Source organism: Pteronotus mesoamericanus, unplaced genomic scaffold (genome assembly GCF_021234165.1).
Source record: "Pteronotus mesoamericanus isolate MK-2021 breed Mesoamerican mustached bat unplaced genomic scaffold, CSHL_Meso_final contig_90, whole genome shotgun sequence".
NCBI lineage: Eukaryota > Metazoa > Chordata > Mammalia > Chiroptera > Mormoopidae > Pteronotus > Pteronotus mesoamericanus.
The window spans coordinates 6,375,253-6,663,610 of NW_026555277.1; the positions used below are offsets into that span (position 1 = coordinate 6,375,253).

Genomic DNA, 288,358 nt, shown 5'->3' on the forward strand with positions numbered 1-288,358 from the left:
TCTGACCTTCAGGCATCTCAGCTCCAGCAGATTTGCTGACCTTCGACTGTGGAGCCAGAATGACATAAAGTCAGGGTGACCTGAATCCAGGATGGCTTAACCAGGATGGCGCACACCGGACCATCACTTGCCTTATCGGAATGGACTGTGCTCATCTGCCCGTAGAGAACTTTGCAACCCCCTCCCTTGATCTCTTTGTTCTGTTCCCTGCTCCCTCCTTATAAAACCTCTGCCTGCACTGAGAGGTGGAGATGGGCTTTGACACCGGAGTCCCCCCCCTTCCAGATGGCGGGCATCTGCAAATAAAGCACTTCTCTTTACATCAGCACCTCCTTCTCAGTTACTGGCTTTTGAAGAGGCAGGCAGCCAGAGCCACGTTCGGTCACAGTTTTTGGCGACTCAGCCAGGACCCTGTGGACCCCAGCAAGGCCCAGAGTCCCCGGGCTGGAGTCCCAGCTGACTTGCATTCAGTTGCATGTCTTTCTCTCAGCACAAAAACATCCAAATGTTTAGGACAATAATACTGACTTAAGATACCAGGCCATTTCCAAAAGGGTCGTCCAAAAAAGAACCTCAGTGAGAACCTAAAATCTAGATAAAAATGGAGATTTTGGAGCATTTCTGAAGAAATAAAGATGGTGACATAGTTCATTTACTCAGATATTTAGAAAGCACTATAACAGGAGATCCTGTCTCCACATTTTTTAATTCAGTTTACTACTAATTGGAAATGTGGTAATGCTTTAGCTTCCATCCTGTTGACTAAATTCACTCTTTTCCCTGACAACACTTTCCATAGTTTTTTTCACTACCTGGTTTACACCCTTTACACCTGTTTAAATCTGTCACCTCCACACAGTCACATAGTCCATGTGCAATTATTTTGCCCTTCGAGACTAATTTATACAGGGGGAGGCAAAAGTAGGTTTACAGCTGTGATTACGTGAAACACAGAATGTATTCTTGTATTATTTATAAGTTATTGTATTGTTTTCCATACGAACAACTGTGAACCTACTTTTGCCTCTCCTCATACTTGATGTCACCGACCCCCAACATTACATGTCTCTGCCTCCCACTCTTTTCCGCCCCTATTCCCACCTCCAGCATTTAATCATTTAAGACTCTCTTCTTTCTGAATAGTTCAAAAACTTATTTTTAAAAAGGCGTATTTAAACTCATGTCACTTGGGTGTAATACTTAATAAGATTAAGATCATACTCCTTCCTTCCAAAAACATTGATTTTATTACAGGAGATACATTAAATAAACCTGTTGATACTGCAGGCTTCGGGGAGTCAGAAACCCACCCTGGGGGGCGGGTGCTGCTTGCCAGAGGGTGGTCTGGAGAGGTTGGGGCGGGGCCCCTGACGATGGGGCTTCCCGCCTGCTCCTCCGGTGATTTCGCCAAGCCACTGCCCACGTCCACGACTTTTTGACAACTGTATCCTTTCTTTGCTACTCCTCCTCCCATGTCCTTTATTAAGTGGCACCAGAGACTGAATCCTCCAAAAAACTGTGAATTCCTTGAGGGCAACCCCTGTCCTTCCTGTCACCACTGCCTCTCCAGTTCCCAGAACAGCTCTGAGTCTGAAACCCAGTCCTTTGCAGATGTGAATGTGTCCGCAGGTTCTGCCGCTCGGAAGGCCCCAGTGGCTGCTCTGTTGACTCAAAGTGAAAGCCAAAGTCCTCACGAGGGCCCCACGGTCCCGCCGTAGCCTGGCACCCACTTCCTGCCTGACTGCCACGCCTCTGCTCACTGTGCTCTGGGCCCCCTGGCCGTCTCGCTGTATCCTTGCCGCCACTTCTGTTCCTTCTGCGCGGTTTCCCCCGTGGCTCACCACCCTCACTTCCTTCAAGTCCCTGCTCCCACGTCATTCTTTCCCATAACCCTCCATCCCCTTAAGCCTGCTTTATTTTTCCCATCGCATTTGTCACCTCCTAGGAGAATATATAGTATACCTGCTTATTTCTTTTGCTTGTGTCTCTCTCCATTAAATATTAACTTTACAAAAGCAGGGGCTTTGTGTGCTTTCTTCGTGGTTGTCTTCCCAGGGCGCAGGACAGCGCCAGGTTTACACCAGGCGCGTTATTCGTCTTTCCTGAGTGAATTACGCCCCAAGCATGAGAACAAGACGCAGGCATCCCAGCACTTCTCTGTCCTCCTCACCCCTTGACTCTGTTTTGTAAATATGTGCAAACAGTGGCTAGTTTATAAAAATACGCTTCTCTCCCTGTCCCCCTCCTGCGTGCTAGGTCTCTTATTCCATGGGCTTCTTCTCACCTTCTCTCTGAAGTCATCTCAGCTCAAAGAGAAATTTTTCTCCCATCTCCACCCCACGTGCATTGTAAGCCGCGTGTCCATGGGCTCCGTCAAAACCATGTAGCATTGCTGTCCAGCTGCTGGAAAAAAATCACAGAAACTCTACGATGAGTTGTCCTCTTGGCTCATCCCACTAAGTCCCAGATGGCACGGATCTTTCAAACAGCAAACCTAATATACACAGAGTCTGCAAAGGCCACCGCGTTCTATGCCTACAGAGGAGAGAACCTCTAGAGTGATCCTCATTATGTAGCCATATGACAGTCCCCTCCTCTGACATATGGGCTGGGAATTGGGATGGCTGTCCCCCCACTTAGTTTCTAAATTGCTGAAGGGCAAAAGAGCATTTCTTAGGGCCTTGTAAAACTTCATTGCAGCTAGCATGTGCTTTTCTCCCATGAAGCGCTCAGAGGAGAGATACTGATAGACAATAGAAATGAGGACACAAAAGAGAAATTAGGCGATGGCCTATTTATTTGCCTAGAATTATGTCATCACCATATGTAGGTAATGGCTCTAGTGGGGATGTGACCCTATACACAGGAAGATCTGTTTTGCAACTCATGTAATAAGTGTACCGAGAGGTGCAAATGCAAAGAATGCACATGTGTGGAGAGAACTTGAACACTTTTATATCTCAGTGACTTCATGTTCTTTTCTTTTCTTGCAACATGCAGTATACAAAAAATATTCACAGGAAAGCTTATTTATTCATGTCTGTGATTTTTAATTTCTTATACCAAATTAAAGTATGTGCTTTTCCAGAATTAAACATAACATGCAGAATTTCCAGAAGGAACTTTATGTCTCATAATTTCTAAATACATTTAAATTTAATTAAACTAGTTCAGCTCTTATTTGTAACATCATTTATGTCTTTTTCAATTAGAAAAAAAAAATGACCATGTTACCATGGCTCCTGGTGGGGGAAAAAAAAACACAAAAGTAAAAATGATTAAAAGAGTCTGTAAGTTTCCTATGGTGAGCATAGCAACGCACATTTAGATACGCCCAGGGCACCAACTCCAGCGGCCTTGCTAGTTCCCCACTTCTACATCAGCTCTTCTTTCCGCCAGCTACTGAAGGTCTTACAATTCCCTTCCCTTCCCAGCCCTTAGATCCCCTCCATGGCTCTAAATACCTTTCTTAGTATCTCGTCAGTGATAGGAGGAGAGCTGGGACAGAATGGCCAAGGCAAAGGAGGGTCACAGTTCTGCTTGTTTGCACCGTCATGGCCACGAACCACCCTTTCCACCCAGGCCTTCCCTGTCCACCACGGCAGCTCCTCCTCATCCCAGCCCCTGGTCCTCTGTTATCTCCCCTACATCTGTCACATGCCTCGGGATGCCCACCCGCGCCTCATTCCAGAGTTCCTACCCTGGTTTGAATACTCAGAGTCTAAGAAGCTTTTATCCCATGCCTCACCAGTAGCTTCAAGCCTACAACCAACACAAGAAGGTTAAGTGGTATGAGAAGAAAGCTCAGCACTCACTTGTAGGCCTGCAGTGAAGAGGAGGTGTGCTCCTGCTCTTCACAGTGGCTCTGGCCATGCGCTTCCCCACCAGAATGTTGTTATGGGTGGTATTGGATTCTTCAGTACCATGCGACCAAAGCACCTCCGTGAGTGAGAATGGGGGAAAGTGGGGTCAATCCCCGCAAACATGCATATGCCAAGTTCATAAGGAAAGGGAGTAACTTTATTGCAAAACTTTTCCCAAATTTTATTGAGATATAATTGACATATAACATTGTCTAAGTTTAAGGTGTACATGTGATTATTTGATATACATATATCTATTATGAAATTATTACCAGAGTGGGGTTAGTTAAAATCTCCGTCACCTTACAAAAGTAACTTTTGTGTCCCTGTGTGTGTGCACTAAGACCATTTAAAGTTTACTCTCTCGGTAGCTTTCTGGTATAATAGAGTATTATTAACTATAATCACTATGTTGTGCATAAGATCCCCAGAACTTATTTATCTTATAACTGGGAGTTTGAACACTTTGACCAGCATCTCCTTATTCTCCCTACTACCCAGGGTTGGCAACCAGCATTCTACTATCTTTTTCTGAGTTTGACTTTTGTAGATTCCACATGTAAGTGAGATCATACAATATTTGTCTTTCTGTTTTGTCACAAATGCCAGGATTTACTTCTTTTTTACAGTCCACAGTTTTCGGCTGGCTTTCTCTACATGCCCACCAGCATCTGCAGAAGCTTGCATTTGCCATCCTTTTAAGCACAAACAGAGGGTCTCCTTTGGGATGGGGGTGTGGATGAGACACAGGCGGTGCTATGGGTGTCCATGGGCCAGAGGAGGGAATCTGTACGGGAGGTTTTCCCGGTGTCCCGTAGACTAGCCTCCCAATTAAGTCCCTGATGTATCTATGTCCCTTTCGTATGTTCCATTTCAAGCCTGGGCTGCTATTCTCACAGCTGGTTGCCCCCCAGCTGTGCAGCCCATAATTCAGCCGTCTGGATGCAGCAGGGAGAGAGAGGGGCCTCTTTGGCCGTATTCTGCAAAGCCGAGGAAGCCAGGTGGGCACTCACACCCTCCTACTCGCCCCGACAGGAGAAATCACAGGCCAGAAAAGGCTCTTCTGTCAATGAACTGTGCTGCCTTGAGGAGGGTTGAGGTAGATTAAGTCAAATTGTCCCTCTCGCCGTCTCCACATAAAACTTCTCTGCTGGACTCCTGGACGTCCACAAATGTTCTCTCTCATTCATGCGTGATTGTCTAAGACAACATTCTCTAGGGACTCCCAAATCATGGTGAAAGGGGCCGGAGCCAGTTCACGAGGCAGTTCAGGATCCACAGCCAGACTCATGGTCTGTATGCCTATCTCCTGACGCATGGGTGCATGAGGCTCCTCCCTGGTCCTCTATTGTATGGTTCTGGTGACAGAACCAAAGCCAAATGGAGCTATGCCCAAGTCCTCATGGGTATTGAGCTCTTTCCACATCTCTAGCTGGGGCTGCAGTCAGTATGTCAGCCACCTGGGTGTGTACCTGTCTTCTTGAAACAACACTCCTGTTCTTGGATGTTCTAGGTTTCAGTCTCCTACCATGATCTCCCAACCCACATGTAGTCACTTTTGTTCATGGATGGATTACAAATTCTTGCTGGGGAGAGAGAGATATGAGCAAGTGATGTCTCATTTGCTGATGTCAAACTCTGGTAATTTTCAAAGTCATCAAAAATAAATAAGCCAGTTGAAAAATACTAGCCCGAGCCTGGGTGGCTAACTCAGCTGGTTAGACCATCGTCCCTATAAGCCGAGGTTGCAAGTTCCATTCCTGGTCAGGACACATATAAAAAGCAATGAATGAATGCACAAATAAGTGAAACAACAAGTTGATCTCTCTCCCTCTCTCTCTTCTTAAAATCAATAAATTTAAAAAAGTTAAAAAATAGAAGAAAACTGATAGCCTGAATTTCTCACAAAACTTTCTTTTCTTTGGATAAGGTTAATTTTTGCAGATACTTGCATCACCACAGTCAACTAATCTGTCTTCCACACTGGTTATGAGTTGAATTCTGTCCTTTTCCAAATTCATTTTTTGAAACCCTAGCCCCTACGACCTCAGAATGTGACTGTATTTAGAGACGAGGTCTTTGAGGGCTAAAAAAGTTAAAAAAGGGTCACTGAATTGGGCTCTCCTTCCACATGACTGGTATCTTTACAAGAAAAGGCAATCAGAACATAGACACTAACAGAAGAGAGACCAGGGGAAGACACAGGGAGACAACAGCCATTTGCAAACCAAGAAGAGAGCCCCCCCAAAAAACAATTCTATTGACATTTTGATCTCAGACTTCTAGCCTCCAGAATTGTAAGAGAATAAACGTTTTGTCACTTAAGCCATTTAATTTATGGTATATGTTATAATAGCTCCAGAAAACTAATATAACACCACTAAGCCTTATAACTGGCTTATAAACAGTGTGACCCTAATTGACAATCTTAATATATCTAACTTTGTTTCCATGTGAAAATTATATTCAAGTCGTTAACCTATTAGGGAGAAACTTTTGAAGTGCTATATCTGTTGGGGATTGCTACCTAGGAAGGGTCTCAGTACTTCTCAAATCCCAGTCTTATAACCTGAAAGAAAACACGGGAGGTACGTGTCTGAGAAATCCGTCTACTATCTAAATTCAAGAATTAGAAATCTGGCAATTGTAGGGATGACAGACTGCAGTCCATCAATAATACTTTTTCTCCTCCTCTTCTACTATAATAGAGTCTTTAGGTAGGTAAAACAGGCATCAAAGTAAGAGTATACTTCCAAGTCCCCATCCTAGTAAGGAAAGTTTGGCCATAAAGCTAGAATCTGGGTGATGTGATGTAAGTTGCAATGAATAACCTTCTAGTCATATCCATAAAGGAGAAAAAACATGGCCTCTTCCTTTCGCTCCTGAATCTGAGTGTGAAAATGGTAATAAGTCTAGCTCCAGGACAATATCAATATTACCAAGATTTCAGATATTGACATAACATAGGAGAAGCATCAGTCCTCAATGCTGCTGAGCTTCTCAATGTCCTGGGCTCTTTAGACTGTTACCTAAAATATAATCTTATTTAATCCACTGTATTTGGAATTCTTATTATTGTAGACTAGATTATATTTTAAGTAATATTCAAATTCTGTAAAAGAAGAAAATAGATAAAGATCTGGAAAGGAAGGAAAAAGAAAAAAAAGAATGAAAAGTTCCTCATGTACATAATTTATCAGTGCATTGACTTATCACTTAAAATCAATACTTTTCTATACTCAATAGAGAAAAATAAATGACTAAATAGAAAATGTGTTTCAAAAAAGATTCATGTGAACCATAAATATATGAAAAGGGGCTCAATCTCATTACTTCTCAAAAGCAATACGACCTTACACTTCTGAATGGCCAAAATTCAAACCATTGACAACACTAAGTGTTGTTGAAGATGTGAAACAACTGGAATTTCCCTATGTTGTTTGCTGGTTAAAAGGTAAATGGTACAATCATGCTTGAAAACTCTTTGGCAGCATTTACAGCCAAGAGTTAATCATATATGCATCCTCTATGTCCCACCAATTGTGTCACCTAAAGAAATATGTGTATATATTGTATATATTTTTTCAAGAGAATACACATACTAGAATGTTCTTAACAGCTTTATTTCTACTAGTCCCAAACTAGAAACTTCCAAACATCCACCAATCATAGCATAGATTGTGGAATGTCTGTCCATACAATTGAATGTCATACACAAAACAACATGGATGAATATTGGAAATATAATGTTGAGTGACAGAAGCTGGGTAGGAGAGTAGAGAAACTCCCTATTGCTCCTAGTCTAAGTGAACTGCGGGTTCTAGTAAATCACAGCCAGTTCTTCTCTCTTGCTTCCTGATCCCCTCATGATATCAACATACAAACACTACTTGAATGAGGACATTCAAGACTTAAACAAAGACAAATTCTTCTTACTAGTCTAGTTTAGCCAAATAAAATAGGAGGAAAGGCCATGAGACATTATTGTAAGGGAAAAAACTTTATCATTATAATATTTATAAGAGGCAAGCTGGTGAGTTTTAGATTACAAAGCAAAGAAGATACATTTCCAGTGTCCAGGTGCATGACTGGCAGCTGAGACTCACCAAGAGAAGGCTGTTAACTGATTGATAAGAGAGTATCTGGACAGAAAAAGTTGTTAGTCATAGGACTAAAGAATAAAGGTCTTATTAAGAAATTATCTGAATACATGACAGAAAGAAACTATGCTTAGAAAACTATGTTTTGGAGCCAGGTGGCCCTAGGTTCTACTCAGGACAATTTATTACCTGTGTAACTTTGGGCAAATTACCTCTCTAAGTCTCTATCTGCAACATGCAAGAATGTTTGTTTCTACCTTGCAGAGATTTGGGAATATATATAATGCTCAGTAAATTTAAGGTCTAATTATTTCTATATTACTAATAATTTTATTATTGTTTTTATCACATGCACAGCTTAGCAGGGGTATTGCCATTAAGCTATACGATTCTTCATAATTCTGTTTTACATGGTATATAAAGTACTTGTATGTTCAACATTACTGAATCTTAGGAAGAGACTTTACGCTTAGGAAATTTATTGACTAAAGTATTATTGTTCTTAAGAAGCGTTTAATAGACTATATTCTAAGTGTTCTTGTCTACACACATGTTAAGAGTGCCGCTTAGGGGTCACCTCTCCTACTATGCAACTATAAAACTGAAAAATGTCATTAGCCTTTAGTTACCAGATTATACAGATGTGGGCAAAAGTAGGTTTACAGTTGTTAACATTGAAAATAATACAATAATTAATAAATAATAATACAAGAATAAACTATGTATTTTGCTTACTCACAACTGCAAACCTACTTTTGCCCACCCTGTATAGTTGTTAGAGGTCCCTTATATCTTTGCGACTCCATGCTACACAAATCAATTGAAAAGAAAAACAAAGGCAAGTATCCATATAATTCAAGCAGTAAACATCTCTTTAGAAATAAATTTAAAAAGAAAATTTTATTGAATTATATTTTCTATGAGGAAGCTCACCATGGAGTTGTTCAACTTAGCAGTTTATAATATTTGTGTCACTTTTCTATGCCTTTGAATTCTAGTTTTACTTGCTTCTATGACATGATATTTAGTGTTTTCATAAATAGATCTCTAAAATATGGAAATGTTATTTGCAGACATGTATTTACAGAGAAATACCTGTGTTAATGCTCACTGTCTATGATCATTAGGAACAAAGAACCCTCTGGATTGCTACAAATTGGAATTTCTAATCTTACCCCCCACAAAAAAAAATGTGTACTTTTTTTGCAGTCTGAATTTATAGACTGTTTTGGATTCTCACATTTCCATAGTCATTTGCATAGTACAGAAAACATATTGCATAACAAGTCAGTCAAGCTAAATTATAGGCAGTTCTTTTCAATCAGGCCACTGCAGTTCTGTGTTGCTCAGTTCAGCTCCTGTCTCCCACTGCTCAAATGTTGCCATGGTGACCAATTTTTGTCATGTACATTCCCAGGTCCCATGCGGCCCCCTTATTCATAGCACTTTGCAATCACAACAGTGACTGCTAGCTGTTATCTTATTATCTAATCTCCCCTTAGTAATACATATCACCTTTAAGTTACCTAGATGGATTATTGAAGGCCAAGTATAAGTGACATGTTACATAAACAAGAAAATAAATTCATATTAAATAAAATGATAATGATGGCAACAAATAAATAAGACTCTTTATTCATCTGTAAGCAGGAGCTCTATATAACTCCCTTATTGCTCTCTAGCTATATCGCTGTCCATATCATTGGAAGACCAGTTTGATTCTTTTATGGCAAATGGAATGACTAGATTGCAGAACTGTCGAGCTGAATTTGATTGAGCATGATGCAATATATCTGATTGCTGAGCTTTCCACTGTTATGACAGTTGAAAAACGCAAACTATCGGGATATTGGAAGAACAAACTGAGAGGTACTGAGACAGTCTAATTTACTCATATGCCTAAAAAGACAATGTCATATGGATAAACTAAATTTCACCTCTTTTTCCTTCTTAAACATTGTAGGCTGAAAGTCTTTTGAGTAAAAACACAACCTTAAAAACAATCACAAGAAACCAGATCAAAGACATAAATAGAGCAAAATATGCACAAGAGATCTCATCCAGGACCAAAGATGTGAATGTAATTGCTATGAATAAGAAATGCAGAGCTCACCAGAACAGAATGTCTTCAGCACAGAGATTGCTACCAAAAAAACAGAAGGAAGAAAAGGCGGGGGGGAAGTCTTTGAGAAATCAAACCCTCCACAAAGCAAATAAAATGTCTTTATTTTTCCCTTTGCAGTAAGCAAAATTTCTATGCCATTCCATTGAAATAGTCAAATGTGGGGCAATGTTTACTGAGCCTGAAGGTGGAAGGCATGTTAGAACCCTTCTGTTTTCTGGGCTAAGCACTTTTCGTGTTATTTTTCTGCCAAACTCTACCCCCAAAACTTCAATCTTTAAAAATGGTTCACTGTAAATCAGCCTGGTATAGAGAGAGTTTTCAAGACTGTGAAATATTGAGGTAGTAGCATTTGAGAGAGCAGCTTGGCTTGTTAAAATGAAGTAATTAATTTAATGCATATGAGAAAAGAAAAAACGGTAGGAGGAGTTCCTTTTATTAAATATTTATCACTGGAGCCCTGGGTGGATGCCACTCAGAGAGGCAGTCATTAAAGATGGGACATTGATTGAAATGAATATTAAGTAGTGCTCTACACTAAATAACAATTGCTAATTTCTTAGAAAAAAAAGTTCTTGAGATTCTTCGACGCTGCTCTTTTAGAGAGTCTTACTGCATGCACTTAATTTTAAGTAATTCAGTCTTTTTTAAATGTCTGTCTCTGACCTTATAGAACTTCCCTCTCATTCAAGTCGATGAATCTGTTAACTACCACTCTACAGAAACAGGGTGTGGGAGAGAGAGGGAGAGAGATGAGGAGCATGAAACAAAGTGAGAGCGAGGACACTTGAGAGCAGATGGCTATCAGAAACGAAGCTTATACCACAAAAAAGAGGAGAAATTGCAAATTAATAATCCATGGTTCCATTTAGCCTAGTGGGGGAAGACAAATTTATGATGCAAGGTAAAGCTTGATCAGATATGTTAGTGCTGAGTGTAAATTGTCTGAACCTGATTCTTGGAAGCAAAAACACTTAGAAAACAATGCATTTCCTAATGCATTAAATCTGTATGTTTACATATACATACATACTTACCCTTAGAATATAGAAGTAATGATTGTAAATACTTTTTAAAAAAATTAATTCTAATGTGGGACAATTGATTTCTGTGGGGAGAATGTCACCACAGTCCCTGAATTCATTTTGAGGCTATTTTTCACATTGTAGTGTTATTACGGAGAGCACAATTTTCATATCATTCTAGATCCCTCAGTATTATCTGACTTATTCTGACCAAAGGTCTTTACTTGTTTAATAAGCTAATTCCCTGGGCTCACTTCACTTAAAAGCAAAATGCAACAAAGCACCACTCAAGGACATGGGTTCCTTACCACAGCAGTTTCATTGTAATGCGAAGTCCCAGAATGACAGCCACGTTTAGGGGGATCTGCAAGGGACTGTCTATGGGAGGGGGGTACAAGACATTATGAACAAATCTAGAGAGACACTGGGGTGTATGTCTCCTTTGCCCTAAGTATGATGACACAAACAACATTAACAACAAAAACTTGTCCAGAGAAGGCAAGTCACCTCCCCAGAGCAGTTACTCCTGCACATTTCTTTTTTGGAAGAAAAAGAATGGATTTCTGAAAATGGGAGTCTCTTAGAAATGGTGCTTCTAAGAGAAATGTTCTTTTCCCCAATCTATCCATTCATGTCAATATTGCTATGGACAAACTGCCTTAGAGGCTTCTATTGACTCCATTTTCAGGGACTCTAGAAATGTGAGGATAAGAAAAAAACCGACACTGTTCCATAGCCAAAAGAACAGTGCTGTGGGACCACCGATCACCAGCACCTTTGGGACTATTTCCTTGACAAGCCAGTAAAATGGTCTGGTTAAATGGGATACCATTTCTCTGAGTGAAACATCAGAGTAGTAATGTGAGTGTCAAGGAGAGGTAATCCTCCCTCTCCACCAGGGGACATGCAGCAATGTTGGGACACGATTTTGGATATCACAGCTGGCATCTCGTAGGAAGAGCCCGGGGTGCTGCTCAACATCCTACAATGCACAGTACAGAATTGCCTCCCAAGAAAGAATTATTCCACCTGAAATGTCAGTGCTGCTGAAACTGAGAGATCCTGCATTAGACAGTCCATTCACTTTTCCCTCCACTCTTCTCTGATTTCTATAAGCATTTTTGCCAAGAGAGAAAGTTTACATTTGCTTTCAGGATAATCAAATCAGTTTTTCTTAGGTAACAATCGCCTATGTGTAACCCATTTACAACAATGATGTATATGGTGCCTCGAATTCATGTATTGAAAATGTAAAGTTTTATAAATATTCACCTTGACTTTTGGAATCATAATTTAGTGCCTGGGCTTCAGCCCAAGCCTTTTGTTAGGAGAAATGATTCTCTGCACCATTGTTTCATTCTTGCATCCGTCTTATGATTAGGGGTCTGGTGCCCAGAAGAGGCTTGGCAGCTCTGCAGACTGCACTCCTACGTTGCTCTTTGTGTAGAGACTTCTCAAAAGCCAGGCATGCTACAGATAACATTTTTACCTTGGAAGTTAGTTGATTTTTACAAATTATGGCCTTTACAAAAAAAGAAGCAATTTTCAGCCATCTTTGAATCCCATTTTCTCTTGAAACACAAAGGTAGACTTCTGGCGATTTTCTCAGAAAACTCAAATACATTTTTAAATAAGAGACTTGCTATGGTGGGATTTTTTTTTTTAGAGTGTTCTCTGTCTTAACCTTTTTGACTCATAGAATCCTGCTAGTTCTAGTCAGGACTCTAGAAAGTGTTGGGTTGGTAGGGAAGGACACTGAGCTTTCCTCTGCAGTTGAACGTGGCATCAGATGCAAATGGAACACGCTGATTTAGCTGTTACCTAGCTTAGTGAAAAATGTGCACTAGACGCCATTATGACTCAGAAACCAGCTTTGGATCCACATACTGTGACAGTATCCACTGGACAGCAGGTCATGAGATCATTTCATAACATGCAATGTACTCATTACAGGTCATTTATTTCTAAGAATTCTAATGAAAACAGATAAAGCAAGACTTTTACTTGAAAATTCCTCTTATTCATCGTCAAGCTACCCTTGATCTTTTGGCAACATTTCTTTAGTAATATTTTATAATCCAAGGTTTCCACACAATCATTCAAAGATGTCTATTGAATGCCCACTGCCTAATAAATATATACAGTATAAACTTTTGCTAGGCTGACTTATGAATGTGAAAATATTTTCTTAACAAGGAAAAAGAAAGGATATCTAGGAAACTAGTATTTTTCCTGAAGTCAGTGTTTCCCAAAATGTCCTGAACATAAGAATTAACCTAGATTGCTTATTAAAATAAAAGACTCAGTCCAACTAAGTCCTCTGTGGGAGAGTCCTGGAAAGCTATATTTTTAAAATAGCACCCAGGGAGTCATATGGTTTGGTAATTTGGGAAACAATGCCTTAGAATGCACATATATATGGGAAACCACAGAAGACACCATATTGAATTATTAATAGATTGGCTAGCCTGATCAAAATCAAAAGGCTGTTTGATCCTTACAGAGTTCTTACAAAAATGTCTGACACATAGTTAACTTTTAATCAGTATTAGAGATTATTGTTTTTCCTTCTTATACTCGGTGTAAAGAATGATCTTTTCACTAGGTCACCCTTCAAAAACCATTAGCCTTCTCAGCCAATGGGCCTGCATGTTGTGTTTACTACATGTGTGACTCTTTCCCTCCTTTTCTCAGGCATTTGACCAAACTCCTATTTCTTTTTCAGTAACTCTCTTTTTTGATTGCTTTCTTATCTCCCCTTTTAACTGAGTGCTCCTTATGATACCGACTTTTCCAAGAATCATTTAATTCTTTATCTGTGCACACAAGGAGTCCTTCCTGGGAATTCAAACATTTTATTGATGGCTATGATGGAATGCCCCTTCATTCTGACCTCAAAGTTCAATTTACCTGTAACCTGGAGTCCAGGACTGATTGTTTAAAATAAATCTGAGATTTCCAGGAATATGTGTGGCTTCCACCCTCTGTACCTAATTTTACTTCAATCCACAAAATTTAAACATTAGTTTGGAGTATTTCGTTTGAGTGGTCTAACCTACTCACATTTCCTACATATCATGGAGGATATGTTGAAACTGTGAGAACCCTGATGATGTCCTGATTTTTTTTTCTATAATTCAGTAGAAATCCCTGTACCTACTCACTGACTTATTTATCCATGATTACTTTCATATTCTCTTTTATATAATACTTGGAACAACACTAAGAAAGAAATAAGAATGGGTATGTATAATTAATCTGCTGTTTTCCATATTACTCATCATTGCAGCTTTTTCCAAGGAAAAAATACTTGTTGAATAAGTCAGAATGTAAGATTCATGTCATTGAACAAAGAGAGAAAAAAAGGAAGCTATTTCTAAGGTATACTACCAACTCCAACTCATGCACGTAATATGAATATTATGAAGCTGAATTTTGCAATTCAGAGATCACCTCACATTTTTTTAGGAATTCATGTATGTATACAGATGGCTTCATTCACAAAGGGAATGTTGTCTTTCTAAAAAGTAACTTAATTCTTTTTCTGCTGATTCTATCCCTTCTGTTTTTAATGAAATATATCAGTGGCACCTCCGGAAATTCTTAAATGGCCACAAACTACTGTTACTCCGTGTTAAAAAAAGGTTAAACTGCCCGAAGCCCTAATTTCAAGTCTTAATCGCACGCCAGCAATTCAGCCATGAGCAGGATCCCCAGAAGAATGGCGACGTTCTCCGTGGGCTCCACACAAAGGGGATGCGTGGGCAGATGCCATCTGCAGCTCAGGGGTGGGGAACAAAAAGACATTTGAGGAAAAGGGAATTTCTTACAGATATGATATAATGGGAAAGTCATCCATCATGACTGTGACATACATCACACCCAACAACAGCCCAAAGCCACGAGATGTCACATACCGCCTGCGGCGTGTCAGGCCTTCTGGCATCAGCACTTTTGTGCATCCGGCCACCTTCCCTTTGTTGCCCACTTGCCGCGGCGCATGGGGAGGCCCATGAATGCCTCTGCCCACCCCCGCCCCAACGTTTGCTAATGCGGGCTTTATTATTACACACCCCAACAGGCACTCTGGACGCATTCATCCCCTGACAGGGAGTGACAGTCAGAGCTGAACAAGGATGCCAGCGCCACCAGATGTTGCTCGACCTCATACATTCGGTTAGCACAACCACACTGCTCCAAGAGGGTCAGGACAATGTTGGCCAGGCCAGGACACATGGCCGCTCTGAAAGCTCCCATGCAGGCAGCTGCTCAGAGACACAGAGATTAGGGAGAGGCGCCCATTCCCTTATTTCGATTTTATTTTTACAGGACTGAGTTTTAAGTAATTATCTCAAAATTTAAAATTCAGATTGGGTTAAGATGAGCAAGTAAAATATATAAGCAATGTTTTCGTATCACTGTGTGACAGCAACCTGTCACTTAGATCCAAGTGTTGATCGTTTTATTTCAAAGTACCACATGGCATGTAGATACACACACGCTCACATGCACACACACTAAACATTAGAATGAGTATAATTAAATTTGTATTATATTCTCTTCCTTTAACTTCTGTATTCGTTTTTATCTCATCTTCCCAATGAAATTACAAACTCTCCAAATGCAGGGGCCACGGGTAAATGCATGGTGCCCCTTTGGTCCTCTACAATATTAAACACATACCAGCTGCTTGATGACTGACCAGTCGGTTTTAACAGGGTTTGGTTTTGCTTTTGCTGTTTCCAAAGACTTTATAAGAAAACTGAGGACAACATACAAAGTGAAAAAACCAAGATGAACATTATTGATGTGGAGCATAAAAAATATAAAGCTAAGCAGTTAAATTTCATCACTCGAATTGAGCATATTAGTGTACTAAAATTCCTATGCTTGTTCAGGATGCTTTTTCCAGGTTAATAAACTAAAAATTGTGCCAACACTTCATGTTCCAGGCTTGTTTACAGCACCGTGTAAATAGCCTAGTTGCAGGTGCATCTATGTGTGTTTGTTACTAACTCATAGCAATCCATAAAAACTAAAAAAAAAAAGGACACTTTTTCAAAGCAGTAACTTGTTTGAGTGTCAGATAACTGGGACTCTGGCTGACTGAATGAGTTGTAATGTTTTGAAACAACTCTATGAAAATACCAGCCATACCCTGAAGCATTTATCTAGGATATTCTATGTAAGCTATGCCTCATGTACTGTTTTTATCTCTACTCCAATATCTTGTGTATATGTCCACATTAATTACTTCTTATTAGATCTTAATTATTCTTGCTTCTTCGGGCATTTTGTGAATCTTAACCACACACACAAGAGAGTTAATTTATATTCTGGTAAAATTATTGTATTTATTCCTCAATATATTCTGTTGTTTGAGTTCCAGAAGTTGGTACAATTTCAATATTGTAGTTTACCCTGAAACAACTTCTATTTTAAGCACTGATGAAATGAAAATATTCCATTTTATACAGGTACACAAATGGCAGAGATGGGCTGATGGAAATGACAAGACCTTATTCAGTTTGATGGAAAATTCACATTTAGTTTCAATTTATAAATTGTGGAACAAAATTTCGGGTGGAAGAGGTAACAAAATGAAATCAAGTGCATAATCACTAGTAATTGTTAAGTATGTTATTGAAGACACAGTGAAGATACTGTATCTAACATGGTTCTTAAGCTCCAAATCAAAAAAAAAATATGAGTCTAAGGACAATAAAAAGTTATTCAACATAAATTCCCTATAAACAACGTTTTCTTGTTTCTTGTTAGAATTAAACGTAATTTAAATACACAGATTAAATGCAAGCAAGAGATGATGCTAAAATAAATTAATCGGTAAAGTATCTGTTCCTTTTAGGTCAGGCACTTGAAGACTGATATTCTAACTTTGATGAGTAAAGAGTTTATTTTTAAGTCACCATAAAGCTATATATGCAAGTGTAATTTATAGACTACATATATAAACACTAAGGGCACACAAGAGAACAGAGTCCCTATAGGCATGTGTCACCTCCTCGGGCCTCCTCGGACGTCTCGCTCCTGCAGCAGCAGTGTCCCTCCACTTTCAGCTGTGACGACATTTTACCATTTATTGCATTATCTGACTTGCTCATTTACTCTACTGTCCTTCTCCCTCACTCGAAGTTTACTTCCAGGAGGTCAGGCACTTTGCCACTTTGGTCCCTACAGCACTTCTGGCACTGCACATAGTGCCTGGCACTCAGAATTTTTCTGTGAACATTTGAATATATATGGGACACGTGCTCTTTTGGAAAGAGCTAAAAGGAGAACACTAAGAAGGCTTTGCATGAGTGTAATTATGATCTTATAATGTCAATGGTAATATAAAATTTTTCATTCAAATTCAGTGTTTTACACAGAGTATTTTAGTATGCATTGCACAAATAATCCCTTTCAGTAAATCATTTTCAGTAAGTACTATTCCATCGAGTAACTGAAAAGGATCGTGAAAGAAGGTTACAGATAATACATAATAAAGCTCCCTGATTAAAATTTCTGAAATCCCCAAGGTATTAGTCTAAGACTCAAGAAGTAAAGGCCCATAAAAATCAATTAAATGAAATCAAGTTCAGCATGTTGTATTCAATACTTAGATTTTCTGAATTTTTTACAACGTTTTTGTTTGCCACAAAAATGCATTATGTATGCCTACATTAGATTTCCTGATGGTGAGAAACTACAATGATGAATGGGGAGATTTTCATGATCATAGAGAATAGCATGTACACTGTTTTAAGTTTTGGTGAATGCATGTAATTCTAGAATGACAAAATAAATTTAAAACAATTTGATATGTTTGTAGGTAATAAGTTCCTCTAATTCTAGTTAGATCTAAATGTATAGACAGATAGATATATTGATAAATACAGAAAGTAAATTTCATAGTGAGAAATTTTAGTGATTGAAAGTCTTCTTCTAGGGAACTTGAGACTATACTTTGGACACAGAAAAAAATCCAATGATTTCAAAAACTTAAAAATGTAGTTTTCTTACAAACTGCCTGAGAAAGTTTCTTTTAGCTGTACTTTACCATGGCTGCCTGGGTTCAACATCCAAACAACTGACTGAGACAACTGACAGAAGATAGATTTTACACAGTCCTACACCTATGGGTAATGTGTTTTAGAAATTGTGCACAATGTAATGGTAGAATTCACTCTTTGAGAAAAGACCAGAAATGCATGATATTTCATTTTCCATATCCTGCATTTCTTTAAACAAAATTGTTTGTTTTTTTTGTAAAAATAAATGCATATTTACAAGAGTCAAACATCAAAAAGCATGAAAGGCATATAGTAAGCCACCCCCCCTTCCCTTACAAAGACTTTTGGAGTTGGTTTCCCAGTGTTTCCAATAATTAAGTTTGCATTTTTGTGTTCTGTTCTGCACCTTGCTCTTTCAAATTTCGAAGAAGAGGTGTTTACAGAGTGATGTTTATCCCAGAAAGACTTACATTCTTGTCTGAAGGACCAGACCTGGGCCTTTGTTCTTTCTCCAATACCCTGGCCTCTCCATGGCACTTGGCTGCCTGACCAAAAACTTGCTCCATTTTCTCATATCCTACAAAGAACATTCTTCCACTGACCTTGCATTTTCTAAGGTGCCCTAGTCCTCCTGTAGTTGTCAGTGCCAATATTCTGTAAAGAATCATCCAGACTCATTGCCACCATCTTTTCACCATCATTGCCTCACTCCTTAACTTTGTGAAATCTACTTACTTCACCACCACCATCATCAATCCCTTGCAAAGACATGCACACACACCCAGGCACACAAACACAGACTTTAATATAGTTTCTCTTTCTGAGATCACCAAGACCTACTCATCATTCTACCAACAGTTCCTTACTCACTAGCTGCTCAGTCACCCTGAGAACTGCAGGCTTTCTCCTCATGTATCCCTTCCTTTGGGACAATCACTTTGCCCAACCTGCCTTCCTTCTCTCCTCAGGTTGATGCCTCTATTTGCCTCATTGGTGCTTTTTCTTCTTTCCAATTTTGTTTATTTCAGAACTTCTTTTCTACCCTCCATCCTTCTGCTATTGCTTCTTTGCAAGATAATACAAATACTTCATTTTGGGTTCCCCTCTCTTTTTAGAATTTCAATCCTGCATTTTCTGCTCCCTGGATATTTTTGCTTGGATGGCCCTACTATTCCCTCAAAATCTACTGAATTCACACTCTATTTCCCAAAGCCAGTGGTTTTCAACTGAGGGTTATTTTGTTGTTCACCTCCATCCCACCTCCTGGGGACATTTAGTGATTTCTGAAGACATTGTCACACTGGGACAAGGTGCTACTGGGGTCTGGCAGATAGAGGCCAAGGATGTATGGAATATCCCTCCATGCAAAGGACAGCCCCCACAGCAAAGAATGATCTGGCCCAACATACAAATATGTTCAGGTTTAATCCTGGCCCTAACACAAAGGTCGCTGAAATTTCCCCATTTCTGTCACCTTGCCACTTTGGCCAAAAGTCTTAGATTTAATCAAGACTTATTATCCTTCTTTTCTGTTTCCTCATGTTTCCTACTCCATTCACATGAGAGTTTCACTTGTTTTTTTCTCCCCTTGGAAATTTCTGGTAAATGATTATTTTCTTCATTCCTACTATCACTATCATTGCATTGCACCTGGGTAAAAAAAATAGAGTTTCACTGGTCTCAGTACCTCCAGTCTTTTTGTCCTCCAATCCTCGTACACTGTTGCTGAATTAAACTTATTCAAATATTGTTTTCCTCACATGGAAAATTTTCAATGACAGCTTTCTGGAGCCTCCTTATTTTAGGATTCCTTGACATTGGGTCCTTACCATTCCCTTCATCATATGCCCTACACTAGCCTTTCATTCCAGACAAGCTGACTAACTCATTATTCCATTTTTTTTTGTTTTAAATGTAATAACCAATTAAATAATCCCATTGTATTAGTAGCTCTATTAGATTAGATCAAATAGTTGATCAGTTAACCATTGACAAAAATTGCTTTATCTTCTTGAAGACTTTATCCTAGACATCTTGTAATACAGCTGAGGACTCTGGAGCCAAGCTAGTTGACATTAGTTCTGCCTGCCACTTACTACCTTAGGCAAGTTACTGTATTTCCTCATTTGTAAAGTGGTCTAACAATAATGACTACTTCAAAAGGCTACTGTGCAATTTAGAATAGTCCCTGGCATATGGTAAGCACTATAACATACTTGTTCCAAAATAAAAGAGAAGAATACTTTATTATCTCTTTGATAAAATCTCATTTGAAAGCCATTATTGATGTATAGTGTTAATAATGTTACAGTATCTATTGGTATGGTAGCCAGCATGATGCACTCACCAATGTACTAATTGTTAATCAGTTGCTGAATATTTTCTGAAAATATCATCAACCAGATTTTCTTATGTGTACATATTTTTTTTTGAGAGGCCCTTAAAAATCCCAGAAACCTAAAATTCCTACAAAAAGCCAAAATTCAGTATACTCACTATTCCCACATCAGAGAAGTTCCCCTTGTTGCCAGGGTTATCAAGTTTCTGAAGTTGAGTATTCAACTTTTTCACTGTTAATTAATATATAGCTCTAATCTACTTGGAAAAACTGTAAAAAACAATTAAGAGCAAACCAGACCCAAGGATAAAGGACAGGCATTTTTTGCTTCTTTTTATCTTTTCTCAGACTTCCAGTGTTTTTCACTGTAAGTCCCCATGGGTGAGTTAGGAGGTGGAGCAATTTATATATAATTTATTTTGAAATTGTTGTGGGGGGTAGCTCCACATTTCTCCCTAAACCTGCACCTTCTTTGCAGAGTTGCTGGCTCTCCCTGTTCTTTGACCTTTTTCCTTTGGGTGGTCTCTCTCTCTCCTTGAGTGATGGTGAAAGCAGGGAAAGTCAAACAGATGGGACAACAAGGACATGTAACTTTATTACATGATTTTATTACCCTGTGTACAAGTACCGAATAACTACTTTACTTCATAACTCAAATTCATTCCTTTTGTGATCTCTTCTATGCCGTCTCAAACTCTTTCCAAGTCCTTCCTCAACCACCACCCTTATAGTGGAACTAGTAGACAAGTGAGGATCTGCTTGTAATTATTGCTTAACTCATTTGCATGTGGATGTTCTCATTAAAATGTCATTAGCTTGCTGCGGCCGGGTGGGGGGGGGGGGGCGGTCCTGGTTGCCAGAGCAACCAGGAGTGGAGCCGGTGCAGTTCAGCCTCAAATGGATTCTGGGCTGTTTGGTCAAACTCCACCTGTATCCCTGGCTCGTATCACTCTTATGGTTGCCAGAATGAAAACATTCTGCAGCTTTACCCTCTTTATTTTGGCTGTGTCTCTAGAATTTCTTGGTAACCTGTACGGTTCCGCCTGATTTACTAATAGCTCCTTTTATTTTAACTAGCCATACTGGGGACTTTAGCTTCTAGTCTGTGCTGTCCAACACAGTAGCCACTTGCCACATGGGGCTACAGAGACCCTGAAATGAGATTAGCTGGAATGTGTTGTAAGTGTAATAATATAGGCAAAAGTCTTCAAAGACTTAGTATGAAAAAAAGAGTGTATATTATTTTGATGATTTTCTTAATTTTGAATGTGTTGAAATGGTAATATTTCTAATATATGCAGTTTAATAAAATATATTATTGATGTTGATTTTACCTAGATCTTTACATTTAAAACATTTACATTTAAAACACTTAAAATTAACTATGTGACTCACATATATGTTCCCTATTCTGTTTTTATAGGCAGCATTGTCTTAGATGATGGATTCCTCTTTCAACTCTCCTCTCTGATCAGTACTGCCTTATTGAATTTACAATAGTTGTCATCGTCTGCTTAACTTCCCCACCTAATTCTTTCTGGATAACCTAGCAATTTGCTTGTTTTCACCATGATTTCATAAATACTCTTAGAGGTTAAGGAAGTCAATTTTCCTATCAACACAGGAATTTCCTCTTGAAGCATTGCTATAGATGCTTACCCAGGCTCTGCTTGAGTCTTTCCCTGGGGCCACCACTTCACAGAACAACAGATAGAGGCAAACTCAAATCATAAGAAAGTTTTTCCTGACATTGACAAGAAATCTGCTTCCACATAAAGACTACCTGCTGATCTCAGTTGTGCCCTTGGAACAAAATAGAGTCAGGCTGCTGCTCTTCCACATGACAGCCCTCCATTTACTCAAAGACAGCTGTCAGGGTCTAAACTAAGCATCTCTTTGTTAAACATTACCCACTCCCCTCAACAACTTCTCATAAGTCATGGCCCTGAGGCCATAGTGCCTCAACTGGATTTTTGTCATTTGTCAATGTCCCTGTAAAAATGTGGAATCCAGAAAAGAACATCCAATTCCAGATGTGCACACTGAGTAGACAAAGATGGAAAGACTAGTATACTTCTCTGGACACTAGGGTTTGGTATATTCAGGCTAAGACTGCATTTCTTTCATTACCTCCTCTACCCACACATGTGGACATTTTCATCCACTAAATCTAACAGATCTTTTTTTTTTTTTTTTTACATAAACTGGTATGAAGTCATAGCTTCTTTAACTCAGATGTAATATATAATTGATCTTTTTAAGTTGAAACCTAAGGCAATATTTATCTCAATAAAATAATACTTTTGGGCTTTATTTCACTGTTCCAGTGTACAAAAAAAATTTAAGTCTGATTCTTGCTCAGCAAATTAGCTATTCTCCATTGTGTGCCAAATAAGTTTTTGTTTTTTACCCTCATGTTGTCACTGATAATTGTGTTGAACTAGACAGAGCCATCTTGTCCATTAAGATACAAAAGACTTTGTCAACCATCTTTTTAAAATCAATATATACTAGTTTTATCTAAGCTAACTATTCTACCAGAAAAAAAGAGAACATTTGGCAACTATTTACTGTGTGCCTACTATGTGCCAGAAGTGTTTTAGGTGCTGTGGTATGACTTAAATTTGGCAACACAATTCTGATGCCCAGTGACTCCCTCTTCCTTCTCCACATGTTTCCAAGCTGTGGCCTTAACAATCTGTTAGGGTAGTTTGCCAGAGATCCTTATTAATCTTACTGATTGATGATTTCTGCAGTCCAAACTTTTACTTTTTAATAACAGGCTGCCTTTTGTTGCTTGTCATTTTTTTAAATATCCTATCCATTCTCAGGGTGTCTTAAAGATGATCAACTATGACTCTACTATCATAGAAGTAAGTTGTTTTATTTTCCTGGGAAAGAGTTAAACTATACTCAGAGGTATATAGTTATTTAAAGTTGCTCTCCAGTCTCCTCTTTCCTTTCCCCCAGCCTGGGAAAACTGTATCTGTCTTGGTTCCCACTGCAGCCCAGCATCTAGCACAGAGACTGATTGTTGACTGCTTAAAGTTTTGATCATTTTCCTTCCTTTCCCATTTTGAAAGCCTATCTCTTCATCTCAGTGAAAAAGAAGAAAGATTAAGTTAAACAGATCATCTTCCTCCTCTCTTTTATTATTAATATTGAAGCATCTTTCCTCAGTCATGATCAACAAATGTGTTTCTTATTCATTTTCCAAAAGCCAAAGGTGCACCTAGTTTTATATACGTAAGTTTCATCAAAACAATAAGAAAGATTCTAGGGGGCTCTCTTTGCTTCGATATCTGAGTGTACTTGTAGACCATTTGGAGGCATTGAATATTTGTTTTTCCCTTTTATACTGTTTCCAATTTATAATGATGCAAAGATGTAATTATTTAAGATAAAAAACATATACAAATTGTAACCAGATTTTCTACAGAAACAATCCATTAATTTCTAATTTGGGATTAATCTTTTTCTTTTGGTGGCTTTTGCAGAAGCATATAATATCTTTCCATTTACACACATTTTATTAAGTGGACTACTAAAATATAATTAAACTCATCATTCCTTTAATTCTAAGCTCAATGTTTGCATTGATACCTATATTTCATATATATAGTATATATGCCAGAACGATTGGCAATATTTGTGTGGTTCTAATGGTCTAGTGTCATCCATTGAAATTTTTTGTATAGCAAATCTGTAAGGTCCCAGAGGAAAAGTTCTAAGCAGGCGCTTTTAAAGAAGAGGATGATAAATTGTTACTACCCATGTTGCCAAAAAATAAGTAATTATATATAATTGAATGAATCTTGAAAAGTACTGTAAGCTATGAGTTTAGTCTTCTGCATTTATAAATGTTACATCCACACTTAGATTGTATCTACTCATGTAATGAGAAGGCAAACTGTGAAAGAGCAATTTGTCTAATTCAGTCAAAATTATCATATCAATCATTTGAATATTTCAAAAGAAAGTTTTAAGTGCCTGAATTATGGAAATAATTACTTCATTTCTTCATTCCCTTTACTTTGTTCATATAAAGAGATAACCTGATAGACTATTGTTTTAAAATAAAGACCATCATTTAAAATTGGGACCACCCAACATAATCTATGAAAACCTTTTACAATTTTGCATCTGGCTTCTTTTGATCAATATCATCTTCTCATTTTTGCAGTAATTTTTCCAAAGCAAATAGTACCTTTTTTCAAAGTTATTTGTCAAAACAATGCAAATTAAAAATTGAAGCATAATATTGTTGATTCTTTCTGTACAATATTGCAAAAACAGCCTTGAACTGAATTGAATCTTGCTGGCTGGCTTAACTCAGTTGATATCAGCAAACATAAATGCAAGTAGATACTGATCGCAATTTTATTCACATCTCAAATTTATAATAACCTCAAATTATTTTGTTTGATTTGTTTTTCCACGAAAAATTTAGTTTAATTTATCACTACACAAAATCTGAATAGGTTATCAAAATATTAAAATATATAAAATTCTTTTAGGAAACCTGTGATTCTCAGTCCTTATTTTTGCACCCAGTGAAAGATTTTGTTACAACCTGCACAAAAATTTTCTAACCAAAAGATAGCTAAATTGACTAATTAAAAATGCATCCATCTGTTGGTTGCTTGTTGATTTGCTATTTGAAACATGCAGATCTAAGTGGTTTGCTTTATTTATAAAGACCCTTTAACTGTGAGAGTTACAACTTCATAAGCTTGCATTCATAAACAAAACAAAGGTTTACATCATAAGAAAAGTTGAATATACTGAGCATTTCATATATTCCTTTAAGAGGTTTGAGTTTTTAACATGTGATTTTGAAAAACAGAACTTTTTAATATAAATTGGAAAATAAGTTTTAGTTATTATCATTATAGAATTTTTATAGAACTCAAGAAGATTTATATACAAAAATATCAAGCTGCATATATGCCCATTTGATGTTTGCTTTGTTTATGAATAGTAGAGAATTACTTTGAAGTGATTGAATATAAAGTTGTATTTTTCCCCAAGGAAAAAGTGTGGCAATTGCTAGAACTAGCATTATATTATATTAAAGTTGAAAAAAACCTTAAAGATGATCTAGATTGAAAACTGAGGTTTAAAGAGATGTGATTATTTGTCCAACATCAAACAATCCAGAATCCAGGATCTTGTTGTCTAATATGACATTTCTTTTAACACATTTTTGTAGCACCCTGAGCTAAATCATTTAATTTCCATACTTCGTTATGTTATCAACAGAATCCACATTGCATTGATTAAGATTTTGCCACCTGTGTTTGGGAGAGAGCAATTTTGGCTGACATCTGTATTTCAATGTAAATTTCAGGAATAGAAAAGAAGTTAACGGTTCACACAAACAAAAAAACACGCAAGCATGCACAGATTCTGTAACAGATGAAGCCAAACATATAAAATAACTAAATATAAAAACAGATTAGCCTCTGCAAGATATGGCACATGGGAAGAAGACAGTTTCCTACTAGGGACTAACAGTGAATCTACCTCTGAAGTTAAGACTAATGAAACAGTAATCTTTGGCAGAAAAGTACTTGAGTTTCTTTGAAAACATTTTTCAGACAATTATATTAAATAAAGAATTGTATGGTCCAATATTAAAAAGGAGGCTTCCTGGCAATTTCCTAGCACCTCACTATTAAACACCAAATTAAGGTACAATAATATTAATAGCAAACAATGATTTTGTGTCAGGCACTCTGTTTATAGCTCTATGTAAAGTATATCAGTTAATTCCTATAATGATTGGAGATAGGCACTATTCTTAGCCCCATTTTATGGATAAAGAAACTGAGGCATAAAGATAATTACTCTTTGTGAGATGAAGAGCAGAGAACATGAGGGCTGAGATGGCTTGAATACTGGCTGGACAGTTAGGATTCTGTAACTAAATGACTCTCTTTCTTGCTTTGGTCATAAAGTGTGAAACTTGAATTTGGGTGTTAAAAAAGTTATGAATCATATGTCATGAGCAATGGAGGTCACGTTCAAATGGTCAAAATTTTCAATGTTAAATCTGTAATTGAGTCACTATGCCATCCATGTCCAAGAGGCAATAGATTTTTACACAATGTTTAATTCTGACTGTATTTTTGGAAGGTCAGCCAATTCTAAACTATTCTTGATTTCTGAAAAAAGTGAGGCCAGGATAAAACGTTCAAAACATTAGTTTCTCTAAATCTCATTTTAATCACCCATTTGAATCTTCTAAACCACCGAACTTTTAAGTATAGTTGCTGACAATTAGCTAAACTACTTGTGTTTGTTTTGGGTTTTATTCCTGTTTTGTTGGGAGCACTCAAATAATCAACTAAAAGAAGAACAAATATCGGGGGCTTTGGGGGATATCGTCAAGTTCCTGAAATCAAAATCTACCACAGAGACAACAGGGAATGTAATTAGATGCTCTGTTTACAGAGTGGGAACGTTTGTCCAATATGGTCCAACACAAGGCCATTCATTTTGATTTGGCATCAAGCAAGTAATTATGTGAAAAATCTGCATTTATTCCCCAAATGGCTATAATGGATGAGCCCCATAAGGAGAGTCAATGCAAATGCTCTATGGTCACAGAAAAGAAGTAAACCTTCCAAAGTTTTGGGAAATTTTTCACCATCAGTTTGTTTAATTTCATTGCATAAATTAATTACAACCTGATTCATTTGGAATACATGTACGAGAATGCACCTCTCTACACACACTATGACTACCTTCTGAAGTTCATTTCTATGGTTATTATTTCCTAAATAAAGTACACTGAGCACCAATGAAAAAAAAATTCATTTTTCCATGGTGAAGAAAGAATTAAAAAGATATTCAATAACATGGACTTAAAGACAAAAATCAATAACTTATTTTGAGGTTTAAAGAGTCAATTTTATACAGATGCCAATTTTTACAGTTATTTTTTTAATTTAACAATCAACTATCCTTCCCCCTTTCCCCTGTATAAATTGCTTTTATTCTGAGTTAGAAGGCAAGAGGTATGACTCCAAGTCATATTCTTTAGGGATAACAAATCGCAGCGGCTTATCAGGGGTATTTCTGGATTTGTGTGACTTTGTGCCTATGTATGTGCATGTGTGTATGTGATATTTGTATAGATAATCTCCAGGTACACTTTTTACTGGAATAAATCAAACCAACCCAAACTGAGTTCTAAAGACCAATATTATTCTTGGCATTATCTTACTAAGGAGACAATTTACTAAAAGCCTACTTCTATCCACAACCACGAGTCATCTATGGGAAGTTTCCAGACTTTTAAACTGTTAATTCCAAGTACTACTTCACTGGTTCTCACCAATTTTATCATTTTTAAATTAATCGACTGTCAAAAAGTTGAACTCTAAGTGATATTAGATTTAAATTATGCATGTGTGTTTTATCAGAACATGAAGAGCAAAAAAAAAAATTACAGATTATAAATACCCAAATTATCTTTGAAGAAAAAAGAATCTATGTAAACTGAGAATAATCAATAATATGGCCTTACTATTATTGAGACTCTTCAGACAGGTATTTGCATGTATATATATGTAGTTTTCCAGAATTCTTTACACTTAAAGTTATTCTATTTTTATGCTAGGTACCAAAAGAAGCACTGTTTTGAAGATTATCTGTGTTCAGAAAAATACAGAATCACAAAATTATTTTCTTGGAAGTTATTAGCTTTACATTCAACAGATTTAAGGCACTGGTGAATTAAACATTTGCAAAATATTCCTGGTGGATTTGCCAAGCATCTGTGTTAACATCCCAAATAAACTCCCGAGTTAGAAAATTATTTACTCTGGGTTATTGGTTACACCCTTGCCCCTGAACAAACTGCCTGCTTGCCTTCTGCCTGAGAGAGGAAAATATCCAACTGTTACACACGAGAGCACTCCCAGGCAGACAGCAAAACCAACCATGATATAGAATGATGAACTATAATATTCACATTTCATATCATTCATACTTTTCTCTCTATGGTTTCTTATCTCTAATACAACAAAACTAAAAATAGAAACACAACACAAGTAAAATATGAGTATAGCTAATGCAAAATGTAAAGTGTAATACATGACTTTGTTATAATGTATTCAATATTTTAAGTGACATATATCTTAATTGAAACAGAAGGAAATATATTTCATTTCCAGCCACGAGGTGAAAATCAATCTGTTTATTCTTAGAGAATATCACGGCTGCTACTGATTTAATAATAAACTTGGGACATTTTGTTTAAAGATCCTGCAACATCAGCTGATCATAAATATGATGTCAAATTTAAAAGACTTCTATTAGAATGCAGATGGCACCAAATAAAAACAAAGTAATTAAGATAAAGCCTACATTTTAACTCAAGCTCTCAAAATTTTAATTTGTGCTGACGACCTATCTGACTTTTCAGGAAAGTAATCTACTGTACAAATAGAATTGTCTCAATAGTGTGTCTTCATATTATAAAGTGCAAACTCCTTCCAATATTAAGACATTAAATTATACAGGATGCAATATGTACAAAGTCTTAAGCAAAAGACTCCTCCAGCTACTCTCCAGGAGTAATGCTCCCAGAGTAATCTTATGAAGAGACATTAGTACTTACAGGTCAGCTAAGAATCAGTCAGTCCAAGAAAGGGGAAGCTAGACACATCTGATCTCTCACACTAGGAGAGAAACTAGGACTATTCTTGGGCTCCAATTCCCTGATAAATTTCAGCAAGGGAGCCTTTTTCCGTTGCATCCACAAGCCTTGGAATGCTTGCCCATCCCCCTGCCCTTCCTCCACCAGAATAATTTCACATTACATTGGTGTTGGGCTACAGATATGAGTCATCTGGTAGATGTGTTCGCATTTTTTGCGTGTGTTTGAGGAAGCAGTTTTCGAAGAGCTGTGGACCAAAATCTTCCCACTGCTAGTCTCCCACCCTCAGCTTTGGAAGAATAGCTCACGTACCACCCTTCCCCCTCCCCCCATTCTTTCCATCTAAATGTAGCTTTGGACCTCAGGAGGCCTTGGTACACAAAGCTTCCATCCAAGGCTGTCACTTGACTGACAGCAAAAAGGTTGCAGGGAGATGGACAACTGTGTGTAGGTGGACATGGGGAAACCAGGGCTGAGCAGATTAAATCAGAACACAGCAAGAGGAAGGTTCTAAATCACAGACCTTTCCAGACTTAGACAGCTTTAGGAGCTTTAAAGCTGGCTAATCTTATTTTTAATCAAAGTCAGGTTTTTAAAACAAGGACTCAAGTTTATAAATAGATGGGTATCTATAACACATAAATACACATTGCCAAGTGACACAAGAAGTGGATTGCTAAAGAAAGCTAGCAGTGAAAAGACACAAAGCATCCTGAATGTTCTCCGCACCGCGGCAGTTCCACCTCTGCAGTGATTTCTGCATTGCAAATGTAATTCTTGGAGTAACTTGACCAGGGCGGCCTGCTAAGCAGTATGGGCACAACTAAACATTTATCAAAGTATTTTAAATGATAACAATCTTAGTGAGAACTATAAAAGTTTCAGATGAGAACGTAATGAGACACAGAGGAAGTGGAGCCCAGCTTTACTGAGCTGCAGAAAACTGACCATTTAATGGGACCAGCTTGATTAATTTCCTGCTGATGTTCAGTTACCTCGGATAGGTGTCTAATGTAATATAAATAAGCAGGTTAGAGTTTCAAAGATGGGACGTCGCTCTTAAAGTTCACATGTGTTGGAATTTCTCTCATAATCACCTGTGCATATTTGGGTTCAAATTTGTTTTAATTCAGAGCCGCAGGAGGTAAAGGTGAGAGGGACTTAAAAGAAATGACAAACACATTATCCGACTTGTTGATCCTGAATGTGAAAGTGAAGTATCAAATATCAGGAAATAAACTCTACCTTCAATATCTGTATTATATACATGTTCTACATAGAGAAAGATTTCTCCCACACTGGGATAAGTCAGTGTCTAATTCACACTGAGATGATCAAGAGTAGCCTTCCTGGAGGGAAACTTCCATGCACAGTCACAAATTTAAATAATAAGTCTCATGGGAATACCATTCTCTGTGTTTTAATGCCAGTTTTCTAATTCCTACTCTCATTGCCCAGCAAAGGGAAAACCTGGGGTGTGTACATAAAGAATGGAATAAGAAGAAAAACAAATAATTGAATTGATATACTTTAAATGTCGTCTTGAGTCAAATGATCCGTTACTAACTGAATTTCTTTCTACCTCCCTACTTCAAATAACTCATTGTTTGCCTGCATTTAAGCCAGTATTTGGGCAAAGGTAGTCGAGGTCTGAAGAGAAGTGATTCCACACATAACTAAATTGAAGAGGGCTGCTCACAGAGTATATTTTAAAGTTGTGTGCTGTCTGTATGTGTGTAAACTCTGGAGCCAGCATTTATTTTATATGAATTCTTCATTTTTTAAGAAATATTACATGTCCAGAAAGTCCTTCAAATAAAGTCAGTTCTAACCAAACCATGTTTATGAATCTCACTTTTGTATTTCTTGATATAGAGAGTTACTTGGTTTTAGTCAGATTTCATTGGTTAACAGTAGTGTTCAGGTAAACTATGATTTTCAGCAAAAAGCCTGAACTGTGCTTCTTGGAGTTTTGACTGAGTTTCCTCTTTAGTTCTTCAACTAAATGGTCAAGAAGCATAATCTTTTGCAGGCAAAAAGCTTTTCCTACTCACTAATTGGAATGAATGATTAGGGTAAATAAATAAAATATAAATATGATTTCAAAAGTACCATTTCCTTTATAATTATGCAAATAAAATTCCATTATCTAAAAAAGCATTTTAAAGGATTTATATTTTACATAAAAACACATTATCTGTCACTTTAGACATCTTTAGAATATTCAGAGATCTTTTGAAAAGTACAGAATAAATGTCTGGGAATAAATCCTCTGTAACAAAGCGCTCTGCTTTAGACTATGATAGGGAAAGAAAAGTTAGATTTCCAAACTTACATTCTCATTATGTAGTAAATCATAAACTATGCCCATGGTCATGTTTTTTTTTTTTTCTTTGACAGCATTTCATTGCAATTACAGGCCGTTTTTCAGAAAGAAAGGAAAAAAAAAAAAAACAGGAGGAGAGGGTTGTTAACAGTACTTTAATAAATTGGTTCTCTGACCAAATAATTATTTCCCTTTTAAAAATGGTTTGAAAAATTGTACCCATTTATGTTATTCACATATATTATCACTAGGTTTTATCATAAAACAATTGTTATTTCAAAAGCTCTTTTAATGATAAGTCAACATAAGACTATTTAATGGCTGTAACATGAAGGTTCATGTAGGTGTTTGGAGCTAGAATGAGTAGACACCATTTCATGAACATTGTATCAAAGACTTCCAAGTAAAAAGGATTTTACACTTTTTTGGAGGCATGGCTTTCATGCATAAAAAACAAAACAGTTTTGATATTTAACTCACGTTCCCAATTCAGCCAAAACCATGAAAACAATCTCTGAATTCTCCCCAAGAAAGGTTCATCATCTCCACATAATGTTTAATTCTAGGGATCTAGAGTTTGTTCAGAACTAAACTGAGCACCCTCCTCTCTCTCCATCTCCCTCTCAGCAGCCTCCGGGGAACCAAAAGTTTGATGGTTTGTACTCAACTCCCACATCCCTCCTGGTGGGCGTCATGCCTGGTCAGGGCTAAGAAGAAACCGTTGACATGTTAAACATAGGGTGTTTGGCACATAGCAGGTGCCTGAGAAATGATCGTTAGAACTAACCTGAAATTTAGGTACAGCACCAAAGTTTGAAATCAGTCTTGCCCCCTTGAGAACCCCAACCTCTCTCTCCTTGCCTTTTCCATCCCAGCAACTCCTGTGTCTTGCTCTCTCATCCACCTGACTCATCAAGACCTGAGCTCTGTGGCCATCTTTCCCATTCAGGATTAAAGGGCTAACAAGAATCCTGCTTCTTTTTTGCATTAAGAAATAGTATCAACGCCTTGATGTGAAAAGATGAAATCTCCCATTGAGTTCCCTGGGAGTTTTAGGAAGCCAAGCAACAGTTCTTCCAGGTTCCGTGTTGCTATATTTCCGGTGGTTATCTTAGGGTTGGGCGCAATCTCCCCCACCCCTGGCAAAGGTAGACAAAGCTTTGGTTATTTATTACTACCAATATTTGACTTGGTTGTAGGGCATTTGACTCCCTGCATCTTGTTCCACTTCATTATTTTTGAAACTACTATTCAGGTGCAATCCCTAGGTTCGAATCCAGGTGAATCATCTAGTAAAGTGTGTTGAATGTGAGCTGTTACTAGTGAACAATGAAAGTTGAATTTATTTCCCTTCCCTACTCTAGGAGGTGATGAGATAAAGAGTTCTCATGGAGTCAATCCCAGCACCTGGTTTCCTCATGCAAGGGAAGATTCAAGCTGAGTAAATGACTCCCCATTTAATAATATTAAGTGTTAAATGGATGATATTAAAGGATTAATATTAAATTATTAACTAATAATAATTCTTAAAGAACTATTGTTTACCAGTAATAATAACTGCTTACCACATGTCAGATACTATACTCCATGCTCTTCAAAATTCATTCAATTTTTAGAGGAACCTTGTAACAACTACTGTTCACAGGTTGGGGAACCATATCTCAGAGAGATTAGGTAGCTTTTCCGAAGATACACAGCTAGTAGACCAGCTACAAGTTAAACAAGGGGTGTCTGTCTTGAAAATTTTGGTCCTAACAACTGGAGGCTCCTTTGTATTGATAAAAAAACACCCAGGAAACTCCAGCTAAATTATCTAAAGCTTCTGGCAGAGTGTCTAGCAGAAGGCAGAGCAGGTTCACCTATTCCCTCTCAGCCTCTGTGCAGTCCTCTCTAGTGTTGCTTATTTGCCCGCAGGTCAAAGCCCTCTCTCTCATGACTTGGGTGAAATTGGCCCTCTACTTAGAGGTGGAATCTCCCGGAGACCTGGGGCTATATTTAAAGGCCTTTAGAAATTAGAAATACCTTTAAAATCCAACCTTAATTCATCTTAGCATTTAAAATGTACTCTGCAGCGCAAGTGTTTGTCATAGGTACGAACAAAAGGGAAAATCTACAGAATCATTTAATTACTATTTTCCTTAAGTTGATAAGCATATATATTTTGATATATCTCTTAATGGATTCAAAATGACCTCAAATTTTTATAGCAGTTGGGGGGGGGGCTTGTTTTACTGAAGAGTCAAGCTAATTTATCTTCAAAGTAGGTGATTTAGGTACTTTTTGAAAGTGTGATATTCTATTGCATGCTTATGACTCGATTAGATCAATGATTTGTAGTAAATAATTTCAAATGTTGGACAAGCCCTGGGTGTTTTCCAATAAAGTGGGAGGCTCTGCTTTGATGGTGGACAGAGGCCACCATCTTTTTTCATTGTTACCCTACTTCTAGGAAAAATGATGTCTGTTAGATTAGAACACTTTTCTCCCAAGTAGTGAGAAGGGACAGAAGAATTTTCAGTTCGTTTCTGATCTTCCACCCAGAAATGCTTTCAAAAGGAAGTTATAGTTGGGTTTTTCAGAGTTAGCATTTCCTGCCTCCTGGCTCTCCAGATTACTGGGCTGTTTTAAAGCCTAAAAAGGGAAATGGGAAGAAAAAAGGGGAAGTCACTGAATCTACCCTCGGAAAAAAAACCCTTGCTTTCAGGCAGCTGCGGCTGGAAAGACTTCGCTGTGTTCAGCGTGCATAAGGGGGTGGGGAGTCTACATGTTTTAGAAATTTTACTGTTTCTAAGGAGGCAGCCAATTTCTCATTTCAACCACACATGCATGCAAAACTCAAGCTCTTGCAGAGAGGCAACCAGCAACTATTGTTTAAAACGTTTTAAACGGAATTCGGATGGCTCTTTTCTCTTTCGAGTCTGTGTGCCAAATGACAGGGACGGATACTCATTTTCTTTTCCTCTGAAACTCGGGAAAACACATAAGAACCCAGAAATGCATTCCTTAAAGGGACTTCGCGCGGTTATAGTAAATAATTTATATACACGCACATACATATATATACCCCGTGCACAATTTTTTCCTCGTTTTACACTCATGAAATCAGTCGCTGCGATAACTGAAATTCACCCCCTCAGACTGGGACATTTGAGCTGGCCTTGCAGCTAAAGAGCCAAAATGCCTGGAGCCGCGTAAGCTGTCCGTCTCTAGTCTACTGACTCACAGCTATTGCCCAGCACCTCGCCGAGCGCGCTCCCGTACAAGTTGCCCGTCTTATTAGCCCGGGTCTGAGTTTGCGCGAGTGCAGCTGTCCGGCCACAGAGGGAATACGGCGTATACGGGGAGCCAGTGACCTAGGTCCGTGGCTGCAAACTGCTCTCTCCTCCTGTACCCCTCCTGCCGTACCCCAAATTCCTTTTTCAAGGACAGCAACTGCCCAGGCACCCCCCTGGAATGTTGATTATGAGTTTCTCCTTGAAACGTTTTCCGATTCCATCTTCCTTAATCCAGTTGGCTAGGAGTGCGATAGGACTCTGGGGTTCTCTCCACCGCCGCCCGCCACCACACCATAGGGGTGGCCTGGGTGCGCCAGACGTGGGCAGGTGGATGAAGAGATAAGCCACCAACACACCTCTCCGCGGGTTGCAGGTTGCGCATTGAGGTCTTTGTCCGCTTGCCCTTCAGCGGGGGCCTTATACTCCGGTATATGGCCGGCAGGTGGCGCAGTTGGTTCACGAAGAGCCGCTGTGGGAGAACGGAGCTTCCTTCTCCTTGAGGGTCTTCCTCCCGCTGGGACCCAGGCTCTGGAGGAAAACCCGGCCCAATCCCGGAGGGAGCAAGAGGAGGCACGGCCTCGGAGGAGAGAAAGAAAGATGTCTCGTCAGGAATCGAGACCCCTGCAAACGTCCGGAGCAATGCACCTGGTCGTAGCGGGGGCCAGTCCCCGGGCCGCCGGCTGCTTTGCTGTCGCCGAACGGCGCTCAGGTGGCTGAGCCCGCAGCCATGGTACGGGGGACAGACTAGGGCCCAGTAGTGCCTGCGCCTCCGGAGAGTCAGCTGTAGCACCCGCGGCACCTCGGCAGGGGCCGCAGAGCAGATTTCTGCGGCTCCCGCTGCCCACCACCGTCTCTTGGGGCAAGGAGAAGTGTCGGGACCTGCTCAGGGCAGCGGTCGGAGCGCAGAGCTGCAGCAGCCGCTCCGGACAGCTTCCGAGTTCCCATTTGCGGTGTCTGGGCAGCGGCGGGCCACCACATTCCTACTTAAAACCTTGGCTTCTGATTCCCTGTGCCCGGGACTTGCTAAGCCGGGTTCCAGGGACTTCCCCTGGGAAACACATAGTTGGCTCCCTGCGTACTGGGCCATCTCAGAGCGTCTTGCTGCGGTTGGGAGTCGGGGCCGGGATGAGACCCTCGGCGTGAGCGCCGAGGTGGGGCCAGAGCGGAGCTTCTCCGCTGCTAGAAAGTAAGTCGTTCAGTTTCAGAGCTAAGACAGAGACTGAGCCTAGCTTCCGGCTACGCGCTGCACCAGACGATGGGGACCGCTTAGGTCTCCGCTCCCCGGGCATCTAGGGAGCCTGGGAATACAGGGTCAATCAAGCCACAAAATTTCCTTCAAAGGGCGTTTCAGATAGAGATGCGCTATAAAGACACGAAACAGGGCAAGGTAACAGAGGGTGGCTTTGGCCGTGCGCAGGAGTAAGTGTGCAGCCCCGGCCGCCGCGGCGCGCGGGACGCAAACGCTTCGACCCTCGGAAAAGAGCAACAGCAAAGAGGCAGGTCAACTTTATATTTATTTTACTACAATAAAAGGGCCTTTTCCTCTGTCTCGAATTGTCCTTAGGGGGAAGAGGTGGTTGCTAACCTTTCCTCCGCCTCCCCGCAGTCAATTCAAAGCTTTCGAAACTTCTTCTCCTGCCCAGGGGCTGGACCCCTGAGGTGAGGTCTGGGGACCCCGCCACCTCCCTCCGGCGGGGGCGGGGACGCACGCAGAGTTCGCCCCCTCAAGCCTGGGGAGACCCAGCGCCCCGCTGAGCCCCGAGGGGCGGGGGCTTAGGGCGGGCTTTGCTCAATAGGGGCGGGGCCAGGTCGCTCTGTTTATGCGACCATTGGCCGCGAGCTCCGGACTGGCGGGTGGGCGTCACGGGCCGGGTCCACCTCCTTGGCAATGTCTTCAGCTTGCTGCACTCCTAACTTAAGCATTTATTCCACTGGGATAGAAGCGGTAGGAGCAGCGTTGGCACCGGCGAACCATGGCTGGGATTTTCTATTTCGTCCTCTTTTCGTTTCTCTTTGGGATTTGCGACGCTGTCACCGGTTCCAGGGTGTACCCCGCGAATGAAGGTAAGAGCGCGGCGGCCTTTCTGCGGTCGGGGACGGAAAGCGGACGATCCACCGGTGAATGCTCCTCGGAAGCGCGAGGCCGGCCGGTGTGTGCGGGGTGCAGCGAGGGGGGGCAAATCCCGGGGTGAGCGGTGCGCCCAGACTCGGGAGAAAGCGTCTGAGGCGAAGGGATCTGCGAAGGGGTGGCGTGGGGCAGCCGAGTAGCCTGACCCGGGCACTGACCCGTGCTTTCGGCGAGGCTGCCCAAGTTTGTAGCGAAAGGACAAAGTTTATCAGCATCCGCCAGTGGGGCCAGCTCGAGGCGTCCTAGAGGATACACGGGAGGCAACGCCAAAATTTAAAAAAAATAATAATAATTCTGTGGCCCAAGTCCTCCCTACCACCACTTCCCCAGCCAGCCCCAGTCGAGGGGGAAACGGAAGCCTGGATCCTGGTGAGGGCTTGGTGCTCCCGGGTTCTTGTGGGAAGCTTTCGAGCTGTGGTTTCTGCAAAGTTTCCCGAGCCCTGCGCTTCCTGGGACCGTGCTGCGGGGCCTCCGCTGCGCAGCGGTCGTGGTGAGGCTCGTCGGTAGCTAGTGACCCGATTTCTAACATCGGCGTCAGACACCTTTCTCCCCGCTGGGCTCCACGCATCAGGGGTGCGATCGCTAGTCTAAGGGGCCCCACGCTACACAGATCACCCCGCAGACTTGGTGAACCCACCGGCAAGTTAAACGTACTCGAGTTTTTGCTTTTTTTGCCCCAGAACTGTACGCTGGGTTAGTTTGGAGGGAACGCGCGGGACCGACTGGACTCGTCTCGGTGCTCGGTGTTCTGCTCGTCTGTTTGGACGTGCTGGAAGGATTGTGTGTGTCTCTGCGTCGGGGAGGTGGGGGTTGATCATTCAGTTTCTGATGATCTCAGAGACAGGCGAGTTGAGTGTGCGTGTGTATGTGTGCATGTGTGTCTATGTGTGTATGCGCGCTCGCGCAAATGCGTGTATGTGGTGTGTGGGTGCCCGCGTGGACGCGGACGATTTCGTGTCTGTGCACGAGTGCCCTGATTGTGTGCGCGTATGTTCCGGCGAAAGCTTGTGTTGGAGCCTGCGCTCATCTCAGTCTCGAGTCTGTCTCGCCTCTCCTTTCACCCCTCCCCACCACCACATCCATCCATCATCCATCCATCCATCCACCCACCCATTCATCCACCCATCCATCCACCCACCCATCTCTTCATTCGTCCAGTCTCTCCAGGTCCGTCCATCTAGCCTGTGCAATCTATTATTTTCCGTGTTCCGAAGGAGGGAGCCAAAAACCAACTTAGCCTTGGCTGGGCAGTCGGTACCCAGAGTTCGCCAGACGGAGGCTCAGAGAGATTCACACACCTGCCGGCAGGCACTGCTTGGGAGGAAAGGGGCGCTCTCACGCGCTCCCTGTCTTCTCCTTCCTTCCGACGTGGCTCTAGGTGCCATCTCGGTCGCTGCCGGCCCTGGATCCCCACGGTTAATTTTCTTATCTGAGTCTTGGATCCCACGTTCTTCTGGTTACTGTGCACACTTGTTAGGACGTCCCCCAAGACCTCACTGCATCAGAGGCAGAGATTTCTTTTCTTTTCTCCCCCGCCCCCCATTTCTTGTTTTTTCTTTTGGAAGCAAAACTTGGGAGCCCTAGACACAAAAGGCGCTGATGGGGCCGTAGGCTGATGTAGAAAGAAGCGGGATGGGGGGGAGTCACCCCCCTCTCGCACCCCTCCTCCCCCTTAAAAATTAATTCATTTTGTTGCTTTTTATTCCCCTCACGTTTCCTTTTCTCCCTTTTACCCTCCCTTTCTACTCCCTCCCTTTTTTTGTAAATTGGGTCTTATTGTTCCCTTTGTGTCCCTAATCCACCTTACATAAATCCAAATGGATGTAGCGGGCTTTTCTCTAGGGACCCAGAAGAGAGAATGAGGCCGGCGGTGGGGGTGCAGCTCCGGGCGGGAGAGACCCAGGGAAGGCTCTACATTTTAAAATAATTAACGGACCCCAGGAATTCAGGCTTCCCGGGAAAACCAGGAGAAAGAGGCCGATTTTAACTCCTCTGACTTGGTGGTGCAATGAGAGGAGAACTGGGCAGAATTCAGAGGCCTGGGGCGACATTGAGGGCTGGGGTGCGCAGGGGCAAGGACGGAGGCTTCCTATCCCCACCCCTCCCCCAACCCGAAGTAAGAGCCAGCCTCGCTGATCACATTCATAACCCAGTGGTTCCTTTGAGATGGGCCTTTCGACCCCCAGGCCTGCAGACCTCGGTGGGAAAGAGAACGTGGAGAGGCTAGGGAGCTCCTGCGTCCTTTTCAGCGTCCCAGGTGCCCAGGACTGCTCCAACGAGGGCGGGATACGGCAGCTCGGTAGCCGCGCCCGCGGCCCCCCTGAGCTTCGATGCACATCCTGAGGTGAAAGCCCTCGCAGACCAGCTCGACTCCATATCTAAAATACGAACCAGTGATTTCCCCTCGGGTGGAGGAGGAGTCTCAGATTGTCCTCAAAAAGACCTGGGGAAAAGAATAAATAATTCAGTTCATTTGCATTCTAATTCTCCACGTCTGCCACCCCCTTCCCCCCCATTCTGAAACTTTGATATTTAAAAAAGCAGCGGATACCACATCCAAGGCCGATGTATTTGGTGGTGGAGGGGGCAAATGGTAGGGGAGAAAGCCTTTTCATGACCCTGTGAGTACTCTCAGATAGAATTCACTAGTGGCCTTGTCACTATGATGATGAGTTATGCGGTCATCTGAAACTTGTAAAAACAAATAACTCCAGTAGACACCAGACAGAGATGAATGCAGATTTTGCTCTGGAGTGCAACTGCCCTACATAGATATATTTATTTTTTTGAATTGTACTTGAGATTCTCTATTCATCCTTTTTAGAAAATGAATCAACCAAGTCCTGGGATGGAATTTTAAATGCTAAGCAAGTTAAATAAATAAGAACTTGCAGATTTAAAGAGGGGAGAAGATCAAGTGAGTAATGATTATTTACATAAGTGAGACCAAGTTTAGGTTTTGATCAGAGTTGGATATGCGCACCCTCGGCACATATGGAAACGCTCAGGCAAATGGTTTTTGTAGTATTGGCTTTTTGCAATTGGAAATTAATCTATTTTTCTTTGTTTTTTTGCAGTTACCTTATTGGATTCCAGATCCGTTCAGGGGGAACTTGGATGGATAGCAAGCCCTCTGGAAGGAGGGGTAAGTTCCAAGCCGCTCTCTGCTCCGAAGGGTAAAAAAAGGAGTGATTAGCAACTTTCTGAGAGTCCTAATGGCTTGATTCTTGTTGATTGTGGTGAGGGGGTCAGATTTCCGCCATGGCCTATGAAGTGAATTACGCTTTGTTGCAGAAATCCTATACTCCCCTTGGATGGGTCTGTCATGGAAGAACTAGAAACCAAAAGGGCAGAAAGAGTTTTCGAAATTAGGAGATTGGTAGAGGCATAGACTTAGATGCCTAGTTAAAACTGAAATACCAACAAGAAATGCAACCCAGGGACCACTTTTAGAATTTATGTCTCTTCTAGTGTGACGGCTATGAAGTACCAACAGGGTTAATGTTAGAACAACTGTCCCGTTTTCCAGACTGAATAACTAAAGATACCAGGGAGAAAAGTCTGTCATTGTATCCGTTGCAGGTTCAGTTGTGTGCACAAGTAGCAGGAGCTCCTTACCTGGCTCCCAGGGCAACCTGAAATCAGCTGTTGTGCTCTTGCACACCGAGAGAAAGCCTCATGAACTTGTGCCCGGGGCACATGCAGCAGACACCGCAAGCTTGAGCCTTGTTGGTGCTAAATGCAAAAAGTTCAAGTATTTGGAATCTTGGATCTTTGGGGATGTGGAGGCTGCATTATAAGTATGAAAGAGAACGCACTATTCATTCCTCCTCAAATTTGCCATCACTGCCTCCACTGGAAGATTCAGAGAACAGAATTAGGTTGTTGGCCACATTCTCTCACCCTGACCTTACCCCTTAACGACAGGTCGGAATGAATCAGCTTTGGAAAGAAATGAGTACAAGATGTATCTCTGGCTTTTGCCAAATTGAAATAACTTTCAAGTCCTTTAAAAATTAGGCATATTATCCTGCCTTTATGTGAATGATAGTCTGTGACTGAGCCAACTGGTTAAAAACAATAGGGACGGAAGGAAGATGAGGAGTTTTTACCAGGCAAAAATTATAAGGCCAGCACCCAATATGGTGCTTCAGCCTGTCCATTGAATGAGCAATAAAAGATGAAAAGAAAAATGAAGACTCACAGAAACTGTTCTAGAAGACGGGTTTCAAAAATAAAGACAAGAAATGGTCATGAAAATGGAGAATTTTAGGCTGTCTTTTTCCAGAGCTGTTCTTGCAATCCATTTTAAATGAAACGGAGATTGCCCTGCCTTCCTGTTTTGCTGCCTGAACTTGACTGCCGTTAGTTGGGTCTCTGCTGAAAGATTCCAGTCTGCCCTCAAAACCATTTTTTTTAAGGGGAGGGAGAATGATTGGCAGGCTTCTGGCAGTGTAGACAGGCTGTATTCACTGCTGATTGCAGGCAATTGCCCTCATCCTTTGAATGCGAAGAAAGGTACAGCTTTATCTTGTGAGAGTCAGACTCTTGTTAATCCTATACCCTGGAAAGGTCACTGATTCAGGAAGGCTTTCCCATGCTACACGAGGGGTATTGCTCTGTAGGTTGAATGTATTAGAACTCTCGGCTATATTGAGGATGGAAGGTGTTAGTACTTGCATTAAAAATTTTAATGAGCCTTATTTTTCTTACTGGCTGCTCTCAGGCTTGAAGAGAGAATGCATCAAGTTATGACTTTGCATCTGACCTGTTACGCTAAATATACATGGACCTATTTAAAAGCGAGGAGTGACACATTTTTTAGTACAGTCTATGGTCTATCTAGTTTCTGGAAAGCTTTTACTGCAATTTAATATGCCATGGACTCCACACACTCCGCCACCCCCCCCCCCTTTGCTGAACTGCTGAAAAAGCACCTGGTCACTTTTTCTAGACATAAAACTTCTCTCTGTTGTCTTTAAGTCTCTTAAAAAATACTGCGTATACTGATTATTGTATACAACCCAGAACTTTTTAGGCGCTGAATGTAGATAGCTTTCCCTTTCCTTAAATGTATATAGCACTTTAGGTATTATTGTGAGGGGTTTATTTGTGCATGAGAGAAATAGTCATTCCAAAATACATAATAGCTACTGAGAAACCATGTGCCAAATTATACAATTTAATTAATCTCTATATTTTGTATTTAAAGAGGATTTTTTCAGGCCTAGAGTGACAGATGAATTCAACATCTCCCAAGTAGGAATAGATTGACTTTCAAAAGCTCTTTCTAGCTGAGGGGGAAAAGCATTTTTGATTATTCTGAAATCTCTAGTTAGAATTACGACAGATAACATCTTTGCTGGAAACTTAGAATGAGAGTTTGTTCAATAATGGCATTTATTTGTTGTTGTTGTTTCTGTTATTGTTGTTTTTAAAAAGAAAAGGAAACCTTATTTGACAATACCACCAATGAAAAAATAAAATATAGTCAGAGACAACTCTCTACTCTTTTGTTTTTCCATCCGAACAACTAAACAGAACATGAGAATAATGGAAAGTGATGGCTCCTGATGGCAACATTGTAGCAAACCCCTAATTTCTCGGCAGTGTTCATTTAAAGGAGAATATTGAGTTTCTGACATTGATTGTAAAATCTAAAACTAAGGCGATATTTGTCATTGTTCTGGTGAATTGATCAGTGTGTTTAGACAATCAAGTTCAGGCTGGAAAATTCATGTTATACCTGAGTTATCCCATATGAACTTTTTGGAGATATCCCTATGTGCTTTCATTTACATTGACAAATGTGTTTTTCCATATTCCCTTTGTTCTGAGATGAGAAACATGATGAGTACTTTTTTTTAAGGTGGGGATCTATTTTTGGATTTACATGAATTTCCCCAAATAAGTAAATTACTGGTGATTTATTAGTTAGTGGATAAAAAGAAATTTTAATCACCGCAGGGTACTTATCCCCCCCAATTCCAACTTTCATAATGATAGCAGATGAAAGAGATACAGAATTTTATGCATTATGGCCCTGCACATAGAAACATTTCCATCCATTAACGGTTTTCCAATGCACAGATGGGAAACCCGTTAAAAGATGCAGTATGATTCTATGTACTCCTTTTATTGAATGGAGTTTTAAGTGGAACTATTATAGAATACACATTTTTTAAACTATCCTTTTTTCTTTCAATTATATTCATGTGTTAGATATTTAAGCTGATATATACCAGATCTATATAAATGCAGTACTTGTAGATATTAATTAAGAGCCTTGCAGGATCCCCAAAACAATCTTGCTTCTTTTAGGATTATTTTTTAAAGTACGGAGAGAGTGAAATTATTACTTTAGTCATAGTAAATTCTAACTGTCCTGCCGTTAGGATCTTTGTTAAAAAGTAGATTACAAAGAAAACTCTACCATCGTTTTTAAAAATTTCTTGAGCTTTCAATCACAAATAGAACCTATTATTTTACTTTCAATATCCCCAGAATATTAAAAAGCAAAGCACAGGTGTGTTCTTGTTTACTTATGTATATATCTGTTTTAAAAGTAGGAACAACATACAAACATTTCATTGAATACATGCTGTTGACGTGTCCCACCATTACAAATGACTGTATCTGAGAAATCAAACCAGAAAGTTTACTCTTTCTCTTCCCAGGATTACCAAAACCAGAATGGTGAGATTTTCTTCCCCCCTTTAAAGAATAGTAACAGTGCCAAAAAGAAAAAGAAAAGAAAACCCAGTGGCTTTTTTTTTTTTTTTTTTTTAGTATTAGCAAAGTTCTGACAGGAGCACCACTAATTAACTGATAATTGTCTTCCTTTGGCAAGCTCTCCTCTTCCTGCTCTTAATTTGCAGGTCTCTGTTCAGTTGTTGAAACAATACACATACTAGTTTTTCATTTATGAGTAAATTTGAACTGTTGCCACTTCAAATTGTAGCTGTTGTAATAGGTGAATTTGAGGTTGTTAGACCACCACAAGGAAATGCTGAGAACTCGTAAGTAATAAATCCACCATTGCCCCTAGATTTAAGGCAAAAGAATGAAGTGATTAAAAAAAAAAAAACCACTTCCGCAATAAAATATTGTCTCATCTCCTCCATAACATGCTTTACCGGTGAGGACTGGTGCTCAGTAGTTTTCTTATTGGGGGAAAAAAAAATTGAAACCCTATGAGAGTAAAATAGGATTGAAGGATCACTGTGTGATGAAGTTTCGTAACTGATACATTTCCTTTGGATCTTTGCAGTGGGAGGAAGTGAGTATTATGGATGAAAAAAATACGCCCATCCGAACCTACCAAGTGTGCAATGTGATGGAACCCAGCCAGAATAACTGGCTCCGAACTGATTGGATCACCCGAGAAGGGGCTCAGAGGGTGTACATTGAGATCAAGTTCACCCTGAGGGACTGCAATAGTCTTCCAGGCGTCATGGGGACTTGCAAGGAGACATTTAACCTATACTACTACGAATCAGACAACGACAAAGAGCGTTTTATTCGAGAGAGCCAGTTTGCCAAGATTGACACCATTGCCGCTGACGAGAGCTTCACCCAAGTAGACATTGGTGACCGAATCATGAAGTTGAACACCGAGATCCGAGATGTAGGGCCATTGAGCAAAAAGGGATTTTATCTGGCTTTCCAGGATGTGGGTGCCTGCATTGCCCTGGTGTCGGTCCGTGTGTTCTATAAGAAGTGTCCGCTCACAGTTCGCAATCTGGCCCAGTTTCCAGACACCATCACAGGGGCTGACACATCTTCTCTGGTGGAAGTCCGAGGCTCCTGCGTCAACAACTCAGAAGAGAAGGATGTGCCAAAAATGTATTGTGGGGCAGATGGTGAGTGGCTGGTACCCATTGGCAACTGCCTGTGCAATGCTGGGCATGAAGAGCGGAATGGAGAATGCCAAGGTAAGACGAGCCATATTGTACTTTTCATTAGGGCTTAGTGCACATAATTAAATCAGAGATGAGACTAAATGGAGTAGAGCCAGTAATTAGCAGCCCCTGTGGGATGTGGTGGGACAGAGGGGTCTAATGAGTAAGTGCTGTAGCTCCAGGTGGCAAGGCTGAGACCGTTCTGATAGTGACAACGTAAATGATGCTGCCGTAATCAGCAGAAGGCCAAACACATTTGCTAACAGGCACTTAGATCTGAACCGGCGAGATGCACCCTCGGAAATGGAAATGATCAAGCTGAAGAAATGGGCTTGATTGATCCTTCCTTAAAGAGGGTGGACAGATTTTCACAAATCACAGTATTCTCGCCTACGTACTTGATAAAATGGTAAATATCTCTCATTGCCTGTGTATGTACATAAACAGTTCACATGTAAAATTAGGGTTGTGTTCCAATTCTCTCAAGCTGTGTGAAGAATGCCCAGTGTTCCCTTCTTTGTGAGCCAGGGAAGACATGGTTCAACAAAGTGGATTGTCAGTGTTTTGAGGGCCCTTGTTCCACTGAGCACCCAATGATAGGGTCCCTAAGTGAAACTCATCTTGATGATTTATGGAAATCACCTGGAGGTGATAAAGAGCTAGTAAGAGTTCTCTCATTTGATCTGTGGTCAGAGGCAACATGAAATTGTGATCTGTTTTGGTTACTGAGGGTTTGAAAAAATCTAAGCATTTTTAGCATGTTGATTTCTATGTAGCATTATTACTAAAGTGATTTTTTTTTCTCACCTAAAGTTCACTGTATGTAATTCCTTCTTCCCATATGTCCCCTTTCTGTCAGAACACTGGGGAGTTGGTAAAGATTTTTCTTAAAAAATGCTTTGTTTTTGAGTAAGGGATGACAGTAGTTCATTTGTACATGTATCGCTCATGTCATGTGTGGCTTAGGCTTAAAAAACTCAGCATCCAAGGTTTTAATTTTTTTCTTGGTATTTATTTTTAGTGGTTATCAGTAGTCTGCTGCTGCCAATCTTACTGTGGTTACTATGAAACGGTGTAACTCTGGTCCCATTTATGGAACAGATCAGATTAATCTTTTCTCAGGGTGATTGTTGAGCTGCAGACTGTATTGCCCATGGTTCACCTGATTTGGTGATTAAAGAGCCTGAAATAACTGCCTGCCAAACAATTTGTCTGGCATTCCAACCATCTTAATGACACGGTGGGATTAACTATGTGGCAATCCACTTGACTGACTGGAAATCAACAATTATAACCTCAAAAATTACATTTTTGATAATTCGGTGTTGTAGAGTTACGCATTTCTCCTTTCATAGTTTATACGTTTCCACAGTGTCATTCTTGATTGGCTGTGGTTATTTCTGGGAGTAGCTAACAATGAATGTCTTTTAATTTAATTGTAAATAAAACAGAATAAAGACTGACTACCTTTTCTGTTGACCTGGAGTAAAAAGGTAAATTTGTAAACTTAAACCTTTGAAAGTTGGGATTTAAAGTTTGCTGTTGACTTCGCAACTACAAGATCAACTGTACCAAAGTGAAACCTTGGAGTATACTCTGGTAGTAATATTAAAAAGTATATGTGTGCCAATTTATATTGGCACATAAATTACAATAATCATAGAAGGAATAGTGAAATGAACCGGGTGATGATACCACATCATATTTTAGAGTAAATTCTGCCTTTTCAATTTTTGCAAGGCAGGACATGCACATCTTCACAATGTCAAGATAAATATATATATATATATAATTGTCTTTTCATTTTCTGCTCAAATGTTCACATGTCTGGCATTAGAATCTCTCTGTATCTAATGCCATTGATTTTCAATTGTCACAGAGCCCAGTAACTCATATGTTGCTCTACTGTGAAACTCCTTGACAGTTTTACAACCCAAATTAGAAGAAAAAGAGAAAAAGATGGAGGGGGAAATGAATGTAAAGGCAATTGAACACGTTAGTGGTTTGTTTTATGGAAATAATCTTGGGACCACAGTTAATCATGGGGTTCATGGAAGAGGAAGGACTCCATGTTTTAGGTCCAGTTCATTTCTGAGAAAACTGTTCCCAGCACAGGGTCAGATAGCTAATGGAAATGGAAGGTTGGTTGAGCCATTCCTAAGGATCTTTGGTATTTTCACATCTCCCCAGGGTTTTTTTTTTCTTTCCTACTCATAAAATGACTGACTCTTTTAAGAGACTCCCCTTTTTCCTTTTTTTTCTTTTTTTGCACAAAACCTTGCACTTTGTTTGCTTCTTTGTTTATGATACTCCCAGTGAATTTAGGAAGAAAGGAGCACCTTGAATGACAAAGGATTCTTAAATTCCAAACTTAGGTGAGACATTTTAAAGGCTATAAAAGTCTAAGGAGTAATAAAAATGGTTGTCTCCATCCTTGGCGACATTAGTGTGGTTTCAGAGAAACATTCAAGAGGAGAAGAAGGGACATCAACCCAAGGAAATGTGTCTCAGTTCGGTCACTTAGCTGTGTGACCTTGAACATGTTTCTTAGGCCCTGTGAGCCTTGATTTGTTCCATCTATAAAATGGGTTGATAATAGCTGCACTTATCTTAGGGAGTGGCTCTGAAGACATGGAGCTCTCAGAGTGGTAAAAGTCACCTTGTAGATCATAAAGCATGGAACTGGTGTTATTACTAGCATTCCCTTTATTACTCTGCTCTTCCCAAGGCCCTGGCTGATGACTTCAAAAGGTGCTGAGCTGAAGCAGACAAAGGGTGTTCATCTCCCAGCCACTTTTGGAAGCCAAGGCTAAAAATAGGAAGAATTGCCCTTGTCCTAACAAAGAATAATGTCCATTTTCACACTTCATATTGAAAATGATATTTGGAGAGTGTCATTTTTTTTCCCCTGAAGGAAAGCAGACCTTCCTTTGAGTAAGAGAAAAGCGATTTGGGGCGGGACAAGAAAGAGGAGGTGTGAAGAGAGCTTAAGAAGGGATACAATGGAGAACTGGCCAGGCCTCCGAAGTCTGGCAGCAGGTTCCTCCCCAACGGTCTTTTCAATGGGTCTGCTGCGGCAGGACAAATAGAAGAACAGGTGAAAGGTCGCCTCCTCCCTCATCCATCTTCCTCGGGGTCTGGGAGGTCAGAGTGAAGATTGATTAAGATCTTAAATGTTTGACAAAGGAGCCCTGGGCAAAAATGGGCAGGGTGGGTGGGGGCCTGGGGCATGCTGTTGTTTAAATCTAACCCTGGTCATCTGCCGGAGTCCTCAAGGGACCTTGGGGACAGAACTACACTTCCTCTTGAAGTTCTTACTTCCAAGCAGTACATGCTAATGGAGACATGAAGAGCTGCCTCCAAAGTGTCTGGAGCGGCAGGGTGATGGCCGGCTTGCCCTCTGAAGCCGCCGCAAGTTCATTGTGCTCTTGAATAACAGTTTCTGAAATGATTTGGCTCGGCCTCAGCAGGACAACAGAGTGTTAGTCACTCATCTGCCCTCCCCGGGAGAATGGCTGGCTGGCCTTTGCAGGGGTTTGAACTTGCCTGGTGACTGGGTGCAGTGGATAAGAAACTATTCCAGTTAGTTAGTCTAGTGACCAGTCCTCCTCAGATAGTCAGAAAAGGAAACAAAATCCACCTCAGACACTGAGCCCCCCACCCGGTACACACAGGCATTCCCCTCGGCAAGGAAATCTTCCAGATGTTTTACAGGGATGTTTTTATTACCTCAGAAATATTAAGCAGAAAGCAGAGAGGAAAAGATTCTTTATGAACTTATTTTTTGTTTAATTAAAAAGCTAAAAAATGAAAGACACATATTCACTCTGAAATATTAATAAGCAATATTTTCAGAAAATATATAGAAAAATACAACTAATAAAAACGAAAACATTTTTATAGAGCCACTCTTAAGGCCAAGTAAGTGATCACAATTGTGACAAAATTTAGCCAGGTAGTAATCAGGTCTTGCTAAAATACACAGTTTTGCTATCAATTGCTCTGGGTCATATATGTCTGGAGCCTATATTATATATCATTATATATGTGGGATATATATATATATATATATCTCATTCATATCAGCAAAGATACCTTGTTAGATGCTCTTTTGAGAAATGTTTTGATGGCTGTAAAATAGATTTCAAATTTGTGCTCTGAAAGGAGTTGGTAAAAAAAAAAGAAAGAAAGTCATGATAACTTTGTTTTCCTAAGGACCTTAGGAGAAGGAAGTACTGCAGAGGAAGCATTTAAAGTACAGTTCAGAAAGATGCTGTTTTATGTCCTTTTTACTTTTAAAATTTTCTTCTGCCTTTGAATAGTGTCTTTAAGAATCAATTGCTTGAATCCCATGGCTGCTTTTATCCCAGCTTTGAAGCGTGGCTGTGATCATTGAAAGACGCAATTCCTTATATACCAGAAGAACAGGGTTTAATTATTGTCCTTTTTCTGTTCTACTTTTTTATTTCTCCTCCTTCAGGCGACCAGGCCTCTTTTTGAGTGTGAATGAGGCAATGGTCTCAATTTTGTGTTCACCAAAGCATCACATAGGTATTATCTCAGTTAGGGATTTTTGAATATAGTATTTAAGATTTGATGATTTATTTTAGTCTAACTGAGCTTCCTTGTACCTTTCAAAAACGAATTAAGACAATTATTTTTTAAAGACATGAGGCTGTAGGAAAAAGGCCGATTAAATGGCTTTTCAGTTACCACTGTGCAAAACAGAGGTGGTCGTGATATGTTTGACTTTCACATCATTGAACTTTACTACTTAAGGTTTTTTTTGGATATAATTGATGAATTTAATATTACTATAGAACTACATACTTAACTCTTACTCAGAATTTTTAGGAGTTACCACACCTTACAGTTTGGCAAGTAACCCAAACAGATCTTTATATATTTATTTTAAAAAACTAACAAATGGAATTATTCTTATAATTGTCACCTTGTTTTTTGATACTTGACTGTCACATTAGAGAAAATAAGTTAATTCTTCATAAATGATTATTAAATATTCTATAGTAGAATATATTATACTTTAATTTTCTCTTACTGGTATATATTTAGGTTCTCTTGGCTTTTCCTGGTAATATTTTTAAACAAACACTTTAATTTGTAAATCATACATGTATATTTGTGTTAAAATTTTGAAAGGTTAACCTTGATTTGTTATTTTTCTGGCTTTTTTTGGACAAGTAAATTTAGTAAAACTTCCTTATCATGAGATATAAGTGGATGAGTACAGTTCGGTATAACTAAACAAGTAACACCAGCGACTAATATGGAACATACGGGGTCTCAGAAATGTTCATTGAATGAATGAATAAATAAATGCATAAGGGATTGTGGCCTGTTTCATATTAAACATTTATCTGGTGGAGTAATGTTTCATGGAGTTAACATGATATATCAGGATCTCTGTATGTGACTAATGTATTAACGAGGTCCTTGTTTATAATTCCTACTTCAGTTGGGTCTTAAGCATTTTCATCATGTTTATGAATCATTTCTGTGCCTGAACACTCAGAAATCTTTGCAGTGCATGACTTAACATCAAGCTATTTTAGTACAAAATGGCTAAGCCCTGCCTTTGGAGTTTGAGACTTTAGTTTCTAATCGTGCTTCTTACCCAGATGTGTGATCATAGATGCTAACTTAACCCCCCTAATCTCCAATCCACATTAGCAAATTGATAGCAATAGTATGTGATTATATATAATACACACACACACACACACACACACACACACACACACACACAAAAGCATGTATGCATAGAGTAAAGGGTTTTTTAACACAGTGCCTGGAATCATGAAACATTTCGTAAGTGGAAATCATTACTGTTAATTTTATTGTTGTTAGATAGAAGTGTGACGACAATATGAGCTGTTCAACAAGGAAAGCAGTTCATTTAGATACAGAATAGAGGTTTTGTTTGTGTTTGTTTGTTTGTTTGGAGGAGCAGTGGTAACACATAAGCAAGGGATGAAATGACCAATCTTGTCTATATTCATTCTTTTTTCCCCAAGTTACTGCACTAGTACAGTGGTTCTCAAAGGGTGTTCCAGCCGGGTTCCCCAAGACCCTTTCATGGGGTTTACAAGGTGAAAACTTTCTTTATAATACCAAGATGTTATCTGCCCTTTCCCTCCTTTCTCCTCCTGAACGGAGTTTTCCAGAGGTTACCTATGTGTGATGTCTCATCAAATTGAATACAGAAGCGAATGAGACTCTAGCTGTCCTCTATTAAGGCAGGCAGTAAAGAGATTTGCAAATGAATGAATGAATGAATAAATAAAACTACTGTTCTCACTAATTTCTTTTGTTCTAGGAAATACAATTATTTTTCATTAAAGTGTTATTTGCGTTCACATGTAATGGGTTTATTATTGACGTTTTGATATGAATTAATAAATAACTACAGATTTTTCCGTTTCAATTTCCAGTGGTACATACTGATAGCTTTAACTCACACGAACAACAGCACTTTGGCCCCTTCAATGTTTTTGAGAGTGTAAAGGAGTTTCAAGACCCCCCAAATTTGAGAACCACTGCAGTGCTCCTTCCTCAGCCTGTTAGGCTCTCTGGCAGGTAACAGAGTGCACTGCAGACTTGCTGCAGATGCTTTAAAAATTAAAATGAAATAAGAAAGCTCTGACAACTGTTTCCGAATCTGGGAGATTTAGGTAGCTTAGAAGAATGGCATTTTATTTATTAAAACTTTTAGATGTTTCTATAAAATTAGACAGCAATTTATAGCTCTTGGCGTTCTCAAAACTGGTTATCTGTGTCCAATAACATGGCTCAGTTCTCTCTTTAGTTTTATTGTGCTTGTGAGAAGGAATGATTAAAGAAGGCCCAGCTGTCCCCAAGACGCTGAGAGACTGTATCTTTTCCACTTAGGGCATCAAGGCTTTCTCCTGTCCCCCTACAGCTGGTACGTCAGAGCTGCTCTGGGGAGGAGAGCAGGTGAGGTCACTGGGTTCCATGATATGCAGGGTAATTAATAGTGCCATGACTAAATGGACATTTTATGAATATTCAGGTCCATTTTGGCTCCCTGGGAAACAATCATGTTGGTACCCCTTACAACTCCCTTTGGAGACACCAAGCGTTTTCTGGGTGAATGCTGGTCCTCAGCTGTCTGCCTAGGGTTGCTTTTCCAGGCAGCAGACTCTTCATTTGCATATTCTGTATTCACCCTCATGCAAAACAGCACACCCATCCCTCTCTTTCACAAAGGCAGTGAGAGCTTCCTTTGGAAACTCCAGCCAAAATCTCCTTCTGTTTATGCAGAGCCCAATGATTTAGATGCCATGCAAATTAATTCAGTTTTGATTTGAAGGCTTCCAGAGATTGAGGTTGGGAGACATAGAGTGGACTATTTGCACAGGGCTCTTTGTGCAACCCCCGCCTCCCCCCACTGCCACCCTGATGTGGCTGGTTGTCACTCCCCAGCCTTTTGCCCCATGCAAAACAACCCAGGCTCCTGCTGCTCATTTTATTTTGACCTTTGGAAGGAAACCTAGCAGTTGGTGAAGAATCCCTTGGCTTGTCTGTTTAGTGACAGCTTCAGCTGGACTCTTGCTGTTCTTTCTGAGGTGGGAGGGAGGAGATGACACTATTCAGATTACGCTCGGAATGTTTAGAAGTGTCCCAATAAAGGGCTTAAATACATTGTATAGTAAAAAAAATCAAAATCTTTGAAAAAGAATTGTCTACTTGAGAAACGTTCAAACTGTAGAGAATTTTTATGAGGCTTTTTTGTTTGTTTGTTTTGAACCAAATTGATGATAGTTGCTAGGAATCAAAATCTCAAGGGATTGAGAAAGTGCCCCAGAGAATAGCAGTTTTGCAATTTACTTTACAGGTTGGACTCCAAAGAGGAGACATAGGGAGGGTGACAGGAAACCCATTGGTGGTAGATTAAGAGGTGGTTGAGAGAAAGCAAAGCTGGGTAATCTCTGGGATTGGATAATAAACAAACACATACGCCTTTCACCTTGGTGGGTACAGGGTAGTTAGTAAATAACATTTACAGCACGTGGAGATGGTGCGCGGGGAACAAGAGAACGTAAGGGCGTTTTGGGTTCTGTGGTCTGACGCTGAGGGTGTGCCCTGAGGGATCTGGAAAAGGAGCTTTCTCAGACATTCCAAAGATAAGTTGTCAAAGATGCAAAAAAGCAATAGAAAGGCTCACTTAAGGTAAATTAAAGATTGACCTTTGTCAAGGAAGCTACAGGCTTAGGACCTGGCTACCCAACACGACTCACTTTTAGTTAGGAATGTTTATGTTCAGACCTATGCGGTCACTCCTTAGCTTGTCAGGTTTAGTATGTGGCCCTTTTTTTGTCCACACATACCTTCAACAAATAGATATTGAAAGTATAGACTCTACAAACTATCACTGGTATTTCTACCTCTGGTTTCTACATCTATGAATGAGCACATCAGTCTTCATGCCTAGAATCACAATGATTTTACCTTATTTTCACTTATGTCCCAGATAAATTTCTTTAAGAGGTGTATTATTATAATTCTGTTCCTTATCCCATATGTATATCCACTTGGGGTTGAATCCCTGTCTTCCCATCCCACCTAGTGTTTCCCAATTTCCTTTAACCTTTGCTTTATTCTCCTACAGTGAAAATGCAAGCACACTGCATATCTTACCCAACGAACATCATTCTCTGCTTGAAAATAGCACTATCTTCAGAAGACCATGATCATATGAATTCCATAAACTAGAAGAAGAGGACCTCGCATGAAATGTTTTTGAAGTTCAATTAGTGTTGAGTTCAAGCTAATTTCACAGGGAAGAAATGGGCATAGCCAGACTTTGAGTGTAATTAAGTGGAGGCAGGGTCAGCTAAGACAACATCTAAATGTGGAAGAGCTTTGGTTTAGCTCCACATGGTCTGACAGAGTTTGATGATGCTGTTCAGAGTCCATTTGGGATGGATTATTAGGATTAAAGAACAGCAGAAGGCTCTGTACTTGGTACATTCTCTTGTGTCATTAGTGGATGAGAAAATTCAGCTGCTTATCTGGCTCTTGTTTCTAAAGATGGATTTAAACAGACCCACACTTCTCAAAGGTGATCTTACTAACCTCTTCTTAATAAGTTACAGATCTCAAATTGCCCAAAATCCTTAAAATACCATTTGAAGTAAGTTGATTGATAATTATCATTTCCCCTATGTGTGCAGATATTTTCCGCAGCAGTACAAAGCTATGGTACAGTTTCTTAATTACCCAGATAATCCTGTTTGCTTGTATTTTAAAACTATGAAGTGCTGGGTAATTATTCAATTCTTAATAGAAGGCAAATGGCAATGTAAACAATAATTAGGATGTGAGACAGACTAATGTGCTTCAAAGCAAATTGGATTTTTTTCATAGTGTTCAGCATGAAGTCCCATAAAGCTAACAATTTTGAAGCAAGGCAGAAAAGGTGCCATTTTGTTCATATTTTATGGCGTTATCTCTTCATGTCCTCTTTCTGTGAAAAGCAGTTTGCCCCAATGAGGCTGGCTGTGCCCAAGCCAAATGTTTCCCTAACAATCGCTTCCCTGCTGTTTGACATTTGGCTGTCTTCTCCCAGGGCTCCAGATTGGTCCTTTGTCTGCTTCAGATCCCAGGGGTCAGAGGTTAACAGAATACTGATTTCCTCCCATAATACCATGGCAGGTAAATATGGGCCAACCTCATGATCAGTTAAGACACAGCTCAGTAAGGAATGCTTTTCTTGGGGGCTTTTGTCCTTAAGAACTTCCCTGATTTAAGACGCCAACTTTCCCAGCTCTTCTTTCCACAAGGGACTCTTCATTATCTGCACTGCCTTGCCTTTCATGTGCTTTTTTCATTCACAACTAACAATGTATCCCCAAAACATGTGACCTGAAAATTATGAACAAATCATTGCTTTTGATTCATTAATTTTACATATTTAAGATGGCAACACTTTACAATCTTTGCATAATTAATTATGTCTCGTAGTCTTATCGGTACTGTACGTTTCGTTGGTGAAATAATAAACCAATGACAAAATCAGTAGACAAAGATATTTTAATAGTGGTGCATTTACCTCCCCCCCGCCCTTTTCTTCCTTGTCTAGGCTTCATGGTGTGTTGCCTGTTAGAGGTATAATTAAACGAACAATCAATTTTATTTTCCATTTTCATCATTTATGGAGATGTCTAAGCATTCATCAATATCAATGTTATTAATGTTTTACATCAGTTTAATTACATCAGTCTTATTTTTTTTCTCCCAAGATTAATGTAACTCAGTAGGCTCCTTTCTAATTGGTTATGATGCACACATAGCCTTTAAAAGTTTAAAATACATTTCAAACTTTCAGACTTATTATTATCGTCAATTAATTTAAAGCCAGTTTTCTATATATTAGGTCTCCCATTCCGATTAGGCCAGCCCTCCTTCACATGGCACTGCGACCTTGATGGTTAGATTCATTTGTTTTCAGTTTTAAGTGTTTAAAAAAGACCTTCCCACTTTGAAAAACAGTTTCCTTTTCAAGTGTCCAGCTTGGCAATGACTGAAGCTGCCCCCAGGCAAATTACCATGTTAAAAGAACAGATCAATACCTTTCTGGCTCCTCTACCCTTGTTGCGCTCCTCCAAGGGGGAAGAGTTTTGAAGAACCCTAGGGGGCCCTTGACAGATGTGCCAGGAGACTTCAAGAGGATTGTCAATTGCTGAGTGGGGAACATTGACAGTTTGATCTAGTGCCCAGACTGCTTCTCCACTGGCCATCTGAAAATGGACGCAGGAGGAACTGACAGCTTCAGGAAAGACTAGCAGTTTATGTAATTATGGAGAGGATTAGAAGAAAAGTGTTGGGAGAAGTAAGAGATCAATACGAGGGCATGAGTTGACTAAGCTCATCTAGCTATTAGAGTGCTCCCTTTTGTAACATTTAGCCTGTGCATAGAGAAGATTATTTTATAGGGTTTTTTTTTTAAGGGTTGTGTAAGCCTATGCATTAAACAAACAAACAAACAAAAAACCAACACTGATTTTTGAGAGCGGACTTGTAGACAATTAACACTGTAATGCTTCCAGTACTTGAAATGTGACGGTGCTTATTCACTAATGGGAAAAATTGAGATTTCATTACTCTGTGTCTTTAGCTGAGGTGCCAGCAAAGAAGTGCAGGTAAAAGTAGTATTTGAACATTCAAGTTTCCACCTACAGCATTTTGTTTAGGAGCTGTCTATTTGTGTCCGAGAGTTCAAAATTAGCAATAGTGCAGGCCTAACTTAAGATAATATAAAAGCATGTTGTTATTTTTAAAAAAGAATTATCTTTTGCAGAAAAGAAAGCATTAAAAAAGGGGGGCCTGAAACATACTATTTAAGGGTCTCAAATGATGTCACTTTTAGGAAGTTATCCTCCACAGCGCAAAAATGGCGACTGTACTTAGCTAAAACAAGTTCAAATACATCATTTATTCTAAATTTCATGAAGGATTCTAGAACTCTAATTCACAAAATGTTGTACTATAAAAATTCTAATAATTTCTAAATGGGTACTTGATACAGCCAGAATTCTGCACTATGATTTTAGAAATTATACTGAAACTTTTTTTTAAGTTCATCATTACATTTTTTTCTTTTTTCTCCTAGAGAAAAATAGTCATTTATTGAAGAAAGGAAATGTCTGATCTTACAAAAATCAAAACTATTATTGCATCTTTAGAAATTATATATAGTAAAAAGAACCCCTTTCCCAAAAATTTATTGTTGACTTTTATAGATAATGATTGAAAAACACAAACCTAGCTAGTGAGTTTGTCCAATATTTTCCATTATATCTTCTGGCTGGTTATCACGGATCTACAGGACAGCTATTGATTTTTGTATGTTTATCTTGCATCCAATCCCTTTATTGAACTGTCTTGTGAATGCTAATAGATTTTCAGTTAATTCTCCAGGGTTCTCTGGAGAACTAATACTTTTGACTACAAGCAATTATTGTTTTCCTTCTTTCCAAAAATTAGAGCTCTTATTTCTGATTTTTCTCTTACAACTTTGGTCAGAATTTTCAGACTAGTAACAAATAATAATATAGATTATGAGCACCTTTACTTTTTGTCTAATTTTAGTGGGCATAATTTACATATGCTATGAGATATATTTTCTTAATATCATATTACCAAGTTTTAAACATTTCTTAGAACTAATTTTGAATTTTGTTAAATTTCTTCCGGTATTTTTTAAATTTATGTGAACCTTTTGACTTGTTTCTTTTATGATATTGAATATATTAGTAGTTTTTTTCCTGATAATAAACCATAAAATATCTTTGTATTTGTTGTGGATTGGGGGGTAACCCCATAAGGTGGCAGTAGTTTTGATAAATAATCTCTTGGCTTCTTGTTGTTAACTGAAAATAGTAAGAGCCAGAGTTGGGGAATAAGAACTGAATATTAATCTCAGTTTTTTTACTTACAATGTGACTGAGCTAGTTACTTAACTTTAGTACTTTGGCTTTCTACTCTGTAACATGGGATACCTACTCCATAGCTATACATAGGATTAAATAAGACAATGTATGTAAGTCTCAGCTAGGAAGTGGCACCTATTTAGTAGTCAGTAAAATGTAGATGTTTTTATTATTTTATTTTGAAACTTTTATAAGTATCTGAGTGATATTAGTCTACATATTCACTCTTTTTATCTCTTTCTAACTCTATGCCTTTCTCTTTCTCCCTTCTATTTTTATCAAGTTTTAGTATTATATTCAATTTGTAAAATTGATTATGATAGTTTTTCACTTTTTAATTAACACTGTAGAAAGTTAATGTGTGCATGCTAACTGTAAGTTTGAAAGATTTCACTATTAAAACTGGCTCTGGACTGTGCACTTAGGATTTGGGCACTTCCTGTATGCTTGCTAGGCTTCGGTAAGTGCACCAACCACAGAAAGGGAACCAGCCATGGGAACCCTGTTCAGTTGCTTTCCAAGTCACACAAATAGCTTTTCCAGCCCAGCAGAGTAGACATGTTCTTTGACTTTGATTTGGGCTATTTCCAGCCTCTTCTGACTTTAAGGTAAAAAGCAAAGATGCCACATTGCTCTCATCCATAATTACATTATTGAGATTTCTCATTACCTTGTGCAGACCTTAAGCATATAAGTTAAAGGTAATGGGATCGTTAAACCTGGAGTTAGTGCATAGGCCTGGTTGAGCTATCCATTAATCATGAGTCTGGCTGTTAATGAGAATCCAGTTGAGAAAATATTTAATATCCCATTAGGGAAACCTGCACTGCGCTGCAGAGTGAAATGCAGCCCTCAGAACTTGAGGGCTTTGCTCTCCTTTTTTATTGAGAGAGAAAGAGAGAACATGAAATGACAGATCCACATTTATAGAAATATCTGGTGCTCCTTAGAGCTGCAGCTTTGACATACTAATTTGTAAATTTTTTTTCCTGTTGGTTTTGAGGATTGGCAAGTTTTACTTTTCATTTTAAATTACTCTGTGGGCCAAAACAGACAGAACGAAGACCTGAGGATAGATGTTGCCTCAAGATAAAGAAGAACTATCTAATATTTTGAACTAGATATGATGGAGTGTGATCCTTCGGAGACGACGAGCTACTCGTCTTTGGAGCCAGTGTTCACCCCGGCCGATGACCTCGGGGCATCTAACAGCATCCCTGCAGTAAGATATCAGAGGCTCTGTGTTTCTCGAAAGGAGCACCCTCATCATTTTGGGCAGGACGATTCTTTCCTGAGTAATGTTGACCGAATATGATGGGTCTATCCTGTGCACAGTGGGCATGCACATTGCAAGGCTAGTCCTGGGGCACGAAGTGCCTGTGGCATCCTCAGCCCCCAGGGCAGGGCAACACCCCGCCCCCCTCATTTTTACAAATGCCTCAGAAAGGGATACTCATCCCAACTGTAAGCTTCTCAACTAGAAAAACTGAAAGATTACTTGCATCTTTAAGATGGGTATCTGGTACCCTATTTTAAATATTTTATATCTTCTGGAGGTAGGTAATGTAAGCCTTGGATCCTGTAGGACAGAAAAGATGGAGAAGCTCTTCAAACAACTTCAGTTGTCAGCTTCTCTATTTTTATTTTTCTTAAATATTAGTGTAACCCATATGTTTCCCCAGTACACACCAATTAAAGGAGAAGGGAAATGTCTTTTGGAAGAAATTATTAATGTTTTATAAAAGTATCTGTAATTATGAACATCACCAAAGGCTCTTGGCTCTAATGTCTTTAGTCCTAAAACAGTCTTGTAAGGCAGGTACTGTTATCCCCATTTTACAGTTGGGAAAGCTGAGGCACAGAAAGGTGCTTAAGGCCATGTAGACTATGCAAGATGACTGGAAACCAGGTAGGTTGGCTCCAGCCTCTGCAGCTGCCAACTCTATCCTGTACTCTCTCTGGGAAAGAACTGTTAGAAAGAAAAATCCTCTCCCCAAGTTAACTAACACAATGTGATCCGTGTATTCTTACAAAGTAAGAAGAATATTTAAAATGCCTGAATTATAGAATTATGTAAAACAGTGCCCTATATTTACTTCAAGATGTTTCTAATACTCATCTGCCAGCGGGTGGCCTTTATATTATTTCGAATGTCCTTGCCAAGAGCAAAAAGTGACTTTCCAGTGATTAAGACTGAAGACTTTGTCACAGAGTGTATTACTGAGCAAATTATTCTCATTTTGACTTTGTATCAGGGCAGAGAGGAAGGTTACAAACATAGAGCCAAGTTTACACAAGACAGAGCATCAGCTCATCTAACAGGAGGCCAGACTAACCAAATGAGAACTTTTTGATCTGTGCAGTAAACCCAAGGATGTTTGGGAGGAAAACTAATCTAAAAAGGGTTAACTTAATAATCTATATGTTGTACACATGTTTTTAAGCTGATTCAGTTAGAGTATTTCATTGCAAATGCAAGCAGAAAGAAATGGTGATGAAACCATTGAGAAGACAATTCATTTATGCAATAACAGAGAATGGGGTAGGGGGAAGGCAAGGGGGTAAACAATGGTAAGTGGTGGGATATGTTCATACCTTTGGGACCCGGACATCCATCCTATCCTTTCTCCATTGTGTTGCTACCTTGAGGCTTCAGTAGAAATGCCTTGCCTTTCAGCACCTAAAACCAGTTACAATCTGAATTGTCAAATTATATTAATCACAGAAATTCCTCTTTCTTTTTAAAGTCTAAACCATTTAGAATGAGATTTTCTGTTGAATGCAACATAACCCGAATTAACAAAGGAGGCCATTACTTTAACCTGACAATGACTTTAACATTCAGACTAGTTTTCTATACATAAATGTTGCATGTAGGGACCATAATGTGTTTGCCCAAGCTGGGTAGTTCCTCTTCCAAAAGATTTCTTTACCGTGCTGTAAAACAATGGAAACATCTTGGAGGCTCTTTGCTCTCCTTTCTCAACCTGATGGCAGATTGTGCTCATTTGGGTTCTGTTGCCGACAGAGGCAAAGACACAGGTCCTACACCGAGGCTGTGTGAAGTACAGCGGTGGGGGGGGGGGGGGGGGGGGGCTCTCTCTTCTTGGGGCTGGAGAATATTCAGCTTGGAAGCACCTTAGAAATCTTTTATTTATAGTCCCTGCTTTTCATTTCACATATTAAGAAAATGAGGCTCAAATTAATAAAGTTCGAAATAAATTGATAAAGATTGGTGCCTGAAGTCTGGAATTTTAGAGTCTTGCCTTCTTGGTGATGCTAAAGGGAAAGAAGCCCAGAAAAGGTGTGAATACCAAGGCAAAGTAGCTTCAGCCTATCTTTGAAGTTGGCCTTGAGAACCACATTCTGTGTATTCAGGCCTACTCCCCAACTTAAGCCTTCTGAAATGAGATCAAATTTGGTGTTTGACTGTGTGAAGAATGCAGTATACTGTTTCCCCTGCTCGTATGGTCTTGAAATCCCTGAGTATACAGTGGCCCTTTCTGTCTACATCAGTACATCCTCAAGTCTTCCTGTCTTTCTATGCCCTGCTCCCTTTCAAACAGTTTGTAGCCTAAGGGGGTGGACAGCCTTGTAGAAATGTTTGTAACATGTGATAAGTGAAATAAGCTCAGGTGAGGACCTGTGGGAGATGCTGAGTCCCACTGGAGATGATATATGAAGGGAGATTTCTGGAAAATTAAACAGCATTAAAGAACAGTTGACTTCAACAGGAAATAATTCTTAAGCATATACTGTGCCTGGTTAATGCGGAGGCAAATATGCATTTGGCATGAACCCCACCAGTGAGCACAGTAGCCACAGGATATATGGGTGTGTAAAAGGAAGAATTTTGAGTAACTTCTACGTTTTAGATTTTAGGCTTGGTCCATCCATTCTTAGAGTAAGGAAGTCCTAGAAGATGAGGTAAGTTTTCAGGGATGGAGGTTTGGCATGACAAGATGAAGGTTTAGTTTAGTTTATACTTGCTAAATAGAGAATGTATGAATGGCTGAGAGCACTACTGGTCTAGGAAAAGGGGATGATTTTATACAGCCACACGCGTGCACACACACATATACATTTTTGCTATTCAATTCTGAATTGGACTTTGTAGAAAAATAAGTTTTGAGAGGTTTTAGTACGATACTCTGGGCAATACCTCAGTCTGCTTGGGCTGCCGTAACAGAACACCACTGGCTGGCTTAAGCAGACGTTTATTTTCTCACGGTCCTGGAAGCCAGAAGTCCAACATTAAGGTGTGTGGGGTTGATTTCTAGGCATAGACAGTTGCTTTCACTCTGTGTCCTCATGGCCTTTTCTCTGCATGTGTGGTAAGGGAGAGATTTCTGGTGTCTCTTCCTCTCCTTATAAAGATACCGGTTCTGTAGGATTAGAACTAACTTTTACCTCATTTAACCTTAACCACTTCCCTAAAGGCCCTCTCTCCAAATATAGTGGCATTGGGGGTTTGGCTTTCAACATATGAATTTTGAGGGGGACACTATTCATTCCATCACAGAAGATGAAACATGCTCTTCCCTTTGTTTTACAAAAGACACGTGAGCATGTGGCAGATCATTAAGTCTTAGCCTTTGTATCAAGTTTTTTGTCTTCATGTCTTCCCAGTGCATTGGCCCATGTGGATTTCTCAAGGAGACTGTGCCTCGGTGGCCTAGAGCTTGGGCTCTGGACGAGGGCTGTTCAGGGCTCTTCTAGGAACATGGCTCTTGTACAAATTACTTAATACCTCTTATCACTAATCCCTTGTATTTCTCATCTGTAAAGTGGAGATGCTATTACTTTTAATTTTGCAGTATGATTCATATGGTTTGTATCCATGTTACATTTACTGATACATTTATTATGCCTTTGGTTAAGGAAGATAGTTTAATATATTTTTATTTCAGCAGTTTAATGCTTTACTAGGCAGTAGCATAGTCAAGAGTTCTCGTTAATTGTACTCTGGTTTTATTTTCTGAATAGTTGCTAAGTATAGCATGGAAAACCCAAGAATGGTTTTAAGCCATGTTCGAGGGAACTAATGAATAATGAAGTTATCTGGTTAAGAAAAAAAAAAAAAGAAATTCATGCTGTTCATAAAAAAGGAGGTAATGTAAACAAGTAAAAAAATAAATGAAACCATCTAATATCACCACCTAATGAGAACAATGCTTGTAAATTTGGTTTTTGTACTTCCAGACTTCCTTTGATAGGCACATGCACACACGCATGCTCACACACTAAAGTATTGATCATGCAGCATGATCATAAAATCTTTCAGATCAAGGGACAGAATTATATAACATTGTTTTTAATGGCATAGGGTTTTCTGTTGCTTGAATATACCACAATTTTTTCAGCTATCCTCTGTTGCATTATATTTAGATTGCTTTCCGTTTAGTCCTTTTAATATATTGCTCTGAATAGTCTCAAAGCAAAATCTTCAAATATAGCCTTCATCATTTTCAAATAATTGTTGGATTGAAAAATACACTATTTTAAAGGTTATTGTACTCAGTTTTGAGATACATGTTTACTTAAGCCTGAAACAATGAGGAATAGCACACTTCCAGTGATGCTGCATGTTCATTTTCTTTCAATGCTCATTAGTGGCATGAACACAAAGTGGAGGTGGTTTTACTCATTAGCCCTTACCTGTGAGAAAACTTTTTTTAAGAATTTTGCCAACAAAGACTTCATTTTCATTCTAAAAAATCAATTAATTTTGATGCTTGTTTTAAACAAATGTAGGATTTTCTGTCTGCCTGTGACAGCTGTGGACAGCTGCCCTGTAATATAAAAGTAGCCTTTAATATAAAGGATTATATAGTTCAGTCACCTGACGTAAATTATTTCTTCTAAATCTACTGGAAGTTTTCCCTCTCCCTGTCTAAGGAGCATCATTGCTCTTAAAACCTCGAGAACCCACTGCCTTTCAAAAACACGTTGTTAAAGTAAGTGAGCATGATGAGGCTGATTGTTTTTATGTAATTGCTTAGACACTGTTATCTTGCAGTTCTGCAGAATGCCTCTGGGTTTCACCAACTGGAAGGGAAAATGATTTCACAGACCATGTATGAACTGTAAAATACCTACACATGCAAAAACCAGGACATCAAATCCCTGTAGGGTTGGCTAATTCTCCTTCTTCATGAGTTAAATGCATTGATTGCTGTGTAATCAATTGTTTCTGTGAACTTGAAATTCATCTTGTTATACCCCAGAGCTCAAACACCTTTAAACTAGGTTACCCAAGTGCCTGTACTAGCTTCATCTCCCAGGACCGTTTATTCACCATGGAATTATTAATTATCCAGTTTACTTTCATACCTTCCCCTTTTTTAAAACAAATTAAATATCTTGCAAATTATTTTCCCAGTTGCATGGACAAAATATATGTAAAAATGCGTTCTCCTTTCTTTCCCACCTTCCTCTTCTCCTTTTTCCTCCCTCTTTCTCAAGGGAAGAGTCCTGCACATGCTGGCTCTAAACTGGAAGACCTTGTCATTTGGAAATAGGGTAGAGTCTCCAAGGATAGTGGATGTGTTTCCATGAACCTAAAACATTCTTTCTGCTTTCTGCCACTCATCTCTTAGCCATACGGAAAATGAAATCATACTCTTTTAAAATGTTTTTTCTATTAAACAAATGAACACATTATTTGTGAAAGTAATCCCATTCAATGTAGACCATTGGGAAAATGCAGAGAAAGAAACACGTTCACACACGAAGTGAACCTGAAGTCCCATTGGGGAACATCGCGGCTCCTCTTCTCTGGCTTCTTGATCTACATGCCTAAGTACAAAATAGTTCTACTCTGCTTGTATGGTGGGGCTGGCCTTTTCCTTCCCACTGCCTGTGCAGATGAAGGAAATGGTTCTTGGTAACCTCAGGATCAGATCAGTTACTTGCTGGGTAGGGACTGGTTCTGCTGTTGTAGACTGCATTCCTGTCCTGCTTCGGAAGAATATTGGCATCTCCATGCCTGTGGTGTTACAGCTTCCCACACACATTACTGGCCCGGACACTACAACTGCTTCTGTCTCTATTTCCAGCTCCACATTCCAGTTCTCACTGGAACTGGCACCTTTGGCTGTTAACACTGACATCCTCTGTGAATGAACTTGCCCTTCCCTTCCCGTAGGCTGCTGCACACTATTTCTCAATCCCACGGAATCTTGTTCTGAATCAGCAGGAATTCGAATGTGGGTCACTTACCTGACTTCTAGTGGGGTACCTTCTTAGGGCACTCTAGTTGCTCTGTTCTCTGCCTTCCATCTGGAAGCAGAGTCTGACGTTGTTCCAAATCAAGACCTTGTTCTCCACAACATTTTGGATACTACATCAGTCTCTTTAGCTCTAGTCCTCAAGATTCCAGTTACTTCATGTCTCTCTCTGTTGCCTAAGTCAGTGAGGTTCCTACAGGGCTGGCCATCCATCCATCCAAGATAAACAGTAAGTTCTATGTCCTGAAAAGTGTTTAAGTGGAAACTAGAGGGAGTTTTTAGTAACAGAAGCTTCAGCAATATCCCTCATTGGAAAGAAAAACGGGAATAGCTGCTCTGGCCCCTTATAATTTTCAGATTATTATAATTCAACGGTAATGGCCCCTTCCTACTCACAGATTCAATAAAAACTCACTATATCCTCAGCCCTGTAACTGAGAGCAACATTTGTTTGATACAGAAGGCTTATGGTGTGCCAATCAAATGTAAAATCCAATTTAATGGCGATCATATCAATACCAAAAGAGGAATAATAGTAAGTTGATCAAAAATGACCTGTTTGGACATTTAAATTGCACTGGTCAAGTTATTAAAATTGGTTCTGTTTACTGCTGTTTGATGTTAAGACCACTGAGGAAGATGACTTGTTCCGCCAGCTACAGTGCCTCACTCATTGTATGTGAACTTGTTTTGTTTTCATGTGGAAACTTGAGTAATCACAAGAGCAGCAGCTGGATATATTGCTTTGAATGGAAAAATTTATTGAACTAATTAAGAAAGTCGTCTTGTAAAAATGGAGTGCTAGTGAGTGAAGTAGTATTTGGGTATAATGACAAAGCTGCCCTCCTCTATCTGCACCCTCCAAACCCCCTTAGCCTTCATTATGATAGGCTGTAATGTGTAGGGTGGAGCAAAAGTGGGGTTGCCGTTGTGAGCATGTGAAACACAGAGTTTACTTATTCTTGTATTATTATTTATTAATTATTGCATTATTTTCCATGCAAACAGCCACAAACCTACTTATGCCCCATCCATATATATAGGCTAAGGTTATAAATCTTCATAAACCCGAGCATCGATCATGTGACACTCCTACTCTAAAACCACCCCTGGCTTTTCCAGATAGCCCCGCTGGGAACGGGGGTCCAAGCTCTTTCTTTCTTCAATATCCCTTCAGTGCTTTAAGCACCCAGCTGCTGGGCTTGGGTGCACTGTGTCACCTGCCCCACAAGCCTTCCTGCCTGTCACAACTGTGCACATTCTTCAAGGCCCTGCTCAAGCAGCACTTTCTTCTCCCTTTGAATTTTCACAGGTATTTTGATTATACTTCCAAATGTCACTTATATTTTCTATTAACATATTCTTACTTGTAGAGTATTAATTACGGAGCATACGCCTCACAACTTGTTAACAGTTCGACTTCAGGCAAGTCAATTAGTTTCTCTGTGCTTAGCTTATTTGTATATAAAATGTAGATAACAATAATAAGTCCATCAGGTTGTTGTGTGGATTAAACATGTACATATTTGTAAATGAACCATGCTTGGAATATAGTAATTACTCAGTAAATAATAGCTCACTCAGTAAAAAATATTAGCTCTTACTACTGCTGCTACTGCTACTACTGGGTTGTAGCCCTGTGTCAGGGTTCTAGGCTTGGTGGGAGGAGTTTAAGCGGTACAGTTTAGTACCAGCATCCAAGCTCTTCCAGGGATAAGTCTACATTCTATTTATTTCTGCATCCCTTATAGTGCCTGAAGCAATAGCGTACACAGTTTTATTCTGTCCTGGCACTCCATTTGTGATTGTAGAAATGAATGAATAAACAAATGGGAAGAGAAAAATTGTCACTATGGCTTTGTTTATTGGTAAGCGCTCCATTGATTTTTGAGGCACACTCAGACAATCTCATGTATTTTCAGTAGGAAACCAGTATTTGTCATCATCTTTTATAATACTGGGTATGTCATAAATTTAAAGAGTGTAATTGAGGCTGATTTTTTTCTGTGGGTTTATTTACTAGATCAGAAAGTGATTTCAACTTTTAGCACTTATTGTATATGCCAGCAGAAACTCTTGGGTTTAGTCAAGTGCCAAGAGAAGAAGTTAATCATCTGAATTATGTGGATTTTGGCAAATCGTTCTTTCTTTTGGGGGAAAAAAAGAACTAAGTCTTTATCTCCCTTCAACAAAACCAATGGATGATAATAGTAAGAATAAAACTCTATTAATTAATCTAATAGCTCTAGGCTGCTAATTCATCTAGAAAAGTGACATTACGCAGAATATACTAGTTATTCTTATTGCATGTCATTGATATATAATTCAATTGATTTTCACACTTTCTACATTCCATAATGAAATACAGCTTTTGTCATGTCACTAGATTGGAATTCTTTGACAATACATTAACATGCCAAAAATAATATTACACACAAGAATAATGTCAAAATAAATTACAGGTAGACCTGTATCCATCCCTAAGGACATTTTCATTTGTGTCTTAGACTAGAAGACTTATCACCCTACTCAAACATCTATGTCTATTTCAGTCCAGTATGTTTTAGGCTTTTAGTTCAATTCAATAAATTACTCATTTTGTGCTCCCTACATCCCCAGCCCTCAGTTTTGCTGAGCAGTGACTATACTTACATAAAAGTCTGTGTGAACCTGAAGTACAACGTGATTTTTTCAGAGAACAATTACAGAGACTTTCATGCAAATGATCCTTGAAAACGGGCACTTTGATGGTTTTATAGGATTACTATAATATAGGAACTTCGGGGAACTGACTTCTTCAAAATGCATAATGCCTTCTTTTTTAAATGTGCTTAGTTCTGGACAATTTTGTCTGTTAAGGTGGATTTAATTTTGGAAGTCAAATAAATCATAGACAAGGTTGTTGATAAATAAGATCAACCACGCCGTGAAATATTATTTTAGTCGAGAACAATGAAAGATTGCAAAGTAACAGACTCTTTTCATGAGTAACTTTTAACTTGCTTTGAATGCATCTTCAAAAGAAGTATTTGGAGCATTGGTAATATTTGGGAAATGAGGGCATGGTAGGTCTCCCGCATTCTTGGATTCAGCTGTCAACCTCCATATGAAGGTGGGCTTGCTTTGTTCCCTGCCAAAGCCTCAGAGCCTCTAACTGAGCCTGACGATTAGTCGTTATTGAAATGAATGAAGGAGTGAATGAATGCATGCATGAATGAATAGTCACAGCAGTTCACAAATGTACTCAAAATCCCCTGGCACATAGTGACTTTTTTTTTTCTGGCGTTCATTTAAATCTTTTGTGTTAAGGTTGCCATCTACTTATCTGGTGAGAATTTGGCTTTGTGCTAAGTACTTTATCTTCAGTATTTCATTGTAAAGCCACAATAACTTGGTGAAATAATGACTATCATTATCCCCATTTCAAAGATAAGGAAACTAAAGCCCAGAGAAGTGAAACAATTTTCCTGAAGTCACACAGCTAGTAAATGAGAAGTCCGGGTTCAACCTGAAAAGCCTGGCACCCATAACCAAGCTTCTGTGCTTCCTTCCAGTGCACCTTTGTTTTTCTTATTTGATACATGTTTTCACATTTTGTTCTCAATCATTCTAAACTGCGGATATTATAACCTCCTTTTAAGGGATTTGGGCAAGTTGCATCCCACAGAAGGATTTTCTAATTTGGGAATTAATGGAGATTTGGGGAAATATCCTTCAAGAATACAAGAGTCTACAGCAGAACATCCTAAGGCAAGTAAACTGAAGGTCATCCCTCCTTGAAAGAATAAACCTAGTACACAAATTAAAAAAAATGATTCCTCCTCCAAAACCCAAGCTCCCCAAGTTTTCACTGTAGGATGGAAACCCTGAACTTCTAACCTGTTCTGAAAGGTATCCAAAGATCTGATTAGGGACAAGCTCCTTAGCTTTCTCACATAAATTTCCTCATCTTGAAAAGAATGAGCTGGAATAGGTCATCTACAGGATGCTTTTTAGCTCTTAAGTGTTAAAATGTGTGATAGGATAATAAGCGCTACTTCCCTGTAGATCAGGAAAATGGAGCCTATATTGACTGGAGTTATCTGGGAAGGCTTCTAAGGAGAAGAGAAACTAGATGAAATGTAAATAAATGCAGATGGTAGAATAAGAAGGAACACCTCTTGAGCCAGGAACTGGGAGTTAGCTGTCTGGCCCTGGAGCTCAGAGGACTGGGTTTTCAGAGGACTTTGAAGGGCAGAGGGAAGTTAGGTCTCTGCCTCTTGACCAATTCATCAGATCGTCATTGATTGACTGCTACCTTCTGGCCCTTGAGAGCCTTTGATCTTGGGCAATTCTAGGTATGTCATTCAACCAAAGAGAATGTTTCATTGATATGAAGGTTTGTAATGTTTACTCAAATCTTTGTTCTGTCACTTTAGGCATGATGGAGAAAGATAAGGAAAGCCTCAGAGTAAAGTTGACTTGAAGGTTCTATTTAAAGGATGATTGAATTTATTTAAACAAAGGAGAAAATAACAGATCAGTTGTTTGAAGAGCAAAACACAAAAAAACAGCTCCCTTGATTTGGTGTGATGGATGCTTTATTACCTTGTAGATGGGTGATTTTGAATAGCAAATAAATGATGATGGCATTTATTTAGATTTGGAATTTGAAACTGTTCTAGAAGTTCAGCAGATAGGTTTTTGTTTGTTTGTTTGTTTGTTTAAGTGTGAGAATGGCATAATATAAGTTGGTGGAAGATGATTGCTTTTCTCTGTGATGCTGAACCCAAAGCTTCCAAATATGACTTTTCTATATTAGAATCCTTTGGGGTACTTACTACACATACAGTTTTTAACGTCATATCTCAAAAATTTTGAGTTTTGAGTTTGTGATCTGACTTTTTAACAAACCTCAAAATGGTTCTGGTTAATTTAAGCATTTGGACACCACGCCTGAATTGTCTGCTGCCTACACCACTAAGGCTGACTCTGACTGACACAGAACTGATAGTGATTAGCTGGTCCCCTTGCTAAATATACGATCAAAGGGAGAAAATAGTGCTGCTGGTTTCTCTTTAACCTGGTTGGAATAGAAGGGCCTGTGGGTCTGAGAAAGTACGATGTCTGCGCCCATGTGGGCCAATGAGGTCTATCCCAGATAGACAGTTTAACCAATATCACATTTTTGGGGGTTAGATGCTGTGAATTGTTTACTGTTCTGTAAAAAATTAGATGATGTAGATAATTAAGTGAAGAGCAGTTCTGTCTACTGAAGAGATGTGCATAATTTATCTTTTATACTGAAACTTTTTTTTTTTTTTTTTGGTGGGGCGGGAGTAGTTGGAATACAACTACACAGAAGTGCAAGGTTGTCCGGCTTGGTTACAAGGATAAAATTATTAACTATATGTGGCAGACCTAGTAGAACAAAGAAGAATCAATTAAAAAGTTACCAACCATTGAGATTTTCATATGGAGCCACAAATTGATTTGGCGTTCCAGGAATAATCACAGACAGCCTGGAAGTTGTTCTTTTGCTCCCAGGGTAGGGAAATTCACATGACCCCACCCACTGCAGCCAGACCAGGGAAGCAGGCCATTCTGAGCTATCAGGCACCTGCATTGGAATACAGTTTTTTGGAGAGGGAGATCCTTCCTAGGTGCCTCTTTGCAGATGAAGAGTCTTTTTGCATTTTCCAGAGTCAGTGTAGTATTTTGGTTAAAAAGGAAACTTGTTTAGAGCAAGGCGGGATGTGGATTAGCCAAGGAGACCAACAAAAGGAAGTGAACCAGAGCCAGCACCAGAGCTGGGACCAGAGCAGAAACATCTTCCAAAACCACTTGTGGGTAACAGGAACACCGCCGATTTGTTTATCAATTAGTGGTGTGTTTTTGCACAAATTCCTGCTTTAGAAAACATGATACCATTTATTCTCCTCCTGGGCCATTCTCAAATCATTCTTTTAGTTATCCTTATAAAAATATCAGCTAAAAGGCTCCATGCAGATATTCTTCAAGAGGAGTAGTTAGATTGACATTTGCAATCAAATCTCTGTTTATCCAGATTAGGCAGCCTAAATAATCAGCAGTGGAGAACAGTGGGTGCTCTAACTAGGGCTCTTCTTACATGTGTATTTTATTTACTTAGGTATGAAACATGCGGCGCCCCAGAGATGTGGGAACAAGGGTCTCGCAAGAGACTTTTGCCCCTTCTCCCCTGGTGTGGCTCTGCTGGTTCTCACAGTAGGGCTTCTAGTTGACCAAGGGTTTGAAGTTATGGTGAAATAGCTCTGTAGAAAAGGTTCTGATTTTCAGAGGGGACTGATTGTCCGTCCAGTCTTGACCACCCCAGTACTACCTCACACGTAAGCACAAACGCAAATGTCGGAGTGCCTGGAATCATACTGATTTGTTCAGAAGAGGCACGATCCCAGGTACCATCACTGGCACATACTTTTTGAAATTCCATAAACTGGAACTCATTCAGTGTGTTTTACTTTGTGTGTCAGAAGCTGTGTTGACTGCAGGAGTCACAGATGGGGACAGACCAGGGTTTCATCCTTTTTCCTTCGGGGACATGCCTTTGAATTCATGCTTTGAACCCATCCGCTTCCCTTCTCCCTCAGAGTCATCCACACCCTAATCCTGAGCACTTCTGGATCCTTCACTGATACGCTTGGGGGCCGAGGGGGTGGCGACTGCCACTGCCTCCATTTCCTCTTTCAAGGATTAAGAAGGGGTCACAACCAGAACTAAAGAAACCAAATCAACACAAGATAGCCCAGACTTAGGATTCATGGTAACATTTTGAGCAGAAAAGTGCCCGTGTTTGCAGAGGTAGAGCTGCCCTGACAGGATACGTAGTGGGCTGATCATGATGCCTGTACATGTGACATGCAGCTTTCTCATAGTGTACGGGCCGAGGCCGTTTGTGTAGCCCACGTGAAATGTAATAGGCAACTCTGACACGACAGCTTTGACTTTCTCTCTGATCTCCTGGAAGCTCGTAAAATGGCTCAGAAGTGTTGTCTCCCTGAGCAGGAGCTGGAAGTTAATAAACTACCTTCATAATATATGATCAGGACTTTGGTTAATTTATATATACCTACTTAGCAAATTAAAGTGGCCTACAGTCAGGAAGCTTGTTAAATCTCAACTGATCGGTTTTTCTCATCTTTCAATAGGATACATTTACATATCTCTGTGACAATTGATCCCATGTATGAAATTGCCCTTACAAACGCCCTAATGTGTTTGGTTTGTCTTAGTCGATCCTTTTGAAAGAACACTGGTCACTCCCTTGATAAAGGAAAAAAGCCAATAGTGCAGCTGGCGGCCCTTGCTCTTGACACATTTTCATTGGGAAATTCTGCACATGGTGTCTCCTCATTAATTCCTCCTTTCACTCTGCAAACACTTGCCTCCAAAGCCTCTGCTTCCCTGAGAGAAAACTCAAGCTGTGGACTTTGCACAAATACAAGATTCTGTCTGGGTTTCCATAGCTGTAATGTGAAAATAAATAAATAAATAAATAAATAAAACAGACATCTAGATAAAATGATTTTGTCTATATCTAGATACATAGGCATTATTTGGACCAGATAGAAGTATGCTATAGATAGATGTATATAACTGTTATGCAATTGATATTACTTTTCTTCTCCTACACCAATGAAGAAAAAAGATGTCATCCAGAATCGGCCCTGAGTCGGAAAGCAGGTGTGGCTCTTGCATAGGAAATAGATTTGCATGTTTTTCCTTTATATCATGGTTCAATCTTGAATTAGAATATCTTTTGTTTTTCTGCCTCCAGTTATGACTACTCTGAAATCCCTGCCTGAGGACTGCCAGGAATTTTGTAAAAATTATATAGTACAAAAGTTCTTTGAAAGAGGGTTTTGAGTCCCAGGCATACTAACTCCTTAAGCTCAGCAAGTACCCATGGCTTTTGCAAGCAGAAACAGGTCTAATGCTTTGAAGAATGTAAGAAATGATCAGCACTTCAGAGGCATTGAAGTGGTTAATCTATTCATCTATAGTGGAGTAATAAATGCCCAAGATAAACATTTTCTAACTAGATTGCGGTGCCCTAAGCTTATCTCAGAGAGAAAGTTTAACATTACTGTTTTAATTTTAAGTTTCAGTACTAAGCATGGTTAGAAGCCTTTGTTGAACTTTTCTAGTAATAATTCATGCTTGACTTTACTTTCCTGAGTGCTCTTGGAACATATGTGAAGCAACTGAAGCAGTGTACCCTAACTTTTAAAAAATATATTCATTGAGATATAGTTGACATAACATTACATTAGTTTTGGATGTACAGCATCATGATTTGCTGTTTGTATTATTGCAAAATGTTCACCACAGTAAGCCCAGTTAACATCGGATTCTTTTCTTCCCTTGATTGTTGCTGGAGACATGGGGCTGGTGGTGTGATTATCAATTAGCCTTTATACGTTGATGCCTAGGCCTTTGAGTGTCAATTCTGTCCTCAGCCACTGAGGGAGCTGGTGAGTGAAGAACTTCCGGGGAACTCGGGGTGGTGGGTGGGTGCTCAAAGAATCGCCCTCATCACAGCCCAAGGGAGAGTGGAGTTTGGGCTGAGTGTTGAGTGTGCTGCTTTCGGACAACAAAGAGAGCTTCCTTCTCGAGGACCACAGTGTCCCGCTGTCACCCTCCACTCCCTGGCTGTGGATACACCCCGCGGAGCTGGGGAACAGCATCCCCTCTGTCCTCCATTCCCACATCAGACTCACCGAGCCCTCGGTCCCCAGATTTAAGGGTTTCTTGCCTAGCGATGTTTGCTAGTGGTTGCTCTCTTCCTGAGGAGGAGGCCAGGGGTCCAGGACCCTCTTACCCCTGCCCCCGGGACTCCCCCAGGGTTCTGCTGTGTGGCAGAGCCACCCCTAGTGGCATGCTGGGCGCAGGTATTCATCCACCCCCATGTTCATCCTGATGCCCGCCCGCTGCTGTGTGCTGTTCCAGTCTAGAATTTGCTTCCAACTGTGCTCAAATGTTTCGCGTTAGAGAATGTTAACTGCCATCCCCTCCACGATGCATAATGCCGAGCAGAAAGGCAGTTGAAAGTGATCACAGCCTCCTCTTCCCGTTCTGATGCATGAGTCAGTCTCCTCGCCTTAATGTTGACACAGATCCTTAATAACAAATAACAGCTGATGGCGACTTGCTGAGACATGTACAATAAGGAAAGAACTTCCGTATTAAAAGATTTGGACTTTGTCCCATTTTTTTTTAAGAGGAAAAAAAAACCCCACGAGGGTGGGAGGGAGGGAGAACCTGGTGCTAATAACCAGTTTGTGCAACAGTGTTCCTTTTTTCAAACCTAATGAGGTCTGATTCCCACAAGTATTTTGATTTATTGCCTGCTCCCACTGGCCTGTTTGCTTTGGATGTTTATTATTTTGATATTCAGTTAACATAACATTTGAAATCATTTCACTTTCTAACTCCGTTTTTCTCCTTTTCATGAGTGGTTTTGTGGTAGGTCGGATTTCCTCATGTGAAAACAGCCCTCACATTCAAACACCTTTTCTGTTTCCAGCATTCTGTCTTCACGTTGGGGAAAATATACTGGCATACTTGCCCAAATGAAGGAACAAAAAGGTTGTTTGACTTGGGTCTGTAAGCTCCATGCATTGTGCCTAGAAACCTTTCCCATCGATGACCTGATTTTCATCTTCCACCTTTAGTGACATTACTGAAGAATTATGAAAAGCTGGACTGTGCCCTCTCCTCCGTCTTGGATTTTGCTTTTGAAGACCATGTGTGATGACCTCTCAGATGCTTTTGACTCAGAGATTTAACACCAGGGGGGATCTCAAAGCATTAGGTCAAAATAATTAGCTTGGCTTACAGGATAATCAACTCCCTCTCTGCCCAAATCCAAACCATCTTTGAAACTTGTGTTAGAAGATAGGCATTCTCTGTTGGTACAAGTCAGCGTGTTTCGGTGGGGAGAGGGTTGGCAACCCTTAGGGAGGGTGGCTGTTTCCCAGAAGTCGCAGTTTCTGGTGGAAAGAGGGAGTCACTGACTCATTTGCAGCCCAGAGCTCCGGGACGGGCAGGCCACCTTCATCCAGCGGGACTGGGCAAAGTCAGTCCCCAGCGGCTGCTATCCCTTTCCTTTCTTCCTTAAGAGACTCGACATTTCAGTGTATTCATTGCTTAACATTTTAATAATTATTCCTCCCTTTGTCCAACAGTGTAATAGACAGTAATTACAGAAAATTCAGAAACTACACAGTATGGCAGTGAGAAACACTACCCACAATCTTACCGCTCAGAGAGAACCTCTATTACTCTCTTGTGCATATTGGTTATTTTTTCATTTTCTCTGTCTCTGGTTTTTTTGTTGTTGTTGTTGTCATTTTCGATTTTGCTATATGAATAGATTTTCTTTTAATTCTCTCTGCTTTTATTGTATTTGAGACTGCAAATGCTAATTTGATTCTTTATCCGATTCCATCAGAGGGGCCTAACTGATAGGCTAAGGATGAGCATGCCTTTCCTTGTGTGAGCATTTGAAACCATTTTAAGTTCTGGGATATAGCAGATCTGGTGATGGTGCAGAAGAGCATAGGACCAGAAGGCTAGGACAGGTAAGGACGGGAGTGCACGAGCTGCTCCAAGGGCCTGAGGCCAGTGGCAGGGAGGCGGCACTGGCTTTAGCATCAGGTCTGGTTCCTGCTCTGCTAGCTGGGTAACCGCCCAGTGGCTCAGCTCCCTAATCTGGAGAGCAGGAGAACTACTTTTCTGGATTGCATTGATGATTCAGTTCATAAATGAGGCACTGTTTATGCAAATGATTTGCAAACAAGCACTGCAAGAATCAGATAATATTGTTACCATGAAAAAAGTATTCGAATTGGGCCGCGGTGATTCAAAGGAAGGAAGGATAAAGTGGACAAACAAAGTGGCTATAAATCGTATGTGGGTGAGCAGGTAAGACGTTTACTGGTTATTTGATTTTGTTGTCGTTGTTGTTAATAAATCGAATGGTAAATGTGTGCTTTCTGTTAAGGTGGTTTATTCAACCTGGAATTAGGATTATTTTATCTGTTATTTTGTGCTGGTTGCTCTATCTTCTTTTGTCTGTGTATTTTTAAGTCAATGAGTACATTCTCCTGTAAAGCTAATATGTTTGCTCTTTCACCTAAGAGACTGTTATCAGACTTTTACTAGGGATTGCAGGCCTCCCTGTCAGGAATCTTGGCTGCATTTACACAGGAGTGACCGGGACAGGTAGAGAGAGCTCTGTGTTTTAAACAATGGATAAGATTTGGGTTGGGTGTGTGTGTGGGGCGGGGGTGGGGGGGGAGGAATAGGGAATAAATGGGTGAGAGTGGGGCCTGGGAAAGATGTATAAACACCTTCCATATGTGAAAGAATTCCTTTGTCTCTGTTCATGAGCCTCTGCCATTGAGGGGACACTAAAAGAGGGGGTTTGCAGGGCAGCACAGTAAGCTCTGAGACCTATCGCCTCAGTCTAAACCCTGCCTCACTAGTTACTTAGCAATGTCCCAGGCAAATTTTTTCATCATTTTTGAGCTTCAACTTTGTCTTCTGTGACGTGGTAATAATAACAGTATCTGCAGTGTCAGGCTGTTATGGGATAAATATAAGCCATTAATATTTTCAAGACTGACCTCTGTCATCTTGATGTTGAATTTTCATGAGGGATCTGAGATGGCAGTCCTAAGAAAGCATGGGCTTCTGGGTTGTACCACTCCAAATACACCTGAAGGTTGAGCAGACCCATGTGTACCTATTCTGTTGGGGCTGGGGAGACCACCATACTTGGCTGTGAATGTCTAAGTGGGAATGAGGGTGGAGTGTCAAGTCAGACTATGACCCCTCAGTCTTGTGGCGCTGAGCCGTTGTCCTAAGTCTGGAGATTGGGAAGGCCTGCCCAGGGTTTCTTTTGAGGACTATGTTCATTGCAGCTACCTCTTCCCAGGGTCGTAGTTTTGTATTTATCCTTCTGTTCCCTTCCTCTTCATGTTTTCCTAGGAGAGACAGGGCAGGTGTGCCTGTGTCCTTGGATGTTAATCAGAAACATCATTGAAGAGTAGAGTGTGTTTATTAATAAGGATCCTCTGAACCATGAGAAGATGGGCATGTTGAATTTACTCAATTGCCTCATCTTTCTAGTTTATTCTCTTATGTTCTAACACAAATTAGTAGACGGGGATTTTCATACTTCTCTTTTTAAACATGTATGGTTTTGTGCATGTGTGAGTGTGTATGTTGTTTGTGTGTGTGAATTTTTCCTGACCCTGGACCCTATTATTTCCTCAGCACATAGCGGGAAAGACAAGAAGCTTTGGAGGACTAGATGTGTTTTGCCTGTGGTTCTTATAGTGCCTTGGTTTAAATACCGAATCTGATACCTATTAACCATGTATTCTCACTGACTGATTAATCTTACTTGCCTCAATTTCCTCAGTTTAAAATAGAGATAATGTGTTTCCTTATCCATAAGGTCGTTTTAAGTATTTAGTAAGATAATGTATGTAAAGTGCAAAGCCATTGTCATTTAGTATATATTAGCTGTACTTATTTTTAGAATGTGATAAACCTCAATTTGGCTCTCCCTTTGGCCACTTAACTAGTTGGAAGCTGTGCTGAACCTCCGTTTTATCATTTAAAAAATAAAGTGGGAAAAGCAGTGTCTCATTCAGAGTTGTAAAGAGGATCGATCATATATGATGCCTAGCACTGTGGAGACACAGTGCCTAGAAATGCTCAACAGATGCAAGATGTGGATGAACTGACGGCATTATGCCAAGTGAAATAAGTCCGGCAGAGACAGATAAATACCATATGATTTCGCTTATATGTGGAATCTAAAGAACAAAATAAATGAACACACGAAACAAAAACAAACTTGTAGATACAGAGAACAAACTGATGGTCGCCAGATGGGAGAGAGTTGAGGAGACGGATGAAAAAGGTGAAAGGGATTAAGAAGTACAAACTGCCAGCTATAAAAATAGTCATGGGGATGTGAAGTACAGCATAGGGAATATAGTCAATAATATTGTAATAACTGTATATGGTGTCAGGTGGGCACTAGACTTACCAGGGGGGATCACTTCATAAGCTATATAAATGTCTAATTAGTATGTTGTATACCTGAAACTAATATAGTATTGCACATCATCTATAATTGGAAAATAAATTTATTTTAAAAACTATGCCCCAAATTAAATGAAATATATACTTTAGGCGACAAAAAATTAAATAAAAAGATGAAAAATAGAAACACTCTTGTTCCTTGTTTGCTCTTAACAACATGCTTTCAGGGAGTCTGAATATCGAGAAAAAACACTTCTAAATAGAGGATACAGTCCCCAAGCTTATATTTTCTGGCGAGGACCTCGGCAGTGCCTTTTGAGTACTTGTGGGCACTTTCTCATTATCCCTCACACAATGCCACCCCTACTTCAGTGAAGAAGGCGCAGCTGAGAGTTAGGTGTCACTGTCCTGGTGAAGAGGCAGCCCTATTGTTCGATTTAAGTCTGTCTGACTCCTGGTCGCGTGCCTAACCACCGGGCAATTCTGCCTCCACTGATGACACATGGGAAAGACGTGACCATGAGCATCCCCGCCGTTGGGACAGGGGAAACTAACTAAAGGACATATCCTTTCCTCACCTGCCTTACCTTGTGCCACTGAAAGGTAATTTAGGGAGCATACGATAACTTGTTTTCCTCCGCAGCTCTAACAGCCAGACCCCGAGTCAGAATATTCACCTTTAACTTAATATAAATGTTGTACATTGAGTCGAGTGCTAGTTTCCATCCATCTAAATGGTTAGTTTCGCACAGCATAATGGATGTTGTCTCTGCCTGCACGTTGCAGGAGACGGTGGCTTGAAGCTGCTTTGCCCTGAGGCCATCGTGAACGCCGAGTTACTTGACAGATTGGTCTGGTTTACATCATCAATTTTTATCACATTCTTTTATGAAATAGAAATTTCTATCATGGGCATGTAATTTGATGTGAGTATGGAAAATAGTAAGCTCTTTCAGAAGGCTATAAAACTACATATTTATAGACTTGGGAAATTTGCTTTTTTTTTTTTTCCTCTATCCCTAGCACTTATCCCAGATAACTGAGGCAATAGACAGACACTTTTAGGAACTTAGAAGCTATAAAAATGTGATTATTATTTGGGAAACTTAATTTTATGTCTCTGAATTGGGGAACACCCACGTTAAACGTGAGAATGTTCATTTTAACTCATTGGTGATAGCCTTAAAATGTGTTCAGATCAAATTCAGGTTTTAGGTGCTGGTAAACATCAATTTTGTGGCAAATGATCCAGGCTGTGTTTAGTTATCTGAATTGACACTTGAGATGTTGAAAATATTGAGAATTCCAAGTCCATATTTCTAATATGATATATTTTCCCAGCTTACATAAAGCCATTAAGATAGGTTTAAAATTTACGTAGTTGGTTAAGCATTGGGGAAATTCTGAAAGGCCTTTGTGGGACTATCCTTCTTTGTCTTTTCTATTCTGCTTTTTCATTTTACTGACATGGGCTTCATTAGGGAATGACAGCTGCACTGCACAGGTAACATTCATTCTCACGTAAGACTGGTTGTAAGGCTAACGTGGTGGGTCATAATGACTTAACTGATCTACCCAGCTTTAACATGAATTAATCATTGTCCTACATTCTCAACACTACTTTCATTTTAACCAAAGGGAAAAGAAAAAAAAGCTCCATAAAGATAGGCAAACATTGGAGGAATCTTACAAGAGACATTGAAGTTAACCACTTGTTTTATTGATTGTACATAAGTGATTATGCTTTCTCAAGTTTCATTTTTCTTTCTTTCCTCCAGAAGCCTGGCATTAACATGCAACTCAGGCTGAATCTAGTGGTTTTAATACTTATCTGTGGTGGAGTACGAGTACTAGGGAGCAGGGTTGGCATCTGACAGGAGGCAGCACATAGGAGTGGCCAGAGTCTTTGCTCCTGATTCTCTCTGCACCTGACCTTCAGCCCTGTGCACTTCATATGCATTTCCTTGCCCTCCCTGCAAATCAAGCATTGCTTTGGTGCCTCAGTTTTTTTCATTTTAAATATATACTCTTCCCCGCCCCAAAGAAAACACTTTTAACTATTTGGCATTTTATACATATTTAGTTCAGTGTTTCTCTTCATTCCCTTCTCTGTGCCACATAAATTTAACAAGGGGTTTTTGATTTATCTCTAGCACCTAGGACACTGACTGACTCATACTAGGTGCTCAAAAAATATTCATTAAATAAATTAGTCAATAATAGCCCTTACTTCTTAGAATTGTTGGGAGAATCTATTGAAGTAATACAAGTGCACATAGAGAGTCCCAATAACTACTTACTATTCTTATTACCCAAGCCATCAGCCAGTGTTTCCAAAAGTGAGGGAGGCATGCTGGTGATACAAGGGTTCTTAAATTCTAGGTGGTGATAGACAGTTAAAATTTTAGTAATTAGGATTTAATTTTTATTATCTTCAATTTATGGCAAGGGGTATTGACTTATGAGTTAAGAAATTAAGAACACGATTAAATTCTCAGAAGGTAAAACTCACGGATGTGGAACGCCTGTCAGCAGAGTGTGGGAGACTGCTACAGCCGTGTTCTGGGACCGGTGTTAAATGGGTATATTTATTGCATTTAAATCCCTGTAATTACAGGTATTGTTGTAACAACAATCTGTTGTCCATATAATTTCTGGATTGGTTATTGTGTAGGTATCATTAGCTAACTTTTTGATTCATTGTGATTTATCAGTTGGACCAAACCTACAATTTAGCTTCCACCTACCTCGCTCCCCTGGTACTGTTCTCAAAGGCTGGAAATTTCTTTGACATTGACTATCCAAGTGTCTGCCTGAGTTTCATTCTCCCTGATGTCCTCCTTGACAATTTGAAATGCTAATCTCCTTTGGTTTTCTTCATGCTCTTTCCTGGGTCCTCCATGATGAGTACAGTTTTTGACCTATGCCACACTAGCCACTGAAATTCTCAGGTGCCTCGTCTGTGCAGTGGACGTAACTGGCAATGCTTGGGTTGGCAAATGGTGAGCATTAAATGAGATCACATATTTAAAGTACCTGGCCAAGTCCCTGATGCTGGTTAGTAAATGCTAGCCCCCTATTTACTCTGTGTTCTCTTGTCTCTCCTGCCTTTTTCATTTCTTTTTCTTTTCTTAAAAAAGATCTTATTTATTTATTTTTAGAGAGGGGGGCAGGGAGAGAGAGAGAGAGAGGGAGAGAAACATGGATGCTTGAGAGAAACATTGATGGGTTGCCTTTCGCATGCCTCCAACCAGGGACATGGCCGGCAACCTAGGCATGTCCTCACCTGGAATTGAACCAACGACCTTTCGATTTGCAGGATGATGCCCAGCCCACTGAGCCACTCCAGTCAGGGTTAATTTCTTTTTCTCCAACTACCTTAGAAATGTGGTGTTTCCAAGATTCTTTGCTGACCTCTTTCTGAATCTACAGCTCATCTATTATGATTCTTGAGCTCTTTACAGATATTTTCCAGACCTCTGTCTCTGCTCATATTGGGGTCCAGATCTGTATTTCCAATTGCTTTCTGAATACCTCGGTTTGTATATCTCAGATTCAATGACTGCTTACCTGACCTTTTTTCCCTAACTGACTCTTCTTTCTCTAGTTCCTATTTTTGATATGGAATCTCTACTCTCTCAGGCATTTGATCTGGAAACCTTAAGGCCAGTTTCAATTCCACTTTTTCTATATCCTACAACATCTAATCAGAACTGTTGGTTTCATCTTAGAGAGAGCTTTCTTCCTTTTCTCATAGAATGGAAAGTTTGGAAGTGAACTTGGCTGCTTGTAGTTAAACCAAACAATAGCTACTTGATTGACATTCACATTCACAATAGTAGGTCACAGAATGTGAGTAGTTGAAAATTGGAAAGGAATTATTGCAAGATGTCCCTGGATTGGCACTGTATGGACTAGGTCAAACCTTGCATTGTATAGAATAGCCAGTTTTGCAGTCTCTATTTTTTCAAATATATGCAGATACTACTATGGTTAATAAAATGCACATATGGTTTAAAGAGTTACTGATTTGAATTAGCCTTTTGTGATTGTTTAATGTTCCGAGTACTGCATACTAAAAGTGCAAGTGTAAAGGGGCTTTTCATCAAACTTGTTGATATTGTGTTATGAAACACGGATTTCAAAAACAGTTGACTTTCATTTGTTCAGAGTCACCAATGAATAGGGGGGAAAAATCAGAGATTACAATTGAGCTTTCAAAAATAAGATTTTTGGAGAGAGAAACTGGAACTAAAAGTCTCAAAACACTTGACCAGTAAGTTTAATACTCTCACTATTTAAAGACAAATCTGTTGTATTCAAGATAAGATAATGGCCTCTGAGCGTGTGTGTGTGTGTGTGTGTGTGTGTGTGTGTGTGTGTGTGTCTAGTTTAAGGCTTGTCCTCTGGGTTTACTAGTTGCTTGCTGGATAATAAGGAAAATAAATATATGTGCAAATAAGTATAAAGATAGAAGTACTGTGTACACAAAAATAAATTTGGGTTCTGATTTCCGAGTGTAGTAATGCTTACTAGAAGAGGTGGTGGCTGATTTTAGGCTTTGAAGAGAGGTTAAAATTTTATTATTCCGAAGTGATTGAGAATGTGTGAATGATCCAAGTGAAAACAATTGTTATGCAGTCTGGTTTGATTGAAGTGTAGGGCATTTGAGGAACAAACTGGGGCTAGACATGGGGCTGTTTAGTTTCTTTATTTTTTTGTTTGAAGTTCATGATGTACACAGTGGGGGTCATCAAAAGATTTATAAACATAGGCATGACAACTAGCATGAGCATCATATTTTCCTTGTGACACAAAATGGGTATTTAAAAATTAATCTTAAATCTAGATAATGGCCAGTAAAGTAATGGGAACAGAAATTTCAGAGGAAGAAGAAAATAATAATCTTGGTTCAAGAGCTAGAAGGGGTACGGTCCGGGACTCTAAGTTATGATAGAGGAGACGTGCTTTTGTTTATTTAGGCTGGGTTGAGAATGTTAGCTTCGCCTAGCATTTGAAAAGTTAATGCAGTTGTTCTACCTCTATGCACAGATCTTTTAGTGTTCTTTTATTGTTAAGCCCGGAAAGGCTCCCTTCCTAGCGGCCAGTTAGTGGTGGGATTAAGTTGGCGTGGCAATGCCAACAGCATCGTTACCATCCAGGACCAGAGCCTCCTAGGCGGGGTGTCTCTGTAGCTGGAAGAGAAATACGTTCTCCTGGGTTAGCCTAAAGAGCTGAAGAAAAGGAGATGTGTTTTCTCAGTGTCTACTGTCCCTTTCTGTCCTCCACCTCACAGTGCCTTGAGGTTACTGTCAGCTCTGTTGTTTGCGACTCAGGGTCCAAACACCCCTTTTCAGAAACTGCATCATCACAAGTACGATGAGGAAACCTGGGTTTTCTTTGTGGCCATAGGGCCCTAGTAAGCTTGTTATTCTAATATTTCTTAAACCATGGATCATGTTTTGTAATATTTTGCTCCTTTTGATGGCTTTTTAAAAAACCTTTAAACCATACTTAAAGGCATTCTAGCTGTTACACTGCACTGTGTTTTGTTTAAAACACGCCTGCTTTGTTAGCAAAAGAACCTGTGCCAAGAGAATTGTATGTGGGAGGGTGTGACTAACTTAGCAAAGGGACTTATCTCTTATCCTATCTGCCTGACTCTCAAGGCTGCCTTTGATATGACTTATTTCTTTCCCCTCCAGCCCCGCCCACTCCAACCTTCACTGCTCTCTTTCCTCCCCAAATTATTCATATCTAAATATTTTAGCTTTTCAAAACTAATCTGCTCTCTGGATTCATTTTCTTTTAGGTGATCTGAACCACTGGTTTCCTACTCTTCCAAGTGACAGGTACTCAAATGTAAGAGCATTAAAATTCAGCCTCCCCACTCCTCCCACCCCTTAAGTAATATCAGCAAGCCTCCTTGCCTGCCTGTGTTAAGATTGTATTGTTTCCCTTCTGGCAACTTTCCGCAAAGGCTGTAATGTTTCCAGGTTGTTTGAAGTTGAGATCTAAGTCCCAATGGCCAAGAAACATAGAAGCAGGAAAGTGAACCGGAAATGATCTTTGTGAGGCTTGGATAACAGCCAAGGGCAGTCTGAGTTGCCTCCAGTGTCCAGACTTCTAGAGAGGATCATCGGAGTGTAGATGCTAGAGGTAACTGTGTCATCATTTATTCATTTATTTATTTAGTCTACAAGTATACAATGAGAGGCTACCACTACAAGATGCTGTACTCAGTGCTAGAGATCTCATGGCAGACAGGATAGGCCCCTTTGCTGCTGCTCTTGAGCTAGGAATGTGTTCTGCAGGGGAGATGAACAAGAAGCCTTTAAAAAACACAGTTTATTACTGGGTTACAGTTGTGCAGAAGGAAGGAACAAAAGAGGGTCTCCAAGAGAGAATCTTTCCTGATGGCTGGTACTGGCTTTGGGGAGTGTCTTCATTTCTTACAAGCTGCATATGAGGATCGTTTTGCACTGGAGGTCAGGGACTGGGCTCTGTGACCACAGTGGCAATCAGGGGCAAAGAAAATAGCATGAATGGCACCAGATCTGAACAATCGACTCATTTTTTCACTGTTCCTGGAAACCAGCTAGCTACGTGCAGTCTCCCAATTACGTTCCAAGTGGCTCTGTGAGGAAACAGGAAAGTAAAGGCCTCACTCAAGTAACAACAGAGCGCTGCCCACACCAACAGCTACCTCATGTCAACTTGAAACCTAATAACTCTTCATTTACTTATGTTGCTGTTGACAAATTCTTGTCAGCTGTGCTCTTAGTTCCGGTTTGAATCACACTCAGGAATCTGGCCCCTGGGCCGGCTCCCTGGAGTCAGTGGGTGCTGTCATGCAGCTGCCATTGAGGTGTGGCTCTGCTGTAAGTGGTCAGGACTCAGGGCTCGGCCACCAGCCTGGAGAAGGCTGTTGTGTTCGCAAGGGCGGGAGGCGTTCTGTAATTAGCGGTAGAAGCGATGGCCCAGTCTGGTCCGGTAGATCGAGACATGAGTCATTGTGAAGAACAGAGACTCAGGGAAAATAAAAATTTGCTCCTATGTCACTTGTTTGGTATCTGAAGTCCACTTAAAGGAACATCTTGTGACCATGGGGAAAAGCAAAGTTAGTCCCTTATGTCGCTCACCTGAAACCCAACCACTGAGCTCAGCTCCACTGCCTCTCCCCTGGTCCAGGTGACCACCAACTCTCCCTGGGCTCCCTCAACTGCCACCTAATTGGTCACCCTGCTTCCATTAGTACTTCCTGCCATCATCCATGCTCAACCAGCAGCCCAGATGATCATTTGAAAAATCTCTAGCAAATCACATTGCCATGTTGACCATAAACTCTAACCTCTTCTTCCTATATTGCGGCCCTTGCTGGCCTCTTTGAGCTCAACCTTGACATTGACCTTCAAACATCCCCCGGAGGCAGCACTGTTCCTCCAGTCCCTCTAATACATGTTCACTGCAGGGCCTTGACAACCTTGTCTTCTTAAAACACTTTTCCTATGTAAACCTTTACATGTGCTGCCCCTTTCTTAGCTCAGGGCCTAACTCACGTGTCACCTATGAAAGGCCTTTCATAAACACCTGCTCTGAGCCCTTTCCCTACCCCACCCTCAATCCCTTTCACATCATTTGTTTTGTTCCCCCTATTAAATTATATCCCTGTCACTAAAGTGTGTGCTCGTCAAAAACAGAGACTTTGCCAGTCATCCTTCCCTATCCGGCATATGGAGGTGCTTAACAAGACATGTGGAAAGAGAAAACATATTTCTTTCATTCTTTTTTATGATTTCAGTAGGTGGCAAAAAGAACATAGGAGCACTCAGAAATCTCTGTTAAGACAGATAAGAGAAAGTTTAATGGAGAATTTGCAGTTATGAATTTATGGGGGGAAAGAGATTCTTTAGGTAAGCCTATAACTCCTTGCTTGCCCATGGTTGCGTGGCGGGGTTGGTGGCGGAGCTCAGATCCCGAGTTCCCTAACGTGCCCACCCCAGTCCTAGAGGAGAAGGTAAGTGTACTGGACTAATCCGCTGGATACCATTTGAACCAAACTGGAAATGCCTTCAGTGGTTATTAAAACACCTTTGGCTATATCAGAAGCATTGAATCTATCAGATCCTCGGAAGAATAGAGGCTTAGAATTTTAGAGATTTAAAAAGAGATTTTGCCCTGGCTGGTGTGGCTCAGTGGATTGAGCACTGGTCTGAGAACCAAAGGGTCGCTGGTTTGATTCCAAGGCAGGAGACATGCCTGGGTTGTGGATCAGATCCCCAGTGGGGGGCGCGTGAGACACAACTACACATGCATGTTTCTCTCCCTCTCTTTCTCCCTCTCTTCCCCTCTGACTAAAAGTAAATAAATAAAATCTTTAAAAATATATAAATAAAAAGAGATTTTATAAATTATTTACTTTGGTGTCCTCAGAAGAGACCAAGGCCCAGAAACCTTGAACTGGGACATGTTGGGACTGGAATACAGGTCTACTCCCCATAGAGCTTGGCATCTGGGCACATCTGCTCTCTGGATCCACTTCCTGTACCTACATCTAGATGCTATGGACTCCTGGCCGTGGCTTTGGCATCCCCGGTATAACCTTGCCATAGCCTTGGGGGAAAAAGCTTCATTTTGTTCATGGAGGTGATCGCCTACCTGTCAAAAATTTTAATGCTTTTCTTTCCCCCCTGGGGGAAGGATTTATGACTTCATCCTTCCCCCTCCGCCCCCTTCGAATCCAAGCCTCTTTCAGGATGAAACTGCCTCATTCATTCTGCTTTCTTTAGGTCAGCTCTTACCGCCATCCCATCCCTATTTTACAGAGGGGAGTCATTCCACTGTTCCTCCTTTGTGACCCGACACTGTGGGACCATGTGAGCATCGTGGTCTTGTTTTTGTTTTTATAAATATCAATTTTTGTCATGATTGCTCATGTTTGATTCTTGGGATGAGATGTAGACAAACGAGCAGATGATGACTTGATATTTCCCCTGGCATCCCTGTTTGTGATTTATAATTTATACCTGGAAAAGATTTACCGACCTAACTGATAATCCTTCCCCACAAAAGATAAACACACTTATAAGTCATCAGTGTGAAATCAGATGCACTTGAAAGGGACAAGGAATTCACCTGCAAGCACTTCTGGCACCGTGCCCTTTCCCATGAATTCAAACTGATGACAGAGAAAGCTGAGACTTCAGGAGAACATCCCAGAGCCCCCGAGGGTGGAACCAGCCCAACCTGCCACACTGTAAGGAGGATCTAGAGACCGGCCCTGTGTGATTTATAAGGGCTCAAATGGAAGCAAGCAAATTGACCCAGTGCTGTGGAGTTAGATCTGTGAAGGCACCGCTCTCCAAGCTTCCCATTTGTCCAGGTGTTCCTGTAGAAAGCACGTAGGTAAGCCCTGACAAGTTGCCAGGCCGTTCTTGTCAAGGTGGGTGTGCCTGAGCTTCCCATGACACATGCATATCCCTGCTAGCGAATGAAGCTGCTTTCTTGGGACAGTGATTTATCAACCAGATGTGTTAAGAATGCATTAAAAAAGTTATTAAATGCCCCCAGCATTGGGGGTGTAACTGAGTCAGTGCGAGGGGTGGGTTGTTATTAGCACTAGTGTACATAATAGTGAAGTTCTTGATGTCATCTCAAGGTTTAGTCTGCTGGGTCTTGCTCTGATCTCTCGGATTGCCTCTACCTCACCAAAAACAGATGGTGCAAGTTCCCCATGAATTTAACTTGGTCTAGACTAGGACTCTTCGGGGAGCTCCTTGGGAATTTTTTATTTTGTTCTCCCAGACATAAGCAGTGTTGGAATAGTCAAACATACATATTAAATGCTGGCAGATAGTTGTATAAAATCATTAGTCCACTACATACAATGCCAAAAACAGATGTTTAACCCGATTATATCCGTTAACATAAGTTACTTTTTATTATGAGCATTCAGAATTTTTAAGTTCTTTAAAAAAATTCTCAAGAAATAATATTCAAAATGTGAGCAGTGAGGGGACTCTGGTCACAAACCTCAGCAGAGAATCATAATGCTCTGTTAATAATAACTGTGACATTGCGGAAGTCAGTCTTTTAAAGACTTTTTTTTGAGATGTTCGGACTCCATCACCATAACAAAAAAGAAGAGGGGGCACTGAGCAGTTATTGCTGCAGTCTTTTCAGCTGCATAAATCATGATTTGTGACAACTCAGGCTATAAAGTCATTGGAATGACAATGACTAGCAAGGCAGTGGAGTTAATCAAATAATTATTTAACACATGTCTCTCTTGGTCTAGCCCTGGCTTCAGAACATATTTCATTCTGTCCCAGTCTTTCTTACAACCTTTAATATTTAATAGAGAAACTGAGGAAGTATAGGATGGACTTAGAGTTAAGGAGAGAACCTCCAATCGAACTGGGACCTCCATAAAAGGAGGGTCTTTCTCTGACATCAGCTTGGTGAATACCTGGGGTGGCCACCACTCACCAGCTGTTATTTTAACTCTGTGATAGAACCAGCTTCCTGGCTAAGCTCTTTTTCTTCAGGAGTTTTCCACTCAAGGGTCATCTGGTCTTTTCAGGTGCTGTTTTCCTTGTTAGTTCCTTCTATAAGGAGACAGTCTGTGTTCAGTGTGCAGGACAGGTCCCCAGGATTGTCTGCAGGCTCATCTGCCAGAGACAGCTCCTTAAGATGTGATGGTTAGCAGTGGTCAGCTGCCTTCAAGAAGGCATCCCCCATCCCCCAGCCTCTCAATGGTTAGTACATGCTCAATAAACACTATTATTATTGCTATTATTATGACTGTGTACAAGCTTAATAAGTTTGCTAAAATATGAATGGCTGAATGCATGAATACATATACTGCCTAATGGACAAACTTGTTACATAATGATGCTAATCGCCTATACTCGAGTGTTAAATCAGATGGGGTAGTGTGAGGAATGAAAGAGAAGAACAGCTGCTTCCTTTGTTCAGTGTTCTGACCTGTTATTTGCAATCAGGGGATGTGTAATGAACCAATAGTCTTTTTGTACCCCGAATATCAAAGGGTGAAGAAGACAATAGCAACTCATCAAAAAGCCTGTCCCTCTCTGAAATGTCCGGGACAATCAAGTTTGGTGTGATTGGTTCAGGTTTCTTGCCTTCTCTGGTTGAGGTTCTGACGGGGCTGAGGACTCCTAGGGCAGCACATGCTTAAATCTTTCAAAGCAATCTCATCTATTTTCACTAATTTTATATTCAAATTCAAGGCAAGGATTAGATGTTTTTAAAAACATGATTAACTACTTTCTGTGTTTAGCTCATCTAAAAGCATTAGTTTTTTCTAGATTTTTTTCTTTTTGTTATGGGTATATGTGATTCTTTACCTTCCATGTGTTTCCCTTCCTCCTGTAAACTTTAACATCTTTGAAAGGAAGATTAGCTTAAATTTTGTCATAAGCTTATAAACATTATTAAAAGTCATTGAATTAAGTCTTGGTCAATCTACTCAAATTTATACTTTCAATAGGTGTTGATAACCTGAAAAAATCAAGCCAATATTTCTTTAATCTCAGTTTGTCAAAGAAAGTCATGATCATTGATATGTGATATTTAGGTATGAGATAAAGGGAAAAATACCCACACAATTTGTTACACTGAGGATGAGATTGTTTCCCTGAATCAGTTGTTTTATCAAGGCAATATTGAAATGTGTGATTTACTTATTTATTTTTTATGTAGCAAATTTTTGATATCTTGAGAGAATAAGAACACGGATTAAAATAGAAATCAGGAATCTTTCACAAACTCTATATTTTTAAAAAATATAATGATGATTACAGTTTGTTTTGTTCTTTTTTAAATTTTAAAATTGTCACCCCTTATCACATTGAAATAACTAATTTTTTTCTAGCAATGCTCTATTGTGATTCATTACAATTCATATTAACTCCCGTTTTATTAAAAAACTGTAATGATCACACTAAATAAAAGTTTCTAAACACACTGTGGTTAAACCTCATAGCAACCTCTGGGCTTTAGATCAGAGCAAATTATGCCTTTTTCAAAGATACTGAAGCCCTTCTCTTGTCCTGTCAGTCAGGCCACTTATATCTAAATTTAGAAGTAAAATTGCCTTAAAAATTCCCCTATGAGAGATAATCCCAGGTTTACCAGCCAAAAACTGGAGATACAAAGATTAGAGCTAGTAAAATTCACTCCCATTGGGTCCTCTGTGCCTATAAGGAAGGGGGCCATTTTTAAGGAAAGTGTTTGACGTCGGAATTAAGCCTTATTAATATTCTGAGTCTACTACATACTTTGCTTCTCTTCCATGTTTTATTGATCTTTGTCTGCTTTGGAAGTTCTGCTCTTTAAGTTGACTCTCTCCAGATTCACCAAAGAGAAATAGCTCCTCAGATAATTAGATTGTCTATTTTCAAGGCAAGCAGGAGAAATAATAAGTTATTTCTCCATTGCATTCTTTTTGTTTGTGTTCAATAATTTTTATGAAGTTAATTTAAATTTAGCAGGCTTTCTGTGAACTCGCTTCTGGAAGATTTACTGTGTCTTATGTGAAAACTGTCTGCATCTGACATTTTAGAATTACACACCTATTTATGGGATTATACTGCATTCTGTTCTTGAAAGAGCAAGTCAATTTTCGGCATAGATTTCTGTTCGTCATTCTTTTTCTTTGCCTGTTTTTGTGAAAGCTATCTCCAAGGTAAGAGTGGAAACAGTGGCAAGAGATAGAGTGTAGAGGACAGGATCAAACAGTGGCTGGGTCAAGGAGATGGTCTGGATCCTAGTCTATTTATTGGTGGAAACAAAAAAGGTTAAAAATGCAACTCAATAATTTGTTTAATTTAAAAATACGTTCACATATTTTAAAAATAAAAATAAATTTTTACTTGATGCCTAGCTTGTCTATGGCCCTAGAGGACTCATTAAAGGACCAATTGCTGGGCCCCAATCCAAGCTTATGATCATCTCCTGGGGCCTCCATGTCATCCTGGTACACACTCCATTCTGAGAATGGCTGTTACTGAAAATAAGGGCTTAACATCCCAGTTGAATGTGGATCCAGGTCATCATCATTCCAATGGCTCTTTTTTAGTCAACTGATGCCTCAAACTAGAGCTTAAGCCACACTAAGAATGACCTAAGAAACCAGTTATGTCTTTCAAAGTACTTGAACACTTCCATGTCTATCCATATCTCAGAGTTGGGGTTGGAAGTAAACCCACATCCACTGATGAAGGTTAAGGCAACATTTGTTCACATGAGTCATAAATGCAAAACATTTCACCTGCTATTTTAGTTTCATAGCTTTAGTAGCTCAGAAACCAAAAATCAGTGTCATTCTTTTATTTCACAGAGAGAAGCAATTAAAGTTCAGGATTCCCAGGAAAGAAAAGTCATAAAAGAATGTAATGTTAAAATTAATCAGAATATATAATTGCAAAATTTGGGGTGCCTAAGAGAAATCACTCCCTACATAGAAGAGGAGTATCCCCCAAATCAGGGTATACCATTTAATCAAGAAAATTAACTTAAAGGTGGATTTGCTTTTTGTAGTACTGACTCAAATCAGTTTTCCAGTAAGATGGTTGATGGAAAGTTTACTCTTTTGCAGCAACGGTAAGAAAGTGCTCTTTGTTAAACTTTGTCATTAAAAACTCAGGGGGGCACTGTAGGGTAACAGAGATCAAGGAACCTGGGATTCCAAACTTGAAACCCATGCTCTAGAAGAAAGGGTGGGCAAGTCATTCACCTTGAAAATGAATATGTTGGACTAGATCAGATGTCGGCAAGTATGGCCCCCCAGGCTTGCCACCTGTTTTGTGTATGTCCTGAGAGCTAAGGGCACTTTTTATAGATGACATTTGCAATCAATTTGATAATAGGAAATACTTTTTCAACCCCAATTAAGTGAAATGTTATCCCTCCAAATCAGAATTCCATTCTTCTCATTAGTAAACCTGAATTATTTTTTTTAAAGTACTTAATTGCTATTAAATTTTGAATTTACCAGTAAAATTTTTGTAGAAATTAGCTAAACTATCTTGTAATGCAAATACCTGCTTAATACCCTTGGTCTTCCTCTTGGCCTGTGAAGCCCAAATCACCGGTATTTACCATCTGGTTCTTTACAGAAATGTCTGTGGCCCTTAGTGATCTTTACGTTTCCTTAAAAAACCCAGTTTTTATTTTTTCTTAAGACATCAGTAAAACCAGCTATGGACTGGGCCAATGTGTTGTTCCTGGTGCTTGGCCCTCTTTTGCTACATGTGGATGAGATAGAATCAGATGGGCCCAAAGCAGAGCCTCATTTCCTTGTAACAACTGTCCGTTTTTTACCCTGTAAATTCCAAAAGCAAGAGAGGAGGGCTATAAGCACAGTAGTTCAAGCTCACTGTCTGGGTTAGTAAACCGACCCTCCCTTGGGCCAATCCTTAACCTCTCTGCCTCAGTTTTCCTGTCCGTCCTATGAGAATCGTTAATGTTCACAGCTTCTACCAAGGTGGTTGAGGATTGGACATTTTAACAATAACCTCAAAACAGAAACCTTCTTTGACAGATTGTTTTCCTTTTCCATCATTTACTCTTACATTATTCATAAAATAGTCTAGCCAATGAACAATTAATCACAACTAATTCAATAATGGCTGATGACTTTGATATTTCTAAAATAGACTTCCAAGCATACTGAAAATACTAAATCACCAGTACACTAGAGACAGAGCTCCTACAGCGTCTGTGCTGTTCACTGGAGGTCGGAGGGACAGAGGCCTCCCAGAGACAAATGTGTCCTGAGGACAAGCTTGCACAAAGGGCTCAAATTTCCCTGGGAGAGCCACTGTTGGAATTTCAGCTTTGACCTTCTGGAGAATCCATATTAAAATGCAAATTCGTTACCTAGGAAGGTAATTTTTAACCCATTACTACCTATTTCTCAGCACTTTAGCTCAAATTAGGTTTTTGGTTTTGTTTTTTTTATCAGCTAGCTATCTGGCTGACAGCAGTCTTGAAGAGAAGTGAGGCAGAGTCTCTTAGGTGGGCTCAGGGTAAGTTTTGAATAAAGGTCCTGGGGTGAGGGTGACACACCCCCCACCACGGTCAGCACCAGCATTTGCCGCGCCTGCCGGAGCGCACCTGTCCTCACGCACCCACAAGCCTGCAGGACACCTAATAGTCAAGACTCTAGGGTAGCATTGCCCAATAGAAATAGAATGCACCCCACATTGATAATTTTAAGTGTTTTAGTAGCCACATTAAAAGCTATAAAAAGGAAAAGGTGAAATTAAATTTAATGATATTTTATTTAACTCACTATTATGTCCAAAATACAAACTGGATTGGTCTAAAAATATAAAGACAGGTTACTATCAATCTGTCTGTATTTCTTTAAAAAGTAGAAAAATGACCATAATATCCATATAGGCTATGTTTTAAGAGTGGGTTTAACTAGTTCCTTAAATTGGACCTTACACCTCATGTAAGTCACCTATACAACAAGAAATCCTGAAGAAATCCTGAATATCCTACCTTACGAATGTTTTTGTTTTTAGCCAAAAGTATTATTATATTTAAGTATTCCACAAATAAACTTCTGCAGAAGACTATGCTAAAATACAAGGTAGGGCAAAATTATGTTTACAATTTTTGTATGGAAAACAATATAATAATTAATAAATGATAATATAAAAATAAACTCTGTTTCACATACTCACAGCTGTAAACCTTTTGCCCCACCCTGTACAACTGCCTTAGGGTTAGGGTGAGCTAATGAAAGAAAAGAGGGTTTTTTTCCCTTCCTCATCTTCATTTATTTTTTTCTGTTATTTAAAGTCAGTAGAGAGAACTAACTAAGAAGGCAAAGCTAAAGAAAGTGAATTCAAAGTTTGCCTTGCCCATGTGAACAAATCTTCCCACAATGGCATATTTGAAAGGCCAAATGAGACACTCCTTTATATTGTCCCTCATATAGTGAACACTCACCAGCAAGACGGCAGAAAGAAGGTATCTCTTGGGTGTACAGTCTGGCACTCTACAAGCTTGCTTACCAAGTCATTATCATTCAAAAATATAGTGTGACTATTCTTACCCACAGGAGAATGATAGGAAATCATAACACATGTCAATGCTTGCTATACCTAAGACACCTTTCACTGGGATTGTCTTCAAAATGGAAGATGTAATAAAATTTTTAAGATGCAAAGAAGGGGTGAATAAATATGGGATGCACTTACACATTCAGGCACCAAATGCTGGGAGGCTGTGAACCATGCATGCAGAGCAAAGAAATGTACTGAACCATCAATTTAGTAGGTCATTTTGCATGTAGGCAGCAAAATGGCTGTGTGCATGAAAAACTACTACTATATTTTCAGAGATCCTTTCTAAGAATCCTGAAATATTAATAGCATGGTCTTAATGTAGTTGAAGACAAAAAAATATGTTAAGGGTAGCAAGGTTTGCCCAGAATAGCACAAGGACAAGTTTGTATTTTCAGCTCATGCTTATAAAAGCCAAGAGGAAAATAAAATAAAAATAGTTGGTGTGTTTAAAGAACAGCAGTCTTCAATTTTACTAATAGGTATAAAACTGTATTCTCCAAATTAACTCACATATATATGTTCTTCATAACAGACTAATATGACCTTCAAGAATATGTAGAAAAAATATATATATATATATAAAGTTACAGACTCATTTTTTTCTTAAATTAACATGTGTATACCTAGTTTTTGAACATTTAAAAATTCAAGACATCCTCCAATTTGATTTTTGTGTATGCTGAATTTAATTCTTTACCTGGAGATAGACCTGGGAAGTTGAAGAACTAGCAATGCCTCCGCCATCCCCTTTTTCTTATGAGCTTTTGAATGAGCTGTGTTGTCAATCTTTTGCTCCCATTGTGAGTTTTTAGATTTTGATGCCTGATGAAATGGGGGTGCACAAGGATCCGTCAGAAACAGGGAGAGTTTTCCTTCAACATCCAGATGTGAAAAATTAAAGCCGTGTATACCTTCTTGGCCATCCTAGCATTGAGTGACAGGTTGTCTTTTAAGGGCTGTGACTGAGTGAGTGACAAAGAGGACCCAGTGGGTTTTTTCCTGAGCTCTCGGGTTTGTGGTGTTTGATGTGGGATGGACAAGCCTTACCCTCAGTGCTTCTTCCTGCCGAAGCTGGGGTTTCTGATTTTAATCCAAACCCTGAGGCCATCATAAGCATGACCAAAAAGTACCTTGCATGTTGAACCCTATCTAATTATGTGAAGCGTATAAACTCGAGACACATAAATCTCAGTCATCGGAGCAATTTGTTTTTCTAAGATGCTCCGGTCCAGTGAGAGATGAAAGCAAATAAGGGAGAGATTGATCTCTGAGCGCTTTTATTGTCGGTGCGCCACACATCATAAACTTCGGGCTCGTTAAAGGAAATTCCATAAACAACTTTAGTTAATAGTGGTGAAGGAACTGTGTGCCTTTCTGGAGCTTCTGCTAAACTCCTTTTCCGTCTGTGATTACAAGAGCATGATTAAGGAAATACCAGCAGGATGTGCAAGGGAGAGGAACAGACTTCAACGGGAAGCCTGTGGATGGTTGATGGATGAGTAATGAGACAAGGGAATGTGGCCATATCTGCCCAGAGAATCAAGCAATTCTGTGGATCCCTTTCTCTCCATTCATTTGAATGAAATCTGCTGGCTTGCTGGCATGGTTCATCTCTTTTGGTGGGTCAGGCTGATGGAAAAGTGGCCGAGAGGTTCTTCTCCCAATTGCTATTTTTTTGGTAGTATAGAAACATCCTAAGGACGTGATACATGGACAGAATTGAGAGTGAATCATACTGGAAAGATTGTGGTTAACTGTCACTTTATTTTTTACCTTTGGTCTTATGAAATGACTTTATGTTTAACGGCCTTGTCACAGGGGGTTTAATATTGATGGTGTTGGTCAATTTTTATTTGAGATTGAGACAGGTTTGGGAGGTGATCGTGAAGGGCAGGGGCAGAGAAAAAGGGGGGCGAGCCTCTATTAATTATTTTTTATTGTGAGGTTTCCCAGAATTAGTGGGTTTTTCCACATTAGTAAAGGCAGTCTTCGGTGTCAGTGTGATGATGTTTGTAAAGATGAAGTCATGGAAAGTGTGTCAGGTGCACAAGGAAATGTATGGCCCGTGTTCTCTGCACCAGCCACTTGGGGGGTGTGTGTGGATGGCGGGGGAGGGGGTGTTGAAAACCTGGAAGGGGAGAAACAGGAGGGTTTTATTAATTAGGAAATAAACTATCTGCTGGCTATCTTAAAAAATGTTTAGCATATTTTATTCCAGAACCTACTATCAGTCGTTTCTAGACCTTCCCCCTGAAATTGTGGCTCATGTCTTAACAATTCTTCTTTTATGCTTGGTTATTTTTGTTGGCCTTTTCCTTTGGTCTTCTCTGTAGCTGTAATTAGAAAGTAATCAGCAACCAATTGTTTTGTTAGCATTTGGGTACCCTTCCAACTGGTTGGTTCAAGACCATGCTCTCAGGTTCCATAGCATGTGGCGAAGGGGACAGGCTTTGGGGGCAGACCAGTTGGGGTCAAAGCTGGTCCCTGACATTTGCCAGATGCATGTTAGGTACTGGCAGTTTACTGCTCAAAGCTGGTATTCCTCACTTCTAAGGTAAGGCCAATAATAGTGCCTGTGGAAAAGGGGTGCTGCAAGAACTAAACATCCCGCTTGGAAGTAGGGTCCTGGCGCACAGAAAACACGTGGGAAACTTCACCCATGATTTTATTGATACCATCAGTTTTAAGAAATTTTTTCCTACATGGCTCCTTTGCCTCCTGACCAGAAATGTGAATGTCCTTTAAGGAACGACTATAATCCATGAATGTTTTTGGTTGCTTTACCTGCATCTCCAGCCATTTTTAATTAGCAAAAATGTCTCCCTTCTTCTGAATCAAGGAGGTGATGTTATGCTTTGCTATATTGGCAGCGGTTTATATTGGTTTGTTCCTTCTTTCCTTTAGCCTGCAAAATTGGATATTACAAAGCCCTCTCCACAGATGCCACCTGTGCCAAGTGCCCACCCCACAGCTACTCCGTCTGGGAAGGAGCCACGTCGTGCACCTGTGACCGAGGCTTTTTCAGAGCTGACAACGATGCTGCCTCAATGCCCTGCACCCGTAAGTTGTGTGCTTGTCTCTTGTTTCTGCGATGCCAACTGCTTTCATTAACCACCTAGTGAGGCACCGCCAGGTCTTTTTTCAGGATAACTGTACAGGGGGCAAATTACATCAAACAAGCATCTTTTCTCAGTCATAGCAGGGGAAATGATTACGAAAAGAAAGGATCTTTCTTGCTCTTCTGGTTGCCTTCAAAATGCATAGCTGCCAACAGACTACTTTGGGGAGCAGAGCATTCTGGGCATTCAGGGGTTGCCTGATGGTGTAATGAGAGCTGAGATTGGAATTTATAAATGGCTTTATTGTTTCATCAAGGACTCGGGGAAACTTCACAGTGGTCGGGCAACAGGTATAGGGTGGCGTTCCGAGGATGGGATCACGTGGGGACAAGAGATTTCAGTTCTGTGTGACACTGATGTCATAGCTTGCATTGTTATTACTCTTCTTCCTTCTTTGCTCATAGTTTTGTATTCATAACAGTTATGCTTGGATCCTCACAAATGCTTGTTTAACGCTTGTTTAAATGCTGACTTAATGAATGGATGGGATTGGCACCTTGGTATGCTGGGAGGTAGAGAAACCTTTTCTCACACTTCATACAGTGTTCCTAGTTATTGGCATTCCTTTCACGTACACTCTGGACTTCACAGAGCCTGTAGTGGCAGGGACTGTGACCGGATCAGGGAGTGGTGTGCCCAGGTAATCCACCTGTGTGTTTTCACTAGGTGGGTCTGGGTCTGGAAGGACAGAGCCTAGTAGCCAGGCACTCAGGCTTTCCACGGGCTTTGGCTTTGTTTCCCAGTCTACAATTTAGTAGCTAAGTGACTGATTGTTTAATCTCTTAAGTCTCAGTCTCCTCATCCGTGGAAAGGAGGTGATAGTAAATAGTACCTCCCTCATGGTTGTTGCTACTCAACACCCTCATGTTTTTTACTCACTATGTAAAATGTATAAAATGATAGTAAGTCATATAATTTAGGCTTCAGTGCCATTATGAATTATTTTATTTGTTAACTATAATAAATTATATCTTGGCCAACTAGAGCCAGCATCACTCAACTAAAAGTGCTTTCTGGTTTGGAGGTGGTAGAGTCAGCTGTTCGGCCATTGTCCAACCCAGTCAGGTACGACGTTTTAAAGGTAGGGAGAGCAATTTCAGGCCCATCCCAAATTTGTACTGAGTTGTCATGCTCTGGAGTTTTTTTCATAATCAGAGAAAATAACAGCAGTAACAACAACAACCATCTCTAATTATGACTAAGTAATGCGTTAGGCACTTCCAATAAACCTTATCACAGGGCTCATATTTTAATAAATCTATAAGAGAGGGAGTTATTTTCATCTTATAGAGGAGGTAACTGCCAGCCCAAAAATGTTGAGCATGCCTAAGACACCAGCCCAGTTTGGCGGTAGGGCTGGATAACCAGAAGACTCCCATCTTTCCCTTTTACTGGAGGGCCTTCTTGCCAGCTACCTGAAGTCAAGCTTGTACATCCACAGGGAAGGAATACACTAGGGACAAGGATGTCTTTGTCATCTTCTTGTTCTGTTCCTTCCAGAGACTATGTACTTCTATTGATGACCACATACATTTGACATGTTCAAGTCCTAGACTTTTATTATTTTTCCATCTAAATATTCTTATGTTTCTTTGTGTATGATTAGTTTAATAATGACTCTTGCTCCTCTAGCCTCACCCACTCCCAGTAGCCTTCTAGTTGTGGAATTTGAAGACTTGAGAGCAAACTCAGAGGGAAATATTGTGGGCTGATGGTGTGATAACTGCCCTTCTTTGCATCAAGCGGAGCACCACCTACCTTCCATCTAGCGAAGGCGATGCCTTCTCTAGATTGGTGCTTGGTTGTCCTGAACCTCACAAAATTTATCTTGGATGACAAGATGACCTGGCTCTTTCTGCCAGGTATTTTTAGTCTTATGATAGTGATCTGCTGTCTAACATTGTAGGGGCCCATGGACCAATCATGCACTCGCTGTAGTTTGCTATGTGGAAGTTCAGGGAGACCCCAAAGATTGGCACTTGCCTGAGTTGCTGGGATGTTTTGCCGAAAGTGCAAGTGTGGTAGCTGAGCCCTTGGAGTTTTACGTTTTTGTGGGAATACATTGTTAGTTTTATCTCAAAGATGCAAATGAGAGAAAGTAAATGTTGATTTTTTAGCATATGAGTGAACCAAAAAAGTTTAAAAACTAAAGAAACTGTTGCATATTTCAGAGATTGTTTTCAGTAATGTAGGAGAGGAAGACTGGGGGGTTTTGTGTCATTGATAAAAGGTCCACAAAAACGCCAAAGCAGCATGTGATCCTTTTCTGCTGGTCTATTCCCTTGTACTGCCTCCCGCCACCTTTCCTTAACTCAAACTCCTAGCATTATTGTAATGTTTACAGCTTCTCTCTGAGCCAAGTTAAGAAGAAACACAGTGCTCATCGTACCACCACCCGCTCATGAGTTTGTTTAACCTCTCCAAGCCCCAGTTCACTCATCTGTAAAATGGGATTCTTACTCTTTACCTGTGGGGTGATTTTAAAAATTAAACAAGAAAATATTTGAAATGGTCTGGCACCTGGTAAGGATCTAACGAGCGTTTGTGCTCTTCTTTTATCCGAGCCGGTCACGTCCTCCCCCGAACTTCCTCCACAGCCGATTGCCAATGCATGTCTCTGGCTCTGTGGTGATTTTCTCACTGACTGCACAATTAAATTACGCGGCGGCTGCCCTGCACTCCAGAATCTCCAGCGGGGTGGGGAGGGTGGGCGGGGCAGGACTCAGGACTCCCCCCATCCTTCTACTATACAGACAAGGCTGAAACCACTTCTCCACAGAGTTAAATTTTAAGTTCTTTTTTTTAAACATTAAATTTAATGAGCATTAACTGCATAAGACTCCTAAGACCTCTTCTGAGATAGAGATAAACTGGGAGGTTGACCATATTTTGCTAACAATATGTATACTAGTAAGTTAAGCAGCAGAATTAGAATCTATTCTCTTCTTGATGAATACAGTGGACCCGCTCTGTCCTATACAGTAGCCCCTACACAGCTATTTAAAGTTATTAGCATTTAGTTTAAAATTCAGTGTTTAATTTCTGTTAGCCACACTTCAAGAGCTGAATAGCCATATGCAGCTAATGGTGACCGTACTGGACAGCACTGCTACAGATGATTTCTATCAGCTCAGAACGTTCTATGGAACAGTGAGTGCTGCCACAGACATTTCAATTCAGAAGACAGTGGGGGTTTCTCAGAGAATTTATTGTTCAACCACAGGATGACACCCTCCCCCTCGTCCCACCTCCAGCTTTATCGGAATCTCTTGACAAGATGTGGGGATGGGAAGGAACGTAAACATCAGGGATCCTTTCAAACTGATTCCAGCCTCTAATCAGTTCTTACCAGTTGGTTAAGCCAGGTGACAAATCCAATTCCCTTGTGCTGACAGCCATGGTAATCAGGCACCTTCTTTGTTCATTATGCTGTCTTTAACCCCAGCATTCTCGTGCAGCCCTGCATTTAGTGATCGCTCACGGTGACGGCCCACTAATGAAGAAATAAAACACACTGGCGGAGACTCATCCTCCCAGCCAAAGAGCGACTCTGCTCCACTGGCTCGTAAAGTCAGGTTTTTGTTCCCTTGGAGAACAACTAGACCGGGTGCACACAAGCAGCATTGGCTGGTGTAGAAGGAAACACCTAAAAAGTTCTCCATACTAGCTACATTGCTAAAGAAGTTGAGAGAAATTAATGGTGAATAAACTTTATCTCTGGGAAGACTTCTGATGGAGCCTCTGGTTAGGTTAACATCAGCATGTATCTGTGAGATAGACAACGTTTCAATGGAGGCATCATCGAAATATTTCCAAGAACATAATCCATACTTGTTAGAATAGAGAGTTGGAACAATGCCTCTTAAATGTTAATGTGCATGGAAAGCACCTAGCAATCAGTAGGGAAAGTCAGATCTGACATTCTGCATTTGCAACAACTTCCCAGATGCTGCTGATGCTTCTGGCCTGTGGACCACTTTTCCATAGCAAAGAGTTAGATCCTCCCTGATGGGCAGCAGGAGACAGGAGAGCCTCTCTTCCATGCCTATAAATTTCAGGGATGCTCTTCTGCTCAGTGGTGACTCTACTAAGATGTTTCCAGCATTCTGAACATGCTCCGTTAATGGAAATTGAATACTTCATTTGTCTGCTAGATGAAAAAAATCTGTCTGGTTTGGAGTAGCATAATCCAGTACACTCACTGTGGAGCTTTGTTTGTATTTTCTTCTTTCTGAGTCCCCACTAGGTGGACTGCCAGGGAGTGGAAATGAAAATGGTCATGAGGACCAGTCAAAAAAGGTGATGAGATTTTTGGTGACATTGCTAGCCAAGCAGACAGCCAGGTCTCAATATACACAAGGGTGCCATTTAAGTTAATGAAGGAATTTTGATTACATAAACCAGTTTATCCAAGAAATTTCAATGTGACTTTAATGAATGAAGTTAGTGTCTTTCAATTCTGCAGTTAACCAGCCCCTCCCCTTCAGATCTCCTTCATCTTCCCTTTCTCCTTCACCCTGTCATGGGGAATGTTGTCTGGCAGTCACAGTGTTGGAGAAGTCCACTGCGCGCCTGTGCAGAAGGCCTTTGAAGGCCTTTGTCATTTAGTGGCTTGTTCAGTGATTATAGCGAGAAAGGTCTTCTTTCCCCACAGTGGGACTCTGAACCAATATTGCATTTAAGGTAGCTTTCCAACCTTTCATTGTGTTTCAAAATGTACTAGGAGAAAAAAAAAATGCCTTATAGAAGAAGTAAATTGGTTTTGGATATCTAGAAAGAAATAGCTAATTTGTTATTTTGGCAACTTTACTTCTGAGCACCATTACCACAGTGGTTTTACGTATTTTTCAATTGGAAATCTGTCTTTGTGCTTTTGGGTACTCTTTAGTTAACATGTTTGATGAAACTTATTTGAGCCTTGTGATTGGGAGCACTCTGTAAATAAGAGATTATTATTTTAGATTGCCAGCTTGAAGGACCTTCACAAATCTGTCTCCAAGTAAATGGCCTTGAATAATTCAGTCAGCTGTGCCAAACAAAGAGTGAGTGATTGATACTTAGACATGGCCTAAAATATTCCAAAATTGCAGCTTTTAAGACAATTTATACTGGAGTTGCTTAGAGCTAATGAGGGCAAATTTACCAAGATCTATGTCGAAAGGTCCTGATTTGAAAAAGCTTTTTGCAGGTTTAGGTTATTAAGAAATTGAAATAGCCTCACTCCAAACAGCAAACATCACTTACTTTGACTCTACGTTTGCCTTTTCTAATTGAATTTAGTGTGCCACTGTATTTCCTACAGAAAGTGTATTGTTTTAAAATTACCATTTCAGTTCTATTACTCAAAGCCTTGCTTCAAATGCTTTCTGACAGTTATCAACATAATGAACTATAATGAAATGATGAGCAATCTTCAGTGGAAACCCAACGTGGATCCCAGTGGTGCTGTGTGACTGTGCTGTTAAAATTTGAATGCAAATTAAAATAACATCGTCCTTACTTGTTTCCAAGGTCAAGAGAGGAGAGAGACTTTTTTTTAATGCTTTAATTTTGGAAATCTCACAACCACTTTCAATCAAGTACTTGAAGGTATGGTGTTCAGTTCAATTCTCTACCCCAAAGATTTCCTTGCTTAACAGTCTGGCTCAGGGATTTTGGAAGGGATGTCTAGCATGAGGCTTTGATGTTTAAAACCATAGGATAAAAGGTAGTCTTCAGTTTCAAGCAAACTCAGTTTTTTCCTACCCCAAAACATATTTCTTTTTGCTTTAAAGCTACAAGTAACTAATAATGAAAGGGGGAAGAACATTCTATGACATTGATTAATGAGAGTGCAGTTAACTCTGGTGAAAGACTATTTAGTAGAAGACTGAGAATAAAGGCCAACAATTCTCCAAGTTTTGTTAATGAAAGTGTTTCAGAAGATCCATCGGTTGATCTCTAATCATTTCAGGTTATATAATCTATGCAATCAATCATTTTTGCTAGCACATTTTTATGAAACTTCTTGAGTCCAGGATTTTCAAGAGAATTTATTATTTCATGTTTATCAAATTTGCAATATAAGAGTATAGTTTCATACTACATTGTATTTGTCATAGGTCCAAAACTCTAATTGAGACACCGACCCCCTTATTGCCAGATTAGGAGTCATGGCTGTTAGTTCAGAACATGTGGGCCCGTGGCCTGTTAGGCAGCTGATGGGCAGACTAATGTGCCCGTCCCCTAGACCTTACAAACTGATCAAAGCAACCAAAGATATTTTGATGATTTAGACTCAGGCTTTGTTGACCCATTCCATTTCCAGACCATGTCTTTAGTGAGATCTCAGTAGTTCCAGGTCTGACATCTGCTAGTGAGCAAGCCACATCCTTATCTCTTCTGAGTTACCTTTCAGCATTTTGAATACTAATGGGAAAGTACATCTAGAGAACCCAAGTACATGATTCTTGTCCAATGACAATTTAGAATACAGGTGAAAAGGTCACCAGGTGTGCTAAATGAAAGGAACTAGATTGATCCAACACTGATCACTTGCCATTTGGTTGTTTGCAATTTTTTAAAAAAGCTTTGGGATAAGAAAGATCAGGTATCATCTCATTGAATTATTTGTTTTAAAGCAATGCTATTTTAGCACCCTCTTTAGCCCTGCCTGCCCACTTTTCATTTTATAGGGGTTAATAGTACAGTGTGGATTCAGGTGGAAAGTGCATCGGTTTGAGGAACACTAATATGTGTCCAAGCAAAAGGCTTGAATAATCTGCCAATGCCATTTAGCCAAGTTATTGCCATTTTTCCACAACCGTGAGTAATTAAGAATGGCTTGTTATCAACCAAGCCCTGTCATTTCTAGATAATATTTTTGACACTATTCATGGCAGTCATGCAGTGGTTGTGCACAGCATGCTTCTATGAAACAAGGTCAATTATACATTCTCCTGAGATCCCCTGGGGTGAGAGCTAGCTACCTTCTTTGCTATCAGCATTTTGATTTTCCTTTCATAGTTGACTTTTATTCCGCGCACTATTTACAGCTCAGCAGAATATGAACTGAGAGAAGACTCCTGTTGCATAGATACCATTGCTCCCCATCCTGTAGTGACCTTCCACCCAGGGAAAGAACTCTAATAGAAACTCCCAAGTACAGTCATGGGTGGAAGGTAGGAATCAGTAGGAGGACAGCTCAGCTGACTACAACACCACCATCTGGGAAGTAATGCCAGAAATTGCCAGCTTCAAAGTCAAAGAAGTGGGGAGAAATGTGACTTGAAGTGAATGGAGAAAGTTGGGACTGATCCAGCGTATCAGACAAGGAATTCATAGCTGTGATTCCTTTTCTCTTGCATTGTCTGTATCTATGTGATGGATCGTTCTAGCCCTGGAATTAGAGTTTCTGATCATACCTTTGTGCTATTGGCTGTGTGAATTTGGGCAAGTTGCTTAACTTAGTTTCCAATTGCTGTGGCTAATAAATAATTTTCTGTCATATTTTATTACGGGGATAAAAGAAAATTAAATAAAAGATAGAAAAGTGTTTCACAAGGAATGCAAACTAGTTCACAAACTAGCTAATTCTAAATCAAAACACTCATGATTTAAATATATATGTGTGTGTATACATATATATGTATATATATGTTAAACTTCAGATTACTTTACTTCATCTTTCATATTGTTGCTTCCTCAGGGATAACTGGAAGTTTACTTTATAAAGTGCTTCAACCATAAACTAGTCATTTTAAAAATAAGAAACCAAAATTACTTTACCAATTAACCCAGCAAAGAAAAGGTTCCTGCAGAGGAAAATAGGAAAATAGATACACTAGAAAAATACGTGGTGGCAAAATTACAGCAAGACTTCATAGGAAGCCTAGAGTTTTCCATGACAGCAATCAATGATTGATTGGCCCAAATGGTTCTGTGTTTTAATAACAGGCAGTTCTGCTCTGGCACATTGTTAAAACACAAAGTGCTATGATAAAAGGTTATGCACTGTTCATACATCTCACCAGAGCTGTCCCTGAACAGCAGTCTTAATGTAAACTAACCCACAGCAGCAAGGGCTGGCAGAAAGCAATTAGTGGGGGCCACGTATACAACTGTCAGTTGGGGAGAGCATGGGCTTTCTTTCAGTCAAAACTTACACACCCCGTTTATTCTGCCTTATAACCTGTCCTTTAGCTGGAGAGAGATTAACAAAAGCTCATCTGAGGGGCTGGAGGGTTTTACAGCGAAGGCACTGAAGTATGATAGACAACCCAAAAGTTGCACATGATTAATTACACCTTGTGAAATGGAACTCAAGACCCAGGGTGCCGCTTCCTCAGAAGATGTGCCTTGGTTGCCGTGGCATTTTAGTAAGGTGACAGTAGGGCTTAAAGAAATTTGTCATTTAAGAGTTATGTGTCTGCCCATGCTTTTGGGGAATGTGATTAAAAATCAGTTAAGTATTAAAAGTCACTGATAGCTCTGGAAACTTCTCTATACGTGAACCCGGCTACGCTGGTTTCCTATCAACTGTCTCCTAGCCTTGCTTACAGTCTTGATTTTTTTCAACCTTTTAGCATGCTGCCACCTTTTTATATGATCAGCTTTTGTGATATACACAAGTGCTATGAAGGTGATGCATCACCTATGGAGGTGAAGCATCCTTTACTCATTTCACTATTCAGCAGATACTTAATGAGCATCTACTATATGTTTGGCACCTTTGGAAGGACTGAGGATACTCTCATAAATAGAAGAGCAAAGTATTTTCTGTTCTTGTAGAGCTTCTGTTGTAATGGGAATATAAGTAATGAATAAGGGAGTTGAAAATTCTCACAAGATGGAAACAAACAAAAGATGATGTGATAGGGTAAAATGAAAGAAAGGGGAGAGTTTTGCTGTGCATATAGTAGTCAGGAATGAGGAGGGTGAGTTTTGAGCTGAAACCAGAGGGTTAAGAAGGCAACTATGGAAAGAGCCAGGACAGAGAATTCCAAGCAGAGCTACCAAGTCTAAAGTACTTGAGTTGCTTGTTTAAAATTTTTCTAACAATATAAGTTTTAAACTTTACTTATTCTTCCCTTGGTCCTGAAGTCTGTCAGTACTTTAATTGTCATTGTTATAAGAAATTTCATGTCCATGTGTCACATCACCCCATGTGTTCATATAGACTTGAACCCCTTGGCAGAACCTACTGATAAATGCAATTACCACAACGGGCTTCTCCCATTCACTAAGGTCTAGTTGCTTCCTCTAAGAATGAAAAAATACATTTTATCTGGCCAGTGGGTTTAGTGTGGAGTACATTAGGGTGCTGTTATCCTGACCTAGACTTCCCATGAGATGGTTCATGTCAAACTCATAGTTCATATCAGGAACATTTATGACTTTAGGTTCAGTGTTGGCTGATTCTTTCTGAATTTAACATTCATACAGATTTCATGTGGGTATATAAACATTAGGTTATCCTAAATGGAGCTATTAAATCTTATATAAGCCAGCATGTGTGTTCTATAAACTACTCAGAAATTATACTTTAGTCTAATATGTGGGAGGGAAGAGCTAAGTATTGTAGAATGCCTGGAATTTTCTTTTATATTTGGACTATTGTCCTCCTTAAATGTCACATGAACTTAATTCCTTTAGATAGTGTGTGGCTCATTTCTGGATGCTTGTTTTTTTCCAGAGGAGAGCACATAATAAGTTAAGGAAGATCAAGACTCCTTTTATGGTATAACATGATAGAATATGATATTTTATGACATGATATGATCGTCATTTGTTTCTGCTCTAATTTGGCTGTAGTTTCTTTGGGACTTCATGCTGTCCACTGAATACAAGTTGACATCCCATTAGAAAATAATAATTACCCACTCCAGCACCCTTTACCAGTACCTGCTGTGTGATACAGAAAGTATTTCACACCAGAGAAGCGAATGGATGTTCATTAAATTTATCCTCAGTGGCAAGAAATGCAATGCCCATTTATTTTAGAGCAATGAGAAACTCAAGAAATAGGCCATAATATTACACATATTTTATTACTCCCTTAGTCAATGAATGTAGGGGTCACTTGGCATTTAGAGGCCAGAGTTGTTATCTGGACTGTACAAATGTACAAACCAGGGATGCTTGGACTGAGCTACCCTGGCAGGTTCAGGGTCTGCTTCAAGTCCCTAGAATTATGTGCAAAAATATGGATTCCTGTGAGCATCTTCCTGGGAACAGGGGCATTGCTCCCATCAAATTCTCTAAAGCAGCGGTTGGCAAAGTATGGCCCACAGGCAAAATTCAACTGCTCCTTGTTTTGGGGAATAAAATTTTCTTGGCACACAGCCACACCTGTTTGTTTGGTATTGCATATGGCTGCTTTTGGAATACAGTGGCGGAGTTGAGAAATTGCTACACAGGACCTGTGGCCTGTAAAACCTGAAATATTGACTACTTGGCCCTTTACAGAAAAGGTTGAATGCTGCTCTAAAGGATTTGCAAGTTAAGGGCTATTGCATTTCACTTTTGGTTCTGGCAGTACAGCTATTATCTATGCCACTAAATTATATTTAAAGTGTGAAGGGCTCTTTAAACATGAGAAGTATAAAATAGCTTAGCATGGCTATCCCCATTCCTGGATGCAGGCAGAGAATCTTCGGCTTATAAGTGAATTCCAAGGGGGTTTTTCAAATAAAATAAAAAATGTAAAGGAAGGAAATTTATTTTCCCTTTAAATACACTTCGGTATTTGATTGATTTGAATTTTAAAATGTCTTAATTTTAATGATAAAAATAAAATTAAGAGAAGAACTGTAGCTCTCTAAAGGCTAATAAAGAAAATGCCAGCCTACCTTTGAAAATGTTAAAATTTACTGACTTGAGAGGTAAAGTTTTTTATAACTTCATGCTGGAAAATATCATTACCTAAAGTCAAGATAGGGAAAGAAAAGTCATAATAACCAATTCCATATTAATAGAACTTTAATTGCTAAAGCCCACATTTTAAATTCCTAGCCAAACTGATGGGTTAGGGAGCTCTGAAATCAGGACAGGATAGGGAGCCTGCCTTTACACCTTTTTGACGCTCACATAATCCACATTTAGCTTCCTTTAGTCTCTTTCTTTTCCCCACAGCTTCTCTTCTTGTGACTCTCCAGGGATGTATCAAAATGAATATCTCCCCCCCCCCCTTTCTCTTCTAGAGTAGGGGACAAATACTGGACACCCAATATTAATATTCATTGAATAAATGGAAGATCCCACAGTCTACACCCAAAGAAGTAACGACTAACAGTATATATAGCCCTCCCTTCTTTTTCCAAAGTATTTTTTCTAGAAGAAATTGAATTAAACTAGTTACATCGAGATACTCCTTTACAGGGCTTAATGCTCATGAATCTGTATGAAAAGCTGACTAATACCGCTTTAGCTCGGAGAAACCTACATTAATTCACACATTAAAACAAAACAAAACAAAACACTGTAGGTAGTTGGGCATAGATGCATTAGAGGACTTTGTTAGTTTTCCATGCAGTTATTCACTAATTCACTGACTCATCAAATACTTATTGAGCTTTCTCTTAGCTACAAATCATGATAGACACTGGGAAGTGAAGACATCTGTTCTTCTCTGGAGAAGCATATAGACTGGTGATGGAAACAGGTATACGAGATGTGTCTGGTGAGCAAGACCAAACAAAATTGGAAATAGAAATAGAGACTTAAACTGAAACAATACCACAAGCTGGATTGCTGTCAGTCCTACATTCAGACCACTGCTGGGCAGCTTTGCAAATCAGAAAACCCCACTGTTCACCATGACCCACAAACTACCTGATGTTGGTATCTGCTCAGCAGATAGGATGCCAATTTAAAGACTGGGAAACTGAAACAAACGTTGCCTTTATTCCTCTTTGCGATACATCTCATATTTGTAATTGGAAACTTACTTGCACGTGGAAATGTTTCTGATGAGAAAGTCAGTCACCTTTCAGAAATGTAATTGTTCCTAAATATCTAGATACAATACTGAACAAAAGAGAAGAGAAGATGATCTAAACGTTGTGGAGGGTGTTTTTTCTGGATGTTTTGTATCTATTAAGACAAGTCATGTTACTCAGAATGCCTGTTTTCTTTTCTTTTGAGCCATCTCTACAAGCAATTGTTTTAAAGTACTGCTAAGTATGACTTTTGGGCCCAGATTGACTTTGGACTGTATTAAAATCCCTACTTTTTTCTTATGTCTTGAGAACAGAATTCTTTGTTTTCTGAGGAAGGGATGACCCCTCCTTTAAATGGAAACATACTTCATATGTTTATTATCCTTTAGCTGGCAAAAGTTTAAAAAAAAGAAAAACACATGATCCCACAAACAATACAACCACCATTATGATTTTAATTTATAAAGCATGCGTCCTTTTCCAGGCCTATGCAGGCCAATATTATAATCATACTGGGCGGACATTTCTGTGTCTCCTTCCCCCACTTCAGTTCTCTGTCCGAGTCTCATTCCTAAGCTGCAGCTATGCTCATACAACCATGACTCCCTATGGCAGCAAAACACAAAACATACTCAGTACAATTCACCAGACCTTTCACTGAGGCAACGTGGAACTTGAATGTGTCTCGTTTTCTTTCTTTCCTTGAGCATCTACGTGAGTTAAGAAGAAGGTTGTTCCGGGCTGGTTACCACCCCTGCCAGCCCTCCAGTTTAAACTCCTGCAGCATTTTTTTTTCACATGTCTGTGTTATATCTCTGAGTCCTGTGACCACTTAGTTTTCTGCTCCATTTCTTCTTTGTTTAGACACTGCCATGCCCCGTCCTACATACTAATTACTGACTTTTTGCTTCTGTGGTGCTTGATTCATTGTGTCGCATTTTCCCATGTGAAAGTGGACCAGGAACCTTGGCAAGAAGGTTAATGGATTTGAGAGCCACTCTTATTTAACCATGAAAGTTGAGGCAAAATGAGAAGCAGTGGTTTACAACCCTTTTTTTGTAAACCAAGCTGTGGTCGGCGTCAGATGCAAACCAGGAATGGATTTCACCGCGGTGGCCAGTGAGTATAGAATCTGCCCAGGGTTGAAGAGACACATTCCCTCTCCCTACCTTTCCATCTCCAACTTTGGTTGAAGCTGCTGCTTTTATTGTTCTTATACCTTTAATGGGGGCCATATGGTGGAGTGGAAACAACCCCAGAGTGGGAGTTATGGATTTTAGATTCTGTCACTAATTAGATTGCACGAACTTTCCATATGATCAGATCCACTTCCTGGATCTCAATTTCCTCATCTTTACAATGAGGCTATTTGACCAACTGATCTTTACTTTCTTATCAGGCTCTAGGAGTCTGCGATTTTAAAGAATTCTATTCATTTATTCAAAAAGCATTTATTTGACCCTGTTACTTCCAGTCACTGTGCTAAGGACCCTGGATACAAATGTGAAATCTTAAACAAGGACATTTGTATTTTCTTTCTGGGGATTTCTGTGGGGTAGTCTTACCTTTAACACAAATTTTACAACACTGTTTTCCCTGTAAGGTTCACAGAATGGGGAGCAGGAGAGAACGTAATTAGTTTCAAGGGGACATGGGAGAACCCGCTTATCTTGTTAAAATAAAGTCTTCCATTAAGCTGTACAAAGAGAAAGGGAGAATGAATTAACCTTATTCTGTATTATCACCAAAATTCTTTAGCTCTTCATCACCATGAGCTAAGTAATAAATATTATATGTACACCCTTGTATGTCGGTTACCTCTTGCAGCGGCTGCTTTGGAGCCATACATTCCATTGTGGTGGATGAGATAAAGCTTCTCTTGACTTCACACAGGCCTCCCATTAAGTTCCCTCGAAGCAGTCATTACAAATACATTAGGAGGAGAATAGATACAGTGAGCAAGAAATCTCGAACTTTCATTAAAACTCGCTTGGGCTCTTTTCTTAGAAGGCTGAAACAGGACACAGAGAGGACTTTCCAACTGCTGCACTGAATGAATAAATATTTTTGATTAGAATGTAGAGGAGTCTTTTAAACCTTTGGAACCAGCTCAGACCAGGAAAATTACCTCTCTCATCTCCCACTCTGATTTTTCTCCCCGAATTAGTTTGTGTCACAACCTCTTGACATATAAAGTCTAATCTAAAGCAGGAGGCAGCAATATGGTTCTATAGTCTTGTATGTTATTAGTAGTCATATTATTAATCAACCACTATCTGTCAGGATCAGCTGTCCCATTTCAAAGTAGCCATCACCACCACTTGTATTTCAAAAACAATTTGATGTCAGTGGGAGTGACTACAGGTTTCCCCCACAATCTGAAAGCAGAGAGTTTCTATGAAACGTTTCTTACACCGAAAGGGCGTAAAGTAAAGAAGTAATCACCTTAGAGCACATCTTGCTAAGGGATGCACAAAATAAATCGAAATAAAACACTGATGTGATGACACAGGGCAAGGCTCAGGCGGCTTGATGCCGCCATGCTGAGTGTGGTCCCTGGGGCAGGAGGCTGGGATACAAAACAAATGCTGGACACTATTTCCACTTTTCTCTGTTTGTTAATGAGTGCAAAACTCATCTTTGGATTTCTTTCAATTAGGGAAAGCAAGTACTAACGTAGGTCTTTCGCAAGAGCCAAGTGGCGCAAAGCAAACTTTCAAAAAGCGGGGCATACCTGTGTGCTTCAAACGCCCCTGTGTAGCGTGGTTGGTTGGACACTGCATGTGGGGTGGGTGCCTTTGTACAATATGTGCCTCGAGTTGAGGTCTTTTCACACCTGTACTTTCTTCCTTCAACATCTCTGCAACCAGGTTAAACTGGTTCCTACTAATGACCCATAAACAGTTTCATCCTCACCTCCCACATTGGATTGAAGAGGCCTATATCTCTACGGTTCAGTTCATTTTATTCCATATTGATGACATGCTCTACTTAGGAATCATTTATTTTTAGAAGTGGTATATAACTCTTAATTTACCAGAGTCCCACAACAACCCTGGGAATTAGAGTTACATTTGCACACCCATTTTTCAGATGATGAGATTGAGAGTCGATAAGCTGGGATATGTTCCTGCCACTTAAGAGGAAGCCTGGGCTTGGGGCCCATTTGATGTTGAGTGGCTTTACATCTCAGGGTGTCAGGCATTGCTACGTTTGTTTGCCCACAAATGAAAATGGCACACCTATAGTCTTCTGTCCTGCTGTTCTCTTAAAAGATCTTTTGTGCTAACTTGATTTTCTTTTTGCTTTCTTTGCCAAATGGACCCACCTTCCTTGTTATAACTATGGAGAATAATGTAAACTGAGAGATTCTAAAAGGATCCTTCCGTTCTCGGTATGATAGTGTGCTTTTATTTTTTCTCCAGGCCCCCCGTCTGCTCCCCTAAACTTGATTTCAAATGTCAATGAGACTTCGGTGAACTTGGAATGGAGCAGTCCTCAGAACACAGGAGGTCGCCAGGACATCTCCTACAATGTGGTGTGCAAGAAATGTGGAGCTGGTGATTCCAGCAAGTGCCGGCCCTGTGGAAGCGGGGTCCACTATACCCCGCAGCAGAATGGCCTGAAGACCACCAAAGTCTCCATCACTGACCTCCTGGCTCATACCAATTACACATTTGAAATATGGGCGGTGAATGGAGTGTCCAAGTATAACCCTAGCCCTGACCAGTCAGTGTCCGTCACCGTGACAACCAACCAAGCAGGTAGGAATCAGACCCACTTTATTGTATGATCCAAATGTATATAGAGAAAGGCTTTGTGTCCATACCCATGAATGATATTAAAGTTCTACAGTTAAAATAGAACTACATGGGTCTATTTATAAACCCATGAGCTGTGTTATAATACAAAAGACACTTAGAGGGACATTTATTCATTCAGCCAATTTTTTTTTGGGGGGGGGTGGGGGGGACAGCAACTGTGTAGCATGTCCTGCACTAAGAGGTGGAGATTAAATGAAGTCCAAGATAGTGATTGAAACCAGGTGATGGTCCCGTGAGCTGGGTCCTTCCATGCTGGACTTCTCTTGTAAGGGATTCGTAGTGGCCACTTTAATCATAAGGTTCATGATTGGACATTGGAGCATTTACAGATTATTTAGGATTATAAAATTGATTTTTACCAGTCTGTATTGGCATATTTATATTTGCTGTATTTTTCTAGCAGAAGCATTCACAGCTATAACTTTGATCTTGTTTTTTATTTCAACATTTAAAAAATAGTTGACATGCAGCCACACCCGAATCACCATGTAAATCTGTGAGCAATGAGTGGTTTAATGGGCAGCTTTATCTGTGTGGTTGACAAAATTTTCCTTAAAGCACATACTACTTTTGTGGCCACTTTCAGTGTTGAATCCACAATTGACATGTGGGGTGGGGGAGAGTTAATTTACCCCATTTCCTGCATCGCTTTTCTCTTGTAATCGAGATAACTAGAAACCATTTTCTGTTCATGAGGCGCTTCTGCTGAGTTAATTGCAGAACTCTCACAGAATCTTGAGTATTAGATGTTTTAAAGTGCAGAGCAGAATCTAGATTTCTAGGCTCCAGCCCATGGCCTGCTCATCCCTATTCCTCCCCTGAAGAAGTTTCCACACTTTCATGATAATTTTCCATTCTGGATTTCCGCCACGTTTCCCATTGCTGGCTCCCTGCTCCTTATTTCTGGAGAGTTAAAGGGAGCTTTACTGTGGTTTATCCTATTGTTAGGCTCTTAGGCAAAACAAACTTTGCCAGAAAAGGATTATAAATTGCCCGCAATCCTATCACCTCTTCCTGCACTTTTCTCTTAAAAGCATGTTTCAGTAAGTGCACTCAATAGGTAAAATATGTCTGTACTAATTGATCTATAGTGAGAAATATTCCAGTGTCCCAATCCAAAGCCATTATTTTTCTACTTTCCCCTGAACTCTTTAAATAAAAAGGTGAAACTTGGGGAAAATTTTGTAACTGGAGCTAGAATGGCAAAACTTCCCTGGCGGCAGCTTCAGTGGTACGAGTGTGGCCAGTCTTTGAAAATACGTGGTATGAACAGATCATCTGATTATGCTTTTGGCTTTAATTGCTGCACTTTCAGGCTGTGAACACTGTTCGTGGTCATCAGTTTTCTCTTTCTATAAAGACTCGCATGAGTCAGGAGGTTTTTCTCGCATCACAAGCACTCTGATTGCTGGTTTTGCATTAGCTCTCTCCTGGAAGGATGCAATGGGGATGCCGGGCCTCGATCCTGGGAAACGCATTGTGTCACTGGCGTCTCTGAATTAGAAGGTGCCAACAAGGTGCCAAGTGATCTTCAAGCCCCCTAGAGAGTCTGACTGGCGATCCAATCCGTATTCTTATGTTCAGCCCTGAAGTACCTTTGCAGCTTTTCTCCAAACACATCACTGCTTTGTGTTCTTAACTGACTTAGAACTAGGAATGGACGTTTTGAGGCTTTAGTGTACAGGTGAAGTCATTCTCTTTGGCAGAAAACAGCCTCCAGAAGATGTGCTGAGGATGGGCTTCGCTCCCACAGATTTTGGGGGGAGACTTCTAGGACTCTGTATACCTCAGGATTCAAGCCAAAGGATTAAGTCAACCTCCACCAGGCCAGAAGGTGCAAGGAGCACAAAGTAGGCTAAAGATCCTCCCCCCACCATGAAGGAAGAGAAAAGTCAAAGTTTTATTTAAAATGTACGTGTAATTCTTTTAGGTCTAGGAGAAAGGTGGACAGGGAATTCCTGTGGCACAGTGAGGCTGTCTTGTCTGCCATGGCAAGCATTCCTGCCAGGACGTCTGCTGAATAGGACAAAATCCCAGCTCCTTATTTTAGTTTTCATGAAGGGTAATGCTGGGAAGCTGTTCAAAATTAAAAATAAATCTTTCAACAAGGAGACCTCCTATGTGGCCAGCCAGAATGCTTTCACTTAGCAGAGTTGTATGTGTGCAGAACAGTGCCTCATTACCCTACCAAAATTTGGAGTTCACTAATTCAAAATCATTGGGGTAGTTTATCTTTAATTAACAAACCCTTTCTTCATAGTAGGGCAAATTAATAATGTAAGCTAGAATTCTGGGTGAATGTAGCAACCATAAACTACCAAAGCTCCCCTAAGCATATTTACATATATATAATTATATTCTAATTGTAGTCATCCTATCATTTCATTAAATTAAATTCCTTAGGGAACCTTTATAGGCAATGATATCTCACTCCAGAAGGAATGCACAGAATGAATGAATGTTAGCATTCACAACCTGGGAGCCACAGGGTTTCGTGGCTCTCCATTTTTGCACTTTTTTTACAGGGGTTTTTGTTTTTCCTCCCCTCTCATTGATAACATATTTAAGAACAAATAAACATGAAACTTTCTAGAATGCCTGGTTTTGTGGATACCACCTCTGCGACCACAGATGAACAGCTCCATGGAAGTGACTGACGCACCCAAGGTAGTGTCAGAGCCAGGACCCCTTGAAACCAGGGAGAGCCCTGCTTCCTTCTTTTAAAATGATTAGATAATTAATCTCAGTCATGTATTCAGCTTGGTCTTCTCTCCATTTGTGAGAGTAGACTCTGGGCATTGAGGTGTAGCCTTAACTGGGCTTTGATCCTTTAGTTGTAGAATGTGGTGTGAGGGGGCTGGTCTTCTCACATGGTAATTTAAACCATTCTAACCTAAATCTTACTGTGGTGTCTTAGGGGCTATTGACACCTTGTTCCTCCCCTCCTGTGTTCAAAATCCATTGACCCAGAAGACAGGAAAAAGGGCCCTCAGGATGTCAGCTTTGTTGCTGATCAACTGACGGAAAGATGTCAGCTTTACATCTGTGGCCAAAGAGTGATGAGTGGGAGTCCCACCTGATGCTGTCCCATAAGAAAACATCAGATGAGGAGACAAGGACAGCTCTGGGGGTGGGGTGGGGAGGACATAGAAAACAATGTGGTGATTGTGGGGGGAGGGGTAGGTGGAGGGGACAGAGGGTATAAGGGGGCCAAAAGGTAATGGGAAAAAATAAAATAAAATAAAGTAAACTCTTAGAAAAATGAAAAAGGATAATGGAAGTTCTTAGAATTGCTCCCCAACAGTATGGTCCAAAAAGAACAGAGTGAACTTTCCCTTGCAAACTCTTATTTCTCTTCCTCCATTTTCTATCCTCTATAGCAACTGCTCTGCCCTTTGTTTAGGAAGAGATGGTCCTGATGTTTATGAAAAATGAATAAGCAGGCTGCTGGGTGATTTGTTTTCTAGATGGCTTGCCTTCGGTTTACTCTTGCTTAAGTGGACCATCTCAGGCAAATAAATACAGGCTGTGTCACTAGGAGAGAGAAATGCTGTTTAAGTGAAATAAGGTTTTCCTGGCCAAGCAACTGCACTGTGAATATTTTTGCTAAAAATGCTGTGATGGCCTCCAGCAGATCTTAATACCACTGAGCCCGTTTTCACTATGCACCCCCTGTCCCCCAGACCCATCTTCCCCCTATGGGGCTGGACCATTCCCTAGGTTGTGTTATTTTAAATCATTCTGAACTTTGGTGGCTGGTATTCTACACTAATCCAAAAATGCACCCCAGGCCAGTGACTGTTGATTTTTATTTTGCATGTGACTCTGTTCCAGATACTTCATAGTGAAATACATCTTCTAACCTCTCTTTAGGACAGCTGTGCTGTCCTAGTGACAAAGAGCTCGAAAACTCTGAGTTTGCAGGAGTTGAAATATTTGATGGATGACATAATTATTTGAACCTAGCTGATCTCTATGAATCTTTTCCAATCCCAAAATTCTGTGATTCCAAGAACATAGACTTGAGCTATGAGCATGAAGAAGTGCTATTTTTCTCTGATGATCAGAAACTGGCCCTCACGGCGATTCCAAGAGTAGGAAAAATTCCAAAAATACTTCATTAGAATTATCAGAATATATCTGAATCCTGCCTTCCTTTTGCCCCTTTAAACCCCACCCTTCCAAACAAAGTATTTACTCTGAAGGGCAAAAGAGTAAGCTAGCTGTACCTCTGGTATAGTTATTCCAGGCAGTGTCTGGGGACATGTGTGGTTGTCCCACCTGAGAGGACAGCATGTGCTATTGCCTCTAATGGGTAAAGACCAGAGATGCTGCTAAACATCTCATCAGGCATAAGACAGCCCCTCACAATAAAGAATTATCTGGTCTGAAATTTTTGTAGTGCCAAGAATAAGAAATTCTGCGGTAGTGGTATGTTTGGAAAACAGAGCTTGCGACTTTGTAGCAATGCCCACCTTGTAAGGGTTCTATCATTAACTTGTCTTAACTTCCTTGCACAGCTTTGTGCTGGGAACCTAACACTCTCAGTGGATAGGCAGTTATACGAGGCCCTTCGGGGTCTCTTGTGAAGAATCCCAGTTGCTTTGCCCTCAGATGAACCAGTGCTGCTTGTTAGACTGGCCTTGTTCTCTAGGACAGACAATTTTTAAAAACTGCTGGGAAATACCACACCTACAATAGGGCAGCAGGACACCTTGTCATGATGCCACTGCACATAGTAGATGTTCAGTACCTGTTTGTTGATTAACACATTTATTTACAGTAAAAACAATCAGTGAACTCTGTCAAATAATGATAAATTTAATATAACCAAAATAATGAGTAGAGAAAGGAAAAGAATTAAATACAAGAGGCATACTGTCTTTTATTGCTCAATTGGTAAGATCTCATTCTTCTCTTCTCTGCCATCTTTTAATTAGACCTATTATGTTATTTGAGTGAGATAATGGAGAACAGTGGGAATTCTCATCCCTACTGGGTATAATTGCTACCTGTCTTCCAGACAGGAAGAGGAAAGCTTCAAGGAGATGGTGGGAGAGAGGGAAGCATCTTGGAGCAACTAGTTATGCAATGTGCTCTAGCCATGAGGACCCCAAGTTTTGTGAGATCTGAAGCTTAAGTGATGTAGGGGTGATTTAAAGAAAAACTACAAATTTATAGCTACCAAATGAAGAACAGAGCAAATTTCTTAAGTTTTAATGTATACAGTTCTGCCTCTGCCCAGATGGAAATGAATGCCCTTGTCAGGTAAGGGGACTATTGTGTAATTATGCCCAAGAGTAGAAGGGAACAAGAAGGAAATAAAGATATCAAGAGGTCCCGTTTGGCCTGATAGGAAAGTGACTGAAGCACATGGCCAGGCCATAATGGCTCTGCTGTGAGGGACGGCACGGGTGTGGGCCTGAAGTATGGTCTGAGATTGAAATGAGAAACAGAAAGACACCGTTGGTAATTTTGAGAATGGAAATGGGATATTGTACCCAAGTGAGATGTGACCAAGAACAAAGCTTTTCTGTAAGCTTGAAAAGGAAGGGGTGAAAAAAGCTCTGTTGATATTTTTGAGGCACAAGTCTCTGGCTTCTATTAGGGCCCTAGAACTGGCAAATTATGACCCAGAGGTCAAATTTTGATTCTCCATCTGGTGTGCTCCAACTCACTAAGAATAGTTTTTCCATTTCTAAAGTATTGAAAATAATCAAAAGCAGAGTAACATTTTGTGACATTTGGATAGTATACAAAATTCAAATTTCAATGTCCATAAAGAGGTTTCATTGGAACAAAGCCCCACACATTTATATTGTCTCAGGATGCTTTTATTGGACAACAGCAGGCCTGAGTAGCTTCAACAGAGTGAAGGGCCCGCATAGCGAATGTACAAGGTGGGGCAAAAGTAGATTTATGGTTGTCCATGTGGAAAAATTATACAGTAATTAATAAATAATTATGCAAGAATAAACTCTGTTTTGCCTACTCACATCTATAAACCTACTTTTGCCATACCTTGGATGAACCCATTTTGCTCTTCAGAGGAAAAAGCTTGCTGGCCCCTGCTCTGGAACACTAAGTCAAGAAAGATGAGTTGAAAAGAGGCTGAAATGTTGGTGTCATTTGTTGGAAACGGCTCAGCATAAAGGATGTGGTGGACCAACATTTAGGTTAATCTCACAGTTGAAACAATTCTGGTATTTGGAAAGACCCCCCTCTTTTTCTTAGATGTTTTGAGTATGTAAATAAGATTTCACAAAAATAATTAAGATTTCAAACATGCCTTTGCTTTCTTGTAGCTCACATGCTCACTCAGTGACACTGGTTAAGTGCACACTGTGGAATGTGCTTGACTATTCTGGTGAGGCAGTATTCTGGTTCTCTTGAAAACTTGCATTCTTAGTACTCACTGTTGTATGGTTCATAGATGTCGATAGCAATTTTCTTTTTAAATAATAATACACGCTCTGCTCTCCCATGTCTCCTCACTGAAATGATTTCTCATTTGTCTATGATCTTAAATAAATCTTGTTATTTTTTTCTTGCTGCTAAGAAATTTAAAGAAAAAACACATGATGAACCTAGTGAAATCTCTAAGTCAGAACTCTTCCTAAAGACATTTAAAGGATTTCAAACAAATCATAAAACAAGTCCACTGAAAGATTTTGTTGAAAACTTGTGTGCACATCCTCAGAACAGTTGACTCTTGAACAACACATATTTGAACTGTGCAGGTCCACTTATATAAGGATTTTGTTAAAGAACTACTGTGAAGATACTTTCTCTTTCTTATGATTTTCTTAATAACATTTTCTCTCTAACTTACTTTATTGTAAGACTACAATATGTAATACAAATAGCCTACAAAATATATGTTGATCGACTGTTTCTGTTATCAGTAAGTCTTCTGATGGACAATAGGCAATTAAGTTTGGGGGACTCAAAGGTTCAAAGTGGATTTTTGATTGCAGGGGAGTAGGGTCAACACCCCTAACCTCCCCTATATTGTCCAAGGGCCAACTGTAGTTGGGTATGTAATTGTTGCGACAATTCTGTAAAGCAGAAGCTGGTTTGAAAGTCTTTTCTGTGCCTGAATAAACACACAATGGGCTTCAGAGAGGCCAGGCTGTGGTTTTTCTCATTGACAGCTCTGATCTGTCCAAGGGCTCCTGGCTTTGTTCACAATGCCTAGGAAATGTACATTTAAAAAACATGTACAATTTTTTAAAAGGAATAGTCTCTTGGATTCTAACTTTATACAAGAAGTAATTTTATGTTTGTAGAACATTGTTACCACCCCTATACTTATTATGCATACTCATGAATTATAATCATAATTAAGGATAATATAAACCTTTTCATATACAGTGGCACAGCTTCTGGTGTGTGGCACCAAGGTTCGTGAATTTGTATTCAAGGTGGGTGCCTCAAGTCCTAGTGAGGAGAAAAAAATAAAAGCCTTCCAAAAGAACCTGCTAAACTATCCAGCTTCAAGGCTGACTGAGCAGCATAGACAAATGTCTATAGAGCCTAGTGGTAATTATTGCATGTAAATAAAAAATGGGTTGCATTTCTTTTTAAGATGAGAATATTTCATTGTAGAAAAATGAAAGTTTTATTTATACACCCAGGACCAAGAACACTATTTTTCCTGACTCCTTCCCCTTCACTCCTACATATATATGCACACATGTTCATTTGTAAGAAGAGAAATGTACTCAACAACATTCACTCTAAACACTTGGCAGTCTAATTCTGATTTGTTTTTTATTTCTCAGAGCTGTGCTTCTTACTTTGAATGCTACCGCCAACGTTTACAAGCTCTGGGGAAGCCATCAAAGGATTTGAAAAATAAGTGTCTGACTGAGATGAGAAATGAACAAGGCAGGGAGAGCAAAACTTTTAGATGGGCGTCTAAGTTGTCTAGCTGTCACTCCAACTGGCTAAATTAATTACTGTCTCCTCAGAGGAGCCAGAAAAGGCTCTAGATTCCAGTTTGCAATTCAGCATCAATAAAAAGATCCAGAGAAACTTTGTCAAAGCTTCCATTAACCCCCTACTGATATCTTTAAAGAGATTTTTCCTTGAAACACCAAGAAAACCAAGAGGCATGCTGCAGGGCTAATCCTGCATTGAGAGACCTTAACTCTACAGGAACTAATTGAAATGCTTGTCCCTGCCCTCCCAATATACAGAGCTTTCTCTGAATTTCAGTGTCTGTGAGCTATTTCATGGGGGGTATACATTAAGAGAGCATTCCATATGTGGTCTTCAGGTAAAGACTTGTATTTTTCTAGGTCTTATATTTTAATCTGTCAAGATAAGCAAGGCTTAGCTCTATCTGTCATTATTGAAATTATCTCTTTTAGTGAGTCTTCCTCCAGTGTCTACCTTTCGCCCCCAACACACACATGCACACACACAACACACTTTTTCCACTGTTGCCTGTGCCAGAAGAATACACTTTCATAGACTGCCCTAAAACTGAAAATACAGGAAAAGAGAGATGATGCCAGACATCAGTGTGGTCTCATGACTAGTGAGCATTGTGGCTTTGTTGGGAAATATCACTCATGATTGGGTCCACACGTGAAAGTCAGTACGCAGAGTGCTGTGGGAATCTGGCTGAACAGTCAGCGATGGCTGCTGATATAGACACATAGCTGAAGAAACAAATCTTATATTTAATTCTTTCTTTCTCTATTCTGATAAATTGGTCACTCCACCCTGATAGAACTTTATTGTGACATTCCTGATAGATCACTTATTTTTTGTTATGACAAATCACAAGGGCTCCTTTCTAAAACATAATCTATTTAAACCATCTTACGAGGAAATGGCAGTGGTTTGAAATATCTGTTCTATTTTGCTATCACTCTTGGAAGGGGAGGGGGACAGGAGAAGAGAAAGGTTGGACCACTTCCTTCCACCTGGCATCTTCTGAGTGATCATCTATGTACATGAATTCAGTTTGGTTCCCACTGTCAAAAAGCCTCTTTGATAAAGGGTATAGGTATATTATTATTTTTTAAATCTTATCTGGGAACATTTTGTCTGTGACCAGTGCATACAAATAACACTTAAAAATGTAGTTTCAACTTCTCAGCTAAATAAGGACCTGCCACCAGCAGGTTCATTGTGTATCACAAGCTTGGACAAGATCCATCCATTAGAACAAACACTGAAAGGGGCAAGCTCACAATGACTCCCTGGAGAGTTGGTGTTGTCTAGATAACATAGTGAAAGCTGTAAATCTGCCTCCTGAATCAACTCTGGGTTTTGTTTTGTTTTGTTTTTTTTTTGAGCATAATAAGTGTGTATTTTGAGCATAATAAATGTGAAGGTAGATGAGAGCAAAACTTTCTCCATGTTCCCTTATCAAAGCCGGGGTCACAACATGCAAACAGATAGTGATTTTGAATATGCAACAGATTGAGAACTTAAGTGTTTTTCCCACTCTCCAAAATAATCAAGAACTTTTTTTAAAAAAAATCTGAAAATGGCAGATGATCCTAAGAGTGGCTAGTGGAGCCCTTGCTTGTATGGAATTCCCCTGCATCTGATCCTGGTCCTAGAGGGCTCTAGGGGGGTGTTTTTAGAGGTGTGCAAGTCTTGAAGCTGACATCATCTCATGTCTCACCATTGAAAATAGGAGCAGAATTTCATTACAGTATGTAATTGAAATTCTTGTTGTTTTCCACTGAGGAGTACAACTATAGCTAAGTCTCTCCCATGTGAAAATTTAGAGTATCTTTTACTAATTAGGAACAGTGGCCTTAGAATTTAAAAAAAAACACACATCATCTTCACAGACCTTGTTGTCGACACCAATGCTGAGCAGTCAGCTAATTCAGGTATCACTCTAAGAGACTGGCAATATAGTTAAGGAATCTTTATATCACATAAAGTGTATGGTTTGGAAAGAATGATAGATGCAAAGCCCTTTAAGTCTCATTGTTAAGTCCTCAAGAATATGACTTGAAATGCATATGTTCTTTGGATGGTGGCTTTTTTTTCCTTTTTACCTCTTCCTTCCTCCCTCTTTCAGAACACACATGAAATACTAAAACTGAAGCCCTGCTCCAATGTCTTTCTAGGAGACCATGCTGGGGGACTATTTCTATGTGAGATGTTGTTCTAATAAGTCCCTTCCAGTATTTACAGAGTGACTCCTGGGTGGAGCCAGTAATACTGAATTTCACACTTCAGGAAATTGTGTTAAAGAGAGGCTCCTGTGAGATGCTGTGAACCTCCGAGTTTAAAAAAAAAAAAAAAAATCAAGTCCTAAAAGTTATTGCTTTCCTAATACATTCTTTGTTATTCTTTATGACTGCAAAATTCATCTTGAATTCTCAAGCACAGATCCAGTTGGAGACATCTATTGGCCTTAATAATATTTTAAAATTTAATAGCTCTGTTGTTTCAGCCCTGGTCTTACAATGCCTGTAGGAGTTTGAATTATCTGGCACATACAATTTATGTATCTGGCTGATACCCCAAAATAAAAAAAAATAATCCTATGGTTGCAAATTCCCAAGCTTAAAATCCCTTCTCATAAATTATGCTCCTTCTCCTAACCTCTATCATAGCTTTTAAGAGAATTGCCAAAACGATAGAGTTTCAAATAGGAGGCCTGCAAGAGTATCATTTCATGGCCACATTTTTGAGAGCATAGCATGTGGTGACCATTTGTACATGAAGCATTTTCAAAATAGGCTGGTTGTAATTTAACCCAAAGGCCTCTGTATCTCTTCTTTCTACTTACCAGTCACTTCTTTGTGCTTGTCTACATAGCAGGCAAGAAACTGGACAGGAAATACTTGGCTATAAGTAAAACGAAAGCTTCCTTAGGTAGTGCTAAAAACCAGCTTCTCAGCATTCTAGGGTTTGTGGATATTGTCTCCTGAACATTTTGATACCTTGTATTCAGAACTTTCCCAGACTTCTAGGCAGTGAAACCACACTGGGATTAAAATGGAGAGTCTCAGAGCTTCACCCAAATATAGTGTGTCAGTCTGTCCCTCTCTCTCTTTCTCTCCATCTCTTTCTCTGCCACTTGTACCATTCTACTTTGTCATCCAACGTCATCGCTTCTCAGCTTCTAGCTCTTGTTCTCTAAGCCAGGCAACATTTGGACTGGGAAAATGGCTGAGTCACATAAAACACATAGGTTTGTGATGAAAATTGTGTTGAACTTTTCCCTCTGCTTGTTTCACCCTGTCAGTGATCATCTGCAGCCTGTAATTTCATGCTCCAGTTTATTCTTCGTGAGACTTTTTTTATTTCTGTTTTTTCCCCTCTATACCACCTATGTGTTTCCAAATGAAATAAGAAAAACAAAGATGAGTTACTAAAAAAGTAGTTTCAGAGATAAAAATGAAAATGGCTGGTGAAAATGCTTGCAACTTAAGGTTATATCCCTAATTTATGGATTCCATGATTTTTTTGAGCCACTCATGTGGTCTTTCTAAACAACCATGAGGAACTATAGGTATCCTGTTCCAACTGTATATGTGATGGGGAACTGAATAGCTCAGGAGATGACTAATGGGACTCTGGACCTTTTTGTCCTCAGGTCACTTCCTTGAATCTGGACTCTATCATAAGTGGTCCAAGGCCCGACCATCTGGCAGCCATTGAGTGGCTATGGTAATGGAATTGGTCTCGGTCCAGGTCTTAGTCGACAGGTGTTCACATCGTAAATGACACTAATTGACTTCCTAGTCTTTCAACTTGGAAGATGGTGGACCGTCACTGTGATGATGATGGGGAAGGAGTTATTCATGATACATCCATCCCCACTGAAAGCCAAGGAACTCAGCGCCTTGAGTGGGCACCAACCTGGCATCTTGCAAATATTGTACTTGTCTTTCATGGGTTCCATTAGCCTCAGAAAGATAAAAAGAATAGAAATCTAATTTCAAAAAGGTTTTCAATAACTCAGAATGGCTAATGCTGCTCTTCTGAGGTTACATAAGCATCATGGGTTGAGGCTTTTCATTTTGTGTTCTAGCGATTAGATGCCTTCTATGAAAATTACATATAAGGGGAAACAAAAGAAAATTGGACTCTGGGCTTCTATGATAATATCATTCAGGCTATCTGCTTTTATTTCTTTAATTTTCTCTTAGTTTGTTTTGGGGTTGATTACCATGTCATTGCTATGAATAAGTTATGAGTGATACTCTTTGATGGAGAATTTAATAAGCCTATTTTCAATGTCCTTGTAAAGTGGAAACCAATGTGAAAAACTAACTTTGAAGCTCTTTTATTAAGCTAAATTTCAAAGCATGGAATTTGAGGAACTTCACCCAACCATCCGCTTTTTTGTTGTTCCAGGTATGTGAATGGATCCAGAATAGCTAACATGTATTCCCTCTCACTTGGGGACATGATCGGAGGGTGATTTGCTTGACTTGAAAGAGATTATCGGTACAATGGTATATTAGTGTTATTAATATTTTGTCCCCTGAAGTTTCCTAGGTGTATTTAATTACCTTTTTTTTAAAACTGCACAGATGATTTGAGTGTCCCTATGGCAAGTGGCAAAACGACACTCTTGAATTAGTTATCATACTAAAAAATAAAGATGACAACAGTCACGTTAGATCTATTTATTGAAGCAGACAGGCTCTTTTAGTGAAATGATCAATGTCTTACCCCTTTTTGAAAGGCTTTTCGGGGGTAGGAAATTGTCAAGCGTCTCACCAAAAGTAATGACCAGGGCTTTTTATTGGTCCGCTCCTGGAGCAGGCTTTTAAGCACGTCTGCCTGTAAATGTGGCAACCTGAGTGTGGAAAGTAAAAGGCAAGAGCAGAGATTTACTGGGTGCATCTATCATCCTGGCTTTTAGAGTCTTTGTGATTAATACATCTTTAATTGGGGACCGATCTAGACGCCTTGGGTGTCAGAAAGCTAAATGTTACAGCATTGTCTCACGGTTCCTCACACAGCAGGACGATTAGCAGCTGTCTGAGTAACAAAGAGAACCTGAGGCCCACGGCACAGCTTTTATTTCCAGACTTGGAATGCCGGCAGCTCTCTGGTGGATGTGGTGGAGGCTAGAGGGACGGAAGCCTTGCTTCGCAGCCACTCTTCTTGCTGCGCTGTGCTGCGTTTCTGCTCACCAGCAGAGAACCTTTCCTTTTCACCATCCTCCTTGGTCTAGATTAATTTTGGAGGGCATTGTTGATCAAGGAGAGGCTTGCTTTGCCCAAGCCTCTTTGTCCTGCCTAACCAAGACACATATAAAATAATTTCAATTAAGAGTTTATCCTAGATACCTTCCACAAACTGAGGCACAGTGAGAAGATTCATCTTCCCAGAGGCCTTCAGAGAAAAATACTCATGTCATTTTTTTCTTATCATTGGCTTTGCCCCATTTTCTTATCTGAGAACAGTTGTCTTGCTCAGGATAATTCTTATAAATTGCCTTCCAGTGGAAAGACTTGTTTTCCTGTTTGCTTGGAGCTGGTATTCTTACTTAGCAGGAAATACACGCTGGATCCTGCCGTGTTTCTGTTGACAGGAGCCGGGCTCTGCTTGTCAGAACTTGGCAACAAATTTCTTAGCAAGCAAATAGGAAGGAAGACAAGCAGTTCTCAGACAAAACAGGAGACATACTTGAACTGCATCAAAGATACTTGGGTACCTCTTAAGTCATTCCCAGTTCATTCTGGGGGACATGGGTCTTGGTTTTGAGTTGAACTGCCACTCACTTCTAATTCTACAGCTAATGGTGTGGCTATACATGTAGTAATGTCAATTCAAGATAGTAGCTATTTTAAAATATAAAACAGGCCTTCAAGTAATGAACTTTGTTTACTACAGAGAGCAGGGATTGCTGTATGGTTCAGGTATTAAACATAATGATTAAATAGCTACCCCCAGAAAGCCCTTATTTGTAGAAACTTAGATCCTTCATTTTATGTTTAGATCTATACCCAGGGTGTTAAATAAAGATTTTGGATAAGTCTTCCTAAAATATTTCACCTTTAATATTTAGTTAATATGTTTCTTTGTTTTCAACACTTATAGTAGAATATCTACATATCAGAATAGTGGACAAGGTTCATGTGTAGAGTTGATAGATCATTTCAGGGCAAATACCAGGTCAAGAAATAATAATGTTGCTCACCTTCCAGAAGCTTCCTTTGTGCCTCCTACTTCTTCTCTAACTCCAAATACTATTATTTTATTTTGTAATTGAACTCAGTTTTAAATTATTCTCTTTTTAGCTCTTTAGGAAGCTCTAATATAAGGTGACTCATCATTAGAAACTTTAAGTGTCACCTATGAACAGCAATCATGTCTAACTTACCTCCAGATTTCCGGCAACCAAGAATATACATGGCTAGCCCTGTACCTAACAGAGAGTAGACCTAAGATTGCTCAGTTACTGATGCTGCTGTTGATTCAGTGGGAGCATGAGCTTTTTAACTTTCAAGTCTCTAATTCCTTATCAGTGGGAGGAGAGACTAGAGGCTTTCTATACATCAGTGGTTTATAATGTGGGCTCTAGAACCTGACTTCTGAGCTGTGACTTGGGACAAGCTATGAAAACTCTCTGTACCTCATTTCCCTAATCTATAAAATGGAAATAGTAATAGTATCTGCCTCAGAGGGTTTTTGTAAGGATTATATAAATTAATCCATGCAAGATATTTATAGCAATGCTATAAAAGCATAGCAGTTACTCACTGAATGCTAGTTCAGTGTGTGTGTTGTTACAGACATGTGCTGTATGGAGGGAGAATCACATACATTTGAGTCAAGCAGGCCGGATTTTAAAATTAAAATTATATAGCTTTGGTTAAATCATTTAATTTCTTTGTGCTGCATGAGTTTCCAAATATGAAATCAAACACGATAATTATAACTACTTCAGAGGGTTGCAAGGATTAAATGATTTTAAATATGCGAGAGTGCCTTGCAGGAGAGGCCAACAGTGTCTTTTTTTGCTCATTCTCTGTTGAACCCTGTTTCATGTCAACTGTGTAAGCTGTTAACTATACCATGAAGACTAAGCAGACTCTTTTCTACAAAGAAAACTCAACGCAGCCATTTTGCGAACCCCACTGTCCATGAAAACAGGCTCAGCTGAATATTTTAGGCCAGTATTGTGTGATTCGGCAAAACTCCTTCATGCCAGAAGACCTGTGGCAGTGATCGTGTCCCTGCAAAGCTGCCCGGTGGTCCCTGCATTGCTGACCTCAGGGCAGCCCTCACCAGTATCCACAAATGAGTGGATAGCTGGTCACTGTGAATGGTTAGAGCTGGAGTTTCCAAGGGGGAACCTGAAGGCCATTCAGGCAGCTTTAAACCAAAGCTCAATCTTCTGTAGGCCACAAAACCACCACTCTGTATTTTAGTCAATTATTATGTGAATATGCCTCTTTTTTTGCTGAATAAGCTTTACTTTACCTGAATGGGCACTTTGTTGTAACCTCAAATGTCACTTAGTAGGCTTATTTTTGGATCAGCTTGCACCCAGTTAGTGGTGCTGAGGGGAAGCTCAGTGAGGCGCTTCAAAAATGGGTCTGGGCACCAGCTGACAGACTGTGGGAGAGAGGTGATGACGGGTCCCAAGGGAGCTATTTTTATGCATTAGGCCTAGAAGAAGAGTGATGCTTCTATCCACATTCCATGGCTCAGAACTCAGTCACGTGAACCGGATGACATGCAAAGGGGCCTGGGAAATGTAGTCCTTGCCTGAGCAGCTCCATCCCAGGAAACAGTCTTCGTGGGAAAGGGGCTCGCATCTTTGGACAGTTAGCTACAGAGGCCCGTCCCAACACCTCCCACTTCCTTACGCAAACACTTAACATAAAGGCTAAGGAGAGCATTGTTTAAAATGTGGTTGTTAGACTCCATAAAGGATTTGTCTGACATAATGTGCCACCCATTTCTCAGGAAAAATAAGTAAAGTGTCTTCGTTAAATGATTTGTAAAGCCTCACTCTTGAATCACCTAGATAAAACATCCTTAGTGTACCAAAATCCAATTCTGAAAATCATTGAGAATGTGTATCTGTTGTAGTCTTTGGTGAGTGTTACTCTCCCCTACTTTATATTATAATATTTGTTTAAAATGGACTTTGTATGCATTGACCTTGGACATCACTGTATGGGAAAAAATGCACTCCTCATACATTAAGTATAAGCCTAATTAATATTAATGTTTCCATATTTAAATATAAATGAACTTCATTTAATTCAGAGTCTTCAAAGGTTTTAATTAAAAATTTGGTTCTAGGCCTTTTGTTGAAGGAAAAGAATTCCATATCAATTTTGGAACAATCAGGTTTTTCTATACCGCTTGTTGGTTGGTTGGTAGGTAGGTTGGTTGCTTGGTTGATTGGTCTTAAAAACAATTTCCCTTGTTGGCTATGAGAAAATGTGCTTAGATGTTTATGAATGATGCAGCAGCTAGAAGTGTGCGGTGCACAGCTGAGGTTTTACAACATCAGTGACAGTATCCAAGGAGAGTGGATGGGGATCGAGTCTTTTAATGATTTTTACCTAAAAAATAGCAGAGGGCTAAGCCAGCTCATTGAATGTAGTGCAGATGAGATCCTGGGTATATGAAAGCACTCTGTACACTGCTGAGTACTATAAAATACTGCAGTGATAATTGTGGAAAAAAATTTACTTGGTGCTCTTTGGTGCCATAGGTAGTGCAGAGCGCAAAGAAACCCTTCCCTCCCTTTGGTGGGATGTGGAAGAAAGCAATTAATATTAGCACCAGAGTTCTTAGCATCCCTGCAACAGCAAAACCCTTAATCACAGGGATATCATTAGTGCTCTGAAGCATTTAATTTTGATGCTTGACAGCATTTAAAAATGCGCAAATCTTTGATAAAGAGCAAATCAGAGCTCCAAAGTTGAAATAAGAAAGAAAGGGGGAACAAAAACCACCTTAAGCTCCGAGTAATTAAATTTAAATATGCTATTTGCATTAAGCGGAGAGATGTATAAACTATGGGTTGTTTTTTTTTTTTTTTTCTATCAGTGAAAGATCCCTTGAATAAACATCGTCTCTTTCATTTCGGGTCCCAGGAGGGGACAGTAACCCTGCTGTGGTTAAGAAGTCATCTTCGTCCAAACACTGGGCATTGTGTGCCGCTGACATCCATGCTTTAGGTTTCTGTAGGATTCTTGACTTTCATAAAGGGCGTTTTTCACTCTTTCTCGCCTACAGGCTGGAGACCTTTCTTTGCATCTTTTTTTTTTCTTTCTTTCTTACTCCCTCCGCCCAACTAATTTGAGCCAGTAGTGAAATGCAGTCTCTCTGATTCAGCTAATTCACCGCCACCCAAGTTCCCCCAGTTTTTAATTCACTGCTCGTGGAGCTGGACCCAAGAAAATAGTTTCATAGCCCACGAATGAATGTCTATAGTGACTCTGTCCTCCTTTTCTTTTCTCTGTATCTCTTTTTCTCCTCTCTATTCTATTTAGGTATCACAAGTACCAAACTGCTGCAGTAAAATGACTTGTAGGTGTTTAATGGCAAGTCATTGAGGAAGTGAATAAAAGAAAATTACAGCATTCACGCCAGTGGGGAGCAAGAGGAACTGCTGAGCTTTGAACCAAAGAAAGTTAAATTTACTATTTTCTTAAAAGGAGCCACCTCTGTTTGACATCAAAGCATCTCTTGTAATTCTTCACTGTGAAACGTACCACTGTTAGAAAGTCATGATCCAGCCCCTAATCTGTGCTGTTTCTGTTTATCAAAAACACACACAGAGATAAAACCCACATGTGCCTTCTGGATGCATTGTGGTCTGCTCTCAAACCCAATGGAACCGCAGGCACATAGCAAATGGGGATTTGATTTAGAAAGCCCCCTCCTTTTCTCGGGGATATGTAGAATGGTGCATACAGAATTATTTGGGGGTTAGGGAGTTTATCTTGGCTTTCTCGTAGAAAGCTCAGATCATTCAACTGCCAAGCTGTGGTGAATTTTCCCTTTTACTCTCTTTCGTTTTTGCTCCAACTTTAAAAAAATGGTATTTTACTACCATTTTATTAGTTTCCAATAGGTGTGTGGAGACAGTCTGTTCCACAGGCTTGATCTTGCTGCCCTTCCCCTGACCGCAGAGGGCTCTTTATTCTGTTCCCCTGACACTTCAGCAAAGATGTCCTTTTGGGGGGATTTCAAGGACAAGGGTAACAGCTTTGGCTTCTCCTGACAGTGGCTGACTCAGCTTATCCTAGTGCACCTTTGGAGAAACTCTGGGTGTCAAAGAATTATAAAATGAGGGGGCCACTCACGGTTCTTTCTGGATTTAGGGTTATGATTTGGAGGTGGGTGCATCTCAACACCACTGCACCTTCCTGGTTAGGACATCAGGAGAACTATTTGCATATGTCCCCCAGCTACAGCAATGAAATACCAAGCAGATTGTCAACATCTCACTTAACCAAAAAGAGCCTGTGCTTCAAAATGCTTCCTGTAGCAGGTGCACTGAAACTAGTTTTAATGTAAATTTACATTTGAATGACATTTTACAGGCTGTGTGTTTGGGAAAAGTTTAGCAGCATCGTGTATCCCGTAGAAAACAGACTCAGTTTATAATTAGAATTGTCATCTGCTTCCCTCCTAATTGTCAATATCTTAGTTAACCTAAATAGCAAAACCAAACCCACAAAAGGTCATCTGAAGCAGGTGCAGATAAAGAGTTGTTTTAGGGATGACTTACTTCTGGTACTTTATGTTTAGAAAACCCTTTTTTTCTGTCTACAAAGTATACTTTAGGTCTGTTTTAATGTTTAGTTCACTTTTACTCACTTGACTAATTTATAGAGCACCTACTATGTGGCCGACATGATCTTAGATAGTGGGTACAGAGAGATGAATAAGCCCCACCCACCTTATGGAAGGTACAGCCCAGTAGCTCACATGCTTGTGTCTGGAAGGGAAGGTGTTTTACAAATGGAAGAACGGAGGTGAGGCAAGTTGAGTGAGTTGCCCAAGATGGCAATTAGTAAATATCCAATTTGGAATTTTATCTAAAATTTCTTTAAAAATAGATCTCTTGTTGTCGACAAATTAGTACAAAAAAAATAGTTTAAATATGTGGATCAAATAATATTTTTAACTTTACTTCATTTCATATGTCCTAGGTGGGCACTCAGCCCTCAGAGAACTAGGGTGCTACTGTTTTCCTGAAAATTCCAGTCATATTTGCAGCAACTCTGCTCAGCCCTCCTTTGGTCCTTTCCTGCCTCCTCCGTGTCCCTGCCACCCTTGACCACACTCCCCAGCCTCACTCTAAACCCTCCCGTGGTCCGTTCTGCAGTCCTCAGGGCACGTCTCCCTCTTCGGGCTTCTTGGCTCGGTCACTGTCTTTATTCAGCCAAGTATGGACATCTCTTGGCCATTGGAAATTCTGCTTCAAAACTTTGCAAATTAAGAACTTCACTGAATTAAATCACAAACTTAAAAGAAAATTCCCTTTAGCAGTTCTCGTCTTTGTAATTTTTACATCAGTCACCTTTCTTGAACCATGCTACTGTCTACTAGCATGACTGCGTCTTCTTGTTGTGTGGTATGTCCAAGTTCTAGCCATTAAAGGAGGCCTGCTTATGTCTACAAACACAACACTTTTCTTATACCAAACATGTCTTTAAAGAAGGGAGTCTGGATAAATAGGAATGCTTTTCGACCTAAGACGCGTCCCTTTCCTTCAGTGAAGATACTGACATCAGCGCTCAGCTTCCTCTTGGTTTTCCTGCTGACTCTGAAGCAGGTGCATTGTGTCTAAAGATGGCCACCCCTTACTTCTCCCATCACCATGAGAGAGCTTGGATTAAGAGAGGATTTGTCAGGACTGTCTCCTCTTGACATCTAGAAAATGGGTCTTCTGAGTTGACATTAAAGAATGTCTTCTCTGTGAGGCTATTATAAAAATTCCCCCATCTTTTTTCTTTTTCAGTGTAGAGGAGTTTAAAGAAGATGGAATTTAATCAGATACCAAGGGTTGTATTTGATACAGCTTTGTTTGCCTTCCTTTTCTTTGCTTTGTTCCATTGGTGCTCATTAAGTATGTGCTAAGTTGATGAGCCGATTCTGCACAAGAATCATGTCTCTGTAAGGTTGCAGAATATAAATCAGAGAAGTGAGAGGCAAGGAGAACCTTTTCTCTGTTTGGTCTTTTCATGTTGACCAAAATTCCCACTATGAAGTGGAAACCTTCTTTGGAATTAAGGCATTGATTTGTGAAAGCTCCCATTAAAACACATATTTGAGGTAAGTGTTCAAGGCATTATTTTATTAGTCTTTTGTTTCTTCTTCTAATTCTGTTAGCCAAGGGCAGAGCCCTCAGGGTTTGGGACTCAGGATCCAGGACGTTTCTAAACTGAGTAAAGTCTGGCAGTGTTTACCAAAGCATAGAAACATATCATTGGTGGCATGAGAGGTATTTTTAGGGAAGACCCAGATGAAATGTTACATAATATTTGAATTGCCTTGTGTGAAAGTTAGTTACTTTTTAAATCTCTCAAACTCTGGTTTATCTGTGTTTTTGGCAAAGTGTGGAGAGTCAAGAGTGTCCAGCAAACATGGGAAGTATTGTTTCACTTAGATGTTATTTTCCTTTGTATGGTTACTAGCCATCATTGCAAGTGATAACAATAATGGGACACTTCCTTTCAAAATATTTTCTTTGAAAATAATACAGTGTGTCACTTTAAGAAAAAATATTACTTAAACCATAGCACAAGATGCAGAGGGCTGTGGCAGCAGTGAGTAATATGGATGACATGAGAAAACTGATTCTTGGGAACCACCGGGGTAGGGACATGCCCCTGAGAAATGCCTCATCTAGGGGAGCCGGCACGGCAGCCATACACGGTAGGGTGATGGCTTCCAGATGTAGAGCTGGAGGCAGCGTTGGAAGCCTAGCTGCCATGGCCAGGGAAAAACCCTTCTGTGGCTTATAATGGGGAGCGCATCCCCATTGCCTCTTCTTTCCCAAGGGGCAGTGTGGCAAAGCCTGGCTTTTTCCAAACTGGTGGTGTTCTTACCCGAGAAGGTCAGAAGTTCTCTTCTACTGGGAGGAGCGACTGCCATATCCTACTGCCATGTAATTGCCACACACTACAGTGGAGTAGCTTGTTTGAAGTATGTTTCTCAGTCTCACTTGGTCACGGAATGCTTTTGTCACTGTGGCCTGATAAAAATGCTCTTCTGCAAAAACATCTGTTCAGCAAGAACTCAGACTTCACAGCCACACAACATCATCCTTTTTGTGAGTTACAACTATTTATTCTACTTTCCTCTTTAACCCCATTTTCCTTCATTTTTATGACAGCCTAGTCAGCGTACACTCTGTTGGTTTATTTTCACATCTGTGCGTATGCGTATTCCAAGTAGGGCTGCATTGGAGATACTCTGTTAGTTAACGCAATCAGAATGCTAACGCCCTGCCTGAAGTGTGTGGAGGGCTTCAGCTGAGCTCGTATTGCGTGCGAATGGGCGCAAGGGCACCCCTGCTCCAACTTCTAAAATGGAAATAGGATTCATTTCCCATGTGCACCAGCTCGATGGCCCAACCAGAGAGAAGCCATCTCAGTTAATCAGCGCCCTTCAAGGGCCGCCAGGCAATCCTTTCCCGAGAAATCTGTTGATGATCAGGCGGTGACCCAGACCGTTGCTGAGAGAAAGTTCATTTTATAACTTTATGATTTTCTTCCCTTCTGCTTTCTTTCTAATGGCCTGGCTTTTCTATTTCATTTCCCAATTCTGAACATCAGAGATTAAAGAGCCCCTTTTTACGGAGTGCATGCTAAAGTGTTCTGTTAGGCAATATATTTATTACCTGGAGTGAAATGGCTTTTCACAGCCAGGTGGCCTTCTTAGCTCCCTTGCTAACTCTGTATTTAAGAGAGTCACCCCTTGTGTTTAGCTGGACAATGGCTCTGTGTCAACCAGTGAAGAAAGAGAACAGGCGTGTGTGCGTGCGTGCATGTGTGTGTGTGTGTGTGTGTGTGTGTGTGTGTTAGGGGAGGGGCTCTTTAATACAGCTAATGAGCACATTTCCGTTTTTCATTTTCTTCAGATGTTCAGTGGCTTCCATATGTCTGCTGCGTGCAGCTCTGTTCATCCAGTTTGGCATTGGTAACTTTGGAGTTGCCTTTGATGGGAGACATGTGTATCCACTGTATCTTTCACTAGTGTTTATGCCTGAGATGCTATCTGGAATTGCTTTGGGAGGTTGGGGAGAGGGAGAGAGAAGTGTGTCTATGTGTGACTGTCTTGAGGTGCCCTGACCAAAGAGGCTGGGCATCAAATGACCACCTCCAAGAGATGCTCCCTATTGGACTGGCTTCAGCTGGAGGAGTCTCTGCAACTATACTGTGTCTGTGTTTCCCTTGCCATCAATATACCTGTCAGACATGGTCAAGTGGGTTTGAAGCGAGCCCTATTCCATTTTCAGGGACAATTTATTTTATTTTTTCATCCAGTTAGGGTTTGGCAGGTGCGTGTGCGTGCGTGCGTGCATATGGGTGTGAGTGTGTTGGAAGACCCGACACTGGCATTGTTTCTTAGTGGCCATTTTTGGATGTTTTTCGTGTAATTTCACAATTTGGGAACAAAAAACAATATATATTCAATTTAGGAAGACCTCTAATCTGGTTCTACAGATCAACTTTGTTAGAGAAGATTGCATATTTCATGACTGCTTCCTTTTCTCCCTGGAGATGGCACACACGTGCCATTGTCAGTCACAGCGGCTGGCTAGGCGTGTGGCCACCCCAGCGGAGAAGCAAGCATTGGGCAACCTGCTTATGTACATCTCAGGTGTGTTGCTCCCCCCAACCCCTGATACCACACCCAGCAGAGGGCCGCTTCGGTGTCTTTCTCAGTGGAAAGAAGTTTTGCTACTCAGCAGGCAAAAAGCAATATTTTGACTCTTGTATAATCATTGCAAAACGCCATATATGTCCAGAGAGACCATCATTGCTTTTTTTGTGTTCTTCATTATTTGCATGGTTGTGTTCAAACTGGAACCTTGCACTATAATTAGGCAGTACTTTTATTTATATTGGAAAGTATGTAAATTGTCTGCCTTTGGCATTCCCTCCAGTACCCTTGGAAGAGTTGTGAACCCTCTTGCTTGTATAAAATTAGAGACCAGTAAGATGACACTCAAGTAGGATGAGAAGCAGTTTCATTGGGCTTAAAAGGAAATCTCCCAAGAGCTTTCCCAGCTTGCTCAAAATCAAAAGCAAATAGCATTCTCTATACCGACAGCCTTTCATGAGGGATGGTTACAGGTGTCGTGGGTGTGAGACTGGAGGCCTGCAGACCTACCAGACTTTTACTTCGGAGATTATTTTTCTAAGACAAACCATGTACAAAACGGTATTGGAGAGAACCATAAAAATGGTATGTTTACTTTGGGCAAAGAACAAAATGGGGATTGAGAGTGACTGACACCACTATTTTTCCCCCGAAAGTAAACTGCTTTTTTGTTTGTTTGTTTGTTTGTTTGTTTTTCCCAATAGCACCATCATCCATTGCTTTGGTCCAAGCTAAAGAAGTTACCAGATACAGTGTTGCTCTGGCTTGGCTGGAACCAGATCGGCCCAACGGGGTCATCTTGGAGTATGAAGTCAAGTATTATGAGAAGGTATTACTTGAATGAGCAAGGTTCCCTGCTCCCTTCCTTTTGTCCCTTTCCTTTATTTCCTCCATTCCTCCCTCCCTTCATCCTTCTTCCCTCTCTCTTTTCCTTCCTTTCTACCTCCTCCCCTTTTTCCCTTCTTTCTTTCATGTCTAGTTTTCAGCCAATTATAAATCCTGGAGTACCAGCGAATCTCAAAGCCAAATGCATTTTGTTTTCTAGTCAAATCTAATTATGAAATTTCTTGTATTAAGTTCGTTATCTTCAAAAACAGGAAAAATACATTGGATTCTAATAACCATATTTTTTTAGCAATAGAAATCAAGATAGTTCTAATTTATAACTCTTCTATCAAAAGAGTGACTCAGAAAAGTTGAAACAGCCCTGCCCAGTGTAGCTCAGTTGGTTGATGCATCGTCTTGTAGACCAAAAGGTCATGGGTTCAAATCCTGGTCAGGGCACATACCCAGATTGTGGGTTCAATCTCTGGTCAGGGCATATATGAGAAAGCAACTAATGTTTCTCTTTCACATCAATGATGCTTCTCTTTCTCTCTTCCTCTGTCTCTCTAAGAGCAATGAAAATAATGTATTTGGATGAGGATTTTTTAAAAGGCAAAATAATGAGCAGCTAAAGTAGATTACTGCTATTCAGAATCAAGGTGTGGCTTTTGATGACTTTTAATAGAAAATCAGAGGAGGAAAATTACATTTTTATGCCTCTTAAAGTTATAGAAAGACATTATTTTTACAAATAGCTTGTCTCTAATCTTAAAGGACAGAATTCTGAAGAGAACTATTTGCATTCAAGGTTGTCTAAAAAATGAGCAATTGTCTTCTCATTCTTTTTAAAGATAATCATTTATTGGCTTCCTTATTAAAAGCAGAAAAGGGACAAGATTGTTTTCATTGAAACCAGATTACCACATTTTCTACATAGACAGTAGAAAAAGACAAGGGGATTTCTTACAGTTATTTCTTTTAAATTGATGGGTGTGGAGTGAGAAAAGCCACCAAGCATCGTCTAATGTTCTTTTCAAAAAAGATGATGAATAAAGATCTAAATATGCTCAGTGTCAACAATGATCATAAAAGAACTCTACATTTCTTTCAACATCTAAGAAGTAACAATAGTACTGCTAACACTGAAGAGAATATAGGGTTTAGAGAGTTTATCAATCTCCATTTTCTTTCAACTTCTGAGTAGAGTGGCTTGGCTCCTTTAACTTTGCTCCTAAAATAAGTGGAGGATTTATTTTGCCATCTTCCTTCGTAATGTAGGATCAGAATGACCGAAGCTATCGGATTGTCCGGACAGCTGCTAGGAACACGGATATCAAAGGTCTGAATCCTTTGACTTCCTATGTTTTCCACGTTCGAGCCAGAACAGCAGCTGGCTATGGAGACTTCAGTGAGCCCCTGGAGGTCACAACGAACACAGGTAACAAGTTCTGAGGTTCTTTTTACCATTTGGGGCAAGTGCTACTACAGTGGCATCGAAGGAGCTGTATGTAATTTTTGATTGGGCAAACATTTCGTTTCAGTGAACAATGCCTGTAATTTTGAAAACCTTGTGCTTTTTAGAGAAGTCTGTTTTCAGAATAATATTATCTGACCTGTTTTTTCATGTGGTTGAGAAAATGTAGTCTTTTCCCCCCTTGTTTTCAGCCTTCTATAAACCATGAGAAATGCGATTGTTAAATCAGTTGAGAGTTGCATAGCATTTTTACATTAAGATAGGAAATATTCCTCCTGAGGAGATTGGAGAAGAGGCCATTTTTTTCTTTTCTATTTGTTTCTGGGGACCTTTTTAAATTGTCAGAGCAGTTTTTTTTTATAAAGCCCTTTGGGATAAATATATCCAACTCTTTAAACATTGTGAGTTGGACCAACTGGTTGATTGAATCAAAAATGTTAACAGGGGGCAAACCCATCATAAACAGCTTACTTGACATATCTCCACCTCCCTAATTACTTGACTACTTGATAAGGAGGTGGTGGAGCAGAATTTTTGACACAACTTCTAGAAAGTAATTTTATTCACCCATTATTAAATGAAATAAGATTTTTTTAAAAAAAAAAAGAAGAAAAAGTACTCCAGAATTGAATCTGAAGGTGTCTGACAGACATTCTTTGGGATTATCCTCAAAGCCTTCAAGGAGGAAGCGGCCTTTGAGCTGGACAACAGTAGGCAGATTTTTGATAGATTTGGGAAGGTTGAGAGGGGGAAGAACATTCAAAATCTGCTTGTCCTTTCTGAAATTTCCCACTAAGGAATGCGTCATATTTTTATGTAAGTGTTAGAGCTGAGAGTAAAAAGGAAAAAAAGAAGGGGAAAGAAACCTGAGTGGTAATATTTACCACAGGCTTTAATAACAATCTTCTGGTTGAACTTCTTCATACAATTATAAAAAGAATGCCCTTGTCTCATTAAGGCTGCCTCAGAAAACGCGTTTGCATGAATACTTAACGAAGGGCAAAGAGGCTATAAGCATTCTGAGTGCCTTCAGAAATTTGAAACTTGTGACCCAGTCAGAAGTGCTACCTCTTAGGACCTGCCCAAAGGTGATCCTTGTGTGACTTCTTTGCCAGTGCCTTCCCGGATCATTGGAGATGGGGCCAACTCCACAGTCCTCCTCGTCTCGGTCTCTGGCAGTGTGGTGCTGGTGGTCATTCTCATCGCAGCTTTTGTCATCAGCAGGAGGTAAGCACTTAAGCCACTCACTGAACATCCCCCGCCTTCCCAGTTTTTATGAGGGAGCTTTTTGTCCCCTCCAAGCAAAGCAGAGGCTTTGATTAGCATTATAAACACAACATTTGCATCTCAAGTCCCCTTCTCTTTGCTTTGATCTCCCCACACCCCTCCTGGAGCTGCCGACTGTACCCTGGTGGCAGCTCTCAGAGTTGAGAGCCTGGAAAGACCCAACTAATTCCAGGAAACCAGGCTGAAAAGCAAGCCAGTGGGAGATTTCTAGATACTCTAAGCTGTAAGGTGTTACATTTATACGTCTCTTAAGCTTGGACTTACTGCCAAAGGCAAAAAAAGAAAAAGCCATATAAAACTTGGGACCAAAATCTGTGCTCTGCCATTTGTCAGCTAAATTACTTAACCTCTTTGAGTCTTTGTTTTCCTTTTAGAAAATGGGAATAATAATATCTGCCTCAAAGAGTTATTGATGGGAGAACTCTGATAGGCAAAGGAGATAACATGGTGCATAGTAGGGGCTTCAGCATTTCCAGACAATATCGTAAGCATAGCATTGTTCTTGGAAATAAATCTCAAAGAGTAGATTACTCATTCTCTATAGCTGTACAAACTGACTTGATACTTTAAAAACAATCTAGAAAAGAAAACTAAAAATGGTTTGGGAGCATATTCTTGTGAACCATCTCCTTATTAACGCTGCCGGGAGCCTTGGGAGGAATGGGCATGGGAGGGGGCAGCTGCTCGTCTGCATCATGTACCCACACCTGGGCCTTCCTTGTCCCCTGTGAGAGAAGCTGCTTCTTCTCGGACCTTCACCTCCGATCCCATCAGCTGTTTCACAAGGTGGGGCTTTTGGGTGGGAAACACAAAAAATGCAGAGCCTGAGCATGTCAAAATGATTCTCTTCAATCTAAACCTGTCATGTTATAGAAGAGGAAAATAATACTAAGGAAGACATAGCCCTTGTCCAGGGTCATCACGCTGCCCTAGTGGCAGGACTTCTGTGGGAGCCCCAGTAGCCATGCAGAGCTCGCAGGCCACTGTGGAATTATCGTCTCACTGCCTCTTCTGTTGGTGACCTCACTGATGTCACAAGTATGCCTCCGGCTATTTCCAAGGTCCTGGCAAGCCACCACGCCTTTCCCTCACTTTGGTGATAACATTATAATTAGGGTGATGACCGTATAGCTTACTCTGCCTGGATAAGGTCCCAGTTGTCACATGTATTTATTAATATCGTGTCTCCACCCTTACTCTCCAAAATGTCCTGATATATAGAGATCAATTATGGTCACTCTAACACACTTTGGAACAACTCCTCACGGTGTATGGGCACCTACATTTGTCAGTCTGTGAGTTCTTTTTTGTGTAAAGTCTATAACTAGGGGAGTTTGATCAGAGCAATGTGTCCTGTCTCGAAGAAGCTAAATCTACTACAAAGTCTCATCCTTGGTGCTATAATTCACACATATGTATATACGTATCCAATCCATTCTATGCAATGGTATATCTTGGACTTTGGAAACTTCAGCTGGCCTGGATAGAATTTGAATTTACAGTGTCTTCTTTTGTTGTTGTTGTTGTTGTTGTTGTTTGATTCCCCTAGCATTGATTTTGGAAGCCAATCAAGCTGGACCTCTTTCTTGTTCATTGTCATTTGATTTTGTGTGTGTGTGTATATGTGTGTGTGTGTATATACACACCTGCTAGGCACATTAACACTCGGGATGATATGCATTAATATATATATTCATCTGACAGTGGGAAACAGGGAGTCAGATGAAGGGGAATAGAAGTTACATGGACTTTTGCTTTCCTTATTACATATCACTGCATTGGAAAAATTTTGCAATGTCTATATATAACTTTTTTTTCACAAAATATAGATGTTTAAAAGTTTAAAAATAGAAAAAAACTTTATTAATTACCTTCACCTCCCAGAACTATATATTTGGCTGAAATCCAGCACCATGTGATGCTCAGAACCATTCGGGACAAACAGCACCTGTTTGTAGAAAGTGGGTCCCTTCTTGTGTTTCGACCTTTTCTCCAATGTTGGTTGGAAGCATTTTGTAGTTGTCGTCCAGCTTGCCTTTAATGTACATTTTTTTTTTAAAGAAACTTTAAGTTGCCATGAATATAGCAGTCAAACCCATGTAATTAGAAATAAGTCACCTCATTATGAGTTTCCCTCGGATGTTCTGCTTGAATGAAAAGAATGAAAATGTAATGCAGGAAGACAAGTTTATTAAAAGCCATAGCTCTAGAAAATAGCGTCACAAGCCTGATGACTTAATTTCCTCTCTGCTTTTATTGATCACTTTATTATTTAAGGCAGGATTGATAGCAGGATGCATCGGATTTCCAATTATGAGTCCCTACCTTAGAGAATTGAGCCTGTCGAGTTACCCAGCGATGATTCCTGTCCCTTCTTCCCCATTTAAAAAAGAAATGTCACTTCCCAAGGCTGATAAACACTGCTTGGTGATTGGTCTTCAATGGATCACTTTTTAGAAAATGAAATGTCAACCCCTTGCCCTCCTATTGATTCTGCTTTAGTGTTGGCCATAAAGCTGTCATGGGGAGGCTGCCTGGAGCCAGGTAGCTGACAGGCTCTGCCGGGGCTGGTGCACACTCAGCTGATTCTTCCTCACACGCTGGCCTGTGCTCTGTCATGTTCAACGGCAAATGTTAAAATGGGACAACAACGGGTGACGAGAGAGGAGACAGGCAGTGCGGATAAAAGTCGAGCCCATGCTTTTCGTGAGAGGACGTGTGAAAGGTGGCAAATGATACTCCCAAAATAATCTCGACACACTGCAGCCAGCAGTCCGGGAAAGCAACAGAGGAGACATCCTTGCCTGGAAAGCGATGGGGCTGCTTCTGGCTCCCTAGAGGCACAGAATGTTGATGGCGGGACAGTTGCTGGAGCCGGACTCCTTAGAGGGTGATTCTCCTCCACGGGAAGCCAACACTGCTGATGGCATGTGAGGTTTTAAAGAGGTAGATGGGCAGGGACCCACAGGTCCCTTTGAATACCTCAAAGAGAAAGGCTGTTTGGTGCTAATTGGTCCTTAAAGGAAGAGGAAAGAGCCTCAGGCTCACAGCTGGTGTCTTACTAGGTTTTTTTATTAATAGTAATTGTGTCATTTATGTCATCACATTTGCTTTACACTAAGAAGCCTGGGCTTCAGGCAAGACAGAGTAATCTTCACTTTTTTTCAATGAGAAGATCCACATTTTTCTTTTGGCAAACTTGGATGTGTAAACATTTTGGAATCCCAGTGACAGAGTTAAACTACTAAGTTTATAAACTTTATATATTTAAAATGATATGTTATACAAGGCACATTGAGCTCAATGTACTGTATGTTTTTACCACCTGCGTTATGTTAAGCAAATTAACTGACATTTTATATAGGCATCTTTGATCAGTGTCTTCCTCATGACTCGAGTAATATTTTAAGGATTCTGTCAGCTTTTTGGAGAAGACAGTTGTACTTGCTAAGTGGGCTGTTTAAGGTGCAGCTCTTCTTGTATCCATGGATGCTGTCCGTAGAAACTGTATGGCAAACCACATATGCTCATTCTCTTAGCAGACAGCATCATTTCCCACTTTCCTGTAGGTGCGTATTTGTAAGCTCTACCGTGGAACCACTTGATTGCCTTTTGAAGTGATATTTGAAAAGAGTCTTCACAGCAAATCATAAAATGTAATAAGATCATACACTTCAGGACTAATGATCAAATGTGTTAAATTTCTCTGATACGCCTCCCCCTTTATATTAATGATTTCATTGGGCTTCCTCCAGAAGCATCCCAAATAGCATTAATTCGGGTTGCTTTAGGCCAGTGCGTCTTCCCCAAATATTCCTTTATTGTTCAAGTATGAAAAACCCTTCTAAGAATGGACTAGAACACCAGATGATTCTCCCCTTTGTAAAGGACAGTTGGTAATCAGAGACAAGTATTGGCTGATAACAGGGCATAGGCTGCTTTGACGCTCACCTTGGATGATTGCTATTGATACTAGCTTTCCATTTATGTTAGGGTTATAAAGTACCCCTTTTACCTGAATTAAGAAAAAGAAGCAAATTAAAGACAAAAAATGGAGTGTATGACAAAATTTGTGAGGGAGCTTTACCAATGTTTCTGGTTTAAGAAACTCAAGTTCTAAGACTGGCTTCTTGTATATCAGGAACTGAGGACTGGAGAGGAGGTTAAACAGTGAACTGAACCAAAGGCATGCAGCTATTTAGTTGCCTGATCAGGACAGGGTTTCATCTCTCCTGATTTCCAATCCTGGCATAGATAGGTTATTTTAATGTCTTCTTAATTGAAAAATTTGACCTACATCAAAAGCTACCATTGACAGTTTTGTTGAACCAAATTTTTAAGAGTCTGCTCAGCCCTGTTGGTAATATTTGTAATCTATGAATTAATATGCAAGTCTAATGCATACTATAAAGTTAGAGATTGCAAGTTGGCTGTGTCTTCTTAGGAAGGTTAAGATTTTCCACGTTGAAGATAACTATTCACATAATGCTGAAACAGTTACCATTCAGTCTGCATGTGCCTTTCCCTGGCATCCTCATTGGAATATTATGATCACATAAGAATGAATACACTTAAATGGTAGCCTAAATTGGCTCCAATGAAGCCATGTAAATTCATACAATTAGGGGGCAGATGGTACTGCAGGAACATTTCTAAACAGACTTCGTGCAATCGCACGGTACAATTTCAACCACTTCAAAATGTTGCTCATGAAGAGCATTTAGACATCATTTGGTGCAAGAACCATGGTAGCTTAAGGTAGAAGAAAAAGAAGGATGGCGTCCATGGCTCCTCCTGGGTGATGCCACTGAATGCTGGAAAGGGTTCCCTGGAGCTGGGCTAGTTAATACCTTGCTTTATCTTCTCCCATCTGCACTTGAAGTGAATAAATTATTTACCTTTCACTAATTACTCAAATTAGTATTTTGGGGGTCAGGGAAGTTAGTATTTTAATAAAAGTGGGTTTCTTCTGAGCCTGTGTCCCCGTCCCCTCCACCATTTGGTTTGTTGTATTGAGGCTCCTCAAGGTGCCAGGAACAACACATTAGTTGGGAGGGCAGTGCTGGGGCTCATGCTGTTCCTCAACAATGTCCCTTAATACCCTTATTACGCCTCCCTTTGACAGAGGGAGGGCTTAGGTCACTGGCTTTCAAAGTTTCACCTGCAGAGGGGACCCCTTAATCTAACTCCTGCAGTTGAAAGATCCCATGTTTCCTTCTGGGGCATTCACTAACCCACCACTCCCCTCCTTGCCCTTTTTAAATCAGCTTGCCCACATCTCAATAATTAGAAAGTCTTCAACAAAGGTTTTCTTCTGGCATTCAGGTGATCTGCCTTGGATGTCAATCCTGAGTTAGCACATCTTTAGGCTGCATGCATTCCTCCAGGCTGGCTGACCCAGCAAGACGCTTCACTGGGCTTTCTTTCTTGGGGCTATAAAGGACACATTGTCCTATCCTGGGACAAGGAGAAAGGGTCATCAGGTGACAAAGGTAGCACAGGACTGAGGCATTTTAGTTTTCAAAGTATTATTAAAAAGCTAATAGGCTACAATTAGCCTTTGAACAATAATTCTAGTGTTCCTTTCTCAGTGTTCCCTGTCCTCTTGCAGGGTCTTCTCCAAGTCACACTCCAAAGTAAAGAAGTTTCCTTAAAGAAATACCTTCGTCTCTAATTTGATTCCTCCTCTATGTTTAGAAGTCTGAGGAAACGATGGACATGTCAGCCTTATAATTAATGATCCCTGCCATTTTGCATTTCCTCTGGCTTTGCACATATTTAATGAATGTGCTTGATATAAAACAGATAACCCCACCCCGGGGCAGCTTGAAGCCACTTGTTTCTCTTGGTGCATACATGCCAGAGTTTTTGATGAACCCAGTGACAATTTAAAGTTGGCACCAAAGCTTTCTTGCTCTATGCACTCCCCCTACCCCCTTTTTAAAGGAAAGAAATTCAAATCGGTATTGGAGACCTAAAGTGGTTTAAAAGATATACTTGTAATTTCAGATAATGCTTTTAGGAGCTCTGATAAGATACAATCTCTCAGGCTGGCAGGACCCTATCACACCCTTGGGACCTAGCCAGGCATAAATTGTTGTTTTCATAGTCCCTGACTTAACACGCTTACATTTCCTTTAAAAAGGGAAGGGTGGGGGAGGTTTGGAGGGCACTACATCTTTCTTACAAATGTTTAGTTGCAGGGTATTTAAACTTGTTTAGTTTCCTTGATGAAATAGAGGATTTTGAGAGCAGAGTAGAATACAATTTAAGTGGATTAACTGATCTAAAATGTAAAATCACTGCTAATTACGTCTCATGCCATCATATACCTTCATCCCCCCAGTGAGAGGTGTGTATGGTGGATCGGGATCAGGACAGGCACACTCCAGTGCTTGCTGAGAGGGACACACGTGGGTGAATCACTCGCTGCCTGCCCCTGTTCCCACATCTGTGCAGCGGGGACTGAGTGTGTGTCTGTCTGCCTGATGCTTTCATAGGGTTGTTGTGAAGATGCAGTGAAATAATAGATGTGAAGGCTGTTAAATGCAAAGTAAAAAGGCAAGCTGTTATTTGGGACTGAATTACACATGCTTTGCCAGTTAACTCTCGTAACTGGATCTCTGTTTACTAAGCTGCTTCCTGCTTTGCGACCAGTTAGGGAGGAGATGATATATGTGAGGAAAGCTCTTTGAAAAATTAAATGCAGTGTAAAAGTGCAAGGTATTATTATTTGCAAGGGAATTACAGACACGGAGGAACATCTGTGGGTTCTGAGGGTCTGACTGTGGAGCAGGCTCCTGCCTTGCCGACAAGGAGGAGAGGAATGTGGGTGAGAAGCTCGGAACACGGGGCTGTGACGAGCGGCCACCCCCTCGCACTGCATGGCTCCTGCGGGTTCTGTGTTCTCTTCACGTGACCATTAGGCCTTCTCTACTTGTCCACTGTCAGGCGCTCAGTTGCTGCATTCCGACAGGACCACACTGGCCTTCAGGGAACATTCTGTCAACTAAGAACCTCAGTTTTCTCATATATAGCAGTCTCAGCTGATCTCTTTAAAGCCCCGATAAAATATAAGACGATAATAAACTCCAATGTCAACTTGACATTTCTGACAGAAACAAATGTACACATTGTATTCACTAATTTAGTTTCATCTTCCCAAAGTTTAGAGAGATGTAATACCAACTGAGTTAATTTTGTGTGTGTGTGGAAGATTGTATTTATTTATTTAGAGAGAAAGGAAAGGAGGGAGAAAGAAAGGGAGAGAAACATTGATGTGTGAGAGAAACATTGACTGATTGCCTCTTGCATGCCTCCAGCTAGGGACCTGGCCCACAACCCAGGCATGTGCCCTGAGTGGGAATCGAACTGGCAACCTTTTAGTCTGCAGGCTGGCACTCAAGTCCACTAAGCCACACCAGCCAGGGCTGATTTTCTGATTCACTACCTGATATTTTATACACACATATATGCATATACATATATACACACACATACATATATAATGTATTAAGATTACTGGTTCAAGATTTATATATAGTCAAGGTTTCTGATTTCCAAGACTTTATAGCAAAACCAGATCTCACTCTTAGAGGATTATTTGGGTCAGAATGAATGCCAACTGCAAGACTGGACACTATTTTTTTTTTTTTTGAAAGAGAATTAAACTACAAATGGAAGTTCCTTATTTTCATGTTTTCAAGTTTTCTACAAACTCTTGAGGGATATAATCCAGTACAAAGCAAATATTTACTCTTGAAATTTCCATTAATAGTTTAGGGTTTGGATTACCCTTCAAATTGAGGAGATTCCCTTCCATGTGAATCCAACACTCAATTGTATGCAGCAACTGAAACCAATAACCACAAAACCATTGTTTTAAGAATACCATATAATAGGATAATGAGCTACCTATCACATACTGGACCTCATTGCGATTTGATTTATCCAGCGTTCACCCATGGAAACTTGTTTTAATTTAGAATACATGTAGGAAAATTAATCAATACATTTATAATCTATCTTCAATAATATGAATTTATTTTGGGGATTTGAAATTATAATTACATTATACAATCTTTGCTTTATCCCCTCAATTTAATAGAGTAGTTAAGAGCAGAGACTTGGCACTCTGGTGCTTGTACTTGAAACAATTCTTCAGTACTGAGATGGCAGGTTATTCACCTTGTGAGTTCACCTCCCGTAAACCTCAGTTTTCTCATCTGTGAAATGTGCATTAGTGTATCTGCCTGACTTACATTATGGTAGCAAAAACTTATCTTATGGTTTTCAGATTTTAAGAATATTTTTTTTAATTTTTTTAATAGACGGAGTAAATACAGTAAAGCCAAGCAAGAAGCAGATGAAGAAAAACATTTGAATCAAGGTACAAAAACTTGATTAAAAGTAATTTTAGTTTTAGAGCATGTCTTCTGTTTTCAGTTTTGAAATGTCTAAATAATATTCACATGGCTATTCATATTCTAGTCCTTTTATGGAATTATCCAGATATTGTACTTCAAGGTTATCACGCTGAAATAGGTGATTGGGGATTTTTGAAAGTGAGATTAAAGATGGGGATTGGGGGAATTCTTTTAGATTTTGTTTTCTTTTCTTTTATCCTTCTTCCTGAAAAGGTATTGGTCTACCTGGCTCATTTTTGTAGCTGTGAGGCAAGATCTAACAGATAAAAAATTTTACTTTCTTCATATTAGAAGGTAAAATATATAGAGAGAAGGAATACGAAATTGAAATTTCATTGCTCTGCCTACGAAAATAAGTAGAATTCAAGACCAACAGTATTTCTTTAGTGGATCCTGTTTTGGTTTTTGTTTTTAATCCAAACGGGGTCAAAGAATGAACTCAGAGAATTGGCTCTATAATGACTTGAGCAAGAGAGAAGACTCTTAAGTAGACAGAGTTTGAAAGCTCCTTAGGAACACTGTTCAGCAAGAATTTTTGAGATGATGGCCCCATGGTCTCCTTCTGCACTGCCCAATATATCAGCCAACGGCCACGTGGACTCCTGAATACTTGAAACATAGCTAGTGTGAATGAGGGAGTAAATTTCAAATTCTATTGAATTTTAACTAATTTACATTTAAATAGCAACATGTGGCTCATAGGCACCCTATTAGACAACGCAGGGAGGTAAAAGGAAGAGAGAGTCTAGGGGTAGGAAGGATAATATTGAGAAAAATGAGAAAGATTTTCTTGGGTAGAGCATAGGAAGTGATGGAGGACATGGAGTGCCTGACGGCTCTTTATTTGTTCACTTTGTTTCCTTTCTAAAACCGTTCTTTTTAATTTGCATGATGTATATATTTTTAAAAACAAAAATGTCATTTTTTCATTGTGATGAAGACAAGACTGACAAAGCCTGGAAAATCAAAGGGATTGGGCCATTCAATGTCTTAGATCCTCTCTGTGCCCCAAAGCCCCAGGAGCTCAGGCAGGGAAAGGAGAGGTGTGAGTGCTGGTAGAGGGTTCCTAGTGATTACGAGTGCCTCTCTGGGCTGCTGCTCCAGAGTCCCTTTCTGAATTTAGTTTGCAAGTGACTGTGGGGTATGGCTGAATACACTTCCTGGTATTCAAACCAAACCATTCACCGTTAGGCTACATTTCATCTGCTAAAGCTTCCTGATGAACTTCAATGACTTTACTTTATCCCAAAACAGAATAAAAGTTGAGATCCAACACAGAAGCTATGTTCCCAAGTCAATTAGCAGATCTTATTCCTCTTGTCCATTTTAACCTAGGTTTAATCTTAGTTTATTAGTGGTCGGTCACATATTAATTGGTCCAGATATTGGGTAAAAGGTGGCACCATGTAGACAGGGCAGTTGAAAAAGAAAGCTTTTATTATCTTTCATAAAGGAGGATGGCTGGAAAGGTGGGTAGGACATGAACAACTGATCAGGACAGCAATACTCAGAGCGAATACACTCCCAATTTCCTTCTTCATTTTCTCCATTGGATGAGTGGTTTATTAAAAATTTGTCCTTGAAGTGCGAAGATACTCCACGTCAGAAGTCAGTACAGCTGCAGCCTCTTCAGTAGCTAACAATTCTTTGTTTACCCACTAAGGAAAACCAGAGCAAGAATTTAAACATTCTCACACATCTACGCTAAGTATTTTTCTCATTCTGAAGAAAACTCTTCCTGTGCTAAGTATTTTTAGACTTACTTAAGACAACTTAAGTTTATTCGTGGCTCCTGAGAAGTGTTTGGTCATCCTCTCATGTGTTTATTATGTAGGTGTTAGAACTTATGTGGATCCCTTTACATATGAAGATCCCAACCAAGCAGTTCGAGAATTTGCCAAAGAAATTGACGCATCCTGCATTAAGATTGAAAAGGTCATAGGAGTTGGTAAGTGTCTGAGTATCTGTCTAATAAATGTATTTTCTTTGTGGATATTAAATCTCTATATGTGATTATATCAGTGTGTATGAGTATATTGTATGTCTCTGTATATATGTAAATATCTGTACATAAAATTTCCTTGCTCTATGAAACACTAATTATGTTGCCTGGCTTGTAATAAGCAGTCAACAAATGTTTGCTATTACTCTTTCATCTTGCCTGTGATCCTGGTCCATAATCAATTCTTTTTCTCTCCCAAAGGTGAATTTGGTGAAGTTTGCAGTGGGCGTCTCAAAGTGCCTGGCAAGCGAGAGATCTGTGTGGCCATTAAGACGCTGAAAGCTGGTTATACAGACAAACAGAGGAGAGACTTCCTGAGTGAGGCCAGCATCATGGGACAGTTTGACCACCCGAATATAATTCACTTGGAAGGCGTCGTCACCAAATGTATGCGGGTCACTCCCTTTACAAAGCCAAGTTAGAAGTTACTGGCAAATTAAACACACATTTTCTTTCCAGGGAAATGACAGATGGAGCAGACCCACTGATTGCTAATAGGAGGAAATCAGTGCAGGACATGTCATTAATCTTGTAGTCAGCTCTAAAGGGGTCTATGGTTTAGGCTGATACCACTCTTTCCAAGGCAGCTTGTGTGAGATTTTAGGGAAATTAATATTGCAGGTTTTTGGTATGCCTCGCCATCTTTCAAATCTTTGCTAGACCCAACTGATTGTCACAGGGTAGGCGCAAGCAGATGGTAAGCAAAATAAATTGTAAGTACTTTTTACATAAAGCACAACACAACCTCGCCACACCTAGTGCTGGAGGCTTCCGTTCCAGATGCAGGGAGGGGATCTTGGGAATCTTTATTAAATGGGAGATTTGCTTGTCTGCTCTCCCTGATTTATGGCGGCTGCAGTTCAGCACCCAGTTGCAGTAACACCTGGTTGAACTTTCCTTTTTTAGTCCATTAGTGTTCCCTGAGCCTGTGAACCACGCTTCAGTTAAAATACAACACAGCTCAACAGATGTATTTTACAAAGCAAACCCTGAATGTGTTGGGAAGGCTGGCTAAGACCAACTTATAAAATGCCACATGGACAGTGCAGCTGAAGTGGTTATTACTGAAGGTGGCTCTGTTCCAGGAGCCCTAGTACCTCCTACAGTTCATGCAGTCAAGGGTCTTGTAAGCCTGGGGCTATGTCTCCAGGAAGCCGAGGTGCCTCTTAGCAGTTTGAGGTGCCTGTGAAATGCATCCTCAGACAATGGTACAGAGGGACTGCTCCAGTAGGTGAAGGGGAGAAGGAAGTGTAGGTTAAAGATTAAACTTTGGACATAAGACCTGGGGCAGAGGGGGAAGTAAGACACAAGGCATAAAGCCTTTAAGAGAAAATGAGGTTACTAAAAAGTGAGAAAGTATACACCAGTTCAGAGGTCCCCAAACTTAAACCTGCAGCAGAATCCTGGGAAATTCTCAAAACAGTTTCCTGAACCTCATCCTCATAGGTTTGATTCAGCAGGTGGGGTGAGGTCCATGTGTTCAAATTTCAGGCTCGAAGGTAAGCCAAAAGTGCATGCAGTTCCCGGACCACGCTAGGAGAACCTTCAGTGGGCCTAGAGACCAAAGACTTACACATAACTCTACTGCTAGTTGAACATGTGGCCTTGACTTGTTGCTCGATATTTCAGTCTCCTCACCTGTAAAATATAGATAAAAATAGAACTTGCCTTACAAGGTTATTTTGGATGAATTAGTCAGCATATTTAGCATAATGGTTGGCACATTAAGAAAAAAAACAAAAACAAACCTCTTGCATGTTAACTGGTGCTACTATGTCTTAAGAAGTATATCTTTCCTCATCTTCAGAATTCTTCAAAAAAAAAAAAGGAACTTTAGTGTGAAGGATATATAATTTTTCCACCTCAGGTGAAGGCTATAATTAGCATAGAATAGCTCTATTTGCTTTTTAAGATTGGTTTTACAGACAGGATATTTTTCTGTTGCCTGTGGCCTTTGGGCCTGCCCAGGGTCCTTCACTACTTTAATTAAAAGATAACATTCTGTTTAAATACTTCTGCAGGTCCAGTTTCTCAAAAGGAGGCTCTGTTCAGCGTTGGGTATTTTTCCTGCCACAGACAGTGATTTTCACAGCACCTCTGTAGAAGAGAGGAGAAACAGGGGATCTTTGTGTGAAAGTCCCACTGCGCCTCTAAAACCCACAGCTATTACAGCTGTAACTGTTATAAACGACTGGGTGCATTTGCATAATGCAGTTGTCACTGAATTAAAATGATTTAAAATTTCCACCAGAGGAACTGTCCCCTCCCCCTCCCTCTCCCCTGCCCACTGCACCCCTACCCCAGCCTGTTCCAGAAAAGGAACCGCCCCCCTCCACGAGCCCAGCGTAGGCCCATTTTATAAGCCCCTTTGCTTCTGGAGACATTCATCTTTATTTCTCTTGTAGAGCTCATAAAGATTCTGACAAATGGATACTGTTAATAAGCAGAGAACGGAATGCAGAAAAATCGTGAAGATGGTGCCAACAGTCGGACTAGGGAGGTGTGAGGGTGCAAAGGTGGACTGGAAGAGTGTGAATTCATTACCAGCAGTTACTTGAGTAACTTTTTAAATTGACAAGGAGACTATAAATTCTCTCCACTCCCCCCACCCCGTCTTTTGGATCCTCTACTCTCTTCCCCACACCTCCAGAGGGGCTGGTGAAATGGAAGTAGGTGTTAATGCACCGCCAAGAGAGCCACCCTTCCTCATGAGTTGACAAAGTACCTTTTGATTGAGACAGGTTAATTAAAACTCATTTAGAGGCATTTGTTCTGTCTGGAGGACTGTGGCCGCAGATGGAGAGAGTGACTGAATCGAAGGACTAAGAGCTTCTTCCTGTTTGCGGGGACAGAGGGGCATGGGGACCGTTCCCGCAGCCCAGGGCAGAGACTGGAGGTGGTCTCCCTCCTCCTTCGGTCTACACCGAGACTCCCGCTTTCCCTGCCAGCTTTCATTCCTCGCTTGACAATAAAATCGCCGTGGGGTTGATTTCCAATCCAGAATTTTTGCTTTGGAAAGATTTCTAAGACAGGACACTGAAAAAATGCCATCAAAAATTGATAAATTGCACTTTGTTGAATTTAAAAATGTCTGCTCTTTAAAATGTTTGCCCTTGGAACAAAGACAAATGTCCTTTCCCCCACACCACAACAGAGTATTTTGACAGGGGTTCGGGTTGGGAAATGTATCAGTTTAGAATAATTTGGGGGGAAGGGGCTCTTCAGCAGTGATATATCCCAGCCCGTGTTCCCTAAGTCCAAATAGTCGACAATTAACAGAAAGTGTGAATATTTTTTATTTATTTTCAAACTAACATTTTATTTTCCTCCCAGGGAATCTTTTATGTTCTTTGCTCTAACCCTTCCCTTAGTATAATATTGAGAATTTACACGCCGCCCTTCCCTCATACCCCCCTCCCCAAATCCCCTTCAGAAAAAAGGAATTTCAGACCTTGAGTCCACTGCCAGTGACTAAGAAACTAAAGAATGGTTCTTATTTCCTAGGTCCTCAGAAAGAAAACTGAAGTGAAATAAAAGTGGTATTTCCTCCACTTTCCCCAAACCTGAAAATCATTATAATTTCTTTGCTGAAAGAAAGAAAGATGGAAGGAAGGAAGGAAGGAAGGGAGGGAGGGAGGGAGGGAGGGAGGAAGGAAGGAAGGAAGGAAGGAGTGGGGAACAAGAATGTTCTAGCTCTGAATTAAGATTGCAGTCTAGGATGAAACAATACAATAAACCTTTTCTGTGATGTTGCTGTTGCTGCTGAAGTTGGTGGCTTAAGGAAACAAATAGAATACATTTATTTATTGAAAGGAAAAGGGGAGAGAAAGGATATAGCCCTTAATCTGGGCAAGACAAGGAAAGAAAATAATTTTCATGCTTGAGCTTTAAGATGTGTCTGAGCAATGAAGTAGTCAACATAGCGACTGTTTCCTGAAACTCAGGTTTCTCCAAATAGGTAAAAAAAAGCTTTGCCCGTCCATGGATTCAACAGTACAAGTGGTTCTTCTGGGGATAAAATGAATGAATTATCCTAAAGATTTTTTTTTTCCGCCTTAAAACAGGCCTGCGCATTTATCGTCTTCCCCTTCTGCTTGAGAGAGCAATCATCCATTCACGTGCTCCCCCAATACTGGAGGCCGCTTTAGTTACAGGCCTTGTCAACAAGCCATGCAAAGGGTTAACCTTCCAGATGGAATTTAAACCTACTCGTCTTTTTAATATTTCATTCCTAGCTCCCCACAGCTGAGACATAAGCTTGGCTTGTTTTAATTAAATTAGATCACACAAGACAGGTGTCTTGGCAATAAAATTGTGCGTAGCCCATTTTTATCTCCTCCACTGCAATGCTCATCAAGGGTTTGTGTTTTTCTTTCTGAAAACTCTAGGTAAACCAGTGATGATCATAACAGAGTACATGGAGAATGGCTCCTTGGATGCATTCCTCAGGGTACGTGGCTGCTCTATATTAAACCCAAGAATGTGGGTATTTAGAAAACTAATAGACCCTTCACATCTGTTCTACTTGGTGGTATTTTTTAATGGGGCAAAGGAAGAAAAAGAGAAATAGAGAATGATGTAATTTTTAAAAACCGTTAAATAATCCATGTTCAACTGGGGTAGGATTTGATTTATTCTTGTATTGTGGGGCTGTTTGAACCATAGATTCATTATAGTTGGATAATTTCCATCTATCACAGGAAGCAAATACAACTTCTTAGATATACTCACTTTACTAGTGAATTAATGACTTTGGTCAAAAAGGCCCGGAAATAATGTTGAGTTGGATTGCATACCGGATACAGATATCAAAAAAGATCCCAGTCATAAAGGCTCGGTGAAAATTAATTTGGTCTAATGCTAATGAGATTGTTCCTTGCTCCTTTCCTATGCAGAAGAATGACGGCAGATTTACAGTCATTCAGCTGGTGGGCATGCTTCGTGGCATTGGGTCTGGGATGAAATATTTATCTGATATGAGCTATGTGCATCGAGATCTGGCTGCACGGAACATTCTGGTAAATAGCAACTTGGTCTGCAAAGTGTCTGATTTTGGCATGTCCCGAGTGCTTGAGGATGATCCGGAAGCAGCTTACACCACAAGGGTAAGTTCTCAGTTTTGCCTCTAAAACTGTTCCTCTATTCTTATTTTGATGCTTAAGCTCTTTGTGATTTTACAAGTTTCCCCATCCTTAAGACTCTCTTCATACCCATGCATCCATTTTTGAACCATGTTTCCTAGACAGGGATTTTGAAACAGCTTCTATGTGTGTGACTTTGCACTTTACAAAGCCACAAAGTGGAACTTCACTTACTGTATTTTTTTTGTATTTAATTTTTCTTCCTTTCACTCCCTGCTTCTCTCCATCTCTCTATCCTTCCCTCCTTTCTTTCCTTCCTTCTTTTCTATTTGTTTTAGATTTTTTTATTTGGTTCATTTTTATTATTAATATTGATATTATTTTAAACAAGACAAACAGTGTTTCTGGTTGGTTGGTTTCCGACTCTGAGAGTGTATATACAGGATTTATAAAACATTTACTCTGTGCGAGGTTTTCTAGTATCTAATGGCTTTCATTTTACTGCTGGTAGATAAGCCAGGATTAAGGCACAGTTAAGAGTTATCAGTATCCAGTTAATGGCTATGCTATCTTGGCTGGACCATGGGAATATAAGATACTAATGGAATAAACACAGAATCATAAAAATTATTGGCCATTAGGGCTGACACGGTTAAAATCAACATGAAGGAGACAGTTACCAGCCATTTAATGCTTACCATTTTGTATGTGCAATCCTGAGCATTGGCTTTTTTGTTTGTTTGTTTGTTTGTTTGTTTTTCTTGTAGTGTTAAGTTTCTTTGGCTCTAGTTTTAATTCATACACGTATCCTCTTTTGAATCTCAAATGCTTTCATTTAGGAAAGAATACATCTTTATGAATGCCAGAGATCTTTTATTTTGTCCCAGTGATTAGAAAGAGACAAGTTAAAGGAGACTTCTTAAATGATGCATTTACGTAGATAAAACCTTAGCCAAATATTTAAGGAAGGCAGAGGCGACACAAACGTTCTTCTGTATGTGATACGTATAAATGTGATAACACTGGGTTTTCAGAGTAAATTATACTGAATCACTGCAATTTCTAGTACAATATATTGTCCGTTTTAGTAGCCCTAACAAAGCAAACTTTTAAATGATGTCTTCTTGAACTGCTTTAGGGTCTGAATTCAATTTGAATTAATTTCCCCAGATGGAACCCTAAAAAAATTTGAAACTCAATTAAAACAAAAGATATTTGAAGAGGAAAAACCATTATCAACTTTTCCTGGGTCTTAGTCAGTTGCTTTATCAATTTTGCGGGGAGTGGGGCAGGGTTGGTACGTGTGTTTCGATGTGTTTTGTTCTTCACTTTATTAAAGTCAATAATGGCTCTAGCAGCTACCATTATTTGGCTGCCTCCAAGAGTCTGTTTAGTGTATTATCTTCTAGTTATGTTGGGCATGTTTCTCATGCCTTTGTGCTGCTGGGTGACAAAATTTAACAAGAAGTCAGAGTGAGTATCAGCTGTACCTCCATTGATATACCGTGGTGAACACAACTATCTTGTAAAACTTGAGATTCTTTCTCTTCTGCAATATTGCCCTAAGCAGAGCTCAGATAATAGGTAGACTTTTAAAAAATAATTAAACGGATTACTTGTTCACTTCCCTGAGACGAAAGAAAACATCTAAGGAGAACTGTTTTTACCCGGAAGACTTTAGTTACAATAAACAAGTCTCCTGTTGTTGTTTGGAGAGCTATCTCAGGAATGCTTTTGTCCTGCTTGGGAAACAGCGACAACATTCCGAAACTAACGTGGCACATCAGCAAAGTACTTAGGGAATAACTTATGGCTCAAATGTTCATAGGGTGGCAAGATTCCTATCCGGTGGACTGCACCAGAAGCAATTGCCTATCGTAAATTCACATCAGCAAGTGATGTATGGAGCTACGGAATCGTCATGTGGGAAGTGATGTCGTATGGAGAGAGACCCTATTGGGATATGTCCAATCAAGACGTGAGTCTCCATGTTCTGCAATATATGCCTTTGCATTGAGATTCAGGATGTTTTGCATTAGCGTATGACGGAGTGCACGTTGAGCTTGAAATAATGCATTGAACTCAGGATTCTGAGTACAGATGTGTCTAGTAATGTAGTTAAACCTTATAGTGGTTGATTTCAAGAACCAAAATTACATAGCCTAAATGTTATAGTACGGAAATAGATTAGATAGATAGACAGATACATGGATTAGTGACATGGAACAATATTTTAACTGGGGTGGCTGTCAAACTTGTACTGAAATAAAATTAAACTTTGAATTTAAGAAAATGCAAGGATATATGAAAAACACACATTTCACATCTGATAAAACTGACATGAAAGGTTTATTGGAAGAAAACTAGTGAATATTTTAAAGCTGACAGAGTTGTAATTAGAGCTTGCCCCTGGAGGACTCTAAAATAAAGCTTCACTAAATGACCCTTTGTAAATTATGCACATCCCTTTAAATGTACCATCTGGACTACTTCGTAAGGGAGTATCCACAATGCCTGCAATTTCAGAAAAGCATTCAATAATGACACTAATAAGATTCCAGAGTAATAGAATTTAATTACAAACATCTCCAGTAAGAAAGGACGGGGGGCGTGTGGGGGCCCTAGACCAGTGGGTCTTCCTAGAACACTTACTAGCTAATTCAGGAAAGGTTTTAGTTCTGGAAGGGTTGGAAATCAGATCACAATAAAATGTATGTTCTTTGAACTTCTAAAAATTTTATATATATGAGGTAGAAAATTAGCATAAAGTGTCTACCAATGCAGGTATATTCAGTTTATATTTTAGGAAAAAAAATCACCTTTTAAAAAAATTATCTGTGACGTGGAATATTACCTGACCATCTGTTATGCCCTGAAACACAGGGACTTGCGAAGCCTTGACAATTCAATGAAGAACCTTACATACTTAAGACATAACGTGCTTGTAGACTTATCAATAAAAGAGTGTTCAGAGCAGTAGAGAAGCTAATGAACTCCATGTCTTGTGGGGCAAAAAGAATTCTCTAACCAGATTAAGAGGAATGATTATGTTGACATTGGATTATCTGTAAATTGTAAAGGAAGGTTCATAGCAGATGGAGGAATGATAGCAGCTAGCATAGCTGATAGATAATTACAAGCTGGAAAAGACTGTACATGTGAATGGTGTATAATCTATTGTCTGATGTGCTGCGCAGACACCTTCAAGTGCCTTTCTTGTAGCAACATTTGTTTTTGAGTTAGAGATTTTCAGAGGGACAAGGACAAGTAACCTAAATGAACAAGTAGTATGTGTATTCATTTATTTAATTATCTTACAATTAAACTTTATTTTAGTTGAGAGTCATGGTCTAGTGCTCATAACAGCAGATTAACTAAAGATTTTGTTAGTTTCCCTGCCCTAAATCTTTTCAGACCTGTAGTTTTCATAGTTTCTATATTATATTAAAATCATTTTGGTTGTTTTAAATTTTCAGTTGTCTGGCTTTATCTACGAAAAAGCATCTGAAGCATTTCTGTCCCACAAATCATATTGATCTTGCATTCATGTGTATTTGTCTTGGTGTTGGGTTCTGTGTAGAACAGGAATCAATAGGAAATGTAACTGCAGAATCACTTTCATGAGTAGAATTCATTTGGCATACAGTGAATGAGTCAATGTAACTGTTGAAAATATGTCAAACTTATCAAGATATTTTTTGGTTTTAATCCTCTCCCTCCCCTCAGGCCCCCTCCAAAGAAAACCATTCAGCAGTAAACTGAGAAAATATGCTTTGTTAACCCATAAGCTGTCTTCCAGGTTGGCAGTGGGGAGGGAGCTAATGAAAGAGTAGTAAGCAGTCAGAGGGGTTATAACAAATTGTATTACCCTGGCATTAGCCCAATGTTGCTTGGATTGTCATCAATTCAATATAAAGAGTTTTCATCAAGTCTAGAGTCAACACCCTGTACCTGGAAGGATAAAAGAAAGTGAGAAGATCAAGCTGACCTAATGTGATTACCAGAAACAAATAGAACCATGTTCAGTGAGGTAGCATATAGAAAGAAGTCCACTTTAGAAGGAGAAGTAAATTAATACTAATAAAACAGGATGTTGGCAAAAATTCGTGGGACAAAAAGGACCACAGGGCTTAATAAACCACAAGATGGTTGTTAAGCTTAAACACCGTGCTGCTTAAAAAGACAAGTCATACTGGTACATAGAAATTGGACCCAACTGAACTGACCATTTTGTGTTCAAAGGCTAATTATTCAGCACTAAATAGGTGAATCCAATGTGGTCATTGAGACAGCTATGGCCACTGGTTGTTTTGCTGGCAACTATAGTTTTTAAAACAAATACAACTTTTAAAAAAATCCCCAAACAAGTAAAATCACCTCCCGAATCTCATAGGATACCCATAAACAAAGTTTATGAGTAGCCAAGAAATTATGAAGTAATTCCCCTCTTTAAATTTGGCATGAGTCACGCTGTATTGCATTACTGGGATTTATGCCATAGAGAAGGGGGGGCGTTAGAGAAAAGTCAATAAGAAAAATACTGTAATACCTGTGAAGACAGATTAGAAAAATTAGAATTGGAAGAAAGACTGTTGAATGGTTTATTTCTGTCTTATTAGGCACCCTGGGTAGTAAGACAATTACCTCCTACCATTTGAACTTTTTTCCTTAGATGTGTCAGGGTTGGTCCCCTTTAAAATATAAATGCCCTGAAAGAAGAGTAAAAATATTTTTGCTATTACTTTTTTAAAAAATCTACTTAGTAATATAACACCCTTAAAATGATTAAGTGGCAGCCAACTGAGATGGAGAGAGAGATAGATACAAAATTGGCATATTGGTGCATTTTGGTCTCCCAAAAGTAGAAGTGGCCGGGCATCTAGAAAGACTGAGGAATGTGCCAGTTCAGAGGTTGGCAGGGTTTTTTGGATGGGGAGGTCTCAGAGGTAGTCTCCAGTTTTGACCCATTCGCTGTCTGAGCAAGAAGGCACAGGTTTAAAATGATGTGAAGGGACTTCCATTTTGGAGGCAACTATAATGCTTCCTAAAGAAGGTCATTAACAAGGTCATGATCTCTTTTGACTAAGAGTTTTTAGCAGATGCTGAGTAACAGAATGGGGAGAGTCATTGCAGTGTGATTTCTGAGGGTCGAGCCAACACCATATTGTTGCTCTGACTGGGTTTTAATCACTGGAACATGGATGGAGCTTCACTTTCGAGTTTCACGTTGGCATGGGCTGCCATTTGAGAGCGCCTCACAGCAACAGGCCTACCCTGTTGCCAGTGATATGCAGGTTCAGCTTGGCTTCTGTGAAGAAACTGGAGGTGTTCCCATGTTCACACTCACTGGCAGTTTAATGTGCAGAGAACTTGCTGATCAGGATGGTGAACCACTAACAACAGCTTGCCAGGCAGCTTAACATACTCTGTTTCCTTCAATAGGTGATTAAAGCCATTGAGGAAGGCTATCGGCTCCCCCCTCCAATGGACTGCCCCATTGCACTCCACCAGCTGATGCTAGACTGCTGGCAGAAGGAGAGGAGTGACAGGCCTAAATTTGGGCAGATTGTCAACATGTTGGACAAACTCATTCGCAACCCCAGTAGCTTGAAGAGGACGGGGACCGAAAGCTCCAGGTGAGCCATGCTTACTTAACAGTGATGTATGAAAGAATGCATTAGAGATGGCAGGCCAGGGTGACTCATGTTGATTCCTGCCTTTTAGTCAGAGGGCGCTTCGTAGCTCTCTGCAGCCTGGGTGGTTTCTTGGTTATTGGAGTATTTGTGGAAATTCTCTTCATCATTTTGAAGAGCCAAATACCTGTCAGGCCTCAGGGAATAGTAAGAAAAACAAAATTTTCCTGAAAAAGAAAATAAAACAAAGTTAAAGTGCTTATTTCATGACGCTGGACCTGAAAAGTTAGGAAGAGGGATGAATGTACTTTTGGAAGACATTTAGGTTACCAGATGCTATATTTTGAAAAGGGAAAGGGCATTGGGTTTGTAAAAAGAAAGGATTAGAGGACAGCTCTTTATGCACTGCAATTTTCAGTTGACTTATAAAGTATTGATTTTTGCAAGAGATGCATTAGGCTTCAGTCCTTCAAGTTTCTCTTGTCTGAGTCTTTCAAGAGAAGCAGAAGACAAGACCAAGATAAAAACCGATCAAGATATAAAGCAGGCAGACGAATGTTTGAGAAGGGTTTTAGAACTGGAGTGATTGAACCACCTGTAAAAGTTGTCGTTGTTTCATTGGGAAGAGTAAAACGAAGTGTATCAGTCCAGAAAGAAGATAAAAGATACTGTAAGTTCTATAGTTCAGTAGGAACTTTTCTTCAGAGAGGCTGAGCTTTAATGGCTTTAGGTTCAAGATACCTAGATACCAGTTCCATTGCAAAAGGTACAGGCCATCGTTATCAGTTATGTGATTTAAGAGGACAGGCGTAGTACGACCAGGCGATTGAGGCTTGCATGAGGTGAGGCATCGACTCATCCCCAAATCTGCACTTCTCAAAGTCACCTCTTCCATCATGACCTTGAGTTAAAAACAGGAGGCTGTTTTTCCCATGCTATGCAAACCCTTTCTGTTGGCCAGAACTGAGATGTTTTCCCCTAGTCTGTCTCCTGAAAACCTAGCCTAAAGGTTGCACACAAGAAAAACCACACTTATTATAAAAAAGAATTTGGAGCAAACAGCAGAGGTACCTTCTGTTCTCTTTCAGGCTTTCAGATTCCTTGGCCACTATACAAAGGGTTTAATGGTCAGCATTTCTGCAATAACATTGGGCTGAATTCACACGTTACTCCTGCCACTTGGCAGCTATGTGACCTAAAAAAAAAAAAAAAAAAAATTAACATTTCTCGGTTAGTTTCTGTTCTTCTGTTCCCTGAGATGGTGAAAATAGATGGCTCTCAAGCCAGATTTCCATGTAGCTGACTTCTTTGATTCCAATGTAAATCTCCAGCTTCTACCTCTCCAGCTCCAGATCCCATGTGTTGTTCCTGAGACTCCTGAGGCCTGTGTCATGGTGTTCCTACAAAGAGTTCAAAGACTTCTAGAACAAGCTTGAGAATATTCCTTAGGGTTAAGTGATATGGAGTTAGGAATATTTCCATTCTAAGGTCATTTTGACTTTCTCAGATACCTAGGGTTTACACATTGCCTATTAATGTTCTTGGCTTAAAGTTAGAAGTAAATGCAAACAGTTGTTCCTTGTTTAATAATGAATATTTGAATTGGTCAATATTCAATATTCTATTTCTAATGTCTGAAATTCTATGTGGTAATATTTGCTATTGACTCAAAATTGGGGGAAGAATTAAATCTTGACTATTCTTACAATAAAAATCTGCAGAATTTTCCTTAGAAAATTGGATATAATTGAAATAATGGACATAAAAGAAAGGTCACAAAAGCCAGCTATTTGGGCACAAAACTAACTGATAAAAACAAATCTGTTAAAATATTTACATAAAAGGTAATGCAAATCAAAATAACAGGTAAAAATTAAAATAAAAATGGAATTGGATTAATTTTGCTATGTAGAAGATAAATCAAGGCACTATATTGATTTAATTTTGTTTTTACAAGAAAAGGATTTTTTTAGTTGACAACTCAGTAACGATATACTTCTAATTTAATCATTTGTGTTCAAGCAACATAGTCTCAGGGTGAAAGTCATGTAAAAATGTTAAGGGAAACTTTATTCCATAATTTCTACAGAAAAGAGAATTTCGGGAAAATATAACTAAGGTAGCAGTGTTGTTACATAGGTACTGTAGTAAAGGTGGTATAGAATACCCTGTAAAGGTCTATCCTGTGAAATTAGCTCTTTTGATGATGATGACTTCTGAGTTTGTACCAAATGCTTTCCATTAATGATTTATTATATATCAATATTATAAAGAATGGCAGAATTCCTACCTTGAACTAGAGTCGCTCTTAACAATGACCTAATATATAACACCTGCCCTGAGAAATGCATAAACTAATAAATAAGTTAATAAAATGTGCTCAGATTTTGTTGAAATAATTAGTTAGGAGCCCCAGCAAAGGAATATAGGAGCACATTCCACCGTCTAAACAGTGATCAAAGTGGCCATTCTTCCTTCCAGTCTTGGCACGCGTGCTGGTCAGGCATGGGTTGATTAAAGGGGATTAACTCCCTGCTGTCTCAAGTTTGTTCGAATGCACTGAGACTGCCTGCAAACCTGGCTGGAAACACACTGGACTTGAACTCTTGCTGCTTTCTCCTTCCATCAAGTCTGGCAGGTTGACGCTCACAGCTTTCCTTACTCATACTTCACTAGGGTTTCCATAGTTGCTGAACCAAAGTCTGTAATATTCAGTGCTGGCAGGGGCTGGACTCTTTCTGCAATCAACTTCAGCCACAAGGGCTCCCCCAATCTCTACCCCAGGCTAGGATGTTAAAAGACGTGCTACATCATTAATGCACTATGAGGTTCACGTGAAACAAATGTGGGACATGAAATTAAGAATAGGGTGATTGATACATGCTTTAGATGGTTTCTCTTGGTGTTTCAGTTTCCCTTGTCTGTCTCAGGCAACCTGATTTCTGAGTCTTGCTGTCTCATTGATAGCTGTCTACATTTTCTTATTCCATTTCCAGACCTAACACTGCCTTGTTGGATCCAAGCTCCCCTGAATTCTCAGCTGTGGTATCAGTGGGTGATTGGCTCCAGGCCATTAAAATGGACCGGTATAAGGATAATTTCACGGCTGCTGGTTATACCACACTAGAGGCTGTAGTGCACATGAACCAGGAGTAAGTACTCAGCGATGTAACACAAAAGGGTAAATCTAGATTTAATAGTATTTTCCTTTTGTTTGCTTTGAGCTGCATAATCATCCTACCCATTAAAAACAAACAAACAAACAAACAAACAACAAAGCTGGAATGCCTTTCATTTTGATTGAGTATAATTTTATACAGCCTTTATAAAGCACCTACATTGTTGCATTAAATTGCTTAATTAAACATTTTAATAAACCTGCCTTGTTGTGCTGTATGAATTGTGGCTGATTCAAATGTGTGTCTGCATGAAACCCAGAGAAGAGATTCTCAGCCCTCCTAACGTGACTCTCTCTCCTTTTTCCCCGCTTCTGCATAGTGACCTGGCACGAATCGGTATCACAGCTGTCACACACCAGAATAAGATTTTGAGCAGCGTCCAGGCGATGAGAACCCAAATGCAGCAGATACACGGCAGAATGGTTCCTGTCTGAGCCAGTACTGAATAAACTCAAAACTCTTGAAATTAGTTTACCTCATCCATGCACTTTAATTGAAGAACTGCACTTTTTTTACTTCGTCTTCGCCCTCTGATATTAAAAAAAAGAAAAAATCTATCTGCAGTGTTGCTTGGTGTACAGACTGCTGGAAACTGGGGCTTACAGAAATGACCACCATCATTTGAATTCGACCTGGAACAAATTGTTTCTCGGAACCACTTCGTCCATCACCAGTTTGTAAAATACATGGACCTGTACAAATAGGACACCGCCTCTGAGTTTTAATGCCGTGTTTGCTGCCAGACACTGAGCTTCTCTGAGACATCTGATCCTCTCTCCATTGGGAATTACAGCCGTAGTATTTTGTTTGTGGCATAAATTACAGTCCCCCTTCTTTCACTGGAATGAAGGCCATGCCCAGGAACATTTTTGAAGGACTCACTTGTAGCTTTTAAGGCTTGATTCACATGAAGGGGAGAAACCTAGGTGGAAACCACATGGCTCATCAGTGTTGCTCCTTCAATGCTCAGGCCACTGGGTGGCTTGTGATGACATGAGGGGATGAAAAGTAAAGGAAAGTGGATTTAAAAATAAAAAATAATAACAATAAAACCCAAGCACCATACATATACCCTAACTGGACAAACAAGGTCTGTTTCTTTGGGCCCGAGGCTGTGCCATATAAAGTCTTGTTTTGGGGACTCTACAAACTTACCGTAACTACCTTACGGATAGTGGACTGGGACAATCTTGAATAGGGAACTTTGACACTTCCCTTCTTTAAAGAAGCAAACCCAAATCTCCAAGGTAAGGCAAAAAGAACCAGCAATGGATCTTTCTCCAAGGAAAACATTGTTTTTTGAAGGTTGATCCTATTTGAAACACTGAGCAGTAATTTTTTTTTTCCATGTCTATCAGGTAGTTGGGATTCTTTTAATTTTTCAATTCTCTCAACAACAGGAGAGAAGACCAAAACCAATATGGCTCCCGTACTATTTGTACAGGAAGGAGTAAAATAAGAGCAATATTCACTCAGTTTCAAGAGGATGGATCCTACTGGCTGTGCTTTCTCTTATACAGGGCTCTCCTGGCCCTTTGGTGCCCTTCATGACACAAATCTTTATTGAGCATCTTCTGGGTACCAGGGAGTAACCTTGAACCTTGCTGGGTCATGCACATGCCCTGTTCCTCAGAGAGTTTGCTCCAGTTGAGAATCCTTTCCATTAGTCTCATTTCATGTCCTGTTCTAGTAGCCCTTGTACCAGACAGGGTGAGCCAAGGCAGATTTACCTAGATGTCAATGGTGAGACTTGGAACTCACCTCGATGTCCTCATTATCATAAAGTGACCTATAATAAACATGTGTTTCATCCAGAAAGCGCTCTAACTTTAAGGTGCTTCTATTTTAATCCTGGAATTTTCTTCTTGAAACATGTAAACTAAATGGCTTTGTTCATGCCTCAGTTTTTGACTAGACAGATTTTAACTTTTTTTAACTTCTATTATTATCACTTTTGAACAGTAACGTGGACAATTTTAATAACCTTTTCCTCCCTTGGTTTTATCCTGAAAGCTATTTCTTATAGAGCAAAGAATACTAAATTTGATATTCTCAAATCATGACCATCTAGTAAAAACCTTTTGCAATATTAGTTACAAAAGCTTTTCTGTTTAGAAGGAATGCAAAATTTGTTTTCTAAACTGTCTTAACTATTGTTTCATTGCCACTTTTGCTAAAGCCTGGGAATTCTGGATGTTCATGATGAAAATTGGCAAATGTAGATACTTTTTTTTTCTTTGCTTGATCTTTAAAAAGTATAAATTCTTTCTTTCAGAAATATTGTGGATTATTTTATTTCAATCTTCACAGACTAATTCAAATAAGAGATAACATTATGGCATCTTATAAGTAGAAAGAGAATGTTACCTTGCATATATTGAATAATTAAAAGTTTTGTCTTCTTAAATTCAACAACTTAAGGCTTGAAGTATTTTTCTAAATATTGGACATATTCAAAACAGAACATTTTAAACAAAAGAGGTTAATTCTGAACTATTCTAAACTGGTGTCAGTTTGCTACTTCTCACTAGGTATCTCTTTTAATTAAATAATCAAGTGGGGATTGAAAGAAAGGTGGAATATGAAACTTTCATGCAGAGATTGCCTCCTGAATCTTAACTTTAACCCATGCAGGAGTTTAGAGTGCACACCAACGGAAAAGCCAACGAAAGCCTTTCCAAGTGTCTAAAATAACATCCAGTAGCGGTAAGAGCGTTAACGTCACAGCTTCTGCAAACTAACATATTTTAGAAGCGCAGTGTGAAGACAATAGAAATATTGCATTATTTCTCAGGGCGTGGAGCCAGAATCTGGCATCTAGACAGCTATGGATTCTAAAGCCAACTGAGATGTTGACACTGGGAAATTCACTCCATGTTTCTTTGCAACTCAGTTCCTCCACCTGGAAATTAGAGATAATGATACTTTAATAATAACTCCTTTCCTAACACATGTATTGTAAGTGTATATGAAATACTCTTATGTAAGACATACTGAACTTTACATAAGAGAGGTGTACTCTTCCTCCACAGTTTCCCAAGTGTTAGTCATCCATCTTTCACTTGTGAATCCAAATGTTTTATTGCAACATGCCAGAGTGAGGTGAAAAGAAGTTCAATGGTAGGGAACCATGCAGATGAAGCTTCTTCACTTTATATGGATTTATGAGTGTTTGGGGGTAAATGTGGATCTGTACAAAAAGTGGTACACCTATCAAATTACTCTTGCATTATTTAGCCTTGAAATTTATGAAATTTGTTTTATAATGGAAAGAGTGAAGTGCACAGGGAAGGTTCCATTGCCATGACAGGAACTGGATACTAATGACACTTTGATGTCCTCATGATTGACTCAAAGGAACAATGCTTTGTTTATTTAGTCACAATGAAAGTCACATTTTTTACCGATGATCCCACATAGACCACATGCTTTGTCTGGTCTCTGTTCCAGCAATTCCCCCACGATAAAGGAGTTGCCTGAATTCAAAGTAGAAAAGAAGGTTTATTTTTCTCCACTCTGGTTCTGGCAAGAAGTAGACATAAGCCTTCACGTTCCCACACTTCTCACTTCAAACAACCAATCCTGTTCACATACACGTGGTCCCCAAATATTACAAATGCATTTATATAATATATATTTACATCTAAGCATTAGGAAGAAGGGATTGGAAAATTGAAAGGAGACAGATGTTTTTAAGAAAATTAATATTTTTATTTTTACTTTTTGTATTTTGTTTCTGTTTTTAGTATTTTTATTGTTTATTCTATTACAGTTGTCCCAATTTTTTTTTCCTTTTGCCCCTCGCCACCCAGCCCACCCTTCTAGCCCACAGTCAGTCCCCTCTTTGTTGTCCATGTCCATGTGTCATTTATACATGTTCTTTGACTAGTGCCTTCCCATTCCTCCCACCATTCCCCCCTCCCCACACCTCCCCTCCTACAGCTATCAGTCTGTTCCATGTCTTCGTGTCTCTGGTTCTATTTTTCTTGTTAGCACATTTGTTTTTGAAACTACTCATTTTCTCCTAAGAATGGAATTTCTAGTAGTAAAAGATCACCACCTTCAAAATGCTTGCATATCCATATGGTGTTGGTTGTACTGCCTCAGAGTCTTAAGGTCATACTCATGTTCTACTTTTCTTTTATATAAATACATGCCTGCCTGATGAAATCCTTGCACATTCAATTATTAAAACTACATTTTATAGACTTACTGATTTCCAGAGAAGAAACAGTGGGAAAGATAGATCCAATCCCTTTTCTTTCATTTTTTTTTGTAACTGTCAAAATGAATCATGTTGACAAGTGTTTTTTTTAAAAACTGATTTTCTTTTTTTTTTGGTTTTATTTCTTTATTTTTACAGAGAGGGGAAGGGAAGGAAAAAGAGAGGGAGAAAAACATCAATGTGTGGTTGCCTCTCACACACCCCCGACTGGGAACCTGGCCTGCAACCCAGGCATGTACCCTGACGGGGAATCGAACTGGCAACTCTTTGGTTTGCAGGCTGGTACTCAATCCACTGAACCACACCAACCAGGGCAACAAGCGGCTTCTTAAAGACCTTGGTAGTTACACCCTTACCCCCATTTATAACTTTTAATTGCTTAAGAAGTAATTCATATCTGGTTTTTATAATTTCTATACTATTTTATAAGAAAACTTTCTTTCCAAATAGACTGAAGTATTTTTTAGAAGTTTAAAAATGTTCACCTACTTCAAAGACACTAAATTGTATTTATCTCTCTCACATGTTAAATAAACATATATATACAAGGAAATAAATAGATGGTTTAATAAAATATGCAAAATGGTAAATATACATTTTGGTCTTAGTCCTTACCCTACACTTGAGGCCACCAGCTGCCAAGCATGGTCACTGCGGTGGGAATGTAGTCCAAGAAGCAATCTGGATAGTCAGTGGACACAAAGGAAAGAAGAGAAATATCTACTTTTGGCTTAAGTTGGTTATTTGAAGAATGAAGAGCTCTGGTGATTTCTTGCATTGTGCCAGCCTTGTTCAATTCTAGACTGATGGGGCATCTGTGGCAGGTTTGTTCTTGGAGGGCTCGCACCCCAAGACCGCTCTCACTATGCACGAAAACTCTAACTGGGCCCATGGCCCCAGCTTCCCTCTCTTTTCCTGTCCCATGCAGATTGTATGGATATTTTACTAATTAGATAATCTCATTCATTAGCAGCGACTTTCTTTTTAAGAGAAATGCCCAATACTTTATTTTATTATTTTGCATTTCTTCAGTTGTATTGTTGACTATTGTAGTTTGAGATGTTTCCAAATACAGGGTGGGGCAAAAGCAAGTTCACATTTATTTATATGGAAAATAATATAATAAGTAATAAACAATATGAGAAGAAACTCTGCTTCATGTACCCACAACTGTAAACCTACTTTTGCCCCACCCTGTGTGTTCCCAAGATACACAGTTTCCTGCTTTGGAACTGGATGCTTTTTGTCCAGGCTTTTGCAGCAGTACAGTTTGCCTTTAATCCACCCAAAGTCCTTCTCAGCTTGCACAGCTAAACCATAATCAGTCAAAATTTTCATTTCAAAGAGAGACTCTTTTCACATAGCTACAGACTCAGGCTGTGTGGTTCTTATCCCAGTTTTGCTACTTGAGTATTTATGACCATGAGCAGGTAGCATAGCCTATCTATGCTTCAATGTCCTCATCCATGTAATAGGAATAACAATAACACCATCCTCAGAGGGGTTATAATTAAGCTGTGAATACACATAATTTCTTAGTTGTTGTCATTTTTCAGAGGAAGAAATAAGAATTCATGATCTCCCTCCTGGACTACTACTTTTTGACCCCTACCAACTTCTGTGTACTTACATATTTTCTTGCAGTATTGCTTGACAACTGGCTGGCAATGTCAGCTGACGTTTTGTCTAAAGCCGTGTTCTTCTCTCTACAGGGAGTAGATTCTGCTATCTTGGCCTCACAGCCCTTCCTGTTGATAACAAAGCCCATAGAAGAAAACAGAACACACCCTCCTTGGTTCCTTCTACATGTGTTTCTTCTGCTTCTACTGTGCCAGTTCTGGAGCAAAGACACAGATGAAACAGACCCAACACCTGCAAAGAATACGTGCATGACTTTCAAATCTCCTTTCCAGTGAAAGAAATGGCAAACATTCAAGCTTCGGCGTCTGTTCTCCGGTTGCACTGAGGAACATACTGTCTCATAGCACCAGCTCTGCAGAACCCCTGTTCCCAAACTCCTTGTGGTTTTATTTATATGTATTTCCATATCTCATTGCTGTATGTCACTGCTGCATTGGTGTGGCAGCAAGTGACCAAAGGCTACAGGTTTTACTACGGACACCAGGTCAGGTGCCACCATGCTAAACAAAGCCAGTTCCTATGAGCTGCCTATGATATGCATTGCTGAAGTAACATTTTACCCAGGGTGTGCCATTGCAGTGATATAAATATATTTTTTTCTTAGACTAAATATGAGCTGACTATCTGTTTTGATGTGTGTACATAGGTGTGAGTGTGTGTGTATGCGCATGTGTGCGTGCGTGTGTAACCTCATGCTTAGAACTGCCTGTGAGTGTTGTGGAATGCTACACCTGGAGACTTCTGGTTTTCCACCAGTTCTGAGATGAAGAGCCACACGAGATAGTGGGCCTGGAGACCATGTCCATCCCCTTAGACAGACAACCCAGAAATGTTAAATGTCCTGTATTTATATTGTATTTTGTAGCTGCCACACTAACCTTAATAAGTAATGATACAGCTTTGGGCAGAAGTGTTTTCACCTTAGCGGTGGAGTAATCTTAGAATATAAACCCATGTAAGTGACAATCCATCAACAAAGTCACGAATTCTGACTGAACGCCTCATCTAAATCACCAGTCCTTTGATGGAGAGAGAGAGAGAGAGAGAGAGAGAGAGAGAGAGAGAAGGGGATGGCATATGTCTTGTAACCCCAAAAGGAATACAAGTAGCCTTTGTTTTCCTGCATAAATGGACTTGATGAATGCGAACAAATATATGCAATTCATATACTTTCGGAGATGAACATAGACATGTGTGTCAGCTTTGAGATGATGGGTCCTGGATTAATACTTTGTCTCCCAATGTCACAGAAAAATACATGCCAGGTTAGCATAGTTGGAATTAAATGGCTGCAAGCCATTTCAGGTTCCCAATTACATGGAAAGTTTCTACAGTTACTAATATAGAGCTAACTCCGATGGCCTGCAAAACTACATCAGCCTTCTAGAATCTGAGGTCCACTGTGTGAAGATTCTGTTTTGATATGATATGTATACCAAACTCCAGCCAACATACTGCCATGTTTCATAATCTGAGTGGCTGCCTTGCTTATTCTAAGCTATGGTTGCAGAAACCATGGCCATTTATATAAGCTATAACATCAAATCAGGGAAAAATGGGAAACAAAAGATTCTGAACCCTATGTTGTTGAATAAGTAAAGCAAATCATCAATAAATATTTATTGCATTCTGTCAGGGTGTATGGCATTGTATTCTCATAACTATGCCAGAGTGACAAAGTTAATTCACCCCTTTTTGGGGACTTTAATATATTTTTAAAGGGATGTGCCTATGCATTGATGCCTGAAAAATATGTATAAAGAAATGAGGTTGAATCTCTGAGCAGGTCACCTTCCCCTAGAGGTGAGGGCAGGAGGCCAACTTTGGGGGCTGGGTCTAGCCCTGTGAGTGAGTGCTGGCCTCGTGAGCTCAGATCTACCATTATGAAGCATTAATCTGATCTCCTGCACCAAATCAAGTAGCTTCACCATGTGTCCACTGGCTCCAAATTATTTTTAACAATATTATGAATAAAATGTTCTGGTGTGATTTAAAAGTTGCTTTAAAGAAAGGCTGTGCTCACTACACGGCTGGTGTGTGTGTTTTGAGACCTCTTGTATTCAATCTGTGAAGAATATGTGTATTAATCCATACACGCTTATAGCCTCGGTACTCGTCTGAAGACACTTAAATTCTGACCAGTAAAGGAAAGTTCTAGAAGCAATATTTTCATTTATTTAACATTCTCCAAACAACATCAAACATTGATATACACTGAAGAGTGTATTTATTTTTTTTAATCACTCCAAGTATGTTGGAATATGCAAGGACTGTGGTTAAAATTAGAATGTATAAGGCATATTATAATTTAGTTCATACCGAAAAAGAAATTAACTGAACATAGAATCATTCATACATGTTCCAAAATTTGAGCAATCTCTTGAGTTAGACATAGATTTTCTATTTTGTTTTAATTTGTCAAGGTATTTTTCTTCCCTTCATAAAACTTAGGTACACATAACTTATGTCATTTATTTATGGTCTTTTATACCTAGTTTGTAAAATTGTAAAATAGCAAACTAAATGCAAAGAGTTTGCATTTGAAAACAATAAAGTAGTTGCCATATTCAAACCTGGAATCTAGTTGTCTCTTCAATAATTCCTGCCATAGATACAGGGGTTCTAAATTAAGTACTTGTTGGTTGTCATTTGGTGAACACACAAAATCTTAATCTCATTGAATAGCATTGACTTCTAAATGGTCCTCGCCCTTGAGAACAACACATTAGCAAATCTGACTTAGATTCTGTGAAATCTCTTGTCCCCTTGTAATAGAGCTGAACTTTGGCTGGAATTCAGGCTCCACTTCTTACTGATACACAGTTTAGGGCAAGTGTTTTAACTCCTCTGTGCCCCTTGTTTGTAGAATGACAATTACTATGCCAAGAGCCTTTACAAAGACAAATACCACATGATCTCACTTGTAACTGGAATCTAATGAACAAAATAAACTAATGAGCAAAATAGAATCAGAGGCACAGAAACATGGGACAGACTGACAGATGTAAGAGGAAGTGGAGGTGGGGACTGCTTGAAAGAAGGTGAAGGCATTAGATAAAGAACATATATGAATGACCCATGGACATGAACAATAGTGTGAGAGTTGTTTGTAGAACTGGGGGAGACAGTGGGGAGGGTGCAAAGGGGGAAAAGTTGGAACAACTGTTATGGCATAAACAATAAAAAAAGATTATGTTAAAATATTAGCACAGTGTCTAACCTCTAACCAAAAATCAACAAATAGTAGCTACCCTCAGGAGCCTTTTTGATGATATAAGCTGTCTTCTCTAATATCCCCAGTTGTACACCCTCTCAAACATCTTTGCTGTTGATCCCCATGGCCAGCTATCCCTTTCACCATGAGCTTTTACTCTGGACCCTTTGATCCGTGGATTCTTAAGGATGCACTGGAATACCAAGGGATCCAAGAGAGTCCCTAAAACATGGTACAAATGCTGATGCTTTTATGTATGTGTTTTGATGGGCAGAAATGTCATATTGGAAATGTCATTAAGTCCGAAATTGGTCTGTGATACATAAAATACCAAGAGCTGCAATTTTAAAAATGAATGTTCTCATCATGAATACTTATTAAAATAAACTGTCAACTGACTAAGCCCCTGTTAATTGAAAATGAGGCTCAAGACTTATAATAATGTATGAACTGAAGCCCTTAAGAGCAGCTAGCTTTAGAGGGTGGGGTCATGCTGTTCAGTGTTACCAACAGGGCCTTGAAATGAAAAGAATCTGGATATGTCTGGTTATTTCTTCAACACATCTAAAATCAACTATTTTAATATATAGAGTAGTTGACAACACATTTGTGGTTTGAAAAGACCAAGTTGCCATGTCTTCCCCCACTTGTTTAACAAGGATGGAAAATCAACTGTATTAGGTTTCTTCAAAGAAATAAAACCAATAGGATATATATCCATACCTCTCTGTATATATGTGTAGAGAGAGAGAAAGCCTTTTTGTGAGAAATTAGCTTCCGTGATCCTGGAAATCAGGCTGGAGGCTGAGAAATACCATGATCTGCAAGCTGGAGACCAAGGAAAGGCAGAGGTGTCCAAGTCCAAACATTCAAGAACTCGCTGAGCCAATGGCATAGGTTGCAGTCCCAGTGCAGAAGAAGATGAGGTGTTCCAGCTCAGCAATAATGCAGGGAATAAGGCATGGAGATGCACTCAACTTCTACAGAAAGCTTTCCCTTACCTCTCCTAGGTGTATGGCTCTCCTTGTATTTGTGGTTGAGACAGGCTACTTATTCAGCAGTTTTAGTTCTTCCTGTGCACACAAAACTACATTTCCCAGCCTCCAAACCTTTAGGTTAGGTACATGTGATCAGGTTCTGGCCAATGAGATACAGGAGGTAGAAGTGCAAGCCCCTTCCAAACCTAAACATAAAGCCTTCAATAAAATCATCCACTTTCTCTTCCTCTTATTGATGGACTTATAGGCCACATGCTCAACATGGAAGCCTCACAGGAGGGAAGGACCCCGGATTCCTGAGTTACTGCTTGGAGAGATGCCAGAAGATAATCTGGATTTTTATCAGGCTGTGATGGGTGCTAGAAATAAACCTTTAGCATGTTAAAAACTGAGGATATGGAGTCATTCATTACAGAAGCTAAAAATGAGGGAATTCCTCCTCTTTTTGCTCTATTCAGGCCCTCAACATACGGGATAATGCCCACTGCTGTGGAAGGGCCATCTAATCCACTGAGTCCACTGTTCCAGTTTGATGATGATGCTACATGCTATGGTTAGCAGGTATATATACCAGTACATTCTTCCCTAGACACCACCTACATATTTTGTTGACAGGTGCCTTACTTTTGACTGATTTGTCTGGTTGGTTATTGATGTTAAGCCTTAGTGATACAAACTATAACTTAAGTACAATATTCATCTTATACATTGTGCTTTGTGAGAATTAATTTCCAAAGTCTACTTTTCCCTAAGAGCAGAGTGTAATCTATTATTTCTAAGATATCACCATCTGATATACAATAAGTGAAGAAGTAGCGATTTTCTTTAATTATCATTTTTTGTATTCTAAGCATAAAAGCCAAGGACAGCACTTTTCAAATGCCTCAAATGCCATTCCTCATTTTGAAAACAGCCTGTAACAAAGAGAGGCTAGTCATTAACTAAATAGAAACAAAAAATGGGTCCAAAGACAAGAGAAAAATGAACTGAAGTAGAGGTTGAATATGATATAACAAAGGGCAGGCTTAATGCGAACCCTGCCTCAGCTACTCACTGCCTGTGTGACCCTGGGCAAATCACTTCACCTCCCTGAAATTCAGTTCACTCATCTTTAAAATAGGAGAATGGGTTCCTACTTTGTCAGGCTCTTTTGAGAATACAACGTAATCAAGTCTATGGAAAGCAGGAGCTGCAAACACAGATGTTTACCTGGGCCTGTTAGGCCATGTGAATGAGAGATACTGTCCAAATGCAGCACTATAGAGTGAGTATTTAGATAAAACATTAGGTTGACAAGATGTTAATGAGTGTTAGTCAGTGGATGGTAGGTTGTGGCTAGGAGGGTTCTATGGCCACGTAAGACTGGAAAACAATGATGCATTCCACTAACATTTTTGGAGATTCATACAGCACATTCGTACCTTAAAGGCTCTGAGAAGGTCTGTAGTAGAGAAACCAAGTTCACTAGTTTAACCTAGCATTTTCCAAAATACATTGGAAGATAGAATCCTTTTACTGTATCCATGAAATGAAAGCTCTCTGAGACATTGTGGACATCTAATTTTGGGGTTTCTAAAGAGAAAACTGAAGGAGACAGAGACAAACAGATGCATCCTATGTTGCACAACTTTTAGCTCAAGTTCCTGACTCCCAGCTACAATGCACCTACCTCCACACCCCAAAGTTTATGCCAAGTATAGCAGGTCCTCGTTCAAGGTCATTTTATCACAGTGTTGATGAGAAAAAATTTGACTCTGGGCTGTGCGGAGTTTGCACAATCTCCCCAGTATGTATGAGTTTTCTCTAGGGACTCTAGTTTCCTCTTACATCCTAAAGATGTGCACGTGAGGTGAATTGTGTGTCTAAATTGTCCCAGTCTCAGAGAGAGAGAGAGAGAGAGAGAGAGAGAGAGAGAGAGAGAGTGTGTGTGTGTTTTGTGTGAGTAGCCCTGAGATGGAAGAGTGTCTCTTTCAGGGTGGAGTTCCGCCTTGAGCCCTTAGGTTCTGGGCTAGGCTCTGGCTACCCTAGACCCTGAACTGGAATAAGCAGGTTTGATTATTTTATTTGTTTTTACTCATCTTTCTTAAATGTATGTGTATTTCACATTAATTTCAATGTTTAATATTAGAAGTATTTGGGGTCTTTATTTGGAAGTTTGGTGATGTTTTTGTGACCAGAAATAGGCCTTAAGAGCTTAACTCTGGTTAATGTCAATTAGCCTATGACAACATTGGCTTTGTTATACATCATTGCACTTAAAGTCACAGTTTCCAAGAGCCTATTGATGATGTTAAGTGAGGACTTTGCGTACTTTTCTAGGTTTGCAGCTGCTTGGAGATTTGCATTTTCTTCCTGGTGGTCTAGTGACTTCAGTACTGGTTAAGGATTGAGGATGTGAGGTGTGGAGAATGGGCTGGAGAGATTATGCTACTAGAGAGTATGAATATTAAGTCCTGATATCAGAGCTCCAACAGGAGGCTTAAAGCATGAACAGAGCCATGTGAGCCAAAGCCATGACCTGGGCTAAGATGTCTGAATTCTTCCACTCACAGTAAAGAGCCAAATGGGTTTTGACAATAAAAAAAAGGCACAGCACACTTCCATCAACAACCTCATTAAGACTTGTAGCAATGTTGTGGGCTTTGGCCTCAGTTATTTTATCCTTTCCCTTTGGAGGAAGTGCCTTCAGCCATCGACTGCTTGAGTTGAATGGGTAATAGACCCCTGACATATCTTGTTTCTGGCAATCTCCCTGGACATAATTCTTTGTTTACAACACTGCTGTAGAAAACTTGATGAATACTTAGAAGAAACTAGAATTAGGACCTAAGGACCTAGTTAAAATCAACTTAGGAGAGCATAGACATGGCTTTGTGTAGAGCTGGAAAATATAGCCATGAGAGAAAGTAGCTTTAACTTACACCGAGAGAAACCATATATTATACACGTAATATGTAAGAGGCGATTATGGCCTAGTAATCTGCAGTGTATCACTACCTAGCAATCAGATTGACGTATTCTAATGAGACCCATGTTGTTTGTAATCAGACTGGCATTGCTTATTCAGATCTCTATTCCATGAGATGCACTTTTAAATGGCTCAGATTGCACCAGATGCTATAAGAAATAGCATTCCATTTTATTCCATTACCAGCATTTTTCCCTCTTCCAATTAGCATAATTTAAAATCAGCCAGAGGCAAATGTGAAGGGCTGAAAAGTTGCAAAAAGTTCAAGAAATATTTGATAGGAAAAGGCAAGAAGACACACATGCACGACAATTTTTTTATGCAAGCAAGAGAAAATTACAATTAATAGAGTTTTATTCTCTTAAATTGCTCAGAATTTATTTCTGTGACTTATTGAAATATTAGAACCTCTCAGGGGGGCTAATTGCCCTGTAGTTTCTTCTTGCTTATGCTTTATCTAGTGAATGACATAATAGAATCATCACCCCATTTACCATTCAGTTAAGGTTTAATTGAGTTCATTTATTTTCCCTCCTCAAAATGGCCAGGAACTTAAGAATCAAAACAAATGATCATTTGTAAAATGAGAAAATGCTCATAAATTGCCTCTTTATAACTTAGGCCCTGGCTGTTTATAAAATATCTGAAGTTAAAACCTGAGCTAACATAATATATACTTTTCCCTGATGTAATCTACCATGATGTTAGACACAGTGCTTGCTTTTAAAATAAAGATTGGCATTCGGTATTGGGAAACTAATTTTACAATGATTTGCCTCCCCAGTATCTTTGCATCATCCTCCCAATAAATTATGAACTGTCCAGGTTGTGTCTTGATTTTTTGCTGGGTAGTTCACCCAGCCTTCTCTCCCCTTTGGTTCTCTTCCAAATAGCACTAACAGATTTTAATTGAGGACCCATGTTCTCTCTTTATGCCATTTGAGTGAGACTGACCCATGCCCAACTACAGTTACTCTAATCGGTCTGAATGAGAGAAAACACTTGACACACAATGACTGGTTCCCAGGACCAATCAGAAACTTGAGACATCTTTTCCATAGTGTAGATATCAGTCTTTCTGTAACTTTACCTCACTCCGACATGAACAAAATGCATCATTTTCTCTGGTAGCCATTCTGGAATAATGAGAAAAATCATCCTTAAGGTGAAAGTGACACACACAGATAAAGAGAACCTCAAAGAAACAGTGTGGGACACAGTGGTATACTGGAGGCAGCTTGTACCAACCAGATCATAAGAGAAGATTGTTACATTGTCAGGAATCTTGTGAGCTGATTAACAAAATCATGTTAGTTGCTAAAACTTCGCCATGGTGGTAGTATTTTTATAGCCACAGAAATCTGCAAACACTCTTTTTTCTTCTTCTTCTTTTTATCCTCTTTCTTCTTTTTCTTCTTTCTCCTCCTCCTACCCCCAGAGTTGGTTATTAAACACTTACTCGTTTTCTGCTGACTGTAGCTTCAATTGAACTGTGCATGAAGCTTGTCCAACTCCTGACTTTGCATATCAGAAGTCCAAAAGTCTCCTTTATTTTTAAGTCAGTTAAACACAGATGATATTGTGTTACTATTAACCAAAAGCATATTTAACATGACCTGCAAATTTGTCCATGATAAAAAAAATCTGACTCCTATTGAGCCTTTACCAATGTCCGAGAACTACGCTAAGTATAAATTCACCCAATCTCAAACCATTCACCTTTACAGAAAAATATTTTAATTATTTCTGACTCACACATGGAGAAACTAAACCATAGAGTACAAAGATGACTTGTCCAACTTTCAAAGAGACCTACTTCCAGTTTTCCAAATGCACCGTCTTGTCATGCCTCAGTGCCTTCGCTAAGCTGTTTCTTCTTTCTATAGACTGTGTCCATCTGGTTAAGGATTCAAGGTCCTGAATCAGTGTCTCATGGAGATCTTCTTTATCTTCTTTGTCTGGGCCAGTGACTCCTTCGCATCGCCCTCTGCCTACCTTACTTAGAGTGCTTTTAGTAGTACAAAGTACTTACTGATTTTCTTGTTGATTCCACCCACAGTAGATTCTAATATCAATAGAATCTGAGAGTTGTTAGGATTTTTAAAAACTTTTTCTTGTGTATACCTTTATGTCTCTTACCATGTCTGCCACATGGTAGTTGCTCAAACAATGCTGGCTAAATTACTTGAAAGAATGAATGAATGAATGAATGAATTCCTGTAATTTGTTATCACTGCACTGAAATTCAAGGAAAGAAGGACTATTCTATCATTACCCCTAGCACATATTCTTATACTAAATACATGAATCATTATAAAACTGTAAAACTCCTTGTCTTCTATCTTTTTTTCATTTTTCTAATTTTCAGTATCACCATCTTCATTACCAGGGATTAGACAAAAGAATACGTTTAGGGATATAAGAGAGATCATTGACTTTGGTGTCAAGTTGACTGGATATGAGTTCTAGTTTTGTCATTTGTTGCCTGGGTCATCTTAAGCAAACTGTATGTCCTCCTCATGTGTAAAGTGAGAATGATGTCTATCATTGAAGGTTGCTGTGTGAAAATAATAGTTGGAGTACATGGCCAAGTACTTGGGAGTAGAAACTTAGGACATGGTAATCATCTTTATCTTCATGTCTTTCACACTTAGCCATATTATGCTTTTCTTTTTCCTGAGAACTATCACCTAAGATTTAGTATCTGATCTCCATTTGCTTTGTTTGGATATTACAAATTAGTACTGTATCTTACTAATCCTAATTACAAGTAACAATAGCTACAATCAATACTTTGTACTATGGCAGATTGGAGGCTCAAGTTATTTTTTTAGGCTGAAATCCTATCACTTTTGGGTTTGTAAGACATTTCTTCTTTTTAAGGTCAGACTATTATTTGACTTTGGATCCCTCCCTTTTTAAAAAAATTATTAGATCTTGTGTGTGTGTGTGACTGAGCCTTGCTCACTGGAAATCAGAATGTGACAACAAACCATGACTAGACTTATGTATACTTTGTCATGTTTCTGTATTTCATTATGAAAGGAATACTTTGAAAATCAAAAACTAAGTATCCATTTTAGCAACTTGAACTAAGTTACTCTTATGCTACATACGGTGTTAAGATTAACCATGACAGTATTTGGGAAATATCCTGATAACTCTTGCCAATGTTAGGTCAGAGCCATTGGGCCAAGTCATTTGTGATAGGTGGCAATTTTGTCTTGGATGAAAAGTTAATCCCTGTCTATCATCCTGAAAGAGGGAAGTTCTAGGGCTGGACATGAGCTGACCCTAGGATTGGTGGAGAGGCCATTTTTATCCTATGGGGTTCCAGGCGGGGAAGTGAGGGTGGTCCTAGCCTCTAGGCATGGGAGAGTCTGTGTATTTCCTGCAGTGAAATACCTGCATAAAGAATATAGGATGGTATTGATTTACCAAGGAGATCTAAGGTAGAATCTGGGCATATGGGGTGATAGCAGTTGTGAGCTGTTACTTACAGCCCTAAATTTCAGTTAAGCTAAGGTGAACCACATCCTCCTTAATCCTTCCCCAGGTGTGATGTGGGAAGTGGGGTCAAGCAATAAGCTCATAATAAGACCAGGGTGGAGGCAGTGGGGCCCCATATTAAAAAATAACTCCCCAAAGAAAGAATGCTATCATAGAGCTTGTCAGCACCATGGAAGAGCCAAGGACTACATGGGAGGCAGGATGCTAGGAAATGCTGAGAAAATTTTGAGGTGGCCAATTGCCAGGAGTTGGCTGGAAAGAATTCAGATCATAATAGTCTAAACATGAAAAGAAAATGTAATATTATGTTGTAGCCACAGGCAGGTGAAGTTGGTGACTTATCTTATTTAATTCCCACCACAACCAGGTTGCAAGAATTACTACTCCAATTTTACTGTTAGAGCTATAAAACTGAGAATTAAATAGATTAAGCACTAGCTCAAGTTTTAACAGTTTGCAAAATGGCCACGCTGAGATTTGCATGGTATTCGTCTGCCACCAAAGATGAGGGTCTTCCTATAACACCATCATGGCTCCTGAAGGAGTGAAATATAACCAGAGAGGAATGGGTGTCTCCTTGGCTATTCTCCTTTGCGACCTCCACAAAGCAGACCTGTGAAAGGATTACTTTCTGTTTATTTCAGCAGTTCTTTTTTTTCCCTTTTTTTTTTTTTTTTGGTGGTGGTATAAAAACCCCATTATTATTGTTATCTCTCCAAATGTCTTGATGGAGAAGTGGGATGTAAGGGAAATCCGTGTCTTCATGAGAACCAGTAACATTTCACATCTTAAGTAAGACTTTTAATTCTCTGGTCGATGGCCTGAAATTGATTTTCTCCTAGCTGTAGACCAATGTGATACAGAATCTACTTAGTGTAATAGGCACTCTATCCTTGATGCTGCTGAAAAAGAATATTGTACAGTTTAGAAGATGTTAGATCTAGTCTGAGCTGCCACAAAGAGCTTTATGAGCACCAGGATGTTGCTCATGACTCCTCATTCTAAAACCAGGACTTGGGCTTTCTAATCTCTAATATCTTTCAGCTCAAAAATCCAATGCATACTTTAAATTTCTTGGTTCCTGGGTATAAGTTTCTGAGTGCAAGAATGTTTATACACAGATACAGAAAAGAAAGTCAGCACTGATACTTAGCAGATATGCCCTGGTCACCATTGTTACAATATTGAAGTACTTCCTTGCAAGTTGGCACATGGCTTCTGTTCCAAAGCCCTCAGAGTGGCTCCTACTACTCAAGCTGTCCCGATTAGCCCCCTGTGCCACCCTGTAACCACCAAGTTAAGGTATTTATGGAAGCTTATTACTGTTTAAGGGTTTAAACATATTTGCACATGTATAAAGTAACAATAACTCTGAAAAAAGACTTGTGCCATAAAAAAGACAGTGAGGCTAGAAAAAGAGAGAAAAATAGAGATATTGAGAAGGAAAGAGGGAGGGATGGGAAGAGAGAGAAACAATGGTTATCACCAAAGATCAGTAAGGTTGACCTGAAAACACTGTATTAGGCATACATAGTGTCCTGTGGCGTCTGGGTGTTTTCTTTCTTTTTTCCCTTCTCCTTCAAATTTTTTTTTTGTCCAAGAGTTAAAGGAAAGAAATTTCTGTGTTCAGATTTGTCCTGAATCTTTTACTGAATATTATGAATAGAACAGAGCTTTGAATAGTTAAATATATTTTGTTAAGAAATTAGATTTTCACTACTCTGAGAATGGAAACACATAGAAAGAAGAAAAATATATGTCTTGTGTCATAAGCGCTTCTTTTATTCGTTCCTCTATTCAAAAAAGAAGAAAATGTCTTGGTTGGTAAAGAGAACGACACACTCACAATGCCAGGTCGTTTACTGACTAATAGCCAGTGTTCATGCAAACAGTAATCTAATAATCCTATATTCCATTTAAGGGCTATAAGAGCTTGTACATTTCTGGACATTTTAAATGATTTGCCCAGTGACCCTTCAAGTTCTTCTGATCCAAGAATTGTTATTACTCTTGCCTGATGGGAGTTAAGTGGACAGAAGCTGAGGGAGGCCTTGGATGCTTATATATGGCCTGCTGCTGTGCAGTTTACTTTCTTATAATTCAGCCAAATTGTTCAACAAGGTTCCCCCAAATCAAGCACATAGCTCTGAATTTTTGTTCTTTTGATTGATATAAGTAACTTTCTATGAAGATCCATTGCTATTCTTGACAATTCTGTAGCTGATTGCTTTGAAGCCCACTTATCTTCCTGAGCTGATTGAAGATGTCGCTGATGTGCTTTTTTAATTAGTTTGTGAAGTGGGTGGAGTTGGAGCAAAGTCAATTTCATCCTGCTAAAACCCAATCAATGCTAGTTGATGGAATGACTTTAGTTTATTCAGCTGATTGACCACCGACTTCTTTAGAAGTTGTTTTCTCTTATTTTCAATTTTGATGATTAAGAAATTATATAATTATTGAAGTCTCTTTCATGTTGCTTAATATGTTGGCATGAAATTTACTCCACTCTTCCACCTCATGTATAACTCATCAGGCACAATACAGGTTTGCTGAATTCAATAATAGTTACAGTTGTGCATTATAAATAAGACAGCATACTTTTCTTTTTTGATCTTTCATTCCTTTGCTGTACAAATACTTAAAGAAAGAAAAGATTGCTCAAACCTTTGCAAGAATATTTACAATTTACCAACTGTAGTTATGGTTTACTTTAAGGTTTTTATGATGCATGCTTTGCAAATCCTTTCACTGGTTAAACTCTTCTTATTGAAATAATGAATAGAAAAATGGTGGTTCCTATTTATTTGGAGAATTATTGTGACTGCCACCCTGAACATCAAGCTGAAATGCTTACAAAACCATTTCACATCCCAAACAACAACCACCCAAATTTTGTTTCTGTCAAAATAATAGAAACAAATGGTTCCAAAGCAGAAATGCTGCTAGTAAACATTTTCATCAGAATCAAGCACTGTGGCTATTAAAATTCATCCAAATTAAATGTTTATTTTTGAAACAAATGTCTTCTTTGTAAAATATTTGCCAGCAAAGATAACACTAAACCTGTAGGGTAAGTTCACTTATGTGAAAGACCTATGATTCATGAGAGCTTAATTATGTAGAGAAAACTTTTGTAAACTTCTCTCTAAAAAGAAATGTTAAGGCTGCATTTTTAAAGTGGTAGTAAAACTTGTCTTGAAGTTTTATTTCCAAACACCATATTTTTCAAAGAAATTCTACAGGCTGACTCATGAAGAACATGGGTAGGTCACTATTAGTCAAACGTGCCAAGACATCCAAGCTGAGTTCCTAAGCTATATTGAGGTCCTTGCTTCATTTTGATTGATTTGGTCCTGAAGTGTCAGAAGGAGACAGAGGGGGTGTATAAACATTAAAAAGGATGGGTTGGTGTCTACTCCTGATAGCTTATCCTGAGGGACTGATTTTGAGACCAGAGAAGAGGATGTAAGTTGGCTATTGCCGCCTAAAACCCATAGACAAACCACCTTGAAATGCTACACACATTTGAGGCCTCAGCATAGATCATGTACACTAATATCCTTTTGGCAAAAACAGATTACGTGGTTGAGCTCCAGATCAAGGATAGAGAAGTACATTCCACCAACCATGAGGTCAAAGCAAGTCACATGGCTAAGACTTACATCAGTGGTTGGGGACATATTCTCCTGTCATTAGGGATGGGGGAGTCAGTAAATGCTTCCTGAACAATATTATAATCACAAGCAGTGAAGCCAGAAAGTAAGAATATGTGTCTGTGAAATATTCATGAGTCAGGGTTCAAACAATGTTATAGACCAATGATTTTCAACCAGTGTGCTGCAAGACTTTTTAAAACATGTAACACCTGACTGTTTAGTCAGGGACACTAACCTCTTTTCCTTTAGATGGTCAAATAAAAAAAAAAATGACGATAGCCAACATAGCAAGAGTCATCTGGTGTAATGAAACAAAATTATACCTATTCTTTTTATCAGATAGGCAAAAAATATATATTTTTTTTTGGTGTGCCACAGGATTTTAGTAATTAGTTTATGTGTGCCATGAGGTGAAAAATGTTAGTGCCACTTTGGCATTCCTGGGGTTTAGAGTAGCCACTGGTGGAGAACTGATGAACATGATGAAACAGCATTTCTCATGGGCCTCTTGCCAATAGTCAATGGCCAGGTACCTTGGTAAGATGTTGGAACAGTGGAACAGGGCCATAGTGAGCACACATCAGATTCTATTACTCTAGGAAGCGTAAGAAATACCTGGGTGAGATTTTCAGGGTGTTCAACTCCTAAACTTGCAGGAGAATTGGTACAGAGTAAATTGTGTTTGTTGTCTTTGGACATTGTTGCTCCATAAATAGAGTGGGAGATCGGATTCATTTTCTATATACTTCCAAAATAAAGCCCAAGTGAGTCTTCCGTCCAGGTTGTAAAGATGGAAAGAACATATTTGGCCTCCAACTGCAAACTGCATGTTTATATACAGAATGGCCTATGAAACTTATTTTGAGACATCTAAGGTAATGAGTATGGGTGCCCAGTGGTAGTTTCAGTCAATAAACAATTAAACATACAAAAAATAAAAAATAAAAAACAACCCACCCCACAACAAAACAGGGAAACCATCTGAATGTATACAGTGTGGCTTTGCCTTTTTATCTTGAAAAGCCACAAAACTTTTATTTATGGAAGCAACTTATGATTCTACCTGCTCCTCCATCTGCTGCTCTTTCCCTACTAACACACACATAGTGACATTGTACCATGGACCTGCACAAGCATGGGATTTGAGTGTGGCAGAGGCTGCTAACTTCTTACCCAAACCATACTCTCTTCTGAATACACAGCTGGACTACACGTCACAAGCTTCTTGCAGGTTGTTGTGGCCATAGGACTGGTCCTGACCTTCTGAAAGTGGCTGAGGCAAGCAGAGATTGCAAAGCCTGATTGGATTAGCCACGGTGGCCTTTCAGATAAAGGAGCATAATAACCTCTGCTTATAGCCTTCTTTTAGAATTGTCTTTGGTCAGTGTGTAGGGATCAGGTGGGTGAGGACAGGACTGTAGAAGAGAAGGCCTTATCAGGAGCTCCTGGAGCTTGCTGGTCTCCCTGAGTGCCCCTGAGGGTGAGGCGAGGGTGGCAAGAGACACCCTGGAGGCAGTGGGTGGTGTCACAGCCCCAACAAAGGCTGTTGGTGGTCTCCACAGAACTCTGGAAATCATGCTCAAATTCTTGTTCACTCAGTACTAACCACCTGCCCTATTACTAAATCAAAGTTCCAAACATCCTTAGGGTTCAGAATAGTGGGGAAAATGAAATCTTGCTTTAACTCCTGGTCACCACTTGATTAGGAAGCCAAAACTGAGTCAAGACTGAACATTTTATACTTAGCTGCTTCTTTTTCCTTATCTTAAATTAGTCTCGAAAGGCTAACATCCTTTTCCTGAATGTCTTCAATTAGGATAAAGCACAAGTGAGTGAATTCAACTGCTGGAAGCCAGGCAGTGCTTCTTCACCGCTAGCAGAAAAGGCTGCAGGAGGGCCGCGGGGACCGGAGGCAGGAGTGGAAACTGCCGAGCCAGTCGTCCATCCTTTCTCCCACCGAAGTGCTCTGTAGACCCCGCAAGGCACTCAATCGTGCTCCACGTGTTTCCTAGTCTGCTAAAGCTTTCTGGAGTGCCTTGTGGAATAAATAATTAATGGTTGCAAAGCATGAAACCCAAAGTGCTATGGAAACAGAAAAACAATAATGAAGGGACTCTCCTGTTTGTTGCTCAACTTCAGTATGTGGCAGAACAGCTCTTGAAACACGACCCCACGCAGGCAGGCATCAGGCAGGTTGGGCTGAGAAGTGAACTAAACTGGGTAACAGGGACCAGCTCAGCCTTGTCCTTGCCACTACCTCCCTGACACCCACCCATCCTCCCTTCCCTTTCCTGGTCCAGGAAAGAGGAAAATAGATCTGATTACACACGCTTACATTGATGTTGTTTAATGTCGTGCATTTCACTCTTTCAAGTATCCATTGAACATATTTATTGTCTATCTGCTCTGTTTGGGCTCTGTGCTTGACTTGGTTACAAAGGTGGAGGGTCCCAGTTTGGGCCTAAGCTGCGTGAATAGGAGAATGGCACTGTGCCCGCATATCTGAGCAAGTGGGTGAACCTGTGGGACAGGCTTCTCCAGAGTCCCTGCCCTGGAGTCTGAGAAATCTTGGGAAAGGAGGAGGGCAGGGAGCAGGACAAGTGCGACCTAAAAACAAGGGTTTTGACCTCTGTCTCTAGCTTAGACTCTGCTGCTTCTTGTCTGGATTTTAGTAATATTATACATTATGTATATTCAGTGACATGGATTTCTGTGTATATATTCTGTTAAGTGGATTTCTGGTTTTCAGTAATATCTGAAAGGTCATCCTTTGTAAGATGTCACAACCAGGGAGCATGACATTTCATGGAGCACCTAACAGATTTGGCCTGCCACAGACCACTGTTCACTACTGCACAACTCAATCAAGTTATTTTCAGTAATAATCATGTAATAATAGCTATTATTTTGGGGATTCATTCTTTAATTAAAATAGAGAAAACTATTTAGGATATGGACTAAAATTTGCATCTACCAAACAAAACTCACACATGCACTATATTTCATTGTTTTTAAATTTCAAACACAAAAAGTCCAGGTGACCACATGGAGCTCAAGTTGTGTCTTTTCATGTTTATAATCACTATGCTGCTATTATTTTGAACATACTGTTTAAAGGCAGGAATATATACTATTTGGGAAATCGAAGACAAAAACTGCACCCAGAGTGAGCTTTACTGATTCCAAACAATTCCTTGTTCTTCAAATGAAATTATGTAGCTGAGTCTGTGTGTTTGGAAACTGGCTGTATAAATGGGAGTTCGCTGAATGGACTTTCTTGTAGAATACTATGTTTATTGACACTTGTTAACTTGAAGGCTATGTTGTTATTACTAGTGTTGTTTTGTTCTTATTAGAACTCATTCATCACTATCACTTTAGAACTTAGATCAACTGAAAATGATATTCTAGGAGTAGTTTATCACTGGTAGAAGCACTAGTGCATAGTGATAGTAACAAGCAGGTCAATTTTTAGTTAGTATTATTTTTAATTCTCTGCAGACAATGCACTTTGTATTGCCATCACCTAAGGTGGGCCAATCCCGTTTCCCATCATTCCTGCTCTTCCAGTACTATGGGGAATCCCAGATGAAATCAAAATGCAGAGAGAAAGAGAAAGATTCTTTCCCACGTGTTCACAAACCACTGCCCAACTTTGCTACTTAAGTGTTTCGACAGCAGCTGGCAGATAACCACAGTGGACAGGGAAATTGATACCCAGAGGGAAGGGCAGGGATGGCCACAGAACTTATCAGAGCCATGGTGCCTGCCAGAGAGAGGGGCACTGTGGGAAATTCCCAGAAATGCTTTCTAGGCAGAGGGCTTGCTCTGCAGAGGCAGGACCCTTGGCCAGCATGTGAGGGCAAGAGCCAGGCCTCCTAGGTGCACCCATAGGGGTGGATGGGGCAGAAAGGAGATGGCCTTCAGAGAGCACACAGTCTAAGTATGGCAAAAATCAAACCAATAAACATTGTTACATAGGGGAATATCACTTACTTTAATATGGTGTAAAATCTGATATGCAGAAGTGAGGCAAATGTGTCGGAGATGTTTGGGAAAGTTTCCTGGGGGAAATGACACTTGAACTGACCCTGAAAGAATAGCAGGAGACAGTGATCTTTAAGACTTATTCTGTTTTGTGGCTTCAGATGTGGCTCTTTGTGTAGGTAAGATATGTGGGGGTAGGGGTGCTTCTGAAGATTCCCTGAAATTAAACAACAGTATAGTACCAAAGGTTTATTGAGCACTTCCAAAGTGCAACGTAGAGTGTACAGTGAATTATCTTTATCATTGAATTTAATCTCAGCGTAGTCCTATGGCACAGGTGTGATTATCATCCTCACTTAACAAGGTGCAGGGCGGGTGGACTGAGGCTTTGAACAACCACGCAACTTGCCGAAGGTCAAACTACTAAGTGACAGAGATAGGATGTGAATACAAATAGTCTGACTTCAGAGTCTAGGATTTAATCTTGTCATTGTCCCCAAAAAACAAACACAGGAAGACATTTCAATGATTGTTCCTTTGAAGCCCACAGTTCCACCCCTCCGCCCCCAGGCTGTATGGAGGCCTGGCCTGGCTCTTCTGTGATAGCTCCTGCCATCTCAGTCCACTGAGCTGTGGTTGACCAAGACCAGGGCCGTCACCAGCGGCCACCCTGGTGGGTAAGGCTTTGTGTTTGAATTCCGTCTGCTACTTCCTGGCATGGTGACCTTGGGTCAGTCACCTATCCTACCTGAGCTCAGTTTCCTCATCCACAGCACAGGGCTACTGTGCTCGAGGTCTCAGAATTATTCTGAAGGTGAAATGCAGGTAGGTGGTTGGTAGTAAGGGCTTTTTCACGTGCTGGTCTGACACGTCAGTGTTAACGAAGCAGAGCGCATTGGTACCTGTGTCTGAAGAAAACTGAGCTGGCATTCAATTTCGTTCTTCCACAGTGACATATTTTGAATCCTAAGTAAAAGACCCCAGGATTGCTATTTATTTTAAACAACAAACACCTGTCATTGCTCAAATTAGAAACACTTGCGGAACCACGCTACAAAATATTTATAAATTCACAAATGTGTTTTAATTGCTGCTAAGTAAAATGAAATCAGCTGTAGTTTTTCACTTCATAAAAAAGATGACTTCATTTCTTTTTCCCTATCCTAATTGTAACTGTTGAATATTGAATTTGCGCTGCCGATTTACAGCATTTGTGAAAAAGGGAAGTTTGGGGGTTGGAAGGAAAGAAGGGGAAGGTGTTGGAGAGACGTGGCATATTGTGAATGAGATAAAATATTTCTATTTTGCCTCCTAGCTCCTACCCACAGTGGGAAATTCGCTACCTGATTTGTGAGCTGTGTTTTTTTTTTTTAATTCATAATGCATGTCTAAAAATACCCATGCATTTTCTTACCATTTCTGCTTCTTTCTAGAGTCCAAAGGAAAATAATAATAGTTTTATCTAAAAGAATAATGCAGTCTACTTCCACTGGTTATGGCTTTTTAAACATTGTATTCCTGACCCAATTTCCTACTAGACTTCTAACCATCGAGGCCTTGAGTGTTACCTCCATCTAATTTAACCTAATTTCGTGGTGGGAGAGTTAGAAACTAAGGACCACTTAGGTCAAATTCCACCTACAAATATGTTTTATTTGATGTTTGAAAACTTTCAAGTAAATATATATATATTTTTTAAATAATGGATGATTTCACATAAAATCTGGATATTTTTTTGCTTGCTCCTGACAAAAATGGACTATCGAGCTGCTGATCCCAGGGCGTCCGACCGCAGAGGTCCTCCAAGCGCAGCTCCTCCCACGGTAGCCTCGTTAGCCTCACCTAGGAATGTGGTGAAAATGAAAATTCACGGGCCCGCTAGGAAATGAAAATTCGGACCTACTAGCTCAGAAACTCCAGCGTTAGTGTAGCCACCTGGATTTTCACCCGCTCCAGGTGACCCTGGTGCACGCCAGATGTGACAACTCTCCCCCGGGCCGCAGGCTGCCGGGGCCACGCGGATGCGGGCGTCTTCCCGCGAGCTTTTGCCGGCCCGGCTTGCCGTGGACCCCGCGGGGAACGTGAGTGTGTACACACATTCATTTGCTCCTGATCTTGTAAGGACAGTTTCTTACCCAGTCCCTGAGGCCAGCCAGCCTCAGGGGTAGTGACCTGTCAGTTGCAGGACCCCGCCCTCAGAAGAGGCCGACTTTGGTTTAATGCTCTGCTGTTTTCTCTTGGAATTTTCAGTAATTTTATCTTCGACTTGGCGTTTTGTAAGTGAAGTGTGATGGGACAGCTGGAGCGTGTGTGTGAGCAGAGCAGACACACCAGCGGGGAGCATGCGTGGGCTCACGCGAATGGGTACAGAGGGCGGTAAGCAGCCTGCTGGCTGCGCGGTGGCCAGGCGGCCCCGTGCACGTGTGCACAGCGGGGGTGGTCCAGAGCAGCGAAGGTCCCCCAGGTGAGCTAGAGAGAGAACGCACAACAGGCACTTTGATTGTATGCAACCAGGGCAGGAACCAGCGGAGCCCAGTCAGTGGACTTTGCCAGTAAATCACTACGAAATAGTAGTGTACACATGAACATTGCTGTAAAAGCCAGCAAGGGGCTCTCAGGGTTCTTCAGAGTTTAGGATCTCTGGGTTTAAAACCTGCCACCCCATTGCAAAACAAATACCCACAGGTTTAAAAATAAAAACTTAAATTAAAAAAAAAATCATTACACTGGATAGAAAAGAATACTATTTTTATATGAACTGTTGGATTAGCCAACTATTAACAGGAAAGCAGTTTGAAGACAAATGTTTCCCTGTTATTGAAGATATGGTGACATAATGTATAAACAGGCATTTGAATTATACACAAACCACCCTGAATCCACTTTCAGTTCCTCTATGACCTCCACAAGTTACATAAAATGTCAGAAGAAACGTTAAAATTCTGCTGCATAAACTTACTCTTAAAGTTAAATTCAGACTTACACAAAACTGACATGTATGGAGTTAAACCTTTTGAGAAAATCGTTTCTTAAGAATCATCTGCTTTAAATGTACTAATTTATATTTCAAAATAACATCAAAATTGTATCCCAATATTGTCACAGTCTAGACAATTCTCTTAATGGCTGTAGGGACAGTTGCATTAGTATAAATAAAGATCCTTCTCAAAGTTAAAAGTTATCAAAAATAATTTGCTATCTTTCATTCACCAAGCATGATTGCTTCCAATTATATTGTTTGAAAATAAAGTTACTGAAAGTATAAATTTGATGGACCTAGTAAATTAATAGGCAGAAAAGAGTCAGAAAAATTTTATAATCAATCAACATATCATATTAGTATTTATTCTTAATAAAGTATCAACTTCATTAGTATTATTATTAATTTTATGAAATGCGACTAATTTTTTTGCAATTTGTAAGCTTATGTTGTTAGTCATGAATTACTGCTGTCCCCGTCATGTTTTATAGTAATAAAATGTTCTCAAAAGTAAAAGTGTTGCATCTTAACATCTTAAGCAACATTTTCCCCCTAATTTTGTTGAACAAGAGGCCCTACATTTTCATTTTGCACAGGTCCTCCGAATTATGTAGCTGGTCTTGCTTGTGACTTCTGAAGTCGCCACCCTCAGGACTAGAAATAAACAGGAACAACAATTATCAATATCAGGAGACCCAGTTTCCAAATTCAATTCTGGGACATTCTGCAAGATACTATGTTTTGTTTATAATGTGCTGAAGGCAAAAATGGTGCTGAGACAATTACAGAATAAAGAACACTTAAGAGGCTGATATATAACAGTAATACAGGAACTCTAAATCCTGAATGGATAGAACACTATAAAGGAAATTTGGGGGCAATGGGGAAAATTATATATAGGCTTGATATTAGATGATGCCACTGAATCAACATTTAATGTATTGTAATGGTTGTATGGTGGATATATAGGAGAATGTCCTGCCTAAGAAAATGCATGACATTTTTAGGAGTGAAGTGTTATAGTGGTTCTCATCTGGGTAAACAGGAGAAAGGTTGGGATGGGGTTTCAAGAGCAAACAAATGTGGCTAAATGTTAACAATGGATGCATCTAGCTAAAAGGTGTGCAGGTGTGTATTGCATCAATTTATTTTTTGAAGGTTTGAAGTTTTTCAGGCAAACAAACTTGGAGAAGGTAAACAAATGGTAGTGTATGAGAGGTCTTTCTAGAAAGTTGGTAATGTCTCATACCTAGACATGGGTGGTTATTGAACGAATGTCTTCAATTTTTAATAATTCACCTAACTATTCATTTATGTACTCTTTTATATATATTGTCAATTAAAATGTTTTAAGTGATGCTTTATAACTGAGCAAGAAATGCCCGGATGTAATGAATTCTTGTAATGCTGAGTGAACTTGTACCAGTGCTCAGTGCTTTTTGGAGAGTGAGAGTTTGTCAATACATCGAATGATCCCTTTTTTTTTTGTTGGTTTCACAGATCAGGTTCCAAATTTTGCATTCAAAATTTAAAGCAAAAGTTCATTATGGAAGAGGAGCAGTATTAATATGAGGAAGGTTAATAGGTGACACCTTTCGCAGGGGTAGGAGGACTGGGTATTGTGCAGCTTGAACCTGACACAAATACCTTAAAATTACTCTTGTTTTGATGGTTCCTATAGCAATCCTTGCTGTATTTACTATAGTCTTGTTCCTTCCCCTGAGCAGCAATGACAGTTCTCCAATGACAGGTTTTACTTCTTTCATGATTAAGGGAGCAAGCCTCCCCTGTTCCTTCTAAATAGCTGGAAGAGGCATACTTGATCTGTCGAACAGTATGGTGAGAAAGAGGGGATTAGAGTAGAAGCTCTGACTTCCTCCTATCTAAAATTACATAAAACAATACACCCCCTCCCCCCCCATCATCGCCAAGCTCAGAGACTAGCATGTGTGCCAGGTAATGTACAATAGCTCACAAGTGATCAAATTGAGCTTTCGTTAGTCCTCCTGATGGCCTTCGGAGATGGGAATCATTATTTACATTTCGTAGGTGAAAACCTTTCCCAGAGTTCAACTAGAGGATAGTACTTGAGCCAGAACTTAGAGTTTTGTGTTCCCAACACATACTGTACTAGCCAAGTAGAACGACTTATTTCATAAGATGGGACATTCCAAGGATTGATATCTTAAGGTCAGCATTTTGGTGTCCGCTTTACATAAAATAAAAAGCCTCTAATAAAATAGATGAAATACAGAATAGTTGAATTTGAAAGTGTAGAATGTCTAGAGCAAGAGGGTACGAAGAATAAGCTTAACACGGCCAGCTGCATGGCTTAAGCTCTTGCTTCTAACAAGATCATTCTTCTTCCTCGGCTCCTGTAAACTCTTCAGAATGCCAAAAGGGAAACCAAGAAAAAGCTATATTTCATGAATAGAAAAAAGCATTTGGCTGATGTACATTTAGGGTTTTTTTCACCTTAATATTCATACTTAAGTCACTAAATTAATGCAATTTCCTAGTTCCTTTTCCTAATTAAATTATTGTTCTCTTAGACCAGTCAACTAAGCTTACCCAGAGAGTTTAGGGACATAAACATTTTGGTTATTTGAAACAACTGACTTTGCTCCATTTAGAGTTGGTTTTATCAAATGTATGCTGCAAAGGCAATCAGCTTCTCTCTCTCTCCTCTCTTTCCTTTTAAGGAACTGACAAACATAAATAAATAAACCTCAAGATTTCACTTATAAATGAACATATCCAGATTCAGATGTTTTTCTGTTAAGAAATCAAATGGAAAACTTATGCACTCTTCCTGCTTTGTATAAACTCCAAATCAGCATCAATCAGCTGGTCTTGATTTGGTATCAATCCCCAGAAATGTGACTGGCAAAATTCAAATAGCTTTTAGGACCAGGTCAAAAGGGACAAACCATTGGTAGATAAAAAACAGCCTATCTTTTAAAGGCGTCTTTAAAAGCATCTAAGAGCATTTGGTAAAAATCAGGCCCCCTGGCATAGCCAGCACCCTTAGTTCTATCCGGGCCTTTCCTTCTAGCTCTCCTTTTAACTCTCCTTCATTTAGTGACCCTGTCCGTGGACCAGTTTTCTGCAGTACACAAAACAGTTATGTTTCCCTCGTAGGTCTGGCAAACAAGCCTTGCCTTTCATAATAAAGGCAAATTTACTGCTGCTGAGACAAGCCGAGTTCCAATTCCTACTTGTGTTTGAGTTCTTGGGCTGCAGCTGAGATTATCTGGGAGGAAGCATGGAATCACTGTTGGCAGCTAGCTCAGACCTGATTCTTTAGAGTTTAAACTTCTTTCTGATAACTCAAGACATAAAGCACATCGTAAGTCCTTCAACCTTTGGTAATATATTTTTTTATTTTTTTTTAACCAGGGAGCAATGGGTAGAGTAGCTGAAAGCATTTTAAGTTATTCTCTGAATTTGAAATGGCAGATATGGTCATCCCTTCAGATGTAGTATTTATAATTTCTTTCCTACTCTCTCCTATTGGGAAGACTACAGTTCTGTATTTCTTGGGAGTAGAAGACAAAATCCTTTTGGATTGCCATTTTGAGCCATATTTTTGACAGGCAGGACAAAGCTTCTTGATCAACCTTCCATGGTCTCTTGGAAGACATCTTAACTAAACTATTTTTGGGTCATTGGACAAGACACTTCCCCATCCTGTGTGCAGCTAGGATGCCTCACAGGTCACTGAAGAAGGCTTTGGGGAGGGGGGTGCCTGTGTTCTCCCAAGACAGAAATCTTTTGTGGGTCAATTTTATAGTTTTGATTCAGGTTTATATACGTCTATTGGAGATGCCAAGGTAAAAGGGCCCAAGTATTCAGCAGTCATTTATTGCAGCTGATAGTAAAAGAACTCTCTACAGCACTGTATTATCTTTCAACAATTAGGCCAATGCAATGGTAGTTAATAACATAAAAAGATAAAATTAACACTATGTTTACTATAAACCATGGACTTTGCATGAGCCTATAGTTTCTCCCTAACCAAATCCAGTCATTATTCAACAAACACGTGTTCCATGTGCCAGCACAAAAAAATTGACTTAAAGATTGACTGAAACCTTGCACCAGTGACCAACCAACCTCATCAGAGGTAACAGTGAACAGTGATAGATGCTAAACATTGAGTACAAGAAGCAGATGTTAGAAGCAGAGAGGACTGAAGCTTATAAATAAACAGTGACCAATTAACCCTAAGTGATTGAGGGTAGGCCACCTGGCTATTTTCGAGGTTATAAAATGAAAGCAGAGGGGAAGTGAAATGATGAATTCCAAAAACCAAAGAACTAAGCACAGGGTTTCATTTAGGAACCCATCCTATGGTTGACAAACTATGCTTGGAAATTATGCAGAGACACCAGCAGCACACATGACAGAATGGCCCCCTGAAACTCTGCTCGCAACTGGCTTGACTTGTTTCTAAACATGTAAATAAGTACATGGTGATTGGTGACATCAGAAAGAAATGTATCTTTGGAGTCTCAGACTAGTGCTGGTGGAAGGAGCATTGAAGGTTACCTAGTAGAATGACTCCCCTCTCATCTCAACATTTATAGAAATAGAACTGGGATTCAAGAAGTGGTCTATCTAAGGTCACATGTTAGGTGACCAGCTGACTCAGTGAGGACCCTTGTCCTCTTTAATTCTTATAGAATCCAATAATCCAGGTATGCAAAAGTGCGCCGCAAATGAAAATGGCAAACGTCTACATGCAAAGCCTCAGACATAAAGCCTGTAAATATTTGTGAAAGTATGCTGACCCTGGCTTTTACCCAGGGCTATGTTTGATAATCCTTTCTGATAGATTGTATACAGATACGTGATTACACGAGAGAAATGAGATAAGAAAAATTGGGAAATGCATGGGGTTGGCATAGTCCTTTGGAACATTTCTGAAATCTCAAACTTAGATTCTGGTAATTGAAATATAATGAGAAATGTTATGAATTTCCAAAAAGGAGCCTTATAAAAATGCTTGCAGCCATAACACTGAAAATGAGAGAACTGGCTCTGTAGAAGCTATTAAAAATGTGGTCAACTAGATATCATTACCATGTGGGTTGATAAGGTCAATTGGATACCGGTTAGGTGATCTTGTATGAAAGCACTGTGTGAGACATTTGCTTTGGATAGAGAGATGAATTGTGATGAATACAATGCATTTCTTACTGTAGTATCTTGCTTACTCGTCTCACATTATTTTATTTAAAAAAATGTGATGACTGCCATTCTACTTCCAAAATGATGAGATACTTTTACATTCAGATACTTTAAAAATAACATGCTAATACATTTCTTATTGCATAGTGATATACTGATTTAGGTTCCTTGGTTTTTAACTCATAGTTAGGCAGATTCATTCTGAAAATGTAGAACGATTAAGTTATGAATTGATGGAGTCATTGAATAGGTGAAGGTTAGTACTGCCAAGTAATACTTAGAATGTAGTATAACATTATCTGACTTTCTGGTAGTTTTATTTAGTAAACTGTTGACCAAGTATATATATGAGTAATTATGCAGGGCCTAATGAAAATGAAGGGATTCAAGAATTTTTCCCTAACTGCTTTTTTCTTTTGTTCTACTATAGCTACTGAGAGGTAGAAAATAGAAGCAAATAAAAAATTGACAATGGCGGCTGACCAGAGGATTTCTGATGGAAAATGTCCCTTTGAACTCTAAATAAAGGTAAATTTGATTGTGCATCAACAAATTTACCACCCAGGAATTTTATACACATATCACACTGTGCTTTATCATATGGCCCCGTGACAACTGTGTTTCCACAGACCAAGAATTTTATAACTATTACACATTTCTACATCTAGTTGGCCAGTGTTTTTCTTCTTTCACAAACCGTTTTTCTAACTATTCAACTTTAGCTGTTCTTCTAGCAAGGAAGAAATGAAGCAGAAAATAATGTTGCATTACATAAAATAGTGAGATACCATTCAATTTAGTAAGTACACATTAAGTCACCAGTACAAACAAGGCCCTGGGTTAATTCTTGAATGCACCAGGAAGTTCAAGTCTATTCATTTTCATAGACTTCATTTATGCCATTCTTGGGGTTTTGACCCTGGGAATGGCCGTCTTGTGGCTTCCTCTCTTTAAGTCCCTCAAGAAAAAGTAACCCTGAGAAAGGTCCTTAGTCTATTCCCAGGGTCCTGCGGGTCCTGCTAGAACGTATCATGGCATCAGCAGTAGCCTGCTTCCCCAGCACAAGGGAGAGATGAGGGGCATTTACTAACTCATATCACACTCAAATCGAACCTCTATTTTCATGGGGAATAAAGTAGGAAACAAAGTTACACTGAAAACGGAACTGAGGAAAAAAAATATTAAGCTCCTGCCCTTCACCATGTGAACGTTCTCCTTGTGGGTACTGTCTACATGAGACAATTGCTCCCAACATTCTCAAAGAGAGGATAATATTGCGACCGTGGAACCCTTAGTCACCTCAAGTTGAAACATTGAGGCACTAACTGAGGTAGGAATGATGTGACTAAAAAGAAGGGGATAGAGAGGACCTTGAAATGTACTGGGCGTGAGAGAAGACGCGTCTACATGAAAATTTTTCGGCCAAGATTATTTTAAGAGCCTCTCGCGTAATTTCCCTTCTTTCTGTTTCACCTTCTCCAACTTATCCTAGGCTGTCAAGTTATCCCCCTTTAAAACTATTTTACTTACTTATTTTTATTTTTCAAATACATTTGGCATTCAATGTTATATTTGTTTCAGTTATGCAGTACTGTGACTAGACATCGATATAACTTAAAAAGTGACCTGCCTGATAAGTGTAGCACCTACTTGACACCGTACATATAAAACTTTTTAAAAACTGTACATTGCTTACAATCTTGAAAGTCCCCAACACATAAAATACAAACACTTCCTTTACAACACCCCCAGGCATGTTCTCATAACATCAGTTTTCCCGTTCTCACCTCTACACATTGGCAAAGCTCACCTCTACACATTGGCAAAGCTCACCTCTTGCCTGTTACTCTACGTCCACATGGAAGCTGCCCACTCTGAAAAAACGGATAACCAAGGAACTGGATCCAAAGCCAGGTTTAGTCATTTGGTATCTGGTTCCACTTGTCACCCTTCTTTCCACCCTCTCTACCTTGGCAGTTTTTAGAATAAATCCTTGAAAATTTGAAATTATACCCTGCCATCATTTCCATTGTTAATTACCAATGAAAGCTTCAGCCCCCAAATTAGATATGCCAAGGCAAGTTTGGCCTTCTGATGTTTAGATACATGTGTAACTTTCTCATAATATAGATTGGCAACATTCATGGAGATATATTGCATTTGTTAGGAATCTTCTTTAGATGGCAAGCCTGGGTATGTAGGATAATTTATAGGTGCGTTACCTTGCTGGAGCAATCCAGTTCTGCTCCTTAAAAAATACCACACACACACCTGAATCAACAGAGCCAATCCCTGGCAAATAGGGTGTTGCTCCAAAGTAGGTGATTCACTCTCTGTATTAACCACTTCCTCACTACTTCTTCTGAAACAGGAGTCAGATCTACAATTAGCTGGAAACCACCCAGAATGAGGAAAAGGAAAGAGATGCTGAAGGAGTGAGTGTAATCTTCCTTAAGGCATAGATTCCTTTTTTTATCATTTTTTTATTATTTGTTTTATTTATTGTTGTTCACTTACAGTTGTCCCTCCTTCTTTCTCCATTGCTCACCTCTACCTCTGCCCCCACTCCCAGTCAATCCCCCCACCTCATTGTCAGGAGGATGGTAAGATACTATGACATAACAATTAAAATGACAAAAACATATTGGATGCTGGTGAGGATGTGGAACAACCAGGACTACGTTGCTGTTGAGAATGTAAAATTGGGCAGCCGCTTTGGAAAACTATTTTCAGTTTCTCATAAAGCTAAACATACACTTACCCTATGATTTGTCCTCCATTCTTAGGTATTTACCCAGGTGAGATTAAAATGTAGGCTCAGACAAAAACCTGAACCTCAATGCTCACAGCCGTTCAATTCATCATTACCCAAAACTGGAAAAAACCCCAAGTGTTTTCAATGGGTAGTAAACAATCCATGGTACATCAATACAGTGGAAAGCCAGTCAGCAATAAAAAGGAATGAACTACTGACAGGTGTACAACTTGGCTGGATTTCAAAGGCTTTATGCTGAGAGGAAGAAGGCAGTTTCGAAAGGATACATACTGCATGGTTCTTTTTGTGTAAAAGTCTCAAAAAGGCAAAATGATAGTGACAGAAAACAAATCAGAGATTGCCAGTGCGTAGAGGTGGGGGAAAGGGTGACCATAAAGGATTAGCAGGAGGGAGTTTGGGGGTGTACTAGAACTGTTCCATATCCCGATTGTTGTAGTGTTTACATGAATCTACACGTGTTAAATTTCATAGACCTGTACACACAAAGAACCCAATTTCATCTTTCTTTAAAACTTAAGTATAATTTTTACAAAAGAAACTAGTACAAAAGGCTTTCTTTCTGGCTGCACAAAGAAGTCATAGAAACTACTGAATACCTACCAGATAACCTGCTAAGAATTTATCGTTTTATTTTTTAAGTTGGAATAAGACTAATTTATTTTATTATGTGCAGAATGGAGTCTTAACATGAGAAATTTATATTATGATAGAAACTAAAGAGAAGCCACATTTTCTCCCCTTGCATATTCACTGCCTGTAAAGGAGGCTTTATGAAATGTGGGCCTATTAAAAATATTTCCTGAGGAAAGTTGAAAGTTTAAATCAACATATTATCTTTGACAATGACATTTGCTAATGAAAAGCCACTGGCTTCTTTAATAGGCAAGTTCTTCCTCCTACTTTTTATGGTTTTGAGACTGGTTGCCATGGATAGACACCAGCGCAAAGTAAGGCAAGTTATTTTATTTATTTATTTTTTGCGTCTCTCTTTGGCATTAGCTGTTCATGCCTATTATCATGAAAAATGATGGGCTTAATCAGCAATTAAGGGACAAAACTTTGTGGGTTACATGGCAAGATATGACTTGACGTAGCTATGCATTTCAAATATTCATCAATCCCCATAATAAGGTAACTCCTTTACTATTTTTGTATAGCATCATCCTTTTCACTGTGTGTATGGATGTGGTTTTATAATTAGGCTACAAATTTACCAGCTCTTTGTTTACATTCTTAATACCAACAGTGTACCTCAGTATATATTTTCCCCTTTGTAGTTTTCTTTATTAGCATGGAGGACTCTTTGTTTACTAAAATAACTTAATCCATTGCAATCTGATGCTTTTGTATAGGCTAGGAATTTTGCAGTTCTCATGGCTGTACCCCCGTCTTCTGAAATCTATTGTCTCTACTCAGGGGTGAAAGACAGCTACTATTGTTATAAACATGACACCGCAGAGCTAAACATACCTGTGGCAGAATAGAAATGGCCTACAAAAGGCGTCAACAAGCTGCTACCTGTGGGCAAGTCGCCTGTTTTGTGAATAAAGTTTTATTGTAACATAGCCACAGCGATTTGCTTGTATATTATCATTGTATATTCCATAGTTCAATGGTAGCATTGGGTAGTTGTGATAGAGACTCTACGGTACACAAAGCCAACAATGTTTACTATCTGGCTCTTTTCACGTGTGTTGAGCTCCAGCCAGAACGTTTATCTCCACCAGTGCTTCATTTTTGTTATGACAGATTTTATCTTAAACATTTTAAAAGCTTAGGTTATATGTAAATAAAATCCCAGTTCATTCATTTTTTAAAACATCTTGGGAGCGTGTTAGATGAAATTTGAAATTAAGCATTGGACAAACCCATCGAGATGCTTCTTATCAAAACCTGAATGTGGAAAAGCTAGGGCTGGGTCCCCACAATGAAATCCATGTGTAGAGCTCACGAAACCATTCGACATCAAAGTTCCCTGGCATGCCTAGCTTTGCTAGAGTGATAGATAAAGTGTGAGAGAAAAATGAGCATTTGAGTAATGAGACGGTGTGCTAGGTAACACTTAAAGCGGATCTGAAAAAAAACACAAACCCCCCCAAACCAAAAACAACCCTTCTACCTCTGAGCCATTGAGGCATAAATTAAAGATGATTAACAGAAGGAATTTTAGGCATTCAAAGTAATCCTTCAGAGGAGCTAAGTCTTCAGGATTTCCTTTGTTGAGTGGATTTGTGTGATAGCCAACAGGAAAAAACAAAAACAAAGGGTAGGGTTTGCCTACCCTTCTCTATTTGGGATTATGAATGGGTTGTGCTGACTTTAATATCCAATTTATATTGGCTGTAAAATCTTACCTGATGTCAGGAGATATAGCCAAGGTCTTCCAGGTTCGTTTATAAAGGTCATCAATTTCGGGCATTGCTGCCCACCAAGCTGCCATACGGGTGCCAGTTTCCCCGCCAGGTCCCCGGACCTGAGTGACGCTGTCAGCTGGCCCTGTTGGGACAAGACGTACCTTCTGTCATCTTGTTGTCGCTGCTGTGTTATACATTTGGGAGCCCCCCTACTGCTCTTTAGAGGAGGCCAGCTGCCAATGTGCCCTTCACCAAGCTATGCTACAAGGGCGGCTGTGCCAGGCTGGGCTCCTGAACCACACCCTGTACACTGTACCAGGGGAATTGCTTTTCTCTTTCTCGGTGATCCTCAGGCCTTAACATCATACGTGGCCGAAGTACACACACCCGCCCTCTAGGGGAGGTCACTCCTCAGGCCTCTCTCGTCTTTCTTAAAACCTGGCCTGAGTTAGATATACTATAACGAACCAGGGATGCGTATTTGGATCTCTAATAAGAACAAAATACAGCTTTTTTGTCTTCCCCCCCAGGAAGACTCCGATGCACCTATGTAAGTTAGAAGTGAGCAGATTCTTTGAGAGAGGGAGCCAACTAATTCTGCTGTCATCAAAATCCAAGCCTTAACTGCCAGTGGATTCCTTGGGGTAGGAATTGTCCTTTGCCCACCACATTTGAGCGCCATATTTTCTCCATTCAACCATCAATGAAGTAAAAATGCTGTTATTAAACTCAGTTGTGGAGCATGAGAAATTCTACAGGTTTGCTTTTGAACTTTTCAATTATAAAAGCTAAGGACTACTTCCAAGTGGTCCAAGAACCATCCGTAATAGAATCATTTGGACATTCTGAAAATACCAATCTCTAGCATGTTTCCCAACAAACAGGGTGGAACCCAGGAACCTGTTAGTGAGCAAGTGTAGCAGTAAACAGTAAGATTACAATGGAAATATATTTATATATTATTAGCCATTTTCTATACATGGGCATGTTTACTAATAAAAAGTGGCATATAATTAATTTATAATACACACCTAATTTTGTTCAATCAGTCTTTTAAAGCTATCTCTAAGGGGTCTTTCCTGATCTTAGATTGATCATTTTGAAACATTCCACCAAGAGGAGTACTTGAATTGAAACTCAATACCAGATACAACATGTGGCAAAAGTAGGTTTACAGTTGTGAGTACATAAAACAGTTTATTCTTGTATTTTATTTATTAATTATTGTATCATTTTCCACACAAACAACTGTAAACTTACTTTTGCCTCTTCCTGTTTATATCAACAAACACTTTCATGTTTTAAAACTATTCATCTAAGAGTACATTCTTCAGAATTCATACAATTGTTCAATGCCATATAGATGCTGTGTAAGAAGCTCACTGGCACACAGAAAGATAGTCTATAATAGTAAAAAAAAAATGGAAAATGGTACTTTTCTGATAAACCATTGTTTAAAAGTATTGGGATCTGAAGTTGGGCCAAAAGCTGAAATACAGACTGCTGCTAACCTCAGTCAATGCCATAGTCTTTCTCTTCCCTCTATGTGTTTTTTATTTGGGGGGCAGGGACGGGTGGTTGGTTGGAGGGGGCTAATGTTGTTTTTTAAACCCAGAGACTCTGAGAGTGAAAAAGAAAGTTTGGAAATCATTTGCTTGTCAAAAGGGAGGCACAGATTTAAGAAGATTCACTGACCATAAACTGATGGGCAGTGTCCTAGGAAATTAATCTTCTTCAATATGATATTGACGCATGCACAGAAGTTGCAAAAAAATTTCACATAGTTGGGGGACCAGGTGCTAACCATCTAAGAAGTTGGAAAATTAGCATAAAACTAATCTTCCCTCCCTCAGTTTTCACCACATTGTTGTTTTGGTAGACAGGGCATCGTCCAGTGGTGTACTGAAAAGTGTAAATTTATATTCATAAATATAATAATAAATAGTATAAATGTTTAAATGTACAATATTTGTTCCATGAATTGACCTATCAAAGAACAGCTTTAAGATAGTCTATCTGCTACATTCTGTTATAGTTTTTCCTTCTTAATTGTTTTCGATGCTTTTTGTCCTCACTCCACTGCATCACCTTCATTCTCTTTTTCTCCGTCTATGTTTTTCTCCATCTGCCTCTCCATTTTCCCCCTCATTTGTCACTCTGGTATAGCTTTGTTCCTGAAGCTAGGTCATGAGACTGTCAAGATGTCAGTTTACAATTTAGTTCTCAATTCCCTGTCTTTAAACCACTTTATACTTTGGGGATAATTTGTTCTTCTTTGTGGTTAGATGGAGCAATTTGAATACCCTTTCTATTGCACAGGAGGTTTTCTTTATATATACCTGCTTAGAGGGCTTCTTATAAGTCATTATGCATTGGTATTCATACATTGCAGGATGTGAGTTGTTTAAAACCTTCAGGTCTTGATCAGTTGAGAGAGAGAGAGAGAGAGAGAACGAGAGAGGCACCTTACAAAGGAAACATGAAGTTAATTTTTGTCACCACATTTATAAACCAGTTCCACTAACCAAATGCAGCCTACTTCTTACAAATGCAATTATGGTTATGCCTCATTGAGGGCAAAGATTTTAAAATATTGAAAATAAAATGAGCCACAGAAAACTCAAATGTCCTCCCCGAGGAACAAATAGTAAAATCTGGTGTTCATTAAAATACTTGAATGTTAATGGAAGAGAAAAATGTAAGCCCTGTGTCTCCATTTCGTTGGACCAAGACATTGTGGTTTCTCAGTTTTCCCAAGGCCTGGCCAACTTAGGATCTGGTGAGACTCTTTGGAGACAGGAAATGTGAGGTTGGATGTAGAGTACAAATGGGTGAAATGGGGGCTTCCTTTGGGGCCTCCTGGCCCTGTGAATCTCCTCATAAGGGGAACTCTCAGGCACAAGGAGCCCCCTCTCCTTGCTGGTCCCCCTCTAGTGCCAGAGATTTCACTCACACCGAAGTAGGGAAAAAGATCTACAGAATTCCAAGACCAAATGTGGACACTTTAGAGGATCTATAGGTTTCAGAGTATAGACAAGGAAGACACTTTGAAAATTAAGAGTATCATGAAAGGAAGCCTTCCTACCCCCGTTCCACCATCCCCCACCCCCCACACACTGACCTGCTTGCCCTCACCTCTAGCTGTACCTTTAACCAGATCTGGACAGTCCAAAGATGGCTGCCTGAGTTTCTTCAGTTCAATTGGCTAGACTAGTTAACATTCCACAGTGACAGTCATTTTGGTGACAGAATCCTCTCCTTTTTTACATTTTAATTTTATTTTTAATGCATATAACTCCTGGAAGATCAAAAGATCTTGTCAGTTATTAATGCTTCAGAATAAATTAATTGAATCAGATTGCCTTCCCTATAATTCCTGGGGAAGACTAGCTGTTCTAAGGAAATCAGACCACTGCAGGGTAGGAAAGGGATTTGTTGGGTAAGAGCTCTGGGTGGAGGGAGGGCTTCAGAGGTCTATGTGGGTAACAGAATCTGAGGCTTCGGGGAGCTTCCTGGTTCTGGATACCTAGAAATGTGCAGAGTAAGAAGGGAGGTGGGAAGCTGTTCAGGTCGATACTGAATCATTTGAAATGTTTGCCCCTGGCCATGAAGAGGAGGAAAGCTCCCAGCCTGATGGCCTCCAGAAAAACTGCTGGAAGAGTTTTAAGAAAGGCAGCCAACAGACACACATTTCTGATCGGCTAATTAGGTGAAAAGCAGTGCTGACTTTGTTATGTGCCCCTTCAGCTCTTGGTGCCTGTTCTCTATCCTTCTAAACTGACATACACACATGTCAAATTTTGTCACATAGTATGTGTAAATAAATGGTAGCTATCACTATTAACAGTGTAGATTTTTAAAATAAGAGATGATTTCATTCCTATGTATACAATTTAATTAATTAAATACTCTATTTTTTTTGAGTAGGTAACATGAAGAGGATGTATAAACTCAAGAATTAATTGGGAAATGATAAAAATAAATTGTTTACTCTTTTATTATAGAAATAGCAATAGACAGAAATATAGTTGTTATTACAAAAAGGGAGTTATCCTGTAATGACACTTATATTGTCTCTCTTTCTCTCTCTCTTGTTTTAAATAAAATATAAAGTCAACATGGTTCAGTGTGAATAAATAGAAGCACATATTACATCTAATGGCTGAAAAGCACGTTATCACATGAAGTCACACATATAACAAGTAAATTTTGATATATTCTTAGGCTATTTCTAGTTTAAAAAATTACTGTCATAAACATGCTGTAATTAATGTCTAGGTTTCTATATTTTTGTTCTAAAACCTTGGTAATGGGCTAGGGCTTTCTAAACATTGTACTAAAGACAAAATCATGAAAAAACAGTCTAAATTATTTCACCCTTCCCAAATATCCTACAACTAAAAAAAAAAGGAAACAAATTCAATCTTATCAAGAACTGTAAATGATAAATGACAAACTGGGAACTATTTGCAGCATAAGTAGCAAAAGTATATATCCTCAATATATAAAGAACATTCATGAATGAAAAATCTGATTATCCTACCAGAAATATTTGGAAAGGACTTTCACTGGTAGGTAATAAAAAAAAAATCAAGTGGCTATTAATGAGATGTCTTCTTTTTGCCAAAGATCAAACTTTTTATTACTGTTTTTAAAATAATTCTTAAAGTTAGTGAGAGAATAGGGAAATAAATGTTTTAACATGTTTTCTCCTTTTTTCTTTCTAACCATTTCCAAATGATTGTGTCTTTCCTTGTCTTTAAATATCACATATATTTCAACTACTCCCAATTGTGTTCATGTTTTTTCTGGGCTTCAGATTCATGTACATATCTACCTACTTGAGCTACCTATGTCATTACCTGAAAAATATCTAAAAATTTAATTATTTGAACAGAACTTCTAATTTTCTGTACAAGCCTGTCCCTGTCCCAGTCTTTATTTATGCAGGAATACATGTATCAGTGTAGTTATTCTGGACCCCTCCCTTCTTCCTCTCCACACTCAGCATCACAAGTCCTATCAGCACTGTCTCCAAGTGTATTCTTAGTGCCATCACTTCTCTTCACATCCACCAAGACAGCCTTACCCCAAGTCACCATTCACTTGACTCTGACTTCCAGCAGGAGCCAAGTGAATTCACCATTCCTAATTGTTCCCTTCAACTCCTCCCCTTCCCCACTGATGTTTTACTCAGCAGGCAGAATTATGCTTCTCAAATGTGAAAAGGTCATGCTTCCTTTACCCTTGAACTGTTCCATGCCTTTTCATTAGTCTTCTATTAAATTTAAACATTTGGGGCAGATGAGCATGTATTAGGTACACAATAAATGTGTACTGAATAATGTCCATCAGGGTCCTCTGTGGTGTGGCTACTATCCACAGATGGAGCTTACGTGGAGGGAGTCTTTTGCCCTCTGTCCCTCTCCTCTTCTCTCCTCTTCTGCCTTCCCTCGAGGTCCTCAAATGTGCCAAGGCCTTGTCTGAGTCAAGAGCTTTGAACCCACAGCTCCCTTTTTCTTGGAATATCGTTGCTCCCTCTCACAGGGCTGCCTCCTCCTGGTCATTCAGAACACAGCACATGGGTGTTTCCTTCCTCTGAGGCCTTTCCTGGACACTGTCTAATGTAGATTCATTCTGTGATTCTCTCATAACACCCAACACTATTTTCCTGCACACAACTATCAAAGCTTATATTTATACATCCAATTGTAAAATAATTTAATCATGAGGCCTCTGGGGCAGTGACAACTATATTTGGTTTGTGATTTTGTTCTTCATACTTCCCACAATAGTGAAAATTGTAAGCCAAGAAAGAAAGGTCAAAATTGTATGAGCAAGGAACCGGCAGATTTTGAAAACTTGCTTTATTTCAGGCACTCTGCCTTGAAAGAAAAAAATACACACATAAATGTAGGTACATCAGGTATGGGGTTAGAAGAGTGTCTGATGCCTAGTGAGCTGCAGTAATATTTAGAAGCTTACATTCTTTTATTGAATTCTCCCAATCACCCTTCATGGAAGTCTCTACTAATTTCAGATTTGAGAAAATTTGGTCTGGTCACAAACCCAGGTCCATCTTTACCTGATAACTATCTTTCTATCTCCAGTTAGCAGGGCCTTTGCATCACACCATTTGCCAAGGAACCTCCGTCCTTGGAGGTCTGAACTTGACCTCTGACACTAGCCTGTTAAAGCAGGATCTTCTACTCTTTTTCCCAGACTTGCGAGCTGGATGAAGAAACAGACATAGAAATCCCTCAGAGAAAGAAGAGCTAAAATGGAGTCACTCCCATTTTCTCCCCTGACATTGTCCTTAACAAGAGTGACCCTCCCTCCTGGTTTGCCAGAGCAGCCTGAGTTTACTCTAGCCATATCATTATTAATAGCAAGTGTCCCTGTGTGGACAACATTATCACAGGGTCACTCTCTCTACAACGTATGGCTCATAGCTGTTGTTTTAGCCTTTGCTTTCTGCACTCCTCATCATTTACTATCAGTGAGTTGCTGCTCTCTGCCCTAACACCTCGGCTCTCCCAAATGGTGACTAACTCATGTAGTTACCAAATGACCTGCCCGGCTAACGCACCTTTGAGCAAGGCCAGAGCCCAGCCATGGTGAGAGAGAATCGTAAGGCACGAGGACCTGGGGCTCAGTATCTACTCTCCTGCCCTACTGAACACCTGGTCAGCACCGTGCCTGCGCTCTCCTGGAGAAGAGGGCTCATCACAGCTTCCAGCAACCACTCCAACCCTGGTCATCTTTCATCTCGGTTCTTCCATAGTTGACTGGCCTCAAACATGCATCAGAAACTTCAGAAAGAGCAAAGGCACTCCCTCGCTCCCTTGCCTGTGGGGGCTGCTTTGTATCTTCAATGGGGCTGATTTATTTCGCCCTGTCAAGCCCTTATGGAGAGGGCATGTGTCCTTGCCTCGCATCTCTGCTTCCTGTATTTTCTGCTCAAACCCCTGCTTAGTTTGTGGTTTTGAAATGGTAATGAGCTGCTGCTTTTCTTCCCCAGTTTGTAGATTCTTGTTTCTAACAGATTGAACAGTGTGTCTCTTGATTTATCATCTTAGGAAGATGAATGCCACGTGTCGTCACGGTATAACATCATCTTGCCTGCTTCTGTGCTCCAATGTAACCATCAGCAGATAGATGCTGGGCAGCCTGGATTTATTTTTCACTGCATTCCATCAGGCACATAACACCATGTAGAGAATGTCAGTTTATTGCAGCTCAAGGTGAATTTCTTTCTCCTCAAGGCAATGACACAGAAGTTCCCCAGGGGGCAGCCCCTCACAGACCCGGCTTGATTGTATTTTTCCAAAAATGAGCTTTCAGGGGAGCGCGTAGAGCTCTGGCTTGATAAAGCTGGCTGGACCGGTGATGGGATTGGATATTGTCGAGCCATGCTCTCTTCCGCGGCAGGGCTGGATTGATTGCATTATTTAGAGTAAGCATGACCCAGAAAAAAGTGAAGTGCTTGACGTTCAGGCTTTTCCTTTAACAGAGGGGAGCAGCAGGTAGTTTCATTTAAAAAGGGGAGCGTGACAGCTGAATATTCAGTTCGTGGTCCGTTCTTACGTGGACTTCATTTTTCCTCATTGTTCCCTCCCATTGCATTCGTTCAAGATGCTGAGCACATGGCCTGGCCCGTGCGCCTGTCCTCGGTGGGTGGGAGGCTGGCTACCTGAATAAGAAGGGTCGGGGGAAGCCATGACAGAGGTGCTTTTAACTAGCACTCAATGGAAACTGAAGCTTTTCTAGGAGGTCAGCAGAGAAGCCTGGAAAATAATGTCGGAATGTCTGAAAATATTACTTTCTAGCCATGCCAGTCCTTTGTTTGTTGTAGTTTCTTCTATTTCTAAGCAGACTTGCCAGTGGAATAAATCTCCCAAGGCATAGGTTAACTAAAGTATAGAGGGAGTCCAGACCTTCCTAAATAGAATATAACTTGAAAAGGAGAAATCTTTCCAACATGGATGTGTGGTATTTTAACTGGAAGTAATGTATAATATTTAGGGGTATTCACTGGAAAAAATTAGACTTCTAAAGTAATTCTTACAAACATACTAGAAGTAGTAAGGGAGGGATCTAGTCATATGAGTAAGGTGTTGGTACCCTAGGGGACTCTGTCTTGCACCCCCTCCCCTGAGAAAGCCCTTGTGGGAGAGAGCCCCTTGGGACCTAGCTACTGGCTTCCTGGCCCTACCGTGTCAATGACCAGACAGTGACTGAAGCTCACTGTGAAGGAGCAGCAGGAGGAAGGTTGAGGCAGGACCACTCACTCTATAACTTTCTTTGCTTCATTTCGATCTCCATTCTTTAACGTAGAGTCACCCATGGAAATTCTTTTAGGGGTCGGGCAGAGCATGGCCATGAATGTCATGAATGAAGAGGGTCTGCAAATCGATGGTCCTATCATGCCACTCTGCTCTCTACTGAAGCATAGCTCCTGAGGCGCAAGGAACAGCTCGGAGTGTTGCAGTCCAGTTCATGTAAAAATACTCAGAAAAACTGTCTCTCCAAACTGCTTTGGAGGCTCCTTCCCTTAGACATGATGATGGCTCTTTCTTGGCTGAAATTCAAAGAAAGCTTCAAAATGAATGAGGAAACACTTTAAATCACTTTGCAACCCACAGCTTGTCTTTCCTGGTTGTATAAGTTTATTGTATTATTTTTAGAATGTTTACTTAAACAGTGTGCAGAGCTGGCCCAGCAGGATATCTGAATCTTATATTAGAACACATCTATGTCTTCTATCACTGGGGTCCAGCGGCAGGAAGCTAAAAATAGCCCACCGAGCCCTTTTCTCCACCAGAAGGATTGTTTATTTGCCAGAAGAGGAGAGAAAACAGAAACTCTCCCTTCAACCCTCCCCCTGAATTCCTTCTGCCAATAAGTAAATGCTTTGCTTCAGAAATTAAAGTTGTTTGACTTGAAATAAGTAGTTGACACTTTCAGTCTGTTTCTGTGAACTTGAAGGTGACTGTTCTGACCATATCACAGATTTGCTCTAAAACTCTAGCATCTCACCATTGTCTGTATGGTAGGCCTCCAATGTCTTGCATTTGGTACAGAAGTCTCTTTTGAATCAGCCTCACCCCCGATTTGTCAGCACTGTCCATGACTGTTCTAGAACTTACAGCTACAGATTCACGCCTCCAATGTTCCTGGCCTTGGTGTTTGCCTACCCCATTGATCACAACATTCTTTTGTCTAAAATGCCTGCATCTTCCTATAAACAGTTGAGTTTTGATAATTTTTCCAGGAATGGCCCTGAAGTCCCGCCTCGAGAAGCCTGTGCTAACTGCCAAAGTTATGGCAAGCTTTTCCAGGCCCCTGGAATACTCCCAGTCTGCTGTTTTTGACACTTAATAAGAGAGGCTTACATGGTTACCTTTTCATGTAGAATTTTTATTTTCTTAGTATCTTGAAAACTTCTGGGAATAGTAACCATAGGCTTTAGTCTCTGTATCCACTCTAGCATTTGACAAATAGTAGGTGCTTAATTAGTGTTTAGTGATTGACTTAGAGATTTTTGCTCTATTCCCACAGGATGAGTTCAGCATGCTTATCATCTCTACTGGGGCCATCCAACTCAGGGGCAGAGCTCTCCAGGGTTTTTGTAGTGTTTGATAAACACATCTTCCCCTCAAATGCTTGCAGGGGGGAGGTGGTGGGTGTTGTGAGGAGGAAGGTCACCTCTGTGATTAAAAAAAAAAAAGAAAGAAAGAAACTGTTTTGTACAATGTCCTTATTGAGTCATAAGACCCTTGAACACATTATGGTGCTGAGAAATCTGTAGTAAATAAAGCTCTTTTATTTTGTTAAACCCACCGTTTCCCAAATTAATTTTTACCATAGAACTCTTTTTTTGTTCCCTGAGAAGCAATAACATTTAGCATTCAGAAACACTGGATGTTTTAGTCAGTTGGGCTGTTCTAGTAACATACCATGGAATGGGTGGCTTAAACAACAGAAATTTATTTCTCAGAGTTCTGGAGGCAGGATGTCTGAGATCAGAGTATCTGCAAGGTTGAATTTTTGGTGAGGGCCCTCCTCCTGGCTTGTAGGTGCCTGATTTCTTGCTATGTTTTCACATGGCAGTTAGAGAGAGAGGGAGGGAAGGGGAGAGAGAAAGAATTCTCTAGTCTTCCTCTTTTTATAAAAACACTAATCCCACCTTTGTGAACTCATTGAATTCTGTTTACCTCTTAAAGGCCCCATCTTCAATTGCCATCAAATTAGGGCTTCAACCTATACATTTGTTGAACATTTGGTTAACATTTAGTTGAACATGCGTTTATTTCAACATTTAGTCTATAACACAAAGGGCCTGTTGAGTACTATTTGTGAGTACCTTCTTTTGTCTTCCCACCTATCCACCCCCACCCCGCCCCCACACCCAAGCCGTGCTTTCATGAGTTTTTCTAATCTGTAACTTTGGCATAATCTCTTGGATACCTGGATTCCACTACACTGTGAAGTATTGATTTTGTTCAATTTTTCTATTGAAAAACTCTTTCCATTCCTGCTACTCTTGTTTTCATTCTCCTTAGGTAAACCTAAATGAAGACCAGGAAAATTAGTCAATATTTCTGGTAACTTAAGTAATCAGTAGACTTAACTATCTAAACAAGTTATTGTGCCTCTGCTACTAGCTAGTGTGTGGATATTTTAGAGATATTCTAGTTTAATCAGATTTTTAAAAAATACATGAATTAATTAAGAACTTGGAGACTAAGTAATGTACTCACCAGTTGGGGCAAAGGTGAACTAAATCCAAGCTTTCTGGCTTTTAGGTTAGGTGGGCCTCTCCCTAAACCTTCTTGACTTCTTAATCATGTGGAATCTCCTAAGTCTTACATTTTTTTTTTAAATGTTTTGAAATCAGCCAAAATCAACACAAGAAGAAAACAAAGTTCTATCACATTCTTTGACTTTTCTGGGTCCCATAATAATAAACTCCTCAATTCTTCCTTTCATGATATGCTTTTCATTCACCTCTCTACTCTGGTTATCCTCCTCTGACTGCTTTCAAGTCAATGTCCTTGGGAAAATGTGGCACTCCAGACAAAACTCAGTTCTCCAGATGTGTCCAGACTGACAAAGTATAGTGCGGCTCTCTCTGGCCCCTTAATCCAGGTGTACTTCTTCTCTTGTTGCAGAAGAAGGTGTTGGAACTCTCAGTAGTCCTGGATATTCTTTAAACATGCCCTTACCTGCCTCCAGACCTGGTTGAAATCTCCTAGTGTGGAGCTTTAAGCTCTCCTGCCATTGGGTTACTCTCTAGGTTAATTCATCTCATCTCTTCTTACATCCCAGGCTTTTGTCTTCCTGTCAGACAAACTTGCCCTGGCATTTCCCTACAGCTGCTTTTGCTCCACTTTCTTGAATTGCTGACCTTTTGGGGATGATTTCTTCTCTCCTATAGTCTCTCCTTGTTTCCAATAATCTCCCCTTCTTTAGGTCTTTGTTAAAATCTATCTGCTCTATGGAAACTTTCTAGACCAAGCTCTCCTGGCCCTTATCCCTCCTTAAAGCCATGCTCTTTTCCTTTTTTCTCTCTAAATGTTCAGCACTTGGGGAATATTCTTTGTACATCCTTATAATGCTCAGTGTAGGCTTCTATCACTTGTCTTTGTAAGTTATCTTCCTATCTCTCTCACCATAATAATGACTGTAGTGGTGAGCATTTGTGTATTGACAGGTCACAGGGCACTTACAGACACACTGGGTCATCTGATTCCCCTCAGTCTTGTACAGGGGTAGGCGAATAGTAGCACCCTACATATTTTTAGAGAAAGGCAGTAAACCTTAGCTAGAATATTTAATTTGTTCAAAATCTAATAAACCGTGCCATGGTGATTTCTGCTTCAGAGGATTGTTCCTCAAACTTTCCTCATTTGCTGCTAAGATAAAGTTCGTGTGAGTAGAGAGTAAGATTTTTTAACAAACTTTTGATTTTGAAGTTTTCAGAGAGAGAATGGGGTAGGGGAGAGGCAGATCTCTTACAGGTTCTCTCTGGTACCTGTTGGAGGAGAATTTGCTCATACTGAAAAGTACTTGGATTTCAGATCTTTTTGTTCTTGTCATCCCCACTTCATTTTGTTTCATTTCTATATTTTCAAATTATATGTTCTTTCCTTGAGAAGTAGGTTAATTTTACATGTAAGAATCAAAGTTTTAAAAATTGTTTGAGAGGCATTCATTGAAAATGAGAACAATTTCATACTGCATGTGTTTTGGTACTTTCTACCACTGAAAAGAGCAGTTGAAGATTGAGCTGATGTCCACTAGGTGGGAGATAAAATAATTTAAGCATAAGGTGAAGAGCTAATTGATAATATTTGGTGGGGGGAAAAAAAACAAGGTCCCACCACTTTGCCTCACTACTCTATTGCAGTAGACAAGCAAATCCAATTCAGCAAATGCTTCCTGAGTCACTATTTTGAGCCTGTGTCATGCTAGGGATTGGGGAGAAAGGGGTAAACAGCACAGACAGGAGTTCTGATCCCATGGAGTTCATATTCTCAATGTGAAAACAAACTGTGAAAATATAAATAAATGCTATATTTCAGATAGTGATAAATACTAGAAGAAAACCACATAGCAAGATGTGATGGGGCACAGTTTGAGGGCAGAGTATTTGAGTGTGGTCACAAAGGTATCCCTGAAAGTGTGGCATGTAAGTTGAAATTTGAATAGTAGGACAGAAGCAGCCAAGTAAAAGTTGGGGGCTGATTGTTCTGGATGGAAGGACACGAATACCACGAGCGGGGACGCGCTGTGTTGGAGGCTTCAAATGAAGGCCAACAAGGCTAGTGAATCACGAGTGTGGGGAGCAAGAACAGGAAACAGTGAGTTTACACAGGGACCCTGTAGATTAAGAGTTCCACTGGAGGGTTTAATGGGGAGGAATGATGCAAAGTGATCTACATTTTAGGAACATCGCACCACCTGCTCTGTGTGCAAAGGGGATTATTGCGAGGAAAGAATGGAAGCAGTGAGGCTATTACATTAATATTAATCCAGGTGAGAGATGATGGCAAGTGGCACCGGGTATTAAGGTTGATAAAAATATAGATTTAGGGCATAGTTTTGAGATGAAAATGATACGATAGGCTAATAGATTTGACATAGAGGTGAGGAGAAGATGAAATCAAGGATGACTTCTAGGTGCTAATGTTAAATAGGAATTTGCTGGAGCTGTGCAGAGTCGCTGGCAGAGCATGAGGTGAACCCCAGCATCGCCGTTCTGGCGTGTGCTGCCTAGGGCGTCTATTCTGGGGAGCTCCATGAATGGGAGTATCTCAGACATTTTGAATAAATACTTTACATGCCTTCTTCACAATGAAAATGGTATTATTTTATTGCAAAATGTAAACCAGAAACAATCTGGGGGAACATAGTTTTAATTTAAAAGCAGAAAAGTCTTTTAATAATTGAAATATATAATATTCAATGCATACAATGAATCATATAAAATGAGTTGCCCATCATTAGCGGTGCTCACACAGCAGTGGACTAAGCAGCTGTATCTCCTGGAAGTGAGGTTAGGCTCCTTAGCATTTAAGCAGAGGCATAGCCCAGCTCTAACATGGGGTGGGGGGAAGAGAGCTGGTCTGATGTTAGCTTCCTGCTCCACCCCCAGGAGTTGTTAGAGGGTAGCCAATGTGTTGATGGTATGACCTAGGGCATCAGGAAGACACCACCGCTCTCTGAGTGTCTGACTTTTCTTGTTTTGACATGACATGCTCTAAGACTTTTTCTTTAGGGTTTTAGTAACTGTTATGATATCTGAAGAATTAAAGAGAAGGAATTTCTTTTAGAGACTATGCTAAGGAGGACTTGTTTCTCTGCTCCTTGCCTGGCTGTATGTATCAGACAGGATACTTGGAAAAACCATCTAACCCATTGAGCTGGGATTTTTGAAGACTTTTATTAAAGGGGCTCGTGGAAGAGAGCCATCCATTGATGGTGAAACACTCAGAGACGTGAAATGGTGGTGAAATCTTATAGGTCTCCAGACGCAAGTGCTACCAGAGTTTGAATGGGATCAGAGATGTGAAAAGAGGGTCATTCAAAAGAAGCTATAGAGGCCACAGCCACCCCCAGAAATAAATCCGAGTAGGGAGGGAGCAGGGATGAACTATTGTTACTTCTCTCCTGCTGCCCTCAGTGTCTGCTGGGGTCTGTCATTGACTGATCCCCAAAGAGGAGTCAGAGGATCAAGATCTGGACTCACCATCCTGGAGCACAGGGCTTGGCAGGGAATGGATTTGGGGGTGAAGCTTCATTTGTTCCTCTAAGGTCACTTTTGATTCTATGACTTCATAATTATACTCATTCTTATATTAGTTGTTTTACGTACTGCCTTTTACATGCTGAACACAACACAGTAGAAATAATAGTTGTAATCACTATAGAGATAGTCATTAGCTATTGATTCTGAGGGGGCGGCAGTTACCATTTTGCCATAGCTGTGCAAAACTTTGTTTCTAAGTGCACAGATTGAAAAACAACAACAGCCACAATAACAAAACCAGATTCAATTCCAAACCATTGGCATTGTCAAAGTATTTTTATCAGAGCTAGTGAGCAGCTTATGTGAGAATTCTTACAAGAAAGTGTGGGACCCATTGCTGTTTCTTTTCTACTTCTTTGGCACTAGGTAAATATTTCAGGGATTAGATCTGCAAGGATTTAGAGGCAGTGAAGGAAGTGGAGTGAGTGGAACTTGGCCCAGTTCAAGAACTAAGAATTCCACCCCGTGTTGCTTAATCTTCATCCCTATTTAGCTACTGGATGTAACACAAATCCTCCCAGCTTCTCTCCTCTTATCTGAACTCTACTGTGGTCATTAAACAAATTGTGGATCCACATCCCCTCTAATACTTTGAAAACTACACAATATAAGGCTTAATGAAGGTGGCATGCCTCTGAATGACTTAGAACTGAAAATACGACTACATCAAAAGTCTTTAGAAGGGAAGATTTTAATGGCTGAATAATATGCTGAAACAGAGGAGTAATTTCTTCTTGAATGCTAGGATGAATTATTTATGCTTTGACAACATTATGTGTCTCTAAAGCAGCTTTTAGTTATTCTCCACTTCTGGGCTACAGCTGATCCTGCTGCCCATTCTTGTAATTACATTAACCTCTTGACTTTACATGACAAGCTTTTCCTGTGTGCTATGATCAATAGCCTATAACTACACCTCTTTAACAGGGCCTTAGTTACACCTCAGTTCAGATACATTTAACTTTTGTCCCCCTTTTCTTTTTTGGTGGGGCAGGGAATAAAATTTCTTATTTTAATATCTGAAACAAAGAGAATCACTTTGAAAAAAATACATAAAAATATGCAGATCTTACAGGGGATGTGATTATAATGATAAATAGGCCAGTTGAAAATCCATTCAGCCAACACTTTGGATTAAAAACCCTGGGAGAAGCAGTGGATTTCAAAGCCCTAAATTTGTGTGGTGGCCTTTAAATCTCTGCTTTGATAATCTTTTTACTTTCGATAGGATTAAAGGCACTGTGGACCACCTACTTTCTTGCTTAAGCTATAGCAATTAATTATAGGGTGTATATGTAAATAGAAAAAGCATAATGTTAAATGTTGAAACACCTTCAAGGGCAGCTAGTTAAATCTTCTTTGACAAAAAGAAACTGAGAGAGGTATATACCAGGGGTGTGTTACAGTCTGCCAGCTCAGGAAAGCAGATTTTGTGTTCAGTCATGTTGGTAGCTTTAAATCAGCCATTGTGGGTGTATTTACACCATGGAAATAGGCAAACATTACAAACCAGTGCTTTTGCCCCCAAGTAGCTAGTTAACATTTACCTGAATGTCATCACATGAGTGTGCATGCTCATGCATATATGCATATATGTACTATACATGTATGTAACACATATATATGTAATTATGTGTATATTATGTAGGCATGTATCCACATTTCTCATATATTTCTTACAGGAAATAGTCTCATAAAACTTTCCCATATATATTTTGTGTTAACATTTTAATGCCACATATATGTTTGCTTTACAACATATTAACACATGTGAACACAAATACACCCACAATAGATATCCCCACAGGCCTGCAGGGACTGGTATTTTAGATCAGACTTTGGATTGCGCAGAAAACCTCTGGGAATGTGTGCCACTATGGGAGGAACTCAAAGGAAAAGTCATGAGAGTCAGCTCTACAAAGACATGCACGGTGGTATGGGCTGTAACCAGACACATTTGAAACACTAAGGGTTTTGGACTTGAACTGAATTAATTTTCTCTCTAATTCTATAAATCTGTTAAGGAGGAAAGTCTGTTATTGTCTTCTGCACTATATTATCAGAGCAATATGTTTTAGAAATAAAATGAAACTCCCCATTGCCAATAACAGTAATTTAGGACCTATTCAGTGTTCCCTAAGAAATAACTGGTGGCTGCTGAGATCCTATCAGGTTACTCTAATTTTTTTTTATGACAGTACCCAGACTTGCTATATTGCAAGAAATTGATCTACAGAGCATAGATGCTTGATGTCTACACATATTACATGGTCAGAAAATTTAACATGAGAAGATAATATCCAAGTGGGTTTCAGAATCAGTAAAAGAAAATTAGAGTACAACTACCACCAGGAAAAACTATAAGGAGAAAATTTACAATGCCCCAGGACTTGAGCAGTCCCTCTTCCAGTGGGAGAATGCAAGTACATCCCTCGATATATCCTAGAGTCTTAATTAAAGATTCACATACCTGGGCCCTAGTCCTTGACCAACTGAATCAAATTTCCCAAAGTGATTCTTATGCATACTCAAAATAGGAAATTACTACTATTACATCCCAAATCATGTAAGTTCAAGAAATAGGAAGCTCTCTTTTGACATGTGCTGACGTTAAACTAGGAGAACATATTTTGCTTTTTGGGAAAGGGAGGAAGACATGAGAAACACCAAAACATGGGGGAGCCATCTGCTCCTCACACTCTTGCCCCTCTGCACCCCGCTTCCCTGAAGTTTTCCTGGGCTCCAAGTTAGCACAGGACCAGGACTTTCAGATAAAATTTCTAGGCAGCGTGATGTGAAGGAAGAAGCTTTGAGTTAGGACATACGAAATCAGTGTGGAAAGCCCCCATTCTTTTGAATGAGCTTCACTTGCTTTATTGGTAATATAGAAATAATCATATTGGTTCTTTATATAGCATAGCATCATTCTGAGAACTAAGAGAAATATATGATGTAAAAAGTTACCCCCAAGTGGTTAGGTACAGGGTCATGTCAAGGTTCCCATGACTTAGCTGTGGGACTAAGTCACTTGTTCTGAAATGGGTTTTAATGTGTTTTATATAAGGGAACCTTGGCTTTGTGGTAAAATGTCTTGGTTTTGTGGCTACTTGTCTGAGTGACCAGTACTAGAAGTGGGAGGTAAAGGGAGAAATGAAGAAAATATTAGCAAAGCTAGTTTTAAAGACACTTTTAATTATAGCTGACCGTTTTTGATCACTTACCACGGTAAGCACTTTACATAAATAATCTCATTTTCTTCCTAAAACAATCCTTTGTGTATGCACTATTATAATCACCATTTTCCAGATAAAGAAACTGAGTGATTTAACGATTTGCCCGAAGTCCCATTACTCATAGATGCAAGAGTTTGATTTGAATCCAGAGCCTTAACCATCCGAAATTAGTAAGAAAGTTAGGTTAGCAATGGGATTAGATTAACCCATGGCAGCTGTTACAACTATACATCTTGAGCTATAGGACCAGATAGTCCCAAAGGTCAGGAAAGATGGAGAGTGAGCAATAAAACTACTTTTCTTGCTTCCTCTAATACCCTGGAAACCATAGTATAGGGAGGGTGGGTTGTTAATACCCAGTAAATCCAAATGAACCCAATTTTCTTTTCATTGAGGGTTTGCAGACGCTTGATTAAACTAACGAACGATAATAATTACAGAATCTTTTTCTCTAGGGAGTTTTAAAAATGTGGGCTATTTTATGGTTAAAGTTGTAAATGCAACATGTTTCAAAGGTGAGAAGGGAGATGGGATAGATCACTTTCTTGGGTCTTCCTGATTCATTAAGTTTGTTTTAATTTAGTTCAATGGGGAATAGCCAATTTTTGCAAGGACATAGTACCTAATAAAATACTAAAAGTTCACACTCTTCATTAAACTCTAGGGATGGTCACTTTTTTTCCTTTTTATGGGTGGTCTGTAGGATCCAGTAGAACAACAGTCTCCAGACCCATCAGAATGCAAAGGCATTGCAAAAGCTTTGCAAGAGCATTTTGCCTTTCTGATGGGTTTAAATCACACAGAAACAAATCTGGATCTTTTCATGTAGATGGAGCTAAAGGGTCTGATATCAGTCTACAAAACAGCACTTTGCCAAATCCAGATTCTTTCAGATCCAATACAAATTCTCCTGAAACATCTGGATCCATTTCTAGATGAAAAACTTGTGGGTTAATGAAATTGCCAGATGTGACTACTTGCCGAAATATTGAAATGCTTTTGTTAGTGAGTCCCTACTTCAGGGGTGTATAGGCTAGGGCTTGAATTACCATTTTGATCTTATTCTTTTAAACAAATTAATATTTGAAAGCTTTGCAGGCAGATATTGCTATTTGAACAATTTCCACCAGAAGGGGATCTCTGCTTCATGGGTAGGTAGACAAAACCCGGATTTCAAAGTACATTTCTCGCTTTCACAAATAGTTACTCTCTATTTTCCTACAGGTTATTTATTCTCTCCACAACCCATCCTATACCCCAATATACCTCTTGACCATTAATGTACAAATCATAAGAAAAATCTACTTTGGACTATCTAAATTCACAGATATCTATCTCTGTTCTTATTTCTCTACATTAGTTACAATGGCAAACATTGTGAACCAATCTCTCTTTGCTTTGGAGAGGCAAATATTTTTTTTTCCTGAAGGGTGAATCACTCAGAAAATAATAAATCCTCCTCTGTTTAATGTTACAATTCCTTCCTTAATGGGGACATCTGACCCCAGTAACCTCTCTTCCCATTCTCAAAGTACAGCCTCAAACCCAAATAAATAACTTTCCCCATCAAAGACCTCAGAAACAAAATGCCTTTGGAGAAAAAATGGTGGCAGTGCCTTAAGATTTACTGTATTAAGTAACTTTAATACAACAATCCCTCTAAAACCAAACGAGATATTAAGACAACGATGCAGACAGATTAGCAGCAACAGACTCTAAAAGCAGGTTCCTTCAAAGATCCAAGAGCCGTCCTGAATGGTCACAGAGAAGCCCGAACAATAGATGGGATTTCAAGGAACCAGGAAATTCCTTATTTTGATCCCTAGTGAGAAGAAAGAAAGGGAGTGAGGGGTAATGACAGATGACCTGAAGATGAGGGAAGGAGATGGTGATGCAGCCCTGCCTGCTGTAAGAAAGAGGTTGTCTGTCCTGGAAACCGGAGCAGGCCTCTTTCCGGGGGTGGGTGGAGTAGCCCTTCTTTGTCACGCTAACAAGGGTTCCCAGGTCTTTGAAGCAAATATGCATAAACGATACCTTGAGGGTTAGATGTGCTCCCACAGTTTCAGGGATTTGAGTATCTTCTTTTAGGATGAAGTTGATACCAGTATACAAAACAAAACCTGAGTGAAACCAGAAAAGGTCTGTTATTCAGGAAAGAGAAGCTGGAAGCCTGGGCCCTAGCCAGAGCTTGGCAGTCTTGACTTAAGGGTCAAGGTAATTTGTGGTGTGTGGTACAGTGTCACTGTACAAAGGTTTAAACTGGAACAATCGACAAAACACTGGCAGGAGAATCAGGGAACCTGTGTTCCATATGCAATGGGTGGGCTTCCTCAACTGGAAATTGTTATGTTTAGATCCATTTGTTTTCTTTAAACTTTTTTGACGGGAGGAACTTTTATTTTCAGCTGTCTCTCATGTGTTGGTCTTTTTTGCTTTGTTGCTTTTTGTGTTAGTTTGGGTTGGGGGTTGACTAGGAGTATATCTTTTAGATGGGATCTCCGGTGGCAGTGATCATGCATTCCATTCTGCTATGCAGTTTTTCAGCACGTAGAAGGCAGAAGAGTGTGTGAATTGTTCTGTTCTTAGCGTGATACTTAATCCTCTATAGGATAGATTTTCCAGAAAGAAAAAGAAATCTTGATATGATTCATCATTTACCCTAGTATCTCCTTTGCTGCCCTCAATCACTAATCTACCTTAAACTGAAGGTCCCCATTTCTGCCATCCCCAATCTGGCATTCAAATGACAAAGGAAATTACACCAATGTTACTTTATTCTTTTTTTGATCTAAAGTATTTGGAGGTTAAAAAAAAAAGGAATTCAAAACTAAATACGCTGCATTTTTCTTCCTTTATGTCAAAGCAGCTTATCTCATTTATTGTCTGTACATTTCTCTCCTTTGCATAGACACTTCTTCCAGACTTCAGAAATTGAAGTTTTCTTTTCATGTTCTTAAAATGCTGAACGCTCCTTGGAGGACTTCATGTAAAGAACAAGCCATCTTTCTTTAGAAACATGAATAATCATTTTCTATTCAGACAGCTGTCTCAAAAGACCTTGCTATTGCATACCTTGTAAGTTGAAGAAATAACATTTCTATGAAAATAAATGACCAAAGCCACTTCAGAAAGCAGCAAACTTCAAACAACCTGGTAATTTGTAGACCCTCTGACATCCCAAGTGCATAATGGATTTGCAGAGACATTGAAGATTAAGTAAATTCACTACGAAGTCACAACTCTATTTAAACATTTTCCCTTTAAAATCTTTATTTTTTGGAAAATATATTTGCTGACAAATATTCCCCAAGAAGCCACTGCGGTTTTCATCCCTGTCCCTGGTAGTCCATCTATCCAAAAGATGCTGTTGATAAAATCCACAGGCTGAAGGCCAAACTTAGCCCTTGTGGGTCATAGAGTCTTATTAAAAAAAACAACTTCAGATATTTCAGGAGGTTTCTTAGAATAACATTCTGAAAAGTGTATTTTCTGCTCATGGTATAGGCATTGGAAAAAAATCCAGCGTGTATCCAAAAGTGAATCATTTGAGGCTTCTGTTCCGGTGATGGGGCCATTTTATCGGGTACCGTCACCCACATTGAATTTATGGGCACCAGCAGACAGCCGGGGACTGTAAATCCTGAGGCCTGCTTATTAGGACCCAAGCACATTTGACAATGCACATAATTAATGATCATTTGCTAAAAGTATTTTTGGGGATTTTATTCAAACAAAGTAAAAAAGAAACACATTAAATATTAGTCCTGTTATATATTATGGGACATTATATCCATTTGTGTGCCCATAAATCATTTAGCTATGAATACTTAAGAAGAGCAAGAAAGCGATACCCTATGTACACTCTGAGATAATATTGTCTTAGTATTTGATTACAGGCACAGTGTCCTTAATGGGCAGATTCATGCTCCATATCCAATGTCCAGTTGGAGCTGGGGCACTAAGAAATAGTAACAGGATGATGTTAGTCCAGGATCAACTAGAGTTCATGAGTGTGAAATTGGTGATGAAATAAGACTTTTTAGTGGTCTTGTAAGAAACAAAACAAAACAAAACAAAAAACCCCACAACTCTTTGTTTCTTTTATTGGATTGTTTTCCAGTGATTGGTTTTGTTGCCCCAGTGAAGGTGCTTATGTGTGTATGTGTTTGTTTATGTATATTTTGGAGAATAAGGTATTAAAACTATGTGGCCTGGTTTGACTACCTTTATTGGGTCAAAAAAAGAGAGAAGGACAGTGACCGTTTCTGTGAGACTGGACGAATAAACCTGATTGGTTAAATAAAAATAGATTTACTTTTTTTGAACAAGCTATAAAATAATCATTGTGATTTGAGTTAAACCAGAGCCAAACTTTTGTCTCTATACACAGGGTAAAGTAGAAAATTTTAAAAAGAGGGGGAAGGAAAGAAGAAGAAAACAGAAAGAAATATTGCCTGGGAAATTCAGACACCCAACGCGAGCCTTGTGGAATGACGAGAAGACTCAGGGGCTTGTTTTAAATGCTAACTACTACAGAAATGCCATGTGACTTGGGACAAACCACTTAAACTATCTGGCCTTAGTGTATAATTCTTAAAAAATGAAGGAAAATCAAGCAGTAAAATCACTAAGGATTTCCTAATTGCCAATATATATGATTTCAAGCAGATACTTTCAGGAAACAAACAATGACAAAAAAGAAATGTGGATTTTTGTGTGCGTGTGTGCCTAAATGATTCATGCCATTGTTTTATGTCTCTGGTTTCTTGGGCACAGACGTGCTGTGTCTCGCTGCCACTGTGTATCATTCCTAGGTGCAATCTAAGCGTTTACTGCCTGCCTGGGAAGAAAAAAGGGCCTAAAAGAAAATTACTTAAGGTCATACAAGCAAACTCTGAGAAAGCTGTAAAAAACATCTTTTAAAAATTTGAGCTGAGTGCAAATCTTTAAAGTTTGTCCGAAGAAAGGAAAGGATTTCAAATATTTGTTGAGACAGGTTGGTGCATGCTTATTGACTTCTTTGGGGATTGTTGTTGATATTTCTTGTCAGTTTCTGGTTGCCAATGGTGGAAAATTTGGAACTCAGGACTGCTAACTCAAACATTAAATGTGTGCACCGCAAGTTCTTTAATTTATGGTGGTTTAGACATAACAGTCCAAATGAAAGTTATGAGAGTTAAGCTATACTATTTTGAGATTTAAATGTTGTAACAAATAAATAAGTTACCTTGTCCAGTTTTATACCACTTACTTGAAGAGAATCTCTATCTATATATTTGTGTCAGTATCTGTTCAGGTCCCTCATTGTAGTATTAATTACTTGTGGGGTAAGGGGTTGAGCAACTAAAGCTTTTTCCATTCTTATCCTTAAAATTTAGCCCATTATTGGATTAGAAATATTCTTTTACTTTTGTGGCTGCTCAGAGTCCACACTAAATAGGATGTGGAAGAAGATGACAAATGTATTTTAAATCAACACACGCCCATGATCATGAGATCTTGAATCAACTTTAACTTGTTAAATTAGAAATTTCACCATTGAACTTAGATGAAAAGATTTGCTTCCCTGGGAAATGGCACTGGTGAAATAGATATTCTGCCAACATGTCTTATGTTCAGCCAACTTGCAGAAAAAAATATTGGCTAATCCTACACTGTTTTTAGAATTATAAGAGATTCTTTGGGGGCAGAGGTGGGGCTCTGGCCCTGACCCTCATTAGAAGTTGGCAGATGAACCAGAGACCGAGCCTTTCCTTCTGTGGGGCAACATTAAGATTTTAGTCCCCAACTGTGCCTGCACACAAGCCAAGGGGGAGAAAAGGCACGATATGTTTTAAATAATGCAACCCAAGCCATTCGGGACAGTCGGAAAGGCGTAAGAGAAGGCAGCCAGAAAATGTCTCTGCTGGTGCAGTTCGGAAAAACACCACCTTCCAACCTTTGTTAGTCTGTTTCAATCTCTTAGACACAAAGAGGCACTAACAGAAGGCAACTTGCTGTAGTGACTAGAGCAGCTGGAAATGTGAACCTGTGCCAAGAGTGGGTAGTAGATATATGGCTCTTTGTTATGTTAATCTTTGTCTTTCTGAGTTAAAAATTTTTCTTAATTAAATAAAGTGAGTATGAGTGTGGAATTTAGGCTTGGGTTTTAAATCCCTATCACCTCACTTTCTAGCTAGGTGGTCTTTGATGAGTTTTTTAACTTCTCAGAGCCCTGGCTCCCTCATTAACATAATGTGAATAATAATACCCACCCTGTGGGTTAACTGTAGGATCCTAGATATTACACAGGGTCTGACCAGCCTGTGGCTGGTTTCTCTATTGACAGTAGCTGGCACCCACTTTTAAACCCAAACTCAGCTGAGACAGGCAATCTCCAGGGAAAATTTCTTGGAAGTCATGTATTGCATCTGTTCTCCCAGATCTTTATGTTTACCTCTGGATTAAGCCAGATCATCAGAGATCAGTGTGTCTGCACCATATCATTCATACTGGGAGCCTGTCAAGATGTTTATGCTCCATTGTCCTCAGGAAAGATGACATGAACTTACAGTGGGGAACACTGTTCAAATACTCATGAAACTTCACACTCCCTGTACGTGTGCCATGAAGATGTGGTTCACTGCATGACACTCTACCCTTTATGGCTCCCATGGGAGACATTTTTGTCTGATCTTAACATCTCAAATAATTGCTTCTTCTGAGTGACTTCTTTGTTTTTTCTCTTAAAACCCTATAAGTTGTTAAAATGATTGGTTTACCCTTTGGACCTCGTAGCTAGGAACCTGTGGGCCAAAATAGATCAGCCCAGAACAGTTGTATGGGTCCTTATGGTATGAAGGTTTGCATTCACTTTATTCCAACACCCATTTTATATCTGTACTCTTGTTTTCCTGACTTTTTTCACTTATTTTAAATTTATCTCATATTGCCATATTTTAGATATTCTCATAAGTAATCTTAAATTCTTTGGTATAACAAGTAACCAGGTGGCATATAAATAAACCAATAAGCAAATAATATATAGCAATCATTAATAATGATGATGATGATAATAGAAATATGAGCTACAGCTAGAAAGAGAGAAGAATGAAGGCAATAAATGTTTCTGAAGAAGATGACATATGGTAGCAAGGATGAATACTCTTAAAGGGCTGAAAATAATTCAATGTCTTAAATTTTAAAGATGGGTTATTACTCAACTTTTACAGCAAAATTAATTTTTTTTGCGGGGGGGGAATTAAACCAGAAACCTTAGATAAGTGAGGAGGAATTCTGTAGACATTGCTTAAGTCACCCTTTGATATAGGGCAGGGGAAGGCAGGATTTGGCCATGCCAGAACAAATCAAGGCTGCCTGAAAAAGGCAACATGCTAGGGATATGATAGGGAGAAGGCAGAAAAGGGTAGAGAAAGAAGCAGAGAGGTAGATATTGGTGCTATGCCAAAATAGCCTGTGTATACTTTATTAGGTTAAAACTTGTTATACCTGAAATATGAAGAGCAAGGTCTATATCTAAGTGAATTAATCAAACTTCTTCAGGGAGCCCAAAAAAGCAAGGACAGAAGTCCTGCCTGGAATGAGATGGCCAGAGATGTAACAGGAGGCATAGATTTGAAGGCTGATTTAGGAACTCAGCAGGTACTCAGGGCATTATTATTATTATCACTTGCATAGTGATTCTCTTGGAGCTGGGAGCATGATCTTAAAGGGACAAAACCATGGGCATAGTCAGACTGTGACTGAGGTTGAATTCCTTTACTCTTTTTTTTTTTTTTTTTAATCCTCCCAGATGCCAGAGACCCTTCACCAACTCTCCAAACATGAGAACCTCCAAGAGCAGGTTTCGAAAGTGCTTGACTATAGCAAAGAGGTGAATTATCAAAAAGCATTCAACATTAAACTGTCCTCAGAAGAATCTGCAATAGTTGCAATCCCAAATGGTGCACTATATTGTAGAAGGAAATGTATTCAACTGACAAGTATTTATTAAACACCTAGTATGTGCCAGACACTCTGCTTGACATTTTGTACAATGTAGATCATAACGGCCAAATCATTTACTGTTAGGATGTATAGTCCAGAGGAGAAGTTCACATATTAAGTGACTAAACAAATTGAGTTATAATAAATATAAAAGAAAAGGCTGGGATGTTTTGAGATAACAATGAAGACATAAATTTGTTTGGGGTAATGCAAAAGGGGTGATTCTACAATTTAACAATTTAACCTGACCGAGAGCAAGAAAGAGGAGTTACCGACGTCAAGGAGGGATATTCCATGTAGAAGAAACAGACCAGGCAAAGACCCTGGGCAGGAATATGCTTGGTATATTTGAGGAACTAGAAAAAAAATCCTCTTCGGCTGGAGGTCAGATAGAATGGCACAAGATAAAGCTCTAGGAAGCCTGGAACCAGATCATGTGGGATTTGTTGGCCATTTTGAATGGTTTCAAGAAACAGAGTGAAGTGATTTAACTTGTATTTTATAAAGATCAGCATCTGCTGAATGAAGAAAAGCAAAAGCAAAAGACACCAGACTAATAATGAGACTATAATGATAGATAAGATGATGGTGGCTTAGATTATGCTGAATATAGTAGAGATGAAAAGAATTGAATTGATTTGGGATACATTTTGGAGCTATAATTGACATAATCCATCAATATTGCTAAATTTAAAGAATAGAAAGAAAAAGAGGAGATGATAAAGAAAACTGAGAAATACCAACCACAGAGGCAGGAGAAAACTCGATGGACATTGGTAGCATAGGTACCACACAAAAAGTGTTTCAAAAATCAGAAAGGATCAGAAATTTTGGAAAATGAGGCTTGAAAATGTCTATGAGATGTGTCAAGTTAGAGGTCATTTGTGACCTCAGCTAAAGTAGGTTTGTAGAGGGGTAGTGGCAAAGACAGCATTCTGACCAGAGGGATTGAAATGGCAAAAAAGAAAAAGAAGATAGGAGGTAAAATCAAAGCTTCATCAAAGCTTGACTTCCCTTTATAGATGAGAGTTCCTCATTTGATGTCTAGAGGGTTAAAGTGATGTGCTCCAGATCACCACTTTGAGCAGAATGGTATCAAACTGGGCAATATTTCAAATATTCAATAACTATACATTCCTAGTAACTTCCATATTACATAGTACAGGTGCAGAACGTTTCCATCAGCACAGAAAGTTTTATTGAATACCTCTAATAATTTGTCATATAAATTTGGGTATTTTTGAAAGTAATCGGGGCATTGTTCCCTGGCCAACAGGACAATAGGCTTAGGCTATGACTGGCTTAGGATAGTTCCGTGTCCTGGGAAAACCAGGACATATTGACACCTCAGTTACATTGACCATTTTAGAAATGTTCTTTCTAGTCTTTGTATCCCTTAACAGAGAAGACCCAAGTAAAGCAAATATTCTCACCATCATCAAGCCTATAGGTGAGTGTGGTTGATAGCCTCTAAAATGGTCCCCTTTTCTAAAATCTTCACTTTCTGCTACTCTGGCCTCCATGTAATTCTCACTCCATGAGTGTGGGCTGGACTCACTGACTTGCTTCTAACAAATAGAATATGGCAAAAGTTATGGGATGTCAGTTTCTGGATTAGGTTACAAAAGTGCTATGGCTTTCATCTTAAACATTCTTGCTTGCTTGCTCTGAAGGAAGCCAACTGTCATGCTATGATATGGCCCATGAAGAAGCCCACAGACAAGTTACTAGGTAGGTCTTCGGCCAACAGACAGCAAGGAACTGAGGCCATCAGTCCAACCAACAAGGAACTGAAGATTGACAGCAACCACATGAGTGAGCTGGATAGTAGATCCTCCCCAAGTCAAGCCTTAGATAAGACTGGATCCACAGCCAACAGTTTGACAACAGCCTCTTGTGAGAACTTTGAGCCAGAAGCACCCACCTAAACCACACCTGGATTTATGACATGCAAGAACTGGGAGGTAACAAATGTTTGCTGTTTTATACTATTAGCTTTTTGGGTAACTTGTTACATAACAATAGATAACTAATACATCTGGGCTGCTCAAGGTATCATTTTCACACCATTTTAAGGAGTTGGAAGCTGATATGCGAACATTTTACCTCATTGTTCATCTCCTCCATGTTCAACTTCTCTTTCTCTCCTTTTGTATTTTTCTCTTATAATTCGAGAAGGTCAGTATTTCCCTTGATTGAACCATAATAAGCTTCAATTTATGTATGCTAAGAGAAAAAAAATGATTAAAACATAAAATAAAGCAGGCAAGTTTTTTCTCCTTCCTCTCATCTGTAGTGAATGGTCCCTCTTTGACTTGGGAGAAAAATAGTTCCTCAGTATAAACAAACAAACAAGCAAACAGGTCAGAAAACTCTGTGGAAAGGCATTTATTAAAATAAAAGCCACCCGTTTTATGTGTGTTCTTTGTTTTCTTCTCTTTCTGGCATCTGGTTTTTTCTCATTTCATTCATCATCATTCCATATATATAGATGGTCCAGGGCAAACTGAACTGTAAATACAGATCTTTTACTTCTGGTTCCTTAAGTTTCATTAAATGGGAGTGTTAGTGACCAATGCCACCTGTCTGAGTCTCTGAGCCTCCATCAGCAATATTAACTCAGTGAAGCTTGATGAAGTTCTATTCTCATCTAAGAGTACCTCTGACAACTGAAGTACATACATTTGCTCTATGAGCATGAGAGTAGCTCTGTGCTGTCTTGTAAGTGCTCCTTTGCTATGGTTGCAAATGCCCGGAAAGTCTGGAATAAATCCATTAAAATAGAAGTTGTGCAATATCATTAACATAAAAATGCAACATTAGCAAAGTTACTCCACAAAACTGATTTTTTAAAGGTGAAAAGGTATCAATAATGTACAATGGATTCAGAAGCTAAGGGCTGAAATGTTGAGAGATTTGGAACTAATGCTCAGCAAGTAAATATACTCAGGGATCCCAAGCTCCTTCGATGTGACTATAACCAGGACTTAGGATAAAGGTAGACTGTAAGTATCTTGAGACCTAAGATAAGTAAATATTCCAAGTGAGCAAAATAACATTCAGTAAGAGGAGGAAAAACATTTATGATCCTACTGAGAAAAATAATCAGCAGTCATCTGATGAGGTCAGGACAATAAACACCTAGTCTAACAATAATGGCCTGAATCACTGTGAAAATTAGCCACCTACTTCTAGTACTTCAGGGACAGCACAATTACCATAGCTGGCATCATTAAAAAAAATAAACAGCAACATTTCAAACAGAGGCTCACAAAATGTTTTTTGTTAAGAACCTTGGCATGTAAATTAAAGTCCCTGAGCTACCTCCCGTATTGTAAATGTAAGTGTCCCTTTGGAATATTCTCTTTCTGCTCTATATGGGTGAGGAAGCTCAGAGGCTTAGGAAAGCCCTGAGGGAACTATGCACAGAAGGTCTTCAGGGATTCTAGAACCATTTTTGGAGAAATGCTTTTTTAAAAATATAAACAATTTGAGACATGCCTTCATGAAACTGGAAAAGAGAATTTATATGAAGTACAGTAATATGATTCAAAAATGGTTTATGGTTATGATCAGTATGCAAATTCAAGATGAGAGAGTTTACCAGAAATGTCACGGAATAGATCACATATCAATACTAATTGTCAGGTGACCTAGTGAAGATGAGAAATTTACTCTAAAGATGGGAAATCCATAGATTTATCTGATTCATTGGAAACTCTGGATACTGGAAAAAAGTTTGGTCTAGTACACACAAAAATATTCCTGTTCTGTCCTCCTTTGTCTTAACCCTGTATTACTTGCCTAAATTTCTCTCTCTTCTTTCCTATTCAAATTGTATGCTTCCCTTAACCTTTTTATCAAGGGCACACGTTTCCTATGAACTTAATCTCCCTTTCCCCTGCTTGTGCTAGGTTCTAATAATCACTCTACCCTTCAGCTCAAACAGCCTTGTAGGTTGGTGTACTCAAAAGCATAACTAACTTACTGTTAGTATGGGTGTATGTAAGTCTGCATTTGTTCTTTGTTCATCAATTAAATGGTAAGCTTTCCAAGAGGGCAGAAAGGATGCCTTACACTTCTCTGTGACCACCTTCTACACTATTAGACTATCAATAATATAGAGGTTTGAGAAGAATATGTCTGAGCTAAATGTGAGTTATAGCTATGGTTCTGTTGCCCACCACTGCCCATGTCCATTGGGGAATGAAGGCAGCTGCAGCATGATCATCCAGGCATCCTCTAGGAAGAAGAACCTGAGAGCCAGAGAGCCAGCCTCTTTATTTCCATTGGCTCTGGAGGCATTGTGCTTCTCAGCCAATCCCATCCTAGACTGCCCACAGTTGCCTTCGCAAACTCCTCCTATCGCCCCTCCCTACTTCTTTCCACTGATCTCAGTTAGCCTAATCAGATTTCTCCATATTAGTTTGAGTTTTAGTTCTCAATAAAGGCAACCTTACTCAGAATTACCAGTTTAGAAGCACTGAGGATACTGACTTGCTTTAATAATCAAAATTTAGTTATAGGAGGAGATTGTTATGATTAATAGCTTATAATCACTGGGTGCAATCTTGCAAAAAGATAAACATTTAGAATTAGATAAATGTCAAGTGCTTAATACCTGTTAGGCACTACCACATTTTACCCTCAGAGACATCCAGCCAGGGTGTTATTAGCCCTAGTTCACTAAATGAGGGAGATGGGCCTGGAGCAGAGGTCCCAGTACAGAGTTCAGGTGGTGACAGAACACAGAGGGGAAAGCAGGACTTTTGACTTCATCTCCATTGGGTCACAGCTCGCTCTTTGGTGCTATTTTCAAGAGCAAATTTCTTCTATGTCTTCAAATTGTAATAATGAAAAGGGGTATAAATTGAACTCTGAGAGATTCTCATATCACATGGTCATGAGTTGTCATATAATCAAAAAGCAAATATCTGAAAATAAATATTAATATATTTTAAACAAACAAAACCAAACAAACCTAAAGACTTGGGAATAGAAAGACTTTATTAATCTTTCTACGTTCTCACTCAATCAGATGAAATATCTATGAGTATTATGTATGGTGACTGGACCATTGGAAAGAGTCTTTCAAGGCTACTTGTAGTGGATTCTTTTTTTTTTTTTTTTTCCTATTTAAATAAAGAGGTCCCTTTCTGGTTTTGGTGAGTCTTTGCTACACAACTTGGTGGAAGGCTGAGTCAGTACTTTATGACAGAATCTATCCAATTTGTCCTTATGCCCTGGAGGCCAGATGGAAGGAAGGGCAGTGAACCTGGACTCAGCCAGTCTGATCGCCCCACCCAGGACTCTGAATGTGGAGTGGGTGATCTTACATGGAGATGGTGCAGCCCAGCAGAGTAGTAAGCTCCTTGGGATCTGCACTCAGTGGCGGTGGAGTTGTCCTGTGGCAGTGGTACAATGCTCTTTACAGGTTATTTCTCACACCTAGACTCCCGTGTCCCCTTCTTGGTTTCTGATTCTGATTTTCTAGTTTCTCCTTTCAATTTGTTTAATAGTTAACCTTACAAATCATTAGGGTTTAAATTAACTCAAGTGGTTATCTGGGTTTGCAACCAATAGCCTATTTGTATGGTAGCACAATAGGAAAAAATATATCATAAAAACCATAGTATTAATGGGAATGATACAGTTAATGCACATATACTTTTTAAGGTACAGTAAGAGTTCATGACTCTGAAGTACCTGATAGATAGTGAATGAATGTTGGTCAAGCCTTTTCTGCTTTTGTTACAACTTCCTTTCATTTCTGTATGTGGTGGAAACCATTGTTTGTAAGGAAGAGATAATAGAGGAGTAGATGACAGAAGGATTTGCCTGTCAAAGCTCAGAGGAAAAATTATATATATACATGTGTACCTGCGGGTGGCTACTGGCATTTGAGATATTTAGAAATTTGATAACAAGTGTTCCCAGGGGTCCATGACATGAAATACTTTCTAGTTGTGATAAAGCACATGGATTTTTGAACTGTATTCTGAAAAAGCTGGTAAAAAGGAGCCAGTCACTGAGCTGGTGAGGAAACTCAGCCGACTCCCAGCATCAGCATTTCAGCTCATCTCTGTTGTTTTCTAACTTCTGTATATCATGTGCTCAGGAGGTGATTGAATTTTAATTTTTTTGTGGAAGCACTTCCAAAAAGTAATTCAACGCAAGAGAAAGTGAAAAGATGCGAGAATAAGATACTTGTTTTTTGTTTTTTTTTTTCTTCTATTAGATATCTGAAAGAGTTGAATCTGACGTCAGAAATGGCTTGGCCCTGTAGTGGGTGAAGTTCCATGTTTATTCTGCACTGGATTAAGGCATAAGGCCACATGGAAATATTTTAGCATTTCTTTAAGCCGCCTCCACATTGTTCCTCAAGCAAGAGAATACTATAAGGCTGAGAGGTCATTTTAAATTTGTACTTACATTTCAGTGCAGCTTATGTTGGGACTCATTCACTGTAGCAGTACTTGGGAATCTCTTGGTTGGCAAAAGTTCATGAATTGCAGATTTTTTTGCTCTCTGTGAGTGAAATTTACTATAATGTTAAGGGGGCAGTGTTTTACAAGGGAAAAAAAAAAGAACTATGTAATAACGAACTGATTATCCTCTACAGAATTTCAAGAACAGTGTTTTCAATGAGAATCATCAAATTGCAGAGCCACGGAGTATCTCAGCCTGCCTCCCCAGTTAGATTAGATGATGATTTTAATTTACCATTCTGAACTGTGTTTATCATTCAATGGATCTGTATATACAGGAATTTTGGAAAGTTAGCTATTATCAATCAGATCAACAAATCATGGTACAAACCATGAGCTGGGGGTAGGGCATGTGGGGAGGGCAGAGGGGAGACAAAAGGGCCATTCAGCTGGTCACCACTTCAGGAAAGTCTTTGGTTTGGAATACATGGCATATTGGTACTGAGAGAGTTAAGACAGTGCATCTCCTAGCTGTGCTCTTCCACCGTGGGAGGCTCAGGTTTATGAAGGAGTGTTTGACAGAGAAAATAAGGCAAGAAGAATTATGAAGGCTAATTAGAAAATATCTGTAACTCTTAGAGAATTTCAGTTTGAATGGATAGGAACTGCTTGAAAAGTACAGCTTCAGTTCTTTATTAGGATTTTATGTGATATTGTGTTTTAAGGAATGTGCACCCATTATGCTGTCTCTTTTGATGGATGAAAAATGTTTCCTCCATAGTCTCCACAATTAACATTATATTGCTTTATTTCCTCTCCCTGAAGGACACATTATTTTTAAAGGTTATTTATTGTGCAGGCACGTCCTTTCTGTGATTCCTTCCTCTGATGATGAGGTTACTCAGAATATCATCCTGCAGGCACATAGCAAAGCTCAGTGGCAGAAAAAATAACAGTGGCATTAACCTCCTTAACACTGAAGATAAATTATCACTAATAAGATAGGTACCAGGGTAGCAACGGACTTGACAGAATGAAATTTACCAGGCTAAAGAGAGGGGAGCTGGAGGCACTATGCTGCACCCCACGGTCGTGCGTGAACGCGATGGCTAGAGAGCTTCCTATTCCTGCTTTCATGATATTCAAGGTGCACTGAATTAAAGTCCAGCTGACCCAGGGCTCCTTAGCCCTCTGCTTCTGGCCTTGCTGATGGAAACCAGAGCCACCGTTATTAATTTATGTCTCTGTGGATCAAATAACCTCCCTCCTCTCATTTCATGGCAGGCTATCATGACAGCTTCATAGTAGATATACAGGCCAGGACAAGAGTGAGCTCTGCCCCACTGAAAAATTTTGTCTAGATATTTAAATGACATGCTGTGAGCAGAAAGAGGCCAGAATGAGTGCCTTAAGAGAAGCAAACTAGGAGGAGGAAAAAAAAAAAAAACACCCAACAACCTAAAAATAGAAATAAAATGTAAAATGTTGTTGGTTTTCTAGAGGTCCCCCAGGTCACCTTTGACCAGCCATGGAAATGCATTTTAAGTTTTCACTTGTTAATTAAACACTAAATGAATATGGCAATAATTAATATTTTTACTGCTTATTAATTAAGAAATTGTACCCTGTGTAAGCTACCTAGAAAGATGATATATGAGGCATGACTAAGTTGTAGCGCCACTGTGAATTGATTGCGGCCTAACTCATGGAAATATAAATGTGTTAATCATTTTGCTTTATTATTAGTGGGGCATTTAATAAACTGACAGTTCTTCCAATTGTTTCTTCGTGTGCTTGGATGGACTGCAGTTACATACTAGGGCTGATGCTTTTTGCTGTTTTTAACATCACTGGCAGGCCGAGACAGTACGCAGTCTACAGCTCACAGAAGGTTCCTTCTGAAGAGGCTTTGTCCATGGCATGTGGAGGTTTTCAGGTTTATGCCTTCATCCTGATGCCAAAACATCTGGTTCAGTTTTGGGGAAATATTTGTAGTTATTTTTCCATCCGGATTTAATTACTGCCACTGAAACATTAATGGCCGCCCTGCTGGCCTAATGGATTTTATCTGTGCGCCCTCCTATCTATGGAGTGTAATCGATGGTTCAGAGCCCTGGTTTGCTGTGACTTTCATAGACTGGCCACAGCCTGAAGTTCTGAGAACACACGGAAGTCAGAGGATGAAGAGAGATTGGATTGATGAGACAGGGATTTTAATTTGCAAAGAAGGTTACTTTTGCTACTTAACATTCGTTGAGAAAGTCATCGACTGTATTCCAAAATCAATACATTCAATAAGATAGATATGTTAATATCAGTCATAGAAGTATATGTTTTAACATTGAAACTAATATAATCCCTAGTTTATTTAATGGAAAAGTTTGATTATTTTTTTTTAATCTTTCAAACAACAGGTTATATAAAATAGAACATGAAAAAGGAGTTACTCTTTATAACTTTATATAGCAGACAACATCTAATCTCATTTTCATGATTCCAGTAATGTGAGGCAGGTATTATGATGGTCCATGTTATAGACAAGGGAATTCAGGCTCACTGAGATAGTACAACTTGACCAAGATCATACATTGAATAATTGGCAGGTGGAGCAAGGATTTGAACATAAATATGTTTGACTTTGAGTCCATTTTCTTAACTATGATGCCAGTAATACACCCTTATTGTTTCTTTATCAAACACCTGTTAAACACCTACTAAGTTCTAGGCAAAATACTTGGTGCTGGGGGCACAGAAGTAGAACAAGATGAGGCACTGGTGCTGCCAGAGTGGCTGGCAAGGCCAACGGGGTGTCTGTTGTGTCACATAAAGTCTTGACTGGCCTGGCACAACCCTACTGTGCTTTCTACCATCTGAAAGCTTCATCTCATTTTAACAATGGGTATTAATATTATCAAAATAAGTGAAACAGGTCTTTAAAAAATATAAGGGAGTAGTAGTTTATCACCACCCAATATTTAGTAACAAGGCTGTGTCGTTTAGGGGCTGAGATCATTGATTGCAGACTTAGCAGACTTTGCATCTGATTCCTGCTCATGCTTACTATCTGGAATTTGTTTAATTATGCTTCTGGAGCCACACTTTCCTCATCTGTAAAATGGAGATAATTTTGTCTTCTTCATTAGGTCTCTTTGACCACATAGTGTTAGCACACAGTTACATCTTAAAAATATCATTGCTGTTTTAATTGGGAAAAGAAAATCACGGGAACTCACCCCCTCTCCCTGTGTTCACTTCAGCCAGGTGAGTCATATATTTCAACCTGTCAGCCGACTCTTCTCAGGAAGCACATAAAGCTCTAGGGATGAGACAGCTCAGCAGCCTACACCAGCTCCATGTATCTCCCTGCTGGTTGCAGTTCTGTTTTCAACTTGTTCTATTTCTATTTATAACTGGATTGTTCATCTCTTGCTTTAGTGGGGCTAGGAGAAGGGGGCAGGCCTCTAGATTTCTGTGTTGTTGTTGTTGTTTTTTGCTTATCTTTTGGATACAACTACTTGATTCCTTTACATGCCTCTTTTCTTTAAAGTATGCAACTATTTGGTTCCCCAGGAAAAAAAAAAAAACAACCTTTGACTTGTTTGAAACTTGACCATAATCTCTTGCTCCCGAGATAGCTGCTGCTGCTCATTCCCTCAAATAACAAGATGTAGGTTATGTTTGGCTGGAGCAGGGGCACGTTTGAACAGGCCAGTTATGAGGAGAATGTTAATTTTTGGAGAAAACATGTCAATATTTTGCTGGAAACACTTTGAATTACATTGTATCAATGTACAAAACCACACAAAACCCCAAGGGTTTTAACTAAAGGGAATCCTCACAGAACTGAGAAAAAAGTTTGCTTCATGGAAGGAGCACAAGTATGTAATACGTCAGAGTTTGAAACTTGACTCTCACGATAATTTGCTATATAACTTAAAAATCACATGCTCTTTCTGAGCTCTTTCCCCTATAAGAGGATTATGTTACAACACATGTCAAAGATTATTGTAAAGATTAAATAAAATAATGCAAAAATAGTTTAAATATTTCCTAGTATGTAGCGGCTGTGATTTCTCTTGCTGAATTCATCCAGGTTTTCTTGCACAATAATTGTGTATGTGGTCCAGGCCCCGAGGCTGTCAAGAATCAAGTCTAGGACTCAGTTAAGATCAACTTCACTTTGTTTTGCTATAAAAAGTTTGATGAATTCAGTAGCCTGCATGGAGTGGTGGTTTTCGAGAGGAATTGAAGGGGTGGGTGGGAGTTTGATTCTGAGCCTTCTTTTTTCCTGCCATGTAGCAGTGATGTAATCTTTTATCTTCTTCTTTTTTTTTAATGAATAGACTTTATTTTTTAGAGCTGTTTTAGGTTTATGGAAAATTGAGCAGAAAGTACAGAGTTCCTGTATACTCTCTCTCCTAAGGCCCACAGCTTTTCCTTATATTCACATCTCTACATTGTTAGCACCTTCTTCTGTAGTTAGCATCAGTGTGATATATTTGTTAGAACTGATGGACCAATTTCAATACATTATTTTTAACTAAGGTCCATAAGTTTCCATTAGGACTCACTCTTTGTGCTATATAGTTCTAAGGATTTTGACAATAGCTTAATGTATTTGTCATGTAGCCATAAGTTTTCAAGACATTTGAATACATATGTAGAAGTGATATTAATGGATCACATGGCAAAAGTATATTTAGCTTTGTAAGAAACACCAAACTGGCCCTGGCTGGTGTGGCTCAGTGGGTTGAGTGCGGGTGTGTGATCCAAAGGGTTGCCAGTTTGATTCCCAGTCAAGGGACATGCCTGGGTTGCTGGCCAGGTCCCCTGTAGGGGACATGCAAGAGGCAACCTCACAGTGATGTTTCTCTCTTCTTTCTCCCTCCCCTCTCCTCTCTAAAAATAAAAATAAATAAAATCTTTTAAAAAAAGGAAACACCAGTCTTCCAAAATGGCTTTACCATTTTGCATTTCCATCAGCAATGAAAGAGAGTGTCTTTTGCTCCATGTCTTAATCAGCATTTGGTGTTGCGAGTATTTTGGATCTTAGTCACTCTAATAGGTATGTAGTTGCATCTTCTTTTTTTTCTAATTTGCAATTTTCTAATGACATATACTGTTGAGCACCTTTTCATGTGCTTATTTCCTATATGCATATCTTCGTCAGTGAGGTGTCTGATCAGATATTTTACTCATTTTAAAATTATGTGGTTTATTTTCTGATTGTTGTTATAATTTAAGAGTTCTTTGTATATTTCAGATAATGTTTCTTTATTGTAAATGTTTTTTCATATATTTTTCTCTAAGTCTGTGGCTTGGCTTTTTATTCTTTTAAAAGTGTGTTTTACAGAACAGAGATTTTATATTTTAATAAAACCCAATTTACCAATCTTTTCTTTCATGGCACGTGCTTTCATGGCACAATAGCTATAAAATTATCCTCGAACCCAAAGTCACCTTGATTCGCTTCTATTCTGTCTTCTACAAGTTTTACAGGTTTGTGTTTACATTTAGGTCTAGGACCCATTTTGAGTTAATTTTTTGTTTATTTTTTAATGTTTAAAATTTTAAAGTAATTTTACTACTGAAAGGGTTTGAGAGATATTGAAATGAGAAACTTTAGTATAGCTGTCCCAAATACTGGTGATAAATTCCATACTACTGAGTTGCTATTTTTTCTCTCTTTGATGTGAAGCTATATTTCAACACAAATGAACAGTTTTTACATTTTTTTCATAGTTTCTTTTGAAAAATAGATCAATAACATAACCCTAGTTTATTCTATGGTCAGTGAGGTAAGGGTGCCTCAACTCATACTCAAGTCCATAATCACCAGTATCATCATGTAACAATGTCCACAATCAGAATTATCAGAGAAATGGTGTCAGGATTCCAGGTAGTTTCTGTGAACTATTCTAGGCACTCAGAAATGTTGAGTGGCTGCTAGAATCTCATATGCCTACAATCACTCAGTGATTTTAAAAGATTAGAACATTGGTGTAATTCCCCTCACATCCTCCATGTTCACTCCGATGGAAAATTCTATGATTTTTGGCAGCACAGCCCCAAGGCCAGAGGGGATTGAGGGCGCACACAACTGACTATGTAGCACAGAGAACAGGGTAGAATAATTTTAGGATTCAGAAAGTATGGAAAAATCAGAATTATTTCTTGTTTGTCTGTTAAGCTATAGGGAACTTTATACACAGTGCTTTTCAAACTTTAATGTGCAGGTGAGTCACTTGGAGATTTTGTTAAAATGTGAATTTTAATTTGGTAGCTCTGAGGTCAAGCCTAAGATTCTGTTCTCACCAGAACTGACTATTTTGTCCATTAGGCACAATCTTAGGGGCCCAAGACATTATTTTAATTTCTCTTAAAATATATAAAAAGTTGTAATGTATAACATTAATGTACATGTATATTTGCATAATCATAAAAATATACTTTTCAATTTTTTTTTTAATTTAGAAAGGGGCCAGGAAGACAAAGCCATTTATGGCCCACTGAAATCAAAAAGAGGCTCTTTTTTTAAACCAGCTCCAAAGTGATAGCAAGGCAGCTGGCCCAGGGACTACACTTTGAATACCAAGTTGTTATAAGGTTCTCTTGCCGCAGATGATGAGAGGAGTATCTAAAATCATGTAGCATATCTGGGATTCTCTGCTTATTAAATACAGTCTACATGAGCATGTAAACTCCCATACCTGAGCATTTCAACTGAGCTTTTCACTTTTGCCAGACTCTGCGGCATTGACTTTCTTGAAGGCTGACATATTTTCTCTTTTGAATGCACTTCCCAAATACTGGATCCGGAGTGCATGTTCCACTAAGCCTTCTGACTGCAGGTGTTGGCTTTGATAGATTTTCTTCTATGTGAGCATTCTCTATGTTATGGGGAGATAGGTTCAAAACAGTCTTTGAAATGTCTTTGCTATTTACTCAGTATTTCTTCTTTTTCCACCAGGAAAGCAAAGCCATTTACCTCCCTTGTTCTTTTAGCCATTGCTGTGTCCTAAATTCAACAAATATCAGTTAAGAATTTATTCTATGCCTTCACATGATCTCCACCTTCAAATTACTCTCTTCACTTTCTTTTACTTGAACCCTAGAAACTTCTAAGTTAAGGAAAACAAACAAAAAAGAAAAAAAGAAAAAAACCCCAACTAACTCACCAACCAACACAACTAACCAAAAAATCTCCCTATAGGAAAGCTCGCACCTGGATTACTTTTCCATTTTCTATGACATTGGTTCTCAAAGTGTGGTCCCCAGACCCGCAACATCAATATAACCTGGAAAATTGTTAACAAAAACAAAGTCTCAGAGCCCAGAATCAGAAACCCTGGAGGCGGGGCATCAACCCAAGTTTTAACAACCCCCAGGTAACTCTGAAGGAAACTAATGTTTGAGAATCGTAGCTCTGAAACATTCATTTTTAACTAAGCTACAAAATAGAATTACCTGGAGAGCTTTAAAAGACACAGGCCGGGCTCCCATCCAGACATTCTGATTCAATTAGTTTGTTGTGGGGCCTGAGCATAGTATTTTAAAAGAGCTTCTCAGATGATTCTAATGTATAACCAGGGTGGGGAACCACTGTGCCATCTGTTTCTTCACGTTGAATTCTTCCATAACATGTGTGAGTGTGTATGTACATCTGTGTGTGTGTCCTGAATGTTTGCCTAAGTAAACCTCAATCCTAAAACACTGCCTGTCACTGACAGTGTCTTGAAATAATCGAGACATGGTCAGTAAACTTTGACCTGGGGCAACCTCCAGTCCACAGACGTAAGAATGACTTTTGACATCTTTAAGGGGTTATTGACAAAACAAGATCATGCAGCATAGGCTACATGTGGCTGACTCAACATAAATATTTACCATTTGGTCCTTTGCACAATGTTTTGCTCACCCTCCTAGGAGATGCAAGAAGGTCATCTAGAGAAGGGTTTATAAAATAGTTTTAAAAGCAAGGGCAACATACAACAGCTACAGTATAAGTTTCTTTGAGACTTCGATGCCTCACATGAGGGACTTGGAACTCTTCTAGGCATTAATGCATTCTGGTAGGTTGCAAGAAGAGGAAGGCCACTATACATAAGGCTTCTGGCAAAGGGGCCTTCAGACTTCAAGAAACACAATTTTGAACACTCCCCTCGAACTTTGAATATGGCAGTCCTGACACTATTGGGTTCCTGCTGCACCCTTCACATAGATCATGTGCTATCTGAGTCAGAGGGCTTTGCAACCTGGGTTGTCCTTTACTTTAAAGGATGTACCTGGAGAACATTTTTGGGTAGGTTGTAAGGCATCCTATCCCAAAGTCTGTTCCAAGGTGGGTGGTGTCCCAAGGGAACCTTTCCTAAGGCTGACATTTGTCTTTACTGCCCCATCTTCCTTCCTCATTCCTCTCTGTGGAGCACTGAGCACCTCCTTAAAGTGACTTCCTGTGTTTTTATTGGCTGTCTCTCCCTGCTGGAATGTAAGACCCACATTTGTAAGATCCTTGTCTATTTTATGCAATCCTGCATCCCCAGCACAGAGCACTGGACTTCATATGGAGTAAACATTACACAAAATGTTTCTAGAATGATATGTAACAAAATATGGTACTATATTTTGAAATGCAATAAAAATAAACAAAAGGTTTCTAAATTGAATATGCTTGGAGACTGAGTGTAACCAAGGAGAAATTTTTCTTAACTTCAGGAATTAATTCAAAGCAAATGGTGCAAAAAAAAAAAAGTAATTAGCAGAACTCTTAATGTGTTAAAGCTCTAGCTTGATAGGTAAATGTTGTATATGTATTATAATGTCAAGAATACAAAATATTTATTACTGCTAGTATTAGGCACAGATACTATAGAGAAGAATGGTGGATGAAAACTTATAAAAAATGGAACTGTTGATTTCTTCATCAACACGAGGCAACTCTATGTTTATGGGACTTTCCTTCATATTACCTTAATTAATATCCCTGTAGTTTATACAACTGATTGTGTATGATATAATCAAGAAGAATTGTTACCACTGTAGTCACCCGAATAGTTTTACATTGTTTAAAATGAGAAGAAGTCAGTCTTCTAAGGATAATTCTTATCCGTGATTAAAGGCTTCCCAGAGTAAAGCCCAGTTTACAAAACCACTTAAGAAGAGTACCCAAATTATTTTAATATATAAATGTAATAAGTTATGGTGGTTTGGAGTACTGTGACATCTTGCTCTCTATTCTTATGGAAAATTAGAAGTCTCTTGTGTCATTTAATTTGGGGAGATCTATTCATTGCAGATAATCCTGCAGTTACTCAATTAGCCAAACACCATCATTCTTACTTTTTAAATTAGTTGTAATTCTCTGGTGAAAATCAGTCCAGGCTGAAAATCTATCCAATCATCCAACAAAAATTAGACTGCCCTCTGAGTTCAAGGTGCTGTGTCAGGCTCTCTGATCAATAGGAGACAAGTGAGAAATGATCCGGTTCTCCTTACACCTATAATTTAGCAGAAAAGCTGCAATTCTTCAAGTTTACAAAGAGACCTTGAAGCAACAGGCTTGAAACATAAAAAACTGAAAAGTAATAACACGGATGCTTATTATTCAAAAAATAAAGAAAAGCATAAGATACCTAATCATCTTTGCCCTACTGGTCAACATTTTTTATATAATAAAGGGGAAACTGGATAAAGCCCTGGGCAAGCTCCAAAAGTTTGTTTGAGAAAGCTTGATGAAGAGCACCACAATATACTCCCAGAAACAGGGAGCGATGCCACATGCCTCACATTTTACAGAAACAGGTACCGAAAAAACTGAACTTGCCCCGATAGTGTGGAAGCAGCTTTTCTATGGGGATTTTGGTCTTCTTTCAGCTGTGATAACTGGCAATAGCTGAACAGTTGAGGAGTCACATGGCTGATGAAATGAGCAAAATAGCTATTGATTTCTCATGTTTGGTTCTTGTTATTTCAGCTCTCAAAAACAGAGCAATCTAATCTATTTCATAGTTGTCAGCTATGACCATGGCCAAAATGTATTTGATTGGGAAATATTAAATGTTTCAACAGTCTAAATGTTGAGCTCAATAGATCTACTCTATTAATGACACCCTGGAACAGGAGATTGCAGCTTCTATTAAAGCAACCCAACATTTCAATTTTCAAGTATCTTCCAGTCCCCACTAGGAATGGCATGAGTGTTTTCTGTTTGTTTGTTTGACTACTGAGTGAAGAACATAAAGAAGCATCAGAGATTTTCTTCTCTTTATATTCCCAATATGATTTTCCCCATCATTCGTTCCATTGTCCTATAGACATGTTGTCATTGAATTTAGGAAAAAAAATATTTAAGTACATAAATTCTCTGGCAATAAGACATTCGATAATACAAAATTCTACTGAGAAAATCACATATTTTTATTTGGATTTTTCTAATCAAAGTTCATTCTAAGCATGACTTTGAAAAGTTACATCTTTCACTTAATCAAAATTTGATCTTAGCCAATGGTCTACTTTTAACAATAGAAAGAATCTGCCACCTGAAAATAATTTTAACAGGCTGCAAACTGAGCACTGTTTTTCTTTACCTAAAGTGTGAGTCACACCACCGTCCTGTTTTCTCCCTCACTTGCTTTGGGGAGTTAATGTTTTACAGAAGTTGTGGGGATGAATTGATTTGCTTAGGTGTTGGTTTTGCTTTGATGTGCAACAGACAGATGCTGTCGACATTGGGAAGACAAGGCAGCCTCATCTGTCTCCCAAGGAGCCTCCAGGAACTCATTTCACAACTCATTCATTAGGAAACAAAGCCCCTCTCAAAGGAGATCAACAACAGCTCTCCAGAGCCCTTCTATGCAGGGGAGAGTAACCCCACATCTCTGGGAAGACAGATCAGACTCAACCTCTGAACCTCAAAGAAGGCTTTTTTGCTCTGAAGGAGCAAAGAATGACAGTTGGTGAGCCAAAGAGGCATGGGCATTTGAAGGAACAAGGTTAACTGAACATTGTCTTTTTGTTGGTGGGGATGGATTTATTCTTTTTGTTCTTCCCCTTTTAAAGTATTTCTAAAGGGAAGAAAGTCTCCAGCTCAATCACATTTGAAAACTAATATACAGCAAATTCTAAAAGCACATTGGAAATCTCTTGCTCACTAAGAGAGAGTTCCAGAACTGTACTTTAGAAAAGAACTTTACTAGTTCAGCAGGAAGTGGTCTTCGCCTCTGCAGTAGTCTGGAGCTGAAGATCCACGCTGATCCTTTGAAAGTTTGGAAAGTCTTCTATGGCAGAGGTCACAGCTTGATCTTAGCCAACTTCAAGCCTCTGCATGGGGACAGCAAGTAGGTTTATCCTTCTCTGTCAGTCAAGGTGGTGGTCAGAGATGTCCAGTTATTCAAACCCTGGGGTTATCATCATCACCAGGGCCAGAGAAATGCATTAATAAAAACAACAGTTCCTCAGGTCAGGTGAATACCTTCTGACATATGTTATCATTCAGAAAACAACTTGGTAAGGAATGCTTATGTATACATGTAGAGTCTACAGAGAAAAATTTAGAGCACCTCAAAAACAATAGCATAAGAACAGAACAAAACTGAAGTTCATCTGAGAAGCATAACAGTCAATATTACTTAATCTTCACCTTGAGTACCTGGATTTCTAGATTCCTATATGTACCACTGTGGGTTGCTTAACCCCAACCTTGCCTACTTCGAACCTTGACTTTATGTTCTAATAACTCCCCAGTATTGAAAGGTTACTTTCATCTTAGTTCTCCCTGGTAACTCACATTCCACTGCTATTCATGTCTGTTATGATAAACAGGATGGCATTTTAGAATTATAAATTGAAAAGTTAAAATCTATGTTACCCTGGACTCTTTTTCTGTTTGTGGGAATAATAAAAGACTGTCAAAAATATAAGAATTCAAGTGTATGAACTATGTACACAAATAAATACCCAGGGTGCTTTTATTTTTCTGATAAAATCCAAGGGAGTCAAGCCTAGGGTGAGAGTTTTTATTACAAATAGAACAAAACTCATGTTAGTTTTAAAAAGCAGGACCTTACATGGGGTAATATGAAGGATGCTAGTATTTCAAATCCACTGAGCAATGTTGCCACCCAGACCGTTTTACCCTGGTAACTCCTCATTCTGAGCTGACCGGCACCCCAGTAGTTCTGATTCCTACAGGTGGTTGTTGGGTTAAGTAGGTGCAGTGTCAAGAAATTCAGGACTGTATGTTTTTGGTCAAAGTGCAGATATTTAGGGATCCATCCAACAGAAGAGAACTGAACACTTAAAAAGTTGAGTCATCCACAGCCATCAAGTATAATATCAAAATGGAAGTCCCCCCAAATGACCTTCTTTCACAATCTGAGTCACCTAAGCCAAAAGAATCTAAACAGTTAAGTGAGAAACTGAGTATAAGGTTGGGAACTAAGAACTTTTGGAAAATTATTTTTACAGAATCAAAGACAGCATCATCTGGATATGAAATTTCTCTACCACGTGCTGGGTTGCTTCTCCCTGTGTGTGTTGTGAGTGTGTGTGTGTGCACGCATACACAAGATGGGGGGAGAGAGAGAGACATTCCAGATCTACCTGCTCCTGCACAATACATGATCTAGGACAACAAATATGTGACTTGAAGTTTGCACACTGAATATTTACTATGCTTTGGGAGCATTTATTCTGTGGTACTTAATATACATTCTATCTAACCTTCACAATCACCTTTTATGCTAGGGATTATTGTCTTTATTATACAGCCATGAAAATCAAGTCTCAGAGAGGATAATTTATCTAGAATCACGTAGCTAGATCACAGTATTTAAACCCATCATTACTCAGTGGAACCTTAAATTGTAAAGTGGAAATAATAAAATGTGGGCTTGCCATAAGGACCGAGTGAAATACAGAATGTTAAAGCACTGTCAAGGCAACAGAACTTGATACAAATGATCATCCTTGTTTTCAAGCCTGTCTCACCTGCATTCGAGCTGGAATTCCATCCTGTGTTGGAGGAGCTCCCCTATCCTTGGGGTGGATGGAGAGCCTACCTGTGGCTCTGTCTGACTGGGGAATGAATAAGAGGTCATGAGAAGCCTAGACCTGTGCTGCCCAACATATAGGTACCGGCCTCAGGTGGCTGTGGAGCCCTAGAAATGTGACCTATTCAAACTGAGCATGCTGAAGTTGTAAAATACACACCAAATTTCAAAGACCTGGTCCATAGGAAAAGAATGTGAAATATCTCAATAATAACGTTTGTATTGTTCACACATTAAAATGATAATATTTTGGACATACTGAGTTAAATAAAATATAATATAAAAATTCTTTTCTTCTTACTTTTTAAGTGTAGCTATTAGAAGATGTAAATATATGTATGTGGTTTACATTTCTGGCTTATGTTACATTTCTATTGCATGGCACTGTCCCAGAAGCTTGATGACTTGGTTTCCCTGTTTTTAGGACTATCTTATAATCTATGGTCAAGGGGCCTGACAACCTTTAGATTAAGCCATTAATGTTTTTCAGAAATAAACTAATATATTCTTGTCAGATACACACATTAATTAAAGATCTATTACCCTTGTAAGTGTTAACTTTAAGACTTTAGTTGTCTTGGAAGATTCAGGGACGTCTTCATGGGGAGAGGAAGAGGAGCTGTGAAGCACAGAGAGGCTGACTAGCCTGCTGGATGGGATAGGGGACACTTACGACAGTAGACGGTTGGGGCCTAGATGCACCCAGTTGAAGAGTAGGGTTCAGATAAGAGATTGGACAAGCTCAGATTAAACTTGGAATTTCTTCTAAGAGGCTCCAATCACCATTGACCTTGAAGACTTCATATTTTAAATACATTTTTCCAGAGCAGTTTTAGGTTCACAGCAAAATTGAGTGGAATGTACATAAGGTTCCCATAGAGTTTCTGTCCCCACACATGAGCAACCTCCCCCACTATCAACATCTAGCACCAGAGAGATACCTTTGTTATAATCAATGCACCTACATGGACACATCATTATCATCCAAAGTTCACAGAAGTTTTTGTCTTTTGTCCTTTAGTACTCTTTATTTTCCATACCTATACCTGAATATTTGTGCGTATGTATATATACACACACATAAACACACACACATATCCACACATACACCACACACACATACACACACACACACACATCCACTTGCCTATATTCAGTATCATGAAAAAGACAACTTTTTTTCTTTTTTTTTAATTTAGGAGGATGAAAGGGAACTTACTGTTTTGAGGGAGACAGTTGGTAGGTGCAGGAGTTGGTTTGTTGGCCTCCCAGTCTGCCAAAATCTAAAGCGAAGTTCTCCTCCGTGGTTCAGGAAATAAATGTCAAACTTTAGAACATGGGATCCAGGGTCAGAGATCAGAAAAGTAATCTGGAGGCAGAAAACTGCCTATTATTTGGGGTTCAGTTTCCTTATCTGTAAAATGGGGCTAATATAACCTCAAAGTTGATGCTTGCATGAAAATAACAGAATGCTGCCTGTCAGGTGTTTATGTAGTCTTTGATCCAAAGCAAGCACTCAGTAAATATTAATAACTATTAATTCACTAAAAAATGCACATATCAAATAATCTCTCTTTTGGACAATGAATGAGTTCCACCTGAGTCACTTGCCAGCTTCAACCCCAGGGCTTTGAATCATAGTCTTGATTGATGAACTTGCAATATGCTTGTCTGGTTCTTGCCCAGAGCAGCTGACTTGGATGCTACCTTCCTATTGCTTATGCTCCCTTTGTCTTGGATAGGTCCAGTTTTAATTTTTACTAAATCTAGCTTGAAAATGCTATGGTCTTGAAATGTTTTACAAAACTTCACCACTCTACTGCTCTAATGAAGAGAAAAATGGTAATTGAAATGAGACTAATTAGATTGTCAATTACCTGCCTCTTCACAAAGGTAATTGAAATCCCCCTAATTATGGTGTCTATGTGTCTATATGCTTTGTACTGAGGAATTATTAATGGAAACCAGGTTTAGATGAAGTAATAGGAAATCTTGAAAAATGATTTAGAGAAAATTGATTCTAAAGTGTTCATTCTTTACAAAGCAAAGATGTTATATACTTAATCCAGCAATGAAGTCATCAAAGAGGAAAGAAAATCAGTCCAGTGTTTTGCCTTGACAATAAAATTCAGGCTTAGAGACAATAGAAATGATATTAAACCTTGACCTTGACCTTGATTTTTATTTACTATATCATTGTTTTAGAGAAAACACCCTTTGGGTCCACAGGTTCTTTTTCCTTAGAAGGAGTAGGTTTACAACAGCAGGTGCTTAGAGGGTCTCAGGATAAACATAGAAAGTGGGATTTGCAGATGAGGTGCAAAAAATGTAAACAAAATTAAATATATATATCAAACAAATGACTTCCTGAGTGCCCGCTAGGAAGAGCCTTTATTGAAGTGGCTTCAGGGTGAGTAGGGAAGGCAGTTTTGATTCTGGAAAAAAGTTATAATGATGAAATCCTTCAAGCTCTCACTGCTAGAAACATGGTTTCCTATTTTAAGCAAACTACGTTCTTAGAAACAAGACCTCTTCCATACTCATTTTCAATTTTTTAGTGGAAGAGTTTCCTTAGAGCTATAAGGTCATGTTGTTGATCATATTATATTTGTATTAGAATAGTTTTAAAAACTTTTTATAGCACCACAACATCTGCTGGCTCATCATTTTTGTTAGGCAGGAAATATAAACTTTGCCTGAGATGTGAAGAAAGAGCAATGCAGAAAGGTCAAGTGACTTGATCAACATGACCAGGATTTTTGAGTAGAGCCTTGGTCCTTCTTCTCTTAGTTCTATGTGGTAAAGCAGGGGGCCTGGTTGGGGAAAACAGCATTACTTGTATTAATCTAGTGAATCTGCAATAGAAAATATGCCTGTCTCTTTTCCTGTATAGGAAAGCTCGATAAACGGAGGTGATTGTCATTTTGTGACTTTTAAGCATCTCCTTTTAGTTATGTAAATATAAAAAAACACTGGAGCTCATTGAAGGTTCAGTATTATTCTTGCTTTTCAGTCACCACAGTAGAGCCTTTGTGGGTCACTTGAGGGGGAACCAATCATGAGAGAAGGACAGGTTTGGAATGCAATTTCGATCTAGCCACTAAATCTGGTGTATTGTGAGGGAACTGCTGGTATTGCTCAGTGTGTGGCTCAGGTTATGTTCTTATGGCAGTGCCCACCAAACTCTGTACCACTTAATCCTTGGTTGCTTGGAGTTAATGTTTCAGAGATAATCCATGTAAATAGCTCTAGCTGCGGGAGTCCAAGGGGTGAAGAAACACAATGGTCTGTGCACATTGGGAAATGGGTAGATGGTATCATTGTACCAGTTGGTAAAAAGGAATTGGCTTTGTTTTTATCAGTAGTGCAATGTGACAACAACAGCTGAAAAGTATACTCCCTTCCCCCCAACTTCTAGGTGGCACAATATAATCATCTTAGTGTGTTAGAATTGCATATTTTGATGTAAACATAACACAAAACATCAAGTAACAAAGCCTAAATAAAATGAATTTATTTGAAGAGAAGTGTTAATAAATGTTAATAATTTACCTGTTAGATTTATAGGACATACCAGTACTCTCTCCAGGAGGCATGTAGAGATAGGACTCTATATTGAACTGAGTAAGTAACCTGATTTTTTGTTATTTGAGTAATGAGTGGAGAGCTATAGAGACTTAAGTCAGGGAGGAAAGGGTGGAGGAAGTAAATTTGGTGAAAAAAAGCAAAGGACGCATTCTTTGTTCCTCAAGCTAGAGATGTTGTTCATACTGATTATAATAATAAGTAAATAGCTTTGTTTCAGGAATTCCTAAACTGCTTAGTAGCTTCTAAAGCATGATAAGGAATTGCAAGTTTTCTAATCTTTTTTTGCGATGGGCTCAATCAATGAGGTGGGAACATTTAGTTAATAATTTTCCTTCTTCCATCTGTTCATTCTCCCCTAATTAAACACATTTCTATACAGCCAGAATAAAAAGAACCAAGATTTACAATAAAAGAAAATGTGCATACTCATAATCACTGGGTCTGTGTAGGCTGGAGAGAGGGAAGAGGAGGGACAATGAATGGAAAATGTGTCCTCAGGCTTTCTAGAAACTGCTGACTGGCTCAATAGTTCACCTAATAAAACAATTCAAATTTCACTGAGATGGGGCTCCAAAAATAGAACATGTATTTTCAGATGTCAATATTTCTCTTTGTAGTTGTTGTTGCTTTTGGTATATACCAGAAATGGGTTCTGATGGCACAGAAAATTGGTGGGATAGCAAAGTTGTGTCATGATGGAATTTGACTGAGGAACTTTTCACTTTCCTGTATACACTGAGTATCTCCCACTAGCAGTGCCATCCCTCAACCTGGTTTTATCCCTATTTTACATCCAGTTCCTCTCAAGCACCTCTGTTGTATTTTTTTGTAGTTTCAAGCTCTGTTCATCCATCCAGTTACTGATATATCATGTATTAAATTCCTGCTGTGTGCTGAGGGCACAAAATAAGAGACTTATAAGTGTTTCCTTTTAGAAACTTCCAGTTTTCGTAAGTATCTCCAGCTTCAATTCATTACTAGAAGTCTATGGCATATACTGTTTGTTGGTTAACCCAACAGCTATACCCAACGTCCTCTTCAGTCTCCATCTTTTCATGCAGCCAAGGATAAGCACGTGGCATTGCTCTCACCAATGAGATATAAGAAGAACCTAACTGGAGGCTGGAAGAGTCCTAGAATGTGCATTTCCTGATAAAAGGCACAAAAATTTCTGGTATTTACCTTTCTTGTTTTCTGTCTTGAATAAGTTGAGACACATTCAAATGGCACTGGGGCAGCCATTTTGAAATCATGAATTAACTGACAAGAAGAAAAAGCCAGGAGAATCACAAAGATACAGCTTGTCTGAACTAACACTATTATCAATTATTTCAAGGCTTCCTGTTATTTATTTAAGGCCCTATAAACAAGGGCAAGCTCAAAGGGCTGTATCTCATGGTCACCTGGTTATGCTGGACATTTTGATGGCTTTCGTATCTTCATCTATTCTAGCTCAGTCATTTTTAACCTAATCCTATAGCAGGTTACAAGGCTATCAGCACTTCTATATTCTACCAGAAGACCTCAGGTTTCCCAAACATTTTTGATTTAAGTTTTCTTTTTTCCCATTGTAGCTATGGAATGAGTTTCACCAAAAAAGAAGAAAACAAAACAAATCAGGATGTAGAATTTCACAGATACCTGGTTTTGAGTGAAATTGTATGTGATAAGTTCTTAGCACATAGTAAGTGCTCAACAAATACTGATGTCATTTCACTTTTTTCACCTTAAGCAACTGAAGACTAGTTATGGATCACGTGGGTGGCACAGGCTCTGAGGAAAAAACAGACATTTGTTTTCATTAATTTGGCCTAAATAAAATTGTTCAAAGGCTCCCCTTTCTCTTAATAAACCCCTTTTTTTGTGTGTGTGCGTGTGTGTGGTGTTGTAGAAAGAACCCAAGACCATGAGTTAGGAGAACTGTGTCTTAGTCCTGAATCTGCTATAATTCACCCTATAAACATGAGCAGGTCACATCAGTTCAGAGGTACCATAGGGGTCCATTATACATCAGTCCCTGATGCAGCCTAAGACACAGAGATGAAGAAAGAGATGTGGTTCCTGCCATTGAAAAACTTCAATGTAGTTAGGAAAAAGAGATACATGAACAAAGAATTTCAGTCCAATATTATCTATGTTTTGGTGGAGATAAATATAGGATGAATGGGAACACAGCCAAGAGCCCTGGGATTAGCCTTGAGGGTGGAGAAAGTCATGCTGAGGCAGATTATTGGCTGATGACTAGGACATAGCTAGGTGAAGGAGAGGAAGAATGCTGTCCTAGGCGTGGAAGTGTTCCCAGTGGAAATCTGGCTCACCCACAGTGTTGTGAGGAAAGTATTCCAAGGACCCATGCATGGGAGATTGTAGTGTGGCAAAATTTATTCAGGTAGAAATTTGCCCTTGGGTTTCCAATGTTCCGTCTTCATCTCTCCCACTGTGAAGAAAGTCTAACCGTGCCCTCAGCAAGGCCAAAACAAAACCTGGTGTCTGAACTTTCTGCTTTATATTAAAGCTTAGTCCTTTGGAGCTCACGCCATTTGTTGTGGGACCCAGTGGCTGCAAGAGCCATATGGTCATGTGCTCCCAGTCAAGAGAGAATGCAAATGCATGGGGTGAGTGTGAGTCAGAGAGGGAGACAGAGAGAGAGAGAGAGAGAGAGAGAGAGAGAGCGCCCTCACATGTTCTGTGTTCTCCTAGGGTTAAAACCAGGAGCTTTTTCAAAATGACCAATCCATTTCTTAAGATTTGTGGGTGTTTTGATGGATCCATCCCCCAGTTAGACTAACAGGCCTCCATAGTCAAGTACCTCCACCTGCACTCCCCCAAAATCTGGTAATGAATGGAGGGAAGAAAAGAATGTTAATTCCCTCAGCAGAACAATGCCCTGATCCCCGAAAGTGTGAAGCTATAGCTTCCTGGTGAAGCAAAACAGACTTATGCTCTCCAGTTTATGAAGCTCAATATCTAATTCCTTTTGTCCCTCTTTATTAGTAGTAACTCGTTAACTACCTATGGTAACAGAAGGAGTGCAAGTAAAGACCATTTTCTCCTATGTAAATTGAAAGTTTTGGATTGATGTTTCACAAGGTCTCTTCTAGCTTCAACATGTGATTCTACATTTTCTTGACTTGTTTTTCTCAAAAGAAGATAAGGATTTATTTTCCTGACAGCTATCAACTAAAAATCAACAGAAAGAGTAGAAAGAAATGATCTGTGTTAGAGGCACTGAGTACAATAATTTCCACATGTCCTCTCTTAGATCTCAGATTTTAATATAGCTAAATGACACTTGCACAATTTTATTCTTTTCCAAGAATAAAATTTTATTAAATACTTAAAGTAATATAATGGTTTAGTAGTGGCTATTGCTATATTCTAGGAGAAAAAAAGCTTTGGACATTGTGGAATATAAATGATTTATAAACTTAATTAAGAAGAAGACTCTTCTAAAGCTAGGAGTAAGGGACAGTAAAAGTTAGAGGATATGAACTTTGCTCTTCCTACCTCTGGCTAAGGAAAGGCCAATGCCCTGTAAATTATATCAGTGGGTCAGGGAAAGTATTGGAGTGCGATCTCTAGGAGAACCATGGCTTGTTCCTTGTTTTATCACCGATACCTAGAATCATGTTTAGTGTATATTTGGTGCTCCATAAATATTTCAATGAATAGGTAGTTTGGATGATCTCCATCTGTTATCAACTATTTGTACCATAGGAAGCTATTATATATACAGATGGTAACAACAGATCAAAATATAAACTTCACCTCACAATATATGGCAGTTGGGGTAAGCTTTTCAAGCTGTGGAGACCCAAAACTTTCCCAAACTCTCTTGCTGAGTAAGAAGCACCGAATGTAATTCTTTCTTCAATTTATACCCCATTGAAGTCTTCTTCCAACCTATCATACATTTGGCCTATGGGTTAGCAAATTCAGGCTCAATAGAGCCAGACAAAAGCAGCCTTTGTCAATGTTCAAAAGCATAAATTTAAAGATAGATTATGCTGTTAAAGTTAGTTGCTGGCTGATGGAAAGCCCATAATATATTTCTTATCAAACACAAGTTGGATTTAAGTTTAAGTCTTCAAACGTTACCTTGTTGATTAACTGATCTATGATTTAGGCAGGTATTTTTATTCATGAACTTTGTGTGAACCTGGAGCGACAAAAGAATAATGTGCTCCTGGGTAAGGGTTAAGAAAGTGACCTTGCCTGGGTCACTGTGGGGATTCCCCAGGGACACTGAAGAAGGCCCTGCCATACATTGTTTAATAATGTCCAATAAAAGGGAGAATTTGTCCTGATGGGGTGTCAGCACAGCTATAAATTATTTTGCAATAATAAAATAATAGGATGTTATTAATTCAGCCATTCTGGTTGCTTCTGAAATAGTATTAATGTAATATCATTGATTCATATTTTTGACTGATAATACATTATTTTCTAGAACTATTAACTGCCTTAAAGCCAGTAAGCTATAATACAGTGAGAAGAGATAGTGAAATATTTCAACTAATTCCAGCAATTAAGTTAATTTAAGGCTACTCTGTACATTTTAGAATTAAGAATTATGCTTTGGAATAACTTAGAGAAAAAATTAAAATGAGACAATGAGTATTTTTGAACTTCATTACTCAGTCTTACAGGTGAAAGTTAGGTCACATTTTTTTCAGAAAAAAGAAATTTGGTAGACATTTAAAATGTCAATCTTCTATATATTTTGTACCTTTGAATCAGGAGAACAAAAAAGAAAGTATAAGCATTTATTAAATTTCAACTTTAAATAGTACGTGGTGCCTAACACTTTCACATATATTGGTGTATGAAGCCATGGTCTAGATAAATTGGAACAAGTCTGCCATCTTCTCTTAGTCCAGACCTATAATCTTAAAGAATACATACATCTAAACCAAGTTCTGAGAATAGGAAGATGTGATGGAGTTTGGCAAATGACTAAATTTGCCTCATTGAATGCTATAGAGTAGAGGATATTAGTGATGTCTTGTGTATATCTGTTAAAAGACAGCAGTTTAAGCTGTTAAATGTAGTGTTACTGCAGACAAAGTGTACTGGTATCAGGACAAGTACAAGGGATAAGGAAAGAGAAGTTTTTATGGCTGAGTAGTATTCCATTGTATAAATGTCCCATAGTTGTTTCATCCACTCATCCACTGATGGGCATTGGTTTTACTGGGGTGTTTCCAGTAAAATAGAAGAAAATTTTGCCTTTTGTAGCAGTATGGATGGACCCAGAGTACATTATGCTAAGTAAAATATGCCAGTCAGAGAAAGACAAATGCTATATGATTTCACTAACATGCGGAATCTAATGAACAAACCGAACTAACAAGGAAAACAGAGACAAACTCATAAAGAGAGAATAGGCCAGTGGGGAGAGGAGTTTAGGGGGTGAAGGGATTGAGCAAAAAGAGAAAGGACTCACAGACATGGTCAACAGTGCTGTGATTGCTGGGGGGAGGGATAGGGGACTGAATGGCAATGGGAAGAATAGAATTAAAAAAGATTTAACTGAAAAGACATGGTAAAATAAATAAAATAAAAAAATGTTCTTGCTCAGTAAAAACTGGAGAAAAGAAAATTTGAGGATTCTGTACAGCCAAAGGTGTATATTATTATGTGTGCTGATGAGTTTGGTTTATAGAAGGGTTGAAAACAAAAGAGAATAAAGAAAAAAAAACCCCAAATAAGTGGAGGGAAATGGGTGTAGGAGAAGTTTCTGCTAGTGTAGCTGGAAAAGACTGTCCAGACCAAGAAGTCTTAATAACCCCTCCTCCTCAGGCCTTACTCTGTCAACCACTCCTGGAAGTGTTTTTGAATTTTTTTTTGAGAACCCAGCAGATCAGCATAGGCAGGTGTGTGTTGGGTTCTTTCAGGTTGCCGGGAACAAAGAAAAACTCAGTAATAGGCATTTTTGTTGTAACTTATAACTTTAATTTAGGTAAATTATCACTTCAAACCTACTCTTATATTCATGATTTTGTATCCTTTTTTCTTAAAGAGGGCTCTCATGATCATATAAGCTTCCAGACTCACAAAGCTTAGATCTTCCACTGGGAGAGGCAGAAAACAATCTCATCTGCCAAAAGGCTGTGTCTTAGAAGACAATAGAAAGCAGAACCAGTTGCATAATTTGCCAGGCTCAGGGCAAAATGCAAACGTGGGGCTCCTTGATCAAGATCTATGCAGTCCAACATGGTGGCAACAGCTTTAAACCGTGTGTCGAGCCCTTCCTTGCACAGGGCCAGTAAGCCTGCATAGGGTCCATGGCCATGAAGCTGGCCTTATAGGAGGGAGGTACATAGTTATACTGTTATCTCTGGTTATCTGGCTTGTCCTCAGCAACAAGCATCTGAGGCTTCCACTCCCAGGAGAAGCCATTATGGTGACAGCTTATGGCTCTTGCTTCTACCATCAAATGGACTCAGCTTTGCTCTGTCTTTCTGACTTCTATCCCCTGCTTCTGTAAGCATTTTATATCCATTTCCTCCTGTTTCTCACATTCAAATTCTCTGAGAGAGGGAGGAAGGGAAAGATAGTGAGAGAGAGAGGAGAGTTGATTAGGTTCATTAATCATTATCCTGAATGAAAGCATGAAGCACCCTGTTGGCTAAAATTCTCATGAGCAGCTGATTCCTGGATCACTAGACAACATCTAAATGGCTGCTTAGGGTCAGGTGACAATCTTGGTCTAATCAACTGGTGACAAGGCTTGTGGTATCATATAGCGAAAAGCATGATGACTTATTTGCTTCTAATACATCACTTAGAGCTGTGGGCATGTAACGATGGGAAGCTTCTCAGGTGGGCAACATGGCAGGAGAACATCAGCCTGTCCTGTCCAACTCAATGGGCATAAAGTTTAATGCTCTGCTCCTGGAAAAATATTCAAGTGCATCATATGTTGCAGTACAAAAGTAGGCCTTCTCAAGTTAAAAAATATTGTGTTCCCAAATTGGGGTTATATGAACATTGGAAAAGCAGAAGGGAGGGGTTGGTTTCCTCTGAGAATCTCACTCTGCTTCCTTATCAGATTTCAGCCTTCTGTGAAGGCATTTTCAAGTGGGCTGTAATTGCCTGCTGGTGTACACTTTGTACCCTCATAAATCTTCACTAGCACAGGAAAGTAAATTGTGTTGTGTTTGAAAATTCTTTAGAAATGTTGTTGGATAGTGAGAGGGATACAAGATAAGGGGAGGGGTTGCGTTCTCAAGGTCGAAGTCACCAGTCTAAGCACAAGGTTCCTAAGAGATGGCAGTGAAGGCAGAACCCAGCTGAGGAGCTTTGGGCACCTGCCCTTTCCGTGTACAGCAAGGGCATACTGATAGGTCAGCTGTGGCTAGCTGACCCCCAGAGACGTTTTAACTATTGTCTGTGCAGAAGCTGCTGTGGGGGTGATAGCATCCTATGCCTCACAAGCTGGTTGAGCCTCAAAATCCCCGGGGGTGGATTTTTATAAATACAGACTTCAAGCATACATTTTCAATCACAGTTGTGTAGGGGGGGTTAGGAGTTTCTGTCTCAAGTCAGACTGTTGGTTCTAATCCCCATCTTCGGACTTAACTCTGTGACCACTCTACTCTCGTGTTCTCATCAATGAAATGTCGACAATAATCTTTCTTTTTCCATAAGGTCTTATGAGATTAATGAGAAGGTGATTATGTCAGCATGATATGTAAAATTTTTGGATCATCCAATAAATCCTGATTGTTATTTTACATATTCATTCTACACATACTTATGAATAGAGGTGCTCACACATAGGTCTATGCTCCTATATACACAGATGCACAGGTAAATTGCACTAAGTCTTCATGCACCATTGGAAAGAGGATACTTTGTTGTAGTTTCTTTTGAAATTTACTTTTTAAAGACGAGCACACTATACTTGAACATATGTTAAAATTCGAATGAAAGGTCCTTAAAAGGACGTATCATTGTAGATGGAAGGACTTGAGATTTGACAACCAAAAGATAAACCAAATTTATTTTAGGGGAAAAATATTCCAAAGCTGCAGAGAGCAACTCCTGTGTTCCAAGCATAAGGAGGAAAAGAAGCCCAACAAACAGAATGACTGTATTTTACAAGCGAAGACAACATTAATTCAATGAGCGGCCAGGCAAGAGTGGAAAACAGAAGTGAGGCGCAGTCTTTTCTCTGCGATTTATAACTTCAGCTCTCTGGATTGTCAATTCGTGCAAAGCATGGACCGTGTCTGTTTCTCTCCCTTGAGCTAGGTCCTTACATGTCACTGTTTGTGGATTAACATTTAATAAGTGTTTGTGAAGATGACTGATGATACAGCCAGTACACTTGGTAATCTGGGCAGGCTGCGTTGGTAGTGAGAAGTTTTATTTTCCTTCCTTTGGGGACCCCTTCTCTGCTTGAATTTTTTTTGTTGATTATAAACTCCCTTGGGCAGAAAACTTGTTTGTCTGTGTGTTTATTAAGAGGCATTGAGCAAATTGCAACAAAGGACACAGTGGTAAGAGTGAGTAAAAATTTCATGAGATGTTATCGAATGATTCATTAAAAAAAAAGATCCAGGATATTACCACCAACTGCTGCATTAACTAGTCATGTCATAACACTATCAAAATGCTAATTAGGTTGTCTGGTATGATTTGTTATTAAAAAAATTCAACCCAAGTTTCCTGTAGTTCTTGGATTTAGATAGTTTTTCCTTTCCTAATATTTGCTGCAGGGTTTATTGGGTATCATTTAGTTCTTCTTCTTTGGAGATAAACAAAGCTTTTGTGAATTCCTCTATCACTCTGCCTATGGCCCTCCTCGCACTCTAAACTTTCAGAAGGAGGTCCAAGTCAACAGAATCGTTAATTGAATTTACTAAAAGAGGATAAAGCATGGTGTTAGGAAGGTGCCAGGGGGAAGAGACTGCTCATGTTGTCCTAGCTTGGGATTCAGCCAGGACTGTCTGGCTGGTGCCCTGCAGCTGGACAAGGCTGGTGGGAGGGGCTGAGACCTAGAGCTGGAACCATCCATTGGCAAAGGCTGGGAGCTGGCAGGAAAATAATGACGGTAGGCTCACACAGAGGAGTTTCTGTCCAGCAGGCCAAGTCTGGTGTCTTGTGGGGGGAAGAGGTTCTAGAAACAATCAATGATGGACAAAAATTCAAGATAAAAAGAGGCATCCTAGTAAGCAAGAATCAGTCAATCTTGGAAGGGGAAGATGCCCTAAATTATTTTCCATAAGTGGCCACTCAGAGCAGGAGTCTAAGCAGAAGTTTAGCTCTAGGGATGTTGGGGTCCGCAGTGGACTGATGATGAAAGAGGGACTGCGGCATCACTTCTCAGACCCCGGAGAGCATGTCGTGGCTGAATGGCCTGCAAGATGGCATTCTAAACTCTAAAATGTTGGTACCAACAGGACAAAGTTATTGCTTAAGGTTAGGAACTGGGAGCAGGGCTGAAAGGTCCTGTTGGAGAGAGGAAGAGACAGAGGCTGGCAGCCAGCATGGCCTTGGCATGTGGCAGCCAAATCTTCCATTTTGACTTCTGTCCCCAAAGCTCCAGAACCATGAAACTGGCCATCATTCCTGAAGGCAGAGACAGCAGAGCATAGAGCCTAGAGTCGATGTTCTGGAGAGAGACAGTTTGGCTTTGACTCCTACCTGCAATTGCTAGATTTAATAAATGAAAGTACAGGGCACCCAGTCAATGTAGAAATTCAGATTTTTTACAAAAAGACTCATTTTTAGTATAACTGTCTTAAATATTACTTGGGACCATATTTTTTAAATATAAGCATATCCCACATAATTATACTAAAAATTAGTCATTGTCTATCTGAAATTCTACTGTGTCATGTATTTTCTCTGGCAACTTGACTGCTAACTCTTCTACTTTCTACCCATAGGAAGTTATTTAATGCCTCACATTCCTCATCTGTAGAATGGAAATAATTAACTCATAAGGTTGTTATGAGGACTGAATGAGTTAATAAAGGCAAACTACTCCAAATAACGTCTGGCATATAATAAGTGGTCAAAAATGATTAATTCTGTTTTTTATTACTACTCTTACCATATCTGGGAAGCAGTCTAAGTTACTGGTGTCCAGCAGGAAATTTTTACTTTCACGAATCAATGCAGGGCAAAGCTTTAGCAGAGTTATGAAATGTTTTACTCATTTATTTATTCCCCATTGTATTTCAAACAAAAAAAAAATCCAATGATTTTATAATGAAAGAACAGGTGAAAATACACCCAAAGATAATTGCCACAAATAAAAGGATAATCACTGAGAAGTTACCAAAGAGATAAAGAGAAAAATATCAAGGGATTGTGGTTGGGGACAAAGTTCTACAAGGCAGTTGGGTACACAGCTAAGTTCCGAGTTTCCTAATGGCTCTGAAGTAAAAGGAGATGGTGGGAATTGGGAGGTAGATGCAATGCACATTTGCTGTCCTCAAACTCCTGTTCTTACTACTTTCCCTTCCTGATGTGCCATTGCATTTTCTCCTTTTAAATCGTGCTCCAGAAAAAGACTCTTAATATCCTAATAACAGATTAGTAATTTCCTCTAAGACCATTTACACTTAAACTCATTATAGAACAAAAAGGCTTACTTTCTGTTGGGAAGGACTCCCAGCGTTAGTGCTTTGTGGGGCAGAAGTGAGTTTTGTTTTGTTTAGTGTCGGTTTTGGCCTGGGAGGTCCCCAGCCAGAGCAGCGGTCCTTAACCTTGTCATCCAGCAGGTTCACCTGGACAGGTTTTAAAAATCCAGATGTCCAGGCATCAACTTATACCAATTTCCTTAGAATTTGTGGGAGTAGTACCCAGGCACAGCCTTTTTAAATTATTTTTTTATTGTTATTCTATTACAGTTGTCCCAATTTCCCCCTCTTGTTTTCCTCCTCCCAGCCCACCCCCCTCTCCCACATCAATCTCCGCACTGTTGTCCATGCCCATGGATCATTCGTCCATGTTCTTTGTCTAGTCCCTTCCCCTTCTTCCCACTCTTATCCCTCTCCTCCCTCCCCTCTGGTCACTAAGCACCCTAAATTATTCTGCTTGGGCAGCCAAGGTTGACAAGCATCGAGCTAGTGGACTACACCTCTGTGCAAATACTTTGTTACAAGTTACAACTGATAAGACAATCACACAATCCAGGAGATAACAATAATAACCATGGCCTGCACATTTTCACTATATATCTGTTACATACATACACTTCTAACCTATGTGACATTGAAGGATGGGTATTTTTATCCATGTTTTACAACCAGGAAAGTGAAAATTATAAATAGCACAGTAAGTAAATGAATCCAAAATCAATTGGATGCCTGACTCCCAAGCCAGAGCCCTTTCTAATGAGCCATATTGTGGAAAAGGTAGAATCTGCTCTTTTGGAAACCACTGAGTATCCTTTCCTTGGGGCTTATTTTCATCAGTGCCTTATTGTTCCATTAGATATCACTGCATGGTGATCTTTAAGGTCTGTGGCTTGGGTACTCGTAGGGACCAATTCTGTGGCTGGCTTTCACTCTAACATCTTCAGCTCCCCATGGGGACTGTGCCCCTCCCACTGCAGGCCAGTCAGTCAGAGTAGAAGGGCAGACACACACATTTGGGCCTCGTTGGACAAACCTGTCTGAAGACAGACTTGTGAATTGTTTGCCAGAGTTCTCTGGCTGTAATTAAATAGGGCTTTGCCTGACAGGTTTAGCCAGTCAAGCAGGACTTGCCTGTGCTTGTGCCAGCAACAAAGCTTGAATGAAAAGTAGGAGCGAAATCATTTCAGCTCTTCTCATCAAGCACTAGTTAACTATTTTACCAGGAAATTCTTCTTTGCTAAGAGTGTAGCACCATTGTATTTTATTATCATCCCACGCATGGAAGAAATTGGCAGTAGGGTCCAGTAAGACAGTTAAAACTCTGACCCTCAAGCTTGTATGCATGTACATGTGTATGCATCCATGTCTTCTTTCATTCATTGTTCATGTATTCACTTACCTACTCATTAACTTGATCACACAACCACTATTTATTGAGTGCTTGTTATAGAGCAGGTACTGTGCTAGGTTCTGGGTATTTATTTGTAAGCAAGACAAAAGTGGCCCTGTGGTCATGGAACTTGTAGGATGGGGATGGTGGGGAGAATTCCTCAGTAAACAAATAAATTATATGTTTTACCCATGTAATTACCCATTGTGTTAGAGGTTATTAAAGAAAAAGTAAATGGGTGTTAGAGCAAGGGGAGATTAACTTTTTGATGGATAGAAGGATAAACAAGTGGCGCTATGTCTGGGAAGTCTTCTCTGAGAAAGTTATCTTTGAGTTAAGATATAATTTTGCAATTTAAAATGTTTTTTTCATCATATTGTCATTGAATATTTTCCTAAATTCTTGTTTCTTTCTTATCAAAAATATCAATTGCACAAAAATTTTAGCTCAGTTTTTCTATTTGCATTTTATGTGTAGATTATTGAGCCAAGGGTCACAGATTGATTGGCTATTCAGAAAAATATAGCTCCAGCATTCCAGCAAGGATTATTGAATATCTAATCACCCTATTTGTTTGAAGAAACCACCTGTTTGCTACCATTACTTCCTTATTTTAGGGATGTACTTTATTGTTTGCAGAGTACTTCCATATGTATTACCCAGTGGATCTCCATTAACAGCCCTGCAGAGTATAAAGAACATCTTATCTCTGTAGGAGTGAGAAACAGGATTCTAAGGAATCAATGCCTTGTCCAAGGTCACAGGCTAGTAAGTATCAAAGAGAAGAGAAGGACCTATGAGTTTTTACTCCTAGGCCAGAAATCCTTTGGTAGGGATACCAAAATTCTCCCCTCCTCAACCTCGGCCCTTCTCCCCACCCTGCCTTCCTAGTCCACACAAGTGCTTTTTCTGATTCAGAGCATTTGGGGAAGACTGATTTAGAAGCTTAACTTCTCTTGTGCATTACCATGGATCCTGGAGAAGCTACCTGGCCCCTGTTCCAGATCCAGCTCTCCAACCTACAGTTAATAAATAGATAAACAAGTAAATAATTAAGTTCAACATATAAGTATTACTTGCCTACTGTGAATCAGATACTGCTTTAGGCACTGGTAATATAATGTTGAGCAAATAGACAAGAATCTCTGTGTTTATTGAATTTATATTCTCACAGGAGAGGCAATCAATAAGTAAATAAATATATATATGAGTATACACACAACCTCCCCCCCCCCCCCACACACACATATAAAATGTCAGATGGTGTACTGTGGAGAAAAATAAAATAGAGAAGAGAATTAGGGAGTGCTAGGAGGAGGGTGCTGAAATTTTAAATAAGATGGTCAGGAATGGTCTTTCTGAGAATGTGCTCTTTGTGTAGTCACAAGATCATCTGGGGAAGAACATCCTAGGCACAGGGAATGCAGGTTAAGCTGCTGGCCGAAGCTCAGAACTCATTCAATGTGTCCCGCCCTTGAACTTAACTGTTTTTCCAAAGGCATGATATTAAAAATGCTGGTTAGACACAGTCAAAATCATACTTTTAAGGATTAGGTTCTATATTCAATTTCATTTTGGGTTCAATACCCTATTGTGGACTGTCCAGAAAGCCAAACCACCATGAATAATGTTTCCATGGGAAAATGTTTTCTGAGTTTCAACCTGCTGACTTACAAATGAACTGAGGAGCTGAGCTGGTTAGTAAGTTGAGAGCTGGCTGTATTAATTAAGGGGCAATTCTCCTACCACGTCTCCCTCTTTCGGCTAGAATAGAACGCTATTGACCGAGGCTCTGACATTCTTTTTCTGTCCTTATCCTCCCTCTAGTCTCTTTGGTTCCAACCTGTATTTTCCATTTCCCCCCGCAGGGCTTCTCTTTTTGCCCTTAGATCTTTGAATAATCCTTCGTGAAGCCATAGTGAAAGCCCTTGATTCCCTTATTCTTCTCCTTCAGAAGAGCTGCCGTCTATCTCACCTTAATTGTAGTGTCTCGGAGATTTCCCAAGGCTTTTTTCCATGCACATGGATTTATTTGTATTATTTCACTGTCTGCTTCTGGCAATTGCAGTGCATTTAATGCCAGTAATGAGCATTGCACCTGGAAAATTCTGAGTACCTCACAAATAGATTAATGAATGTATGTTGTATGTTTTTTATAAAATTAATGACTACCTGCTCTCCATTAGATGTGAATTCTTAAAGATCTTTTTCTCTGTAGGAAGGCTCCACTGTCTGCTTGAAATTGACTGTGCATGTTCATAAAAATAATCAGCTGGTCTGACTTTCTTTTTCTGCTTCAACTCTGGCTCCCATTCCTTGAAGGCTGGGTGGATGGATAAGAGTTTCACATCTAGATAGAGGCACAATGGGGATTTATAAACCTGCAGGATCAGAGTAACAAATGAAAGGGAACTGGGGCTTGCAGCACTTGTATGCTGGGAAGACTATTTGAAATCATTCTGTGAATCATTTACTGCCTTGGTCTGCATAAAAGAGATACACACACACACACACACACACACACACACGTTTATACATACTCAAACCGTGGACAATATTTTCTTCACTCCTATGTTATTTAAACAGTTATGAAACCAGTTGCCAGTTGGGTCAAAGACTCTGCTGTGGGCTTGCCAGAAAGCGAAATCTAGAGAATAATAATAGCGAACAGGTTGTGAACACTTGCTATGTTCCAGGCACCACATTTCCTATGAATTAGCTCTTTTCTCTACAATATATACACACTTGGTGAGTCCCTGAGACAGAAAGGTTAGGGAACTTGCCAAAAATCACCCAACTAGTAGAGTCAAGTTTTGACCTAAGATCGTCTGTAAAACTCAACTTTTAACCACTATCCACTACCACTGCCGATGGAAGATGAAGAAAAACAGATTTTTCCATTTTCTCTTTTTTCCTTTTTGACTCTAGAGGGCAAAACTACTTTGGTAGATCACAGCTGAAAGCTAGGTCCTAGTTCATCAACGAGCGTGCACCCGAATTACCTGGGGACCTGTGAAAACACAGAGCTGGGCCTACCCTAGAGTTTTGGATTTGTTAGGGACAAACAATTTCCCAGGTAGCGCTGATGCTGTTGAACTGGAGAGCACACTCAGAGAAATCCTGGTAAGGCATTCGCCCCAGGCCCTCATAGATTAGCAGCATTAATAATTCTCACTACATTTTATAGCATTTTGCCATTTCGACACACTGTGTCTGTATTGTGTCAGTTCCTCACAACAGTGTTTGTCTTTATCTTGGGCATATGTCACCTTGGTTGCATGGATGAGTAAATAGAGGTTCTGTGTCAGCAAGTGACACATTTGTCATTATATAGCAAGTACGAGGCAAAGCCAGGACTGAAGCCTTTATTTTTTATTCTTCCCTTGTTAATGCTCTAAAGAGAGTCCAACTGTCCATCCCCAGCACTCAGCTCACAAACTGGTTTGTTCACTTTTCAATCTGAGCTTGTTACTGGAATGAATGAGCTTGGGGAAATCATCTCTTGCTTAAAAGGAGAAACTGTGTCCCGAGAGGCGCATGTCTGAGCACAAAGGAAGGCGGGCCTGTTCGTCTCTGCAAACAAGATCTCGACACTTACATCCAAATTAAAGGTCTCTGAACTTGAGTTGGGCTGGCTAATATTTCTCTTTCCTTGCCGGTTTGCTGAGCTTATAAATATCAATTATAAGGCTGAGTAAATTACAGGGATGGTGAACTCTGAATTGTTGTAGCACTTTAAAGTGTCTATATAAGGATAATAAGGAGATTGTGAAAATCTGCTGAAGGAAATCTCACACGTATTTATAGATAATTAATACAGTGAGCGGAAACTGAAAATCAGCACTGAATTCTTTAAAGCAGTAATTTAAAAATGCATTATGGCAACACATTAAGTTAGCAGTTATTCAACAAGGATATGCGAAGATTATTAAGCTAATTAAAGGTAATAAAAACAAGGTGTTCAGCACACAACTTTGAAATTATAAAAAAATCCTTCGTTTATTCTTACTACTCCTAGGCAAGTCACAGGTGGTAATTAATGCATTGATAAGTTACTGGATTTTTATGTAATAAGAAAAGATTGTCGTATAAAAATATATTCCCCAGAGAAGCACAAAAGAAAGTCAAGGACTGGTTCCTGCGTAACTCTAGCCGCTGTAGCAGGCCCCGGTGAGGACACGTGTGCTTTCCTTTTCTCATCGCCGGATGAATGATGGCCATTTCGGGAACCTGATCTTGGAAAATGTTCGCCAATATATCTGATCTCATCCAGCTTCCAGAGCCTGTGGCCTCTCTCCTGATCTTTGGGCTCTCTTCCACTTCAAGTTATAGGACAGCGATTGCTGGGATGGTTTCTTAGGCTTCTCCACACGTTTACATCGTGTTCTCTGCATGGAAGCACTGCTGCTGAAAAAGGGAACTGCACACTGTGCGTGGGAAGCTGAAATTTCAGTGCGGATGAAAATAGACACCTCTTTTTGGTGGAAGCTTCAGTTAAGTGGGTTCAGCTCTGCAGGGATGACGAGTTTCTTTGGGGAAAGATGAAGACAAATGGGAGGAAAATGTGAAAGGTAATACATTAGAGAATAAAAACAAAATCACACATGTAACAGAATAATATACTTATGTCCAGACAACACTTTGTTTGTTTACTGGTTATTGAGGAAGAAGCGGTGGCAACAGGAGGGAATTAGCCAGACTCCAAATTAACCATGCCTGTGTCTGCCAGCATGGTGAAACAGATTATTAAATGCTCCTGGAAAGAATCTTGGGGGTGTTTATTGCAGCACAGGACTTTGCAATTTCAAATTAAAGCTGGCTCATGATTATTAATTCTGGTTACAAGGACCCTCATAAACTTTAACACTGAACAAATTGGAGGGTGTGCACAGCTAATGGGGGCAAAGGGCTTATCGAAAAGCTTATCACAGGGAGAGCTGTCCAGCTTATCAGATAAATGAGGCTCGAGAATGATAAAAACTAATAATAAATAAAAAGTCTATCAAAAAAGTTCCAGTTTGTCTAATTCTACGTAATTACAGAAAGATTAGGTTAAAGATATACAAGTAAACTTTGGGTCTTAAATACTCTAAAAGAGTTTGATTATTTTAGTTCACTAGATTCTATAAAACTCTCTGTGACCTCAACGTTTCCTAAAAATAAGGAGAAAAAAATCATCCTAAAGAGCAATTTGATCCAACACTTAAATTAAGATGTTTTACCATTGCAAGTTATTTGGTTGATGATTATGCAAGTTTTATCTAAAATTTCTATAACCTTTGTTCTAAGACTCTAAATAGGGGAGAATTTCTTTGGAAAGCTAACACACTTTTATCAGCAAGGTCACACTAAGAATTTTAGGAGGACAAGTAAAAAATGACTTCCTCAAGCAAAGGGGATCCTTTTAGGTGGTCAGGATGAATTGTTTGAAAGCTTCAAAGCAACCTTGGTTCTCATTACTGGAGCCTGCCTTTTGCAAGAGATGCTTTTTTTCAATTATTTTCACTTTTCATTAGAAGTCTTAGCAGTTGTTGCTCACCTCATTAAGTTCACTAAGATGCTATGCGTTTAATTTCCGTGTTCTAATTTGTAGCAAATTGTTTGACACTAAACGCAGCCTTTCGAGTTTTTAAGATTTCGGAAGGTTTCCTCTGCCCTTCCCCCATATGACCAGTTACCTTTTTGAAGGTTGAACAAATTAATGTAATTAATGCAATTTGTAATTTAACCAGTGTCGATTGCTGGAATTTTGTCCTGATAGGTTGTCCAGGCCACGGTGCCTTCCAAGTGTCAGAGAATTCATTACCAGATGCCTTCTGGAAACACATTCCGCCTGCTTGTAAAATGTCCCTCTTGATCCAGCCTCCACTTTCATTACTTAGTGATCAGTTGGCTAATGGAACGTGTTCAGAAGATTTTTCTAATTCACAGCTGAAACGTTCCTCTGCTAATTTATATCAAGGAATGTTTTCCTTATGTGGTGTGTGCACATTCCAGGTATTTGTAGCTTTTATCATTTTGCCCCTCAGCTATTGCCCAGTCAGGTTCCTTGATTTGACTCCTTTAATCTTTTCTCATCAGTCAATCACTTCCAATCATCTTATTCCTTTAATCATCTCCTTTGAACTCAGTCCAAGTTTTTTGGGTGCTCAGGTACCCAAGACGCGATGCAGTAGTCGGGGTGTGGTCTTGCCACAATCACAGGCGGCTACGAGAGGGGAAAGAGCAGAAGATTCTTGAATGCATCTTAAACTTGGTCTCATTTCCATATCAAAAATAAGTCTCCTTTTCCACCCTTTGTTAGTGTACCTCTCACTTTCCTTCTTCCTGGGCTTTTCTCCTTCCTTGTGACGTATCAGAAGATAGGGTTTTACTGTCATTACATGTCACATCACAGACAGATCATTCCCATCTTAAAAAATTGGTAGCATCCTGGACCTCAAGCAGTTGTGCTTCTGTGAAGTTGCTACACAAACGTTCATACCACTACTTTTAATTTGCCCTGCCTCCCCATCAGCCTACAGAGCCTGAAAAGACACATGTGGTAAACTGGTCATCGACAGTCTGGCAAACATCAAAGTGCTATTGAACATGCTTGTTAGATCATGGTGCTTTCTGAGCTGCATTACTAAGTGTCCAAGCTCGATAGTCATCTCAGACTGAAGGAGGGACCCCAAGGCTTGCGGCGGTGGTGAGTGGCACAGGTACAGGAAGGGCGTGACAGACACTGCTGTGACTGGGAAGAGGGGAAGCTGGACACTCCCATGTCACCTTTAATTCCACATCACTGGTGGGTCTGAGGTTATGAAGTTAAGGAATATAAAAATGTCATTCCACCCAAAGACAAGTCTTCATACAGTTGTCATTTAGGTTGAAGCCTAAGAACCTTGCCACTCATCAGAATTTAAAATTGGCTTGGCAGGGTATGCGGGAGCAGGCCCTTCAGCCGTACATTGTGGGATTCTATTAAATGCATGGCACTTTCGCAGGGAAGGCTCACTGTAGCTTTAGACCCTTCATTCGCGGAAGGACTAAGTGTTTCCATTTTCACAGCTCAGCCTCTTTCCTGGTAATAAATTGCCCTGAGTTGGAGTCCTAAGGCTGTCAATTTGCACTTCCCCTTTGTATCCACTCTTGTCTCCTGTTACGAATGTGTAGAACCATGACAGGAGATTAATAGTGAAAGAGAACTCTTCCCCCATTACACTTTACTTGCCCACTTCTGCCTTTTATTTCTTTCTCTGAGAGTTATTTTCATTTGGCAAAAGCCCCCAGGTTAATGTAACAAAGGATTTCTCCCTTAGTTTACCCAGGTTTCCTGACTGTGGGTGACCTGTTCTTCTACCAATTGATATTTGTCGCTGAATGATTCCGAATGTTGATCTTGTTTCTCTTCCTTAAGAGGGAACAGTGTGCCTTCAGGTCAATATCCCTCCTAACCACAACAGAATGTAAGCCTCATTCTCAGACAGAAAGCAATGCATTTGTTCAAAGATGAAGAAAACATAAAAGGGGATGAGGCTGAGGATGGAGACAGTTTCTGGGCGTTCACAGGTAAGCTGATACTTTGAGATTCTCGGAGATTAGTGTTCTATCAAACAGCAGAACATCTTTGGCAAGAAGAAACCTAAGGGATTAATGGTGGGGTTGGGGAGGGGGAGCTAACTTTGAGAGTATGGGGGACAGATGTGTACAGAGGGTGTAAGAATTATTCTTCTCAAAGCTGGGAAAAAAGTTTAGACATTCTGGGGATTGAGCCAGCTAAATTTTATTTTAAGCCTTCCAAATCAGAAGATTACAACAAGCATGGACAAGTTTAATTGTAGTAGATAGAAGGTTAAAAAGCACACACATTTACACCCGAGTGTGCTGTGTGCACACAAATACAACAGCGGCTCTGTTTTGTTGTTGTTGTTTTTGGTGAATGCGTGTTACTGCTAACTGCTTAGGGGTAAAGATTAGTTACAACAATAGCAGAATTCTCTGGCATATGCTATAAACAATGTTAAAATAATAAAGTAGAAATTAACTTTGACACTAAACTGACACCTTGAAGAGAGCAAATGATAAAACAAAAATAACACTGGATAGTATAAATGAATCCTGGTTAATTCTTTTGTTTGCATATGTGTGTGCTTGCACGTGTGTGTGCATGCACGTGTCTGTGAATTAAAAAATTCAGTCATGAGGTACAAAAATAAATGTAGCTGCAACAAAATGTATTTAAGGTTAACACAACAGAATAGTTTTAGGAATAATATTACCACCAGAGTATAAGCTGCAAAGTTGAAATAGGGTGGCGTCTTTTCTGTTCTCTATTATAACAGACTTACTGATTTATTTTTCGTTATTCCCCACAATTCTCTACTGGGCGGACTCAGCTGGGCAGCTCTACTGCAACTCTTGGCATCAGTGGAGGCCACTCACTTGGCTGCATTCAGCTGGGAGCACACCTGTGGCTGAGAGGTCTAAGACTGACTCACTGGAGGGTTTGGAGCTCTGGTGGGGACAGCTGGAAGCCTGGAGCCTCTTCCTCTCTAAGTGGTCTCTTTGGTAGGGTAACTGTGCCCCTTTGCATAGTGGCTCAGAGCTTGCAGAGATTAAAAAGCAAGGTTAGGCTGGATCTGGCACAATGTCGCTTCCTTCTCATTCTGTTGGTGATAGCAAGTTACCAGGCCAGCCTAGATTCAAAGGGAGGAAAAGTAAAGCCTGCCCTAAGAATGGGAAGAGTGAGGAAAGGGTACAAGCAGTGTTGGAGTTGGTGGCGATTTATCTCAGTCTTGTAAACATATCAAGTCAAAAGTGAGGGATCACAGAAATGGGGATCCCATGGAGGGTTATCAGTGGGGAAGGGGGTGGGGGGAGAATATGGGAAGAGGTACAGGGAATAAGAAGCATAAATGGTAGGTACAAAATAGACAGGGGGGTGGTTAAGAGTAGTAGAGGGAATGGAGAAGTCAAAGAACTTACATATTCGACCCATGGACATGAACTAAGGTTGGGGGGGAATGCTGGTGGGAAGGGGGTGCAGGACAGAGGGGGATAAAAGGGAGAAAAAAATGGGACAACTGTAATGGCATAATCAATAAAATATACTTAAGAAAACAAACAAAAAAAAGTGAGGGCTCACAAATCTGAACTCTGCTCCAGTTTTTAAATAAATAGTGTCTTCATGCACGAGATAGTTGAGTTTCATTTCAACTCATGGGCAATCATAAGCTTTTTCATTTCAGCTTTGAGCTGAGTGGTGGAATTAGATGCCTTCATAGGTTTATGTTTCCAAGCAACTGGAACGCATCCTTAAACTTCTGAGTCAGCGGAGTGGGGGTCATGGAATTGCAGCCTTGCTGACAACTTCACTTCATGCCTTCCTCCTCTTGACAATTAGTTAGAGGGATTTAAATAATCTTAATTCCTTTTTCCATTTTTACTCAATCTGTGGCAGCCACCTTAGTAAATCAATGGAGGAATACAAAGTGCTATAATGACCAATGCTCCATTTTTTAGTTGTTTATTATCAGAATTACATTAAAAGAGAAAAACTTTATAGAAATGTTTGGTTTACTTGTATCTGTAGTTTTCATTTTATTTCTTATATACTTGTATCTGTAGTTAAAGCATATAAAGTTAATACGACTACTTGATTTTAAGATGAAGTTATTAGGCCTTTGATTTGGCTACATTGTCCTCAAGGTTAATTTTACAGTGCTTTTGGAAAATGTATCTTCCATTATTTCAGTGCATATGTATTGTCTACCATGTACTGTATAGTGTATTTTTTCAAAGGCATAACTATTTTATCCAGAAGTTGAGTCACTTGAATGGGTCTTTCTGATACCAACACATGTAGGTATCATGATCTTACACAATCATCAAACAAATTAAAAAATAAATATGTTTAAGAAACTTGACTGGCTAGTAAAAAATGAGTCAACAAAAATAATATATTCTATGGCAAATACAAATGTTGTTTTAGTGTCTTCTCAGCAGTTAAGAATGATATTTCCCTCCATGAGAAGCCATAGATTTTTTCGTAGAGCCTGAAGAAAACACAAAATAAAAGATCAAAAGATATGTTAAACATAATGAAACTATTTATAAACTATAATTCCATGACAGCAAATGCTTGTCAAGTTGATCTTTTGACACATTACTTTAATATGAGATATTTAATGGAAGATTATTATTGAAACGTGAAACGACCATAGATTAAAAAAAATATATCAACATTAATTTAATACATCCAGAGTTGTTTTTTTTTAAATGTGGGAAATGAAAGTAAGAATGAGCATAGAGGGTAAAATAGGTATTTTTATTTTACTTATTAACCTTTAAGAAATCAATAAAACAGCTATAAGAAACCAATCTTTTTTATAGTCATTTAAAATACTAAAAATTTTATTACATTTCTAAACAGTTTTCTCTCAGAAGCAAACATACCTCAACATTTTAAAAGGTGTATCCTTTCATCTCTGTCAGGGGTCAGCAAACTACAGCTCACAGGTCAAGGCCACCTTGCCACGCCCACTTGTATAGTTATTGTCTATGCGTTTCAGTAATGGCAGCAGACAACTGTGACAAAAACCAAGCCTGCAGGCTTGCAGAGCTGACCTTTGACAGAAAGGGTTTGCCACCCCCTGATCTAGAATATATAATAATTTAAAACCTTTGGAGTGCAGTAAAGATAAAGAGGACCTTGACTATAAGAGGTCATGATACAAATGATGCCTCTACTCTATTGCAGTACACTATTCTCTGCTATTGTCTTTTATCCTACGTTATAGCATAAGGCTTTCAAAAAGAACCGTTAACATTGGAACTCTCTCTATCCCGCTCCAAATAAATCACACCTGGACTCTCTGCATATAAAATAAAGATGGAGGTTGAGATGCAATGGAAGTTGTGATGTTTAATGTGGATTTGGAGGTCTTGGAACTCTGGCAGTTGCATTGTTTTGTAAGCACTTCTCTCTCCAATAAAGATGAAGCTTCCTGAAGAGAATCCTGGACTCCAAGATCACTTCTGGGCTAAATGGATAAAATTAATGGATGTCAGAGCTAAAAGGAATCATAGCAATTATTTTCTCTCTACAGAGAAAGAAATCAAAGGCCAAGGAATGTAAATGCTTTCGGCCAGGGACTGCACCAGTTATTGACAGAAACAAGAATCAAGACCAGAATCAAGTGACCTCATTTGCAATCCACACTGCCTCTGTCCTTTCCTGCAGACAATGATGCAGGACTGGTCTCATTTGGTGACACAGTAATCCCAGGAATGACAATATCTTCTTCTAACACATTCTTACAAGTGCCTAAACAGTGTTAAGCAATGACCTAGGAAAAAAGAGGGAAGAAGGCTCAGATGAGATAAGAGCGACATTTTAAAATAGAAGAAATAAAAGGCAGATCCCTGAAAGTGAATTTTAATGGAAAGTTTTAAAGTAAACTGATGACACTGTCAAGTATCCCTGCCCTTCAAACTATGTTTTAAGATTCCATATAGCTAAGGGTACACTAGACCAAATGCATTTGTATTTATGATTTTTTTCTTATTTCAGATTAAGGAAGGTGGTATTGAGTGACAATCATAACTTCCAGACACAGGAAAAGAAAGAAAGAGAAAGAGAGAGAGTGCTGATGGGATGAATTGAAAAGCTATAAAATTAATTTAGAAGAGGAAGTGAAGAATCATTTACTTATCTTAAATTATAAGTAGATTTAGGTAGACAGAATTGAATGACTAAAGTAGGAATTTGGCAGGGCACTAAGGTTAACAGCCTGAGCCTTATGACAAAGGCTATGGGATTTCAAATGAGGACAGTGGCCATGAGCCTCTAGTTAATATCTCTTTCAATTTATGGAAGGGGTTAGAAATCTATTTTGGCCTGAGATTTCCTCAGCCTCACAAAATAGATTTCTGTTGATTATGCTTCTAATACTATTATTACTACTCATTTATAGAAGCTGTAAGTGAATTAGGCTATTAGCCATTACTCCCTGTTATATCTTTTAAGAGGGTGATGTTTTTGAAGTACCACCAAAGATCTAATAGCAATTACTGAACCGATGCCCATGTCCCCTTACTTTAATGGCACTATCAATTTCATAGATGAAAGTTTGAATGAAAACTTTAGGAAACTTTAGTTGTAGGCACCCAGCCAAAATGGAATTAGCATGCTTAGGAGAATGAAAGAAAATAATTCATTTGAACTCATATATATCTCTGTTTCTCGAGGTACTCATATTTGCATTCTACATTGATCTCCCTTTTAAAAGGACCGTTAATATTAGAGGTAAAAGAGTTGAGACACTTAGAGATAGATAATGGTTTATGTCTGCTTCTAGAGAACGTATGTGGGCAAAATGTTGTAGCCAAATTCAAACATACTGGAACAAGGGTAGTAATAGTTTATAGAGGGGAAAACACATTAAATCAGGAATCATGATATGAGTTCTGGCTTTGCCATTCATTTGCTTTGTGACTTTGGGTCTAAGTGCCAAATCTCCATAGGTCTGGTTTTATTTGTCTCTATAACAGAGGAATTTAAAATAATAATCTACACAGATCTGTCTCTCCTAATGATTATGTGATGGAACATTCTATGATAGCTTTCACTTTGGGTAACCCAAAAAGAACATTAATTTTTTTGTTGGAAAACTTTACTATTTTTATTATTTTTTTCTATCCTTAAAAGTTCATGAATCTTGTAGATTTTAGGTTGGAAAAGATATGAGATTATCTTGGTCAGGGGTTCTCAAATGCATGCATGCATCAGAATGACTTGGATCACTTGTTAAGATAGTGGGCACTGCACCCAACCCCCCAAGTTTCAGATTTAATAAGCTTGGAGTGAGCTCTCAAATTTGCATTTTTAGTAAGTTCCCAGGTGATGTTGACACACTGGATCAGGGACCACAATTTTAGAACTGTTGGTCTCATGCAAACGCTTTTTTTACCAGATCAGAAAATAGGCCTTGCAAAGTTAATTGAATTACCCATGCTTACTCATCAAGTTAGTGGCTACCCTGAGACCAGAAAAACCCCAGTTTTCCAGATGCTGAGGTCAGAGCCTTTTCGAGGACACCACAATTCCCCACTTTGAATTTCAGTTATATGATACAATGCTAAAAAATCCAAATGAATTTACTTCAATCCACACTGCCACTCAGATTAGGATAAAAGAAAAGCAAGTCTTTATGCTTCAGTGAAGAGAAATATTTTCAGTCAGCAACAAAGAGCACAAATACCCATTATTATTATTTTTTTGAAGAAAATTTGTAGCCTATACTGGAGTCATGTTTTCACGACAGGAAATTAAGGCTGAAATGGGGCAAAGAAGGCAAGGCTCATTGTGAGTGAAAGCCTTCTATTACAAAGACAGACTAAAAGGAAACAATGTAGCTTGTTTCCACTAATATACTCTTAGAACATTTTCAGGCTTGAAAATATTTGTTTAATAACAAAAACTGAGCAGGTTTGGTTTTATGAAAGATTGTGGTAGATTTGGGATTTTATTGATTAAAAAAGAATTCCTAGATCCTAATTACGCAGAGATGAAATTTTAGTCTTGAATGCCCAGAAATAAAGACAAACTATGTTTTTAGACACAACTGAGACCTCTAAAAGACCAAAGGTGGCTCTGAGTTTACTGAACTTTGGGCTTTTATAGTGCTTTCATCATTTTCTGGAATGGTCTTTTGCCTCTTCTTTCCGTCCCTGTTTATCTAGCTACTTATCCTTCAGCCCTGAGCTTAGATGCTCTTTGCTGACCCTCCATGTCTAAGTGAGGGACTTGGGCCGGGCACCCTGTAAGAGGGCTCTCAGTCATCCCCACATTCTGGAATTGCCCTTGTGGAGTCCCTGCCCTTGACTGTAGCCTGGATCTACTAATTTGCTTCCAGTGCCTCTAGTGTGACAAACATGGTGGGATGACATTTCTAATATTAGGTCACCCCGAGACTCTGGTTTCTGTTTTGGTTGTCCTCTCCATTGTCATGTCCTGAGCTGCCATATGGAGAGGCCTATGTGGCAAGAAGCAAAGTGCCTTCCAGCCAACAGCCAGACAGGAACTCAGGCGCTCAGTCCTACAACTCACAAGGGACAGAATCCTCCCACATCTGTGTGAGTGCGGTTGGAAGCTGACCCTCCACGGCCGAGCCTATGAAGGACACTGCAGCCCAGCAACTTTGCAAACAACCTTGAGGCAGAGAGCACCCAGGTAAGCTCTGCCCAGATTCCTGACCCATGGACACCGTGAACTCATAAATATTTGTGGATTTAAGCTGTGAATTTGGAGGGCAATTTGGTGTGCAGCAGCAGTAAACTATGACAGGACCCCTCACACTTACTGACATTCCCTGTTGGCCAGGGGATCACAAATGTTAGCCCGTGAGCTCCTAAAAATAATGATTTCCAGTCCCAACCCATGAACAATCTGATTCAATAAGTTCAGAATCAGACCCAGAAATCTGTGTTTTTAAACAAGGATTCTAAGGAATTTCTAAACATTATAGTGTCAGGACTACACTTTTGAAAACACTCTCTTCCAAATATGAAAGCCACAAACATCTGTATACAGCGCGAGGCAGAAGTAGGTTTACAGTTGAAAGTATGTGAAATACAGACTTTATTCTTGTATTATTATTTATTAATTTTTGTATTATTTTCCATACAAACAACTGTAAGCCTACTTTTGTCCCACCCTGCGTATCTTATTCATGGCTATATACCCTTGTCTGAAACATGGTAAATTGAAAGGAAATATGGTTGAGTTAATGAATGCATACTGATACACAATATAGAAAAAATTTCAGATGGCTTTACAAAGATTTAGTTGTATGCATAATATGAATAAGCAAATCAACTACTATGTTCTCACAACTCTTATATGGTTATCAAAACTTTTCTTAACTGCAGCTGTTTATGCATTTGCACATGCATATTTCCCTTCTCCTTAATAACAAGGATGATGTCTTATCCTTTTTACATACCCATCAGGAACCCATGGCGCCCAGTAATGTGTCTTGGCATATATTTAATTTCAACTATGTCTGTCTATTTCTTTTTCTTTTACTTGTTGTAAAATAACCATATATCCGATAACTATCTGATATGTATATATGAGATAACAATCATAACTTATTACAAATCCATCAGCACAACAGTCAACATAGCATGGTGGAAAGATATAAACTTTCAATTTATGTCTATTTAAATCCCAGTTTCTATATCTAATAACTGTGAGTGATTGGCAAATTATTTAAATACTCTGCTTTCTTCTCTTTAAATAGTGGCCTGTGTTCTTGTAAGATATGGAAGAACTCATATGTAAGAAGTTTTATATCTGGTGGAGGGAGATGCTTGAGCCCATATCATTTCCACTTGTTTTTAGTACACTCCCTTTTTTTTTTGCTTAGGCCCTTGGTTGTGTATGCTCAAATTTATGGGTTGCCCAAAATTTATGGGTTGAAGCCCTGGTCCCCAGTACTTCAGAAAGCTATTGTATTTAGAGACAGGACCTTAAATGAGGTAATTAATTTAAAATAAGGCTGTTAGTATGACATTCATCCAATCTAACGGGCCTCCTAATGAGAAGAGAAAGTTTGGACACATGGCAGCAGAGAGGCATGGACACAGAGGAAGACCCATGTGAGGACATGACAAGAAGGTGACCATCTGCAAGCCAGGGAAAGCAGCTTCAGGCGAAACCAAATCTGCCGACATCGTATCTCGGACATCTTATCTTCAGCACTATGAGAATATAAATTTATACTGTTTAATGCTCCTCCCCCTTTGTGTTATTTTGTTATGCAGCCATACCAAATAAATACTCTTAATATCATATATTTTCACGCTGCTGTATGCACCTAGTCATGACTTTGACTATATAATATCCCATTGAGTTGCTATAGTTTATGCAACAACCCCATTGGGTATTTAATATTTTTGTTACTTTGTAGACAGTTTTGTCCGGTTTGGACTGTTTTTCTAGACTGTCCCTCCCTGCCCTCATAGGATGGCAATGGTGTTCATACCAACGAGCTGAGTTTACTATTCTCTTTGTTCTGAATATCAACTGTGACCAGAAGCAAGAGAAAGTGTGGAAGCAGTTCTAGTTCCTCAGCCTTAGGCACAGAGTTAAATAAATTCACTTTCACTGTGGTGCGCCTCTGCACTCAAGACTGGGCTCTGCTGCAGTGTTCTTTGATTCTTCTGTCTTCACCATTGGGCTCCTGTCTTGGTCCTTGACCTTGACGTTTCACCAGATGATGGTCATTTAGATAGGAGGTCAAAGAGACACCGCTGTCAACTGCTCAGAGGATTTTAGTTCCACTTCTCCTTGTCTGTTTTTTCTAAACCAGGAGTCAGGGAGATATTCGATGATGCTGGGGAATAAAATCATGCAGGCGCCCAGAAAAAGACTGAAGGGGGAAGTGACTGTGCTTGTGTGTGCTGTGGGGGAGGGTGGGTGGCGGTGGAGGTGAAGGTGGGTGGGGAACCGGCGCTGCGCCTTCTAACCCTCAAAGGGTTTCTCTGTTTTAGAGGTTGGAGATCCAGGCCATGGAAAACAAGGCCAGAAAATATTCCATTTCCTCAAAAAGTAGAAACATCACAGACCTAGCTCAAGTTTCAACTGCAACCAGAGGGCCTTTGATTATAAATAAAGAGAAATATTCTGAAAAGAAGGGTGGTGAAACATCATAATATATTCCTAGAGGGGGTTGTTAAATTACGGTAATGGTTGGTCTTTAAAATACAGAATGTCTCCTCCATTTAGAGTCATTTAAGTATAGTCAACTTGATTCTGAAGTGGAGAAAAATGTGGCAGGACTTATTAAGGGCACATTTGTCCCTATAATTCTATGGTCTTTGTGAATCAGCAGCCATTTCTCAGTGGGTTTACCAATTTTTAATAGCTGATATTATTTTAAGCTTACTATTACCTCCTTCTTGAACATGCTTCAGGCTCCAAGACTGTGCATACCAAGATTTCTGCTAACAGCTGGATATCCATAATTATAGTTTACCGGTATAATGCTCATCTGGCAAAATGTATAAATAAAGCTTAGAAAGCAACTATCCCATTTATATAAACAGTTTCTGAATACTGGGAAACCAATTGCCAAGGGGATAGAGAACTAGCTCTTCTCAATTATTTCTTTCCCTATATCAGAGAGTAACAACTTAGGATTTCCTACAAGAGTAAAGAAAAAAAATTAATATTTAAAGACTTAGATGTAAAGAGTGAAATTTATCTAAAAACATATTCCTTTTTTACTCTTCATATAACTTGAAAAATTGGCCAACTTTACATTGTTGAAACGTCACCAGAAAAAAAATGATTGCTTGAAAGCAATTTTCTACTGGAATCTATCCCCTGCAGGTTTGTTTTAAGGAAGCTTCTGGATTAGCTGCCAAAGACTGTGAGGTCTCTCTGTCTTAATATCCTTTAAAAAAATTATTTGAAGTACTATAAACCAAAGCAAATAAAATGGTATGGGATCTAGAAATAATTTCATGTTAATAAATGAAAATTGATCCACCAGATACGTTGCACAGATAAGTTTATAATATCGGATATGAAATAGTTAAAGTTTGCTTTTTAAACAACACACTTTAATAACCCCTTACTACCCATTTTATTCCAAGTATTTATTTGAGAATAGATTTTGATGGAAAATATTTTAAACTGAATGAACTCTTAGGCAATTAATGATTATAATTCTAGTAGAAGTGACACAATATAAGCCCACAACTACACCACAAGAGACATTCCAGTGACTGCTTAGTATTTGTGGTGGCTGAGGAATGAGAGTGTGCCTCTCACTCATTCCAGAACAAACAATTTCAATGGTCAATGAGGCTAAGTTTTGTGCACTATTCCACTGGTTTAAGAATAAAGGCAAACACGTTTTCTCCTTTCCTTTGCAATATTTTTACTTCTGTTTGGCTTTCAGCATATTTAAACTAATTATTTAAGTACTTAAAACATTTTAAACAAAATAAACCAACCAGAAAAAAGGCAATTTGCCTATATTTGTCACACGTTAGGCTTACTGGCATTAGTCACTGTCTGAATGTCCCAGGGCACAGCAGATGTAAAATGTGATTTTAAAATATCCTAAAATGAGAAGATTGGATATTTAACATAATAAAGGCCTGATTATTGCATATCACTTCTTTTGCAGTGTAGCTGATACTAGTATGCAAGTAACACTGAGCATATCTTTATACTCCTATCTTTTCGTGTCCTTAGACTCACTAAGCTCTATTGCTTATTACTTTAATTACTTGACTCCATTTTTATATGTAAGGGTCATTACATCTTAGCTGTGAATTAAAACAAACAAACAGAATCAATCAGAGGAGCACACTTTCCCTTTTTTTTGAAGTTGAGATGTAACATACATACAATTAGATGTTAAATTGCTGTCATCTCAAGTAATAAATTTTTGCATATATGTAATTATATGTATGTTTGTGTATAATTACCACTCACACCAAAATATCTATTATTAGGTCCAACAATGCAGAAGGTCTCTTATGCTCTTTCCAGATTAATATACCTCTTTTTCTCTAAGGGGCAGCCACTATTCTGACTTTTATTGCCATCAATTAGTTTGACATGTCCTTGAAATTCATATCAATGGAATTTTATGTGTTTTCTTTTGTGTTTGGGTTTATTTATAAAATTATTAATATATATTTGTATTGTTGACCCTGTTACAGATGTCTCCCATTTTCTCCCTCTTTGCCCAGCTCTACCCAGCCCCCCCCCTCTCTTTTAATGCCAATCTCATGTTACTTAAAGAGAATGATGAGTAGAGTAATTGCTTCATGTTTGGTTTTAAAGTACTGCTATCAAAGAAATCTGATACATGTTAAGCACTTAATTTTTTTAAAGTTTTATTTTAAATAAACCATAACAGGGCTAGCAAAGAGCCATAGCAATTTTACAAGTTCAAAAAAACAATGCACTTTTTCATTGTTCTAAAACCAATGTTAGTTTTATCAGAGGAAGAGAAGATTAGCTAGGCTTTGATTGTTTTTAAGTACATGAATTGTTTTTATAGAAACGATTTGGGGCAGTTGTTCTATACGTCCATGGAGGAATAAACAAAAATAGGTGAATTAAAGTGGGAAAATATTTAAGTTTCAACCTAGGAAAAGAGTGGGATGTCCTGAGACAACACTGAGCACTCAGGTTTTAGTGTTAGTTCTGCACCCAGCTGTAGCTTGAATGACAGACTTCATTTCTCTGAGCCTCAGTTTTCTCATCTGTAAGAAAAGGATGAGGAGTTGTGAACTTAAATTACTTACAAGAGCCATGCAGGTAGTGTCAACACGTGAAATGGTCTGTAAATGAGTGTGACCAACTGGGCAGAATCAGCCAGATTGATCATAGCTTGCTCAATGGGTATGCGGACCAATATTGCCAAAACCTCCCAGTTTCCAAAAAACACCTAGAAATCTAGAATTGTTCGTGTGAAGTTCCTTCTTTAAAATTTTGATCTATAAAATAAAGCAAAATAGTACTTCCAAGTAAACAAACAGCACCGCTCACATATATTAAGCCACTAGGTCAAAACCTTTGATGTACGTTATGCTGTCCAATATGGTAACCATTACCTACATGCAGCTATTGAACACTTAAAATGTAGCTGGTCCAAATCAAGAAATGCTATAAATGTCAAATATACTTAGTACAAGAAATCCTTTCTCATAGTTTTTTTTATTGATTACACATTAAATTGATATTTTGGATATATTCAATTTAATCATTGTAAGGTGTACAATCCCATATATCCCTCTTTCCTTCCTCTTCAAAAAGAGAAAGGAGAGAAATAAAAGATAAACTGGACTTTGGTCAAATAATTTTTGAATACTAAATTAAATGACAGCAGTCAGCCTTTCATAGACTAGGACACACGGTGATCCTTCAAGGGAATGTGATCTAAAATTCTAAATCTCCCACACTTGCTTGACCATACACAAAATTGTTTTGTTTTACACAGATTCGCATAGAACGATCTTCTGAAAAACACACTAAATAGTGAGACTGAATGTCTCCTTCTGCCACTTCGTCTCAAGGCATATGGCTCTGAAAAAACAGAAATAGAAATATATATTTATTTATAAAAATAAGTACAAAAACAGAAATATAAAGCAATAGCTCTAGAGGACAAAATCAATAGATACTAAGATTTGGGGAATTTCATAATGAAACAGCCAAGACCCCTTATACTTCAGAACCCTTTTTGTTCTCAGAGTTTGTACTCAGCATTTTAGTGCCCCAACAGCCACCTGAAGGAAACCTCTCAAACAAAAGACAGAGGTCAAAAGAGACAAAAGGACCCCAGAAGAATCAAATCCAATGCAACAATTAAAAGGCAATTTCTAATGGCAAGCAACCCCAATCATATTTACTATCTCCAGAGATTTCAGAGAAGACATTGCTTTGATGGAATGAATACATGTTTCTGTCACAAATGAACATTTCAAGGAGAAATAGCTCTTACAAATTGAAAAATGATCACACACATCAAAAATACAAAAGAAGGCTAAAAGAATACACCTCCACCAAACCAGCACTGCAAAATATGCTAAAGGGACTGCTTTAAGATGAGGAAAAAGTTTCTATGAACACCTTTCAGAGTTGCCAATACTTGATATTACCAAAATTTTTAGTAATCATTAATCTGATTGTGACAATGATGTTATTTTAATTGTTCCTTTACTATTTGTTGAAACTAAACCTGTTTTTGTGTAAAAAATATATATATATATATATTGGCAGAGACTTGGAAGACAAAAATAACTTCCAAAGACAGTAAAAAACCCTCTACATGAAGAAAAAAATGAAAAGATTGAAAAAATAGAATTTTTATATAGGAATCCAATATGAAAACAAGGGTAAGTTTTGCATAAATAAATACACTGTAAGTGGTTAGGGAGAAATTATTTTAAAAAGAATACAAAATAATTCTCAAAAATTGAATATTAAGTGTCTGTATTGAAAGGGCCCACTGAGAGCCCAGACTGATAAATGAAAACAAATAAATAAGCAGGCAAACAAACAAAACCCCTGTAACAAAGTATATCACTGAATGCTTTTGGAACACCTATGCTGAGAATCATAAGACATCTAGGCAGAAAGGTGGACAAGAAAGAGTATATAGAAAAGACTGAGGATAAGCATAGAATTGACTCCTAGTAAAAGCAACATTAAAAACTAGAAGCACAACATAGCCTTAATGGTCTTAGTGATACTCAACCTATAATACTATACCCAACCAAAATATCAATGAAATGAGTGCAAAGAGAAAAACATTTCAAACACTAAAGATGTTAAAAACAAATACTTTAAAAACTACTTTTAAATTCTTTAAAATCTTTTTTAGAAGCTACCTGAAGAATACAATTGTGTATGTGTGTATATAGTGAAACAAGAATGAAGAACAAAATGAGATATAGGAACAAATGATATAGGACTTAACACAGAAGAGATGTTCAGTGAATTATAGCTTTGTATCAAACTTTAAGATTAATCATTTGGAATTGGAGACCATCAGAGAATTTTACGAAGGAAATCTCCAGAAAAAATAAAACAAAACAAGACAACCTTGTATAATAATGGATGCATTTGGCAATGTGCAAAATAATACTAAAATAAATTCTAATATTTAATAACAAAGTTTGGGAAAATTAGTGATAGGTATATAAAAAATTCTAAGTAATCTTTTAAAAGGACACAATTATTAGTTCCTAAAAGAAGAAACTATGTTACTAAAAAGAACATGTAATCAATCCTATTATACTATCTATATCAGCAGCAGTCAATATATACATAATGATAAAAAGATTGATGCAATTTTTATTTAACAAAATATGATGTAAAACAGGAAGTTGAAAAGAAGAAAGGCTTGTATTGGTTTAGTGTTAAGTTTCCATTTTTTAAATAGGAAGTCAATAGATTATGTCTAGAATTGACAAACAAAGAGATGGCATTAATACAAAAAAAAGAAACAGTTAAGAAAATTTAATTGTTTCCTCTGTTGAAAAAATTCAAGAGTTGAGCTAAAGACCACTGTTTTTTTGTTATAATTCATGTAGAAGTACTTGACTTTTAAAATAAGCACTTACACTTGTTTGATAAATAATAAAAATAACTTCTAAATATATTTAATTTTTAAAGTAATCACCACATAAATTATAATACTAATTAAAGAGGTTATTAAACTAAGGTATTTATTCTACTAATTTATGTATATACTTTCTTTTATAATGAAGTATTAGAAAATTACATACACATTTACAGTTATCAGGTGAAAAACAGGTAAATGATGTCACTGCATTTTGGTTTTTGGATTCTGTGCTAGTTATATTAAGAGCTATCAATAAATTTATAATTCAAAACTAAGTTATGATTCATATATGATTTTGAAATTATGCTTTCTAGAAACAAAATAAAGCATGCTTCTCTAGAAACTATTATTAAAAAATAAAGATGACTCTGACCTTAGGAAGCTCACATCTACAAGTGGAGTCTAATACATTGAAAAATCCTTAACATGCACTACAATAAAAATGAAAGTATAAACACAACATAGGGGGGTAGGATATAAATAAATAGATGCATTGAATGGATAATTAAATATTTTGAGAAACAGGGATATATTTGAGAATGACTCGACTTGTAAATTTAATTTCAGTCAAGTAAAAACATAAAAATGATGAGAATTAGGGAGATAGAAAGTTAGGATTAGGGGTAAATATTAGGCTGACGAGATACTGGATAGTAAGCTTATTTAGTTATAATATAGAGGGAGCATAAAAATGAGGATTTTTCTTTTCAGAAACAGAAATATTTTAATGTAAATTATTTTAATATCTCCTTTCTGTAATGTTTGTTTACCACAATGAAATAAATATAGATAAAATTACAGTGCAGGGGTTCTCTAAAATAATTTATTTAAAAAAAATACAGAGCTTCTGTGAACTAGAGCATAGTCCATAGAAGACAGAATGAAATCAGTATTTGTTCTATGCACAACTGTAAAAGATAAAGGGTTATTTTATAATATTTTTTCTGATTATAAAATAGATTTATATTGTAAATTATTTATAACAGGAGGAAAAGGCAAAAACTCATTCATCTTCCCATTATACAGTGGTGACAGACTAAGGCATTGTAGATATTGCGTGGGTGGGAGCTGATGTGCCTTTTCACACTGTATTCTCAGTACTTAGCACTGGAACAGAACAGGCCTCTGATAGGTGTGCATTCCTTAATCTTTACCTTTTCTGTGCACTTCCCCAATGTTGTTCTATATATGTTGTATATATAGTGTAGAGTTTGTTTTGTTTTTAATACCAAAGCATATTATTATTAGAAAACATAATCTATAATGGATGTAGAATGATCCACTATATGTACATATCATAATTTAGAAAAGTATTTCACAAATCTTCTGCACTCTTTTAAACTTGAAATCGAAAGCATTGCATTTTACATTTTTAAATTTATTTTTAATTACAGTTTACATTTAATATTGTTTTGTATGAGTTTCAGGTATACGGCACAGTGGTCATACAATCATATATTTTGCAAAGCATTCCCCTTATATTTCCGGTACCCATCTGCCACCATACATATGAGTAGTTATTAGAATATTATTAACAAATATATGGCATAGATAATAACTATAGAATTATTAACTCTATAACTATATTATCTATGCTGTATAATGATAACTATATTATCTATGCTGTACTTTATACACCACTGCATTTAATGCCAAGTGATTGAATAAAATACCCATGACTTTTATTTTTGTGGCACATATCTAAATTCTGAGGGTCTCAATACTTTGTTTCTGAGACAGATTTGTGTGGAAAGAATTAGATATATATGGTATTCAAGGTTTTTGTCTTTATTTAACACGTACTAGCTGTGTGACTTAGTGCAAGTTATGAACTGTCAGTAGTTACTTTACCTTCTGTGATAATGGAAGATTAGTAATAGTTTCCCTATGAAGTTGCAATGATTAATAATTTTTAATAATTAGTTGTAATAACAATATGTCATACTAAATGCCATACTGGGCAAGTTGTGCCTGACACAGAGCAGGGTCTCTCCAATGTTAACCCATATTCACTCTTTGTCTTTAGCAGTGTTTTCCAATGCAATTTCCTAATTGCAAACCAGGAGTTTTATATTTGAGAAGTTTGGAGGCCAGGAAAAGACAGGACAAAAAACAAGAGAGGTATATTCCTTGTCATTACTAAGTCTGGCAGGGATGACCTCAGGGACCTTCAGTACCTGAGGGCATCAGGTACTGAAAACTTAGCGCACTAACCTCCAGACCAGCACCCAGGGTCTGAGTGCAACTACAAAGTTCAATGTCACTGAAAGTAGATATTATATCCTCTGGGAATTCATACAACTGGATAGTCTGTAAGGACTCTTAACTGAAAATTACAGAGCAGAGTTTTCTCTATTTGAACATGATTATGTGATCTGCACATTCATGTTTATAAGCCATGCAACATTCAAAACTGGATGACACCCTGGAGCTCATTTAATTCAAGATCTCCATTTTAGAGATGAGGAAATGAAGATCCAAGAAGTCAAGTCACTTGACCAAGGTCAAAGGTATTAAATGTCAAAGCTAGGATAAGCCTGATGTATTGTCATTAATTCACACAGCATCTTGTTATATTAGTGTTGCTTAACCAACAGTATCTGCTGATATTTAAATATAAATGTTCATTTTTTATAAGTATGCCTTAAATTCACATATAAATTTTTGTATGTTCTTTATATTTCATGTTTTTCTACAAGTATTTGCAAACCCAACCGAGATATTTTGTTGAAGATTTGGTAATTAAATTGTTAGCTCTACATATGGAAATGGGTGGCCTTGGGCCATCTGGTCTTGATTGTAAATTAATCTTAAAAGGGTAAAGATAAATAGGATTCCAGATGAACAAAGATTAGAAGGTCACCATCTTATGATGTTAAAAAAAAATAACAGATACCCTTTTAATTGTCTGTACAGAAATTTTGTGCATATTCATATCTTTGTGTTTGGAAAGATTTTTTCCCAAAAGTATTATAGAATATTATATATCACAGAGTTCAATTGCTTTATCTTACACCTAAGAAAATTGAGATTCCTTGAAGTTAAATGACTTTCTCATGATTATTCTTCCAGATAGTGGAAGGAAAGGCAATTATCAAATGATGGACACTTTTAAGCATATTTGGCAAAATATTTTCAAATATATATATATATATATATATATATCATTTGTTTTTTATTATCCATAAGATAGGTATCATTTTTTACACTTAGACTTTGAACAAAACAGGTGTCCAGAAACATTCTAGTATTGTTGGGTTTCAGAAATGCATCTTTTAATTCTGTGAAACCCTTTTTACCACTACATATACTTGAAAAAAAGTGAAGCTTAGAATCAAATTCATGTTCTTTGACTTTTCAATTTTTTGACATTGTTTTAAGTGTGACATTGCTTTAATACATTTTACTTTTCAAATAAACTACTACTAATGTAATATACCTTTAAAGAGACAAATGGAATATGGATATGTGGCATATAATTACATTTGTATTTTTGGTGTAGGTAAGAACTAAGTTTGGTCTAATGCCTTCAAAAGCTCTGGCCTAACAACAGAAAACTCCTTCCACATCAACAAATTATATTCAAAAGTAAAGGTCTGAGAACCACTTTTTTAAACTTAGCAATTAAAATGTAATGTCTTTGTAAATAACCTTTAAACTGTGAGGCAAAATTGTCACCTCTACTCTGGGTTATATTTACTCGATTGACTTATTTTTTGGAGGGCATAATTTATCCTACTATATATCCAGATTTCTGTAATAAACATATGGCACAGGTTAGTATACTAGCAATTATTTTAAAATAGACCACGCATCCATTTTTTTAAAATCATGTGCTTTGCCAACTTATGTTCAGTCAACATAAAATAAGTTGGGCTATGTGACCTTTCAACGAACCATATGATTTAGTTACACATATTAGTTTCAAAAGGATTTACTTTTCCAAAGTCATTCTCTATGTGTAACACTATACAGGTAAGGGAATTTTAATGGACATTAAGCATTTGGAGAAATGCATTATATGTAATATTTAAAATAAAATACATTGATTTTCTATGATATATTTTTCAACCAGGTATACAGCAGTTTTATGTAGGAGAAAAGAATTTTTATCCATAGAGATGACTGGAACACAACTCAGTGGGTATGAGCCAGATCTCTCATTTAATTCTATATACATAAGAATGCTCTACACTTTAAATATCAGTGGCAGGAAAAATTGAATTTTCTTGTATGAACTGAAAAATCTCTAGTTAAGTAAAAAATATTTTAACTTTAGAAAAAATATTTTTCAGAAAAATTTAATTTTATAAAATATGAAAATATTTTTAGAAAATACATACACACACATATCTCAAGGATTAAACTTGAGTAAAATAAAACATTATGTAAGAAGGTCTTACGGTCACTTTGGGGAAAGATCATTCACTTGCCAGTTTTTTGTGGGTGAATTCAACTCAAAATGAACCCTAATTATTAAATCCTCAGTAAACAGATATAATTTATTTGGTCTAAGACATGGGTAAATTAGGATATAAACCAAGAATTCAAGCCCTCTCTCATTATAATTAATTACATGGACAGACCACACTTACTCAAGCAAGGAACAAAGAGAACTCCAAAATGTCTTCATAGATTAAAGTATAAATTTCCTTCGCAGGTATGGTCTATTTGCTATTGGCAAATAACTCTTAAAAAATCAATAAAAGGTAAGGTTGGGTTTGAATCTGTCCTACCAAACAATGAAATGATTCCAACTGCACATGCCTGAGAAGTCAGGGAATGGCAGCAAGAGAGACAAAATTTTATTAAAGTTAATAATGGGAAAACATAATGTTTTGTGGAGCAAGAACTTGGCTTCTAGTATCTTTTAAAGGGCTTAGATTTGCCATCTATAG

The 288,358-nt window shown here is 39.2% G+C and overlaps 1 protein-coding gene across 2 annotated transcripts; it reads left to right on the forward strand.

The window, feature by feature from the left end:
• Positions 1-36,680: 36,680 nt before the first annotated feature.
• Positions 36,681-170,049, forward strand: EPHA4 (EPH receptor A4). 2 transcript variants are annotated; one of them, XM_054585618.1, is made up of 18 exons: positions 36,681-36,794; positions 39,936-40,003; positions 44,129-44,792; positions 96,552-96,707; positions 112,110-112,448; positions 136,025-136,149; positions 137,424-137,583; positions 138,735-138,846; positions 147,237-147,295; positions 149,167-149,280; positions 149,536-149,721; positions 153,723-153,784; positions 154,230-154,439; positions 156,244-156,393; positions 159,858-160,051; positions 163,045-163,200; positions 163,547-164,474; positions 169,165-170,049. In XM_054585618.1, the coding sequence occupies exons 1-17, from the start codon at positions 36,704-36,706 to the stop codon at positions 163,659-163,661; spliced, it is 2,961 nt and encodes a 986-aa protein (XP_054441593.1). In that variant the 5' UTR covers positions 36,681-36,703; the 3' UTR covers positions 163,662-164,474; positions 169,165-170,049. The 2 variants fall into 2 exon arrangements, with proteins under 2 accessions (XP_054441593.1, XP_054441594.1); XM_054585619.1 differs by lacking the exons at positions 163,547-164,474; positions 169,165-170,049 and having other exon boundaries at positions 163,045-163,204.
• Positions 170,050-288,358: the final 118,309 nt, after the last annotated feature.

What these genes read in the sequence shown, in the direction of transcription:
- EPHA4 (XM_054585618.1), top strand. Translation starts at nt 36,704, where the DNA reads ATGGCTGGGATTTTCTATTTCGTCCTCTTTTCGTTTCTCTTTGGGATT. An exon ending in GGAAGGCGTCGTCACCAAAT is followed by an intron (nt 149,722 to 153,722) that starts GTATGCGGGTCA and finishes TGAAAACTCTAG; the next exon opens with GTAAACCAGTGATGATCATA. An exon ending in AAGCAGCTTACACCACAAGG is followed by an intron (nt 154,440 to 156,243) that starts GTAAGTTCTCAG and finishes AAATGTTCATAG; the next exon opens with GGTGGCAAGATTCCTATCCG.